We start from the raw sequence: 273,239 nt of genomic DNA, 5'->3' as shown, positions 1-273,239 counted from the left end.
GTTTTAAATAGTTAAGGAGTCTGGATTCAGTCAGGTCACATAATGTGACATGAAACCTGACCCTATATTAAGGTCCTGTCTTTAAGGGTAAAATAACCCTTAAAGAGATACTGACATCAGAAAATAACCTTTTTTTATTATCTATCATAACATTGTCTTTGAATGCTTTTTATAGTTTTGACATAAAAGTTTTTGTCTGATGCTTTTACATTACCTATCTGACTCCCTGTGATCCTCTATGAGGAGGTTGGCATACTGTATTTGTGCAGCAGGAGTCCGTTAGCATTAGAAACTTAAACTGACAGGCTAAGAAGGGACAGTCAGGTTGGCAACACAGTCAGGTTTAGGAACTTCAAGTGACAATTACTTACAAAAGCAGAATTATCAGTGAAAAACGATCAACATGAGCTATAGGTAACTTTTAATGTAGATTAATATTTTGAAAAGAAAATGTTTGGTGTCAGTGTCACTTTAATAAAGAAAAAACCCTTCCCCCCTACCCTACATAGACCCCCCTCTCCCCCCCAGCCTAGCTGCTACCTTGGGCAAATGCCCCCAAGTCTTTACTTACCCTTCAGTGCAGATTCTGTCCAGCGGAGTCCATGGCAGCCATCTTCAGCCGCTTCGGTAATCTTCAGAATGAGACTGGCGCTTTGGCAAATTGCTCCAGCTGTGCATGCGCCGTTTCGCTGGTCTCATTCTGAAGATTACCAAAGAGAAGAAGAAGTACTCCGCTGGACAGAATCTGCACGGAGGGGTAAGTAAAGAGTTAGGGGAGGCAGCTAGGCGGGGGGGGGAGGAGAGAGGGGGGTCTATGTTGGGTAGGTTTTTTTTAAGAGTTTGTTTCTCCTTTAATGTGTTGCATAACTCCATACATTTGAATTCATAGATCTTCCTTTCCCGTTGAGTTTTTAAGTTCCCATTTAGAATCAAGATGAAGATGTGAAGACATGAAGACATTGCAGAAGTGTTGCCCCTCAGGTGTATCACATATGGAGTTACAGTAATATACAGTATAGATATATATAGATATATATATATATATGTAATGCATTATTATATTGGGATGATCACATATAAAATGAATTTCTCCTTGAACAATTAACACACATTTATCAGTTATTTTTTTTATTTTGTACAATGTTCAGACGTACAGAACAACTCCAGCCAACAAAAGCCTCTGCAGCTGTTGATAAATCACAATTCCCAGTGTCTCGTGGATAGCCAAAAGCTCTCAATATCCCAAAATCAGCAAGAAAAGCTTTCCCTTAGGAGATGAGCACACGAGTTTAACCACTGCTGGATGTAAATGTACAGGTTTCAGCTGGATTGTTCTTCTTCCTCACAATGTAAGTACAGGACTGCTTATCAAACACCTTTTCACACAACTGTGTGTCATAACCACGTGGTTCTAAATAGCTGAGGAAGAAATATATAAAATGACTTTTACCTCTAGCATGTTCTATTAAATACTTAAAAAAATCTCCATCAAAAAACTCTGTTGAGATTAGGAACATAAAGTTTATAATCCATGGAACAGCAGTGAAGTGCATTGCTGCAGTGGGTTTTTTTTTTGTAAACCTTGGCTTAAAGGACAAGGAAAGTTAAACTAAAGCAGTAGCTAGAAATGTTGAACATTATGTTTTGTGCTTCTGTACCAGCCCCAGACAACCAAAGCCCTTTAGCAGTAAAGATCTGTCTCCAAAGATGCCCCAGTAGCTCCCCATCTTCTTTTCTGCTGATTCACTGCACATGTTCTGTGCTGCTGTCACTGAGCTTAGGGACCCACTCACAATATACAATACACATAGAATAGAAATGTCACAATATAAGGCTGATAAGTAATTAAAGGAACAGGAACATCAAAAAATTAAATTGTTTTAAAGTAACAATATAATGCAGTGTTGCCCTGCACTAGTAAAACTGCTGTGTTTGCTTCAGAAACACTACTATTGTTTATATAAATAAGCTGCTGTGTAGCCATAGGCCAGTCATTCAAAGCCTTTTTTCAATTTCCGCCATTGTTACTCAGCAGCTTGTTTATATGAACTATAGTAGTGTTTCTGAAGAAAAAAAAAATCAGTTTTACCAGTACAGGGCAACACTACATGATATTTTCATTACTTTAAAAAAAAAAAATAATCATTTTTTGGTGTTACTGTTGCTTTAATATAGATAATTAATACATGGCAGCACAGAAACCAGTGCAATTAGCATCAGAATTTAATAATCAACCCTGTAGCATCAGCTTACTGTATATTACAGACCAACCTCATTTTCTGCTTGATAATTTGTGACGACCCCTAAGCTTAGCTGCTCAGAGCCCACTGAGCATGTGAGTGTCGCAGACACTTTCCAAGATGGTGACCCCCTGTGACAAGTTTGAAGTCCTGGAACATTGCTGCTGTTGAGAAGCTGAAACTTTAGGCTGGTGCAAAAAGTTCAGTATATAAAATATGGCATGTTTAGCCCAATTAATTTTTAGGGTTTAGTTCTCCTTTAAAGGGCATGGTAAATGTCACTTTATCATTAGGGTGATACAGCAATCTGCAGGTACAGCAGTTATACGATTATAAGGTTAAGGATTTTTTCCCTGTGCCCCTGTATATAATCTCAGTGGCTCCAACATGCTTGGCAAAGAGTGAGAGTATCTGAATTAGCCTTATTATACAAAAGGATAGAGTTTTATAAAATAAAGGCAGCACGGGCTTCCTAACATAATAAAAAAATCTAATCTATTAACAACTTTGACTTATGACTTTTCTATGAATAAATGTAATATTTCCTGGGTTATACACATGCTCTGGTTCTAAAGAACCGGCTAGAATTTGAAGGCAGTAAACCGCATTTGATTGCTGAACATGTCCTAGGTACAGATTGCTTTGTGGTGTTTATGGAGATTAAGGGACAATATACCATCATGAAGATGCCCTCTGTATAAACAAACCCCTTTCTTTCCTGAGAAGGAACCTTTGTTTGATTGTAAGAACCTGAAGTATATGAATTTACTTTTAATTTCAGATTGTTTTTCTTGTTCGGTGCAAGAAAGAACAAAAACCATACATTTTCCTAAATAAAACAATAGAGACACAAACAGTATAAGCCCTGTTCATTGACTTCCAAACCTACCTTGTGCAGCATGTGATTCCTCCAGGCTTTTCGCATTCACATTTGAAGCAGTCTTTGGTCCATTTGTCACCAAAATTATGAACTGTTCCATCCTCTTCTTTGCAAACTGTAACAATTTTGTGTTGTTGAAGATTGTTAGCTATTTGTGCTACTGAGCTGAATGTTCAACTAAGAAGGTAAGTGAAGGGATCAGTGGCCGAGAGGGGGAGCAAAGAGAACTCAACTATTGGCTACTGGGGTGGGGGTCTTATTTTGGGGGAGTCAATAAAAACTCAACAACTTTATTTTTATTTAACCAAACGTTTTTTTTTTGTTTTTTTTTTTTAAACCAAAGCAACTCAACAACTTCTATTGGCATGTAATACATTTCCCTATTAATCACAATAACAATACCCGAATAGGTTGTTGTATTTACATTACTATGTGTGGCTTGCTGCTGGTTTTGTTGCTGCATTTCTCTTGTGCTATGTACATATTTATTGCATGACTTCAAATGTTTCCGTTGTTGAGAATCAGAATTTGAAATCAAATTGATGAATATGTTTTTTAATTCCTAAAAAACTCAAATCCCAAATATGGACATCTGTTTTCAAGAGGCAGAGGGTGAGTATGGCAAGCATGAGTAGCTCTAAATCTTTGGGTGTAAAAATATGCAGAATAACAAATGATGGACAGCACCCCTAAATAAAAATTTCCCATAGACTGCTTTGCATGATACATTTTGGGGCATATTTATCAAAAACCAAACTAGAGTCCATGATTGGACCTTATTATTAAAAAAAGCACAATTTAATCGGTTTGGGGGCAAACATGAAAAAAAACGAAATATGATTTTTTTTCTTGAATCGCTCGTGCTTTTTCTCCAAAAGCCCAAATTTTTCGGATTTTTGCCCGTAAAGTCCAAAATAGTCCGATTTTTGGGCTAATTCCAGGGCAGACTACAGAAACTTCCAAATAGTATAGGGACCTTTTCCATTGACTTATATACAGCCTCGACAGGTCTGAGATGCCGGATTTTCAGATTCTGACTTTTTCCATCCTCGGGGTATAATACATCTCAAAAAATTCAAGTTTTTTTTTTCCACTAAAAATTTGGATTTTACAGTAAAAAAAAAAAAATTGAATTTTTAAAGTTTTTGGCATTCCGACTTATAAATAACCCCCATAAATGTGATACATCACTCATTTTGGAGAGCTGAGGTATTATATACATGGAAGGCTTGCACAATGTTAAAGGGGATCTCTGATTTTACAATAAATAAACATTTTCAATGTTTTTTTAAGTTAATTATCAATCTTATTTTATATTCAAATCATTATCTGTCTGGTACAAATAAAGTAACCAGCTGATTAACAGAGCTAGAGGAGACCTGACTTGTAACTGTTTCAGAACCAGGAACAATTGTCAGAAATGAGAAGAAAAAGGGATAACCCTATGTACTACTTTATATTGTAATCAGAAATAAATTTACAAAAATTTAGTTCAGTTTTAGATGGTTCAGCAGAAATAAAGGCTTTTTCAACTACTTTCTATTTGTGACCATTTTATTAAAATTCATGTGTAAATTAAATTTTTCCCCTTTTTATGTTTTCTCATGTATAAAAGTTTTGCGAATGAAGGTGAATTGCCCTTTAAGCTGCAAGTCAGTTTCCCCAAGAGACATGCTTATCTTAAATTGTTACAATTGATTCTTTGCTTATCTTAAAATGTTATAAAAATATCTAAGTGCACCTGCCATTATTCTGGGCTCTCTGCCAAAAGCCAATTACGTTTTAGAACCTTTGTATCTTCTGGCTGTTCAGTGCACGAGATAAAGAAAAAGTCCGGAGTTTTCATTAACAATCCGAGACTGCAGGTTGAGCTGTCAAAATTGGGACTGTCCCGCGATAAATGGGACAGTTGGGAGGTATGATGTGCACATATGGGACCTGTTAACCAGAATGTTCAAGACCTTTCTGTAATTTGGATCTCCATTCTTCAAGTCTGCTAAAAAAAAATCATCTAAACATCAAATCTATAATATATATAAATATATAATTGTTTAGCCTCCAATAAACATTATTATGAGTCCTAGCTCAAATCAAATACAAGATACTGTTCTATTATTTCAGAAAAATAGGAAATGATTTTTAAAAATTGTAATTATTTGTTTAAAATGGATTCTATGGAAGATGAGCTTCCCGTAATTCGGAGCTTTCTGGATAACAGATCCTATACCTGTAATTCCATTTCCTTTAATTATGTCAATTATTTATTGAAAAGCAAAGCATATTTACCTTTAGGTAATCTTAGGTTCAAGTCCAGTTTTGGTTGTGTTATACTACATGAGGCATTGCTATAGGCCACAAGGAAAGCACACAGTAGAGCACAGCTGAAGAACATTTTCTTAGTGGAAAAAAACAGGAAAATCAGGAAACAGAAATAGTCAAATGTTTACATTGTAACTGAAGAAGAATTAGTGCACCCTCAGAGCTGCCATGAGATGCTGCCAGTTGTTTTTTCACAAGAGCATGATTAGCTAGAAAGTTATACATAAGGTAGTATAATACAGGTATGGGACCTATTATCCAAAATGCTCAGGACCTGGAGGTTTCCAGATTAATAAGGATAGCTGTACTTTAATGGTAAGGGCACACTGGGCGATTCGGGGAGATTTAGTCGCCTGGCGACTAATAGCCACAACTTTGTGGCAACCAATCTCCCCAAACGCCTTCCCTCACTCTGCGCTGGCTAAAGTGAAAAATCGCCGGCGCTAATCACACGCGCCGATTAATTTTCCAAAGTCGCCCAAAGTTGCGTCGGAAACTTCGGAAAACTAATCGGCGCGTGCGTTTTTTTACATTTTAGCCAGCGCAGAGTGAGGGAAGGCGTTCGGGGAGATTGGTCGGCGCAAAGTCACGGCGATTAGTCGCCAGGCGACTAAATCTCCACGAATCGCCCAGTGTGCCCTTACCCTAAAGGGGCAGATTAATCGTGGGTCGAATTAAAAATTTGACTAGGGAATAGTCAAAATTTGATTTGTTTAAAATCTATCATGTACTGTCCCTTTAAGAATTCGAATTTGACTATTTACCATCTAAAACCTGCTGAACTGGTGTTTTAGCCTATGGGGGACTTCCTACAATCAAGTTGGAATAGTTTCCAGGTCGATCCTATGCACCTGAATTTAAAAAATTCGAATTTTTAAATAAATTTTGATTGGTCTTTTCCCCCCCCCCGAATTTCGCATTTATGGGCGTTTTTATAAACTCCTCCTATTCCTATATACACATACAGTATAATGAGCCTTCCAACTTGTGGGCTATTTATAGGAGGTTGTGTGCCTGTTACCATAGCCCTCACCCATACCGCTCAACATTTGAAAAATGGAAAGAGGGAGAAAAAGATCTGCTTCTATTTATCATACCGGAATTTTTTTGTACATGCCCATATTATGGCCACACCCCCTAATTACCATGTCCATTTGGCAGGTTATGAAAGTTTGAACACATTTCTGGGAGTTTTAGGGCCATGTTTTATGTGAAGTTTTGCTGAAATCACTCTTTCAGCCGAGTCTCTGTTCTCCCAAGAGACTTACTTATCTTATTAATTACAATTGTATCTTTGCTTATCTTAAAATGTTACAAATTAATCTAGTGCAGGTGCTGAGTGTTCTGCCAAAATGCAGAAGTTTCAGAAACGTTTTTCTGCTGCCAGTGCAGAAGATCAAATTGAAACTTATTTCAGTAAGAAACCCGGGACTGCGGGCTGAGCTGTCAAAATTGCTACATTGTAAGAATAACCCATGGCAAAAGTAATTGAGCCCCTTCACCCCATTTTCTCACCCTTCCTTGTAAATGAATGTAAAAACATACTCAATACTATAATTTTTTATTTTTACCCGTTTGAGATATTGAAATTTTTTAGACTGCTAATGCCAGTTATTTATTTTAACTGGGAGTCAGCAACCCTAAAGTTAGTTGAACCAAGGAAGTGCATAGACAGTTTGGGTTGCTGACACTATTGGACTTTAAAGGTAGGTGTTGTGCTGAAGCTTACCTAGCAGTAAAAAAAACAAAAAAACAAACATTAAAAAAATAAAATAATAAAAAAAATGCTTCCTGAGTAAGTTTACATCAAATCTTTCTTTTTTTTTTACATCTAGATCCCCTTTAATGCATAGTATCCCATTCTTTACCCTAATGCTTTCCTATAATTTAACAGCTATGTAAAGAGTCAAAGTGTAAATTGCACCAATCAATTCGACTTATTGGCTCTATTATCCCATCCTTCCCCATAATTTATATATAATTTATATTTTCTTAGAATATAGAATTTCTTACCATTGTCCTCCTTTTAATGTTATCAGGCTGAAGACGTTTTGCAACTAGTTTGTGTATCTGTAAATATATATCTACAGCAATGAGAAAGAGATGGCAATCAATTACATTTTGTAAATATCTCAAGAATGAAAATTAAACAGTTTGTGGTTCAATAATATTGTTCTTAAATATTTAGTCCAGGCCACATGTCTGATACATAACTTATGACTTGAAATTCAGCTTTCTGCACTGTGATTTATGTGCATTTCCCTTGATATACTGTATCACAAGAGTTAGGAAAAGGGCCCCAAGAAATTAGAAAATCACATAAATCATCTTACCCGTAGCTTTTTATTATTTAACACGCAAGCATCTCTCTTTGTATGTGTATATATATATATATATACATATATATATATACATACATATATATATATACACACACACATATATATATACACATATATATATATATATATATATACACACACACACATATATATATATATATATATATATATATATATGTGTGTGTGTATGTGGAGATTATCGGCACTCACCATTCATAGAGCCACTTGCTGGGTGCTATCCAAAATTGATTATAGCAGTCCATGAAAGCACTCACAGCGATCACCATCCAGTGTGTATCAACAAATCATTTATTAGTACATGGTGTATCAACGCGTTTCGGCTCACTCCAGCAGGCTTCTGCACTGAAATCCATTTCTCAAAAGAGCAAACAGATTTTTTTTATATTCAATTTTGAAATCTGACATGGGGCTAGACATATTGTCAATTTCCCAGCTGCCCCAAGTCATGGATTTCAGTGCAGAAATCTGCTGGAGTAGCACTATTAACTGATGTGTTTTGAAAAAAACATGTTTTCCGATGACAGGATCCCTTTAAACAATACCTTGTACTTAATGGTAGCTAAGCTGCATGGATCCATATTAGTGGCAAAATAATCCTTTTGGGTTTATTTAATTTTTTTTTACCAGGCTTACGTTTTGGTGATCCAAATTACAAAGACATCCCTTATACGGAGACCCCCAGGTCCTTAGCATTCCAGATAATAGATACTATATCTGTATAAACACAGCACAAAATTGTTGCACATCTTATGATTGAAATAAAGCAAGATAGGGTGCACAAATGTATTAAAATGTTTTTACAGTTCACAAGAGTGTTTGATTTAGACTGAATGTTAAGAATAGAAAAGAGGTCAAAGGGGTGACTTAGTGGGCTGCAACTAGGGGTCGGAAGCAAAGGCACCTCCTTTGGGCTCAGAAATTTGTTTCAGAAAGGGAGGACAATGAAAGAAAATATCTATTTGGTAAATTAGGATAAGATATGGAGTTAAAATTTATTTGATTTCCTGGATATTACTGGAATATAGAAGGATCATTATCACAGCAATATTTTCATTTCTCTCTAACCTTGTACAGATATGGGACCCGTTATCCAGAATGCTTGAGATCTGGTGTTTTCCATATAAGGGATCTTTCCATAATTTGAATCTCTATACCTAGAGTCTACTAAAAACAAATAATTTAAACATTAATTAAACCCAATAGGATTGTTTTGCATCCAATATGGATTAAGTATATCTTAGTTTGGGTCAAGTACGTGGTATTGTTTAATTATTATTGAGAAAAAGGAAATCATGTTTATAAAAAAAAAATTAGTGATTAAAAAACGTCAGTCTCAGGAGGGGGCGGGCAGGGAGGAGTTGGAGAGAGGAGGGGGCGGGGCAGAGAGTGCATTTCGGAGAGAGATTGTAAAGAAGGAAATTCCATGACAAATAAAAGGGGGAGTGCAGGTTGCAGAAAATGATCCGGCTGAGGCTTCTCTGCTCTTCTACTCCTTCCCTTCCCTTTATGATGGGGTTTTATTGTCCAAATCAAATAACTTATCAATATATATACCAATAATAATAAGTGCCACGCACCATCATAAAATGTCTACTATTGCATTCATGGTTTTAAAAAACAACACTTCTGGTGTCCTACATGTGCTGCATCCTGAGGATTAACCTACACTAACCTCAAGTTATGGAGGCATATTCCCTTTCATACCTTCTTAGCGGGCTCTGTATAGTGAAATATAGGTGAATTTGCAACATTTAGCTTCGCTGAAAAATTAGCGAATTTCCCGCAAATTTGCGGGCGTTTCGCGAACGTATTCACTGGCGGCGAATCGCACGAATTTGCGCCTGGCGAATAAATTCGCCCATCACTATATATCAGGTTCATAAAAGCACCATTTTTATCATAACCATAACAAAGCTGTTTTTTGGCAAATAGGTGATTCACCAACTGATGTGATTGTTTATTACTGTCAGACATACAGAATTGTTCTAAGAACCACAACTGAGCATCTTTGTCAGCAAAATTCCGACTGCTGCCTTAGAACCAATTCTCACAGTGCAGCGGAGAGGGAGAAAGTTGGTGTATTTAATTATATAGTAGGTACAGCTGATACACAGGTATGCATATTTAGCTTTCTAAGTCAACATAAATAAAACATGAACTGCAGAGAAGGCAAACAAAATAAAGAAAGCATGTGATTTCAGCTTGCATACACAGTGGGGGAAATGTAAGATCTGTATTTAAACTTCTACATCATTTAGGCTAGGGCCACACAGGACTGAAATCAGCTTGTGAAATATGCAGGCCGATTTCAGCCCCTACGCTGGCAGTAGCCTTCTCTCATTTTCATAACCCGGAACCGTTGCGTCAGCTCTGGTGCACACTCTGCAAATTTTGGTGCACAATGCAGTCTCACATTTCTTTGCCAAAATCCAGAATATATTTGCTTCTGAGCCGACACAATGCTTTCATATATAAAAAGGAGAGGAGACTACTTCCCGTGTAGGGGACATATTTCAGCAGGCTGATTTCAGTCCCCAGGTGGCACTAGCCTTAACCTAGAAACTAATGAGGTGTGGGCGGGGCTGTCTCACAATATATTTGGGCCATGTTTATTTATGGAGAGAGCCACTGTGGTTTAAACTCCATGTGTGGAAGTCGGGAAGACATTTTTGCTCCACAAGTGGGGTGTTTAGTCTTCCTCCCAACCAGTAGCTCGTGAGCAACATGTTGTTCTCCAACCCCTTGGATGTTGCTCCCAGGTGGCAAGTGCTTATTTTTGTATTCCAGGCTTGGAGGCAAGTTTTGGTTGCATAAAAACCAGGTGCACTGCCAAACAGAGGCTCAATGTAGGTTAACAATCCACATAGGGCTACCAAACGGCCAATCAAAGCACTTATTTAGCACCCAAAGAACATTTTTCATGCTAGTGTTGCTCCCCAACTCCTTTTACTTCTGTATTTTGCTCATGGATTCAAAAGGTTTGGGATCCCTGCTCTAGATCAAAGATACCAAACCATTGGCTCCTGAGCAAAATGTTGCTCACCAATCCCTTGGATGTTTGCCTGAGGCCTCAAAGCAGGTGCCTATTTTAAATTCCTAACAAGGAGAGTCTCCCATAAGTTGCCAGTCCAACTTTTTGCATGTTTTTGTTGCTCCCCAAAAACTCTTTACATTTGAATGTGGCTCACAGGTTAAAAAAAAAAAAAAAAGTTAGGAACCCCTGTTCTTGCTCAACAGATTTTTTTAGGAAATACATTTTAACCTTTTAAATATTACAACTTGTGAGTTTTTGTGTGTGTGTCAGGTTAGGTCCAGCAAACAAAAAAAAGAGAGGGAGAGGGGGGGCAGAATGCCTTCTCTAACGGCTGATATGTGTTAAGTTTGTTTTGGTATAAACAGTAAACTGAAAGTTTAAAGTGTTTGCTTTCTAGCACAAGCTTATATTTAAATACTCAGATGCTCCTTGTAGAAGGCCAATGGAGGCTTTAAGAACTAAAGGCCCCCATAGACGCAAAGATTTTTCTATGATGAACGACCGGTTTCAGTGCAATCCAACCAATCAGTCAAATTATCCTGAGGTTAGTGGGAATCGAACGATCATGCATCTAACGATTTTTCGTCCGACATCGGTCAGGAAATTGATTGGCCAGGTTAGAAAATTTTCATCGGTCACAGTGAAATCAATCTATTGTCCAACTGTTTGCAGGGCCAAGCGGGCAGCTACCCTCAGTTTTCCTGGTTTCAACTAGACAATATCACTTTCAATGTTTTTTTTTAGTTGATGGACAATCGTACATTTAAACGATCGTTTCAAGTTAAGCTTGGTCTTATGATAACGAAAAGATCTTTTAAAAATCCTAACATCTATGGCCAGCTTTAGGCAGTGGCTGATATTTGAACCACAGTCCAAGAACACATTTAACTCTCTCTTAATAAGAAAACACTGTGGCAATTGAATATCAAGTATTCTCACAGATCCTTGTGCTCTTTTTATCCTAAGTCATTAGGCTCAACTTACTGCTAGTTTACCTTTGCAAATGCAACATTATAATTTTTCCATAGTCAGTTATATTCACTGTTCAACTTAAAAGCACAGAAACATGAATAGCAAATGTTATTTTATTCACTTTAATTTTACAAAATATTATATAAATAGTACAAAATCATGAAATGACTTATTTTGAGATGAAGGAATTATTCACTCCAAGCTTATCTCTCTGATTCAGTTAGAACTGCCGCCTGTCAATGTGAACTCACGGTCACACAATGAGGTATATGTCACATTTAAGAAATTACAGCTTATGAAATACAGAAGAGGATGTTTTTCAATTGGTAAATTCAGTCTGAGAGTGAAAAATGGACTCTATGCTGAATGCGTATGCCTCTCATCTTACATTGTGAGTAGTCATCACTAGTTTCTCATATATTAACATTAGAGGAAAATGTTAACTTTTTTACAGTTTTGGCTCATCTGTTGCACACTAAATAAGTAATACACTCAATTTAATGGATATAAGGGGCAGATTTCTCAAAGAGTGAAATTAGAGATCACTGCATAAATACTCACCAATTGTCTATTTGGGATTTTTAGAAACGTATATATATATCAAATTTGCACCTGTTGATAAATATACTTCTAGAAATCAAATAGGAATAACCAGAAAGTGAATGAGTTTTTCTGTGGTGAGCTCTAATTTAACACTCCTAAATTGCTTTGGGCGACTATGGAAAAAGCATCGCCGCATGTGCATTAGTGCAGGCAACTTTTTATTATAGCCTATGGGAAAACACACTGAGGCAGTAGTCGCTCAGAAGATGAGGCGATTAGTCGCCAGGCGACAAAATCCCCCCCGAATCTCCTTGTGTGAACTAACCCTGTTTTTCTCTACAAGCTTATAACATGAGATAAAGGCACTATCAATCAGCTAGCAATGGTACTAATGTAAACTAGAAGTGTAAGGATAAAGTAATTAAGGAATAAATTGGTGTGTTGTAGGTGTTCTGTTATTGTTCACTTCAATCCTGAACTAAGGAAGACATGTTAATGATCAGGGACTATCCAGAGAATATAAAACTGTTTTTTGTGCATTTTCTGAACGAAAATAGAGAGAGACAAGTGTGCCACATATTACATACGAGTAAGGCCCCATATAGGCACAAAACATGTCAGGCTTGTCTCTTTTTTTATGTTCTGAACATGTGAAATATTTTTCCAGATGTATCTTGTATCACAATGGGGAATTCTTAAAATTTCCACCAGTTTTGTATTTTCACAGTTTGGCAACACTTTCCTGCCCGCATTAAGGCATGTAATTAATTGGATTATACATTTTATGTAGCACCTGACATACTGTGATATGGTCAATCTGGTAATCAATAGTGAATGCAAAGCAATTGCAGATAAAACTGAATTTGGTAATATTAGATACACTGTACTTCTTTACAGATCAGCTGCCTAAAGTAATGCATATTTTCACTGACAAATTATATTTGAATTTACTCACCAGACAATGAATACTTGTAGGAATGTGTTCCGTGCTAAAGATTCCCTGGGCAGCATTAAATGTCTTTGAATAACATCAATTCTACAACATTCTGCACCAAAATTCTACTTTGACACCAATAAAGGGGCAATATAACTCATTCAACATTGAAATAATGAAACCGTGTTCTGCCTACTTGTAAAATTCATACTTTATGTTTTCCTAAAGTGCTACTTAAGATGTATGTCGTAATTACTCTTACTCTTCCCAATTGGATTCTGTAGCATTAAAGGAAAGATACGGAGCTCAGTATAAAGAGCCATCTTAACCCCAACTGCTTTGTTTGTGAAACAAATTAGATAAACCAGCAGCTAAATAGAAAGCACCCTAAAAAAAAGATGGAACATCGGTGTATATTGTCCCTTTAAAGCAACAGTATAACCCCTTGTCCAATAGGAGTTCAATGAAAAGAATTTTGCATGTGTTTTCGAAACATCTTCATATCCATGAAAACTCCAAATGACTTATTGCCATCAAAGAGGCCTCTTCATACAGGGAAATGCTCATGGGCACCTTCTGGAAGATCATAAATGTGCTAGTGTCAAGGAAAAAAACAAATCAAGTTAACACTTAATAGATATTATTTGTTTTTGTGATTTTGTCACAACCTTTTGTCAAAAGCTTTGCAAAATTTGGATCCCTCGAAAGTTGACCAAGGCTGTTCGTGCCAAGAAAAACACATTTTATAACAATTTTTATAATAACTAAACTAAAGCAGCTCACATGAGCAGACAGCTCACACGGAGGGTTCTACACAGTTAGACTCAGGGTTTACACCCAAAACGGCATCACATGATGAGAATGTATGGGAGTGCATCTGCAGGCACACACAGAAGGTATATCACACCTGTGGCATGTAAATCTAAAGTCCCATATTTATTTTTTTGAATGTCAATCTTTAGAATAAATGGACTCAAAAAAAAAAAGGCTCAACTAATTAAAGCAGAACTAAATACCCTCCCAGTAATAATAGCCCCCCTTAACAGCCGCCATTGCAGACTGCCCCCTCCCTGCACATTAGTCAAAAAGAAGCCCCTGAAAAAATACCCTGACCCTAAAATGCAGAGAAGCAGAGTTTCCAAGCACCACCTTCTTTCCATTCGTATTGTTTCGGTCTCTTCACCGACACAAAGCCTGGTTTGACCCCCACTAGGGATGGGTGTTAAACCACATGTTGCACAGTTAAACTAAAAAGGATATTTGATTTTCAGTCTTTAGATAACATATCAGCTGCTCCAGGCAGTCAAAGCGGTTAAGGGTTGGAACACAGCCCAACATGATCAGCTTGTGTTTGGCCCGTGTCAGTGCCACGTTTAGCCTTCTCCAGTCCTTTAAAAGGTCTCCAAGCTGTTCCAAAAACAGAGAATATTGTTAGATACCAGGAAAAAAGAAAAAAAATAATTACATTGTCTCATGAGGCATATTTTCCAATACATGCATATTATTATACATATATATATGTGTATATATATTGTAGCATTGTTGGGAAGATCATAGACAGAAAGTATATCGCTCCCAGAATCCTCTATGAGGCAGCATAGAGGGCTGTGAAAATGAGGGTCAGAAGTGAGGAATTATTAGCCTTGTCTGGAGGTGTGGTGCACTTCAAGAGTGGCTGCTCTCTGCCCGAGAGAGATGGAGAGAGGGAGACAGAGAGCACTGGGAAACTCCAAATGACTGAGTGAAATTTTCATTTGCTTATTGGATTTAACTTGCCCAAGTAGGGCTGTGTGTCCTTTGGAAAGGAAGCTTATCTTCATCAGCAAGACTGTTACTATTTTGCTTTGTTGCAACCTCAGATGTAATGTACTTTAATTTTGTGTTTAAGTTGCTGTGTTATATTCACACACAAATTTCAGTTGGAAACCCTGTGTACTGTCTCTTATCTGTGTACTGTGTAAAAGGAGCTGCTGCTGCTGCTACTACTACCTAAACCGCAGTTCCCTATATATATATATATATATATATATATATATATATATATATATATATATATATATATATATATATATATATATATATATATATATATATATATATATATATATATATATATATATATATAATACACAAAAGCCATGAATATCTTGTAAATTATATCCTTATAAACGGTGAGTTCTGATGTTATCAGTTATAAACGGTGAGTTGTGATGTCATTTCTGTCACATGACTCACTAAAATTTGTGTATTATAATAAATAAAGTACCCCCAATTGCAAAATATTAGGATATTAGAAGTTACCTCGGAGTTCCATGACCTGTATAAAAACACTCGGCCTTCGGCCTCGTGTTTTTATATGGTCATGAAACTCCTCGGTAACTTATAATATCCTTATATTTTACAAGAGGGGGTACTTTATTCACTATATATATATATATATATATATATATATATATATATATATATATATATATATATATATATATATATATATATATATATATATAATATATATATATATATAATATATATATAATATATTTATTTATTTGTGTGTCAATGTGTTTGAAATTAACATCAAAAGTAAATCCTGTTTTTTTAATTCAATCTGCAGCCCCTTTTAAAATCTAAAAAAGCAAAGCCCTAAACAATTTTTTTTTTGACTTTCCTTTTAAAGTAGAACATATTTGATATTATTAAAAAAAGTTGGTTAACTACAGGCAGATAGCTATTGATAACAGCATAAAAGTGCCAGAGATTCGCCAAATCCAGGATTCAGCTCTGGATTTGCCCAAATGCTTGTATTTCTTTTGCAGGATTCAGACAAGGGATTCTAAGGGTTTAGCTGAAAGAAATCTTACGACTCTGGACAATTGATTGCAGCAGCAACGGATCAACAACGGATACCATTTTATTATTTTTTGAACCAAAACATTATGTATTCGGTGCATTCCTAGTAAGTTATCGCACAGGATTGGCTTTATTTAAGCTACTGCTCATCTGAAGAGCTGCATATTATGATGAACACAGGGAAAGAGATGCACCAATATTAGCCACCTTAGAGTAGCAGTTAGAATACTTCAGCTTTCAAATTTAGTTTAACACCATATAAGTGCCCTAAAATTACATATTTCATAAGTGCAATTTCCGTACTTTAACCACATTCTTCAAATTCCAAAAAAACTGTCAAAGAAAAAATAAGTTTACCAAAAAAAAAACAACTTATTTTACTTTTATGCTAGAGGTTTTTAGACTTTCATTTACTACAAAACTATAAGGCCCCTGGGTCATAATTGGGTTATAAATATTTAAAAACATCACTCCATTTAAGTTATATCTAAGATAGTTACAATAAAATACCAGCGTGCACTTCCACTGTATCATGTCCAAAACAATGCATCGTAATTGGTGGACCATAAAACCAATGTGATCATAGAAAGGAATCAGACTCTAGTCTTTCTCAATCTGACTATATAAATCCTCTCCCAGTCTAGCTTTGCCCTCTTGAGAAAAAGACCTATTTAGTCTGAAACATTGCTGTGATCAATCTATAATAAAAGTAAACACACTTTTATTGTACACCCTGTGACTGCTGCATCATTCTGCTTTTAATATCCAAGTAGGCAAATATATTTTGAGCCCAGGAATAGGATCCAGCCTTATGATCAAAGAACCACTGATGTGTACCAAGTAACACCATTTTTTCCTTCTAAATTTGTATATCAAGCTTGCTGAAACTGGTATAAAAAAGTGATACAATACTTTAACAGCATAAATGTGGGTTTGCATGTACATGCTCATAATTTAACTGAAAATTACAAAAATTAGATGTTCCTCCACTTACTTTTCCATCAATATTGCTTCTAACGAAGGACACAATGATAACACTTTTGTCTCTCCCTTGATATTTATCCACTGTATTCACCTCCACGGCACTGGCTGACAATGAGTTGAAATAATTAGAGATCATTTTAAGTTGCTGACGATATGGCGCTATGATCCCAATGTCGGAGGGTTTGCAGCCGGCCTTTGTAGAGAGACAGCATAAAAACAAATTTATAATCGTCCACTGAGATGACACACAAAATTATGCCCTATGGATGTATAGCATGCCAAAAAATACTTTCCTTAAAAAAAATGTAGCTTGATACATGTCTTGGGATTTTTTGCCACACAACACCATGGTGCTCTGGATTTCTAATGCTTATCTGCGGTAAGGTTTGAAAGCTACACTTTCAAGGGACAGTTGAGAACCATGAAGAGACTTCATGTAAAGCAGGAGTGTCCAACCTGCAGCCCGAGGGCCGCATGTGAGCCAGGATGGATATGAATGCGGCCCAGCTTGAACTTCCGCCAATCCAAGAAAAGTCATGTTGCAATGTCACGCACAGAGAGCGTATGTACGCGTCGCTATTTGTGTGCATGTGTGCTTTAAATTTTATATGGGGTGTGCGGTGTGTGGCTTCCTAGAGCAGAAAAAGCAGTTAACAAGTGAGCGTTCGGTTACTTAAAAAGGCAGGTAAGCATTCTTCAGCGGTACCGCCCCCTATGCTAGGGATATATGTAGCGCCTACATTTGTGAGCAACTTCTTTTAAGAATGAACACACTAAGAGTAAAATTAGAACCAAATTATCTGATGAGCACACCTTGAGAATTCACTGAGAATTGCAACTTCTTCCATTCAACCAGATATTGATACATTAGTTTCTCAAACACAATGTCAAAAATCTCACTAGGTTTATGAAACCCTCTTTTCTTTTACAATAAAATAAATCAAAAGTTAGCGTTAGTGTGTGTGTGTTTCGAGTGTGGCCCTAGAACATTTTTTCTTCTTCCAATGTGAAGCCAAAAGGTTGGACATCCCTGATGTAAAGGTATGCACTAAATTGTCAAAACTGTATATAAATTAATAATAAATAGTTGTAGCACAATCACAAAAACTTTCTGGAACTATAACATAGATGACAAAATTACACAAAATGCGTGATGTTGATTTAGATCAAATGCACATTCTTTTAGGCCCAGCAGCACTAGAAAAATTCAGTTTCACACAGGAGGATAGTTATGTTCACAGAGATTATAGGGGTTATACATGAATTTGAGTTATGCCACTGGTTTCGCTCTGCCAAATTTCAACCCCTAAATGTAATTTAGGCATTTTTCTTGTCCTTTAACGGTTAAGTGTGAAACGCAAAGTGCTAAAAAAGGGTTGTATCTACAGAGAAAGCAAACCCTGTGGCTGCAGGGGGGGCAGGAGGTATAGGAGGGCCCCATGAGGCTCAAATTCAAATACAATTTCAATAAATATTGGTAAAACAGGACAACCTCTGGATATGGTAGGGGCGCTAAAATTAATTTGCTGTGAGGCCCAGTAATATCTTGTTACACCTCTAGAAAGCAGACCTTTAGATACAGCTTTGTCAAATGGAACACCAGTTTAGCTTCTATCCAATTACTGATCCCGCCCTTCTCCTCCGTTTCCAGGGCTGGAATCTAGAAGTGAAAAAAAACATTGTGAATCAGTGTCAAAATTACAGATGTTAGTTTGACTCAATTCAAATCTAAATTCAGTTCATTTTCATTAATTAAATACTTTCTCTGTGAAATAACCCACTGGGTAATTACAGCAGTCCGGTGAAATTAAGAACTCTTGATTCACTAGCTCAGTGCTGGGGTTTTCCTCATAACTGGGATCCTCCCTTAGCTGGGGCACCCCACATGTGCAAAGAAAAACACAAAAAAGCAATTTTGGGTATCTGGAGTCGGAGTCGCCAAAATTGTACCAATTGTTCCTTTTTCTCTGCTAAAGTTTCATTAAAGGCAGCTGTTAGAATTGATACAATACTTGCCAATATTCCACAGATGCTGCTGAGAAATGTATCAACTAATTGTATCAATTAAATGTAGCAAATTGTAACAGTTCAGGTGCTCCTGGATCACTGAGCTGCCAGACTGAAACACTAGAGACACGCAGACTTAAATTTTGGGAAAACTGTAAAAAATTAAAGATGGAAAAATAATTGAAAAAAATGTTGTTTTCAGATTGTTCACCAGAAATAAACTCAATTAAAAAAAGTGTTTGGAAGATGAACATACCCTTTAAATGAGTTGTTCACCATTATATTAACTTTTAGTTTGATGTCGAGATTGAAAGAGATAATTTGCAATTGGTGTTATTTTTTTTTTTAATATTTGTGATTTTTAAGTTATTTAGCAGCTTGCAGTTTCAGCAATCTGGAAGATAGGGTCCAAATTACCCTAGCAACCATGCATTGATCTGAATAAGAGACTGGAATATGAAAGGGCCTGAATAGAAAGAGCAATAACAAAAAGTAGCAATAACAATAAATCTGTAGCCTTACAGAGCATTGGGTTTTTATATGGGGGGCAGTGAACCCCCATTTGAAAGATGGAAAGAGGCAGAGGAAGGCAGCAAATAATTTAGAGGTCGACTGAAAAGTTGAATTAGCCATTCTAAAACTAGAATTTAACTTAAAGGAAAACTATACCCCCAAAATGAATACTTAAGCAACAGCTAGTTTATATCAAATTGAATGATATATTAAAGAATCTTACCAAACTGGAATATATATTTACATAAATATTGCTCTTTTACATCTCTTGCCTTGAACCACCATTTCGTAACTCTATCTGTGCTGCCTCAGAGATCACCTGACCAGAAATACTACAACACTAACTCTAACAGGAAGAAGTGAGGAAGCAAAAGGCAGAACTCTGTCTGTTAATTGGCTCATGTGACCTTACATGTGGTTTGTATGTGTGCACAGTGAATCTTACGATCTCAGGGGGCGGCCCTTATTTTTTAAAATGGCAATTTTCTATTTTTGATTACCCAATGGCACATACTACTAAAAAAGTATATTATTATGATAATGGTTCATTTACATGAAGCAAGGTTTTACACATGAGTTGTTTTACTCAGTATCTTTTAATAGAGACCTACATTGTTTGGGGGGGTATAGTTTTCCTTTAAAGCCCCTTTAATACTGCCCCAGGAACACATTTGCAGATATAGGAAAAGCCATCATTAAATCACCAGTACATACTTTTTCTGTATTCAGAAAGCACACAGGATTACTTGGCTCCAATACATCTTTAATCCACATTGATTCCTGGCTCTCTCTGAACTCCAGCTCCAGTAGTAAAGTCTTAATATGCGGTAGCTGAACTACAGCATTAGATACACGGTCAGAGGCACACTCCAGTCTGCCTTCATACACCAGCTTGTTGCTCAGTGCCATAATCTTACTAAAGAGCACATAAACATTGATTGTCAGTGATTCAATCATAAGTGTAATCTAATTAAAACAGAACAATTATAAAATCAAATAACTTGTTTTAAGAAGATGATGTGTTTGTAGGTGAAAACAAGAAAGAGAGAAGAAGAGTCAAGCGGAGTCCCTGCTGACAGAATTTAACTGGTCAGCCTGGCATTTAGCAGAATAAGAATAGGGAGGACACTGAAGTAATTTAATACAAGTTAATGTTTCTTATAAACCACACATCTGGGCAGGCTAGAGCAATCTTTGCCTGCAAATTTATTTACAGCAATTAAGGAAGTCATCTTTGTGCAATGCTGGGGCAGTGGGGTTAGAACCCTAATAAGAAGTTGGCAACATTGGAACAATGATTGATGCTTTGAAAATATTGCTAGTTTTTTGTTGTTGTTTATAAGCCTTGACTGTTTACATTGCAACACATTAAAGAAGTCTCTGGATTCAACTACAGTGTAAGAGCACATTATTTAAATCACTGTGCCTTCTCAGATTCTGACTATATGACAAGAGAGACATGACTGGTAAAATGGAAGAGCTGAAGGTGCCGGTGCAGGAGGGAAAATATGATGTGATTGGTGTTGCCGAAACATGGCTGAATGAGTCACAGGACTGGGCAGTTAATATCAGCGGCTATACTTTGTTTCTGAGGGACAGAGGCAATTGGAAAGGAGGAGGGGTATGTCTGTTTGTTAGGCAGGATTTAAAAGCGAATATAAAGGAGGAGGTTATGTTAGAAAATGAGGGAGCTGTATCCTTATGGGTGCGCAATGATTGTAAAGAGTCCAGCGAATTAATTGTAGGGGTATGTTATTGACCCCTTAATGTAAGTGAGGAGGAGGCTAAGCTCACGATGCAAATAGAAAAGGCTGCTAGTTTGGGGAAAGTATTGATAATGGGGGATTTTAATTACCCAGATATTGACTGGAGCAACAGTACTGCCAGGACAGTTTATGGGATCAAGTTTATTAACGTTGTTGCATGACAACCAGAAACCATGCTATACTGGATCTAGTGATCTCTATGGCATTATGAGAAGTAAATCAGCATGGCTTTATGAAGGATAGGTCATGTCAGACAAATATGCTTGTTTTTTTTATGATGAGGTAAGTAAGATACTGGACAGAGGGGGAACAGTAGATTTAGAGTAGATTTTGCCAAAGTATTTGATAGCATGCCCCACAAACGACTGCATTTTAAACTAGGGCTCAATGAAGTCGTTTAAACATGGATAGGAAACTGGCTACAGTATTGGGTACAGGGGGGGGGGTTGTTAATGGTACATTCTCTACTTTGAGTAAGGTTTTTAGTGAGGTTCCTCAAGGCTCGGTATTGGGTCCACTTTTATTTAACTTGCAGATGACAAAAAAACTATGAGGCCAATAATTCCATCCAGGATGCAGCATTCTTTCAACAGGGCAGCTAAGTGGCAGATGAAATTCAATGTTGATAAATGTAAAGTCACGCACCTGGGATGTAAAAATATTCAAGCCACTTATACCCTTAACAGGACTGCATTACTGCCATAATAGTAAAGGGCATTGACGTCCTTGTAGATAATTAACTTGGCTGTAGCAAGCAATGTCAGTCAGCAGCAGAAAGGGCAAACAAGGTCTTGAGCTGTATTAAAAGGGGTATAGATTTGCAGGAGGGAATTATTTTTCCACTGTATAGAGAGTTGGTAAGGCCCCATCTAGAATATGCAGTAAGGTTTTGGTCTCCAGCACTCCAGCTTAGAAGGGCAACTAAGCTTGTAAAAGGTATGGAAAATCGAAGCTATGAGGAAATACTGGCCAAGTTGGGGATGTTCACACTGGTGAAGAGGTGCGTAAGGGGTGATATGATAACTACAGTATGTATAAATATACAAGGGGATCATATAATTATCTTTGTGATGCTTTATTTACCAGTAGGTCCTTTCAGCTGACACAAGGTCACCAATTCCAATTAGCAGAAAGGAGGTTCTGGCTAAATATTCAGAAGGGATTTTTTTTTTTTTTACAGCTGAAGCTGTGAAGTTTTCACCCTGAAGTAGTAGTGCTGGCTGATACATTAGATAACTTTAAGAAGGGGTTGGACAGCTTTTTAGCAAGTGAAGGAATACAGGGTTATGGAAGATACCTTCATTTGGATCAACTAGCAGTTATGTATAGACTTAAAGAGGTTGAACTTGGAGGACATGTGTCTTTTTTTCAACCTAACGTGCTATGTCACTATGTAATAATGCCATTATTATTGTTTTGGAGGCTCTTAAAAAAAAAAAAAAAAGGATTTTGACAAAAGCACCAACTTCTAAGATGGCTTCTACAAAGATATACATTTAAAGGACAACCACCAACATGGCAAAGGGAAAGTCAAAGAGAACGTGAGGGTGAGAAGGGAGAGAAAAGCAATAACATTAAATAAATTAATAAGAGAAAAGCTTACCTATTCATTCGATATTGTACAGTCAGCTGCACCACAGCCTCTTGATTCCTTTCCAGCCGTTTAAAAAGACTCTCACTCATACCCAGCTCTCTTATAAAGAAAAGTAGCCAAAATATAAGTTATATGCAGTTTAGTGGACCTACAGCCAACAGTGTAGAAACACATACCAGTACCAGGAATACACAGATAGAGGCATTTCTTAATAAACAGGGAAGATGACCATATAGAAAATAGGACGTGTCATTTATAGAGAGTTTTTGTTTTTTTCCACAGTACTAGTGATGATCGATTTGACATCACACTGATCTTGTAGTCAGGGAACATATTTCTTAGTTTAGTTTGGTACCAAGACGTTTTTTCTTCTTTTTCTCTGAACTTTAAGGTAGTAGCGTATGTACAACTGAAACAATAGCTCTACTAACTCTACTCCAGTCAAGATTCAAATTCCCACAATGCCTTGAGTGGTTCTTCACATCTTCAGGGATAACTAAATTTTTTCAATAGTTAGAACCAGCAGTGCATGGAATAACAAATGAAAAAGAAATGCATTTTAATATAAATTACACTATACTGGAAAGTTGCTGAGAATTCATTTACTTAGTTATTTTTTTAGGAGGGTTTAGAACCCTTTAAGCCCAAGTTTTGGAGCATTTGCCCTCCAAATTCAAGAATATAATGCAATTATAAATGCCTCTGGGCTCTCTTTTACCTTGCTTCTGCACTTTTCACTAATGGAGGAAGCTGTTGATGGTCGCCCACTAGAACAAATCTGTCGGCAAAGAACAAAGGGCCAAGGCAAATTGGCTGACTAATTTGGGATGCTTCATCAACAATGCAGAAGTCAAACCGCCTTCGTGTAAAAATTGGATGATTCACACCCATACATGTTGTTGCAACAACTGGCTGTTGGGGGATAAAATATTTGAAAACTATAATTAGAGAACAGTACAAAAATGAAATACCAAAGTTTTATTATTACTGTGTATATTCCTCCCCCCATGTAGAGTAAGTTTATCAATTATTCTTTTTTAGATACTAATATAAACCAGGTACTGTAGTCCAATGAATAATATGTATAAACAGTTATTCTTTTGGCTCTTTTCTATTTTTTTTTTTTGTTTTTGATCACATACTAACAAGTAAGCATACACTTCTCTTTTAGTCTATTTTTAGTCAACTGAGTATACATGTGCCGATATATTTTATCCAAAACAGCGAATGGAAGTCTGCCGATTATGATGATCTAGGACTGGGCAGGTTTAAAAATCTAATCTGCCAATTCAACATATCTACCAGTTGATCATCTGATGAAGATGTGACAAGGAGTCACAGCTCAATGATGGAAATAAAATGAGGGCCATAACAGACCATGGCTCCATGTACACTATCCAGCTGTTCAGCCATTGGTTGGATAGTTTACAGGAAAAGATAGAGTATGGATGCCTTATAACTGTAGGACTTTTCTCAAATGGACCCTTACCTGACTATTGTAGAGTTCTTCTAAAGCACTTAAAGATTTTATTGACTTGGCTTTGCAGATTTCTTCTTCACTGAATTCCTGAACATCTGGGTGGAGCTTCTGTGTCCGCCCTAAACGCAGAAAGCCCACTTGGAATTTTTTCAATTTCAATAAGATGTTATCTACAGCAGAGTGTGTGTAACTGGTTAGCAGCACACTGAACCCACAAGCATACAAAATTCTCACCTAAAAAAAAAACAAACAAACAAATAAACCCCACAATACGATATAGAATAATACAATATTTTAATTCAACAAAAATGTAATAAATGTATAGTATAGTTAAGAGAGATGGTGCCTATAGAAGCAGTAGTGATAATAGTCCCTGGCTCTGGGTAGGGACTGTGACATAGCAACTATAGTAAGGAGAGACAGCGTCTGCAGTAGCATTGGAATAATAGCCTCTGGGATGGGATTGTGGCTGAAAGGATTGTGGGACAGCATGTACTGTATAGCAGGAGAAGACGGTTCCTATAGAAGCAACGGGGATAATGGTCTCTGGGAAGGGACTGTGGGATAGCAGGTATAATAGGGAGAGATGGTGCCTATATAGAAGTGGACAATAGTCTCTGGGAAGGGACTTTGGCTGTGGGAGTGGAGGTATAGTAGGAACAGAGAGTGCCTATAGTGGGGATAATAGTCTTTATGAAGGGACTTTGGCTGTGGGATAGCTGATATAGTAGGGAGAGATGGTGCCTATAGTAGCAGCAAAGATAATAGCCTCTGGGAAGGGAATGTGGCTGTGGGATAGCAGGTAATGTAGGGAAAGATGGTACCTATAGTAGCAGCAAAGATAATAGCCTCTGGGAAGGGAATGTGGCGGTGGGATAGCAGGTATAGTAAGTATATATACATGCTTTTTCTAGGGATTGGTTTATTTCCAGTAAATGTCAACATTTGCTTTTGGAATCCTATATGCAGGGTCTTACACCATACTAGTCACAAATTGCATATTACAGTTGTACTTGTCATTTAATTTATCGAAATTGTTTGGCCCATTTACAATTTCAGGGCTCAAAATGTAGGTGAACCTTAATTGCATACAGCTATCGCTTGTACCCAGTGGAGCAAGGATAGCAAGTACTGGTATTAAAATGCTAATTCTTACCAGGGTACATATAGTAGTGGTTTTCCCAGTTCCAGGCATGCCGACAATAAGAGTGTAATCTTTAGAAAGGAGAACACGTTTCATTGCCTGCTTCTGAGGTTTGTTAAGGCCTGCAATATAAATTAAATTTGCAATGAAACAAACAGGACCATAAGCTTTGCTATCCATAAGCCATGTGATGAACCACAAAGAATAACTAGAATATCTAGACCAAGGCTGAAAGATCACCTACAGTCATGTAAAACATGAATCCCGCCAACAGTGGCTATATCAATATCAAACAGTATATAAAGATTAAAAAATGTAGCGGGAGCAAAAAAAAAAAAAAACAGGTACAACCTTTGGCTGTAAATACCTAGTACTGCTTTGTTTTTCAGGAACAACCTCATTTAGATGTTTCTTATAATAGTGTAGACTGACTGGTAGAAGTCGGGTTGAAAAGTTGATAAGCTTGAGTTTTCAGGGCAACAATTCAAAAAATTGCATGATTAGAATTTTTGCAACTTTTTGTTTTCGAAAACTTTTATTGGTAAATTAAGGGGATTCAGGTATGGGAGTTTTAGTAAATAACCCCCTTAGAGTGTGGGAGGAAACATGAGTACCCACAGGAAACCCAGTTAAGCATTGGGACAGCTTTATATCCTCGGCCACAATTAAACCTAGTATCCCAGCACTACAAAACAGCAGAAAAAAAAGTGTTTTTAACATACACACACATTTCAGTCATCTTGTATAAAATGAATTACAGAATGATCATACCTCTTAAAATGGAAGCAACAATATCCTTTGCATCAGGAGGAAGAATGGAGCTTAAATGCTGAACAAAATTTGGTTTGCTAAAGTCAATGATCAATTTCCGCAGTTTTTCACTAAAAAAAAGAAAAAAAAAATCACACATTGTTCCTTTTTAGAGGATAAACAATGGTTACAGACTGAAATAATCAAAACTGCAATAGCAGATGTTTATCACCCTCTGTAAATCTGCTCTATGGTGGGCAACAATGCTTTTCTAGTTTCCTTCCCACTGCCAGTTGGAACACATATACTCATGGAAATGACAGACTACAATGAGACATGTATGTTTTCCAATGATCGATGGGAAGGAAACCAAGGAGGATTTACCACAAGTGATAAAATTCCCATTTACCATTGCCGTTAGGAATGACAATAAGTTACACATAAGGATAGTGGATAGAACTGGAGATTTCTTTGTCCAATGTGATTACATCTAATAATCCATGATCAGGTAGGCTTTAACCCTTTAAGTGCCAGCAGAGTTTCACATTTTGGTTACGCGAAATGCCAGCCGTTTTTGAAACATTTTGTGCTCTCTCACTTTAGGGGCATTTTCTGAGGGGAAACCTATAGTTTACCTAGGAAAACTATACATTGTTTTTTTCGTTAGAAACTGAGCTTTCTAAATCTGCCTGAGTTTTCATGTATTTCCACCTGTGCAAAAAAATTTATAGTGCTAAATACCAAAAAAAAATGAAAAATTATGATTTTTCATCGTATATCAATTTATACCAGAAAAATATTTCATTTTACGGATGAAAATCCAACTGATTTGGAAAGCCTTATGTCTCTCGAACGTGCCAATACCAGATATGTATAGTTTTAGGGAGATTTAGGACTTCTGTACCTCAAAAACTCCCGGCAGTATATTACTGAATTTTGAAAGCACTAAGGCTGAAAACGGCATGCTTTAGATTCCAAGGCAAAAAATCCTGAAACCGTAGGTTTACCCCAGAAAACCATACATTTTTGAAAAGTACACATTCTGCCGATTACAAAATGGGTAACTATGTCTCTCTACTCCCAACTACTAAACATAAAAGCTTGTCTGAACATTTCAACAAACATGGTTTTTCAAAAAAAAATTCAAAATTCTGAAAAATCATTTCAAAGGTTTTATTTTGCTGCTCCGCATATCCAAAACTATATTAGGTACCAAGAAAAAGCACCTGAAATATGATTGCCAGGGGTCCACTGAACAGTTTGATACCCATTATGCATAGGTTTACCAAAGTATCTGGCATTTAGAGACACCAATATGAAGTTAGCACATCCAAATTGTTCAGGACTTTACTTCAGCTACTGAGAAATCAACACATTGACTGCATTTTTTGTGGGGTAAAAACACAGAAATATATGTTTACCCCCCAAACCCATATATTTTTGGAAAGTACACATTCTACAGAATCTAAAATGGGTATGCCTTTCTGCTCCAAACTACTGAGTCCCAAGGCTTTCCCAAAATTGTCGGTTTTGGTGAAATATCTGAAAATTGCCTCAAACCTTCAACTTCCCAGCACCATATCACCCATGTATCGTTACGCAACAAGAAAAAGCACCCTAAATATGATTGCCATGGTTCCACCGAACAGTTTGGTGGCCATTGTTCATAGGTTTACAAAAGTATCTGGCATTTAGAGGCCACAAAATGAAGTTAGCGCATACAAATAGTCCTGTGGGTAACTTCATCTAATGAGAAATCAACACATTGACTGCATTTTTGTGGGGTAAAAACACAGAAATATATGTTTACCCCCCAAAACCCATATATTTTTGGAAAGTACACATTCTACAGAATCTAAAATGGGTACCCATGCCTTTCTGCTCCAAACTACTGAGTCGCAAGGCTTTCCCACAATTGTCGGTTTTGGTGAAATATCTGAAAATTGCCTCAAAGCTTCAACTTCTCAGCACCATATCACCCATGTATCGTTACGCACCAAGAAAAAGCACCCTAAATATGATTGCCAGGGTTCCTCCAAACAGTTTGGTGGCCATTGTTCATAGGTTTACCAAAGTATCTGGCATTTAGAGGCCTCAAAATGAAGTTAGCGCATACAAATAGTCCTGTGGCTAACATCATCTAATGAAAAATCAACACATTGACTGCATTTTTCTGGGGTAAAAACACAGAAATATATGTTTACCCCCCAAACCTATATATTTTTGGAAAGTACACATTCTACTGAATCTAAAATGGGTACCCATGCCTTTCTGCTCCAAACTACTGAGTCGCAAGGCTTTCACAAAGTTGTCGGTTTTGGTGAAATATCTGAAAATTGCCTCAAAGCTTCAACTTCCCAGCACCATATCACCCATGTGTCATTACGTACTAATAAAAAGCACCCTAAATATGATTGCCAGGGTTCCTCTGAACATTTTGGTGGCCATTGTTCATAAGTTTACCAAAGTCTCTGGCATTTAGAGGCCCCAAAATGAAGTTAGCGCATACAAACAGTCCTGTGGGTAACTTCAGCTAATGAAAAATCAACACATTGACTGCATTTTTGTGGGGTAAAAACACAGAAATATATGTTTACCCCCCAAAACCCATATATTTTTGGAAAGTACACATTCTACAGAATCTAAAATGGGTACCCATGCCTTTCTGCTCCAAACTACTGAGTCGCAAGGCTTTCCCACAATTGTCGGTTTTGGTGAAATATCTGAAAATTGGCTCAAAGCTTCAACTTCTCAGCACCATATCACCCATGTATCGTTATGCACCAAGAAAAAGCACCCTAAATATGATTGCCAGGGTTCCTCCAAACAGTTTGGTGGCCATTGTTCATAGGTTTACCAAAGTATCTGGCATTTAGAGGCCCCAAAATGAAGTTAGCGCATACAAATAGTCCTGTGGGTAACTTCAGCTAATGAAAGATCAACACATTGACTGCATTTTTGTGGGGTAAAAACACAGAAATATATGTTTACCCCCCAAAACCCATATATTTTTGGAAAGTACACATTCTACAGAATCTAAAATGGGTACCCATGCCTTATTGCTCCAAACTACTGAGTCGCAACGCTTTCCCAAAATTGACGGTTTTTGTGAAATATCTGTAAATTGCCTCAATGCTTCAACTTTCCAGCACCATATCGCCCATGTATCATTACGTATCACAAAAAAGCACCCAAATTGTGATTGCCAGGGGTCCTCCAAACAGTTTGGTGCCCACTGTGCATAGGTTTACCAAAGTATATGGCATTTAGAGGCCCCAAAATGAAGTTAGCACATACAAATTGTCCTGTGGGTAACTTCAGCTAATGAAAAATCAACACATTGACTGCATTTTTGTGGGGTAAAAACACAGAAATATATGTTTACCCCCCAAACCCATACATATTTGGAAAGTACACATTCTACAGAATCTAAAATGGGTACCCATGCCTTTCTGCTCCAAACTACTGAGTCGCAAGGCTTTGCCAAATTTGGCGGTTTTGGTGAAATATCTGAAAATTGCCTCAAAGCTTCAACTTTCCAGCATCTTATTGTCCATGTATCATTACCAGCATAAAGCATCCTAAATATAAACATAGGGGTCTACGAAACAGTTTGATGCCCAATATGCATAGATATACCAAACTATGTGGCGCACAGAGACCCCCAAATGACAATATGTATAGACATTTTCACGGCTGACGCGCTGGCTGCTGCGACATAACCACCCGGTGTGTGTATTATGCGACATTAGACCACCTAACAGTACAGATACCCCAGAAAACCATATATTTTCAGAAAGTACACATTCTGACGAATCCAATATGGGTAAATAAGTGTTTCTACTGCAAACTGCCAAACTGCAAAGCAATGCTGAACATAACGTTTTTTATCAAATTTCTGAAAATCGTCAGAAAGCTTGAATTTTACCCCATTATATGCCCCACATTTCGTAACTTATCAGCATAAAACATCCTAAATATGAACGCCCGGGGTCTACTAAACACGTTGATGCCCAATATGCATAGATATACCAAACTATGTGGCGCACAGAGACCCCCAAATGACAATAGTGTATATACATTTTCACGGCTGACGCGCTGGCTGCTGCAATATAAGCACCTGGTGTGTGTATTATGCGACATTAGACCCCCCTAACAGTACAGAGACCCCAGAAAACCATATATTTTCATAAAGTACACATTCTGACGAATCCAATATGGGTAAATAAGTGTTTCTACTGCAAACTGCCAAACTGCAAAGCAATGCTGAACATAACGTTTTTTATCAAATTTCTGAAAATCGTCACAAAGCTTGAATTTTACCCCATTATATGCCCCACATTTCGTAACTTATCAGCATAAAACATCCTAAATATGAACGCCAGGGGTCTACTGAACACTTTGATGCCCAATATGCATAGATATACCAAACTATGTGGCGCACAGAGACCCCCAAATGACAATACTGTATATACATTTTCACAGCTGACGCGCTGGCTGCTGCAATATAAGCACCTGGTGTGTGTATTATGCGACATTAGACCCCCCTAACAGTACAGAGACCCCAGAAAACCATATATTTTTAGAAAGTACACATTCTGACAAATCCAATATGGGTAAATATGCGTTTCTACTGCATACTGCCAAACTGCAAAGCAATGCTGAACATAACGGTTTTTATCAAATTTCTGAAAATCGTCAGAAAGCTTGAATTTTACCCCATTATATGCCCCACATTTCGTAACGTATCAGCATAAAACATCCTAAATATGAACGCCAGGGGTCTACTGAATACTTTGATGCCCAATATGTATAGATATACCAAACTATGTGGCGCACAGAGACCCCCAAATGAATCTATAGCAGACAAAATTTCCATGGGCAAAACGAAGTAACATAGAACTGAGCCAAATGGTATAAAATCAGTAAAATCCAACAAAACCACAAAAATCAATGGCTTTTTTTTTTTAGCCTAATGTAATTAACGGTCAGAATCAAAGTTTGATTATTTTAGCATAGCTAAATAGGTTTTACAGATAGAAATAAGCGAACAACACCTACGCAAAGCTGAAAATGAAATAAAATGGCTAAACATGCAATAAAATGGCTAAAAATGTACAAATATCACTGAAATTGCAATATAATCACCGAAATAACATACAAAAGGTATTGCGCGGTGCAATTAGCAAATACGCTATTCGCAATGGCAATAAAACAGTTTTTACAGGCAAAAATACAGACGATGCGATAAAAGAAAATAAAAACACACAAAATAGCGTATGTGTGTGTACAACAGGCAAATTGTGTGTTGTATGCGTGTTGTTTGCATGTGCAAGTGTGTGCAAGCATGTGTAAGGGCTGTGAATATATGTGACCCCCCCTGATCCCCCAAAATTGAATGTATGTGTGTGTAAGTGTGAATATAAGTGGGAATGTAAGTGTATTAGTACAATAGGTGTGTGTGGGTGTGTGTTTGTGTGTATGTGTGTGTGGGGGGGGGCACTAACCTGGGGTGGCAGGCTGTAGGTTGTCCAGGAGGGCTGCATGATGAGCTGGAATCGTCTTCATTGCTGGATCTGGTGAGTGGGCGGTGCTGTAGGTCTAGGAAGCACAGGCAGCAGCAGGGCACCTAGATTTCATTGTGCCTGCTGCTGCCTTGGGGCCCCTGGGCGATCGCGCCTCAGGGGCCACTCGTTCCCCGCTTCTGCTCGTTGCCTAGGGGCTGGGGGACGAGTATGAACGGAGCGAGCGGCTTTTTTAGCCGCTCCTCCGTTCAAAAAAAGCAGGCAGCAGGCAAACAGCAGCAGAGCACGTTTATTTTGCGTGCCTGCTGCTGCATTGGGGCCCCTGGGCGATCGCGACCCAGGGGCCCATTTTCCCTACGTAGGCTCGTTGCCTAGGGGAAGGGTAAGCTGGCAGGGACACTAAGAACGGAGCGAGCGGCTTGTAAAGCCGCTCCTCCGTTCTGAAAGTGCAGGCAGCAGCAGGGCACATATGCTGCACGTGCCTGCTGCTGCCTTGGGGCCCCTGGGCGATCGCGACCCAGGGGCCACTTGTTCCCCGCCTAGGCTCGTTGCCTAGGGGCTGGGGAACAAGCAGGAACGGAGCGAGCGGCTTTACAAACCGCTCCTCCGTTCCCAAATCTGCAAATGCTGCAGAACGTAGAATCTACGTTCTGTGGCATTTCAAGTTACTTTGCTACAGAACGTAGATTCTACGTTCTGTGGCATTTAAAGGGTTAATATACAGGAGGATTTTGTAACTCAAATGCAGCTTTAAAAAATGAGAATCTGGTAGGACATGGCAGAAAATTCAGGCAGAATCTTGCAGACAAATTAAAAAACACTAACAGTAAAGGAAATCTTGTTTATGATCTACTTCCACTCACTTGCCACTTTAAAGAGGAAAATTTGAAATTTTGTGACTGAAGAAAAATAATGTTATGTTCCCTCATCTCAGAAACTTATATTGTGGAGAAAAGCAAGTCAATAAACTGAAATAAAGCTATACAAACATACCTTACAGATGAGTTCTCCATCAGCCTTGATAAGTTTCCAAGATGGAACTCTAAACCTCCTCCTCCTTCTTCATGATCAAGCCTAAATAACAAATCCTCAGGGAGCTTGACAAGACTCCTGGCAAAGGTAAACAAAATGCTGCCATAAATGTTTTTTTTTTTGTTAAAGCAATATTTTAAAAGTAGAATGTCCATAGCACAGGTGTATTTGTGGTTGTCCAAGTTAGGGTGAACCACAACAAATAACGTCAGTCGTGCTTCTTATTAAAGTCCTGGTGCTGCCAGGTGGGTATTGTTTTATGAATACCGATTTCTGTAATCCAAAGGGGATAACCACCTGACAGCAATACCATCTGTCATAAGCAGTATATTTAGTATTTAATGGGAATGGTAAGTGGCGGTTTGTAATGACAGTTCCTTCAAAGGTGTATGTCATGTGTACACACAGACACATTTTAAGGCTAGAATTTTGTATGAAAACTCACAACTCTGCCTTATGCTTTTATATGGTTATGGAACGCCTCAGCAACTTTAAAGAAGAGGGTGCAATATTCATTATAAGTATTATTTTTTATTTTAGACTTAAGCAATGGGGGGGGCAGTAAGAGGATTTCTCTTATGGCCTTGGGGGACACAGGAACCATAGGGTTAAGCTCCTCCCTCCAGTAGGCAGGACACTGATAACAAAAAAGAGCTAGACTCCTCTCCCCTCTATAGCCCTCCTGCTTAACTCAAACATCTCAGTTTTTCAGTGTCCTGCATCCAAGGAGGTAGGGCTTGGCCTCTAGGAGGCCCACACAAGGATTCTACGGTCAACGCTTAGCGTTGACACCCAGGGTAAGAGACCGGAGTCAGGTACAATCCTGTACTCTAAGGTGAGCCCCCATCGCGGGACGCCTCGTCTGGGGTTTATAAGTCTTGTTACAAGCTGACCACCCAACATCCCAGGACCTGCTAACACGGCAGAAACTATGGTTGGCCAGACTGAGAGGCTCATGGTGGAGAGCTGTATGTCCCCTGTTGATGGCTTTGCAGCTCACAGGACTCCCTCAGGGTAAGTAGGCAGCCCAGGGGGTGGTTCAGTCCCACCTGTGGGATTTTGTACAGCCCGCTAGTCTTTCCCGGGGAAAAGGGGATTCCCCCCTCTCTCTCGCTCTCTTTCTTCCTCCTCCTCATGCAGCCTGGACCAGAGCGTGTTTCACGGCGTCACCTGGGAGGAAGCAGCACAAGGATAAACATAGCGGGTGCCCAGCTTAGTGCGTACTAGTGCCGACGGGAGGGAGCAGGCACATAGGGAGGTGACATCAATCCCTTCTCTTCCGGTCTCGCGCTCTTCTCGTCGAAAGGGGAGTTTCCTCTGATGCTCCCTGGGAGGTTCCAGCCTGGCGCGCTTCTCTCGCGCCATTGTCAGTCGGCACTGGGACAATTAAGATGCTCTCCTCGCTCCCTCCAGGCACACTGACTTCAGTAGTGCAGGGGAAATTTCTTCCTCCTCGTCTGAGGACATTCCTGATCCCGACAGGGAAGTCCCTCATGATATTGAGGGCCTCATCAGGGCCATTAAAGCTACCCTACAGCTGGAAGAACCATCTGGTTCTGTTTCCGGGGCTAAGCGCCCATTTAAGCGCCAGCGCAAGGTGTGATTCCAAGGGAGTTCCCTTTGACCAGTTCAATCTCTCTCGAGTCCTTCTGTTTTTACAGAGGGGTCTTGAAGGGGGATAAAAGGTGGCATCCTTGAAGGTGCAAATTTCAGCCTTATCTGTACTTTTCCAGGAACGGCTGGCATTAAGGGACGATGTATGCACTTTCATCCAGGGAGCTGCTCATGTGGCACCTCTCCGTAGAAGACTAGTTCCTACATGGGACCTAAATTTGGTGCTCAGATCTCTACAAGATCCTCCGCTTGAGCCTTTCGGTTCAGTAGACCTCATGATTTTGACTTGGAAGGTTGTTTTACGGATGGCCATTGCATCGGCCAGGAGAGTTTCAGAGTTGAGTGCACTATCCATATCTCCACCGCTCATGGTCTTCCACCAAGACAAGGTGGTGTTACGGACTGTAACTTCCTTCCTAAGGTGGTGTCTTCCTTCCACGTCAACCAACCTATTGTGGTGCCATCGTTTGTCCCAGAACCAAGGAATGAGAAGGAGAGCCGTCTTCATTTCCTGGCTGTTGTCAGGGCTTTATCAACATACAGTGGTGTGAAAAACTATTTGCCCCCTTCCTGATTTCTTATTCTTTTGCATGTTTGTCACACAAAATGTTTCTGATCATCAAACACATTTAACTATTAGTCAAAGATAACACAAGGGTTTTTATTATTTAGGGAGAAAAGAAATCCAAACCTGTGTGAAAAAGTAATTGCCCCCTGAACCTAATAACTGGTTGGGCCACCCTTAGCAGCAATAACTGCAATCAAGCGTTTGCGATAACTTGCAACAAGTCTTTTACAGCGCTCTGGAGGAATTTTGGCCCACTCATCTTTGCAGAATTGTTGTAATTCAGCTTTATTTGAGGGTTTTCTAGCATGAACCGCCTATTTAAGGTCATGCCACAACATCTCAATAGGATTCAGGTCAGGACTTTGACTAGGCCACTCCAAAGTCTTCATTTTGTTTTTCTTCAGCCATTCAGAGGTGGATTTGCTGGTGTGTTTTGGGTCATTGTCCTGCTGCAGCACCCAAGATCGCTTCAGCTTGAGTTGACGAACAGATGGCCGGACATTCTCCTTCAGGATTTTTTGTTAGACAGTAGAATTCATGGTTCCATCTATCACAGCAAGTCTTCCAGGTCCTGAAGCAGCAAAACAACCCCAGACCATCACACTACCACCACCATATTTTACTGTTGGTATGATGTTCTTTTTCTGAGATGCTGTGTTACATTTACGCCAGATGTAACGGGACGCGCACCTTCCAAAAAGTTCAACTTTTGTCTCGTCGGTCCACAAGGTATTTTCCCAAAAGTCTTGGCAATCATTGAGATGTTTTTTAGCAAAATTGAGATGAGCCTTAATGTTCTTTTTGCTTAAAAGTGGTTTGCGCCTTGGAAATCTGCCATTCAGGCCGTTTTTGCCCAGTCACTTTCTTATGGTGGAGTCATGAACACTGACCTTAATTGAGGCAAGTGAGGCCTGCAGTTCTTTAGATGTTGTCCTGGGGTCTTTTGTGGCCTCTCTCTGCGCTCTTGGGGTAATTTTGGTCGGCCGGCCACTCCTGGGAAGGTTCACCACTGTTCCATGTTTTTGCCATTTGTGGATAATGGCTCTCACTGTGGTTCGCTCGAGTCCCAAAGCTTTAGAAATGGCTTTATAACCTTTGAAATTGAACTCAGGTGTGATAAACCACAGTTAAGTTATTTTTTAAAAAGGGGGGCAATCACTTTTTCACACAGGCCCATGTAGATTTGGAGTTTTTTTTCTCCCTTAATAACGTAAACCTTCATTTAAAAACTGCATTTTGTGTTCAATTATGTTATCTTTGACTAATAGTTAATGGTTTTTGATGAGCAGAAACATTTAAGTGTGACAAACATGCAAAAGTATAAGAAATCAGGAAGGGGGCAAATAGTTTTTCACACCACTTTATGTGAAGAGAACTTCTTCCTTACGAAAGTCCGAATCACTGTTCGTGATTCCCTCAGGTCCTCAGATGGGGACAGCGGCATCAAAGGCTACTCTGTCAAGGTGGATCAGAGAGGCAATTTGTCAGGCATACTTAGTAGCCCACAAGACTCCCCCAGAGGGGATCAGAGCTCACTCGACTAGGGCATTAAGTACCTCTTGGGCATGAAGGAATGATGCTTCCGCTGATCAGCTGTGCAGAGCTGCCACATGGTCTTCCATCCACACATTCACAAGATTCTACAGTTTTGATACCTATTCCTCTGCCGAATTGTGTGTTGGCAGGAAGGTCCGCAATCAGTTGTCTGTTCAGACTGAAGCAGGCAGTTGGTCTTTGTTTCTTCCCTCCCTAAAATATGGGATTGGGACTGCTTTGGTAGGTCCCTATGGTTCCTGTGTCCCCCGAGGCCATAAGAGAAAAGGAGATTTTTAGTATAACTTACCGTTAAATCTCTTTCTCTCTAGGCACTCAGAGGACACAGGAACACCCTCCCTGAAAACAGGTCTCCATTGTGATCATAAAGGGGAATATGTTTCCCGTAGTGTTTGACCTTCTGGTTATGTGTATATAGTTCCTTGTATATATAATTCCCTGCTATCTAAACTGAGATGTGGGAGTTAAGCAGGAGGGCTATAGAGGGGAGAGGAGCCCAGCTCTTTTTTTGTTATCAGTGTCCTGCCTCCTGGAGGGAGTAGCTTAACCCTATGGTTCCTGTGTCCTCCGAGTGCCTAGAGAGAAAGAGATTTAACAGTAAGTTATACTAAAAATCTCCTTTTTTATGGATCTGGAGAGATATGCAGAATACTTACCTGTCCAAGATGCAAGTGATGTTTTTATCTTTGACTTCTTTTATGTAGCCAGTTGACAGAGCAAGAAACCTTTCCTCTCCACTTACTACAACTCTGTCACCTGATGCCAAGTTTGTTGCAGGGACACTACCAGATCTACGCTGAAAGGAATGTAGATACTGTACATCAGAAATGGTTTGTACATGTCCTGTCCTAATAAGGTTCCCAATGCATTGCCCATCTTCTTCTCTGAAAATGACCAAAATTCTGGTTAGAGTAAAATCATCCTGTCATAGTTAAAAGTATTACATGGAGAGCTGGAAAAAGCAGGTATAGCTACAGTTCCATAACCTAAAGGTGGTCCATATGCAGGCTGATAAAAGCTTCTGACCTGGCCCCTCCAGACAGTTATTGCAGCGTTTTTTATTAGCCCATGTATGGCACTTCAAAAAAGCCTGCTAGTTATCTATGGGACACGCAGGACTCAATAAACACATTAATGTAGCCCTAGTTCATGGGTTTGGATAGGTATAATGCAATCATTAGGACCCTAGACCAACAATCTGATAAGTTAGAATAGGGCAAATATCTTAAAATATGTCCAGCTTTGAATGAAAATTGGGTTTGTTGGGGGGAGGGGGTTTGCAGAGAAAGCATAGTAAATGGAAATTGCTGTTAGTAAACTCTCAGGAGTGTAGGAAAACCAATTTGGTAGTCATTGTGGTTTACCACAACATGACAGATTTTAGTAAATAACTATATGTTACTGTGATTAAAATATATCAGTGCTGTCCAAATTCTGTGGTACCGAGGGCCAAAATTTTACTGGCCTATGTGGTGGAGGGCCGATAATGGAAGTCAGTGTTAGCCACTCCCCCTTTTAAACCACACCCACTGAGAATGGCACACACAGACAGCACTGGGCAAGCAGAGAATGGCACACAGAAGCAGCACTGAGTAAGCAGAGAATGGCACACCCAAGCAGTACTGGGCAAGCAGAGAATGGCACACACAAGCAGCACTGAGTAAGCAGAGAATGGCACACACAAGCAGCCAGGTCCGGACTGAGAAATAGGCCCTTGCATTTCAGATACACAGAGGCCCAATTAACTCACACAGAGGTCCAAACAGCCCCCACCAGCAGAGAATGTCACACACAAGCAGCACTGGGCAACAGAGAATGGCACACACTAGATTGGCACACACCAATTGATTGGTCAACCAATTTATTTAGTTCAACTGCATACCTTTCGGAAGACGACATCATCCATATATTTTTCCGTCCCATTTTTGAGTCCTTTGAATTTGCCTCCAATGTGCACATGAGATACCACAGCCTAAAGTACTGCAAATGATCCTCAGTTAAATGTTCGGTCTCTTTCTGAACAACTGGAATCATTTCAGGAGGTATGTAACAATTCTCAGTTTGTTGCTCAACAGATCTTTAAAAAACAACAAAAAAAGAGCATAACTCTGTGGCAAAAAATACATTAACACATATTGTGCAAAAGGCTTCTAAAACATACTAGTAGAACATATTTAAGATGACCAAATATATCAAATTTAACAAGAAATTGGCCTGTCATCCACATACACTTTTTTTAATTTTAGATTCAAACCATTTAGCTATAGATGTGTGTTTGTGTGTGTTTTTTGCAGGTAAAACTTAGTCCCTTTGTAAAATGTATAATGAAGCAATAGAATTCTTAATGAACCAGATGAAAATTGAGCATAGGACTGGCCAGATATGGGATGACTTTGACGTAGTTGGCCAGCTTAAATATATTGCAATATATGGACAAACAATCCCTGTTTTGTTTAAAGGGTAAGGCATTTTTCAGTAGCAGTATGCAGAAATTGTCTTTGTCTTAAATAAATTGATAATGGGTTGAGTGCAGAGGACTCTTGTATTTGTCTATATGTATATTGTGGTCACAGCCTCATTGCACCCCCGCCTAATGGTTTTAAAAATTAGTGGTGAGCACAATTGTTCCTTGTTAGAGAGATTATATATATATATATATATATATATATATAATATCTATATCTATATATATATATATATATATATACACACATATACACACACACACGCATAAAGGACAAGCAGTAATGACAGTAATGGTGGTTATGGAAAAAGTAAACAGAAATTTCTTCTAGATTTTGCAATTTTAAATGTATACATTGCTCAGCTGTGTTTTAGTTTCAAATACTGTGATATTCTGGGCTACGTCTGACTATTCTTGTGTCCTTTATTTTATAATACGGATAGACCCCGCACACCTAATTCCTCTCCCCCCCAAAAATATGCAAATGAGCGGACTCTCTAAAAACCACTGTTCTTGAGGAAAAACATATATGTCTGTAAACAGCATTAACATGTGAAATTGTCAGATGAAAAGAATAATCGTTATGTAAGCTTACCTGTTATAAAGGGCACAGTTCCGCATCTGTGAGCAATATTTGCAAGCTTGTCTATCAGCAATCATGGTTGGCAGAGAAGCTAGTGTGGTTTCTTTACTTCCATTGTCTGATTTATGTAGAACATTTGTCAGGTAATAGGATAACTCATTCCTAATTTTTAATAGCTCTATGGAGAAAAAAATTAAGTACATTTTTGTAAATGGCTTGTCACTTTTACTTCACAAACCCCAAATGCGCTTTAATCAAATGTTTTTAGCAAGAATTGCAACTGTACGTTTAGGGGCAGAATTATCAAGGGTGGATAGTAAATTTGAATTTTCGAGTTTAAAAATTCACACATTTGAATTTTAATCCCCCTATTCGAATGTAAATTCGAATGTGAGAGTTATCACAATAATTTGAATATTCATCACCTAAAACCTGCCGAGTTCATGTTCAAGTCAATGACAGAGGTCGGTTGAGCCATTTGGAGATGTTAATAGCCTTCGAGAGACATTCGAGTTTTTTTCTGAGAAAAACTCGTTTTGTACAAATCGAATACGATTCCAATTTTCGGGTGGAACCATTCTATCGAATATTAGCCATTAAAATGTTTTCTTAAAGAACCTCCCAGTCGAATTGTGAGTATATTCGATTTAAAAAAAAATTCACATGAATTTGAAATATGGTATTGATAAATGGGCCTCTTAATGTTCATATCCTCCTTAAAACTGCCATACATGACCAGCTAAGAGATGGATATTTTGTGGATTGGCCCTCAACATAACTGTTTTTTTGCTTGTCTACATTTTTGTTAAAATCATTCATCCTCCATATATTCACAAAGCTCATTAATTGCAAAGCTAAGCATACATACATTAACAGCAGTATCTTCATTCAGTGATTATTATACAGAACTAAGCAAAACTCTTACCTCTTCTGTCAAGCCGATTTCCAGGTACAGTGTACATATTTCCGGTCTTAAGATATAAAAGTAAACCGGCTTCTGGATCTTCTCTCCTCTCCTGACTTAAAAGGGTATACAAAACAACCTGTACAAAACAAGGTAGTGCATCATGAGCTACTGAGCAGAAAACAGTACTAGGGCAGATACTGTATATTATGGCATATTTACTGAAGTAAAACCTGTTTAATGAGGCGATCAAAGCATTTTATTCCATTCACAGAAAACATTCATCAAACAGGCAAAACGCATTTTACTGCACCCACAGATGTATTTATGAACATCCCAAACTTTAAATGATCAGACAAACAATGAATTTTAATAGCCTCAGTTTTCTCACACAGATGCATCTCGAACTATAGCAAATCCCTTTCCAATATAGAGAACAATAATGGAGGTAGTATGGCACATTGCCTTCTAAAACGAGCAAAGCCACAGCTGCAGATAATAGCTCCTATTAATGCGCCACAAACACTACAGCTCTCTTTCACTATAACAAGAAAAGCACACCCACCTTCCTACAATTAAACCTGATTAGCCCTCTTCCTAATTTTAAGTATCAGCTAAATGAAGTGGTCTAGATTTAAGAAAATACAAGTACACAGCAATTATTCAACCGCTGAGGTATTTAGAAGCTTACCTGACTCCTGTGTTCTATAGAGTTTGATTCTTTGCCGGTTTTAAGCTCCAGAGGCATTATTTTTAAATGAGCTTTAGATTTCTGGTGTATTTTTACCCTAGCTGTTACATCAATTTTGCCTTTTAGACCAAACCTTGGGGACCAAATATTTTCCTCAATGTCTAGAAACTCTGAAACTTTAGTTGTCTCTGTGGGATCTCCAGCTGTTGATCTGTAACAAGATAGTAAATGGCCGATTAGTAAGACGACTAACATAAAAATTGCAATACAAACAAAATTTGCAAGATTAAAAGGGAACGTAAACCCTCCAAATTTTTTCCTTTGCAGATCTTTTTCCCAGTTTCTCCACTGGATCACCAAATCAAGATAAAATTATAGATCAGCGCCACAGGCTATGACAAACAAATAACAGAACCTAGTGCAATATTGTTAACATTCAGTACAGTTACCAGGGTATTACAACACAATTCTTTGTGTGTCTTGAACCGTAGAAAGCCAACGTGCTTATAGCACTTTCTCCAAAAGGTAGAATGGATTAAAGCAAATTGCAATGGTGTTTTCTTCAAACAATAAAATTTAGCATGTGGTAAATTACTAATTTACAAGAATCCTAATTTCAAAACAGCATATCCGTATTAACTCCAGGGTATTTCATTTTATAAGTCACACTTCTCAGCGCATATCAAACAATCACTTTCTCCAGTGTTAAAAGTGCAGACTGAGGAGTCTGGATCTCTTGTGCATTTTACCTGTGCTGCAACTGGAAGTCATGTCACACCTGACGCATTTCACGGAGAACAGCCTCTTCAGTACTATAAGCACCTTGTTTTATTAAATTTAAATTTGGAGATTTTACACCAAAAATCTGTGCATATGCTTTGTATGGTTCAAGAAACACAGAAATCTGTTGCAACACTCTGGTGACTATAATTAATGTTAAAAATATTGCACTAGGTTCTGTTATTTGTTCTTTTTTCCATAGCCTGCGCAGCAATGATCTATAATTTTATCATGATTAGTAAGAAAATGTACAGCAGCTAAATTAAGCAGGTATGATATGATATAGGAGAACAAAAACAGGATTTTTAATACTCACCGTAAAATCTGTTTCTCTGTAGTCGATAGGGGAACACAGGGACGCTAGGGATTAAGCTCCATCCTCCAGGACACTTATGAAATATGTTAAAGGGGCGTGTCTGGGTAGCCAGCTTAACCCCACACACTTACTGTTCCAATCAGTTTGTACCAAAGATACTGCTATATTTACTTAATAAAAAAAGAATAACCAAATGGCAGAAAGGTAAACAGGATGAATATTCCCAAATAGACCAACGTGGTCAACAATTCCTCATGAGTGCAGGAAGCCCTTTGTCCCCTTATCGACTACAGAGAAACAGATTAGATGGCGAGTATTAAAAATCCTGTTTTCTCTGTCGTCTCTGGGAGACACAGGGACGCTAGGGGACTTAACAAAGCAGCCCCAGAACAACGGGTGGGAATTGAGGAATTGAATTGTAATGTATTGAATTGACACTATCACTGCACCACCGAGTGCAGTACTTTGCGCCAAACACCACCTCAGCTGAGGAGTACGTGTCAATGTTGTTGAATTTTGAGAATGTGTGAACGGAGGACCAGGTGGCCGCTCTGCAGATCTGCTCCACTGAGGCAGAATTGCGCCATGCCCATGAAGCTCTGACTGCCCTTGTCGAGTGGGCTCGAAAATTCAGTGATGGGACCTTCCCTTTAGACAGATAGGCTTGTCGTATTGTTTCTTTGATCCATCTTGCTAGCGTTGCCTTAGAAGCTGCCTGGCCTTTTTTATGTCCCACTGGTAGTAGAAACAGTGAATTAGATCTTCTGTTTTGATCGTTCCACATACCAACGAAGTGCTCTAACGACATGCAACTTGTGTAACCGGCGCTCTTTGTCATTTATGGGATCATGACATAATGTTGGTTCTACAATTTCCTGATTGACGTGAAACTGAGATACTACCTGTCATAGGACAGCTTTGTCTTTGTGGAAAATTAGGAATGGTTCATCACATGACACAGTGCACTCACTTCGGACACTAGTCTTGCCGAGGATATTGGCACTAAAAACACTACCTTTTGGTCAGTAGTGATTCCAAAATGGATCCCATGGGTTCAAATGGTGGATCAAGTACTAAGTTTAAATCCCACCCTGGTACTGGAGAACGGAACAGAGGTCTTATATGTTGCTCACCCTGTATGAATGTGCATATGGAATCATCTAATGCCAGTCTTGTCTGAAATAGCACAGATAGGACTGATATCTGTACTTTAATAGAGCTTAGCTTTAGATTTAATTGGAGTCCTCTCTGAAGAAAAGATAGTATCCTAGGAATGTTAAGTTCCAGAAACGGAAGACCCCCTTCACTACACCAGTTGTGGTAGGAGTGCCAGATTCTGTGGTATGATCTGGACGATGTCGCTTTTCGGGCTTTCAGCATGGTAGAAATTAGTTCTTCCGATAGCCCCCGTCTCCTCCAGATGTCGGACTCAATAGCCACCCCGTCAAAAGGAACAGTTCTGGGTTGTGGTGAGCTATTGGCCCTTGAAGGAGGAGATCTGATCTTGGGGTCAATCGCATTGGTTGATCCACCGACATGTCCTATAGGTCTGAGAACCATGTCCGTCGTGGCCAATATGGTGCCACTACAATTACAGTGATTTGTGACTGTTTGATCTTCTTTAGCACCCGAGTTAGCATGGGGAGAGGTGGGAATACGTAAACTAGCTTGAATCGCCAGGTTTGGGTCATTGCATCTGTTCCTTGCGCTGCCGGATCCCGACTGCGGGCAAAATACTTGGGCACTTTGCTATTGCTTTTGGAAGCCAAGAGGTCTATCTAGGGTTGACCTCAGCAATGTACACCTCTGGGTGTAACTCCCATTCTCCGGGCTCTAACCGATTTCGGCTGAGGTAATCCGCCTTTGTGTTTGATATACCGGGTATGTGGATTGCGGACAGCATCACCTTGTTGATTTCTGCCCAATGTAATATTTGTTGTGCCTCTGCCTTGCTGCGGGTTCCTCCCTGGCGGTTTATGTATTGTGGCATTGTAGCTTTGCATTCATACTGGTTTCTCTTGAAGCTATTGTGTCCATACTTTGAGTGCCAGTCTTACTGCTCTTAATGGTAGGGCTACAAACTGGTAATGTCTGTTGGCAAATGCGAATCACAGGAAACGGTGGTGAGGAGGCCAGATTGGTACGTGGAGATATGCGCCCTATATGTACAAGGACATCAATAGTTGGCCCTCTTCCATTCCCCTGATCACTGAGAGTAGGGTTTCCATTTTGAATCGGGTCGAACAAACAAATTTGTTCACAATTTTTAGGTCTAGCACAGGTCTGAATGATCCGTCCTTCTTTGGGACAATGAATAGATTTGAGTAGAATCCCGAGAATTTTTCTTGAGAGGGTACAGGCACTATGACTCCCGATAGTTCCATACTTGTGATGCATTCTAGGAAGGCTTGAGCCTTGGTGTTGTTGGACGGCACTCTGGACATGAAAAATTTGTTGGGGGGGGGGGGGAGAGCGCGAAGAAGTCTATGCGGTACGCCTCTGATACTATCTCTTTGACCCAGGCTGTGCAAAATAAAAAATGTTTCTAATATAGTTGGTCAGAACCCCCCTGACATTCCTGCTGATGGACTTCGCGCTGATGGAGAATAAAACATTTTCTTTCATCAGAAATTCTACAACAGACAACAGGCAACCCCAGGAGCAGGTGTAACCCTTGCATCCTAGAGGGGTAACCTACTGCGAGGGACTCCACCGTGGGGCAGAATTCCCAGTTTAAAAAAGGCTGGTCAGAACCCCCCTGACATTCCTGCTCCTTAAAGGAACAGTTCCGTGTGAAAATAAAAACTAGGTAAATAGATAGGCTGTGCAAAATAAAAAATGTTTCTAATATAGTTATTTAGCCAAAAATGTAATGTATAAAGGCTGGAGTGATTGGATGTCTAACATAATAGCCAGAACTCTACTTCCTGCTTTTCAGCGCTCTTGGTTTACACTGACTGGTTACCCTGGTTACCAGGCAGTAACCAATCAGTGACTTGAGGGGGGGCCACATGGGTCATACCTGTTGCTTTTGAATCTGAGCTGAATGCAGAGGATCAATTGCAAACTCACTGAACAGATATGTACCATGTGGCCCCCCTTCAAGTCGCTGACTAACTCCGAGTTAGAGAGCTGAAAAGCAGGAAGTAGTGTTCTGGATATTATATTAGGCATCCAGTCACTCCAGCCTTTATACATTTTTGGCTAAATAATTATATTAGAAACATTTTTTATTTTGCACAGCCTATCTATTTACCCAGTTTTTATTTTCACACGGAACTGTTCCTTTAAGGAGCAGGAATGTCAGGGGGGTTCTGACCAGCCTTTTTTGAGCTGGGAATTCTGCCCCACGGTGGAGTCCCTCGCAGTAGGTTACCCCTCTAGGATGCAAGGGTTACACCTGCTCCTGGGGTTGCCTGTTGTCTGTTGTAGAATTTCTGATGAAAGAAAATGTTTTATTCTCCATCAGCGCGAAGTCCATCCTTCCGTTAGCAGGACACTTAAAAAAACTGATTGGAACAGTAAGTGTGTGGGGTTAAGCTGGCTACCCAGACACGTCCCTTTAAAATATTTCATAAGTGTCCTGCCTCCTGGAGGATGGAGCTTAACCCCTAGCGTCCCTGTGTCCCCCAGAGACGACAGAGAAAAGACAAACTGTAACACATAGCCTACATTTACCCAGACTGCATTCTAATCATACAATAATCCTGCACTACTGTAAACAGATCTAACCTGTACCAGAACTTGCCACATCCAATTTCACAGGAGTCGATTGCCAAAAATAAAAACCTTAAAAGGACAAGGAAAAGCTAAATATAATATGGAGTGCGGGGAAAGGCATACATGTTTACAGGCTATAAGTGTTAAAATTACGCTGAAGAGAGTCTCTGTGTCTGTCTAGTATTTGGTTTGGGAGCATTTTCACATCGTAATTATCGTGAGCGAACTTTCGGCCCGCTCTTTCTCCAGAACAAGCACAGTTATGCCTGCCCTCCTTACAAGTGTGACCAATCAAAATGCTAACGGCTGTTGTTGAGGTTACATGTGTCCTATTCCTCATACGTAAGACAGCAATTCAGCTGTAGTTTACTTTTTATTCACAAACAGCGCTGATCTGTGTCTGTGTATGGATTAGCTAGCAGCCTTTCCAAAGTTTATACCTTGCAGCAGGTATCTTACATATCTTAGGTATTAACTTTAAATGTAACACTACAAAATCTTATTAAATTAAACAATCCCAACTGTATTCAATCATAGACACAGAAAGACTACAGCTCTTTAAATGGATATTTTACAAGCATAAAATAAAAACAGCTCTTTTAGGTAAGGTTTTAGAGGCACCTTGTGGCAGACTCGTTATTAAGATGGACGGGCACAAACAGATGGGAAGGACGTGCATGGTGAGGCAAGCCAGTCAAACATGGCAAATGTTATCTCCTAATGGAGAGAAACACTACACAGAGAGATTATCGCCTTTACAGAGAGTGTTTAATAAAAAAAATATTAAAAAAAGTAGCAATTTGGGAGAGGGCAATGTGACAATTTAAATGAACTTAGTAAAAATGAGAGCCTTGTCCTTTAATACAGCAACTGCAATGGAACTGGCTTCCATAGAAAAAACTAGCATTCAATTGCATGGTGGGTTTATCTGGATAGACAAAATAATAAAAAAGTAATCCTAAATAGAGAACTTCCATTTTAAAGAACCAAGGGCCACCCCCTAGAACCATACGATTAATGGTGAACGTATACTTGTTAGTTAACTAGCCAATTAATGGACAAAGTTCTGTCTTTTACTTCCACGCTTATTCCTGGTACAGCTAGAGCTGAATTATTTCTAATCAGTTGACTCTGAGGCAGCACAGAGAATATCATAAAATGGTGGCTCGATGTAAAAAAACAATATAAACTGATATCTATATTCCAGTTTTGGAAGATTATTTTATAGGCCACTTTAATAATAAAAAAAATGTGGACAGTAATGTCCATACTCTGCCAACCCAGCAGAGTTAAGTGAGGCTGGAATATCCCGTCTGTGATGCACAAGAGAGACATATACTGCTAATAAATAATGAAGATGCAATAAAATGGAAAAGAGCCTTATTATGTAATAAACTTTAAAACATATTGCAGAAATGCAATTGCATGCACAAAATAAAACTCTTACTTTGTTCTATTTATTTGTTGTTGATTGAGAGGATGCGTCATAAAATCAGTTGCCCATTTAGAGAGTGATGGAAGATATTCTTGTATTTCTCCCATAACATCAGCTTGATTTAATTTCAACTGATACCTGAAAGACAAACGCATCTTTTTCTTTCAAAAATTATGATTATTACTATGAAACAGGCAGCCACTGAAACTTGCAAAAGTTGGTAGTATAGAAAGTTTACACAAAAAGCAAGTCCTGAATGCAACCAGAAATAGCAATTTCAGCTGACTCGCTGGGGAAGATGTGATTTCAGAGAATGATGTGCCCTGTTGTGAATGTACCACAATTGTAACTAGTGACCTTCAACAACACTGGCACCACAAGACAAAGAAAGTGTTATTCAAAATTTTATAATGAATTAAAATATTGATTCAAGGGAGCATAAATAAAAAGGCAGAGAAAAAACTAAGTGATTAAAACCATTTAAACCTAACGAACAGGGAAGGAAAAAAAATAATTATAGTATCCATGTATTAGTTAGTCTTGGACAAAAGTCCAGCACTATATTAAATAAACCACAAAATCTGTCAACAGCTAGCCTATTAGTTTTACTAACTACTTTGTGGTTTATTGGCCTGTTGGTCTTTTCAGGTCAACAGCTTTCGAAATGTGTGTTTAAATCAAAAATGCTTTCAGCTGACGTGGTCAGCTGAAAATCAGACTTACATTTCTTTTAGATACTTCGGTCCATGAACTGTGTGATGGGCAAGCTCTTGCAGCACACTGTCAGTAAACCCACACGTTGTTGCTCTTTGAAAGATATCATGGAGCATTGTGCCATTCAGCATTTGACGGGATCCTTTATCACACACCTAAATATAACAAAAACCAGTCGGGCATGCCCATGTTTGTCAACAATGTATGAGGAAATAAAAATCAAAGTGCCAGCATTACAGAAAACAAAGACATACAGTAGAAAACAGCACAAACCATAAACATTAAGGAGCAGATTTATCAAGGTTCGAATGGAAAATTCAAATTTACATTTTTTTTTTCACAAAACGGTTAAATTTGACTAGGGAGTTATTCAAATTCAATTTCAGTTTTTTTTTTTCTTAAAAAAATTCTAATTCTCTTTTTGAGATTGATCATACTCTGGCCCTTTAAGAATTCGAATTCGACTATTCGCTACCTAAAACCTGCTGAATTAGTGTTTGAGTCAATGGGAGACGTTCAGGGATCACTTTGGAGCTATTTGCAGCCATCCTGACATTCAAGTTTTTTTCGGAGAAGAAACTCAAATTGAGTTTTTAACTTCAAATCGAATTTGATTCGAGCTTCCGGGTCGATTTAATCCATCTTAATTTTAGATATTAGATAATTCACTCTACAATATCAAATTTCATTCCTGAACCAGCTTGTGTTTTTTTCTTTTTAAGTTGTAATATTGGTGTGTAGGCAGCTATGTCAGGTCATTTTGCCCAGTTATGTGATTTCAGAAAGAGCCAGCCCTTTAGGATGGAACTGCTTTCTGGCAGGCTGTTGTTTCTCCTAGTCAATGTAACTGAATGTGTCTCAGTGGGACCTGGATTTTACTATTGAGTGCTGTTCTTAGATCTACCAGGGAGCAGTGTTAGGGAGTTGCTATCTGGTTACCTTCCCATTGTTCTGTTGTTAGGCTGCTGGGGGGAAAGTGAGGGGGGCGATATCACTCCAACTTGCAGTGACTGAATTTTATCAGAGCACAATTCACATGACTGGGGGCAGCTGGGAAACTGAAAATATGTCTAGCCCCATGTCAGAATTCAAAATTAAATATAAAAAAAAATCTGTTTGCTCTTTTGAGAAATGGATTTCAGTAGAGAATTGTGCTGGAGCAGCACTATTAAGTGATATGTTTTGTATATATGTATGTATATTTTTATTTGTATAGCGCTCCTTGAGGGCAAAGCACTGTACAGCAAAACAATAAATTAGTAGTAAACAAGGAGTCACTGAAATAAAAAGTAACAATAAGTGCATTAGAAATACAATTCACATAAATATAAAATATAATTACAATACAGATTAAGTGCTCAGTGTCAAGGAAACAAAAGTCTAGAGGACCCTACCCCGTAGGGCTTACAGTCTAAATGGGAGGGTAACAGAGGGGTATTAAGGTGCTGCAGGTTACAGTTTGTTACACTGTTATATAAGTGCCAGTTCCCAGTGCAGATGTTATCCAGGTGCTCCCAGAGGTAGTCTTTGAGTTTTGTTTTAAAAACATTGAAGGAGGATTCTCTCCTGAGAGATTCAGGAATGGCATTCCAAATATAAGTAATCGCAAGAGAGAAGGGTTTGATACGGGAAACAGCAGTAGTAGTGGGGGGTACAACCAAGCGGTTGCTCTGAGAGGAGCGGAGGTTTCGGCCAGAAACATATAGAGAAACAAGCGTTAGGTGCAGAAGAATGAAGGGCTTTGAAGGTTATGAGGAGGAGTTTATAAGTTTTTCTTTGTTTTATAGAAAGCCATGATAAGGACTTCAGCAGCGGAGGGGCCTGTACCTTTTTGGATGAGAGTAGGATAATTCTGGCAGAAGTGTTTAATACAGACTGTAGAGGGGAGAGATGGGAGTTAGGGAGGCCAGTTAGTAGAAGGGTACAGTAATAAAGTCTGGGTAGGATGAGAGCATACATGAGCATCTTGGCCATAGCCGGTGAAAGGAAGGAACAGATTTTGGCAATATTGCGTAAGAAAAAGTGAAAGGTATTGACAGTGGTGTTAATATGATCAGAGAAGGAGAGAGAGTCAAAGATTGTCCCCAGACAGTGTGCCGAGTTGACACGATTAATGAGCATGCCATCAATATAGTTAGTGAGTAAAGATAGTTTTGAAAAAAAAAAAAAATTCCCATGACAGTTTTATTTGTAAAAACATTTGCTATTGAAAGCAGCATTTGCTTAACTTCTGGTTGTTACTTTGTAAACAATGTTGCAAAAGTCTTGGTTAAATAATAAAAGGCACTAAGTTTGCCCAAGTTTTTCAACCCAAAACCGCCTGCACCCGCCTTCTGCCCAGCTTGCCCGCCCCTCTATAGTATCACAAAAGGGGCAGGGCATGGAGAGAGCATGGAGGGTGTATGTGCACCTATGAAGTGTAAGTTTGTGAGCAGGGAGAGTAGGCAGAAGAGCTACCCACAAGTTGCTGAAGTCGGCCTGAACCCATCTGACCTGCGGGTAAATCAGTGGTTCCCTCTGAGTTTGGGCCGGCCCGCACATTAGCAAAAGACAGGTCTGTTAATCAGCTGCCTGGTCTTATACTGTTTCAACAGTTTGAGCCATCAGGGCAGAGAATAGAAAGGGACAAACAAACAAACATTGCTTTCAGTAGCAATATTTATACAAATAACTTAAAAACACATAGAAAATTTGTAATGAACGTATATTTCAAAGATGCTTAGAATGATTTTTTCTTTTATCAGGAAAAATTTTTTTTTTTAGGTTGACATTCCCTTTAACACAGTCAAACCAGAAGACCAGTTCAACAATACAATCGGATTACTTTGCCTAGCAGACAAATGCAACAACCACACAACAACCAATTGCCTTATGTACACATAGGGTCAGATATGTTTTCTAAATAAGGTAACTTTTCTATTGTCAAGGTCTGTATATTTTTACACAGATAATGGTTCAAGCTAACAGGGAATATCTGTTGTTGGGATCCTACTGTAAAATGCATATGAAACCTACTGTGTTTTCAGTTTTTTGCGGACTACTTTACTTAGGACTGATCTAATTTGCAATTACTTTGCTCAGAGACAAAAATGGCTAGTGCATAGTGACATTGGCATGTGAGATCAGATACTAGTACAGTAACCACTATATAGACCATTTTGGCAGCAATTGCTTATAACAAAACAAATGGTACCTGAAATGGCATTGAATAAGTACGTTATTCTGTGTCCAATTTTTTTTTTACATTTTTTACATATTTTTGGCTTAGGTCACAAATCCTGGCTTATATGAAATATAGTGCAAATACTAGTGAAAGACGCAATGTATTTTTCTTTCATTCATGCCCCTATGTAAAAAAATATATTTATCCCTTCACACAAAATCTCATCCATATTAAATATTGCGATCCAAAAGACAACATAAAATTATTAATAAAAAGCTAACTCAGTTAATTTTCCTAATTCATCCTTATTACCATACATGAGACACTTTACAGTTCTTATCCTGTCACATTACAAGTACTATTTATATCATCATTATTTATTATTATTTATATCATCATTATTTATTATTATTATTTATATAGCGCCAACAAGATACGCAGTGCTTTAACTTAGTTATAATTAAACAGGAAATCAATGGTAGATAACAAACAAGGGTTTACAGAGTACAATAGGATTGATATATATTTTGTCCCATGACTTTCAGTTCTTGCTTGGAGTTATGCCCAGCTTTTTTTATTTGTGGCCCACTGACATGGGGAGGCATATTTATCAAGTCAGATTTCAAATTCATGTGAGTTTTTTTTTTTTTTAAACTCCCTTCTCGTTCTAATGAATTCAAAATTCGACTTGGTGAAATGTATTAATAAAATCGAATTATTACAACATTTAAATGACCCAGAAACTTTAATCGAATTTGATCAAACTCGATTCGAGTTTTTTCTCCGAAAAAAACTTGAATGTCAGGAAGGCTGCAAATATCTCCAAATAGACCTCTCCCATTGACAAACAATAATTCAGCAGGTTTTAGGTGGAGAATAGTCATATTCAAATTCTTAAAGGGCCAGAGTAAGATAAATCTCGAAAATCTAATTAAAAATTTTTATTTAAAGAAAAAAACCCAAAACGAGTTTGGATAATTCCCTCGTCGAATTTGACAATTTTGACCATATAAAAAAAAATAGAATTTTCAATTTGACCCTTAATAAATCTGCCCCACAGTATGCTCTTGTCCCTTCTTTTGCAGATCCATTGCTGATATAATATTGTTTATTTGAATCATCCAAAGATGAATTAACAGGCTTCTCTCTGAAGTTAAGGTGTTGTTACATTATGAGCAATGACGCACTTGCCATTGTCTATTTTATCTGGAATAAACAAGTAAATCTCAAGTATATTTAACAAATCAGTTCCTACTACATTTAATTGAAATTGCTGTGGTTATGGCAAGGATGCAATATCTCTATGAAATTATATTGTTTTTGGGATACTGCTGAAGGTAAGTGCAATATGAACCAGCATTCTCCAAGAAACAAATGTGTGGAGACAAAAGTGCCATTGCCCTTAAAAGCTTTTGAGTGACATGGAATAAAATACAGGTATGGGACCGGATATCCAGAATGCTCAGTACATGGGGTTTTCCAGATAACAGATCTTACCTTAAAGGAGAACTAAAGCTTAACTAAAGAAGTAGGTTTAAATGTTGTACATTATGTTTTCTGCTTCTGTACCACAGCCCTTTGCAGGGAAGATCTGTATCTCCAAAGATGCCCCTGTAGCTCCCCATCTTGTTTTCTGCTGATTCACTGCACATGCTCTGTGCTGCTGTCACTTACTGAGCTTAGGGACCCACTCAAAATATACAATACATATAGAATAGAAATATCACAATATAAGGCTGATTAGTAATTAATACAGATAATTACTACATGGCAGCAGAGAAAGCAGTGGAATTAGCATTAGCATTTAATAATCAGACCTGTAGCATCAGTTTATATTACAGACCAACCTCAATTTCTGCTGGATAATTTGTGACGACCCCTAAGCTTAGCTTCTCAACAGCTGCTCAGAGCCCACTGAGCATGTGAGTGTCACAGACACTTTCCAAGATGGTGACCCCGTGACAAGTTTGAAGTTCTGGATCATTGCTGCTATTGAAACTTTAGGCTGATGCAATAAGTTCACTATATAAAATATGTCAGTTTTAGCCACATTAATTTTTAGGGTTTAGTTTTCCTATAAGTCTACTAATTATATCTTAATTTGGATCAAATACAAGGTACTGTTTTATAACTACAGAGAAAAGGGAAATCATTTTGAAAAATGGAGTCTATGGGAGACGGACTTTCCGTAATTTAGAGCTTTCTGGATAACGTGTTTCTGGATAATGGATCCCATACCTGTACTATAAATGACAATCTTGAGCAGGAATACAACACCTATGAAATGAAACACAAAAATAGCACTTTAGTGCAATATGTTGATAGAGAAAAGGAAAAAATACCATACCAACCTTGAATTTTTCGCTCAGCACTGATCTCCTCAAACATCTAATTCCATTTGCTATGCTAGTACCAGATATGAGCAAATCGGGGTATAAGATAAGATATCCTGTGTCTCTGCTTATGGTCCATGTATTGTCAACAGAACAGTTACCTTCCAAGTGGATTATATCACCAGGTTTGATCTGAAGAGCTACCCTGCAAGCAAAAGGTTTCTGTATATTAGAAAACATCATCTCACTATGATTTGTTGTATACTATAAAAAAATCACACATCAAGAGGTCAGCAAATATTTATACCCTTTGTATCCCCTGTATAAAATATATATGAAAAGGGAGCTATGATCAACAATGCAAGAAGTTGGCTTGCAGCTAAAGCTTTCATGGAAATAATCAGATGCATGGGACGGTAAATCCATAAGGTTACAGCCTACAATAATTTTTTTTTCTGCACTTCTATAAATACCAGTGGAGGAGGCCAAAAGAAGGTCTTAAAAGAGACGTTTTTTGTGAAAAATAGGAATCTGCCAGTGCATTTTACTGTCTTACATATAGAAGGAATGTGTTTTAAAAATTAAAATTTGTTTCAGGCTGATTTATTGAAAACGTCCCCCAAAACCCAACTAGCCCTGTCCATTTTTCTAATTCGTCAGCTGAATTCTCTGACTGTACAGGGTAATCAGAGGCACTCAGCACACTGCATTGTGGGATAAGAATCAACTGGGCCGACTTGATATGGAACTGAAGTCCAAGCAAAGTGTTTTTGCTTGTGTGACTGCAGGGCTGTGATTAGCTATCCCCCTCCTACTGTGCTTCTGGCAGGGACCGTTAATACACACCCACGGCTCATTTGAAACACAGACTGGGAGAGACCACAGCAGATCTATAGGGAGCTTCAATAACTGCCTGTTTTTAAAGAAAACATTAATTTCTATTCCAGTGTGAGACTGGAATCAGATATAATTCATAATTGCCTACAAGATTGGGCATTCTTTAGTTATCTTATATGTCCCCTTTAAAAAAAGCATTCAGCAAGATGGCATAAACATACAGAGACAAAAAACATTTTTAAACTGTGGGGGTTATGTAATATGAATTCAATAGAACTTAGGGCAAGAATTTTGTAATTTTTTTTTACCAATCATCCTTTAAAATGCAGAGCTCCAGATCATCACCCTCCTGAGATGCTGTAATAGTCAGATGTTTCTCTTCTCTTTGTGCATATACCTCCTTTATATGCAGAACACAGTACCTGTTGTTGACACCTTTGCATAGTTTAGTTTTAGGAATTATTTTCCTGGTTGGTCTAAAGAATAAAAGTAAGAATCATGTTTCAAGTTTGTAGAGGATAGAGATTGTAATATTTTATCAAGACAGATATAATGTATATGGGATGAATTAATTCTGGCCCACCAATATACAAATCACATTATAATGGATAGCTTCATTACTAAAAATGCATGTAGGGACTACAATGGGTAGAGAGAAGAGGGCAGAAGCTGGGGATATGGGGGAAAAATGAATGGAACTTTTTATGGGCAGAGTACAGGGAAGTGATGGAAGGCACAACACCCTACAACTGACAGGGTACGGTACTTGGGTTAGAGATACAATGGCAAAGAAGGTGACAATGTATGTAGCTGGCAATACATGCTCCGATTTAGGTGGACAGATTGGCCACAGACAAATTATTGTAATGCACTCCCAATATTGGAGAAAATAGCTCAGGTGCATCTAATAGAAATGAATATCCACTTATGAGTGAGTGAAAAAAAATAGAAATAAACAAAAAACATTTTTTTTCACTCATTCATAATTCCCATGAGTGCTCCATTTTTTTCATGTGCATATATATATATACACATACACACACACATACTGGGGGGGCAGTGGATATATAAAAAGAGCAGAATGGAGGCCAGTGGACATGGTGGGAGCCCATATTCAAGTGGATACAATGGGGAAAGAAAGGGAGGGGGGGAGACCAGGGCCAGTGTATATGAAGGGGGCAGGCCCAGACTGGTAATCTGTGGGTTCTGGCAAATGCCAGAGGGGCTGCTGTAAGATGTCACAGACAGGCACTATTTAGTGGGCTGGTGGGGGGCTGTATGGGCCTCTGGGCACCTGAAATGCCAGGGCCTATTTTAATTCTCAGTCCAGACCTGGGGGACGACGACTGTGAGCCAGTGGTTAAAGGGGGAGGGGGGAGACAGGAGGCCAGTGGATAAAGGGGGGGGACTGTAAGCCAATGGTTAAAGGGGGAGGGGGGAGACAGGAGGCCAGTGGATAGGGGGGGCTGTAAGCCAGTGGATAAAGGGGGAGACCGGAGGCCAATGGATAAAGGAGGGGAGACCAGGGGCCAGTGGATAAAGGGGGGGAGACAGGAGGCCAGTGGATAAAGGGGGGGAGACCAGGGGCCAGTGGATAAAGGGGGAGGACTGTAAGCCAGTGGATAAAGGGGGAGGGGGGAGACAGGAGGCCAGTGGATAAGGGGGGTGCTGTAAACCAGTGGATAAAGGGGGAGACCGGAGGCCAATGGATAAAGGGGGGGGAGACCAGGTGCCAGTGGATAATGGGGGGAGACAGGAGGCCAGTGGATAAGGGGGGGGGGACTGTAAGCCAGTGGATAAAGGGGGAGACAGGAGACCAGTGGATAAAGGGGGGGACTGTAAGCCAGTGGATAAAGGGGGAGACAGGAGGCCAGTGGATAAGGGGGGAGACCGGAGGCCAATGGATAAAGGGGGGGAGACCAGGGGCCAGTGGAGACAGGAGGCCAGTGGATAAGGGGGGGGGGGAGACAGGAGGCCAGTGGATAAAGGGGGGGCTGTAAGCCAGTGGATAAAGGGGGAGGCCAGTGGATAAAGGTGGGGGGGAGACCAGGGGCCAGTGGATAAAGGGGGGGGACTGTAAGCCAATGGTTAAAGGGGGAGGGGGGGAGACAGGAGGCCAGTGGATAGGGGGGGCTGTAAGCCAGTGGATAAAGGGGGAGACCGGAGGCCAATGGATAAAGGAGGGGAGACCAGGGGCCAGTGGATAAAGGGGGGGAGACAGGAGGCCAGTGGATAAAGGGGGGGAGACCAGGGGCCAGTGGATAATGGGGGGGGGACTGTAAGCCAGTGGATAAAGGGGGAGACAGGAGACCAGTGGATAAAGGGGGGGGACTGTAAGCCAGTGGATAAAGGGGGAGACAGGAGGCCAGTGGATACGGGGGGAGACCGGAGGCCAATGGATAAAGGGGGGGAGACCAGGGGCCAGTGGAGACAGGAGGCCAGTGGATAAGGGGGGGGGAGACAGGAGGCCAGTGGATAAAGGGGGGGGCTGTAAGCCAGTGGATAAAGGGGGAGGCCAGTGGATAAAGGTGGGGGAGAGACCAGGGGCCAGTGGTTAAGAGGGGGGGGGAGACCAGGGGCCAGTGGATAAAGGAGGCAGAAGAGAGAAGAGGATAAAAGAATAGTAATAATAATACAAGTGACGAGCATACAACAGAAAAGGGAGCAGAAGACAATGGCAGGGAAAAGGCAAGGTGACAGCATTACAGGGCTAAATGAGATACAGTCAGCGCAGTTCTTTATCAGCTGCCTCCAGTCGTATCTCACTTGTCTTGTGACTTTTCCTCCGGCTCAGTGAAGCTTTGCTCCATCATAATTTCCAATAAATCATCTTCCGGGGGCAGCTGGCACTCAGCACTCACTGGTTCCATACTAAAGCCGGGAAAGAACTCAATTAGGACATATACAGGAGGGAAAATAAATACCCAGCGTGGAACCACTACATAATACAGTGCTGAGTCTGACACTCAGTCGCCGCCCATTTCATGCAGCCCGCGCTGGTAGTACGGAAGCTGGAAGCTGACAAAAGCCTGCTTTGCCGCTTAGGGGAAGGGCTAAAGGCTGGGAGAAAGGGTATGTTAGGCAATAGGATTACAACTCCTTCTTTCACCCCTAGCAGATCTACAATTTTCTCCTATTGGAAGCAAAACGTTTAAACTGTTCACCAAATGCTAAAAGATCGACAGAGGAATCTCAGTGGCCTCACTGCCCCCAAGTTACGAACTCGCATTCTCATTGGTCACATGCATTGACATAATGGCTCACGTGACAGTAGTCACCTGATTTTTTGTTCAACATGGCGTCTTCCACAGCCTAAAGCCCAGGATTGGGTTCCGTGGTGCACTGACTGACTGTTGTGGCCTAATACTGAAGTCACTGTATGCTGGCACGGGGGGGGCACTGCCCTTCTGCTACTCCTCTGTGCTTCTGCATAGCCAGAAAACTCGTGTTTTGAACAATACAGGGGGACCCTATTTTTTTCCACTTTCCCTTTAGTACTTAGATGTTGAAGGTGATCAGAAAATGAGAAATGTCTGACATGATTGCACCACCTCTTATTACAATACATATGATTTTTTGAAACCGTTTTAAAGGTAAACTTTACCCCCAAAATGAATATTTAAGTAACGGTTTATATCTAATTAAGTGGCATATTCAATAATCTTTTTAAACTGGTGTACACACATATATATATATAAACAACCTATGGCCTGGTGCACAGCAGATCACCTGTTAATGCCTAGGTGCTGGAACAAACAAATCCCATAATATTAGAACAACAAAAATAGTCCGCACTCAGTAGGTCTTGTGAAGTGAAAAAAAATGTTATTTATTCAACGTTTTGGCTCACGTACACGAGCCGTCCTCAGGAGGTGCAAACAGCATTCAAACATATTTATACCCAATGTGAAAGGAAAAAAAGAGCGCCAAATCCAGCTGTGATGACGTCAGTGTGGGGAACATGTATCATTAGTGTATAGTGTTGACTCAACAGTGACGTGCCTCTATAGTCTATCTCTTATAGGCATATATATGTGAAAATAAATAAAATGTTTTGCCGGGTGATTTCTATATATAATCATCAAAGTGTATAGCCAGATATATTGTGTGACAATCCCCAATCCGTGTCATTAAAAACCGCAAGGTATTATTAAACTTACGGTATGGTGTTGTCCTCACAACCCCGTTGGGTAGGTCCTGCGGCTAGTTGATATATCGCCTCCAACTCAGGTACGGAAAAACATGTATTATATAGTCACTGTGCTTACCCTTCAATCCTTATCCGAGGTAGAGTCTGCCAGAGAGATTTGCCCCACCAAGTTTTCTTCGACACGCGCAGCCTGTCTGGATGTTTTCAAAGCGCATAGGAGGCTGCGAGTATTCATGGCTTTTGTGTATTATAATAAAATATACGTCTAATTGTTCCTAAATATTGAACATTTTATTACATTATGCATTTGTTTTAGTATAGGTTACTTAACTAGTTGTGTAAAATCATGTAATTTATGATACCCTGTTATGAAGTCCACCTGAATATAGAGTACTTCCATTTGTCTAAATGACAAATAGTATAATCTAACGCTTGATACTCATTAGCAATGGATGCTCTGTGATATCCTGAAGGGGAAAAAAATGTCACCTGTGTTAAGGGCTCTTACTCACTGGCGTTCTGACCTGCGCTCCCCTGCGTTCCGTTTTTTGGCGTTCAGCCGCAAGGGAGCGCAGGAATAGATGCATGTCATTATTTCAAATGGGGCTGTACTCACTCAGGCGCGTGTAGGCGCCGAACGCAGGTTCAGACGCAACATGCTGCATTTTTCCTGCGTTCGGCGCCTACACGCGCCTGAGTGAGTACAGCCCCATTTAAAATAATGACATGCGTCTATTCCTGCGCTCCCCTGCGGCTGAACGCCAAAAAACGGAACGCAGGGGAGCGCAGGTCAGAACGCCAGTGAGTAAGAGCCCTTATACTGCCCAACCTGTTAATTTATGGTTTAATAACTGATTGCAAACTCAATCCTTGCCATTTTGTTCAATAGATCTTCTTCTTCTTTTTCTCTTCCTAGTCACCTTCCTTTAGGAATGTTAAGAAACCTTCTTCAACACCACATCAGTGATAGAAGAAAAGGGGCTTTTGCATACTTTTTTTAGTGCATGTGGCATATTGCAGTTGGTCATTTGCATTCTTATGTTTTCTGTGTTTCTAGAGAATATGTAAAAGTATCTCTTGTAATTAATAATTTTCCTTACCCAAGGATACCATCAGAACCTCAAATAAAAAAAAATACAGTTGAAAAGAATACAGCCTGCATCAGTTATATAAAAAGGAAAGAGGGACGAGCCAAAGAAAACAGTTGTGTTTGATAACACAGACGATGATCTTTTTTAATACATTCATATACTGTATATGAAACATATTTGAAAATATGTGAAACATTTTAGTGGATTTGTATAATAGAGACTATTCCTTTTTTATCCATTTTTTAAAAAAAATTCAACTGTGAGGTGTGTGTATATAGAAAAATATATATACACACAGTTGTGTTCCAAATAATAGAAGTGTGTTTAAAAAAGTGACTAAAGCTCAAAATCCTTATAATAGCTTTTATTTCCATAGTTCAAAATTGTGTTATTCCTTAAAGTGAAGAAAAGGGAATATTAGGCTGTTCCAAAAAATAGCAGTGTCTGCATTCTTCTTTACAAACTAACATGCACTGTATATACTGAAAAATGTTTCAAGATTTTGCTTTCCTTTGAATCACTTAACTTATATTTAGTTGTATAAGCAGTGTTTCTGAGAGACTGCTGCACATCTGTCTTGCATGGAGTCCAGCAACTTCGGGCACCTGTTACATTCCACAATTCTTGGTTTTGCCTCAGAAACAGCATTTATGATGTCCTTCCCACACGTTTACTATTGGATCAAGGTCCGGGGATTGGGCTGGCCACTCCATAAAGTCAATCTTGTTGGTCTGGAACCAAGATGTTGCTCGTTTACTGGTATGTTTCAGGTTGTTGTCTTGTTGAAACACCCATTTCAAGGGCATTTGCTCTTCAGAATAAGGCAAGATGACCTCTTCAAGTATTTTGATGTATTGAAATTAATCCATGATCCCTGGTATGTGATAACCCAACACCATAGAATGAGAAACATCCCCATATAATGATGCTTGCTTCAACACATGTCTTTTTTTCAACAATGGGACTTTGCGGGGGCTTATTGGCTTTTTCTAATTGTACAGTGCTCACAGGTAACGTTAGACCTTTTTTGATCTTTCTGGAGCTGATCATTGGCTGAGCCTTTGCCATTTTGACTATTCTTATCCATTCGAATGGTAGTTTCTATTACTCTACTATAACTCCTAATAAATTATTTTGCATGTAGAAATATAATTTGCTGGGGCAATTAGTACATCTCATGAGGAGTTTGTTTCAAACTGGCTATACAGGCACCGCTATTCATAAAATCTTATCTGCTGATTCGGGCTTCAGATTGTCCAGATTAGGCACACCCCATTGGTGATCACATCCGGTTACGATCCACACATCTTTTCATGTATGCCCAGCCTGTAGTCATCCTTTGTGTAAACCAATTTGGTGCCCTTCAAGGTATTTTTTCAACCATGTTTTAAGGGGATGGTTCACCATTAAATTAACTTTTAGCATGTTGTAGAATGACCAATTCAAAGCAACTTTTCAATTGGTATTATTTTTTTAATAGTTTTTTTTATATTAATTAATTCTGACTCTTTTATGTACTGTTAAATGTACTGTTACTTCTACTTTGTATTGCTCGTCCTTCTATTCAGGCCCTCTCCTATTTATATTCCAGTCTTTTATTCAAATCAATGCACGGTTACTAGGGTACATTTAATATGGTACTGGCTAGTTCCTATCCTCGGAAAGGACCTGACATCACGGTGATCCTACCATGTGACCGGTCCACTGTGAATTAACCATTAGTGAGCGGCAAATTAAAACATGGGAAAGTGGTAATGGGTTGTAGTGGCGGCTGCGGACGCTTGACTGGACCTGCAACTTAAACCCTGGGGTTGCCAACTTGTATTGTAGGTTTGGTACAAGTTGTAACCTCTTCCTTAGGTTTTGGGCAGTTCATTGTGTAGCTGGATGTTTGCCGGGGGTGAAGTGATCACTGTGAATTTCTGTAGGGTACGGGGGGAGTCAGTGTGCCTCTGAATTTCTGTGGGGCGAGTCACTGTGCCTCTGAATTTCTGTGAGGTACAAGGGGAGTCAGTGTGCCTCTGAATTTCTGTGGGGTGGGGGGGGAGTCACTGTGCCTCTGAATTTCTGTGGGGTACGGGGGGAGGATAAATATATAATTCCCTGATGTACCACCCCTGTCCTGTCCCTCCCCAATCCCTGCCTCCAGCTCCGCTTCTTTCCCTTCTTACTATAATCCCCCGCTCCCATATCGACTATATTTTCTCCTGAACCACCCTCTCATTGTCCCTCCCCTTTCTGTACAGACAGATTTTTTTTTTCCAAAATTGTGACAACCCCAGATATTGGTCAGGCAGGACCTTCTGAGGGCCCATGTATGATAATGTCCCTGGCACAGCACAAGCCCATTATAATGCTTCTTCCAACTGACTGGACTGTGCTGGCACCCAGCCTAAATCAGTGCAATGGACTGTGAAAACCTGTTGGTGGCGCCAACTCCCACAAGCAGCGTCTCCTATTTCCCCATCTCATGTATGTCAGTGGGCATGGGTATTCTACTATTTCATTCTAAAGCATGGGGGCAACACCATGCAGCAGGGAGGCAGCAAGATCAACATGTGATTCCTTAAAGGCCTGGGCCCAACAGAACTGAGAAGCTTGATACAGCTGTACCCTGCAATTACATAAACTTAACCCTTGCTCTGTCTACCTCCCCTGTCTCTTAAAGGGCAAGAAAATCCAGGACTAAACATAAACTGCATGGAATAATATCAGGGCAGAGGGGCTGCTGTACTGCCTCTCAGCCATTGTCATTGGTAAAGTTACATCCCCCACTTCAGCAGAACAAACCTTCCTGGTGACTCTGGATGGACCCTCCTCTTCCCATTTTTCAAAAGGGAGTGATATGTGTAGTGAACCTCTGGGGAGCAGGGTACTACGGTAAAATATTCACTACGAATCAAAATGTAGAGTAAATTATGTACGTCTTACATTGGCCCAGGTCTCCTTGAATTTCCAGTGGCCATTAATATCCCCAATCAAGGGATGGACTCATGCCCAATGAAACATCACACAGACCTGCCCTTCCTCTGACCAAAGGCAACTTTATCATGGGACAAACGTCTTCTAATGACAGTGGCATGTTTATGGGTCAGCTCTTTCTAGACCCAATGAGTCAGTTTCTCCTTGGCCCAAAGGATACTAATGGCAGTGACATGTATATCCAAGTCCCTGCTAGGCCAAAAATAACATATTAATAAGTCAGCACCTTCTGAACCCAGTCTCATAATGTACTAATCCCAGTGATATGTTTATATACACTACATATCATTTGTATGTGATTGATTGAACAAACCTCTGACATCAGTGCAGATCAGTAGGACTGGGTCCAGACATGGCCTAACCTCTTCTTATATTTCTTCATCCTTAGCATCTCCTTTCACCAATTTCTCCCACCCTTGCCTCTTGATTCCACCTTCACTTTTCAGTGACCCTTTTCCCTTGCACTAGAGGTCTCCCTCCTCTGTAATGTTCCCTGGCAATGTGATTTGTCTCCCCCATGGATACTTTTATATATAATTCTACTTTTATTCACTGTACAGCACTGCTGCTCCTTAACAGCGCTTTACAAATAAAGTTATACATACATACATACATACATACATACATACATACATACATACAAGTGTTCCCCAACCCAAGATTCCCCACCACTATCCCAAATTGGTCAACAAGGGTATAACAAAGGATATCAGTGGCAAATCTAGATGTCTATAAGGCTATGAGGGACAAGGTAAAGTCCTGTGATTTTCCCACACCCTCTCCTGACTGCACCATAGTGCACATGGCCTGTAATCTCACAGTAGTGGGGCCCATAGTTATACTGTTATGCCCCTGAGACATAGACACTGATTATATACATAAAATATATCATATCTGCTCTGCATTCACCTATATTTCCCTGAAAAAACACATATCCCTGCCTCCATCTCATGGGCCACATTTAAATACTGCAGTAGAAAAACCTCTATTTATATTTAGGAGGTATTTAAACAAAATACACATCCCCTGAGCTGAGACTGAAATCTCCCCATTATCCTAAATTTGTACGGACAAGCGGCATCGTGAGGGCAGACTGTGGAAGCGGCTAAGTGGATATAGGAGTTGCCAAATGTCCCAAGTGTTAATAAGAAAATGTGGGGAGTTCCATGTCTGCAAGCACAGGTACAAAGTACAGTGACACGAGCTGGGACCGACTCACCATCTGTTTGATTGAAGCTTCGGTGGTTGGGCTTCTCTTATCAGGTGCTCCAACGGGTATTGATCTGCATATGCTAAAAGTGGAAAACATATATATCAGGACCATTAAACATGTCTAGAAGTTATTTATTTAATCTATAGAAAATGTTCTTTTTTGCTGGAAATAGCAAATCACCCCAAATTCCTCCCATTCTGATATAGAACCTCTGCTGCTCAATGTATAAAATAAAGTAGCCGTATTTGTTGTGATTCACTTACGTGGTTTTCCCTCGGCCATTTCGATGGCGATTATCCCCAGCGACCAGATGTCACACTGCAAAAGACACACCACAGAGCATTAGAAGGAGAGAATTGGGTTAGTGGGTGTTTAATAAAATCTAAGTAAAAAGGCTACACTTATACAATTCTCTTTTAGAAACATATACATATATTATCATGGGTGCAAAAGTACACGCCATTCTCCTTAGCTCAATTATGGCCAAAACAGAACAGAATACAACTTCTAAAATAGCCCAATGTACACCCTAGTAAATGAACACATCATGGTATATGTAAAAGTGAAAAAATGCTTTATTATATATAAACGTGTATACAGCAATACATCTCCATTACAAACAATAGCAGTTACAGTACATAACACCAGCGTCACAATGCAAATGAGCAAATATATTAAAGCACACACATTATGCAAAAAGTTAAGAAACCCAACGTTTCAGAAAAACTCCTTTCTCTCCATGAGAAAATGACAGCTTCTATGTCCCATTAACACTGATAAGTAAATGCTCTGTGTTGTTACAAGTACAACATACTTTGGTGTCGTACGCCAGGCGCTGGCCCTTCTGCCTTATGGCCTCGGGTGCCATCCAATGTGGAATCCCTTCTGCTTCGTTGCACAATCCAGTTTGCGGGTCCAGGTCCCAGCTGTTTCCAAAGTCGACTGAAATGACAGATAGAATCTATTAATGGAAAATAACTTGTTTAACCACAATAAGATAGAAACCTGAATTATGAACTCCCCTGACTCCATATTCACAGAAGTTCCCCACCATCCATTACTCTACTTACTTATAACTGTAAGTTTTACTCACTGATCTTCACTTTGGCTGTCTCTGTGAGCATGATGTTCAGGCTCATATCCCAGGCACTAGCCAGTGTCACACTCAAATAATGATTTCCTTCATTTCTGCCATTATTTCCCTTAATGCCCCTGTGTATCAATGCTCAGCTCACCTCTGATCCCAGAAATAAAAAAGGGAGTTTACAGCCAATCACGTTTTATGTTTATATCCTGATAGTGATTGGCTGCAAGTTCAGCACATGTTTACATGCTTCTTAGATAAGTGGGACCTCAGTAAGGAGATGTGGGCTTCAGCTCATGAATCTTTGATAAGGAATATTAATTCTAATAGCCAATGTAAGAAGTCTCAATGAGTGAGCCCTATTGAAACCTCCCATGAGCCTCTATGGATATGAAGCTAACACAGAAGATAATTACGTGCCCTTGAATGTTGCATCAGCTGCTGAGGGAGCCCCTTCTGCCATCTTTAAAACTGGCATCAATATTCTCTCCCAGTGTGCGTTTGCCAGTGACAGCCCCACAGTAGCCATTATGCTGCTCTGTCATAGAATTCCCTTTCTGATTGAAGGTCTCCAGTGATGTCCCACCTCTACCAAAGGTTCCCATCCTTCTTGTACGTCTGTCCTACCGAGAGGTAAAGTCCTCAAACCATTGGAGAGCATGTCTGACTGAGTCACTGGGAAATTGGGGTTACAACAAAGGTAAAATGTATAATGTTCATCTTTAATTCTTATCACACAGACCAACTGCAGGAAGTTTATACTTTGCTTTGCTGGAAGTTGCGCAGATTCAGTTATGAGCAAGACCTTTATAGAACTGAATAAATAAAATAGTTAACATTTACGCCTCCGTGTCCTTTCCATTGGAGTCAATAATCTCTCCCAGTGGGCTCCTAATATATTGGATTAGTGGATTTCAATTTTATAAGAGGGGATAATTCCCTATCGTGGGATATTGGTGTCACTGAAAATTCCCAACACATTCAAGTAGACACTCAAGGACTGTGGCAGCAAGATCTAATGGGCAGTTAATGCAGACTGACGCAGCTAAGACCCCATTGCAAAATCTCCCCAGTGCTCCATTCAATGTGTGGGTTATGTTGCCTTAACCAGGGCAGGCCTAACAGCACAGGAGTGGATGCAGGATGGATAAGGTGGAAATCAATGTATTCAGAACATGTGCCTCCCACACACACCTCAAGTTTAGGGGTTACTGATGTAACTAAGCCATTGCCAAGGGGGTTTTCATCTATTGACAAGAGAGGAATGGAAGGGACAGACATTTTACCAGCAAAAGTTGCGTCAACAAAATTCCCAGCAGCCCCTGAATCAATGAAAGCCTTAACAGAAACAGGTGTGTTATTCCAGGACAGAGTAACAGGAACACAAATCCTAGAACTAATGTTACAGGGAGCAGAAATACAGCCCAAATGAATCTCTTCAACCTCATACAGGCTCAGAAGTTTTCCCAATTTTACTGGGCAGGTATAGACAAAATGGCCTTTAGTACCACAGTACATGTAGATGCCCTGGGAACATCTGCAAAATCGTTAGGCAAGTGACAGCTTAGCGGTCCTAAACTGTATGGGATCCTCAGGGGATTGAAGAGTAAAAGATTCAGAGGGAATAAAGACCTTGCTGCTAGGAACATAACCAGGCTGTGAAATCTTCTCCTGATGCCTTTTCATTAATCTGGGATCCACCTGTATAGCTAGGTGCATTAAAGGGGAACTAAAATCTAAAATAGAATAATGCTAAAAAATTCTGTATTTTGTATACTAAACATAAACATGAACTTACTGCACCAGAACAAATTAATTAAACAAATGATTTATGTTTGTTATACATCTTTGCAAGACATGTCGATTGGGCAGGTTTAAAAATCCCATTGGCTCGCGGCCCCATCGGTTCGTAGGTGCGGTCCTGTGATCCGACTGCCTGTTTTGGCAGCACTATGATCCGATCGTTGGGCCCTAGGGCCCATGATCAGATCAGAGCGATATCGCCCACGTCAAAGTGGGCATTTCGGGGAGAGATCCTCTCATTTGGCGATGTTAGGGAAATATCCAAAGACCAGAGATCACTTGAGGTACAACATGGAACCAACTTGAAAGATGTTACACATAACCTTGGAACAGTTTCTACAAGAGCCTCATTGGCACTTTGAAACCGTTCCCTCCATTGAGGGGGGGGGCCAAGATAACGTTTCCTCCACAGCGACATCGCCAAACGAGCAGATCTCTCTGTGTATGGCCAGCTTAGACAGGATAGGAATTAGCTGGTTCTTATATAAATTGACTAGTTTCTATCCTTGTACTGGACCTGTCAGGTATTTTCCCAATACAGATGGTACCTGTACTGTTAGAGAAGGTCCTTAGATAGGATAGGAATTAGCTTGTTCATATATGAACTGACTAGTTTCTATCCCTGTACTGGACCATCATGTAATTGCCCAATAGAGATGGTCCCTGTACTGTTAGAGAAGGTCCTTAGGATAGTAATAAGCTTGTTCATATATGAACTCACTAGTTTATATCCCTGTACTGGACCTTTCAGGTATTTGCCTAATACAGATGGTCCCTGTACTGTTAGAGAGGGTCCTTAGATAGGATAAGAATTAGCTTGTTCATATATGAACTGACTAGTTTCTTTCCCTGTACTGGACCTCATATGAAGTAGAGGTAAAACAGCTGAACACAGGATGATGGATTTCTAAGTATATGAATAACTAAGTACTATCTCTAATAATGGCAGAAATATGTCCTTTAATGAGTTTCAAATTAGTTTCTATCTATTTAACATACCAAAAGGTTAATATATTGTGAGGGCATTTACAAGGATGGGAAATAGTCAGCTCTATTAGAACAGACTAGATTCTATCCTTATTTGGGGCCTTACTTTGAAGGTCATTGTACTGGATGGCATTTAGCTTTGTCAGTATAGACTGGACTAATTCTTTTCCTTCCTGGTACCTCACCACTAGAGGTATTAGGTATGGAGCGCATTTTAGGACATCCTCCGGAAAATTTCTGTCCTCCATGCGATGTCCTACGGCTTAGGAATGCCGCATCGGGTGCTTTTACCTTCACTCATCCACCAAATCTGCAGTCATACTTCTGTCCTCTACCCTCCCTTCTCAGCCGTCAGCCATACAAACTCCACCCTCAGCCCTCCGCCCTCTACCCTCTTTCCTCAGCCTTCCGCTTTACCTGTTCAGCCCCCCGCACTTCGCCCTCCCCGCTCAGAACTCATCCATCAGTCTTCTCTCTAAGCTCCTAAAGTGATGAGCGAGCATTTTCAGTCCGGGAAAGCGGAAATGTGTTTAAAACATCTCTATAATAATACTGGCGAAGTGCGGAGGGATGAAGAGGTAAAGTGGAAGGCTGAGTGTAGAGGCTGAGCAGGGAAGGCGGAGGACTGACGGCTAAGAAGGGGGGGTAGAGGATGGAGGTATGACTGCAGATTTGGAGGATGAGTGATGGTAAAAGCAACCGATGCGGCAGTCCTAAGCTGTAGGACATCGCATGGAGGACAGGTGTTTCCCCGGAGGATGTCCTAAAATGCTTTCCGTAATTAGGTCCTTTCTGAGGCTAGAAACTAGCTCACTGCCATGTGAATCATCTATTTCCTACCCACTAGAGGGACGGTCCTTTCCACGTATAGGAACTAGTTGCTACCCATTTAATATGTGGTCTACCAGATTATCATTTCAGCTAATGGGTCCACTACATTGAGTAAACCAGCTGCTTCTTTGTCAATGCTCGTTTTTGTGGCCATGCTTCTGTTCCTGCAGCCTAAAAGTTCCCTTCCGCTTAGAACATTACCCCCCAATCCACACAGGCACAGTAGCCGCCCCGCCATATCCCCCATTCCCTTTTCTCTCACTTCCTATCACTTCTAGCGCATTTACCTGCTATGGGCAGTCACGTGGTGCGATGACGTTACATGGGACGTCACCGGGGATGTGTTCGGGATAGGAAGTGAACGCTACCTAGGAACTAGACGCTACATACTTTTAGTGCGCTGATTGCCCACACCGCCTCGTCTCTATTTGGCCACGCTGTTTGGTACATTTGTGCTGCCTGCCCCGTAATATGTGATTCGCATAAAGGCATGAAAAGGTAGGTCGTGACCTGAGATTGGCTGAAGGAGATCGGATGAAAGCTCGTGCTTCTAAACCCCAGCAGGGAGTCTGTATATGCTTGTGGGGAGAGTTGCGTGTCATCTCCTCGTATCTAACACAGCACGCTTATATTTAGCCTCCTATTAAATACACACAGTCTTCTTTCCCACGTGATTACGCACACATTAAGCTTTTAATTCTATCGTCCATAATTACAATATTGTGTTTGAGTGGAATGGGCTTTGCAGATGTTGCACAATTCAACCAAACTTTACTGAATTTGTACACATTTCACAGGACTCCCTGCATCAATTACCCTCGAACTCTACTATCAGTAATGCTGGAAAGGCCGAATGTAATGTTGGATAGATGCTCCAGGCATGATTACAAGCCCTGTTTAATTTCTTGCTTTTGCTTCCTCACACCATTGACAACATGTAATGAAGCTGCTGTGAGCACACGTGACACTAGGAACTAGCAGGACCCAATGAAGTCAAGTAATTACAATCTTCCAACACACACCCCCACACTTTCTCTCTCTCCTGTGGTAAGGGGGTGATTTAGATTCCTGGTTCAGGTGGAAAGTAGTACAAATAGGGTTGCCACCTGGCCGGTATTTTACCACAATGTCGGACTGGCCCACCGGGATACCAGGAAAAGTCCCGGTGGGCCCAGGTATCAGTGGCCCTCTTGCTGCTAAAGATTTAGCCTATTTCATGGCCATTCCCTATTTCTACGAGAACAAAGAGGTCAAATAGATGGAATAATAGATTTATAGTATGTAAAGAGACTTGGAGAACAGAGGTTGAGTGAGGAGAGGAAGAACAATAGTACTGAGAGTGGGCCCCTGGTGTCCCAGTCCGACACTGTTTTACCGGCCTGGCCGGTAAAAATAATGCTCGATGCCAATGTTATTAATAGGAACAAATGGCAAGAATGAAGGAAGGCCGGTATTTTTTTCCAGAGAAGGTGGCAACCCTAGTTACATCCATGCACATTAATTTCTATAAAAACTTAATAATTCCATGTTTTCAGCTGAAGGGGCACATTTATTAAAGATTAAACTGCAGCAGTTGTAAAACCCATTAAAATCCTTAAAGGAGAAATCAACCTGTGGGGGAAACCCACCCCCCCATGCCAGGTAGCCCTCCCTCCTCCCCCCAGGCTAACTACCTCCCAGGGGGATGCCCCATACTCCATACTTACCCCTCAACGCAGATTCTTCCAGCGCAGTTCCACGCGTCCATCTTCCGTCTCCTCTGTAAGCTGACTGAGAGATCGGTATTTCTGCGCATGCACAGATGGAGTAGTTTGCCGGTTTGCGACAACTGCACACGTGTGGAATTACACGGAAATAGCAGATCTCTATGCTTACCGAGGAGCTGGAAGATGAACACGTGGAACTTCGCTGGAAGAATCTGCGCCGAGGGGTAAGTATGGAGTATGGGGCATCTATAAGGGGGGTAGTTAGCCTGGGGGGAGGAGGGCTGGAGGGATACCTGGGGTGGGGGGGGTAGGGTTTTTCCCCCACAGATTTCTCCTTTAAGGGTAGAACTACCTGGGCAATTTAGGTGCGATCTGACGCCACGTGACGAAACGCTGGCGTCAAGTTGGGTGCGCCGGAAATAAGGTAATAAATAGAAATGTCGGATGAAGTCGCAGCATGCATCCAATATGACACGAATGTCTGATGCAGACGATGTCGTATATCCAACAGTCATGTCGGATACACGCTGCGTCTACATCCGACATTCCTACAACTTACCTTATCTCCGTCACATCCGACTTGACACCAGCGTTTCCTCACGTGTTGTCGGATCGCACCTAAATCGCCCATGTAGTTCTACCTTTAGGTATTGTCAAAAGGCCATGTGTGCAGGTGTTTCCTATTATAGTCAATGGCTGTCTGCACAGGTGGGTCAAAGCAGTTTTGGCATTTTCCCTGCCTGTCATTACAGCAAGTTTTTTCGAATAATGAAACCAGCGCCCTAGACTTATCATTGTGGTCTAGACACGCAACAATAACTGAGTTTGTTATCAATCACTTCTAAAGCCTATGGCACATATATCTTTTTTGACCACTACTGTACAATAAGTGTGGTGGCAGATGGGGAGATTAGTCGCCCAGCGACAAAGCTTCTCTACTGTGGGCGACTAATTTCCCTGAAATGACTTCCCACGAGCAAGAATATAAATCGCCGGCTGGATGGCATACAAATTTCCAAAGTTGTCTCATGAGGAAACTTCGGACGACTTCGGAAATCCGAAGTGATTCGTATGCCGTCCCGCTGGTGATTCGTATTCTTCCTGGTGGGAAAGCATTAGTCACCCAAAGAAAAGATTTGTCGCTAGGTGACTAATCTCCCTGTATTCCACCACACATAGCAAAGAATGAGAAATATTGCGATATATTGTGTAGACATTACTCAGAAAGGCTTGCTTTGGCATTTTTTGGCATGTTTATCTAATTTGGATCTCCATACTAAACATGATTTAAACATTAAATAAACCCAATAGGCTTGTTTTGCTCTGAAAAATGATTAATTATCTTAATTGGATATAATTATATTGGTATTGTTTTATTATTACAGAGTAAAAGGAAATCTATTTTAAAATTTCGAGTTATTTGAATAAAAAGTCTATGGGAGATGGCCTTTCTGTAATTCAGAGATTTTTGGAATCCGGATTTCCGGATAACGAATCCCATAAATTTGTGTGTGTGTACACACAAACATTACACCTTTCATGCAAAAGTTGGTTGCATGTTATCCTGAATCCAGTGTTTCTCAATACTACCGGTAAGCTGTTTAAATTGTAATTGTGCTTTATTGAGGTTTGCCTTTTCATTTTCTCAGGTTTGCACTTTAAATGATGAACATCAATATTTTGCCATTTGTAATGGTTTCCTACTTTTAGTACTCCCCACTGTGTTCCACAATAGCTTGTCTACCCTATGCAATGGCAAGCAAGAAGGAACCTCCATTTTTCAATGAAGATAACATTGGATCTTTTCCCTGCAAGCTACCTTTTTATGAGACCATGGAGCTATTCATTGAAACTCTTACTGGGACATGTTTTGAGCTTCGTGTGTCACCTCACGAGACCGTGGCTTCTGTAAAATCCAAAATTCAAAGACTGGAAGGTAATTAATTGAATGTGTGACATGTTAATAATGACTTTTTTTTTTTTTCTAGAATAGTAGTTTTTAAAACCTAAACAGTGTCAATATCTTGTGTTACATACAAAATCAAACCCGCTTTAGCTCATGCTGTTCCAAGCCAGAAAAATATGCTGCTCACAGCTGAGTGTGTGACATTTAATTGGACCGAAACCTAATCCAACTCCAATAAGCACTTGTGTTAAAAACCAAAATATTCCCAAATATGTAATAGAGAAAGTTTGCCCAGGTACAGTAAGCCATAGTAACCTATTACTTTATTTTGGTTGCTGTATCTGGGCCTGATTTGGCTAGCCACACACTTGGCCAAATCCAGGTGATGTGATGGTTGGCATGGGGTAAATGATTGGATCACACAGAGGGCTTAGGGGCCTGGAAGTTGAGGACCACATCAGCATGCCAATAGTGTCCTTTTCAGAAGGGCAAATCAAACCTGCCTGATTCAGGTGGTAAGGCCTGTTGGTGGGCCTTTTACATGGTGCCAATAAGCTGCTGACGGTCTGGAAAGATCAAGTTGGCAGTTTTTATTGACCATGTATAGCCACCTTAATTTATTTCTGATATTTTTAGGTGACCGTTGTACCTAACCTAATGTAGCGTGTAGTTGGAGCATTTTCTTTTCAATTATTACTTTGTGTACAGTAAATAATGAAAAAAGACCTGCTATTGCATAGAGGATATTAAAATATCATGGTGGGCTCCATTCGAACAGCAGACTCCTGACTGATACCATTGCTATTAACAGGGGATCCCAGTGGAGCTGACAAGTAGTTGAAATATATATTTTTATTGGAAAATACCTTTGTCCCCTTAAGTTTATTTCTTGATGTAGTCAGGGGAGTTTGCCCTAAGTTAAAATCTACCTACCTATGTGCCCTTGTCACAATGCTCTGCCTTGTCATTGCTTGATACATATACATATATATATATATATATATATATATATATATATATATATATATATATATATATATATATATAACAGTAAAAGTATTTGCATAAGTTACATAAATTGCGTAAGTCTAGGGAGCCCAATGATTTTGCTGTGGACCCAATAACTAGTTATTCTTATGCTGAAAAGTACATGCAGGAAACATTGAAATAATTTAGTAAATCCCAGTATAAACAGCTGATGTTACTCTAGAAAAAGGATTTTGTAAAAATAGTATTTAACTTGTTACTTAATTCATTGGTAGAATTTGTTCCTGCTGCTACTATTAAAGGATTGGCTCACCTTTAAGTTAACTTTTAGTATGTTTTATTATTTGCCTTTTTCTTCTGACTCTTTCCAGCTTTCAACAAGGGGGTTACATCCCATCTAAAAACAAATTCTCTGCAAGGCTGCAAATGTATTGTTGTTGCTACTTTTTATTATACATCTTTCTATTCAGGTCCTCTCTTAATTATATCCCAGTTTCTTATTCAAATCAGTTTATGGTTGCTAGGGTAATTTGGACCATAACAACCAGATTGCTGAAATTTCTGCTGAATAAAAAGCTAACTCAAAAATCTAAATAATAAAAAATGAAAACCAATTGCAAATGATGTCAAAATATCACATCATACTAAAAGTTCATTTAAAAGTGAACAACCCCTTTAAGCTTCTCTGCATTGCTTTTGCTCGGTATGTAGATTATGCAAGCTCCTATGTAAGTTACATTAAGTTTTTAGGCAAGTTAAGGCAGGTTTTGTGTAAGTTACTTAAATTGTGTAAGTTTTAACATAACTCATGCAATTTATGTAACTTTTGCAACATGCCAAGGCCCCTTTTCAGATGTAGGTTTTACAATTTAGCTTCGGAACTGATCAATGGTTTGAATGAAAAACTGGAAGATGAACAGGAGAGGGCCTGAATAGAAAGATAAGAAATAACAAGTAATAAAATTAAAATTGTACGCTAGCAGAGCGGGGGGGGCGGGGGGGGTAGGGGTTGGCTGCTAGATCCAGTGACTTAACTCTACCAACTGGATATTCTATGGCCACACATCAGAATATGAAGCATTTGATACAAGTGGTTGGGTAAAAATTGGTGCAAGAACAGCAGGGGAGGTGATTCCATGATAAGTAAACATGGGTGACTACAGTGTATTGAAAATACCCTCAAGTGTTTATTGCATAAAACATGGCGTTCAGTATTAGCAGGCCTGGTAAAAAAGGTAGTGTTTCAGGAGAACTGCTTGGTATCTGTTAAATTTATTGATTGTTTATTAGATTGCTTTTTGTCTCCTTTTTTAAAAAAAACTTAAAATGAAGACTAGATGTTAGGTTGCTAAGAAAATGATATTCTATTATAAGTATGTGATCTGTTATCCAGAACGTTCGGGACCTTGAGGATTTCCGGATAATGGATCCCATAGTGGTCGTACGACCACTAAACTACATCTTTAAGCAGGCAGTTTTTATGTACTGTGGCAGGAAGTATACCTTCACTGGTGCTTTAATAAATATGAAGTGCTAAAAAGGTGGATTTCTGTATGAACTAACAATATCTTGCTATATGTAAGCATAGACTGTTTTTGTGTGTTTACAGCATGTCACATTGAGTTAGCTGACTTTTGGAACGTTGGCCAATATAATTATAGCTTGTTCTTCTGCAGCTATTTGTCATTGTTTAGCACATTGTACTGTCACTATGGGGAATTCTGTATACAGCCAATTCCTGCAGAATGTCTGCACTACTTATCACCTGCAAAGCTGCAGCCAGCCTAGCAAATAACTCTGGCTAAAGTTTACCGATTATGATCCCCAATCCTAACACCACCAAAACTTTCAAAGAACTCTGTAAATAGCCTAAGTGCATTTATTATTCTTTGCTCGAAAAGATGCCCACACAATCATTTTTGCATTCCTCGGTGGTTGCACTGAGCTGTTTTGCATTGTTTACTAAATAAATGTCTGACACAGGTTGTACAGATACCCAGAGAAAAGCAGAAGTTACAGGCAAATAGTTAAATTTTTGTGATTCTGGCACAGATGCCCTGATAGTGTTGCACTTACTGTAGATGCATTTTGGCTATGTCTACAGGGATGTCTAAAATTCCTGCAGTTATTTAGGCACTGGCTCGCAATGTACATGGGCATTGCAGAGAAACGTTGTCTGTTGGCCTGTATGACTGGGTAGAACTGTACCTGGTGTTTCTCAATTCATGGATGTAGAGTAATGCAGCTTTACTGTGATCAGTGCACTTATCTGGTATGGTGAATATAGTAAGGCAGGGGTGCCCAGACTTTGTTACACTGGGATCTACTCTTGATGCCTGGTCCCCATCAGGAGTTCTACTTTGATAACACGTAGCAAATTTTTTTTGACCACACCCATTTTTGTGGCCACACCCCCTAATTACCATGTTCATTTGACAAAATTTGGCAGGTTATGAAAGTTTGAAACAGTAGTAAATTCATGGATCCGCACACACACTCTGTTCTCTGCAGTCAGGGACGTGGCCCCTATTTTTATTATTAGACCTCCAACAAGATCAACATTTCGGGGGGTGGGGTTTAACCTCCCTTCATCATAACACATTACTATGAAAGTTTGAACACACTCCCTTCCCGTCCATGCTTGCTGCTCTCAGCCCTCCCTCCCTTCCCTGTCCATGCTTGCAGCCTGTCTTCCCTTCCCCTCCATGCCTGCAGCCCCTTCCTCCTGTGTCCTTCCCATCCGTACCTGCAGCCCATCCTCTCTCCCTTCCTTCATGCTGCTCATCTCCCTGCCTTCCCTCCGTGCTGTGCCTCCCCTCCGTGCTGTGCCTTCCCTCCGTGCCTTCCCTCCGTGCTTCTTGTCTCCCCCCCCCTTGTCTCCCTGTCCTTCAAGCTGTTCTTGTCTCCCCGCCCCTCCCTCCATGCTGTTCCGCTCTTGTCTCCCTGTCCCTTCCTCCCTCCCCTTCGTGCCGATCTGCTCTTCAGCCAAGCCAGAACGTCCTCCCTCCCTCGCTCACTGCCGGGGCCCAGATCGCAGTCTACCAGGAACATTACCGTGATCTACTGGTACAGCGATCGTCTTCGGCATCCCTGTAGTATGGGGTTGTAAATAAAAATGAATATATTGTTAATTTGCTGCTTTCGGAGGCCTTTGTTTAAAGGTGACCAGAGATGTTAAGCTTGGTCTTACGATAACATCTTTTAAAAATCTTATCTTGAAACGATCTTTTAAATGTATGATTTGTCCATCAACTAAAAAGACCATTTCAAGTAATATAGTCTAGTTGAAGCCAGGAAAACTGTGGGTAGCTGCCTGTTTGGCCCAGTAAACAATTGGACAATGGATACATTTCACTGTAATGAAAATTTTCTAACCTGCCTGATTGATTTTCTGACCAATGTCAGATGAAAACCTGTTGAGAGAGCAATACAAAGGTACGTTACATACATAATTATGAATGGGGCCACTGATGCTTATCTGCTAAGCTAAATAAAGTCTTTGTCACAGTAGAACTACTTGGTCACAGGTTACAGCTGAAATGCCAAGTGCCTTCATGGTTACAAAACATGACAAACATGCAAAACAAGTACAACAGTTGTACAGTGATATCTCAATGTTTGCAGGTTTGATATTAAAGGTTTGTACTTAATTGCGATGGTACACGGGGTATATTTTCATACCAGGGGATCGTTCCTCTACTGGGGGTGCCTGTAAACACCTTTGTTAAAGTTTTTGTCAACACAAAATTCAGTTTATTATCTGTTTTCTTGTAGGCATTCCTGTAGCCCAGCAGCACTTAATTTGGAACAACATGGAATTAGAGGACGAATGTAGTTTAAGTGATTACAAGTGAGTTTATAGAACTGCTTTTTTTGTGTTTACAGCAACCACAGTTGACCGTAAAATCCACTCTATTTACAATATTATAAGAACCTACAACAATTTAAGCAGAATTTGAAAGGATGGGAAACGTGCAGTGGAGGACGACTCCCCTACAGTGAATACAATTGCTTAAAATTTACCCTTGGCTTTTCTTTAAAGGAAAAATAAACCATAGCCCTCCTCCACTGCCTCCCACCCCACAAACTTCCTCCCCACAGCATATATTCTTTTCAGTCAGGGTTGTGCAATGGAGTTCAAAGGTGCCATCTTTTGTCTGCTTCTCTTAAACCGGCAACACTGATCTTGGAAGAGCATGCAAAGTTGAATCTATGTCCTGAATCAGCTTGTACTGTGCATGACTGACCGAAGGGGCTCGGGTTTAGTTCTTCTTTAAAAAATGAGCCGTCATTATGTCACCATCTTTACTACTTTCCCAATGATCTCCTTTCAGCTCTGTGCTGTACCACATACACCAATCATGGAGAACGACAAGGGATTCCTGTGAAGGCAGTACACTTGGCAGTAAAGTACCTCAGGCCAGAAGAGTAGCTTCATCCTGGGCAAACATAATTTCACTATCCTTGTTCTTTAAAGAATGTGGTTTCTCTTATGTTCTCAAATGTTCAGCAGTATTCTGGCATCAAAGTATGCACACCTTTCAAAGAAAGCAGACAGAAATTACTAGTGTTGTGCGGGTTTGGGCTGACATCTACACATTCTTTTGCAAACCTTTCTTTCTGCCCACCCTGTCTGGGAACTTGCTATGCCACACTTTGGCCTCCAGCAGCCTGTATTTATCCGCTACTATGTAAAACTCCCTTTTTGCCATCAAAGATGGGCAGAGCGGATGCAGGTCTATAAATACCATTCAGTCACCATTGAGAAGGGGGTTAGTTAGGGTTGACTTTTTGTCAATTTGTTCATCCCTAGAAGCTACCTTAAATCACTGCACACTTGTGGCCTTGCCAGTAGTATTAATTAGTATTAATTTACTAATCATTCAGTTCTTACATATAATCTGAGGAATTTAACTCTGCACTGTGACACTTGACTTTGCAGAATATTTTTAGTGAGACAGTCTTTTTGTCTTGGTGGGATCTCTGTGTAGAAACCAAATCTAAACCTAAACAAAGAGTTTACAGGCTACTGCCATAACTATGAGAAAATACTTTTGATTCTATAAAAATAGCATGTTTCCATAAACAATTTGTCTGCTTTACATGCAGTGTTCTAAACATTGATATCATGAGGAACAGTTGTTTGCCTAATTATAGATACTCCTTTTTTATGATATATTTGTGTGCATTGGTACAAAGATTTTACTAATACTAAACAAAGCTGTTTTCCTCATTTAAAGCATATCTGAAGGATGCACTTTGAAAATGGTGTTGGCTATGAGAGGCGGTCCAATTAATACACGCAGAGGTATGTGCTTAAGTTTCAACTAATGACATAATTTAATAGGACCTTGTCTTGGCAGTCACGCAGTGGTAGGAAAACCATTGTTTACCATGCTCAGTATAGAGTAAGTAGTTGCAATAGAAGACAGTGTACAGAAGAACTTTCATGTCGGACATGCATATTGCTTTGCCTGTCAGCAGAAAGGATCTTTTTAAGACTTGTTTTTAAGCATATGTTGAGGAGGTTTAAATAGGCTTTTGCTTTACCTGACCCCAAGGAGTGTACAGAGCACCACTGGCAAGTTATTTTTCAGAACTTTTACAGAAAAATGCTGTTTCTCTGCATATTCACTGCAAGTATGTACTGCAACCTGCTGTTTTATGCAATATATTTTTATAGAGACCTACATTGCTTGGGGGGAATAGTTTTCCTTTAACAATAATACCTTAGTAGTAACAAAGTCTGTATGTTTTACTTTCTCCAGTGCCGCTTGAAGACCCAATCAGGGAAATCGCAGAATACATGGATCCTATAAGGGAAGATTCATGGGAAAAAGGCCCTTCAAATAAACAAGTCACCTTTTTGGTGTACCAGGAAGGAGAGCAGTTAAATTTTTTTCGTGTTGTAGACAGAGGAGATGGCACGTTGACTCCTCTGTCTGAATCCCTCAGGTAGGAATTAATCTGTAAAATTTTAGGTTTTCACCTCTAGTCCATCAACCTGCAGAAGTAGCCATCCCTACAAGAAATGTTTTTATGGAGAAACACCACAAAGAAGCTGGCTGGATTTTTAAATGAAGAAGAAAGATTGCCAGAGCACTGTATGCCTTTAAAAATAATTATAACAAAAAATTAGGTGTTAGTACCACACTTTGGCCAAAATATGTAAGTTCACGTGTCACGTCGAAGACCCTTAAAGTCCTACACTATTTGTGAGCGTTCTATTTGTAGTGCATTTAAAATCAAGTCCCCCAGCAACCAGTGTACCAGAGTAGTAAGACTAACAGTGCACTTACCCTTAACTCTAGAAGCTCTAGTGAGAGAGCAGGGAGCTTTTAAGCCCCAGACAATTAACACACACCTGTAAATAATTCCCTTCCTACACTATCTATTAGCATTCTAAGTATGTAGTGCATTTAAAATCAAGACCCCCAGCAAACAATGTGACTGAGTAGTGAAACTAACAGTGCACTTACCCTTAACTCAGGAGCTATAGTGAAAAAGCAGGAAGCTTTTAAGCCCCTGTCCATTAACATACATCTATAAATGATTCCCTGTTTTAAAGGCTGGATGGGAGCTATAGGCAATATTTGGCTACTATTTGTATTCGAAACACAGAAATTCTTTTTGGATTTTTAAATGTATGCATAGGCTGATTTACTGGCAATATATTTTGTTTAGAACTGTTCGAGGTATCTTAAGAGTTAGCAGACACATCCTCTTGTAAATTCCAGTTTGACATCCAAAAAAATACTTTATTTATGATACGGGTCCACATTTATAAATAAAAAAAAAACTGACTGCCGTCAGTCAGAGATTGTTGGTAGTTTTTTTTAAAAAAAACTTATGTTGATCTGCATATTGCAGTTAAGAAAATTTTGGGAATATTATTAATTAAAATCCCATTCAGGCATAAGCTTTAGTGCATAAATGGCTCATTTAACATGGGCATGAAAACAGGAGTGATAAGGAGTGCAAAGTTGCACTGCTTAGAGCCCATCCAATTACTAGTTGGTAGCTCTCTACAGATCTTAAACATGACAAGAACCCTGTACTTGTAACCCTGAGCAAGCATTGGACTACAGAGCCCCCTTGCTCTTTGGATCCCCTGAGGTGCAAGGCTGCCAGGTTACTGTTACCCTATCAAATTGGGGGAAATCTGGCTATATTATTTTTCATTTGTATACTAATATGAAAAGTTTGGTCACACCATGTAGGCTTGTATCCAAACACTTGTTATAATCAGATACTGTATTTAATCCTACAAATCATGTACAGGTATTGGACCTGTTAACCAGAATGTTCCGGACCTGGTGCTTTCCGGATAATGGATATTTCCATAATTTGGATCTTCATGCCTTAAGTCTACTAGAAAATCATGTATTGAAATAAAGCCAATAGGCTGGTTTAGCTTAGTTTGGATCAAATACAATGTTCTGTTTTATTATTGCAGCGAATAAGGAAATCGTTTTTTAAAATTTGGATTATTTGGATAAAATGGAGTCTATGGGAGCCATTCTGGAATTCGGAACTTTCTGGATAATGGGTTTCCAGATAACGGATGCCATACCTGTAATACACTAAAACGGAATGCAGTTTATTCAGATCCAGTTATTAAATTAAGTAAAACTGATGTTTTTGGCTTAAATATACTGTAAGTTGGGTCCAGGAAGCTGTGCAAAAATTAGATGTTTAGGCATGAATAAGGATATGTCTGCCTAACCTGCTAGTTGGTTTGGACAAAGGTTGCACCATTATATAGCTTTATATGATTTTAAAAACCAGATCAAGTAGTGCAAATTGTTCCTAAAAAGGTCTTAGATAAAAACAGGACACACTTCAGTCCCAATTAGGACACACACTGTAGGGTGGTAACTGTGACTCATTCTGGTCATTTAAAACAGAGCTTAACCTTTTACTATACTAATTAGAAATTAGCTTGGTACCTAGACAAACCTTCTGGAATATTCAATTTCAAGTGTAATGGAGCAAAAAAAAACTTAGATGCTACTGGCCAAGCACCACAAAGGAACAAATGTGTAAAAAAAAAATTTGGAACTTCACTAGCAAAACTCCTTTCTTTCTTTTTACTTGGCTAAAAACCATGGAAAATTTCAGGTTTGACATTGTGTACTTGTATAAAAAGATCTTTTTTGTCTTCACTGTAGTGGAGGTTCGGTATATAATTTGTATGCTGAAGATGACGATGAAGCTGAGGGTTCTTCGTCTGGCCAACAAATTATAGAAAATACAATCACTATGAACAAAATGAAGTTACTGAAATCCAAGATGGAGAATATGAACCTCAATAAAAAGGTTTTTCTGACATAAGTCTTACTACATTTTTAACCTGGCCCACTAGTTTTATGATCTCATAATAACTGATGTAAACCTTTAATGTTGTTTACTTATACTAGTTTTGAGTTTTTTTAATAATACATATAACATTAAAAAACAAAACAAAATGTGCATACAGGCTTTGCAATCATTGTTTAGATTTCTCCACTTTTTTTTTGTATGTTAGAAAGGAGTGGTTACTAATAGTTATTAAAAACTTCTAGAGTTAATGCTGTGAAATTGTTATGCAAATAAGCACTGTGTACAATAAACTGTATCACTTTTACTTTTTGTGAAATGTAGTCATTAATTTAAGCTTAATGTTAAATACTGACAATTTAAAAATGTCATTTTGTAACAATAAAATAAAATTTGAAAGTTGCCATTTTTTTTTTAGATATTCTCTATACGTGTTTGTTCCCATCATGCATCATGTGTTAGTCATTGATCATGCATTTTATATGTCGTATTTAGATGAGAAATACATTATAAATTACAGAGGTTTGATCTCCATTATAACACAAAGCGTTACTGATATCTGTTCTCTTTTCACAGCCGAAGAAAATGACAAAATTAAAACCAAGGCCCCCCATGGTCCCACGTCCATCAAGTGGTTTTATGCCATCATCTCGTCACCGGCTTTTAAGGGTTCTCCCCCACATTGGACAGTCTTACCTACCTCCTGGAAATCACCTTTGCTCTGAATCTTCACATACTGCACTTTCTGCCATTGCTGCTGCTAGGACATTACAATCGGTTACTGGTGATAATCTCCATAAAGAGGCCAGTTGGGAAACTCCTGAAGTGGTTCCTTCCCACAGTGTTCACTTACCACCCATGGTTTCCCACGTTGAACTGGAAAATCCCAGATACAATAAAAATAAAGTTCTTCCTCCTGTTGCACATTTAAAGAAAAAGGATATCCTCATAATGGATGATGACTCTATGTTTCATCAGAATATGGATTTGGTGTCTAATGAAGAAAGTTCCAGGCTAGTTACAGATTCCTTTGATTTTCTAACTGATGTAAGACCTGTAGAACCTTATAGGAATGTTTGTACCATAGGACATGTAAAGCCTGAATTTAAATTGACAGAGGGAAGTAAAGGACCTTCAGCTATTGAGACTTCACATAAATCTGTGTCAAAAGCTTTGAAATCTGAAGCAATGGATACTGGAATTAACACTAGTGATTTCAGTCCTGCACAAAGCAATTTCCCTTCACAAATATCTCATTCGCCCTTACCCATTCTACAGTGTCAGTCCAAATGCTTTGAGATTGGAAACTTGAGAACACCTACTTCTCAAAATCTGTTTCGCTCAGTCGAAGTCCGTAATATAGCAGATTGTTCGTTTTCAAGAACTGCTAGGTTTAGAGGAGTAAAAGTTGATTCTCCAGGAAAACAGTCAGAGGTAATATCTAAAATGGCAGCTAGGGACATCACCAAGTTGGCTAATAAGGCTTCTAAAGAGCCTGTAGGCTCTCTTAACCATTTGGGATTTTTTGGATCATTGACACGATGCACAAGTGGAGCTAATATGCGGAGCTCCACTGCAATAGAAAGGCCTTCTAAAATGACTGTTGCCCTATCAAATGGCCTTCAGGAAGAAAGCTTTAAGGGAATGCCATCCTCATGTGACACTGCAGAATCATTTGTTGTGAGTATCCTCCTCATTTAGGTGTTTGTCTGATAAGTGAAAGAGTCATAGTACAGGTATGAGATCCGTTATCCGGAAACCCAATATCCAAAAAGCTTTGAATTGCAGAAAGGCAGTCTCCCATAGACTCCATTATAATCAAACAATCCAACTTTTAAAAACTATTTCCTTTTTTTCAGTTTGGATCAAGTACAAGGTACTGTTTTATTACAAAGATATAAATAATCCTTATTGGAAGCAAAACTATTTTTGACAATATGTCTAGCCCCATGTCAGATTTCAAAATTGAATATAAAAAAATCTGTTTGCTCTTTTGAGAAATGGATTTCAGTGCAGAATTCTTCTGGAGCAGCACTATTAACTGATTCATTTTGACAGTATCCCTATAAGGTGGCCATACACAGGTAGACCGATTGGGCATCTTATCTGCCCGTGTGTGGGGGCTCCCGGCGGGTCCTCCCAATCGATATGAGGCCAAAAATTGGGCAGATATAGATTGCGCAAGTCTGATTTTTTTTGTTTCTGCGATCCAGGACCGCATCGGCTAGTTGATTCGGTCCTGTGACCCGTTGGCGTCCATTCGCAGCATTTTAATACGATCGTTCAGCCCAGGGCCCAACGTTCGGATTTACCCAATATCGACCATCCGTTAATGGGCATAATGGGTTAAGATCCACACGTTTGACGACCTCGCGAAAAAAAACTGATCTAAGTGTATGGCCACCTTTAGTCTTGTCCATCTCTTGACTATAATTTCACACAGAGCAGTTTATAGCCAACAGATTGTGTAGTAGGATCTTTGCTCAAAGTTTTTTTTTTTTTATAAGAGAACTGAAGGGTGCAAAATTTAAGATTTAAATTTCTCCCTCTTGTCCTGCCCAACATGGACCCATACATAGGCAAGTAAACTGGGTCTGGATGACTGGGTTGTCACATTGTATGGCTTTAAAGGAAAACTATACCCCAAAAATGAATACTTAAGCAACAGATAGTTTATATCAAATTGAATGACATATTAAAGAATCTTACCAAACTGGAATATATATTTACATAAATATTGCCCTTTTACATCTCTTGCCTTGAACCACCATTTCGTGACTCTATCTGTGCTGCCTCAGAGATCACCTGACCAGAAATACGACAACTCTAACTGTAACAGGAAGAAGTGAGGAAGCAAAAGGCAGAACTCTGTCTGTTAATTGGCTCATGTGACCTTACATGTGGTTTGTATGTGTGCACAGTGAATCTTACGATCTCAGGGGGCGGTCCTTATTTTTTAAAATGGCAATTTTCTATTTATGATTACCCAATGGCACATACTACTAAAAAAGTATATTATTATGATAATGGTTCATTTACATGAAGCAGGGTTTTACACATGAGCTGTTTTACTCAGTATCTTTTAATAGAGACCTACATTGTTTGGGGGGTATAGTTTTCCTTTAAGATGTAGAAGCCACTCACTCACTATAGGCTTCCACTGTATTTTTCTAGTCGCTGACTTTGTCGGTTACAGTAGCTTTCCATGAGTGTTTCCATGAGCATCATCAGAATGAGCCAGATTATGGTCATGCTCTGTGTCATGTCTGGACAGGAACAGATTATGCCAACTCATGGGGGAGGAGATGGAAATACTTTATAGTTGAGCATTATTTCTGAAAATATTATTGGATTTGTCATCAACCATTATGTGCACTTAATACGTATTTTGATATACACACTGCGTTGTTTTTATTTTGTTTTAGTCTCCTCTTGGTCATGGAGATGCAGAGAGTCATCGAGCCACTGGAAAAGGCCTTGGTAAGGAAGTTAATAGTTTCTATCAATGTGCCTACATTTTCCACTAAATACAATTCAAGCACTAGAATTTGTATTTGATGTGGCTATGGATTTTAAGGGTTATGTTCAGTAATCGCATGCTTACTACACACTGAGGTGTAGACTACTATGTGTTAAAAAATAATGATCTCTAACTGGCAATTATAGTTATGACTGTTAATTTTTTACCATCCTGATATCAATAGTGTCTACCATTAGACACTGGTGCATTTTTGGAAGGAAAGATGTACCAGCCTTGGTTCTGAAGTAAGCGACTAGCATCACTGCGGAGCTGCCTAATAACTTGGCACCCCCATCAGACATTCTCCTGTTCCTTGACCATTAATGATTCTGCAAGCTAGGATCTTTTGGTTTCTGGAGAGCTATTGTGGCAGATCCCACTGCCACTTATATAAACTCCCAGTTATATTTTGGATAGCTGTTGACTGCTAAAAGGTGCAAAAAGAAGGAACTAGAAGAAATAAAATTCCAAGTATGCTCCTGAGTCACTTAACTCCCACCTCCTGAGTGGGGTGGTTTTACAGAAAAGGTAGATATATTATTTTGGCTAGTAAGGTTAAATGGGTCAGAGTCAGAGTAGGGACCTGCGATCCAATTTCTGTAACATTAATGGAATGCATTATTACATCTTTCAGCTTCTCCTCATTTCCCATCACACCTATATCCATGTTAACTCACAATATACATCAGTCTTTCCTTTGTACTCTGTCCCAGTTGTTTTTGTGTATTAAAGGGGTTTGTTCGCCTTTGGGGTTGTAACTTTTAGTATGATGTAGAGAGGGATATTCTGAGACAATTTGCAATTAGTATTCTTTTTTTATTTGTGGTTTTTGAATTATTTATCTTTTTATTCAGCAGCTCTCCAGTTTGTAATTTGCAGTCTGGTTGCTAGGGTCCAAATTACCCTGTACTGATTTGAATGAAAGACTGGAATATGAATATGACAGAGCCTAAATAGAAAGATGAGTAATAAAAAGTAGCATTAAAAATAAATTTATAGCCTTACAGATCATTTGTTGTTTAGATGGGGTCATTGGCCCACATTTGAAAGCTGGAAAGCGTCAGAAGGGAGCTAATAATTCAGAAACTATATTTTGAAAAAAAATAAAGCTCAATTGAAAAGTTGCTTACCATTAGCAATTCTATAACATACTAAAAGTTAACTTAAAGGTGAACCACCCCTTTAAATAGTCTTGTTGTAAGCTGCATATACACACCCATACCATTAGAACTGTGCTTTTACTGTAAGATCTGTGTGTAGCAGTGGATCACTTTTTTTTTTTTTTTTTTTTTTTTTTTTTTTTGTAGAAGCAACACATCTTTTTGCTCCTGTTAAATCAACCTTTCGAAACAAGAAGAAAACTGCTAAGCACTGTTTTGTCTGTGGAAAGAAAACTGGATTGGCAACAAGCTTTGAGTGCAGGTGAAACACTATATCCATCTAAACATACTGTCCAATATATTCATTCAATACCATAAACACGCTCTGTGTAAAACTACAGGCCATCAACTGATGCCCAGTTGTACTCCATTATAGACTTATGGCAATTACTGCAAAAGGTGCAACGGTTGTCACAGATGAGGAATCTAATAACGGATGTTGATCGAAGTCGAAAGGACAACAATACTTAAACTAGCTGTATAGAACTATCAAAGGATAATTATTATTTTCCTTAATTTCCCCCATCTTATATGTTGGTTCTGTTCAAGTCTTCTGTAACTCTTTAGGTAGTATTTTAGCCTGCACCTGATAAGTTATCATGAAAATGCACATGCATTTTTGAGTCAAATACCGCCTGACTGATGTGAATGATTTGTCTTGGCACATGGATGACCTCGCCAAACAAGTGGAACTATTTGGGGCCTATTTATTAAAGCTTACATTTAACTGGAACGAGGAGGAAAAAAAAGTACATTTTTCAAGAATTTATGCTCTGAAGCTGCTAAAAACTCCAATCCAAAAATACTCCGGCTAAAACCTGTTGAAATCACGAAGAAGTCAGTGACAGATGGACCCTTTTAACCATTGGAACATGTTTTTTACCTTTAGGATTCTCAATAGTTTCCAGTTGTTTGAGCTGTATAAAGTCAAGTTTTTGGGCATCAACTTAAAAAGTTGCACGATTCGAATTGTCGCATAATTTTGTCAAGACTTTTTGTCACAGATTTTTTCCAAAAATGGTTATTGGTAAATTAAGGAGAATCGGATTTGGGAGTTTGATCAATTTTTTTTTTTTTTTTTTTAAATAAATAGTCGAGTTTTAGTAAATAGGTCTCTTAAGTGCATGGTTACCTTTACTCATCTCCCACAAACTAAATGTTGTGGAGGAATTATATGAACGTGCTGGAATATAAAAGGCATTGAACTGGCCTTTGTGCCAATGCACATTTAATTTAATGCAGGGCTCACAAAAACTACCCGCACTGCGTAGATAGAAGGGTTCACAATTCTTTGAACTTTGTTGAAGGGGTGTCTCTGTAAGGTGCATTTATGTTTTAAATCTTGTTTGCTTCTTATTTGCACCCTGATAATCCAGTCCTTTGGCCCCCAGCCCTATGATCCAATCATAATGTTGGATTTGGTATATACATTGTGAAAGGAATGTATCAGTTCACCTTGGAAAGGCATACACACTTCCAGACCAAGTAGATGGGTTTTTATTGGCCGGTGTATGGTCAGTTTAAGATGGGGTTGTTCTCCTTCCAACACTTTTTTTTTCAATTCAGTTGTTTTCATATAGTTCACCAGAAAAAGAGACTTTTTTTCTATTACTTTCCATTTTCTGTTTGTGAAGTTTAGAGTTTCTTTTGACCCTTTGTCTTTCTAAAGGAGCTCAGAGAAAACTCTGAATCCCCGAGTTTCATTAAAGGCAGCTGTTAGAATTGATACAACAGTTGCTAATATTCCACAGTTGCTGCTGAGAGTATAGCAAATAGTAAGTAGAGTGCTGAATCCGCACCTGGATTACCGAGCTGCCAGACTGAAACACCAGAGACAGGAACATTAGACTTTAAACTTCAATTGGGGGACAAAAAGTTTTTTTCTAGTGAGCAATCTGAAAACTAGGGTTGCCGCCTCACCGCTGTAAAACCAAACACATAAGTAGTCCACAGCCTGCATGTCTAATTAGCAATTCATTACATGCATGCTGCAGACTGAACTGATTTAAGTGCAGCCATGCATCTAAATGAATTGCTAATTAGCCATGCAGGCTGTGTATTCCATATGTGTTTGGTTTTATAGGGGTGAGGTGGCAACCCTACTGAAAACTGAGCATTTGAAAGGTGAACAATCCCTTTAACAGATTGCATATGTCTCTTCTCTCGTTGCAGATGTGGGAACAACTTTTGTGCCGCTCATCGCTATGCAGAAACCCATGACTGCACTTATGACTACAAGACCATGGGAAGGAGGTTACTAACGGAAGCAAATCCTGTCATCATTGCTCCCAAACTTCCAAAAATCTAGCTCTGGACACTGCTCCGTCTGCACTAATAACATACGAATTGCTAATCATGCATCACTTTTTCTGTTCCCAAATTAATGATTGCCAAGCAACCTGTTGCTTTTTTATGAAAGAATGTGAATGTTCCTTGTCTGGTTGCAGTTAATCAGTTTATTTATTTAAATTGAAAAATAGTGGTTTTAAAATATTTTCCCTCTCTGATTTACCTATGTTATTCCAGGTCTTGTGTTACATGTTTTATATTGGAGAGAATGCTGTTTCACTAGACAAGTCTTACAAAAAGATGCACTTTACTAAATAATTATTACTGTATAATCAGAGGCACCAGAGGGGTAATGGGTCACGTATTCCTGTTGTGTTTTTGTATTGTCTTTTATTTTCATTTAAATTATTTCTTTAATTCTTCTGGCACAGCGCTGTAGGCTAAACAGCATGCAAAAAAATATTACAATACCAACGGTGTCTTTTAGTATTGCCCTTCTTTTTTTAAACAAAGACAAATGTCTTTCTTAAAATATTGATTGCTGTAAAAATATCTAATAAATATTGTCTTTTACTATTAACGAGATTTGAAATTATTCTATTCAATGTTAATTCATTATTAAAAAGTAAACGAAAAAAGGTTTGAATCAAAAATTGGTATTTCTAATTATTTCCAAATATTTGCAGAAAAGCAGCAACATAACAAATGCTTAACAAAAGTAAGAGCTAGAATTAGCTTTTTATTGCATATTATTAATAACCCAACAGATACTGAAATGAGATACAGGAGAGAAAATGGAAAGAAAAGATGAAAACAGTGAAGATGTAGCAAATGATAGAAGCCAAGGCTTAACAATATTATCCAACCTCTTGTCAGGTTTGTCTGAGGTTCCAACTGCAAAATTCATATTTATATCAACTTTATGTATGATGTAGACCGTGATCTGCAAAGACAATTGCTGTGGATCGTTATTTTGTATTTCTTGTGGTTCGTATAATTTAGCATTTTTTTCATCTTGAGTTTACAGGTGTCAAGACAAGTTACTACATTGGAGCGGCTAATTCTAGTGTTCAAAGTAGGGACTAAGGAGGAGGCTGAGCTGGAGCACAAGTAAGGCATTTGTTTGGAAAACAGGAACCATGTTATAAAAAGCTCAGAAAGGGTTAAAAAAAAGCATACTGATTGAGCAGATTGGCTAGTGGCAGGTGAAGGTTCAGCTTTAAAGGGATACTGTCATGGAAAAACATGTTTTTTCCAAAACACATCAGTTAATAGTCCATTTCTCAAAAGAGCAAACAGATTTTTTTATATTCAATTTTGAAATATGACATGGGACTAGACATTTTGTCAGTTTCCCAGCTGCCCCAGTCATGTGACTTGTGCCTGTACTTTAGGATGGAATTACTTTCTGGCAGGCTGTTATTTCTCCTACTTAATGTAACTGACTCAGTCTCAGTGGGACTGGCTTTTACTATTTAGTGCTTTTCTTAGATCTTCCAGGGAGCTGTTATCTTGTGTTAGGGAGCTGCTATCTAGTTACCTTCCCATTGTTCTGTTGTTAGGCCCCTGGGGGGGGCTTTTAGGGAGGGGGTGATATCACCCCAACTTGTAGTACTGCCGTAAAGCGTGACTAAAGTTTATCAGAGCACAAGTCACATGACTGGAGGCAGTTGGGAAATTGACAATATGTCTAGCCCCATGTCAGATTTCAAAATTGAATATAACAACATCTGTTTGCTCTTTTGAAAAATGGATTTCAGTGTAGAATTCTGCTGGAGCAGCACTATTAACTGATGCGTTTTGAAAAAAACATGTTTTCCCATGACAGTATACCTTTAAGTTAACTTTTAGTATGTTAAAGAATGCCCAATTCTATGCAACTTTTCAATTGGTCGTCCAATTCCAGCTTTCAAGTGGGGACTCCATCTAAAAATGAATGCTCTGTAGGGCTACAAATTATTTGGTTTTGCTACTTTTTATTACTCATCTTTCTGTTCAGAGCTTCACTTATACATATTCTAGTCTCTCATTCAAATTAGTGCATGGTTTCTATAGAAATGTGGACCATAGCAACCAGATGGCTGAACTTGCAAACTGTAGACCTGCTGAATAAATAGCTAAAAAAAGTGAAAAATAAAATTTAAACCAATTGCAATTTGTCTCAGAATATCACGCTATACATCATACTGAAAGTTAATTTAACCCCTTTAAGGCATACCACAGGTTAACTGATTCAAAGTCTAAAGGCGCAGGCAGTGTCAGAAAGGTCAATACGTTGCACCCCTGTGAATTTCACTCCAGAGCATAGCACCCCAACCCCCCCAAATGTACCCCTTGTCTTTTAAGGATGCTACCTTACAACAGGGTATGAACAGATTTGGACTGAAACAGCACGAGGGAAACCTAACTAAAAAAAGCAGCCCCCAGGCTTTGCTTAAAAGTTTGTGAACCTTTTAAAACTTTCTATATTTTTATATAAATGTCACATAAACATCTGATTTTCAAACAAATCCTAAAAGTAGGTGAAGAAACCCTATTTAAACAAATGAAACACAAATTATTATATATGGTCATGTATTTATTGAGAAAACCTGATCCAATAACATTTCTGCGTGTGGCAAAAGTAACAATCACTATTCACTTACTTTCGCTGTGTATTTGGTGTGACCATCTTGTGCAGCAATAACAGCAACTAAATGTCTGCGGTAACTGTTGATCAGTCCTGCACATCGACTCTGAGGCCCATTCCTCCATACAGAACAGCTTCAGCTCTTGGATGTTGGTGGGTTTCCTCACATTAATTGCTCACTTTAGGTTTTTCCACAACATTTCAATTAGATTAAGGTCAGGACATTGACTTGGCCATTCCAGAACATTCACTTTATTCTTCTTTAACCATTCTTTGGTAAAATGACGTGTGTTTCGGATCATTGTCTTGCTGCATGACCCGCTGTCTCTTGAGATCCAGTTCACGGACAGATGTCTTGACATTTTCCTTTAGAATCTTCTGTTATAGTTCGTTGTTCCATCAATAATGGCAAGCCATCCAGGCCCAGATGCAGCAAAACAGACCAAAACCAGAACACTCCCACCTCCATGTTTCACAGATAGGATAAGGTTCTTATGCTGGAATGCAGTGTTTTTCTTCTCCAAATGTAACGCTCCTCATTGAAGCCAAAAAGATCTATTTTGGCGTCATCCGTCCACAAAACATTCTTCCAGTATCCTTCTGGTTTGTCCACATGATCTTTAACAAACTGTAGCTGGTCAGCAATATTTTCGGTGGGAGAGCAGTGGCTTTCTCCTTGCTACCCTGCCATACACACCATTGCTGTTCAGTGTTCTCCTGATGGTGGAATCATGAACATAAACATTCACCAATGTGAGACTGGCCTTCATTTACTTAGAAGTTACCCTGGATTGCTTTGTTCGAGCCATGATAAACATCCAGAAATGTATTGTATGTGTGATCCATGTTCTTAAAATAAAACAGGGTCTCTCACTCCCAAATGACACCACCCTCCCCTGTACTGTATGTTATGCTTGCATATACAGTTATTGGACCAGTTATCCTGAATGCTCGGGACCTGGGGCTTTCCAGATAATGGCTCTACTGTATTTGTAATTTGCATCTTAATACCTTAAGATATACCTCGAGCAGTAACCCATAGCAACCAATAAGATGGTTGCCTTCAAACAGATGACCAGTAAATTCTACATGCTGATTGGTTGCTATGGGCTACTGCTCCTGGGCAAACTTAAGTGCCTTTTATTACATAACCCTAAGGGGGACATTTACTAAGCTCGAGTGAAGGATTCGAAGTAAAAAAACCTTCGAATTTCGAAGTTTTTTTTTGGGTACTTCGACCATCGAATAGGCTACTTCGACCTTCGAATCGAACGATTCGAACTAAAAATCTTTAGACTATTCGACCATTCGATAGTCGAAGTACTGTCTCTTTAAAAAAAACTTTGACTACCTACTTCGCCACTTAAAACCTACCGAGCACCAATGTTAGCCTATGGGGACCTTCCCCATAAGCTTTCTAAGCAATTTCTGATCGAAGGAAAATCGTTAGATCGATGTATTAAAATCCTTCAATTCGTTCGATTTTTCGTTTGATCAAAGTATTTTGCTTCGATGGTCGAATATCGAGGGTTAATTAACCCTCGATATTCGACCCTTAGTAAATGGGACTCAGTCTACTAAACATTAATTAAACCCAATAGGCTGGTTCTGCTTCCTATAAGGATTAAAAAAAGAAAATCATTTTTTAGAAATTTGGTTAAAATGGAGTCTATAGGAGAGGGCCTTTCCGTAATTTGGAGCTTTCTGGTTAACTTTCCTGATCTCGGATATCATGCTTGTATAGAAATTTTGCACGTCTGGTTCCCTCCTGCAAGCGTAGCACTGTTCTGACTACAGAATTGTTAAAACAAAGTTATAAAGGTAAAAAAAACATACCAATTCTGTCTATGTTTTCTATTATTCTTTTTGAATAGTATTTATCATATGTCAACATATTAAGTACTTTTACCTGAAATGGCTCTTATTTTCCATTTATAATAACAACAATGCACAATTGTCAGTTTCTATCTGTGCATGGAGAAAGAGAGCTATTTGGAAGATATAATGGCTGATAATTACTTTGCTAGCAGTATAATACTGTTTATTTTATGGGTCATGTCCCTGTCTGTGCAGAAGGATCATTCTGTGAATCTAAAGAGATTAAGCATGTTCTGCTATTACAGTAAGTAGACTTAAACCAAATAAAAGCATATTTATTCAATTATTTGTAGCCTGATCATGCAGCCTTTATATGCATTGTAGATAAAATGTTTTTTAAATATGTATTCAGCTTTTATGGTGATGTCAGGGGTCAGGAAAAGCAAACAAAATGTATTATAAATAAACCCCAGTTATAAAGTTAAGGTGACTGAGGGGCTCCATCAGCATACATAGCATACAAAGATAAAGACGAATTTCTTTAATAGGGGTGATGGAAACATCAAAGGGTATGAGATCTATTATCTACAATGCTAGGGACCTGGGGTTGGAGAACTATGTTGTTAAATAAGGCTACTATAAAACATTTAAATATAATCTTAATGTTTTACCATCACAATGGGTTAAATGCTAGTTAATATGAAGTATAAGATGTTATTACAGAGAAAAATCTCATCTGTTAAACATATGGGACCTGATATCCAGAATGCTCGGGGTTTTCCAGATAAGGGATTTTTCTGTAAATTGGATCACCATACTTTGCTTTACTAACATAAACCCAATAGCATTGTTTTGGGTTCGTTATATCTCAGTTGGGATCAAGTACTTGTGCTGTTTTATTATTACAGAGAAAAAGTAAACTTATTTTTATACATTTGAATTATATTATAAAATGGAGTCAATGGGAGATGGCCTGTCTGTAATTTGGAGCTTTCTGAGTAATGAATCCCTTACCTATAGTAGGACACTAAGGGGGTTTATTTTAAAATGCGAATTTATCTCATTATTTTCTAAAATATACCAAATCCGCACAGGTTATTTCCCCTTATTTATTAATCAATTTTCCCTGAAAAAATGTAATTTGGAAAAAAATTCCAAGAATAATACGAAAATTTGCATTGTACGAATTTGTCTGATTTTCCGCCTGAAAAATAATTTTTTTTTTTTTTTTGCCCCGAAAACCACAAAATCTTCGAATTTTTGCTCAAAACCCAGCACAGATCATGATATCGTCGGGACTCCTTCCATTGACTTATATACAACCTTGGCAGGTCTGAGATGCCGGATTTTCGGATTCTGACTTTTCCCATCCTCTTGTATCACAAATCACGAAAAGTAAATCATTTTTATAGATTTGATTTATGTTATAAAAATTGAATCAATGGGAGATGGCCTGCCTGTAATTTGGAGCTTTCTGAATAATGGATCCCTTACCAATAGTAGGACACTAAGGGTGTTATTTATCAAAATCCGAATATGAGATGCCGGATTTTCGGATTCAGACTTTTGCCATCCTCTGGATATAATAAATCATGAAAAATGTTAGGGTTTTTTTTCACTAAAAAAGAATCGGATTTTATAGTTGGAATTTGGACTTTAATAAATAAATCTATAGGTATTGCTGTATTTTTAAGTATATACAGGTATGGGACCTGTTATCCAGATTGCTTGGGACCTTGGGTTTTCCAGATAATGGATCTTCCTGTAATTTGGATATTCATACCTTAAATCCACTATGAAATAATTTAAAGGGATGTTCATCTTTAAGTTAACTTTTAGTATATCATAGAATGGCCCATTCTAAGCAACCTTTCAAATGGTCTTCATTATTTATTTTGTATATGTTTTTAAATATTTACCTTCTTCTGACTCTTCTCGGCTTTCAAATGGGGGTCACTTACTCCATCTAAATTGCAAATGCTCTGTAATTGCTACTTTTTATTACTCCTCTTTCTATTCAGGCCTCTCCTATTCATATTCCATTCTCATATGCAAATCAATGCATGGTTGCTAGGGTCATTTGGGCCCTAGCAACCAGAAAACCAGCTGAAACTGCAAATTGGAGAGCTGCTGAATAAAAAGCTAAATAACTCAAAAACTACACATAATAAAAAATGAAAAGCAATTGTAAATTGTAAAGTCTCAGAATTTAACTCTACATCATACTAAAAGTTAATTTAAAGGTGAACCACCCCATTAAGCATTTAAAAACCCAGTAGTCTATTTTTCCTCCCATAAGGATTAATTATATCCACCTAGTTAGATCAAGTACAAGTTACTCTTTTATTAATACAAAGAAAAAGGAAATAATTTTGATAAAATATAGATTTGGATAAAATAGTCTATGGGAGAGGTCTTTTCTTTACTCTTTTTAGAGCTTTCTGGATAATGGACTTCCAGATAACTGATCCCATACCTGTAGGTACTGGGACTGTGCTACTGCTGTGTTTGACCCAGCCTGTGATCTCAACTACCCTCTTGCCACCTGATTTGTTACATGTTCTGCTCAATTGGTATTGACCCGGCCCCTTCCAAGACCATGCTCCTAGTTCCCCGTTCTCCCTATTAACGTTTGGTTTCCTTGCCTGCCCTGAACTCTCCCCCGGTCCTCTCACATTAAGACCTGGCGGCATCTGAGTAGCAGAGGGCTCCTCCCAAAAAAAAGGTGTACATTTCTGGCTCTTTCCAGCTTTCAAATGGGGGTCACTGACCCCCAAACAATGCTCTGTAAGGCTATACATATATTGTTATTGCTACTTTTTATTACGTATATTTCTCAGCCAAATTAATGCATGGTTGCTAAGGTAGTTTGGACCTTAGCAACTAGACTACTGGAATTGCAAACTGGAGACCTGCTGGATAAAAAGCTAAATAATTCAAAACCCACAAATATTTTTTTTAAAAAAAATGTGCAAATTGTCTCAGAATATCACTCTATACATCATCTTAAAAGTTCATATAAAGGCAAACAACCCCTGTAAATTAAATCCATTTAGTTCTCCTTTTTAATTTTCATATTTTGCATTGGTGTTTTTTTTTCTTTGACTACTTTTTTATTTCAGCATTTAATCTGTATTTTGCTAGAGGCTGGGTCCTAACCAGGCAGTGTTTAAACTAGCATAGAATAGAAAGATAATAGACAATATAAACAAAAAGCTAATAATAAAATGAACTTTATTTGCAATATTTCTTTAGGGTGCTTTGGTTTCAAGTATGAAAAAGGTTTTTCCTCAACCCAGTTATTGACAGAAAATATTAGACATTAGGAATGATGGGAGTAGGGTCCAACTACATACCTCCCAACTGTGCATACCTCCCAACATTTTGGAAGTAAAAAGAGGGACAAAAAATTTTTTCCACACATAGCGCAGCAATTTTTTTACCACACCCCTTTCTGTGGCCACACCCCCTAATTACCATGTTCGTTTTACAAAATTTGGCAGGTTATGAAAGTTTGAAAATATTTCTCCTTATCTAAACTGTGTTTTTGTGTCTCAAAATTGTTACAAAGTATCTTATTTGCACCTGTTAGCTGTTCTGGGCTCTCTGCTAAAAGCCAATTAAGTGAGAAACTTTGTTTCTTTTTCTGGCTGTTCAGTGCAGAGAAAAGAGGGACTTTCCACTACAAATGAGGGACTGCGGGTTGAGCTGTCAAAAGAGGGACTGTCCCTCCGAAAAAGGGACAGTTGGGAGGTATGCAACTGTGGGACAGTCGCGATTTTGACAGATCAGCCCACAGTCCGGGATTTTTGTTAAAAAGTTCTGACTTTCTCTTTGATCTCCTGTACTGACACTGAAATACAACATTTCAGAACCTTAATTATAATAACAAGCTGTTGTTTGTGTTAGAATTAGAGGACATGACCACGCCCCCGTCATTTTAACTCCGCCCCTTTAGAAGATAGCCCAACCCATTTCATCCACCACAACACTGACCGGCCCCTAGTGCAGTTCTTTCTGCCCGCCTGGCCTGCTCATTATATCAACTAAAACTCTAGGGATCTCATTTCATACAATATATAATAATCAAAGTGATACAGGTGACTGACACTTACAGGTGTTATAAATAAACAGCGACACCCGCCGGTCGCTGAAAAGCTCTTCCTCACATTTGACGTTTCCTTCTGATTGGATTAGGCGTGCGGTGGGTGTGGCCTAATGCGGAAGTTTTTTTTTCCTCCTCTATTCGTCAACACACCGTGGAATGCACGTCCCTGTTCCACGGAGGAATCTGCTGTGGCTTCTTCTGCCGGTCTCTGTGTGACCTGGGATCGCTCTTCATTTATCTTTGGCAGCGACACTTTTAACCATTGGATTGATCGATGCTGCTGGCAGGTCGGTGCTTACGAGTTACTTTTAATGGCTCTGATGTTCCTGCTTGGTGTCTGCATTACTACATTGCACAGCCTCATTGGTTCTTATGCAATCTAGAAATGCACTTAGTACAGATTTAATAATCCATTAATTGGTGTATTTATTCCATTCCTCTCCAGTTTCTCTGCTCACATCCCTACTTGTACTCTACATGCAACATATGTGTTTGCTTAAAATCTACTCCTATTATTTCTTGTGGATGTGCTTAATAGGTTTAGATGGGATTATGTTCCTACAGTATCCACTCTGTGCACATTTCTGCCTTTGCTGAGCAATCTTTATGTGTATATCGCTCCATATAGATATATCATTTTATTTGTATTCTTTTCAGGGTGAGAACCTTGTTTTCATTGTCCACAGATTTGCCACATTCTGCTGTTGTGGCACTAAATATAGATCTGCAGCCTAAATGCATGTGTAAAGGGTAAAGTAACAAAGAAAACGACTATCCACTCGGGTTCCTCTGTGACCCACAAGTTGCATGCCAGTGACAGATCACACACTGACAGATCTTTCACTTTGATTAACAGTTGCTTGCAGCTGCCCTTGAGTCACTAATATGGAAGTAACAATGCACTCACATAACATAACCACAACTAAAGAAGTAGCTAGAAAGGTTATACATTATGTTTTATGCTTCTGTACCAGCCCAAGGCAACCACAACCATTTAGCAGTAAAGATCTGTGTCTCCAAAGATGCCCCAGTAGCTCCCCATCTTCTTTTCTGCTGATTCACTGCACATTCTCTGTGCTGCTGTCACTTACTGGGCTTAGGGACCCACTCACAATATACAGTACACATAGAATAGAAATGTCACAATATAAGTCTGATTAGTAATTAATACAGATAATTACTACATGGCAGCACAGAAACCAGTGCAACTAGTATCAGAATTCAATAATTAGCCTTGTAGCATCCGCTTATATTACAGACAAACCTCATTTTCTGCTTGATCATTTGCAACGACCCCTAAGCTTAGCTTCTCAACAACTGCTCAGAGCCCACTGAGCATGTGAGTATCGCAGACACTTTCCAAGATGGTGACCCCCTGTGACAAGTCTGAAGTCCTGGATCATTGCTACTACTGAGAAGCTGAAATTTTAGGCTGGTGCAATAAGTTCAGTATATAAAATATTGCATTTTTAGCCATATTCCTTTTTAGGGTTTAGTTCTCCTTTAAAGATGCACTGAATCCAGGATTTGTTTCAAGATTTGTCCACATTTGACATGTTCAACCAAACCAAATCCAAACCTCAAAGTCATGCCATTTTTAAGTTCTAAACAACTAGATGTGATTTTTTTTTTTTTACAGTTTTTATTTCTCTCATTTAAATATGGAACTTTCAATTCATATTCAGTTAATCATTTGGCCAATAAAAATGATGCGTTTGTTGCATCTCTAGTTATAATGTTCCATGTGGCTTGTCCCCTGTAAAGAATGTTAGATGAGTGGATTGGTCATCAGCCTTCCTACACATCTCTGGTTTCAAATTATAATTATAAATAACTATAACCATTCTATTTATTTCATTGTCTTCAGCATTTTATTCACCGTGGATTATGATTATGTTATTTTGGCATAAAATGTTAATAGACGTTTTCACATTTGTACAGATTTGAAACATAAAACTGATTTGAAAAGGGAATTAGTTTACCATATGCCCCATCATCAAATGAGGGACACTTTAAACCAGGGGTCCCCAACCTTTGTTACCCGTGAGCCACATTCAAAAATAAAAAAGAGTTGGAGAGCAACACAGGCATGCAAACTTCGTGGTGAGCCAAATAAGGGCTGTGATTGGCTATTTGGTAGTCCTTATGTGGACTGGAAGCCTACAGGAGACTCTGTTTGGCAGTACTCTTGGTTTTTATGCAATTCCAAGCCAGGAATTTAAAAACAAGCAGCTGCTTTGAGGCCACTGGGAGCAACATCCAAGGGGTTGGTGAGCAACATGTTGCTTGCAAGCTACTGGTTGGGGATCTCTGCTTTAGACCATGCCCCAGTTCCACTCCAACTCCCAGTAATATCCTTACATTCCCTATCTGCTCACACTCCAGCCACTTCCCAATGAAGCCCTGTTTCTTTTCCGGGCTGAGATATGGGACTGCCCCACACAAAGAGGAGCATTGGAAAGTATGAACTACTTTCTTTTTCTGGTGTTTGGGTTCTGTACAGGCACCATGATCTGCAAGAACTATGCAAGATTCTATATAAGGTAACACTTTTGTTGGCATTGTTGGTAGTGCAAATAAACTGCATTATATTATGGGATATGCCAAATCCAGAATTAATGTGGTCCAAATGAAGACGTGTGGTTCTTAAGCAAGATTAGGATTTAGGAAAAAACTCTGCATACTCCCCTTGTTAACCAGCAAACATAATTAGGGCATATTTATCAAAGATGTGTAAATGTGGGTTCAGAATTTGCCATATTTCCCGTTATTTAATATCTAATGGCACACTATGCTTTGCAATACTAGGCGTATTTCTTAAACTGTGTAATGAATGTGTAGTTGGGTGTAAAATGCTGGTACCAAAATTGATGTGGAATTTTTTAAAATGCAGCATATAATTGGCACATCTGGAATTAGTCTAAGCCCAGTCATACAGTCTCATACAGTCCTGTAAACATCCCGTCTGTTATATACCCTTGTTGTTTTCTCTTCTGTTTTTGTTCCTTTCTGAAACCAAAAGTTAGTTGCTCTTTCTCTTGTGGGCTGGGAGTAGTGCTAAAATGAGCATAAAAGGTTCAAAACCTATGTTATAACATTTTAATATACTAAAGAAAAAAAATAATTATACATTAACCTCTTATAATCAATGCAGGGAACCAGCACTTAGCTCTCCTCTGTACTGATAGCCGGGTGCTAACCAAAAACATGATATATCCAATAGAGAATGCAATCACTCACGGCAACTGTTGGGTTAAAGAAACTTTTTACTGCAAATCAGCTAATTCGGACACTAGGGACCTGACAACAACGTTTTTGTTCATGGACTAGAACCTTTGTCAAGATGTATGGCAATACATCTTGACAAAGGTTCTAGTCTATGAACTGAAACATTGATGTTTATTAATATGATGCCTTAAATCCAATAAATGGCAAATGAACAGTGCGTGCTAAAGAAAATGAAGGTAAAAATACCATGACTCAGATCATACAGAGTGACGTGCGAGGATAGTGGATCTGCTGTTGTTTTACATAATGTCGAATCAGCTGCTCACCAGTAATTCAGTGGCAAGGTCCAAAGGGTAACCTAGCATTCAAGTTTCATTTCCTAAGAATGAATAAATGTAAGCATATGTTAAGAGACACAGAATAAACTAGTTCGCTGCCCCATAGAGCTTACAATGTATGATATCAACCATGCCTACTCTAAAATGAAAATGATAAAATAAAAGTTTTTTATAATACAGTGTACAACACAAATGTGCCTAATTGTTTTCATATTCATATTTTTTCTGTCTTTGAATTTGCCCTGCAGCCTGGGAAACATTGGGCTCATCTGCTTGTCTTGCCTTCTACTAATCTATATTGATTCTGTCAGAAATAATTATGCCAAAGCTCAGTTCTGTCAAATCTAGATGTGGAGACAGGATTGGATATGTTGTCAGTACTTGTTAATAGAGGGTTGGTTTGTGCTGGGACTCAATAAATATGCCCCTAACACCAGTTATTGACTGCATCAATGTCATACAGTGTATATATGTTACAGCTTTGATACACATTATACTGGGTTGCATCCTTACAAAAAATCATATTTCTTATCAGCCCTCCTATTAGCTCATATCAAGGTTATACAGATACATGTAGACTCTTTTTAGTCAGAAGTGTGTTTACAGGACCGCAATGGATACACAGACCCAAGTACAAACAGTGGGCTCTGTATAGGTTTGAACCTGATGGAGTTGCCTTTTTTCAGTTTTGTCTACTTACTGTAATGTTCATGTGGTAGCTACAAAAAGACAATGTAGTGATGTTACAATTTCTGTTTAAGGGGAAGTAAATGCGGTCCAAGTTGGCAATGTTCCCCATTCTGTAGAAAAGTATATAAAATATACATTATTTAAGTATATAGAAAAAAACCAATGAGTTGAAACAGTTCCAACACAAATTTTCAGAAGATTAATTTGGATCACCATATCTTACAGGAGATGAAAGCTACCGAGGCAGTTTATTGGCAATAGAATAACCACAATAGTGCAGCTATAACACTTTATTTATTCTGCAGAATGCTTTACCATACCTGAGTAAACAGCTGTAACACTCACGTTATCAGGAACCTTGCGCAGTGACGGGTACACTCGAATGCACAGGTGAACCCTGTGGATTCCGGTGTTCACCGATGATCTTTTGGGGCCCCGGGCTTTCTGCTGCGGCAACCAAGGTGCGTAGCTAGAAACAGGTCCATAAGCAAAGTACCGGCAAGGATTTAGAGAAGACGTGGTCAAGAATCAGGCGAAGGGTTCAAGGCAGGCAGCAGGAATCGTAGTCAAGGGTCAGGCAGGAGTCAAAAACCAAAATTAAAAATAAGCTTTAGCAGGAACAGTAAACTGAAGTCTAGCTTGGGCACTGACAAAAGGGTGAATCCAGCTTTTAAAAAGTATTTGGTGCCAAAAGATTCAAAACTGGCGCCGAATAGTGACGTCATGACACCAGCGTCAAAATATATAGTAAAATAGTAGCATAGTAAGTAAGGTTGAAAAAAGACACACGTCCATCAAGTTCAACCTTTTTTTTTTTAAAATCTGCCTAACTGCCAGTTGAACCAGAGGAAGGCAAAAAACCCATCTGAAGCCTCTCCAATTTGCCTCAGAGGGGGAAAAAATTCCTTCCTGACTCCAAAATGGCAATGGGACTAGTCCCTGGATCAACTTGTACTATGAGCTATTTCCCATAACCCTGTATTCCCTCACTTGCTAAAAAGCTATCCAACCCCTTCTTAAAGCTATCTAATGTATCAGCCTGTACAACTGATTCAGGGAGAGAATTCCACATCTTCACAGCTCTCACTGTAAAAAACCCCTTCCGGACATTTAGGCGGAACCTCTTTAAAAGTGCTACGCCAGACGTGCGCGCCTGCGCACTCAAGCAGGTAGAGAGGCGCACCGGGAGGTAAGCAATGGATTAGATCTTCCGGTGCGTTTTACAACAGCTCTAGAAGCTCTCTCTGTTTGTTTAGGATAGCAGCTGCCATATTAGTTTGGTGTGACATCACTTCCTGCCTGAGTCTCTCCCTGCTCACTCGTAGCTCTGGGCTCATATTACAGCAGGGAGGGTAGGAAGGGGGGGGGAAGGGAGTGGGACAGAGGAGCAAACTGAGCATGCTCAAGCCTGTGCCCTGGAGGTTATGCTGAAAACATCAAGTCTGATACAGAAGTCCATGTGTATATGATAGAAGGAAAGAAATGTTGTGTTTCTTTTGACAGAGAACTCAGAGCAGCATTACTTTGAGGGTTTACTGATGTATTTATATAGACCTTTCTGATAAAGCTTACTTAATTTTAGCCTTTCCTTCTCCTTTAAATAAACCCAAACATGGATTCATGCAGCTTAGTTACCATCAAGCACCAGGTGCTGTTTTATTATTACACAGAAAAAGGAAACATTACAAAAAGATTTAATGATTTCCTTTAAATGAACACTGTGGCAGATGCCCTTCGCATATTCCTGAGCTCTTTGGATATCTGTTTCCAGGTAACAGATCCCATACTTGTGTTAATGTTTACAATAAGTAATTGCCTTAATATGTTATATGCAATTGTTATTTTTTCATTAGTAATAAGGGAGCGAGGGAAAAGCTTGCAGGGTGTTACTCTTTTAAAGACAGGGCTGCCCAACTTGGAGCCCTTCAGTTGTTCCTGCTATATATGTACAGTATTGGGGAGTGTTAGACTGTGGCTTGCTTGTATGGGCCCAATTATTTATATAAGGCAGGGTTAACCAGTCTGCAGGCCTGATATTACCTGCTATGCCTGCCATTACTGTTGTAGCTTGTATATGGCAGTTCACACACTCTTTAAAAGGAATGCATGGAAAATTATCATTAGATGCACCAAAGTATTTCTGTTAGTAGAAATATAAATAAATAGTTGCTGTAATGCAGGTTCTGTTAAAGGAAGAACAGCTTACTGCATGAAAAACAAAACCTGTTTTAACATTGTAGTGAACCGGAATTTTTCTTTATGTAAATATAGAGGCACTCCTTCCTTATTACTGTTCGTGGAGTAAAATAAAGGCAGATCACTGATACCTGTACTGTAGACTGTGGATTTCCCCTTTTTATTAGTACGAACAAAGAGATTTACACTCTATCTGCAATTTGCAATTTAGCTTGTAATACTGTATTTTATAAACTGAACTTCCTTAACAAGCAAGAGTGTTTCAACAGCCCTATAACAGAAATGGCCCAGGCCTTCAAAGTTGTCTGAAGTAGGGCTCCATATGTTTTTTTTTCTATTTCTTTGTTCAGCTGTAGTTTTCCTTTAAAAGTTGTGTCCCTTGGAGCTACGTTACATTTCCATATGGAGTAAGGATATATTTATCTGTATAATGCATTTAAAATGTTGTTTCCATAAACTGGAAGGTAAAATTATTCATGTTGCATATTCAAATGCATATTGAGCAGCTCTAAATAATATGCATATGTATCACTTATGCATCACATGTAAATGTGATCTTTGCACATGTAAATGTGTGACTACTTTTCTGTAAGTGTCACATGTTCCTTCAAATGTTTGTCAGTCAGAGACAAAATTGTGTTGTGCTTGGGCTAGTGCAGGGTTAGAACCCATTTAGGACAGGTATGCATACCTCCCAACTGTCCCGTGTTCTGCGAGACAGTCCCGAATTTGACAACTCAGCTCGCAGTCCCGGTTTTCTAGCTAAAAAAGGTTTATCTTTGATCTCCTGCACTGATGCCAGAAAAAGAATGTTTCAAAAACGTAATTAAAATAAGAGCCTTGTTGGTAGAGAACCCAGAACACTGAGCAGCTGAACTTTGATACATTTGTAACAATTTAAGATAAGCAAAGATACAATTGTAAATTAGTAAGTCTTAACATAAAACATGGTCCTAAAACTCTCGGAAATGTGTTGAAACTTTCATAAGCAGCCACATTTTGTGAAATGGACATGGTAATTAGGGAATGTGGCAAAAATATCAGATGTTTTTCAAATGTTAGAAAGTATGGGTATGGGATCTGTTATTCGGAAACCTGTTATTCAGAAAGTTCTTAATTAATGAAAGGCTGTCTCCCATAGACAAAATTTTATACAAATAATACAAATTTTAAAAAATTATTTCCTTTTTCTCTGTAAAAATAAAACCATACCCTGTACTTGCAAACTTAGATATAATTTCTTTATAATCCTTACTGGAAGCAAAACCAGCCTGTTGGGTTTATTTAATGTTTACATGATTACATGATTTTCTAGTAGACTTAAGGTATGAAGATCCAAATTACAGAAAGATCCCTTGTCTGGAAAATACCAGGGCCCAAGCATTTTGGATAACAGGTCCCATTCTAATTACTAATTAGTCCAATACAAGACTGAATTCGCTTCTGAATATTCTTTTGTTTCTACCCCATTTCACTAGTTTGCCAAAAGGACAAAAATAAGCAGGACATACTGTAGCACGGTTTGACTTGATATGGGGTAATACAAGAAATGTCCTGATTTTAGATCTGAAGATGTTGGCAGGTAGGATAATTGAATAATGGAATGGAATAATGTATTTGGCTTATTAAGTATAGCACTCTTCAATTGGTTCTGTAGTTCTTCCACCGTTGTCTTTGTCGGAGGCTGGGATTGCAATTTGGAGTTCCAAATGCTATTGCTTGGGATTATGAGGAGGTCAACAGTATAACTACAGTTTTATAGGCTCTTATCCAAGGTTTTATGCCGATCCCGTTGCTTATCACCCCAAACACCCTTGTCCTCACTAATTTTTAACACTTTCTATCTACTTACAGTATACCTCTTTATCAACCCAAGAGGTTTTACCCCGATCCCAACACCCTTGCAAAAGGTGTTTTTTCCCCAATATTCTTTGGATTTTGGCCTCGGACTCCCCAAGGCCGTATGGTCCTAGTGGCCACCCGATTGCATGCACCAGAGCACCGAGGATTATGTGTACAGAAGTATGCAACCACAGTGCTCCTTAGAATATGACTGGTTGGCATGCCACCCCTAAAATCCGGGCCTTGTTGGGAAGCAGAACTGGGCTGCTAACATGGTTATAGAGTATATAGACCAATTAAATTATAGACCAATTTAGTCTTTTGGCCTTAAGGCCCCGGTACTACCTAATTTAGGTCTACAAAGAGTGGAAGCATAATAAATAGGGTTATGTGCACAAAGCTGCCCAATCAGTTTACTTATAACTCATAATAAAAGATTGGATCTTACCATAAGATGCTTCAGAATACTTATCTGTAGACGAAAAAGCAGAAGTTATATACAACATGCTCCAAGAGTAATTTAACCTATTATGTGTCAAACTGTTAAATGTATTTATTGCAATATGCTTCCTTTAAGTATAGTCATTTACTCAGATCACCCCTTCTCCTTCTTTTTCTTTTTTTAGATAACCTCCAAAGCCACCATAATTGAAACTTTATAGTGTCTTGTCACTGAAGTACATATAAAACCCTGGCTACATCAGTAAAAAAGACTGGACAAGAATATATTAATATATGTACACAAAATTACATTTTAAGATAATAAGCTAAGAGGAAATTATATAAATTGGGAACATGGGACATGGTTATTGCAATTACAAAATATTTTAAATAATTGTCATACATAAATATTATATAAATATGTTTCTATGTATGTCTGAATACAATTTTTAAAGTCTTTATATTGCAGAGCTTTTCTCTAAAATATGAAAACAAAATAAACGGGAAAGACCGTTATTGCACTGCGAGAAGTTAGAATGACTATGTCACATCTAATTATGAAATAAATGCTGTTTTCCTGATAACTAATTAAGTTAGCAGAGCAAAAGAAAATTATTCCCACTAAACCTGTTAAAACACCATATGAATCTCTTGCGGCAAGAATTTAACTTCCCTGCTGCAGGCTGTCTAGGTATTTACATACTGTAGGTTGATGAGTATCTTGTACAGTGCAAAACAAAAACCAGAATTCCGCCCCCACACGTTACCGTCTTTTGGCATACCTTTCAACAAATCCATTATTTCTCAGTTCAACCAAATCCAAATTCTAATTTACAAAAAATAAAAATGGCATCAGTTGTGAATAAAAATTGAATTCCAATTGTCTGAATTCGGATCTCACATCTTGACCATGTCCTTAATCCACCCTACTCACTCTCTGGTTTAACTGCTTTCTTTTAGGTCCAGCTGGCCTATAAAAACAAAATAGGGTATGATGAGGTTTATTGCAGCTTTTAATTTATACTTATGTTTAATGCTGAAAAAAGCTCTTGTTCTACTTTATTCTCTAAAACTTCTCATTGGCTAATGGTAGAGATTCAATGGCGCACTTGTTGGCCTAAAACTGATCTGTATGAAAAAAAATCAAAACTTTACTGTACAAAAATTACATAATAAGCCCAATGTTTTTAGACCATTCAGTAGTTGCCATCAGGGGCAAACAGTATGTAAAAAGGCAGGCCTTTGAAAATACTTTTTGCCCCTGATGACGACTGCTGAACGGTCGAAACACGTTTAGGCTTATTATGTAATTTTTGCACAATAAATTTTAAATTTTTTACGTGTACAATCAATTTTTTATTCTTTAGAATTGTCGATATTGGAGACCTTAATGGGCAGCCTCCGTAGGATTGGCACCTCACATTTATTTTTGAGAGTGTTGCCTTCTATGTGATGATCTTGATCATTATATTTTATACCTCCTCGTTACGCCACTGATTGACAGGTAAATAAGAGAAAGGAGATAGCAGCTTCACTCTGTTATTGCACTCATTTGGGACAAATAAATAATGTAAAAAAAACTAGCCACTTGTATGCTAAGTGCCCACGGGCTGATCAGTCAGATACTGAAGATTATCAGCCAGTGCGTGATAATCTTATAGGGGCCTATGTTTTGTATGCCTACACTTTATACACATTTCTGAAAAAATAGTAAGCCTTTGACTACTTAGACTTGAAATTGGTGCTCTCATTTCAAGTATTCTTTTCGCTGCAAAGAAAATGGCAGCAATGTTAATACAAAGCCACAAATGTGATAATGACATAATAGACTTCCTGATGAGGTTCTGAATACCCACAGAATTGCTCTAATGCTAACGTGGAGTTTACAATGCTTGGAGCATTAAATTATCCCCAATGAATATTTGTGGTTTCAACAGCAAGACAAGACATCCGGTGCCCAGGAAGTAAACACACTGGTATTGCTGTAGACTGTCCACAGTGCCTATTAATAGCAGGGCTAACAGCATTATTGTTTTCACTATAGACTGTTTATCAGAGGGGAATTCCACATTTATAGGAAATGCTTACAGTTTGGAGTTGTTTAGATATCCGTTCTATCGTATGTCTACAGGGCAGAGGACTGTATATTCATAATTCCACATGTTCAAGGGTTGGAAAACATTAATTGATGACATCATAAAAGATGTGAGTTGGGGCTTACTGCAGTGGCATCTGGCCTCCAGTTGGACATTCCTGATCTAATAGGGGGAAACGGCCTCAGTATGTAAGCAGCAAACTCATCAGTTGTTATTTAGCAGACCATCAGCCCTGTCACCAATAAATAGGAACTTAACCCCTCACTATGGGTTAGCTCCCATGGGTCTTTCAGACCTGATGTTCAAATGCAGAGCGTCCTGCTTGCCGATGAGTGCCAGAGAACCACCAGCAAGTCTACAGGATGAGAGTCATGGAACAAGTTTCAGCACACAAATTACATCAGCAAGCACAATTTATAGGCATATATTTGAAAGGTGATTGACAGTTTTGTCCTTAAATGTTCTAAGAAAGGACAAAGGGCTGCAGTAACAGAACTATGATTGCCTGGGCCCAGGTCCAGACAGAGCAGCTGAGCCCCCCACCCCAGAAGTGTGTGATCACACCCCTGTTAGTTCTGCCCCTGAAGGGGGCTTAGTAATAATAGCACCCACTAGCAATAACTATTCTTGTGAGTTGAATGCGCACAGTTAAGCCTGTATTTCTGTACTTTATAAGGATTACATTTCCCAATGGCCACAGTTCTTGAAATTTCGACTCATGTTACCCTAAGGCTGATGTTTCATACAGAGGATTTAAAAATAAACTCCTGCAAAAGTTTCTCTAGGTTATTTAAAATCTACAAATTTAGTTATTTTACTTAATTGCCTCAAAGGTTTTCACTATAATCTGTTGTTTCCACTGAGCCACTGCAATTTTAACAGTTTCTGTTATTCATTTTTCACAGAATTATTTGTTTTGTCCACGCTAGGCTGGAGAACCTAAGGGATAATGTACCAAAGTTTGCACCAGGTAATCTAACTTAGAAACCAATCAATGTTTCCCTTAAAGTAGGTGAGCAGAAAATACTGCTAGCATATTGAATACTATGGGTTAAGAGGTGCAAATTTGATTACAGTTCCCTTTTTTTGATTATATAGACCAGTTATGTTTTTTAAAACGTTAGATAGGAAAATCTGTGTCATAGAAATATGTCTGGTGGAATAATATTGATGATAAAATGAAGACCCTGACAAAACTGCTCCTTGCTTTGGAAATTATTTAGAGTGTTTTTTGACCATGAAAACCTTGGCTATTGTTTGCCTTTTGTATCCTAGCATATAGAATTATGATTAAGGTAGGAGATTTAAAGGAGAACCAAACCCTTTTTATTAAAATCCCCTACCCTACATAGACCCCCCTCTGTGTTACCTAGGTGTTACCCTGGGTAAATGCCCCTAACTCTTTACTTACCTCTAGTTTCAGATTCAGGGCATCAGAGTTCACGGGCGCCATCTTCTTCTCTTCGGTAATCTTTGGGAAGAGATAGGCACATGCGCAGTTGGCTCAATCTTCGGGTCCCAAACAACTGTGCATGCACCGAAAGCCACTGAAATTGCAGAAGTGCCGGAAGAAGACCCGAAGATTTCCGAAAAGAAGAAGATGGCGCCCGTGAACTCTGATGCCCTGAATCTGTAACGAGGGGTAAGTAAAGAGTTAGGGGCATTTACTCAGGGTAAAACCTAGGCTGGGGGGGCAGGGAGGGGGTCTGTAGGGTACGGGGGTAGGAGATTTTAATAAAAAGGGTTTGGTTCTCCTTTAAGACAGGAGAGGCTATTGTGCTGGTCAAAGAAATAATGAAGGTAACTCTGTAAAATGGGGGGTCCAGGTGCACAAGCCCCATACCTTGAGCAAGAGGTGAGGACCAAGAACAACCAAATGGAGCAGGCAAGTAAGTATCTTATTTATTAAGTAAGATAACCTGCATTTTACCTGATGTTTGATGCCAATATATGGAAGGGAGATAAAGATATTGAAAGGCTGGTATCTTTTTCTAGAAGTTGGAAACCCTATTAGTAATGTGGGGCAAGTATATAGGTTGCAATACTTTAAATGTTAGCAATTCACTGCATGTTCTTCCCTTCTAGCTAAACTTACATAGATGTGCTGTGCAAACTTGAGCTAAGGATGGAAGGCTAGTGCAGTTCACAAAACCATATCGGTATATTTTTGGTGGCACCCGTTACACCCTGTGGCTGAATTAAAATTTTACTCATGGAGTGTTGCTGCAATCCATTTCGCCATGCCAGGCATATCTTTACTTGGACCTTATGTTGAAGGATGCGTTTTTTCTATGCTCATGAGTTTGAGCTGAAATATGGCATTTCTTGAATGTAGACATCCTCTATACAAACAGACAACACCAAAGTTGAAAAGATTATGCTTGTGTTGTATTTTAGGTAAGTAGTATGGCAACTCTCACACACACATAAATAAAAATACAAGTTCAGTTTGCACAATAAGCTACGTTCCCATGCATCTTAGAAGTAGTACAACTCTTCCTGGTTAGTATTCAATTAGATCCACAGACATGGCACTTATACATAATAATAGATGTATGGCTTTTTGATTGCTTTGTAATTTGCATTATGAATCTAAGTTTGTCCTGCTGATTAATTAAGTGATTATAATATTAATTACAGCACTACAATCCAGCCACAGTGTGGCAATTAGCAAAAAAGACCAGTTACGTTGGAGCGACCAAGTATGTGTAAATCTCTGCTGTGAAATATCTTGTACTGCTCACTTAACCCCAAACTTACATCAGGGCTCCCAGACACGCACAAATATACTATTCTTATCAGTTCTTGTAAAACTGCAACAGTGTTGAACAAGGAGTACAGCTGTGGGTTTTGGGGGTTTTTTTTGGAAACAAACACTAGGTTCTGTTTTTCCCTATTAATTATTTTGCAACAAGCTTTACTTGTACAGGATGAGTCAGTAAAATACCAGCCAATTGACATCTCTGGACAAGAGAAAAGATAAATATAAATTTTTGTTTTGGGCTGAAATGATAGTTGGGTCTCAATTTGCTGTAACCAGGGTTAGACAAACTGTCCTCAGCATCCTTGTGCAAATATTCACCTGGGCTGTAACCAATGGCATCCAGTCATATTTCTGATTTCAGTATTGTTCCTGCAGATGAATAAACACAGCTAATAACTGTTTGGTGGCAATGACTTACTGCCCAGCTGGTCAATGAGGTAAGTGAGACCATAGTATATGTATTATTAATAGGTGACACACAGGAGCCACAACTTATTACTGAAGGTCCAATGTAAAGCAAAGGAAGCTGGAAGGACAATTCCAAGATGGGAGCAAATAGGAATATATTGTAGCTCACCCTTATCGATTGTAGGCAGTAGCGGATTAAGGACATGTGAGGCCCCATGGCTACTTTTTGCACAGGGCCCCCTTCAAGGGTAGGGCTCTATTTAGGCAAGGTACGCGCCATGTTTTTTGTGGTTAGTGGTTTAAAGCTTAGGCAATGGCACATGATGCTAACGTATTTACGCTGCAGAAATTATTTTACTGTCTGCAGGCTACAAAAATTATTTCACTGTCTGCAGAAATTATTTCACTGTCTGCAGGCTACAAAAATTATTTCACCATCTGCAGAAATTATTTCACTGTCTGCAGAAATAATTTAACTGTCTGCAGACTACAAAAATTTGTATGTCTGCAAAAATGATTTCACTGTCTACAGGCTACAAAAATGATTTCATCGTCTGCAGAAATTATTTAACTGTCTGCAGAAATTATTTCACTTTCTGCAGGCTAAAAAAATTATTGTCTGCAGGCTGCAAATTTTCTCTGGCTGCAGTGCAGGCAGGCTGACAGCATAAATGATCAGACTGTTTCACTTTCAGACGCAGGCTAACTCTGCCTCTACAGATGTTGCTGGGCCCGGGCCAGGTGCCCCCTGCACCCTCCCTGCTGCTGGCGGAAGTTTTCGACCCGGACCCAAACCCGGTGAATTTTTTAAATGAAAAAAATAAATAAATAAATTTCAGCAGAAAACCCATGGGCCCCTACCACTAATGGGCCCCTAGGCTATAGCCTAGGCTAGCATAGGCATTAATCCGCCCCTGCCTGCACTAGGAGCTCCCGTTTAACTTGCACAGGGGCTGGCCTGCATCTGCATTAGCTGTGCACTAGACATAGCAATCAAGATTTTCTCCAGCATAAAGCATAGGGTACAGTTGAACTAGTGATGTGTGGGTCGTGAATTTCTCGATCTGCCCCTCCCAAACCGCACTCGGCCCGGGCCCGCTCCTTCCCTCTTTTTATAGACCCGCTCCTGGGCGGGGGCAGGCGGAAGGCTATAAATTCTGGCAATACTAGGTTGATGATTTTGTGCACGAGTCGGCCCAAACCCGCCCGACCCGCTTGTAAACCTCCGGGTCACGCGGTTTGCGGGTCAGCCTGCACATCATTAAGTTGAACCTCAGGTGCATGACCACTAGGGGTCAAGCACTTCTACCTGGGGTAATAGTAAATGTCAACCACACCTAATAAAGACTATTTTCACGCAGGTCCTGAGTATCTCAGCATAATGATTAACTACATACAACAATTATAATAAAATCTTATAACTTTTATTTACACTTCATTTAGGTTAAATAAAGTTTTTATTGGTATTAGTTACAGAAGAAATGAAGCCAATGTGTTACATTATCATGCGGTTTGGCCCACCACCCACCCTAAACCGCATAGATAACATGTTTGGCTACTATACTGCTGCTTTCTTTCTTGAATCTCTGGCATTTTTGAATCATAGTAGTTTCACTCAGTCTTTCATGAGAGAATCAGAGGCATGATATAACTCAAGAAGAAGAGAGTGAAAATTACAAATAATACAATGACTGCAGCAATCACGCACTCTCTTTGCTTGCATAATTTGCTGATGTTGCGCCATCCAGCAAATTTCAGCATTTTAAATATGTTCTGGAACCAGAGAAATGAAGTTTCTGGACGCATTGGTTCACTCAGAGTTGGATTTGTATTTGGGGGATCTCTCCCCTTGCCAGCTGGTCTTTTTTCTGCTTCTTGTTCAGTAAGGACCTCTAATGTCAGTTCAACTTTGCCTGTTAAATTGTATTGTTCATCAGTTTCTAAATAGCATGGCCACCATCCTTTTATGGATTTCTTTTTAAACAAAGATACCATCTGTGGCTTGTCCATTAACTTGAGTGAACACTCCTTTGGTTCTGTTGCTGGCATAATAACATTATTTAAGTCCAGCTCAATACATCCCAAGTAGTCATCTCTGGAGAACTTATCATTATCCCATATCTGAACAAAAAGTTTGGGTGGCAGCTTTATCTCTGTTGCATCAAGACTCCATACGTGTTCCTTTTTAGAAATAGTGCACTGTTGTTCTGCTGGGAAGTAATTAAATGGGAAGACAAATCGCCAGTTAAAGTTGCCTTCTCCATCCAGAGATCTGTAATGTACATCTGTTCTCTGTTTATCGTCTTCGTGGCCAAGAAGCCACCCTTTGACATAAATATCGCTCATTTTCTCTCCAAAGAGGTTTATATCATCAAGGATGACATCTTTGGTGTTCCAGACAATCACGCGTAGAACATATTGCTTAGGTTTGCGAGGTACTATATTAACAGCAGGTCCCGGAGGTCCTAAGCTTTTTGGGAAAATATCCACCCACATTTCCACTCTTCCTTGTGGAATGTCAGGTCGGCAAGTGCTGTACAATGTCCTCGTCTCAACATGTTCTGGAACCAATCCCTGATTATGAAGGGCTTTAAGAGCAAGGCATTCACTTGCTGGTCCAAGGAATTCATGAGCTTTTTCAATACTTGCTGAAGTATACCGTGAGCCTGAAAATATCAGTGTTCTCCTGTCATCTTCATAGACAGGAAGCGGTAGTGCTCGACATTTGGCGAAATGCTGTAGGATTTCAGATGGCTTCAGCTGATCCCGCCATCGATTTACTCCAGATATGCAATAAGTTTCTGGCAGTCCACAATGGCTTCTAAATCCAGAAAGAAGCCTGTTTTCAAGGTCGATAGTTGTTTCACCGACTTTGTCATCTCCTGAAAGCACATCATAGTCATATACAGAGATTTTCAGGTCTTTCTCTTGAGGTATAATGCAGCTTAATTCGTACATTTTTCCAAACATTGGATTTAATGTGTTGGGTACATAGTTCTCCCGGTCTGTAACCACTTTCTTGTTCAATTTCAGTTTGATATAAGGATCACACAATCCATTGTTATCCTTTGGCTGCAGGTCTATGCCTCTCACTATGTATACTCGCACTATGCACTCCTGAGGCCCACTATCTGGCAACTCACGAAAGTGCTGTGGAGGTAGTGGGGCATCTGGATCCTCTGGGATCTGATACATGCAGAAAGATCCCTTAAACTCTCCTGCAACAGTTGGCTCATCATCATAGGTAGCCTTTCCTGTGTATAGCTTGAACGTCTGACAGAAATCTGTAAGTCCGAGGAACTCTGGAACTCTCTCTAACTCACAGTCGTACACTTTTAAGGTATCATATTTCCTCTGGGTGCACAGGTCAGACTTGTCGTGTTCTCCTTTAGAGGCAAAGTACTTTGTCCACCAATCAAAATCATCTTCCTCCTCTTTAGCTAGCAGACTTTCTTCTGCACCTTCCATGTCTATCACAACATTGGGACATGTAGTGATAGGTGCAGCTTTAAGGTCTTGATTCATGGTGTAGGGATCACAGTGGAATTCCTCTAGCTGCTCAATAGTACATTGCCCTACAACTTCTTTCCTTCCAAAATGCTTATTGGCTATAACTTTTACAACAATGGGTGGAGTATATATTTCTTCTTGTGGTAAATACACTTTCATGACGAGAACTGCACTCTGGAAGTTTGGATTCCTTCCCAATATTCCAGTTATTGCAGCTTGAACCATTTCTCCACCACATTCTACAATAAGAGTTGCAGATCTTGCAGATTCCAAATGACTTATATTTCGTAGGCCCCAAGTAAGTATCTCAATGCTAGTTAGCTTTAGCACTGGCCGAATTCCATCTGGCACCATATAAATATTTGGTGCCCTCTCCGATGGAAGAACAGGTAGATTGCATCCATTGTTTTCTGGAAGGAAAAGTTCTGCGGCCACAAGGATGTCTCCACAGTGTCTTTTTCCCATTGTAACCGGACACCAGAAAAGTTTTGGTGTGTCACTTATATTTGGGTCCAACTTCACCATTGGGAAAAACAAGCTTCGACCAAGGAAATCATCTTCTCCCCTTTGGTCACTGTCATATAGTTCAATAACAATGCTAGGAGGATTCTGTTCAATTTCACAGGGCTCTCCAAAAATGTCAATGTCACTAAAGACGAGTGTTTGGTCCCACGTTGGATTGAGGGTACAGTTAATTATTTCTGTCCTCTTGCTTTGGTAAAGAAAAGAGACATGAGCATATGGATCTGAAAAGCTGTCTCTATCCATTGGCGTGAGACCACGAGCCTGATACAGGTAACATCTAAGATGGTATGTGGAAGCTCTGTCAAATGTACAAGAAACAAAAGGAACATGCTCCCTGTAAAAGTCTCTTGGCTTTTCTATTTGGTCTTCTCTTTGTTTATCTCCATTAACAAGATAGCCTTCCAGGTTAAATATGGAAGATGTTTGAGCACAAGAGACCATATTCCTTATCCAGCACCTTCGACGGAAAGTGTCAGTGCTGCATTTCTTCGTATGAAATCTCCAGCCTGACACTGCAGCATACTCCCATCCTTTGTCCTTCTTTGGAGGCATAACCTCCTCCTTGGGTGTAGAGACTTTGGATCTCCTGCGAACCAATCTTCGACGACGATTGGTATGATAAGTCTTCTCTGATGAAACCCAGTGCTGTGGCAGGTTATCAGGAGAGGAAGCCTTTCCATATTCCCAACCATTTTCATCCACAGCCCGGTTCACATCACATTTCCATATATCATCATCCCAGATCCATCCATGAGGGCAGTCGATCTTATCTGGTGAAGATAATTTTTCACCGGTAGCATTAGTGTATGCTTCCTTTGGCTTTTGCCATTTTTCGTTTGAAAGTCGCCTCTCGTGTTCAAACACTTCATCTGTAATTTCTAGGTTCCCGTTATAATCTTCATGTGTTAAGCTCCTTTCATTGTTAACCTGCCAATCGCTTTCCCATTTCCAGCCTTCGGGAACCACAAAGTTTTTCTTCTTCAGCTTCACTGTGCCGGTGGCATCAGAGAATTTGTGGTGATTTAGCAGGAACCTGGAGCTCCATTTACCTGATAACCGTGACTGATTTTCATACATTTCTGCATGAACACCAAAAGTCCCTTGCACGGATTTGTTAAATTCACTCTCTGCTTCAGACAGTCCCAGCCACAGGATCACACGCAACTGAACTGGAACATGCCTGCCTTTGCTTTTGTCCAGAGGGAACTTAAGAAATATGGTTTGTATCTTTCCACAGAATTTGCCACATGCCTCTCCATCAGTCTTGGAGAAGAGGATCTGATGCGCAGGTATACGGGCATAGGCCACTCTCTTTTCTGCCTTTATCATCCAGATGATGATGTCTGGCATACTGTTTTGTGGCTCGTCGGACAGCTGTTGTAGTCTGTCTATCCATTCCTCAATCATAGGTAGAGTTGATTTTACATCGGTTACTTCCCTTCTTATTCTGGTAGCTGCCTCCGTGATGTGGGTTAAGGCAGACAACCGAAGTTTTTGCAGATGCACGTCTAACTCATTAACATTATTCTTTCCTACCATAGAAGGCAGGGGTTTCCTAGCATCTTCAATAAGCTGGTCTAATAAACTCTGCCATATTGAAACCGCTTCTGTCTTGGTAACATTTGCTTGTAGTGCCAATTTCAAGGAAGATAAGCCACTTTGTAGTCGATCTGTTAGGGCAGTAAAAATATTCACTGCATCCAGACGGTGGCTTATATCTTCCCAATATGATGTTAATGCTACTACTGGCTTTGAGGCATACCATGGTATGTAATAGTAGAAGTTGCCATCAAAAAGAGGTTGTCTATATTGTGTTGTTGATGGCAATGCCTTACATGTGCTGTCAAATTTGTTGCCATAATTGCCAATGCTCACTTCAAACTGTACAGCTTCACTGGCATCTTGCAACATAGTAGCAGAATGGAATACTGCACACAAGCTGTATTTCCGCTTGAACTGGTATTTCTCAACAGCAAGAACGTCCTGTTTAGAGATGTCTTCAATCCCCTTTTTGGATTCATCCAACGAAGAAGTAATCTCCACTAAAATTCTTCCTCGATAAGCAATACCTTCTCCTTTTCCATAATTCAGTTCATCATAGTGGTCGGGATAGCGTTTGAACTCCCTTGGACTTCCATACAGGTTTATATAGCTTGGTCCAAAGGTCGGTAAAAAGCCTTTATTTAGGCCAGACCCTTCAAAACCAGTAGCTGGTGAAAAAATCTTGGACAGGGCCAAGTTGGCTGTTCCCACTATGTCATTCTTATTTGCTCTGTCCCAGTCATACACTCTAAGCCTAACATTATCGCACATTGATGGGATCTTCATAGGCAGAGTGATGGCTTGATTCCATATGGGACAGCAACTCTCCTTAATTATTTTCGTTTGTACTTTCTCCCCAGCAAATGCAGCCTCTATAAAGGGATCCGCTAAATTCTTCTTGTCAACAGTTGACCTGAAGAGTCCCTTTATGCTTCTCATAAAAGTATCATCCATCTGGGGAATATCATTAGCTCTGTAGATTTTGACAACAGACGTTACAGTCTGCCGAACTACCCCACTTGTTAACAGTAGATTATTTTCCACATCATCATCCTCATGGTGTCCTGCAGTTTCAGTCGGTGGCTGATCTCCTCTTCCAAGAATAAAGATGCTTAACTTTAGATAGCCTCTTGTTGATAAGGCTGTATCTTTAGGTTTACTCAGGGCAACCCATTTTCTTATAACTGCATGACCTGGTTCATCATATATGAATCCAGCATCAATCATAAATTCACCAATCAGGCTGTCTGCTCTAAATGCACGAGACCTAAGTGCCTGAATGGTTATAGGCTCCATACGCAGATCGGAAAGTGATCGGTGCATGTCGTAAGTCAGCATCTGATTAAAGGGAGGATTATTGCCAGACAGTATTCTAGTATGTTGAGTCTGGTGTCCAATTTTAACCTTTACAACTGGCTTGATATTGTTTCCAGTCAGCTGACGTCCTTCTATTATCCGAACCTGAATCTTAAATTCTTGAGCATTTTCATTCTTCTCTATTTGTGAGGGAATGTTAAATGGCTGGTTGGCTTGCTGTTGTTTTTGCTGCTTAGGAGTGCTAGCAATTTCTCTCACCACAGCTCTTCCTTCCTCAGCAACAATCTCAGCAACTTCATGAGTTTTTTCTATCACTGGTTCGTATTGTTCTTCTAAATCCTTTGGTTTCTTTGATTCTTTTCTAAATAATTTTCCCATCATTCGAAATGGTTTTGTAATAGTTCTTGAAAATTTTCTAGTTTTGGAGACCTCCATCTTCTCAACTGATGGTGATGATCAGATGGAGATCAAATATTGGTAATAGGTGTATATAAATAGACTATAGTACAAAGTAGTTATGAGCTAACTATCTCTGCCAATAGTCTCAAATGAAATGATCTCTAAGTAGGCTACACTTGTGTTTTGTGTCTCAGAAGTAAGTGATGTCACAATCATTACTATGACAACCCAGGTGTTTTTGTTTGAGCAGCATTGTGATGTCATAAATGTTGCTATGACAACCCAGGTGTTTTGTTTCAGCAGTATTGTGATGTCACAAGTGTTGCTATGACAACCCTGGTGTTTTGTTTCAGCAGTATTGTGATGTCACAATCGTTACTATGACAACCCAGGTGTTTTGTATCAGCAGTATTGTGATGTCACAATTGTTACCATGGCAACCAAGGTGCCTTTGAATCTAGTCTAATCTAGTCAAATCTAATCTAGTCAAGTCTAATCTAGCTAGTATAATGTTGAAATAACAAATTGTTCCATATATTATTTACAAATATGACTGCTCAATAAACTCAAAAAGTAAATTAGTGTGGGGTAAAAAATACATCCCCATTGACTTCTGTAGATTTTAACTAACATGTGGGTTCCTTTGAATTTTAAACATTTTTATAGTTTATATGTATTGAAGATTCAAATTTAGAGAGTTTTTTAAAAATAAAAAAAGATAAACCTGAAATGCAGAGTTTGTGCCATAAACACATATCATAACAAATATATAAACAGCACATTGTCTAGCACTCCTTATTAATACAGGAAATTGGAAAGTGAACCTAGGGGTACCTACACTAGTACTTAAATTATTTTATCACTTTAAAGTGATACTGACACTAAAAATGTTCTTTTCAACAATTGTTACTATGGCAACCAAGGTACCTTGGAATCTAGTCTAATCTAGCTAGCATAATGCTGAAATAACAAATTGTTCCATATAGTTTTACAAATATGACTGTTCAATAAACACTCAAAAAGTAAATTAGTGTGGGGTAAAAAATACATCCCCATCGACTTCTGTAGATTTTAACTAACATGTGGGTTCCTTTGAAAATTAAACATTTTGTTTTATGTATTGAAGATTCAAATTTAGAGAGTTCTTTAAAAATAAAAATAGATAATAAACCTGCAATGCACAGTTTGTACCATAAACACATATCATAACAAATATATAAACAGCACATTGTCTAACATTCCTTATTAATACAGGATTTTTTTGTAGTTTTAGAAAGACGCATGATTATTTTAGTTGCAAACTGCACAAAGTGAACCTAGCGGTACCTATACTAGTATCTAAATAATTTTGTCACTTTAAAGTGATACTGACACTAAAAATGTTCTGTTCAAAATATTAATCTACATTAAAGGTCACCTATAGGTCACGTCCATCGTTTTTCACTGATAGTTCTGCTTTTGTAAGTACTTGTTACTTGAGAAGTTCTTAAATCTGAATGTTTTGACAACCTGACTTCACTTCTGTCACTTCTTAACATGTCAGTTACAGTTTCTAATGCTAACGGACTCCTGTTGCACAAATATGGCAGCACCTTAGAAAAGGGGAGAAATATGGGGGCAAAAAAGGTAATGTTAAAGGTAATGTAAAAGCATCAGGCAAATAACTTTATGGCAAAATTATAAAAGACAATGTTATGATTAGGGATGTCGCGGACTGTTCGCCCGCGAACTAATTCGCGCGAACATCGACTATTCGCGTTCGGCGAATGTTCGCGAACGTCGCGCGACGTTCGCCAATTTGGGTTCGCCTTAGCTGGCGCTTATTTTTGCCCTCTCACCCCAGACCAGCAGATACATGGCAGCCAATCAGGAAGCTCTCCCTCCTGGACCACCCCCACACCCCCTGGACCACTCCCCTTCCATATATAAACTGAAGCCCTGCAGCGTTTTTTCATTCTGCCTGTGTGCTGCTTGGAAGAGCTAGTGTAGGGAGAGAGCTGTTAGTGATTTGAGGGACAGTTGATAGTAACTTTGCTGGCTAGTAATCTACTTGATACTGCTCTGTATTGTAGGGACAGAACTCTGCAGGGATTTGAGGGACATTTTAGGTTAGGTAGCTTTGCTGGCTAGTAATCTACCTTCTACTGCAGTGCTCTGTATGTAGCTGCTGTGGGCAGCTGTCCTGCTGCTGATCTCTCATCTGCATCTGTTCTTCAAACAACTGCCACCTAGCTGTCTAAATATCAATAATAATACCGTCTCCAGAAACACCACCCGAGTGACGTTTTTCAAGCAGCAATAATATATTCCGTATCCAACGGCTGTAGTGTATACGTTGACCTTGCAGGCATTATTTGCCCAGTCTTTAACCAAGTGCCACCTAGCTGTGTGAGCTTTTTCACATTCCGTGTCCAGAAACATCACCTGAGTGACGTAGTGTGATTTCTGCCCTTTACAGCACAAAACGCAGCGCTGTGTCAACAATGGATTTTTCAGATACATTTTTGCCCTTGATCCCCCTCTGGCATGCCACTGTCCAGGTCGTTGCACCCTTTAAACAACTTTAAAATCATTTTTCTGGCCAGAAATGTCTTTTCTAGCTTTTAAAATTCGCCTTCCCATTGAAGTCTATGGGGTTCGCGACGTTCGCGAACTATTCGCATGTTTTGTCGCAAGTTCGCGAATATGTTCGCGAACATTTTTTCCGCCGTTCGCTACATCCCTAGTTATGATAGATGTAAAAAAAGTAGGGATGCACCGAAACCACTATTTTTGAATGGTCCGAACCCCTGAATCCTTCGTGAAAGATTTACGTTTATTGTATTGACCAATGTATACTGCCTGCACATTCATAATCATTCCAATACCTCTTAGATCATTTATTAAGAGATACATATCAAAAGAGAATATGTTATTAAAGAGATCCTGACAACAGAAAATAACCTTTTTTTAGGGATGCACCGAATCCAGGATTCAGTTCAGGATTCGGCCAGGATTTGGCCTTTTACAGCAGGATTTGGATTCGGATACACTCTCAGTGAATATATAAATATAACTGAACATAGTATAATATATAATATCTGCAGTACTCATAGTCAATTCCATGTATAATATCCCCAAGACTCATATCAGAATGGTACAGAGGGCATTCCATGTATAATACCTCCAGGAACTCCTAGCAGAGAGACAAGTGGCAATTTCAATTACAAATACTGTGCTTTGCTCTGTGCTGCTGCTTTTACTACACTGATAAGTAATCATTAAGAGATAACAGCTCTGCAGTCAGCGCACTGTTGTTCTGTTCTATACTTTCGCGCCTAGAAGTTTAAAACTGAAGGAGCCAGCCAGAAGTAAGAGCCATCCATCAAAGATTTGTCTGCCTGAGAAGAACACCAGTGCACTGAATGAGACCAATGCCAGAGCTGTAGTAGTGTAGTGTGTATTGCTTTTAACAGTTATTTACCTAAGTAGTAGAACTAGGAGAAAGAAAAGGGGGATATAAAAGATGGATGAGAAGAGAAGGAAGTAGGGGAAGACTTACTTGGTATTATTTATATCTAAACCTTGTTTTTCATATTATTAAGTAGCATATAGTTCTAAAATCATACAATTTATTGTGTTTTACCATGACTTCTATGCTTTTTTTGTTTTGAAGCTTGACACACTGTTCTATCTTTTAGATTGTAAGCTCTTTTGTGCATGGCCTTCATTACTCTTTGTATTAGTTATTGGCTGTTCTGTATGTGCAGTGTAAACACCCATTTATTGTGCAGCACTGTGGGATATATTGGCGCTTTATAAATACACAATAGTGATGATAATTGTAACACCAACTGCACCCTTTTCTCAGTAACACCTCAAGTGACATTAAAACTGAACAAAAGCCAGTGTTTAAGTGAAAGCACATGTTGTAAAAGGCAAAGAAATGTATGTCTCCATTAGAACAGCTGAGTGGGATAGAGAATTACCTTTGTTTTGCATTGGACACTCTTATGCAGCATTTCAGTTTTAGAGACAGCTGTCATTAATATTATGCAGATTTTACGTAAATTGCAGATGTCTGTATGACATATGATCGAGTACATTATTTAGCTTTCCTGTCTTGCTTGCCTAGTAAGGCAAATGTTAGAATGTGCTACTTCCCAATAGAGAGTAAATGTGAAGAAAGGATGTAACAAGTGTGACTGACTTGTTGCAGCTATTATAAGGACAACTACAATATTTATCAAAGGTCAAATTTCGAATTCTTTTTTTTTTTAAAATTTGAATATACTCACAATTCGACTGGGAGGTTATTTAAGAAAAATTTGAATGGCTAATATTCGATCAAATGGTTCTGACCCTAAAATTCTAATTGTATTTGTTTAGTATTCGATTCATATTCGATTCATATGAATCGAGTTTTTCTCCCGAAAAAAACTCAAATGTCAGGAAGGCTAATATCTACAAATGGCTAAACAGATCTCTACCACTGAAAATTAACTGAGAATTAAATTAGGCCCTGGCATTTCAGGTACACAGAGGCCCACTCAGCCCACACAGAGGCCCAAACAGCCCCACCAGCCCACTAAATACTGACTTTCAATGGGAGCTTATAGCAGCCCCTCTGGCATTTGCCAGAACCCACAGATTGCCAGTCTGGGCCTGACTCGGCAGGTTTTAAGTGGTGAGTATTCGAATTAGAACTGTTTCCATGGTCGAGGTGTGATAAATCTCACATTCAAATTTACATTCGAATAGGGGGATTAAAGTTTGAATGTGTGAATTTTGACACTTGAAAATTCAAATTCGAATTTACTATTCTATCCTTGATAAATCTGACCTTTAGAGTGTAGTAATGTAGATTGTGCCTACACTCTTATCTGCAGCATATAAGCAAACCTACTAGGTTGTTCCTGTTACATAGTTTTATTACTTTACTTTTACTTTATTACTTTACTAGGTATTTCCAACCTCACCCTATGGACACTGAGGTTATGTCCCTATCCATTGGAGTCAATAAGAGAGGTTATGGTCAGTCAGCTTACTGCTACAAAAATTCATGCACATCTTGCTATTTTCCCATTTTGGGAGGAGAAATCATGTACTTTACAGCACTTTAATCCTTCTGTGTCCATTTCTGGCTATATTTCATACATTTTCATCATTAAAAAAAATTTAATTGTTGCCCTGTTAAAACGGGTGTGTTTGCTTTAGAAATACAGCTGTAGTTCATATAAACAAGCTGCTGTGTAGCCTTCATGGTGCCAATGTGTTGACCCATGGCCCCAAACCTGTTTCCAATAGGTATAATAAACATAATCCTCCTAACACAGTTGACAACATTCAGCAATGACAATTTTAATTAGCTTATACAGTTTGCTTTAATGGTTTGCTTATATTAGTTTTATTTCTTTTGAACCTTTCTTCAAATCCAGGCATGACTGTATGGCAGATTTGTGGAAGAGGATTCATAAAGATATGCTATACTGCTGCAATAGTAGCTTTTTGTGCGATTCAGATCAGATTCTTACAGTACAGGTATAGGACCTGTTATCCAGAATGGACCTGAAGCTTTCCAGATAACAGATCTTTCCATAATGTGGATCTTCACACCTTAAGTCTAATAGAAAATCATGTAAACATTAAATAAACCCAATAGGCTGGTTTTGCTTCCAATAAGGATTAATTATAAATATATATATATATATATATATATATATATATATATATATATATATATATATATATATATTTGGATCAAGTACAAGGTGCTTTTTTATTGTTACAGAACAAAAGTTTTTTTTTCTGCATAAGGGGTTTCCAGAAAACGGTTCCCATACCTTTTAATCAGCTCAAAACAGAGCTTTAGGTGCTTACTGTAATTAGCTTAGAATTTATTGCATATTAAACTTGACAAAAAATTTCTTAAATTACATTCTCTTGTGTAATCTACACAAGAGATTACAATGTAGGTTCTTGATGAATAGAGTGAGGTCCGGATCTGTCACGGCAGCTGCTGTGCGATGCTAATTTCTGTTTCCCAATCACCCAATTGAAGATAGTTACCCATTTAACTGAAAGTGGTACTGCTTCTTAAAGAAGAAGGAAAGCTACCGGGGCAGATTATTGCCAATAGATTAACCATAATAATATAAGATAGAAAGCTATTTTTATTCTGTAGAATGCTATACCATGCTAGTGTAAACAGCTCTAAAAGCTGTATCAGGTCTTTTAAGATAGCAGCTGCCATATTAGCTTGGTGAGAAATCACTTCCTGTCTGAGTCCCTGTTCACTCATATCTCTAAGCTCAGATGACATTAAGGAGGGGAGGCGATAGGAGGGAGAGGAGCAAACTGAGCATGCTCAAGCCCTAGCCCTCGATGTTTAATCTGAAAACAGGAAATCTGATACAGAAGTCCATGTGTACACAATAGAAGGAAAGAAATGTGGTGTTTCTTTTGACAGAGGGCTCAGAGCAGCATTACTTTGAGTGTTTATTGGTGTATTTATATAGACCTTTTTGATAAAGCTTACTTAGTTTTAAACTTTCCTTCTCCTTTAAGCTTTCTGTAAATCGTGTATCAATATTAATGTTATAAAATTGGGCCTATGATAGGGTTTCGACCTTTTGTCTTTTTGGAATAAGGACAGCTTTGTCACTAGAGCAGGCTGGGTGAAGGTTTAGGGATAGGACAGTGACATCGGCAGAGTAAAGGGGACTGGTCTCATTTTGGGACTATTGTGCAAGTGCTTTGCCCAGATTTCAGCACGCTCCAACCCAAACAAACCGTGTTGAAGGAAACAGCCTATGTGAAAAACTGACAGGTGGCAACCCTTGTCTAGTAACCATATCAGTTAGATGTTTGGTATGTAAACAAGTGACCAGTAAATTATGCTATTTTTTTGCTTTTGGTTGTTAGATCCAGTATGAAATGTGCATCATATTTTGCTAGAAAGCAATGTTATATATGTCTATATTAGTTGCCCTTGAATACTTCTTGTACCTTCCCCTAATATTATTTTCTGCGTACCACGGGCTGATGTCGCAGGCCAAGTCTATGAATATTTTTAATTCATTTTATAGGGCAACATTCCCCTTGCTTCATGAAAGGATTGCCTGTGTAAATGGAAGGTACTCAAGTTTACTGCCGAGGTGGAAATCAGTATGGTGGGAAGTTTAATTGGTTAGCTAGCTAGCAGCAGATGAACGGGATATTAGAAAGTCTGCCTTTTCACTTTATCTCTGCATTCTCTGCTTGACCTACTTCCAAAAATAAAAATCTGAAATAACCCTTTCGCACTGCTTGAAAGTTTATCCTTCTTTTGACAAGTTCCAGTGAAGACTTTCCTCTGAGAGAGTTAGAAGGGGTTAATACATTGCCACCCACACAGAAAGTGACTGGATATCTATAATTTGGTGACTAATGTATGTGTATTATCACGTCTGCTTTCAGTGACTGTATATGTGGCACCAGGACTAATCTAGAGATAGCAAAATCCTTACCTGCAATCAATCACCCCCCATCATTTATAATATTACAGGTATGGGATCTAATATCTGGAAGACTATTATCCAGAAAGCTTTCAAATTCAGGAATGACATTTCCCACAGTGACTTATTTAATTAAATCATTCTTCATTCTTGGCTCATTTCCCTTTTTCTCTATAATAATAAAACAGTAACTAAACTGGATAAATCTTTTTTGATGGCAAAACTATCATACTGGATTTCTAATATGCTATTGATTGTAGTAGCTTAAAGGAATGGTGCTCCAAATGAATAAATGAGTCAGTTTTGTGCGAACCACAGTAACCAATGTTAAAAAAAAAAAATCTATATATTTATTTTTAGAAAGAGAGAGAGAGTGAAGTAGCTGCACTCACGTTGAAGAGTTTTGCCATGGTGAGCTGACCGTAATGGTCAGTTCTTCAGCTTTGCAACATTGAGTTTCCCATGCTCCCCAGCTGCTGCTCAGCTTGTTTCTTTGGCTCTATTTTCTGCATTGCAACACAAACTGAGATTGCTGTTGCTCTGCTTTTTGCTAGGCTTTTATTATATTTCACTTCCTCACTTAATACTGCTGGCAACAAGTGACAGTGCTAATGGAAGCCGGTTACCCCGTGTGACATAGGAAACACTTAGGGCTTATCAAAGAGATTTATGGTAGGGACCATTATTTATTTCCACCTAAATGTACCCATTTTTCTGATTTTTGGTGGTTTACAGCTTTAATGAAGACACTTGCTAGACTTTATTTGTTCCTTTCGCATACATATTTTTATGATTGCCAGAATTAAAGAGAAATTATGAAAGTCTTTCACAAACATCTCTTTCTTAGCAGTTCTCATAATAGAACAACAATGAAATTAGGGGCCATATGCACCCTGTACCTTTGTGACTGTTGATTTTCTTTGGCCTTCTCTTTTGGAGATTTGTTTGTAGGCACTGGCTACTCAGGTATCTTTGAAAGACTTCATGTCAGACAAGAGTTTTAGTTGCTCCTCACAGAGGTGGTTCACCTTTAAGTTAACGTTTATAGAATATCCTGTGCCTAGCAACTTTGCAATTGGTCTTCATTATTTATTTTTTATAAGTTTTCTATATCTTTCCAGCTTTCAAATGTCGGTCGTTGACCCCAACAGCCAAAAAAAACGATTGCTCTATGACCTTACAATATTATTTCTATTCATTATCTTTCTATCCACTCCCTCTCCTATTCATATTTTTGTCTCTTATTCAAACGTCTGACTGGTTGCTAAGGCAAATAAGGGCCTATCAACCATGTAGCCTCTGAAATGCCAAACCAGAGAGCTGCTGAACAAAAGCTAATTAACTGAAAAAACACAAAAATAATGAAAAACAATTGCCAGTTGTTTCGGAATATCAATGTCTATGTCATGCTAAAAAGTTAATCTAAGTATAAAATTCTGGGGGGATAAAGCCACATTTCATAGTCACTTTATGACTTACAATATGTAAAGTATGATCTTGTAAGATGTATGCATTTGAAAAATGCATACAACAATCTTAATTGAATTTTTAATCCTATTAAATTTTGTTTAATATAAAAAGCAAAAATATTAAATAAAATGATAGAGAGCCAATTGTGAAATCCAGCCATAGTATGGTAGTATTATACAGTAGGCCCTGTATTTGGTACATTCTCAAGGTGCTATTAATTCACATAAAAAATATCACACCTTAGATGCCAATGGAAACATATTTTTATCCTTTATTTATAGTCAGAGAGATTATACATCAGTCACACATCTGCAACTAGCCCAGTTGTATTTACAGTTGTGTACAGAATAATAGCTACTATCACTAACCTGATCAATCACTGGTTTTGGTAGAAATTATATTTCTACATGACAAATTATTTACTAGTAGGTGTAGTAGAGTAATAGAAACCCAACAGTCGTGACATCAATGCTGATGATTCTGTATCATTGCATTTCTCTTTGAAAATCAGTAAAAGGCCCGTACCAGACATTGTTCAGAACAGTGTACTTTGATTAAAAAGTTGATTGGAGAGTGAAAAACATATAAAGATGTACAGTAAATGATAGGGTGCTCTGCTAAAATTATCTAAAATGGTTTAAAATGGCAACCAAAACCTGAAAGTCGTGGAAGGAAATAGGAAAACTACCATTCAAATGAATAGAAGAATAGCCAAAATGGCACAGACTCAGCCATTGATCAGCTGCAGGAAGATCAAAGAAGGTGTAAAGTTACCTGTGAGTACTGTTACAATTAGAAGACGCCTATGTGAAGCCAAGCTATTGGCAAGAAGCTCCCACAAAGTCCCATTGTTTAAAAAAAAAAAAAAAGGCCTGCTGAAGAGGTTACAATTTGCCAAAGAACACATTGACTGGCCTAAATTGATGTTATGGAGTGGCCAGCCCAATCCCCGGACCTTAATCCAATAGAAAACTTGTGGAGTGACATCAACAATTCTGATTCTAAAGCAAAACCAAGAAATTCAGAAGAATTGTGGAATGCTGAACACTGATTATACAACTGAATATTAGTTCAGTGATTCATAGGAAAGCAAAATATTGAAACATTTTTCAGTTTCTACAGTGAATGTTTGAGTTTGTAAAGAAGAATGCAGCCACTGCTATTTTTGGAACATCCTAATATTCCCTTTTATTCTCGTTCTGTAAAGTAATAACACAAATTTGATACATTTTTCTTCATGTTTTGATTTGGAATAGAATGTGCAGTGTTCCCAATGCATTTGCATGTATGGAAATACCTGTAAAATATATTATAAGGATTTTGAGTTTATTCATTTTTGTAAATACACTGCTATTATTCTGATCACTACTGTATAGTATGTGTCTTCTTGGCTGCTTTAATTGTTTCAGTAAACCTTTAAGTGAACCAAGACGTCCCTTTATACAGTCAGATTTATTAAATTGATTCATTTGCTCATACCAGTCAACTGATTTAATAATATTAAGCCTGTGTGGCCATACTCTCTAGAGGCAGTAAGGACTGAATGGAGTTATATGATTTAATTCTGTTGTGAACCAGCCAGTCACTGACTCACATTTCCTGCTACTGTTACAAGGAAACAGATTAAATATCACGGAAACGAAATTTAGATGGGTCAGATGGATCCAAATAATCTGTTGCACATATTTCCTGGTGTGAATGGGGCTTTATAGGGAAAGATTCCCTTCAAAACATTTTCGCAAGCTTTGCCCACCAGATACATGGGAACAGTTTGTTCCCAGGCCCCATCCAGTGCAGGTATATACAGGCTTTTAATCTATTACAGGTATGGGATCCGTTATCTAGAAAAAATTTTTGTAGAAAAGGCCATCTCATCTCCCAAAGACTTCAATAAAAAAAATTCTAATTTTTAGAAATTATTTCCTTTTTATCTGTAGTAATAAAACAATCAATTGTACTTGATGGTACTATGCTGCATGAATACATACTGGTGGCAAGCAATGCTTTTTAGGAAACATAAAGTATGGCAATGCGGTGGGATTTGGCCTTCCTGTAATTCAGAACTTTCTGTATAACAGGTTTCTTGATAAGGGATACCTGATACATGTAGTATGTGTTCACCAGATGGATATTATAATCAGTTGCAAAAATTTCAGGTTATATAGGGGCTACTCACATGTTGTGCTAGCTCGATTAAGTGTGACCAGACTAGCCATGTTTAGTCTCTCTGTGGCATTTTAATGTATACATATTTAATATTCCATGTTCCGTTCCTTTTTAGGGTCAAGATTAAGTTGCATCAGCTGTGAGAAACTTTTTAAAGTTCCCCAACCCCATTCTCTATTTTTTAATGGCAGTTATTCCATCTACTGCTTCTGTGTAACATATTTACATGGTATAGAGATTATTGTAGAATTGATTGTGCCTGGATATCCAAAAAATATAATAATAAAAATATGCCTTGCACAGAGATTCTTAGACACATCAAGGCGAAAAAGATTTGATCTGTGCAGATTGTCTAGAAGGAGTTCACTAATCCCAAAACTGATTACTCTAAATCCTTCAGTGTATTTTTGACTAATTTTGGAAGCAGAAATAACTTCCTTGGGATAAACAAAGTACCCATCATTTTTGCAAATCAAGATAATTATTGCCAATTATAACTGCACATAGATTCATCATGTTTATTATTCATAAACCAGCCCACTTTAGTGAAATGTTTGACTGCATAACAGTATTAGAAGACAGGCATAATGGGAGTTCTGTGATATAATAATGAAGACGGCCAAAATGTAATTACTGTTGATGGCTGAATTTCAATTCCGATAAAGCACAGTATCTAATGCCTTCTGTAAATCCAAAATTAGTTCACAGCAGTCCAAATTTTTATGCTTTTTACATTTTTAATATGTGCTTTTTTTCAATATTGTAGCTAAATAATAACCTACAGAACTTTACTGTGTAGCGACACATTTATTATCTCTCACGTAGTAGTAAATATATTACACAGTTTATGCACATCACATTTTTGCCCAAGTTTCGGTTTTCTGTATACCACACAAATACAATGGATTGGGCATGTGCTGAACATACCTGTTTTTGTTTTTTTTTGTTTTCTTGAGCTAAACAGTGCAAACAGGGAACCTGAAGCTGCTACTTGTTTGGTCAATTCGAGGTAGATAACTATATTCCCATTGCACAGATAACCTGCATAATGGTCTCCTACTTACAAAACTGTCACAACAAAGAGTGAAGGGGACAGGGTTGAATACTGTTAATCGAATTATCTGCTTCAAAAGACTCAGTATGGATAAGCATCCCTGATAGGATTCATTCAATGGGGGCAGCCATTCAAGCACATGATACACAGTAGATGATAGATAAGTTCATAGGAACCCCACTGTGTACTATAGAGCTTATCTGTTATGTGCTGTGTGTCCTTTTCTCCCTTTTTTTTAGCTTTGAACTGCTGCCTCCATGGCTGCACAGCAGCTTGTTATATAAACCATTGTAGAATTTTTGAATCAAACATCACTTGCACCAGTGCAGCACAACAGTAAATGATATTTTCATTACTCTAAAAGACTTTCATTTGTTGGTGTTACTGTTCCTACGGTCTGAGTTGTCTTTTTATAGAGAGGTGATGCAAATGCCAACATGGTCTTTTAAGTTCTCAGATGGTCTGACCTATTCAACCTTAGAGGTGGATCACCTTTTGGCATCCTTGTTGGGTACCTCATACACACTGCATGCATCGTGGTCTGCTTCTTGCATTCTTGGGTGATATGGTCTACTCAGGGCTGGAACTAGGGGTAAGCAGAAGAGGCACGTCCCTAGGGCGCTACGGTAGAGGGGCGCCAAGCATGTACCTCTTCTGACGCCTTCCCTTAGTTCAGACCATGGTGTCCAGGACATTTGGCAGCAGTTTCTTCTGCAACCGAGTGTGCGCTCTTCCGCACATGTGCACTCTTGATATCTCAGTGATTCTGCACATGCGCACTTGCGATATCTCACCGATTGCACTCTTTTGCGCATGCACAACTGGTGGGGGCAACGTAGTCGACTTGGCCCGGCCCTTGTTGGCTTTTTCATGAACTCTTTTGGCATGGTGTTTATTAAATCCACCCTGGATTCACTCTGGGAGTGGTTTGGGCTGTCTCAAGCCATCTGGGGCTATATAGCATTACAGTATACCCTCTGAGGGCATTGTGGTCTACCTTGTACACTCTGGAGATGTTGAAGCCTCAAGCTGATATACTTGGAGGCATTTGTCTTATACTCATATAGCAAATTTTAAAGGCAAATTCCCCTCTATTTTTAGAGGTATATAATACAAAGCAAATACTTACAATATGCCCCCTTAAAGCAATATCTTGACTACCCCTATTCTGGGCAGGATCTTAAAAAACATAATAACAGTGCTAACTGAACAAAGTCCTAAACAAACCTCTGATAGCATAGGGATAGGGATGATGAAAAAATAAACAGCAGTGTTCAGAAACAACTAACCATAATTGTTGACCATCTTTCTTCTGTAAATACACTTCCACTAGGGAATTGTTAGATATTGATTTAAAAATGAATATATTATGCAATTAGAAATTCAAATACAATACATACAGGTTGACTCTTACATAAACTCCCTCTGAAGTGGAAGGACTTCGAAGGATTTACTTGTAGCAAGGTGAGGGTGTTAATAAAAAGGAGTTATATGTACTGCCTTATTTGAAAGCCTTTGCTAGTGTATTGATCTTGTATGCTGGATTTTAAATATTGTAGTAGTCTATTTAAAGGAACAGTAACACCGAAAAATGAAAGCGTTTTAAAGTAATGAATATATCATGTATTGTTGCCCTGCACTGGTAAAACTGTTGTTCATACTATAGTTCATATAAACAAGCTGCTGTGTATAGCAATGGCGGAAATTGAATAAAGGCTGTGGCACAGGTTAAATAGTGGATAACAGATAACACCATTATGTTCTACAGAGCTTATCTGCTATGTAACCTGAGCCTTGTCTACTTGGAGTAGCTGCCCCCATTGCTACCAAGCAGTTTATTTATATAAACAATAGTAGTGTTTCTGAAGCAAACACATCAGTTTTACCAGTGCTGGGCAACACTTTTATTTTTGTTTCTTTAAAACTATTTTGATGTTACTGTTCCTTTAATCAACACAGCATTTCTAATTTTGCATAGGATTTTCAGGGTGGTATTTTAGCCATATATAATCATGTACCAAGTTTGAGAACATCCCCATTATACAGGGATATTGTTGGATTTGAGAATAAAGTGTTTATTGGTTGTGTTGAGGATCTTTATCTTGTGCAGCCGCATTTTGGGGGGGTTGTTGAATTGTCTTACAGGGCTTTTGATCACAGCCACTTGTTATTTTTATATAAAATATATAATTTGTGCATTGATTCACTCAGAGTTGCTAGCTCTTCCTTAATGCCAGGGGTGTGTTAAATTGTGGAATGAAAATGTCTCATAGTTTTACAATTAACCAGCAGCACAGTAAGTCAGAGTTCCTGAAAGGGTGCTTATCCCATTATAGAATTATGTCCATTGATATAATTTACGATGTGGGCAGCACACTTTGACCCATTTAAAGCAAGTCTAATGTAATGTCACATGAATATTTTCCAGGTGCTTTTTTACAGACTGCAAGGCCACACAGAAATCGTTTGTGAAATCAGAGGAGCAGATATACCTTGCCAGCCTACCAAGTTTGTTGTCAAAATCCCATACCTTGGAGGCCACCCAAAACAGCAAGATATAGTGAACTAAGTCTATATTTGCTACTGCTTGCTGGAATTTGCTTGAGTATTTAGAAAGGTTAAACAAAGTATTCTGTGTGCTAAAATGTTCCTTTATCACTTTTTCCAGAGTTTTGCAGACTTTGTGTCATTTAAACCCTCATTTAAAAGAGAAGCAAAGCCTGCATAATAACTTGTAAGTCAAACAGTATGAACAGATATTCTTTTGGTGTGGACATTATTCTTACTTAATACATTACTTATTGTAAAGAGCAACAACAAATTTCAGAGTTATTCTGCCAATATACGTAACTAATCAGAGAATAAGGCAATTGTGAAATAGAAAATTCTGCATTAAAGTATATTATTCAACTTTCTCCTCAAGGATGTGCAGAATTACTAGGCTGTCTTAAATGATGCAGAGAAGATCTGTCCAACTCTTCCCCCATTCAAGGGTTTTATTGGGCATCTGCCCACACAAGGGCTGCTTGGTTAGTAAGGTTGTATATTACTGGCATGATTTTCTCATGGAATAGGGCCACAGGAAAGAACATTAAGAGGACAATCTAAAAATTAACAGTCTTATCCACATATAATGCTGGGAACACAGATAAAATGTTACATTTTCTTAATTTTCAACTAACATTGCACATTTTTACCAAATATTATACATTTGCCTGTGTGCATGCGACTGTTAAAAATGGTGCTCACTGAACGTTGCCATTTTAACGCAACAGTAGGCTTATACAATCATGCATATTTATAAACCTGTGTAATGATCTTGTTTGAATGTGTAGTCAAGCTTAAAATTCTGGTGTAGAGTGCTAGCTTTAGATAGATATGAAAACTGGTGACACCATCTTTATCAGAGCATTGTGACACTAATGTTTTTACTCACCTGACTTTATCTAATTGACTTCAGTGGGGTAAAACAAGTCAGATTTGGAGTAAAATAATGTATGTTAATTGGATATTTTTTGTGTTTTTGATAAGAAATAACAAGGATGTTAATTAAGTTACTTAAATTATTTAATGATGACATCAATAATCTACATTATCCATAAGAGACAATCGGGGTCGGACTGGCCCACCGGGATACTGTAAAGCAGTGATCCCCAACCAGTAGCTCGTGAGCAACATGTTGCTCTCCAACCCCTTGGATGTTGCTCTCAGTGACCTTAAAGCAGGTGCTTATTTTTGAATTCCTGGCTTGGAGGCAAGTTTTGGTTGTATAAAATCCAGATGTACTGCCAAACAGACCCTCCTGTAGGCTGTCAGTCCACATAGGGGCTACCAATAGCCAATCACAGCCCTTATTTGGCACCACCCAGGAACATTTTTGTGCTTGTGTTGCTCCCCAACTCTTTTTAAATCTGAATGTTGCTCACGGGTGAAAAAGGTTGGGGACCCCTGCTGTAAAGAATCCCAGTGGGCCTCAACCTTGGTAGGCCCTGGCATCTGCTATCCTCAAGCCAGCTCTTCTGCCATGTGTTCCAATGTTGAACACAAAACCATTTTGTATTTTTCCCCCTGGTGGTGCAGCTTAATTGACAGCAAAGTTAGTTGTGCTGAGTGGGGAGTGTTGATAGCTTGGTGGTGGGCCTTTTGGTGGCTGGGTGGTGGACCTGGGTTCCCCATTCTGACTGAGGCAATATACACAATAAAGACAACAAGCATAAACAACTGGGGGTGGTAAGAGTACTTAGTACAGGGAAAAATATAATTCTAAAAAAAGAAGATTCTTGTGCTGGATAAGTGAATACAAATTAATTGTGATTATTTTGAGGAACTGTAGTAAAGAGGCTGTAATGATTGTACAGGTATGGAACCTATTCTTCAGAATGGTTGGGACCTGGGGTTTTCTGGATAATGGATCTTTCGTTAATTTGGATCTCCATACCCTAAGCGGTCTATTTATCATGCTGTGCGAAAAGTGGAGTGAAACATTTCCAGTGATGTTGCTCATATCAACCAATCAGATCCAATGATTTAAATCATTTTTTAAATTTAGGATTAGTTAGGATTATTTGGATAAAATTGAGTCTATGGAGAGGCTTTCTTTAATTTCAGGCTTTCTTTAATTTAGAGCTCTCTTGATTTTCAGATAACAACACATACCTGATTTCTTTTGAATCCTTCCAACACAGCAGGAAGATATAACCAATTCTACATGTTGATGATGCTTCATTGACATGGAGGGGGGGGTCAGTCACACCTCCTACCCTCCCCCAGTGGTTATGCCACTGCTGTTATTTGAGACAAAACTTTATTTTGGGATGTAATTAAAGTACCTGTTGGGTGTGCTTGACAACCTCAGAAGTCGGTGTGGGGGGGGCAGAGGGGGAAGAATGATCAAAATAATGAGATTGCATCCCATATCATGTTCTGTTTGCTCTGTGATATTTGTTCTCCAATATACTCTGTGATACTCATACCTCCCAAATGTCCCATTTTCAGCGGGACAGTCCTGATTTTGACAGCTCAACCCGCAGTCCCACGTTTGTACTGAAAAGTCCTGACTTTCTCTGCACTGAACAGCTAGAAAAAAAGATACAAAGTTTCTAACTTACTTGGCTTTTGGCAGAGAGCCCAGAACAGCCACCAGGTGCAGCTAAGATACTTTTGTAACAATTTTGAGATAAGCAAACATGTAACTGTAACAATTTAGATAAGGAGGTCCCTTGGGAAAAGTTTGCTTAAAGGACAATTCATATTCATTATCAAAACTGTAATAACTGAAAAAAAACACAGAAAACTTTTATAACCTGCCAAATTTTGTAAAATTAACATGGTACTTAGGGGGTGTGGCCACAAAAATGGGCATGGTCAAAAATGTTCAACTCGTTTTGTCCCTCTTTTTATTTGGGAGGTATGCAATATCTTTTAGAGCTGCAGGTACTTATGGGGGGGGGGTTTATGATGTAAATATTTTACAAACCTTTAATATGCCACAAATGTGCAGATTCTTAAAGTTGATATTGCAATTCCTGTGTATCGCTGTTCAGCGCTTGCCCATCCTCCACATCAAGATTCGCTACACTTATTCTTTGAAAAAACGGCTTTATTCAAATTCCAGAAGTGATAACAGGCAGTGGGTAAGTGGTACGAACTAAAGCGTTTCGTGCCCTTTCTATTGGCACTTCATCAGAGTTCCTTAAAGTTGTCTTAAAGTTGATAAATCCAACAGATGATGATTAGCAGGCCTTATACAGATATATATGTGATCTGAATGAATTACATTGTGCAAATACATTTGCATTCTATTGCTATTATTTGATCTTTAGCTTGTGTTATAACATTTGTATTAGTTTTAACTGTGTAATTTTCAAGGTTGTATCTTATATCAAGAGAGGTGTCATTGTTAATTATCTGCTTCAGTAATGTCTCATATACTCTATCTGTAATACTAATAATAGTTTTTGTTGAACTATACTAATCAATCATAGAAAAGTGATACTAACGGTAATAATTAAATCTGAAAATCAATTGTATTGCTAGATACATATTTTAACTGGCTAGGAGAATTCTGCACATATACTTTCATTATTACTCATTACTGCGGATTGCTTCGTTCATTAACATCCCCTGAGGCTGAGAGCCAGTTCCACATATCAGCAAGACACCATTATCCAGAGTGTTCACGTTGTTTTTAATTAGATCATTTTCTGACGCTCGTACTTTGTTACCCTTTACTCAGCAGGATACATCTCCATTCAGTGTGTGGGACCTATAACTGGGCTTGTAATGTATTTCTCAAAATGGTACATCATTTCATGTGTCAGTCTTCTTGTGATACATATAAACGGTAAAATAATTATTTGTACTATAAAGTGACTGAATAAAATCATTTGTCTTTATTGGCAAATAAGCATTATAGAACAGAGTGTGCAGCATGCAGCCTCCAAATGATGGTTGTTCTACCTTTTTGTTAGGCAGTGAAACACAGAAGGCAGCCATAGATGAGCCAGTCTATATGGGGACCAATAACACAAATGATGAAAATTATTAAGTTATCCTGGCATATTATTAAGTCTTAGCTTGGACATGAAAAATATTTTCTTTAAAGGACTTTTTTATTTAAAGGGCTATTTTTACTTGGGGGGGGGGAGACCAGAATATGTACAGTCATATGAAAAAGTTTGGGAACCCCTCTTAATTCTTTTTTGTTTTGTTTATCATTGGCTGAGCTTTCAAAGTAGCAACTTCCTTTTAATATATAACATGCCTTATGGAAACAGTAGTATTTCAGCCGTGACATAAAATGTATTGGATTAACAGAAAATATGCAATATACATCATAACAAAATTAGACAGGTGCATAAATTTGGGCACCCTAACAGAGATATTACATCAATACTTAGTTAAGCCTCCTTTTGCAAATATAACAGCCCCTAGATGCCTCCTATAGCCTTTGATGATTATCTGGATGGCAGTGTTTTTGACCATTGGTCCATACAAAATCTCTCCAGTTCAGTTAAATTTGATGGCTGCCGAGCATGGACAGCCTGCTTCAAATCATCCCATAGATTTTAGATGATATTAAGTCAGGGGACTTGAATTCCAGAATATTGTATTTCTCCCTCTGCATAAATGCCTTTGTAAATTTCTAAGTCTGTTATAGGGTCATTGTCTTGTTGGAATATCCAACCCCTGCATAACTTTGTGACTGATGCTTGAACATTATCCTGAAGAATTTGTTGATATTAGGTTCTATTCATCTGGCCCTCAACTTTAACAAGGGCCCCTGAACTAACCACACAGCCCCAAAGCATGATGGAACCTCCACCAAATTTGACAGTAGGTAGCAGGTGTTTTTCTTGGAATGCGGTGTTCTTCCGCATGCACAGCTCTTTTTGTTATGACCAAATAACTAAATTTTTGTCTCATCAGTCCAAACCACTTTGTTCCAAAATGATTGTGGCTTGTCTAAATGAGTTTTTGCAAGTGACTCTGTTTGTGGTGTGAATGCAGAAAGAGCTTCTTTCTCCTCACCCTGCCATACAGATGTTCTTTGTGCAAATTGCACTGAATTGTACAATGATGTACAGATAAACCATCTGCAGTAAGATGTTCTTGCAGGTCTTTGAAGATGATATTTGGGTTGTCTGTAACCATTCTCACAATTCTCCGCATATGCCGCTCCTGTATTTTTCTTGGCCTGCCAGACCTGGGTTTTACAGCAACTGTTCCTCTGGCCTTTTGTTTCCTGATTACATTCCTTACAGTTGAAACGGAGAGTTTAAACCTCTGAGATAGCTTTTTTTCCCCTAAACCATGATACTGAACAATCTTTGTTTTCAGATCTTTTGAGAAATGCTTTGAGGATCCCATGCTGTCACTCTTCAGAGGAGAGTCAAACAGAAGCACAACTTGCACCTTAAATACCCTTTTCTCATGATTGGACACACTTTGCTATGAAGTTCAAGGCTTTACGAGCTAATCCAAACAATTAAGTGTAATAACCCTTGAGCAGATACGTGTGCTGGATTAATTCTATTCCTGGGAAATAAAAGACATACCACTGTTATCTTTTTTGTTGAAAGTGGAGTAAATTATTATGCAGTCTGAGAGGGGTTCCCAAACTTTTTCATATGACTGTATCTGTAATGAACTATATATTGTGAGTAAAACTCTATGATTTATTCTAGTGCATATGAGTCGGTCAACGTTAAGTAACCCATGTGATGCTCAGTTTTTCTTCGGTAGGAACAAACTATTTATTTTGTTGTAACAATTATGCTCCTCCCTATGGAATCCTTGTTTTCATTGTCATTTATTTGTTGGCAGCTTTGCTGCATTAAGCAATATAGGAGTCCTGTTTTTTGAGTTGCCCTTTGCCCCTTCATACTCTGCCATTGTAACTAGATATACATTTATGCATGGTGCCTTTAAAGTATTTGTATACACTGACACATAATACGTGCCACTCTTTTTTTTTTTTTAAAGAAGCTGGCTGTCAATACATGCCAACAAACTTTTTATTGCACTCAAGTGTTTTTGAAAGGAATGAGGGAAAGTGCTCTGAGATTAACAATTGATGTTTTTAGAGACATTTTGCGGCACACCCTGTCTTATTTGGCAAATTTAAACTGGAAACTTGGAAATATGGACTTTGGGTTAAGTAGGGAAACTGGAGAACATTTTCTTCCCCTGATGAAGTCTACAATGACTAAATGCATTGGGCATGGCTGCATTGACTTTTGATGAACGAATTTGTCACTTGAATCTTGTAAGTGCAATTTTATTACTTAGCACACTATGTCTATTCATTCTTGGGTGTTGTGGTCTACTCCGTGTGTGGGGGATCCTGTTGGCTATTTCATGGTGTCTATTAAATCCACTCTGGGGTAGTTTGGGCTGTCTTAAGCCATCTGGGGCTATATAGCATTACAGCATACCCTCTGATGGCATTGTGGGCTACCTCGTACACTCTGGAGATGTTGTAGCTAAAGTAGGAAAGCCACCTGTAAAGTAAATACCAACCAAGACCAGGGACAGTTTTAAAACATATATTCTTCACCTTTTCTCCCCAGTTATGCCACTCCTACTTATCAGTGGTGGAAAGACAACGGTATCAATAAGATACAAGACATGTTTCTTTCCACAGGCATCAAATCTTTGCAGTAAATGCAATTTACAAAAAATTTACCTGAGACAGAAATGTATAGATATTTCCAACTTAATCATTTAGATATTTCCTTTAAAAACCAACCACCTACATTGTTAGAAACATGCTCCCAATGAGTATGAAAACTTAAGGGAACCCTCTCTCTATTATTTAAACAACTGATATTGTTGGGTACGGAAGATCCTCTGAAATACATGATTGACTGGGAGGCAGATATAGGACAAGCAACAATAATGGAACATAATATGGAAAACTGTTCCAATAATCTCTCCAAATACCGCCATAAAAGAATCAGCATATAAGGTCATGATGCGATGGCACTAGTGATGTGCGGGCCGACCCGATACCCGCGGGTCTGGACCTCGCACTGCTCCTGGCGGGTGCGGGTTGAGCTCTTCTCTTGCTCTCCCCGCCCGCCACCTTCAAATGCCGGCATCTGACTTCCGGGTACCAGTTTTATAGTCTCGCGTCTGCTCGCCCCGCCCCTTTTGTGATGTTATTGTGACGTCATCAGCAGGCAGGTTGGCGCGGGTCTATAAAAGGACTCCGGAAGCGCGGGTGTGAGGGTGCACAGAAATCAGTGACTATATACACATATGGTCGACATGCCCCAAAGCAGTGACATATTGGAAAGAAATTTTCCAAATAATTGGGAGAGTTTCTAATAAATGCATCACCCTGATTGTTCAGACTGCATAATTAGCTCTTCCTTCCAAAGAGCTCACAAAAACTCAAAATATACTAATGGGACAAATCTTAGATGTGGTGAGGATAAACTTGGCAAACATCGAGAAACTTACGGAATAGAAGAAAAAATCAATACCTCTTATATTTGACAGCTTTATTGGAGGACAAAATAGGCAAACAGACAGAAATTTGGACACCCTGGAATACATACAAAGAATCATAAGAGACTGGTAATAATAAATAATAAAAATAAAAGAAAATTCTGGTTGATAAGCAAATATACTGGCAAGATATTTACAAATATGCTATTTCTTCTCATCCTGTGTATTTCACCATACTAACATCCCCTTCCCCTTAAAAAAAACAAAAAAACATTGAATGTTTGTATTGACATTATCCTATGAAAAGCATAAATAAAAGATATAATAAAAAAAATTCTTACCAGTATGTTTGTGATTCCTTATTGTTTATTTTTTTCTTACCTGCCCCAATTCCCACTCCCATTTAGGCATCTTACCCTTATCCTTACGCCATGTCAACATTAGCCATGTCTCACAGTAAATGGCAGCCAATACTATGTTTTTTAAGGGGGCAACCATAGTTGCATGATATTATTGCTCAGTATATGGAATGTTGGAGGGCATGGTACATGATATGTACATGACATTTAAGAGCCTGTGAAGGTTCAAAATATCTCCCATGAGCAGCCAATCTATTTCATGTGAATACATGCAAATTGTGGCCTCGGGTTTCTTGTGATAAGATTGTGAAAGTTTTGTTTCTGTGTCTGGTCCCTGTGCTGTCAGAACAGTGACTTTTCAAATAGGGAATAAAATATTGTTATAGTATTATTGTTTCTGTCTTGTTTTTACACAGTGTCCCAAAGAACAGGAAGTTCTGCTGCTTTAGAGAAAACATTTGTACCACATTGGTAGCTGTTGGTTTCAGTGGAATGCTGTTTATATTTTTATAATGTAATTTGTGTTCTGCATTTTGCATGGGTTCTGTTAAAATGTCATGAAAGGGGAAATCAAATGTTCTTTTTTTTTACCCATACATGGCTATCATTAACAGCCAGCAAGAAATAGGGGTACCGGTGTTTGTCAGCATGAAAAAGGACCAGTAAGGTCAGAAACATTGCTGTGCCATATGTTTTATACTACTACAGGAAGTGCTGCAAATTCCTTGGATCCAGAATGCGAAATATGTGAAGGTCAACACATGACAGTGCATGCACCCCTTTAAAAGAAAAGGGTAATCACTAAGGTGCTGGGCTAACAAAAACTTATTGCTAATGTGACATTTATTACCTAGGCCTATTAATGGTAAAAACATTTAGCACTATACACTGTATATTCCAGTAGAATAAGGATTGTTTTTACAATGATTTAACATGATAGGAGTGAGGAGAAAGTAGCCAAACAAGATAGAGCATGCATCTGCCAAAGTTCATTAGAACAAAAATTCCTTTTCCATTTTGTTAATAGAAACAGTCAGCATTAAGAACTAGAAGCAGTTGTGTAACAATGCATTTAGCTAAGCGAGACCTTTATATTTGTCATGCTTCTTTTCACTGAAAATATTTATGATTCTATATCAGGTGACAATACTTCCATTGTGATATGATTGTATTTGAAACCCTTAGAAAGTTGCCTGTTTTCACATGGTAGAGGCATGGGATCTATTTTCTGGAATGGGTTTTTCTGGATAAAGGATCTTTCTTTAAAGGACATGTCAACCCACAAAATGTGTTTTTTTTGCCTAATAAAAGAAAACATAATTCTAAGCAACTTTACAATATACATTCATTACACATTTTTTATTTGTATTGCTATTGAAAGCAGTGTTTCTCTCTCCCTTTCTGTTCTGACCAATGGATTAACTGACCTGTTCCTGGGTCTGGTGCGCTTATTCGATATAGAATCCCCAATGTCTAAATAAAGATAAAATTCTGTATAGTGTAATACAGTTTTTTTCCGGACAAATAGATGGATAATCAGTAGGGATGTACCGAATCCAATATTTTGGATTCGACCGAACCCTCGAATCCTAAACGAAAGATTCGACTGAATACCGAACCGAATCCTAATTTGCATATGCAAATTAGGGGTGGGAAAGCGAAAACATTTGTTACTTTGCTTTTTTGGACGTAAGCACTGTGACTGAACTTGTGGAATCCATTCTTCTCTACTCAAATCATTTTGTGACAAAAAGTCACACGATTTCCCTTCCTGCCCCTAATTTGCATATGCAAATTAGGACTCTGGTTCGGCTGGGCAGAAGGATTCGTCCGAATCCTGCTGAAAAAGGCCAAATCCCGAACTGAATCCTGGATTCGGTGCATCCCTAATAATCAGATCTACTCACGAAGTGGCTGCTTGATTTTAGGCTTATCACAGAGATCGTTGCAGTAAGTGATACAAGTTTTGTCCGGTGCACCTATAGAGGAAACTGCAATTGTGTAATATTGCCGGAGCTCGTGTTTACCAAGCCTTGTATGTGTAATGCGCCTGGTTCAGATAGATCGCTGTGCGGAAGGAGGACTGTCAGTCCGCGGTGATTGCAGGTGGAGCCCAGAAGCGTTCCTGTCTCAGCATGTCTGGCGTCCTGTACTGATGTCGGCACAGGTCTATTGCCGGGCTCCCGAACCGACACATGTAAAGGGAGCCCGGCAATAGACCTGTGCCGATATCAGTACAGGAGGACACCAGATCAATATCTATTCATGCAGCTAAGTTGCCATCAAGTACAAGCATCTGTTTTATTATTACAGAGAAAAAGGAAATCATTTTTAAAAAAATTTGATGTAATTGCTTTAAAATAGACTCTATGGGAGATGACGTTCCATGTGATTCTGACCTTTCTGAATAACAGGTTTCCGGATAAGGGAACTCATACCTGTGTTAAATAGGTACGGCAAATTCCATTTTTATATTAGGTTGATTATTTATGCAAGGATAGGCTATAACTAGGACGCTGCCATTAATTTTAATTGAAGCAAGGCACTCACAGGGTTAAAACAGTGAAGAAGTGCTTTACCCCCATGTAATGTAAAACAAGGGAAAATGTTTCATGCATGATATATAGGTGGGACCAAAAAAAATTATTGTAAAATTAGGAAAAGCTTGAAAACAGGGGATTTAAAATTGATATATATAGTCCAGAGAGTGGTGCATTCGAAAATTGTATGCAATCTACTGATTCATGCAACAGCATTATAGTATCTAGACGCACACTGTGACTTGAAATAAAGGGGACAAAAAATCTGAATTTATTTGTCAATGGTTTGGTGTCTTTGTGAGACCTTTCTCAAGACACAGGAGAAAGGTGTCTTGAGAAAGTTATCACAAAGATCACACACACGTTTGCGATTAATGACAGACAGACACAACTGCAGTGGGTATTTATAGTAAGGGGAATTATTTTATTCATTGTTTGCTGGTAATCACACTACTCTGCACTCATAAAATATGGTTCAAAAAAGCGTGGAAATAATTGTGAGAAGAAGAATGCCCGCAGATGTTGGGTGTAAATTAGCACGACAGTGACTGGTGTTATTTATTGTAGAAATGCACAGCACAGTAGGGTGGTGTGTGGCATTTGTGTTGATCTCAGCAGAAATAGGCTAACAGCTGCTGAAGATCAGGAAAATGGAAAAGTATGTCTCTTTACTATCCTTATATCTTAGTTACATAAACCGGACCTGTTCCATAAACCAGACCTGTTCCATAAACTGACTTTTATAACCCAAAGTCAGGCAGCAACAGGCTGGCGAGTCATATTTCCAAAGAACAGAAAGCAGACCTCTCCTCCCTGGCTTGTTAAGACTAATGATTATTGCCAACCTTTAGTGTGTGTCTGCAAGTCCTGCACGTCCAGCCAGAACAGCACCTCATCCTCACTGGGCAGGAGAGGCTGATTCCTCACTTGGCCCTCCAGGAATCCTACCAGGAATTTCTCTGCACTTTGGAAGCAACATTAATGCAGGTGCTCTCTTATCATGGTCCCTGTGACAATTATTCAAGGCCATATCTTTCACACCAAGCCAGAAATCAAAACGGAGAACTTGCGGTTTGATAATACTTCCTCATATAATTTACACATAATTGCAATGTTTACTAAAGACGTGTACTTATTTTAAAGGGGAACACATTTTGATTCATAAAAACTGGCACATTCATGAGTTGCTATATATGTCTAGCAGCTGTAGAATCACCGTATTCCTCTTTATTCTCTTTATTTCTTTAGTGCTTAGTCCGACCTGCACCCTCCTGTTGCTGATGAGACTTGCTTACATGTACATCATACTGAAGCCATCCCTCCACCCACACAAATGCAATTCCATCACTATGGCAACTCTTGAATAATTCCATTACAGTTTTGACTGCTTGGATTTAGGAGCAAAGGTTAGACTTTAAATTAATGTCACTATTGATGATAGGCATAGTTTGCAAATACATTAAATCAAAGCAACCAATCCACCATTAGTTTTCTACTACCAAAGCCAAAGTTTGATTGGTTACTAGTGCAATGTAGGGCCTGTGTTAACAAATCAGCCTTATCACATCTAGCCATCATTGCCCTGAACAGTTGAACAGTACCTTCCTGCTTCATTATTTTAATAGTACATGTAGCCAGAACCAGCAGTGCATGAAATATTAAAGACAGTAAAATACATTTAGAAATCAATTTTAAGTAATTGCCACTGTCATTGCTTTTACTGCGTTTCCTGCAACACTTGGGTAATAATAGAGTAGATAACTGCCTTAGGGTTAAGTATGATGTAGACATTGATATTCCATGATAATTTGCAGTTAGTCTTCATTTTTTGTGGTTTTTGGGTTACTTAGATTTTTATTCAGCAGCTATCTGCTATTTATCCTAGCAGCCAGACAATTATTTTAACAAGAGATGAGAATATGGGCAGGGTCTGAATAGAAAGAAAAATAATAAAAGTAACATTGTAGCCTTAAGCTGGCCATAGACGCAAAGATCCGTGTGTGGAGAGTCACGACATTTTTCGTCATACGGAGATCGGTCGTTTGGTCGATCGGACAGGTTAAAAGATTTCTGTCGACTGCCGATAATTTCTCTGCATATATTGCCGATCGTGCGATATTCATTGTGAGACTGTCACTAGTTTTGTTGGACATAACTTCCATACAATTGCTGTCAGGGGCAGAACATTGGCTGATCTGTTCTTTTACTACTTTATTTGATCGGAATGGTTAACCTCGGATATGATGCCCATGGATCAACACTGCTTTATCTCACTGAGTTAGTAGTGTGCCTGCAGGGGGATTGCATGGATCAAAGTATTTATTGGGGTTAAATAGAAATGTTGCATTAGCAGGACCAGAAGGCGCTCAGGCCAGTGGGTCATGTACAATCTATGTAAAAAAAGAAACAGGAAGGGGTGAGATTTACTGGTATTCAGACATTTTCTTGATAGAAAGTAGAACTGCAAGTGGAGAAAAGGGTCTGGTTTCCCGTCAATGCAAATAATGCAAAGTGACACAGAATATATAGCTTTACTTATGGAGCAGTCCTTAGTGAGAAAACGTGCTGTGTTTATCATACATAGCTTTAGCCAATTTGACTATTTTTGTGCTTTTGTATATTGTACACATAACAAATATGTAGCTCCTGTGTTAGCAGGAATAAAAAGGGATGCATGCTCAATCAGAATGGCAGCTTCAAAAATTGCAAACTTTACATTTTGTGCACATTTATTCTCACATACAGTACCTATGATTCTTATGATGCTTATGATCCTGTATGCCGTTTAATGTAGATGTTCATGGCCCACTTTAATAAATTATGTCTTGCTACATTATGTCTATTATGTCTTGCTACAATAGGCAAAGTGATTAAAATAAAGCATGCTAATCCAATGCTCTGGGTCTCAAAGCAGGCTTCCAACCTTAATTTGGGACCACCGAGAAAAAAGAAACCCTGTTCTATGTTATAGCTGTAGAGTATCTAATTTGTGTGCTCTAAAGGCAAATGTAACCTTGCTTTTGAAACAGCTATGTGCTGTATGGCAGCACAGATGGGTAATGCCACGTGAGAAATTTCCGCACGCCCAAACATTTGGTCATATGGTGGAGATGGCAACAAAGTGTTTAGAGTAGCCTTCAATCATTACTAAGTGAATTGCTTAGGAATTAATGGGGGCTAATTTATTGGTCTCACAACCTCCAAGCAAAAGTGTAGTATCACCCTGTGTGCCATACCCCTTTTTTATTGCCTTGCTCACTCTTCTTTTCCTTTTATATTGTAAGCTTTGGAAAGGATCTTCTTTATTTTTAAAGCTGTAATTACAGTGTCCTAGACTGCACTAATTGTATTTTTTAGTCTTCTGTAGATCTACTCAGCCATAGGATCATTCTTATTTATAGGCACATTCATAAGAAGCTAGCCCCCTTATGTAATAAAAGGCACTAAGTTTGCCCAGGAGCAGTAGCTCATAGCAACCAATAAAATGTTTGCTTTTAAACAGGTGACCAGTAAATACTACCTGCTGGTTGGTTGCTATGAGTTACTGCTCCTTGGCAAACGTAATGCCTTTTATTATATAATCCCCTAGGTGTTAAAAAGTAAAATCTGAATCATTGCATAGTATTAATATCATTTGGAGAGATTCAGTGTTAATAGATAGCCTTACCATCTTTAGAGCGCTGATGGTAACTTTATTCTGTGAGCACAAAATAGTGCCTGGATATGGAATTGTAACAAAATGAACACAATTTTACTAACAGACGGGCAAATTTTTGTAGCCTGTAAAAATTTAACGCTAGTAAAAATTGGTCACGCGCTTGAAAATTTTGTCACATGTAATAATTGTTGCACGTAAAATTTGTTGTGCATAGAAAATTGTTGCGCTCAAAAATGGTTGCACAAAAAATATGTTGCGTATTAAAAAGTGTTGCGCTTTAAAATTTTGTAGCACGTACAAGTTTGTGACGTGTAAAATTTCACAAGTAAAATTTTGTTGCGAAAAAAAAAAATTTGTTGTGCGGAAAAAATTGTCGCACTTAAAAATTGGTGCCCGTAAAAGTCACACATAGACTTTAATGTATTTTGCCGAATTCGGGTCTTGGGGGTATTTATGCATGGAATTGCCTCTGTGCCATTCTGCTATGAGTTCTTAAAGTAGATCTCATAATGGTGTCAGGTGACAAGAGTGGATTGAGAGTTGACAAAGTCTGGGCACCCCTGCCTTAATTCATTATTATTTGCTATTGTGGCAAAACACTTCATTTTAGTGAGTGGAGTTATGCCAACCCTTAGGTGAAGTATCTCTGGCAATATTTTGTTTTTTTACAAAACTTGAGCAGGCAGGATTGGTGTTCTACATGTTATTTCTGAGCAGGGAAAACAGAATAATGCACTTTATGCTAAATAATCTTTTGGTACCGTAGTTGGTTCCGCTTCTCTTCTGGTTTCACTTTCTAAACAGCTGGGGGATGTTCACTGGTACTTATTGTTCTGATTTTGAGTTTCTTTTTTTTTTTTAAAAATGGCATATGGAATGGTTGAAAAAATCTCGGTCCTTTGCCAAATAAAATATATTCATTCACTTTTCCATCCCTTTTAGTGTGTCCAGAAATGCATCATTAGGCTCATGAAACACATATATTTGTGTAATCGCACTTTGTGTATGTGTCCGCACACTATCTATCTGTATGAAAAGAGCTACTCTATTTTTTATGTATGCGCATATTTATCTTTTTATTTGCCCACTGGATATAATATTTGGTCTAGACTGCTGGATATGGAGAGATTTGCAGCAGTGCTGGAAGGAGCCTGCAGCTATTCATAAACATATTATTTATCTGTATGGATTGCTCCATATTTTATATAGCACTCTGTGTAGCATTTCTAGCATGGGAAGCTTCTGCCTTGTCAAGCTTACTAATACAGTATTGGCGTCTGAGGCACTAGGAGAATAAATGCCTTGCTCAAGGTCACCACTAGAATTAAACTCAGGCCAAGGGATGTAGTCAAGGGATATAACCTTTATTATAACAAATGCATGGCTATCTGTATGACTAGACTTTTATATTTACTCTTTTTACATCCTGTATGTTCAGCAAAACAAGGTATTGACTCATGTATTAACATATCTGTGTGTGTGTATGTGTATGTGTGTATATATATATATATATATATATATATATATATATATATATATATATATATATATATATATATATATATATATATATATATATATATATATATATATATATTTATATAAACAGTTCCTTTAAGTCAGGGGTCTCCAACTTGTATTACCCATGAGCCACATGTAACACAGATAGGGAGCAACACAAGCATGAAAATAAGTTCCTTGGCCGCTAAATAAGGGTTGTGATTGGATATTTGATATTATGGACTGTCTAAAAGAGGGTCTTTTTGGCAGTACACCTGATGTGTAATCAAAACTTGCTTCCAAGCCAGGAATCCAAAAATAAGCACCTCCTTTAAGGAGCAATAGTCAAAGGGATTGGTGAGCTACATGTGACTTGGTTGGGGTTCTTCGAGTGCTGATTGTCCATCCGCTCTACTTTGCTGTTCTACTGTTTAAGTAGATGTTTGGAAGTCCTTTCTTGGACCCAACTGAAAAAATATGAGACTTATTGACACTGGTAGCTCTTATGAGTACAGTGTAGTCATTGTTGGCACTATTTGGGAAACAAATAAGAAAAAAGGTGCATTTAACAACACTGTAACAGACTAGAAATGTCTGTACTTATTGCTCTTGGTAAACAAGCTGATAATCTGGATACACTCTGTTTTTGCTGAAATGTATTTTTGGCAAGAATGTGACTTATTGCGCTAATAATCTCTTCATGATAATGTGAGCTGTAAGTTTCCTTATGATTTGAAAACAGTACTGGTTTTGCTTATAAAGGAATGATTGCATCCCAAGGCAAGGCCCTTATGGAGCATAAATATCTGTTTCCACTAAATACAAACTCTTAAATGAAAGTCACTATTTCACAGGAGAGGATTATACACCGCTGAAGTTTTTTTAATAGCTATATTAGCTCATATATTAGCTCATATCTTTATGTAGTACTTGTTTCCTTCTGGGTTATATAAATAGAACATTTCATGACAAATTAAACTGTAGATTATGTTATTCTACTTGATGGAAAATGTATATAAATAATATATGTTATGTAGTAACTGAATGCAGTGTCGGACTGGGACACCAATATATTCTTGGGTATATCAATATATTCTTATAAAACTTACTTAGTGATGTCACTTTTGTCACAGCTTATTAAAACCTTTCTAGTATGATTATAAAACAAGTATCCCTTGTTGTACATGGCCAGTGGAACAGCTGGAAAAAATCTGGGGGGCCCCAGCTCTCATGGACCTGCTGGCCATGGGCGCTTCACCACCCCGGTTAAGGAGAAGGAAGGAGATCAGTAGTATGAAATGCATGAATCGTACAATATCTTCGGGGGTTTTTCCAGAATCGCTTGATTTTTTCTGGCAAATTTCTCTGAAAAGTCCAAGTTTTTGTGATTTTTGCCTGAAAAGTCAGACATAGTCAGATTTCTAGGCTAATTACAGCGCAGACCACAGAAACTTCTAAATAGGATAGGGACATCTCCCATCAACTTATATACAACCTCAGTAGGTCTGAAATGCTGGATTTTCTGATTCCCTAAAATTCAAGGTTTTTTCTCACTAAATACTTGATTTTTATAGTAAAAAAAGGTCAAATTTTTAGTTTTTGTTATTCAGACTTTAATAAATAACCCCCTAAATGTTAGCCTGAGTTATAGTACCTTTTGTATGCTTATGGAAACTTCTGTGCCTTCTAATTTTACATTATTTGTCACTCATATATAAGCATATGTGTTGTTTTAATTCCAGTTAGTTATCACGTCCTCTTCATGTCCTCTCGATATAAACCTCTTGCCTCATGATCTATACATGTTACCTTTTCGCTAGATCAAAAATACCAATACTTGAAAAATATAAAGCCTAATACAAATGGTCCTTGAATACCTTGGTGATGCCTAATATCCTTATAATAAACAAGAGCCATGAATACCCTGTAAGTTTTATCCTTATAAATGGCTCTTAGTGATGTAATCCGTTATAAACTGAGTTTAGTGGTGTTATTTTTGTTACATGTGGGTACATATTGGTACAATTTGTCTTTCATAACAGTGGCAGAGTTGATGGCCTCTCCAACCAGCACCAGGCATTCGTTAATGAGAGGCTCGGAGAAAGAGGATAATTTGTGTTTTGAGTCTATTATATGAGCAGGTTAACCATACTTCGCAACTGTCCCATTTTTCAATGGATACTCCCAATTTTGTCAGCTCAGTCTGCAGTCCCAGATTTCTATTAAAGAGTTTCTCTTAGATCTCCTGCACTGACGAAAGAAAAATATACAAAGTTTCTGAAACTTAATAAGAGGCTTTTGGTAGAGAACCCAGAATACTCAGAGCCTGCATTAAGATACAATTGTAACTAATAAGCTAAACAAGTCTCTTGGGGGAACTTGGAGTCTAGCAGCTTAAAGCGAATTTCATCTTCATTACCAAAACTGTAATAATACATAAAATATGACCCTAGAACTCCCAGAAATATGTTCAAACGTTCCATTACCTGCCAACTTTTGTAAAATTGATGCAATATTTAGAGGGTGTGATAATAGATACTTTGACTAATAGATATATAGATAATTGTACTGTTGCATGGAAAATGATTGTTTAGTGTTTTAAATCATGTTTGTAGCCAAAGTTTCCAGCTGGACTCCATGCTGCCCTCAACGACCCACTCTCCTAAAGACTACCAGTTTCTTAATCACACCTTCTCTCTATCCACCTTTATACTTTTGCCGTTAGAAAGATTGTGAAAAGGCCCTTTTCAGGTAGGGGTGGGGTGGCCGCAACCTCTACCTTCCTTTCTGTAGCTTCATCTCTGAGATGCACTTACCTTGTCTGAAAGAGTTAGACACTAAGCAAGAGTTGCTTCCCTGGCATTCCAAAGGACAGTCCAAAGAAATATTCAAAAAGAGAATGATGGCTAATGCATGCTAGATTGGGCAGAGTATATAGCAGCAAAATTGAAGACACTGGAGTGGAATGATCAGAGGTTCAGCATGTTTAGTATGTGCTAATGTGCTTTAGTCTTTTAAGTCTCTCATTATTCCATCTCTGCTTTTGCGAACAAGAAGGAAAATACCATTTTGGTGCCTTAACACGTGCAAAAAAAAAGCATCTCCACAGTTTTTGGTTTAGAGAGACAATCTTTAGTTATATACATGCCATTCCAGTGTTTTAATTGTCTGCCTTTATTACTTTCATTTTGTATGTCTTACTTTCTAAAAGCAAGTAGACTGAGACATTGGCCACTGAAAGGCTGCAAACTGAGTGATCACATAAACACTCGTGTGCCTAAAGATAAACCAGCTAAGAAGGAGAACAAGCATGCTCAAAATAACAAAGCGCCGAAATGTCTGGCAGTCAGAGAAATGCAAGTCTTTGCTTAGGACAAATACACAAAGCCTTATTTGTTGTATGTTCTACAAAGTTGTGAATATCAGTAAAGCTGCTTGGGTGCCCATGGGGGTACAACTTCAAATGGGAGTTTCTCTTAAAGGGATTCTGTCATGATTTTTATGGTGCAGTTTTTATTTCTAAATTACACTGTTTACACTGCAAATAATTCACTCTACCATATTCAATTTAATTCCAAACCCAACAAGTGTACTTTTTTAGTTGTAATATTGGTGTGTAGGCAGCCATCTCAGGTCATTTTTCCTGGTCATGTGCTTTTAGAAAGAGCCAGCAGTTTAGTAAGGAACTGCTTTCTGGTAGACCAGGTCTGTCCAACTGGTGGCATGCGCCTCCCCCTTTTGTGGCCCCCCACATTCTGTGTCTGCTTACCATATGTAAGATTTAAAAGGTATTACTACAGAGATTAACTGGTCCCTGCATTGTTTACACCTAAAATTCAGACTAATTCCCTGTATTGTTCACACCTGTGATCCCCCTGTATTGTTCACACTTGTGACATCTCTGTTGCACAGTGCTGCTTGGGTGTGCCATTCTCTGCTTGCTTATTGCTGCTTGTGTGTGCCATTATCTGCTTACCCAGTGCTGCCTGTGTTTGCCATTCTCTGCTTGCTCAGTGCTGCTTGTGTGTGCCATTCTCTGCTTGCCCAGTGCTGCTTGTGTGTGCCATTCTCTGCTTCCTCAGTGCTGCTTATGTGTGCCATTATCTGCTTGCCCAGTGCTGCTTGGGTGTGCCATTCTCTGCTTGCCCAGTGTTGCTTGTGTGTGCCATTCTCTGCTTGCCCAGTGCTGCTTGGGTGTGCCATTCTCTGCTTGCCCAGTGCTGCTTGTGTGTGCCATTCTCTGCTTGCCCAGTGCTGCTTGTGTGTGCCATTCTCTGCTTGCTCAGTGCTGCTTATGTGTGCCATTATCTGCTTGCCCAGTGCTGCCTGTGTGTGCCATTCTCTGCTTGCCTAGTCCTGCTTGTGTGTGCCATTATCTGCTTGCCCAGTGCTGTTTGTGTGTGCCATTCTCTGCTTGCCCAGTGCTGCCTGTGTGTGCCATTCTTTGCTTGCCCAGTGCTGCTTGTGTGTGCCATTCTCTGCTTGCCCAGTGCTGCTTGTGTGTGCCATTCTCTGCTTGCCCAGTGCTGCTTGTGTGTGCCATTCTCCGCTTGCCCTAAGCTACCTGTGGAATGTAAGCCTCTTGGGGTTTGTTAGCATTTGGAAATTGTTGTTAAGTGCCCCTAAGGTGTTTAATCATGTATTGGGGGGGTTGTTGTATTATCCACAGGGGAGGATGAGGCATATGGATTTAAGGGTATGTTTTAACATGACTTCAATTTTTCACATATGAGTGATGAGTGATTTCCCTGCAGTGAGCACCAACCATTTGGTTTTTTGGTGTGCTACCGCCGTTAATGTGGATCTGATCTTAAAAGTTCTAGTGGTAACATGGGTGTGGTTTCAGTGGGTGTGGTTTAAAAGGAGGAGTGGCCAACACTGACTTCCATTATCAGCCCTCCACAACATAGGCCAGTAAAATTTTGGCCCTCGGTACCACAGAAGTTGGACAGCGGTGTGGTAGACTATATCTCCTACTCAATGCAACTGAAGAAGTCGCAGTGGGACATCAATTTTTACTATTGAGTGCTGTTCTTATATCTACCAAGGAGCTGTTATCTGGTTACCTTCCAATTGATCTGCAGATGATCTGCTGGGGGGGGGGAGAGAAGGGAGGGGTGATATCACTCCAATTTGCAGTAAAGAGTGACTAAAGTTTATCAGAGCACAAGTCACATGACTGGGTCACCTAGCCATATGTCAGATTTCAAAATTAAATATAAAATTGAAAAGATTTCAGTGCAGAAGTCTGCTGGAGCAGCTCTGTTAACTGATGCATTTTGAAGAAAACATATTTTCCCATAACAGTATCCCTTAATAGTTAAAGGACCAGTATACCGCCTTCTTCAACATTAGTTCAATGAATGTGGCTTGTGCTGACATTTGTTTCGATCTCAAAAAAATCTGTGTTTTTTTTTTTTTTTTTTTAGCTAAACAGGGACATTGAAGCTATTCTACATTTGGTCATGAGAAGAAAAAAAACATATCTTTCAATGACCAAAGATCGAGTCATTAAGTCTCCCTTTTTATCAAACCAATGTAGCTTGTTTCTGTTCCTTTGCAATTTTTACCCTAAACCACAATTGATAAATAGGGTTACCATCTTTTGAGTGCAAGAATCCCGGGCACTGATGATAGAGGCGAGCCAATGATATAGCAGCGGCGGGTTAATGATGTAGGTGGGAGGAGGCTGTGTCATAAAGGAGCAGATCTTGGTGCGGATTTGTGTAGATCCAGACAAGAAAGGTAAAATTGTGAAGAGATTGGGGTAGATCAGGGGCACATCAAGAGGTTCTTTTACAGGCCTTGGCCGATTTTTTCTGACATGGCTGGTAAAACCCCTGGCTGGGTGGCAACTGTATCGGTAAATCGTGAATTTAGGCTGGAAAAAAAACAACATAAATTTTGTTGCTCTGGGCTGTTAATAAAATGCAAAAGTTATACTGGACTTTGTTCAGAGCTATCAACCTGGCAGAGCTCGCAGTTGGGGGAGCTGCTGCTCGTAAATGGAAATGACATCATGCTCGTGACCCCAAGTATTCCTGAAGCCAAAGAAGTTGGTCTGCACATGTGCACATTGCTCTAGCTGTCACTGAAATGTTCTGTACATGTGCACACCAGGTTTTTGCTGAAAATCACGGAAAATTGTCTAAAGTAGTCACAAATCTGAGGAAAGTGTCAGAGTGACAGAGACTGGGGAACAGACCTTAAATTCTTGTAACTCAGCGGGGTTGACAGCTCTGGTTTATTTATTCTTTCAATCACTTTGTGCTTAAGGCACTAAATATATATCTTACAGGAGAATCAGGTACGAATAATTGGGGGGAGGGGTACCAAATACTAGCTACAAACACTAGGCACCCCCCCCCTCACGTTACTCTATTTACTAATGTGATACCCTGGGCTAGTACTCCCATCAGCAGAATACTGTCCCAGACTCCGGGTTCTTCTAGCAAGCACCACGGAGCGACGCTCTACTGCTCCTTCTTTTATAACTCAGGTACGCATGTGCAGTAGAGTGAAAAGCTGGACTTTAACAAAGAAACCGTCTGTTTCACTCAACTACACGTAGATCGGCCCCAGTATTTTGAAGAAAGAGGCAGCGGACAAAGAGGATCGCTCTGCTTGCAGAGAAGAACCCTGGGCTGGGGCAGGGCATGTAGAGGTGATTACATTCACTTGGGGTTGTAGAGGGGCATGTAGAGGTGATTACATTCACTTGGGGTTGACTATCTTTTGGCACCCTCAAGTGATTCTGACTTTCCTTCTCTCACTGTGGAGCACTGGGGGACAAGGATAGTATTATATATTTTAGTAGCGCTGAAAAGGATAATAAGCCTTGAGCTCTTTATTTATGTGCTTATAAAAGCTTTCGTTTCATCCTTACAGTGTCAGTTTTCTGGCTCCTTCCCCTTGACTTTATTGAGCACAGTTCTCCTTCTGTTCACATAAATGTATTATATGAAATCTGTGAGCAACAGGAATAAAATGTTTGCAAGCAAATGCTTTGCTGGAAATGTTGTTGCACCCTGTTACTTTCATTCTCTGCTAACACCTGTGAGCAGTAGTACTTAGGTGGGAGCTACAGGTATTAATACATGTGAAAGGGGGGCTATTAAGTACATGATATTTGAGTGTGTATAATGTGGGAGGCTTAAAATTGGTTTAAAACTATAACCATATATACTGATAAAAGAAGATGATGTAGTTCATTTGAACCAATTCCATCCTGTACCCCCTACTGTAACTTTTAGACTGTAAGAAGTTACAGAGGTGACTTCTAGGTATATGTGGGTTGAGAAACATATAAGCCGTACCATACCCTAACCCGATCCCTCCAAACCTGAACCCTACCCGACATGGGGGCAAATTTACTAACCTCCGAATATTCACCAGCGACGGCTTCGTTCACAGCGCAACACTTCGCCAGGTGTAGATTCGCCAGGACAACAGTAATTCACTAAAATCCGAAATTGCGTCCAGGGCGTCCACCGCTGGCGAAGTTGCACTAGCGTTACTGTGCTAAGCAAAGCGAAGTTGCGCTAGCATTGCCTAATTTGCATACGGTTTGAAGTTTAAAGTTCAATGGACGTATATGTTGTAGCAAATACATTACATTACACAAGCCCGGGAAACCTTAATAAAAGAAAATAGAGTTGTTATATTGCCCAACACATGATCCCAGTGTATAGTTTATGTACCATATGTTAGGAAATGTAGGGGGGAAGCCAGTTAAAATGTACGCTCTTTTGCAGCCTATCACCCTGAAAAAAGGAAAAGACGCTAGCGTTTTTTGGGAATTTGCGTCCATTTGCCAGAGCGCAAATTCGCCTTGTGTTGGAGAGCGAAGTACTGCTAGAGTATATCTCCTTCGCTAGCGAAGTTACGCCATCCAAGATGATGTCATGCTGGCGAAATAGTCACTTCGCCCTTTAGTAAATTTGCCCCATGGTGTGGCTGCTCTATGTATAGATCTGCACCCATAAATAGAGGCTGCCAGCGTCAGAAGCCAGCCGTGTAAGGTCGCTGGTGGGGAGAGTGAAAGGAAGAACTTAACCTGAGCCCCCCCGCGACCCAGCGATCTTCTCTGGAAGTCGCCCTGAACCTGCCCGATGGGTATCAGGCTGGCCCATACATCACTAGTGACTTCTTATAGCCCTTTTAATTCTAGTGGATTACATTATATTTATATACAGTACAACTGCGGGGCTGTAAAATCTTCAGTGTAGATTTTTTTATCTATGCTTGATGCCAATTTACTCGAGAAAGTGACATCAGAAATGCTATCAGATTTGCTACAGCAGTGCCTACAGCAATGCTGTGTGTCTATCTTTAAGTTATAAAATTTGCATTCTGATGTCATAGCCCACCATTTATAAGTATATCATTCATAGTATCATGCATTGGAAAAAGCCCATAGTGTACTTTATATAGTTGATAGATGTATCCAGTATATGTATGTATATGTAAAGCAAAATGTCATTTTTTACAATGACTATTATACTACTGGTAACAGTTATTAAAAATCCCTTTGCAAGCAATTTTCCTATTCTGTTATCAAATCACTGCAGTTATCCAATTTTCACATTTCTTACAGGATGAATCCTCTCTAGATGCACTCACACTTTGCACAAATAGATTTTCCTGGAACATGGATTTATTTCAGTTCCATCTGGTCTTCTCATTTCGTTTGCAGGTTCAGCGCTCTGTTTCTCGCTATCCACAGGACTACATGACCTCAAACCAGATGGGAACTTTGAATGACTCTCTCAGGCTTAAAGCAACAGTATACACCTAAACCTACACCTTTGGTACAAACAAGCACAATAAATAGGACTTGAATGTTGAAAATGCATTCTGTGTATTAAAATGTAAAGAATTCATATTTTCTTTTTTTTTTTTTTAAATTCTAAAGCCCTAATCTAAAAGTTGGGTTTTGTTCACTGAACATCCTCCCCCACCCTTCCCTTTATAAAGTTTGAAATTTGTTACATGGTGGTTGTTAACTATCAATATGGTGTAGAGAATACGTTGCTGATGCAATTTGCATTTGGTCTTTATTTTATGTTATTTGCAGTTTTTTAATTATTTAGCTTCTTCTTCAGCTCTCCAGTTTTGAATTTCCAGAATTGGTTGCTAGGATTCAATTTAGCCTAACGACCAGCCAGTGGTTCGAAACAGAGACAGGTATATGAATAGGAGAGGGCCTAAATAGAAAGATAAGTAATAAAAAAATAATTGTAGACTCTCAGAACATCATTTTTTGGCTGCTGGGTTCAGTGACCCCCATTTGGAAACTGGAAAGAGTCTGAAGAGAAAGGGAAATAAATAAAAACTATACAAGATCAAAAATTAAGACAAGGTGTAAAGTTAACCTGAAGGTGAATTGCCCCTTTAATTGAATTGCCCCTTCTCTGCAGTACAAATCCTTGGGATTACAGAAGCATATTTGCTGAGCATATTTACTTTAAGCAGAGAAACCCCTCCCTTTTTTAAGCAGCATCTATTTGAGTGGCTCATTATCAGAGGGCTGTTCAGTGGACTGGCAATTACTTTTATCAGCCCTCGTTGTGCTCTACAGGACCAGGAAATGACAGGAAAGGCTAAAGTGAAGCTCGTTTTATTTTGTAGCTTAGTGTGAAAAGTTACAAAAACCCATAGATATTTCTTTAATAAAAACAATAAGCAAATGTTTTTCAGCACATGTCCTATTTATTCAGCTCATGCTGAAAAGGGGTGTATACTGTTTGTTTAAGATTCAATTGTAATAGGTTAAAATGTGCTCATACCTGTACTTCCACAATCGGTATAAGCCATTCAGTATATAGATGAGCTGTAGCTATCCTTTTGCCTCTACTGCTTAACCTTTCCCTTACTTCTGATTTAAAGACTTGCATGAAATTTCCTCCTTGAACTATGAGCTCTAGCTGTGTTAAAAAAAAAGCTTAGCTATTTTCTTATACCTGAAGCTGAAATTCTCATTGTCTTCTTTGTGTGCAGATTTCAGCATCCCGCGTACAATCCATTGAGCTAAACCCACTCAGTAAATATCCTTCTGTAATCCCAAGGATTTGTACTGCAGAGAAGCCTCAATGTTTACCCACAGCTCTCGCTGTAGCCTTTGGCTTCTGTTGAGGCAGAAGCTTTGCTATTTATATATTGGGTCCTGGACAGAAAAGGTGACCATGCATCACATAGGATTTCATTCTCCACTGTTGCACATGATGCTCTCATTCTGTATGAGCTGCAGAGTCACAGCAGTCAGTCTTATTAATCTTAATGCTGGTATATTTCTGCATTAAAGGAGAACTAAAGCTTAACTAAAGAAGTAGCTAGAAATGTTGTACATTATGTTTTGGGCTTCTGTACCAGCCCAAGGCAACCACAGGCCTTTAACGGGGAAGATCTGTGCCCCCAAAGATTCCCCATTAGCTCCCCATCTCCTTTTCTAATGATTCACTGCACATGCTCTATGCTGCTGTCACTTACTGAGCTTAGGGACCCACTCACAATATACAGTACACATAGAAAAAAATGTCACAGTATAAGGCTGATTAGTGATTAATACAGATAACTACTACATGGCAGCACAGAAACCAGTGCAACTAGCATCAGAATTTAATAATCAGCCCTGTAACATCAGTTTATATTACAGTCCAACCTCATTTTCTGCTTGATAATTAGTAGCAACCCCTAAGCTTAGAGCCCACTGAGCATGTGAGTGTCGCAGACACTTTCCAAGATGGTGACCCCCTGTGATAAGTTTGAAGTCCTGAATCATTGCTGCTATTGACAAGCTGAAACTTTAGGCTGGTGCAATAAGGTCATTATATAAAATATGGCATGTTTAGCCATATTGATTTTTAGGGTTTATTTCTCCTTTAAAGGGGCCCTAATTTTAAAGCCAATGAACATGTTGCAACATTGAAAAGTCACAGGGTTTTCATCTTTAATGTAGCATTTATAAATGTGGTGACTAGTAGCATATCATAAATAATCTGTTTTATTATAAGGCCATTTTTGAAGGGATGTAAGCTACCCGTATATTGTCCTCATATGGAACGTGAAGCTTTAATGAATTTGGGATTTGAATAGAAGGATAGAAGGATATTTTCTACAAAACTTATTCAGCATGATTGAGTCTTGATATGTACCATGTGGGGTTTTAAAAGTTAGCTGCTCTTAAAGGTATGGTTCACCTTTGAATTAATGTTTAGTATGTTATAGTATTGCCAGTTCTACACAATCTTTCAATTGGTCTTCATTATTTATTTTTTATAGTTTTTGAATTATTTGTCTTCTACTTCTGACTCTTTCCAGCTTTCAAATGACCCCATCTAAAAAGCAATTGCTGTCTGAGGTGACAAATTTATTGTAATTGTGACTATTTATTACTCATATTGCAATTCAACATTGCTATTCAAGCCACTCCTAATTATATTCCTGTCTCTTATTCAAATCAGTGCATGGTTACTAAGGTCATTTAGACCCTAGCAACCAGACTGCTGAAACTGCAACCTGGACTATAAAGCTAAATAACCACAAATAATAAAAAATGAAAACCAATTGCAAATTGTCTCAGAATACCACTCTCTACTAAAGTTAACTTAAAGGTGAACAATCCCTTTAAAATATATTTTGGCCCTATAAAATGCATTTGACTACCTTCAATATAGTGTGTATTATAACTCTCATTAAACATCTTGTAAATATAATTTGTCTAATTACATAGGAATGCCTGTAGCTAAAAAAAAAGCCATCTCCTATCCTTTTCTTTGTTGGCTTTGTTTGAATTCTTTGGTAGCATCCCTATTTGTTCTATCAATCCCATATTACACTGATAAATACAGTATGTGTGAGTTAAAAGGACACACCTGGTTCTCAACATACTGGGAAAACCTTAGCATCTGCTAATGAAGCCCACCCCTATCTTGCCTCATCCATCACCATTTTTTACCACCAGGAACAATGACAGGTTAATGACATGGGGGGCCCCTAGGCTACATCCACATAGTCCCCCTTCTAGGCTACTGCTGGGTCTTGATGCGTGCAGAGCCAGATTTCCATCTGTGCAGTCCTAACGGCCGCCAATCGCACGCAGTTCCTCGTGCGCACACTTGCACATGCGCCATAGCGCTGGGGAATGATGCGTTCCCAATGCGGCTGGGCAGTATGCCACCCCTAGAATTTCACCACCCTAGGCCCTGGCCTTTGTGTCCTCGCCACAAATCCAGACATGGATGCATGCAGATCCAGCCACGCATCCAGATGCACACATGCGTCTTGCCTACTGCCTTTTCCCAGCAGGTGCACATGACCGGCCCCAGCAGCGGAATTAAAAATAAATATTAAAAGAAAACTGAACTAATTGAAATAAAATAAAAGCTAGATGGACCCCTGATTATTCTGAGCCCCTACGCTATGTAGGTTATAGCCTAGGGGCCAGAATAATTTTCTTTTAATATTTATTTTTATTCCCCGGTCAGGGGATTAATGCACAGGCTACTTTAGGCAGGTATAGGCCATAGTCTAGGGGCTCAGAATAATCAGGGGCCCATCTAGCTTTTATTTCAATTAATGCAATTTTCTTTTAATATTTATTTTTATATTTAGGCAGGTAGCTTGTGCATTAATCCCCTGACCGGGAACTACGTGCCTCGTGAATTTTTCTCATTGACTTGAATGGGTTTAACCTATAAAAATAGTGGTGTAAATGGTGTAAAAAGATTATGTTAAATACTGTGTTCAGACAGCATAAAAGAAAATACACACATAAATTTGACATTTTATTTTACTTTTTACATCATTTTCCAGTGTAATTTTAAGCAGAAGCTCATTGGTGTATAGTTTGTTTTGTTTCGCAAATATGTAAAACTTCAAGGCACTAAAGAAAATGTCAAATAATAAACTAGGATCTTTGTACCAAAAGTGTAGATCTCTAGGGATGAGCAGTAGAAGCAAGAATATACACATGTAAATGAAAACTATAGATGGCATAGAATCAGCATATTTATCTTTTTTTCTGCAGTTTTATATTATTATTACCTTTAGAAAAATATCTCCCAAAACTGGTGACAGTTTAGGTGGATTTAGGAGCCTGAGGTTTCTTGTAGTTTAGGGGCATTAGTTTACATGTATCTAGAATTAGAAATAACACATCCTAGTGTTCTGAAAGGAAAGGTTATACATTCATCTTCTAAGTGCTGGAACAAATGAAGATAGCTTGGCATGACTGATGTGGAAGGTTAAAGGCTAAGTGACACAGGTTGTGTTTAGGGTTATAGAGTCACACAGCAGGCAATTAAAATAATGCCTAATAAGATGCATTGGATCAAGGCCATTATATTAAAATATATAAATAAATAAATTTAAAAAAAAAATGTTTGAGTGGTAGTAATATATGCATTTACAATTTGATATTGGACTTTGGTGCTTTTTCAGATTGTTTTGTACAACTTTGGGAATGTAGGCTCACAATGTCAAATAATCCCTCTGATAAAAGGTTAAAACTGGTGTCACATTTACCTACATAATTTGTATTCTCTTTTTATGACCATGAAGCAACACTATGCATTGTACTGTACAGTATAACATGTAACATATAAATCTTCATTCCTTTTATTTACAGTAGGTATGGGATCTGTTATCAAGAATGCTCGGGACCTGAGGTTTTCCGGATAACAGATCTTTCTGTAATTTGGATCTTCATACCTTAAGTCTACTAGAAAATCATTTCAAAATGTAATAAACGCAATAGGCTGGTTTTGCTTCAAATAGGGATTCATTATATTTTAGTTTGGATCAAGTACAATGTGCTGTTTTATTATTACAGAGAAAAACCGAATACATTTTAAAAATTTGGACTATTTGGATAAAATGGAGTCTATGGGAGATGGCCTTTCCATAATTCTGAACTTTCTTGATAAGGTTTTTGCATAACGTATCCCATACCTGTATTATATGTTTTTCTGTTAATAGTCCGTATCCAGGACCCTGAATTTACCTGCCCAGTCAGACATTGGAAGAATACTTATCTAGATAGGCATCGCGAGTCAATAAGTAAGGAAAAATAGTTGTTTTGGATCACTTCACCCTGTTTTTGTGCTCCTCTCTCACTACAATCTCTTCTTTTGCAACACAATTTAGTGTGAAGCCTGTCAGCTGCATTGAGACCACTGAGTCCAGTGATCCAGTCTTGTATATCAGACAGACTTTTCAAACCTAGATGGTTTAATGGTTTATTATGTTTTATGTTAAAGCTTCCACTGTCACCATGGAATTCATCTGCTATAAAAGGGGCTTTGCACAATTCAGAAGGACAGCTTTTGTGTTTTCAGCTGTACTCCGATAGTCTTGCTTTCTGTGGGTGACTGCATCCATCAGATTAACTTTTCAATAACCAATGTGATTTAACTGTAGCTAGATCAAAATCCTTTACCTCAAGTAGAATCAGCATGACAGTTTGGGATGTATTTGAACGCTCTGCTTGATCACGAGTTTGAGGGTTTTGGTGTCTAACCTGATCATTCTGTTACTTTTGTTAACCGAATAATTTTCCATAACACAGCTGGGCTCTGGTTTACTGGAAGGCATCGGACGTCAGTGGAGCACGTAAACTAATATTTATTGGAGCCTTCAATCACCGCACTTAGCATAAGTCTTCTTGTTGTATTACTGTATTTTTAAGGATCCAAACACACAGGTGCTTATTTCATGCTATTAGGAAGCATTTTTAATGCATCTTAAATGTACTGTAAATTGAGCAGTCATAAGTACATTAAGCAGTACTCAAACATTTATTCAGATACTTATAGTGCATTTGCATTTTTAAAGGACAGCTAAATCCTAAAAAATAATATGGATATAATTACCATATTAAATATACTGAGCTGAGTGATCCAGGCTTTCAAATTTATGATGGGGTTCACCATCTTGGATATTTGCGCACATACTCAGCGGCAGATTTATCAAGGGTCGAAGTGAATTCGAGGGTATTTTCTAAGTAAAAAAATTCGAAATTCAAAGTAATTTTTTGGATACGTCGACCATCGAATAGGATACTATGACTTCAAATTTACTTCAAATTCGAAGTAAAAATAGTTTGAATATTCGACCATTCGATAATCGAAGTACTGTCTCTTTTAAAAAACTTCGACTTCAATACTTCGCCAAATTAAACCTGCCGAAGTGCTATGTTAGCCTATGAGGACCTTCTACAACCATTTTCTAAGTCTTTACACATCAAAGTAAAATAGTTCGATCATATGCTAAAATCGTTTGAATCGTTCATTTTGTTCGTTTTATATCATGGCCTTTATATTTTATATTTACAGTATATTGTGAGTAGGTCTCTACGCTCAGGTAACCAACAGCTGCACAGAGCATGTGCTGGGAATCAGCAGGAAAAGAAGATGAGAAGCAAGTGGGGGCATTTTAATTACTGTGATTGCCTTCGTACAGAACCCCAAAACATTATGTGCAGCATTTCTACCCTACCTCCTTGTTAAGCTTTAGTTCTACTTCGAGTATTTTTCCTGAAGTCAGCTTTCACATTTTTTGTTATCATAGTATGTGATATGCCTGTGTTTTTTTCCACAGAGAGTAAAGCAGCTGTAAACACAATTATGATTGCTTTTTTTGAATGCAGGACAAAATCTTCATTTACTGACAGATTGTAACCAGAATAAATAGTATATTATAGTTATATGAGCTCCTGTGTGTGTTTTTCAGGTGAAACATTCATGATTAAAAACACATTTAGTCTTAACGGGTGATGTAATAAAAGAAAAGAGAGAAAAGCTTGCTATTGTTCTGGTAACCCATAGAAATCAGTGAGCTGGTAGCTTTAAAGGAGAAGGAAATGTCTGATTCATGGGAGCTGCCAAATGTTAGGGCACCCTCCAAGGATTGTAATGACTTACCTGATACCGCAGGCAAGGGGTAAGATATTTGGTTTTTAATTTTTATTACAGTTGGATTCTATCGTCGAAGGCCACCAAAACAGCCTCTGCTGTCCCCCATTCAATTAAATGTGAAATACTTTACAGCCCTAATGTCTGTTCTTTTCAGAAGGCTGAAAAAAGGCAATATAAGTGATACCACATATTTCCCATATACACTAGAGATTATGACCTATGTTCTATAGCCCTAACAGTTATAAAACCAGAATACAGCATCAGTGCTACACTGGCTTGTCCAGGAACCACCAGAGCAGTGACCTCAGGGGCCCTCCTCCTGAAGCTCCTCTCATGTAACCATGTCCCATGTAACCCCATCCTTCTCCTTAACTTGCAACTGTGATCTGAGGGCATGGGTGAGTGTCTACATGGTTGCTGCGCCAATGAAGTGAGTTGAGAAACTCTTCTCAGGCAGGCCCACTAGTCAAAATTTTTCAAACCTGGAAAAACCAGCGCAGAGATTGCAATTGCCTTCACTGACTTTGTGGACCCCCCTCGACACCCTCCAGCACATAAAGTTGAGTGAGTGGGGGAGGGGATGGCAGCAGCAAACGGCTTCAGAGTGCCCACATCGTCCATGGGGGTGGTGCCTGGGTCCCAGTCTGACCCTGTACCTTGATGTATATAATATTTTCATTTTTCATTTTATACTTATAGGAAGATACTTAATAGTATCTGGTTTATTGTTTTGTGTATCTCACACAGTTAAAGAGAGAGAAGATAATCAGTCTTCCCGTCTTTCCATACTTTAAGCACCACTATGACTTGCCCTGTACTTACCCTCCATTTACAGTAAACACTTTTATTTGTAATTCCCTACATTGATAATAAAAGCCAACTGATGATGATCACACAGAACAATATACGATAATAAAGTGCAATAAAGGCACAAGATGATTTCTCGTAGCTGTATAAATGGCAGTTTAAAGGGCAACCTACTGAGCAGAAAAGTCAGTATTTCAGATGTCGGCAATAAAAAACTGGAAAGTTACCTCAGTGAACGAATGAGGAACACTCAAGCCATATTATCAGAATGGCACCTCACGTACAAATGCTTAAGTTGTTGGGAATGTGATCTATAGAACTATCAGAAGCTAGAACTGCAGATCCATCATCTGAAAAAAACAGATAATATTCATTTTATATATTTATATTTTTCCTCATATCACCTAACCCTCTGGGTAATAAGGTAAGATCTCACAAAGAGTGAGATTAACACACATATTTCTTCTTAAAACATCGGGCTTAATTTACTAAAATGGGCCAAATACAAAGTACAGGTATGAGACCTGTTATCCAGAATGCTTGCGACCTGGGGTTCTCCAGGGTCTTTACATGATCTACCAGTAGATCTTTAGCTGGTGATCAGTAGATCTCAAGACACTGTCAACAATCAGCTTGTCTAAATCACCCTCCCATTTCATGCTTTTTAATCAGATATTTATTATGTTAAGGTTACATACGAAATAGTTGTTTGTTAAATATAGCAATGTACATTTTCCCATAAATCAATATTTAAGTAATATTTTCCATGGAACAGAATGCTAACAATGCTTTTATGGATGTAGATCATATTGGGACAACATCACTAGAAATAGACCTCACATTAGTAAAGTATGGGCACTCCTGCTTAAGTCTACTAAAAATCATTTCAACCGCTAATCTCCCTCATTTCAACAGTTTGCCTGATTTCCAATATTGGCCGAAACTGGGCGTTAGACATGTCAGTGACCTAATTATTGGAGAGTTGTTCATGTCATTAGAACAGCTACGTGAGAAGTTACTTCATCCTACTATTCAGCTTTATCGCTATCTGCAATTGCGACATGCCTTTAAGGCTCAATTTGGTTCCTTAACTGTCACTTGGGTAAGTTCGAAACTTGAATCTAGACTATGGGATCCGCAAACCAAGAAACTGCTCTCTAATATATATAGGCTACTCCTAGACCCAAATGTAGACCCATTTGCTAAGTCCTATCCTAAATGGTCTCAATATATCCCAGAACTTGATCATGAGAAATGGGAGGAGGCTACTGAGGGTATATATGGGTCTTTGATATCCACTCGGGACAAGATGATACAATTTAAGGCTATACACCAGCTATATGTTACTCCTCTTAGATTGAAACAAATGGGTAGGTCAGTGGATGGTAAATGTCATAGATGTCAAACCCTCGATGCAGGTTTCTTTCACATGGTGTGGGAGTGTGAGGTAGTTTCTCGCTTTTGGTCAGCGGTTGTCCAGTATTTAAGCCAAAATCTTGATCTCCCGGGAGTAAAATCCCCGGTGGTGTGTCTTTTAGGGGTGGTGGAGGAATTGGTGCCTCTGAACAAGACCAGGAATCTATTACGGGCTACACTCTTTTATGCCACAAAGCTGGTGGTGATGAGGTGGATGAGTCCACATCCTCCCACTATCAAACAATGGCGGGATTTGATAAATAAAACGCTACCGCTTATTAAATTGACCTACATTGCTAGAGGTTCACCCACAAAGTTTGATAGAATTTGGACCTCCTGGGTCGATGCCAATCCCGGAATCTCACTCCCAGACTCACCACAATAGAGGAGAGGATTCATTATGTTTGATCTGCATATGCTGTGATACTGACTTGTATATGTACTAATGTCTCGGTGCACAACCTTGTATGTGTCTGTTTTTGTTGTGTGTTTTAAAAACCAGAAATAAACATCTTTAAAAAAAAAAAAATCATTTCAACATGAATTAAACTCAGTAGGACTGTTCTGCCTCCAATAAGAATGAATGATATCTTGTTAGGATCAAGTTAAAGGTACTATTTTATTATTGCAGAGAAAAAGAAAATAATTAAAAAAAAGTAAATAATTTGATTAAAGTGGAGTCTATGGGAGATGGCCTTCCTGTAATTTGGAACTTTCTAGATAATGGATTTCCAGATAACAGATCCCATACCTTTAATAATCACTGTTTATAAATGTTACATTAAAGATGTTCATCAATGTTCATTGATATAAAGCAGTTTAGACTTTAAAATTAGTTTAAAAGAACAGTAACACCAAAAACAGAAAGTGTATCATAGTAATTAAAATATAATGTATTGTTGCCCTGCACTGGTAAAACTGATGTGTTTGCTTCAGAAAAACTATTATAGTTTATATAAACAAGTTACTGTGTAGCCATGGGGGCAGCCATTCAAGCTGGAAAGAAGGAGATGCACAGGTTACATAACAGATTAAACACCATTGTATTGCACAGAGCGTATCTGTTATCTGCAATATAACCTGTGCCTTTTCTAATTTTTTTCCAGCTTGAATGGCTGCCCCCATGGCTACACAGTAGCTTGTTCATATAAACTATAGTTGTATTCCTGAAGCAAAAACACACACCTTTTACCAGTGCATGGTAACCGTAAATGATATGTTAATTACTTTCATTCTTTGGTGTTACTATTCATTTAATGCAGAAATATACTAGCAATAAGATTAATAACACCGGGGACTCTGCAGCTCAGATAGAATGAGAGCATCATGTGGAGTCTATGGAAGATGGCCTGTAATTGGGAACGTTCTGGATAATGGGTTTCCGGATAACAGCTCCCAAAACTGGACAAAAAACAGTTATAAAATGCTTTGCTTTTTGTCCACACATTTATTTTACTCTGGTTATATGTGTCCACTATTTTCAGATGAAAATCTTTGTGTGGTGTGGAGTGCCAAGATTTGGGCTTGGACATTGGAGGGAATCAAGTATTATCCTTCACACTTGGGTTATACACAAGTAGACCGCAAATGATGTGTCTTATATGTGTCCCACAGGTGCTCCGTCCTAAGCACCAAATAATCCAACAGATATCGCAAGTGAGGGGAACAGAAGGACAGGCTAAGAATCACTGCTTAAGTGCAACTTTATTGCAACCCACTCGGAAATCAAGTGGTGACATAATATGACTGGGACAATGATGTAATGGGGGCAAGAATAGGCTTACTGGGGCAGGAAATTGGCAGATCTGGTGGGTTAATAGCTTCCCATGATAAAGAGTGGCCACATTGGGTAATTATATCTCCCCATGCCTCAGCTGTTTCACAATCCTGGAATGTCCGTTCTGCTGCAAATTATCTGGTTATCTCTGATACAACAAAATGAGTCATTTGTGAGTAACTTTATATTAAACAAAAGTCCATCCCAGTTCTGTATGGTGCACCTCTTGTTGCTAAACTGATTCCATGAAACAGACAGCAGTATCAATTTTTCAACTTGGACTTCAGTCAACAATCAAATTATTGTGTTATGCTAGAATCTAGATAAGGCTTGTCAAGTTCTAACCCTTTGCTGTTTTGTCATCATCTATATTACGTCTTTCCTGTTTTTACAACATATTTTCATCCTTCTTTCCTGATCAGGAAGTAAAAATAGTATATTCAAATTCTTGTTTCAGCTAGAATGTGTTTGTTAGAGACACAGCTTTTGCTTGAACATAGACATTGTACATTGATTTCAGCTGGCACACTATCTGTTAAAAGAACTGCCCTAGTTTATACGTTTTTTGTTTGTTTCAGAAACAAGGACAAATGTTCAAAATGGGAAGTGGGAAAAGAATTTCATCTGAAAAGGACTGAGTGGGGGGCTGGGATGTTGAACATGCATCAAATCTCGATCATACCACCTCGAGACTTCACCTCCTCAAGAATCTCAAAGAACAAATCAAAGGAAAGAGAAGATCAGGTAGGATTACCTGTGGCCCTTGTTTTCTCAATGCACCCATAACATATATTCAATTCATAGTTAGAAATATATCTTCCAAGCAAGAAACAATTGTGCAGTATGTCCAGTTATTGGAAATAAATGTTATAATATATTTTCAATGATTTTTAACAAATTATCAGAATATTATTAAAAATGTATTTGTTTAACCGTAAACATTTATTACAGTTGTGTCATAATGTTGCTAATTATGAGCAGTGACTTCGAAAATCTTGGCAAACGCTACCTTTCTTGGTATGTATGTGCAAGTGTGATGGGTCTGTCTCCTGTTAACATGCCTAAGGGTCAGGGCACACAGGCAGATTCGGGGAGATTAGTTGCCCGACAAAAAAAATCTCCTCTTCTTCAGGGCGACTAATCTCCCCGAACTGCCTCCCTTGCCTTCCCACCAGCTAAAATGTAAATCGCCGGTGGGATGACACTCGGATCGATTTGTTTTCCGAAGTCGCCCGAACGAATTGCTCCGAGTGCCATCCTGCCGGCGATTTACATTCTAGCCGGCGTAAAACAGGCTGAGGTCGGGGGCAGGCTGAAGACAATAACAAGTCCGTATGGCAGGCCGAGGTCGGAGGCAGGCTGATGGCAGAGGGTAGTCCAGTAAACAAGCCGAGGTCAATTACCAGGAGATCCAACAAAGAGCAGGTAATGGGAACTGGAGCGGAGATCAGAGGCACTAAGAAGGAACAGGGAACCGGACAAGGACTCTTGAACAAGGCAGGAATCAGGAACAAGGCAGGAATCAGGAACAAGGCAAGGTAATATCAGGTCTGTAGAAACAGGCTGTGATGCTTAATGATCAAGTACTTGGGTATGGTTTGCAACAGGCTTATAAAGCCCCTTAATTGGTAAGCTACACACACCTGCGTTTGATGAAGGAAGGGGAGTTGAGCAAACACCTAAGGAAACCAGAGTGTCTATTTGCGTAGAATACAATCCCAAGAATCTCCAGTGGCTCAGTGAGGTAATGCAGGAATTTGAAAGTATATAGTTCAGAGTTTGATTCCAGATAGTTCTTGACAATGTGCCTGTCATCAAAATGTTCTGTTTTGCGCAAATAAATAAATGCAAAGAGCAATTCAACTGGCTGTGATAGAGAATAACATATGTGTGCCCCTTGCCAGACCATTTCAGAAACCTCTGTCTGATAACAATCTGGACATGCCTGAGCTATATCAATGGTGGCGATATATGCCCCCATGGTACTAGTTTACAAATAGTGCCAGACACAGATTATCTTAAACAGGAAGAACCAAGGACAGAAGGACCAGTAACATCAAATAAATTTAAAAAAAAATTGTTAGTATACAACGAAAAATAAACACCAGCACAAATTAACTTTTAAATTGCAAAGCCTTTATTAAGAAATAACTTGCCGAAACTCCACTTCTGCTCCTCTTCAAAAAAGGTGACAGGGCGACCATCCATCCTGCGGTGCTCGATTTCTCCTCCCTGGCGTGAGGGGATCAGCAGTGAATCAGGCAAGCACCCTGACGCACTGAATGGTTCAACTTAGCATTTGCTTTATTCCCTTTACAGTGTAACTGTTTGCTAGGAGGAGGGTGGAGGGGTTAGTGAGAGTATCGCTGGGAGTAGCAGGACTGCTTTGGCTTGTGGCTGTCTGTGGAGACGTTGGACTCAGGGACTGAGAGGAGTTCGATAAGATAGCTGGGATATGTGTCGGGAGTGCTGGAAGGGCTTCACGCCTTTGCCTGGCAGAGTGCATGTGGTAGGGATCAGTAAAGCTGCAGAAATATCTGTGGGAGACCCCATGTTCCCCCCAAACTCGTGATCTTTCCCATAAAAAATAAGGAAACACTCGCACTCTGCCAGGCAAAGGCGACCACAGGCAGAGGTGCGAGAGGCAAGTGAGCAGCAGCATTTGAGTGCCAGGGAGGGAACAGACTCAGTCCGTTTGATCACTTCCCCTGTGGCAGTTGCAGTGTGAGAGGGAAGTGGGGAGGGAGCTCCTTGTGCGCTGTTTGCCAGTGAGGACTCGCAGTCTCGTGTCTCGGCGGTATGAGCTTAGCGCTGATCTCTGCGCCTCTGTACAATGAGTGAGCTTTGTGCATGTGCTGGCCTGTTCCCCTTGGTCTCTAATCCTTTCCTGCAGCCCCTGAGCTCGGATTCAGGCAAAGGCGACCACAGGCAGCAGAGATCCCACGCTAGGAGGCTGAAGAAGAGCTGGAGAAGGAGATGGGGGCAGAGGACATGCTCTCCGTAGAATAGCCAGGCAGGAGAAATCGAGCACCGCAGGATGGATGGTCGCCCTGTTGACTTTTTTGAAGAGGAGGGGAAGCAGAATTTCTGTAAATTATTTCTTAATAAAGGCTTTTCTATTTTAAAGTTTTATTTGTCTTAGTGTTTTTTTTTCGTTGTATACTAACAAATTTTTTTGAAATTTTTTTGATGTTACTGGTCCTTTAACAAAGAGACATGGAGCTGTTATTGATAGTCCATTAGATTTGGACAGTAAAACATGATAAATATTTTCCGCACTTGTGCCCCTATTCCAAGATGCTTCCTGCTTTCTCTATTGCCTATCCTAGATCCAGTCCTGAACTAAGAACAAAAAAAAAGAAGCAAAGAGATTTCTTACTATGTCAGGTGGAAGCATGAACAGTGCCGGAAATTAGATTTTGAGCTTTGCCTAGTGCCATTCTAACTGAATGAGTCCATTAACAGCACTGTCCTAATGGAATAGGCTTGTTTAATTCCCTAACAAGAAAATAAAAAAAATCAAAGTGCAAAAGGGTGAATCATGAGGGAAATGAGACTGGGATCGAGATACAGGACAGACTGTTAGATTTCCAAATGCAGCTTTAAAAAAGGATTCAATATATATGAAGCGTGTTGTGAATAAAGCATGCCTTTATGTTGGAATAATTGGAAACCCTGTGGCAGATCACAAAGGAAAACACAGATGACCAGTAAGCGAGTAGGTACCATTGAAAGATTTATTTCATATCCATAATTGTCATGGTAACTGCATTTTGTACAAGTAGCATTTTTTATGGCTGCTGGAACAAGTTTGCATGCTCTCGAAACATTACATAGATGGGAAGCTTAAAACCTCCTTTATGGATGGAATTGTGTTAGCACAAGCAACTGAACCATTCCTCTGAATGAAATCTGAGATCAATGCTGTGAAAATGACCAAACATTTAACTTTTCAGCATTCTGACATTTTAAGGCCTTTACTTGATAGGCATGATATTCTTTTCTTTTCACCTTTCTATGTCAATTTAACAGAAAACCCACTAATGTGAATAAATGTTATTCTGTTGGACTGATCGATAAAACACTAGTACAGATATGGGACCCGTTATCCGGAATTCTTGGGACCTGAGGTTTTCCGAATAACAGATATTTCAGTAATTTGGATCTTTATACCTTAAGTCTACTAGAAGATCATGTAAACATTAAATAAACCCTAAAGGCTGGATTTGCTTTCAATAAGGATTACTTATATTTTAGGATCAAGTACAAGGTACTGTTTTATTAATAAAATCATTTAAAAAAATTGGATGAAATGGAGTCTATGGGAGACAGCCTTTCTGTAATTTGAAGCTTTCCGGATAATGGGTTTCCAGATAACTGATCCCATATAAATTACACTGCAGTTACCTAAAGCAACCAATCAGATCTTTTCTTTCCTTGTATAACTTTTAGTAGAAAGTTTCAGTTTAATTGCGGATTTGTTTCTATTGGCAACATCTCATCTGTTACTATATGAGCTCTTGTATAAGGAAATAAATTATGAGTTTTCTCAAGTGGCTACCACTGAGAATGATTACAAACCCATTTATTAAGGTGTATTATTCACTTTCATGAAAATGCACTTAACCAGGTGCTGTTTCCTCTGTGTTACATCAGAGTAAGGCTGCCTAATGTAAAATTGTTGCTATTATCATGGCTTATAAAAGAAAGAAATCATTATTCTTTATATATTAGAAATAATTATTTGAATCATAGAGTTAAAGATGATAGTACTATGGCAATAACATGCATTTTGAGGAAGGCAGACATGGTGGCTATTTTGTGGATATAATTGAGCTTGGTATACCACCAAGGAGTGGAATAAATAAATTAGTGGCTGTCATTTTTCAGAAAGACCCAGTGTAAAAATTACTACAGTCCTGCTCAAATGGCTGCCATTTAAACTGACATTTTATGGAACAGAAATATAGGGTTAAATTTATCAAAGAGTGAAGTTCCGCCACTAGAGTGAAATTCCACAGCTCTCAATTAATTTCTATGGGATTTTGAAAGGCATATTTATCAATGGGTGAAAGTGAAAATTCACCCTTTGATAAATACACCTATAAAAATCCCATAGAAATGAATGGAGAGTGGCGGAATTTCACTCTAGTGGCGGAACTTCACTATTAACTTCACTCTTTGATAAATATACCCCATAGAGTGTAATAGGGCTACTATGTGGGTAAAGAATCAAGCAATGGTACAGGTATGGGATCCGTTATCCGGAAACCCATTATCCAGAAAACTAAGAATTACGGAAAGGCCATCTCCCATAGATTACATTTTATCCAAAAAAAATCCAAATTTTAAAAAGTGATTTCCTTTTCCTCTGTAATAATAAAACAGTAGCTTGTACTTGATCCAAACTAAGATATAATTAATCCTTATTGGAAGCAAAACCAGACTATTGGATTACATGATTTCTAGTAGACCTAAGGTACAAATTACGGAAAGATCCATTACCTGGAAACCCCCAGGTCCCGAGCATTCTGTATAAAAGGTCCAATACCTGTATATGGAAATAAAAAAAAAAATATATAAAATAATATAATTTAAATATATAAATAAAAAAAGATATATAAAAAGATCCCCCTGGGGATCGAAACGTCGATGAAATAAAATTAACCACTTGAAGAAAAATCCTGGTGTGCGTCAGCATTTGTGAGTGGATATACTAATTTTTTCCTGTTCAGCACCCAGGTATTCGTACTTACAGTGTGTGCCCAAGCCTTTGCACATATATATATATATATAGTTAATAGGCTTAAAACATGATTCTTTTTGTCCTACTGTGGAAATCAGTCAATGTGTGTCCTTTTAGATCAATAGATGCTGCTGATTAATTGCTGCAAGTTACTAGACTTGCAGCAAACTTTGCACCTTTTTTATATTATGCCCTTTGTTCCTTCCAACTCAGCAGTGGGGAAATTACTTCTTGATTTCTCTGTTGAGCCGCCAAGACCAGGTACCAATTTATAGATTCCAGACAGAGGTCCATTATTTATTTTTGTAAACAAGAGAGACATGTTACCCATTGTTGAGAGTAGAAAGCCCTGACTTATGACTCATGAGAACCACTGTGACTTGAAAATATGGAATATGCATCAACTTCAGGGGGAAGACAGTGTGGGGAGATTAGTCGCCCGCAGTAGAGGAGATTTGTCACTGGGCGAATAATCTCCCCGTTTGCCACCACCCTAAGGCACCAGTGTTCCTCTTGTGTTTGAAATAATGGAAAGACATTGCCCTGTTTGATCACTGCTGATTGTTAAGCATGTTTTTAAGATACATGTTGCAGTTTTATATATACAACATGTGCCATTGGCTTATGACTTGTAGGAGCTTAACATGACTAAATATATCTCAGAAGACACAATAGCCATTCATGGGTTCCAAGGTCCTTCCGTAAGCCTACGGAAAGACTTTCTGTGCCTTATACAACCGATATTGGCAAATAATAGCTTGCACATGAACTGATAACAGTTAGAAACAACGTAAGTTTTGGAGACATTGACAAAGATATTTTAAAATGTGTTCAAGTGGCTTTTTCTCTTTTGGATCAACCTGTACATTTAGTATAGTATAATTTTAATTTGACAAAAAGAACGAGTGGGGTGCTATGACTCAAAGTCATACCAATAAACAAAAGAAGCCAAGGGATCGCACACAGAAAAATAGTGTGACTTTTTCTACATTTTACCCCTGATGAAGACCACCTTTTGCATTTGAAATGTGTTGGGCTATTTTATGATGTAATTGTTTATAAAGTTATAAAGATGTTTGTATTTTTATTTTCGGAGTGTGCAATCCTCTTTGTTTAATTGATTTGGGATCATTTGTGGGCTAATTCCAGTGGATTGACACCTCATTTATTTTTTTAGGGTGTGCATTTCTCATGCATGTTACTATTAAAATCATACCAGGACCAAGGTTAATAATATTAAAAAGGGTAACAAGCATTTAAGTTACAGTTTCCAGGACTTTGGTTCCATTTGTTTTAGGGGAACACCATGAAGTACTAGGGAAGCCCAGTATAACAAACCAGTTTGGTTAAGGTTTTTGGACATTTCTAAAATGTTAGCTTAGTGGCCATATTATTTGTACCACTGTTGTCAACATAAGGTGGAAAATAGATTCCATTTGCATTAGCTGCATCTTAACACAGTTCTGAAGAAGGAGAGTGAGTCAAAAAATATCTGTATTTGGTTGTGCCCTCTCATTAAAAACGTCATTATTTTACTTGGCTGACTGTCCAAGATGATTGCATGCCTGTCCGCTAATTTACTGGATGTAACATTCTATTCCTTACCCCCCCTCCCCTCTTTCTTTTTCTTTCTCTTAGCTTTCTCCCTGTTCTCTCTCTTTATTGTTCTTAACTCTGTCTGTTATGTTTAAAATTCTAAATAAAAAACTTTTAAAAAAAAAAAAAAAAACGTCATTATTTTATTTCAGAAATGTTGTTGTAATTTACTCTATTTTATTCATATGCCCTCACAAGCATAACTTTTACTCTTGCCTATACAGAAGAGGCGTGTGGGGTGCAGGGGTTTATAATCCATGAGTACAAATAAAAAATATATATGGAATAATTTTACAATCCTACCTGTAAGAAGTAATTAGACATAATGTAGGCAGATTGAATGAAGTCATTAAAATTGGCCTTTATAGGTCCATGTAGGCAATAAGGGGGGTGGTTACCAGACCCTGCATCAGATGTGGAGCCAAATTGGAGTTTCCAGGTTTTGCAGTTAAACTACTATGCCCAGGCTATGTCACATTGTGGCTTACAGTATAGGTAGATAAGTTTGCCTTCCAAGGGTAGAAATTTCAAACCAGAATTAATAAGAAACTGCAAGTAGTGGTGTACAGGGTATAATAATAGCTGTGTATTAGTGTGATTAGGAACGTGCACAACGATTTTCTTTTTTTGTAATGTTTTACGAACCTACGTTTTTTGAGTTTATGTTGCATGCAATTAAGACATGATTAATCTGTGCTATTTTTCTTTCCAGTAGGCCACATACTGTTCTGCAAGACTAGGTCTTTTGGGAATATAATATTGGCATAGAATAGGCACATATAACAATGTACATTAGATAGCTGACAGTTCACTTCATTACTGATAATAACATGTTATTGTTTTCTGAAAGTTCCCTCTCTTATGAAGAGGGAATGTAATCTTGTGAACTTCAGCTAGCGCGATACGTCTTTTAAGACAGTACAGTGTATCACATCACAGCTTGAAAGTACTGTAAGACTTGTGCGGAGTTTGAAGCTGGTTTACAAAAGGAATTTTCTTTCATTTCATTTCACTGTTTCCAGAGGCCAAAATCAATGCTGTTATAAATTGAGAGCAAGCTAAACAATGCTCAAGAGAACTCATTTTCATGAGTTCATATAAACCTTCCACAAACAACTTCCAGTTTTCTGATGAAAACCCCAATAAACCTTTTAAAACAGGTTGTACTGCTGTTTGAAAAGGATTCTCCTGCAACCAAATGTTTATAAATGGGCATTTTAGAAATATTACCATATTCTACATGTTTGACAATTGATGCATTGTAGTGCAGGAACATATGAGCAGAAGTGGCTGTAAAGATTGATGATACCAGGAGACGGTTCCTAGGGTGTTCTTGTATCCTATATAATAAAGTTGAAGTGTCTCTGCGTCCAGTCCCTGTGTCCGTGGGATTGCGCTACTGCGCATGTGCCCCACGGACCTTCTCTGGCGGCCTATGTTCTAGCGCCCGTTAATTTAACGGGCTTAATGTCTAGTCTGTATATAATTTAATAGGTTCTTAAAGGCGAAAGAAAGTCACAATCATTTGCCTTATACCCAGAGAGCGTGCTCCTGTTAGCAGAAAACCGCCCAGGCCCGGGGTTCTTATCAGCAAGCACCACAGAACCATTCTCTACTTTCCTTTCTTCTTTCTTCAATATCCAAGGGCTGACGCATGCTTAGCATAGAGAAAAAGTTGACTTTTATTTTTTAAATTATGCTAAAGTTACGCATGTGAACCCATGTGAAGAAACAAAAAGCATGAAGAGGATCTGTCTATGGTGCTCATTGGCAGAACAATTTTCTAGTGCAGGTGCCCTGGCCTGGAATAACTTTTGCCACCCCCAAGGATTTTTGCCTTTCCTTCTGCTTTAATATAGTTTTCCTGCTTACATTTTAAAAGCCAGATCTTGCTTCCAGGTGAAAACCAGGGTGTAGTGCATGTATTTAAAAAATATAGATCATGTTAAACATTATTAAGAATCAATGACACATTTTATAAAGCACAAAATCATAGACAATTAAAATCCAATTCCAGTTAAAGGATAAGGTAACATGACCAATAAACAATTGTCTCCTCTCTTAAACCCTTGTTTGCTGTAATGCACATATATGCAATTTTTTATTTTAGATAAGTACCATATATATCATAAGGGTAATATATATCACCAAATGTACCGTCATTTCCACAAAAGATTAAGCGACATACCAACCAAAATCTGAGCAATGTTTTGTATATTCAAATTTAAGAAAAAAATGTTGCATTCAGGTTTCAAGAGGTTTAAAAATACATGACTTTAACGGTTTAGATTTGATTTAGCTGCAAATGTAGGATTCGTCCGATCCTGGATTCATTGCATAAATATATATATTATATATACAGTATATTCATCATATACAAAACATATTCAAATAATTTAGCTAAATAAATTCAATTCATGCACAAAAAACAAAAAAAGAAATTCAATACAGACAGTTGCCAGGTGTTCCTGTTCACATTATGATCAATATCTCCATCTTCCAACAAAACCCTTGATTCGTGTAAAATGCTATTTCAAATGCATTATTTATACAAGACTGTCTGTATCCTCAAGCTATTAACTGATTTCCAAAAATTTTCACAAACTGATATTTGGCTCCCCAAATGGAGAGGGGCAGTGAAAATGCACTTAAAATAAGAAAGAGTATACTGGGGAAAGAAGAGAGTGTTTAAAGGGTTAAGTTAATGATGAAACGGTGTAATTGCGATTGGTCTTTTTGTAGTTTGCAATTATTTCGCTTTTTGTTCAGCAGCTCTCCAGTTTGGCATTTTAGAAGCTATTTGGCTGAAACCTGGAAAGAGTCAAAACAGGAAGACAAATAATTCAAAAACTATAAATAATAAAACATGAAGACCAACTAAAGATTTGCTAAGATTGGGCCATTCTATAACTTATTAAAAACATATTAAAAGTTAACTGAAAGCTGAACCATGTCTTTAACAAAGTAAGGATATAAAATGGAGACAAAATGGAAATTAAAGAAGCAGAGGAAATTGAGTAGATAATGCTTAGAGATGGGGTAAAAAGAGAGACTGTGTTAAGTGGGCATGTGTCTGTTCAAAAGAACATGCAAGACCAAAAAATACATCTCTTCATCCTGAAAGGACAGTTATGTACTTGTTAAGGATGGAGTAGGCTTTGTTTGTTAAATTTATAACTTATAATTATACATTTCCATAACAGAATTGGATGCCAATTGAAGTGCATGGGCTGAAATCCATCCTGCCACATTGTAGGCGTACTTGGCTTTGTTTGACTATGGGAATTTGGCTGCAACCGCTTCAGCAACTTACTCTGAAAAATAGAACATTACAGCATAAGCAGACTCTTCTGGAACTTGTTTGATCCCACTGGGAGTATTTGCACATTGGTGAATAATTATTAAACTGGATCCCTTTTTGTATAATTCGTTACATATGCTTGATATGCATATTCATGGAGATGTGATTTGGGTGAAGATCTCAGCAATCTTTGAAGATGCTTATTTCATATGTTATTATTTGGGAGGAACAATTTGTAAGGCACCTCCAGTAATTGTAATTGCTTATCTCAGACCCCGGTTTACACCCCCTTAACTGGAAAATGCATCTTCTTGTCATCTGTCCTAGGGATCCCTTGCAGCTGGAGTTGGGGGCTATATTCCAGCACCTTGGCCCTTTTTTGACAGGCCTGTATAGACTGCAGCAGTTGAGTAGTAAATTTTTGGATCCCTTGCAGCTGGTCTGGGTCTGCTGTGCACAGCAGCATAAAATTTTAGCTTAAACACTATGGGTATATTTATTATGCTGTGTAGAATGAAATTCGCCAAACAAATGGTTTAAAAAGCTGTGTAAAATAAATTGTGAAGGTATTGTGAAGGAATTGTATTGCGTTTATTATGTAACCAATATTGTAGACTGCCTACCTTTTTTTTTCCTTGTTGGCAGCTAGGACCAATTGCACAAATGTTCCCCTGATTGTGCAAAAATATTTGCATTTGCTCTAAATTCTTAAACAATGAATCGTAATCTTGAACATTTTCTGTTGCCAGGTTGGTCAGAATGCAGCAGTGAGCTCAGAGCTAACATGCCAAAGATCAGTTTTATGGAAAGCATGAGGAAATTTGAAAATGTGGGGGAAATTCTCTACTACAAACCTGGTTTGAATGCTTGTGAAATATTTAAAAGGCTAGAAGTACATAGAAATTAACAATCTATATAATATCAATTATTACCTAAATCTATCCAGGATTTATATGGTAGTTCTATTTTATTATATTTTTTTTATAGGTAAAGCTGTATTTATTTCATGAACAATAAACATTAACAAAACAATAAACAATTCCATTCCAAATGTGTGCCACTGGAGTTGATTTAACATTATGTCACCATACTTACAGGTTGACCACTCCATAACAAGTATTTACATACAGAAGGTCTACCTTATGCACTCGCCATGTCATACCTTGGTTGAGTTCCGGTGCCAGATTCCCACCAGGGACTCCATATCGTCTCACAGTTGCGGGCAGTGCCTCTGGCTTCATATGTGAGCTTAATCAAGGGTATTACAGAATTGACTAGGTTAATCCAGGAGTCTCTTGTGGGAGAGGTGAGTCCCATCCAGTGCAGAATTATACATTTCTTGGCATAAAACCATAGTGCCCTAAACCTCAGCCTTGCGTGGGCCATAGGTACTGAGTGCTCCACTACCCCCAGTAGACACACTGTAGGAGATAGCACCAGTGGAAAGGCAAGGGTAGATGTTAGGGTGGCCATTACCTAAGGCCAATAGGTGTTTTATACTGGGCAGGCCCAGATCATGTGTAAAAAGTTGGCTGCTAGGGTTCTACACCTGACAAGTGTCATTATCTCTCTTGCCCATTGCCTTAAGGTTTAATGGGGTTGTATACAGTTGATGGAAAACTTCATACTGAATTAGTTTGTCTCTTACTGGTATTATGCTAGTACATGGTCTCTGTGTCCTCATCCCAGTCATCCTGGGTGAGCTCTGGGATCTGCAACTGCCATTTATTTTGTGCTCTATGGAATGGAGGGGAGACACTGGCTAATAGATTGTGATAAAGTCTGGACACCAGCTTTGTAGGATGTTCTACAGAGAGGGTCTCCTCCATTGCCAGTGTGGTCAGGGCTGGGGAGAGTGTTCCAGATTGGGCTTTTAATACATGTTGGATTTGAAAGTATCTGAACAGGCGTAGACTCCGGGGAGCACATTTGGCTTTGAGCTCAGGATATGAGATGAATGTGTTGTTCTGCAGGAGGTCACTCAGGTGTTGGATGCCCTTTTTTGGCCAATAGAGAAAATCTTCTAAATTTCGAAAGTGTGAGAGATAAGGATTTCCCCACAGAAGCATGGGGGAGTAAGGCAAATGGGTCCTTTTTTAAATTGATTCAAACCTTGATACCAGGCTCTATGGGGTCTGGTAATGGTGGATGGTATTTTGCCCACATCTGCGATAGGGTATGTTCTTTTAGCATTCTAATGACACTACTATGTTGGCATGTAGCCCCACATTGGGATTGTATTGTAAGCCAGATTGATCTAGGTGAATTAGATCAGTAATGTATCATTGGATATCATTGTATCATTAGTATTTTTGTAAGTATTTTGGCGTCTGTGTATGAGGGAGATGGCTGATATGAGCTACACTGATCTGGATCTTTGCCAGGTTTTGGATTTTATTATATTAATTCAGCATTCTGCCTCAGCTGTGTATAGAGCAGTATAATTGACCTTTAATGCTGGGATAGCGTCATTTAAATTATTTATTTAAACAACTAAATTTTAGTGGCTTATCAATACTTACAATGTAGAATGCTAAAACCCAAGTCTGCAATAAAATGTATGGAAGCTTCCATTGTTACAAATAAGCCTTTCTATAAGGCAGTGGTCACATTTGGGGTGGCCTGGAGCAGAGGCAGTAGAGGACCAGTATGAAGACTGAATAGGGAGAATACAGTGGTGTGAAAAACTATTTGCCCCCTTCCTGATTTCTTATTCTTTTGCATGTTTGTCACACAAAATGTTTCTGATCATCAAACACATTTAACTATTAGTCAAAGACAACACAAGTAAACACAAAATGCAGTTTTTAAATGAGGGTTTTAATTATTTAGGGAGAAAAGAAATCCAAACCTGTGTGAAAAAGTAATTGCCCCCTGAACCTAATAACTGGTTGGGCCACCCTTAGCAGAAATAACTGCAATCAAGCGTTTGCGATAACTTGCAACGAGTCTTTTACAGCGCTCTGGAGGAATTTTGGCCCACTCATCCTTGCAGAATTGTTGTAATTCAGCTTTATTTGAGGGTTTTCTAGCATGAACCGCCTTTTTAAGGTCATGCCACAACATCTCAATAGGATTCAGGTCAGGACTTTGACTAGGCCACTCCAAAGTCTTCATTTTGTTTTTCTTCAGCCATTCAGAGGTGGATTTGCTGGTGTGTTTTGGGTCATTGTCCTGCTGCAGCACCCAAGATCGCTTCAGCTTGAGTTGACGAACAGATGGCCGGACATTCTCCTTCAGGATTTTTTGGTAGACAGTAGAATTCATGGTTCCATCTATCACAGCAAATCACAGCAAGTCTTCCAGGTCCTGAAGTCCTTTTGTCTCGTCGGTCCACAAGGTATTTTCCCAAAAGTCTTGGCAATCATTGAGATGTTTTTTTAGCAAAATTGAGACGAGCCTTAATGTTCTTTTTGCTTAAAAGTGGTTTGCGCCTTGGAAATCTGCCATGCAGAGGCCGTTTTTGCCCAGTCTCTTTCTTATGGTGGAGTCGTGAACACTGACCTTAATTGAGGCAAGTGAAGCCTGCAGTTCTTTAGATGTTGTCCTGGGGTCTTTTGTGACCTCTCGGATGAGTTGTCTCTGCGCTCGGGGTAATTTTGGTCGGCCGGCTACTCCTGGGAAGGTTCACCACTGTTCCATGTTTTTGCCATTTGTGGATAATGGCTCTCACTGTGGTTCGCTGGAGTCCCAAAGCTTTAGAAATGGCTTTATAACCTTTGAAATTGAACTCAGGTGTGATAAACCACAGTTAAGTTATTTTTTAACAAGGGGGGCAATCACTTTTTCACACAGGCCCATGTAGATTTGGAGTTTTTTTTCTCCCTAATAACGTAAACCTTCATTTAAAAACTGCATTTTGTGTTCAATTATGTTATCTTTGACTAATAGTTAACGGTTTTTGATGAGCAGAAACATTTAAGTGTGACAAACATGCAAAAGAATAAGAAATCAGGAAGGGGGCAAATAGTTTTTCACACCACTGTAGCTATTTTTGCATGAAAGCCCAGCTTAAAGGTTATGGTGAGATTTGAGATCAATATTTATTTGCTGTCCTGGATAAAATAATATTTACCTATAGAAATAGTGGCATAAAACACTTTTTATATCACTTACTCAGAGTTCCCCTTATAAATCCTTTACTTTGCAGTTTAAAGTAGCACTAAGAAACCCCCCTGTAAATGCCATTATGTTCTTTGTGCAGGAAATTCACATTGTAAAAGCTGGGATTGTGCAATTGTTTTTAATCTTTCCTGATAATTTTACAAGAAAAGCTGTCACTTAATCTGTTTGTATAGTGGAATTCATAGTAATGTCTGATTTGTATTGTAAACTGTTCACCCTGAAAATATCTTGTGAATATTTAAATAAACCTGGGATTTGACATTTATTATAAATGTGTGGCGATATAAAAGGAGTGCTAATCTGGTAAATGGAACATCCGTTTCCATGTATGTTACATCCACTGTTTGGAACACAACAAATAAACCCCCAGACAGCTACTGTAAATTAGAGGGCTAGGAACAAATCTGTATAGCCATATCACACAGCTCGGTCAATCCAAATCACTTAACACAAACCAACCTTTTTTTCACACCCAGTCTCCACCAAGAGCAGTTTTAAGGGGTTATTCACTAAAATCCGAAATTTCTTTATATTCTCTTTAGGGATGCACCGTATGCAGGATTCGGTTCGGGATTCAGCCTTTTTCAGCAGGATTTGGCCAAATCCTTCTGCCCAGCCAAATCAAATCCGAATCCTAATTTGCATAAGCAAATTAGGGGCGGGGAGAGAAATCGTGTGACTTTTTGTCACAAAACAAGGAAGTAAAAAATGTTTTCCCCCTCCCACCCCTAATTTGCATATGCAAATTAGGATTCGGTTCGGTATTCTGCAGAATCTTTCGCAAAGGATTTGGGGGTTCGGCTGAATCCAAAATAGTGGATTTGGTGCATCCCTAATTCTCTTAAAACTACTTTGACCAAACTCTCATCCACATTTTTACCATATTTAGCAATAAATTAACTTGTAAAAATCTTATGCGTGAAAAGGCTTGATAAAATTGTGAAAAAATCTGCACTGTAAGATTTTTTCAGATCCGACGCCCAGATTTTTTGGGATTATCACCCGAAAACAACAAATGAATCTGATTATTGTACAAAACCCAGCGCAGATTATGATATCTTCCAATTGTAAATGGGACATCTGCCATTGACTTCTATATGACCATGGCAGGTTTCACATGGAATGCTTTTTTATTCTGACTTTTAGCAGTCTATGGGTTTAATAAATCTCAAAATATTCAAGTTTTTTTCCCCTTTAAAGCTCCGACCAGAAAAAAAAAATGGACTTTAATAAACAACCCCCTTAGAGTGTCAGAACTAATACCGTGTGCAAATTTTCAACTAATTTAACCCATTTCTCGTGACTCTGCCATCTTTATGCACAACATCTGTGGCAAGGTTCAGACCACTAGCTTCTTCCAGATTCTAGGCCTTCAGAAGTAGACTTGTGATTCGAAAGTGATGGAGCATAACAAATCACATTTATCTCAAGCAGAACTTGCATAGTATTGTTTCTCTGGCTGCTCATCATTTTTACTTATTCTGAGTTACCGGTTATCTAAGCTTAGCTATTTTATTTTCCAATGATTTTCTGTTTGTTGCGTTGAAATAAAGTCCTTAGCTGGCTTATGACAGATAATTTTAGGGCAATTTGTCTAGATGTGTCTAGTCTCTGCAAATCTAGGACACATCTATTAGCATACATTTGTATTTTTTGTTATCAAGGATAAATAATCCCTTTAAATTTACCCTTGAATTTATTAGTATGTATTAAGGGGAGTGGCAAATGGGGAGCTTTGTTGCCTGTGATTATCTCCCGAAACTGTCCATAGGAAATAATCGAAATCGCTGGCGATATGACCAATATATCTCTTAGTCGCAAAAAGTTGCCTGGAGTAGTCTGGAGGAGAAACTTTGGTCATACCGTCAGCAATTTCAATTGGATTCAAATGGAGAGACAGTTTTGGGAGATTTGTCGCCCGCACTCGCTCATAAATAATGGTGGGTGAAAAATCTCCCCGTGTGCCACTGACCTAAGTCACTGAAGATCTACACATAGATCAATGACTTATATTGTAATGACATTATTATTTAACTTTAATTTCAAAAAATTTAATTATGTCAATCAAACTTGAAGTTAAACTTTGCTACTGAAGTCTTTTATTTTTAAGGCTGTTGGCACATGGGTGTTCTTTAATGCACTTCCATCTAGAGGAAAATGTTGAAGGACAAAATGCCCATGTCCCGCTATCACTTCATGGAAAGTGCCCTGACTGATACACCAAGCAAATGTGTCACTTCTCCATATTGATTAAGCATGTGATTAACCCAGAAGTTCTCTTGCTTTGTGGTTGGACATTAAAAACCTTTGGGGCTTGAATGGGCCCTCAAGACTTCAACTGGACAGCCCTGATCTCGGATGTCCAACAAGTTATCAACATAACTGATAAATTGAATGTGGACTTAAGATAAACTGGGAAAGGAGTTTGATGGTGTCTGACTGGCGTGCTGCTGTTGCACTGGTTAAACACTATAAGCCAGCCCTGATCAGATTGCACCAGTGTTACTTTGCCTTCTCTAGTCGCTCTATTTAGCACGTTTACATGTGTGAAATTTATGAGCACTGATGGCATGCTAGTCAAAGTGGGCTGTGAATATTTCTATTAGCTCTTCTGCCCCATCTTTTCTGTAAGCACGGCTCAAAGCTTCCTGTAGCGTATTTTTTATGTTCACTAATAAACTCCTTAATGTTTCTGAATGCTTTCCACCCTGAGCTACAGACAAAGGCTGTGTGCGAAGTCTTAAAATATTTAGCAGTTTCCCTGCAGCTTTTCTTCATAGTGTAAGCTAACCAGACTTTGATTGGCTAGTCTTACATTTCAGAAGTAGTTGGAAAAAGACACTCACCGTTGAAGATGATCTCTAATTGACCCCCAACAGAGAGAGCATTTAAAGAGCACCAGTATTATCAGCAACTTCTATGCAGGGAACAAGATGAGATACTAGATGTAATTTACAAGATTTACTCTAGATTTAAATCACCTTACAATTCCATAAAGCAGCTGGCACCAGATCAGAAATTGTTTGGGGTAATTTACAAGAACTAGGTCAGTAGCAGTTGTGCAGTTTTCCCTGCAGTCATATACGCAACAAATCTCACTCATTACATTTATTTATATCTGTATTAGAAGGTGCTCCTTGCACGTCAATAAAGTTGCACTCAGCAGAATCAGTCCCATCCTGATTCAAATCAAGCGCAGTTGCACCTTTTGGCGCAGAAAGGCCCTGTTTCTACCGCCATCTCTGAACCAGACAGTAGCACCAGTGTTCCCACAGCACCCTGTGTCATTTGCCGCAGCAGAGTTGCTCCAAAAATGTTGGGAGCAAACATCACTCACCAAGTGGTGGATACAGTTAGGTCCATAAATATTTGGACAGACAAATTTTTTTTTCTAATTTTGGTTCTGTACATTATCACAATAAATTTTAAATGAAACAACTCAGATGTAGTTGAACTGCAGACTTTCAGCTTTAATTCAGTGGGTTGAACAAAAAAATTGCATAAAAATGTCAGGAACTAAAGCCTTTTTTTAAAACAATCACTTAATTTCAGGGGTTCAATAGTAATTGGACCAGGGGTTCAAAAGTAATTGGACAATTAACTCAAAGGCTATTTAGTGGGCAGGTGTAGGCAATTCCTTAGTTATGTCATTATCAATGAAGCAGATAAAAGCCCTGGAGTTGATTTGAGGGGGGGGGGTACTCAGGGGCGCTCGGCTAATGAGGTGGGCTGAGGCGCTTGCCTCAGGCGGCGGTGTTAGATACATTTCCAGGGGCGGCAAAAAGCCGCTGCTGTACTTTTAAGAGCTGAAAGTCTGTAGTTCGACTGCATCTGAGTTGTTTCATTTAAAATTCATTGTGGTAATGTACAGAACCAAAATTAAAAAAAAAAAAGTTGTCTGTCCAAATATTTATGGACCTAACTGTAAGTTGTTAACCAAATTTTTTAGCACAATTTCCTTGGATTGGTCCAAAGTGTCTTGCCTAAAATAACATCAGGTGCATCTGAATAACCATGTACAGTAAAGGCCAAATAATGGTTCAGTGATTTCCAAAAACAATGTCCCCACTGCCTAAATACATTATACAGTGAGAGGCAGTGAATCGGAAATAGATTATATAGCGTGAGAGGTAATGGGTCCTGACACCCCATATATCCCCCTCACTCTTACAAGAAGCAGGTTACCTGGAGGCTGGAGCAGGTTTCAGCATGCATTTATCTTAGATCATCTCCATTGCTAGAAATGTCTGGCCACGCATTCTTATAAAAACTAAAAACATGAAGGCAGAAATAGTAATACAGGCAGGCCCGGACTGGCAATCTGTGGGTTCTGGCAAATGCCAGAGGGGCTGCTATAAGGTCCCATAGAAAGTCAGTATTTAGTGGGCTGGTGGGGCCTATTTGGGCTTCTATATGGGCTGATTGGGCCTATGTGTACCTGAAATGCCTGAAATGCCAGGGCCTATTTTAATTCTCAGTCCAGACCTGAATACAGGTATGGGACATGTTATCCAGAATGCTTGGGACCTGGGTTTTTCCTGATAACAGATCTTTCCATAATTTGCATCTCCATACCTTAAGTCTACTAGAAAATCATATAAACAATAAATAGCCCAATAAGCTGGTTTTGCTTCCAATAAAGATTGTATGGATCGAGTACAAGGTACTATTTTATTATTACAGAGAAAAATTAAATCATTTTTAAAAATTTGGATTATTTGGATAAAATGGAGTCTATGGGAGATGGCCTTTTCATAATTTGGAGCTCACAAGTTTCCAGATAACGGATACCCTACCTGTATGGTATAAATACCTGCATCATCAATATCGTGGCCTATCTTAAAAATTATTCAGGAATGTGAGAAATAGGGAAAATATGCAGCTGCTGAGAATCCTTCAGAATTCCTCAGTTCCATGTTTTATAACTCTGACCCTGAGAGTTTTGTAGTGATTCTGACATGATTCCTATTATTACAAGAATAAATACTCATTCTCCTCATTCTCATTGTGGAGGTTATAGTGACAGACTTCCTTTGAGTCAAATGAAGTTACACTAATGTATCTTTTTATTTGATGGAATAAGGAGAAAGTATGAAGTACTATTGTGGGAAGAGCTTGTGGGGAAAAGGTTTTTATTAAAATTAGTTATGCACAACATGCAAAATGGGCAACCAAGGGTAAAAGGGTCTGTAATGCTACAAAACATTCATGATATTTGTAACCTGTAACCACTTTAACTAAGCAGTGCAGTGTTTTAGGAATGGTGTAAGGGAGCATTTTGGGCCTTGGCAAATTGAGAGAGAAAAAAGGGTTCTTCTTCCCTGAAAAAGCTGGGGGAGTATTTTGTAATATTTATTATTAATATTAGTGCTATATAGAAAATAATAGTAACTACAAGTGGTTGAATGTCGTTCAATGACCAAATCTTGTGCTTAGTATGGCCCCATCTGCTTTTTAGTTGACAAAGTGTTTTTCTGCCTAATGGTGGCCATTCACTTTTCTCCGTAGAACATGTTTGGGCTAGCAAACTGTCATCTCAGTGTCTTGTATTATATAATGTAATTAAAGCTCAGTCATTTAATTGTAATTAAGTAATTAGCTTCTGCAACACATTTTACACCTCTTTGCCTTTTGTATTTCTAATATAATAAACAAACCACTGCATCAGAATGTTCATGCTTGGTTGACTAATTTGTTTTCACCAAGAAGATCAAATCATTTGAATGTTATCCCTGCATTAGTTTACATTCCGTCTATAATCAGATTTAGCTTTTCTTGATAAGTGGGGCATTTTGTTGCGGTGACAAAATGGCCAAAAATACCAGTTTCCTAATTCCATTCTTTAAATAGGCAATGGGGTGTTTTTTGTCCCCTGTGTAATGGGGAGTTTTTTACCTGCAGTGAACTGCACTGCCCACAATGAAATTAATATTTTGGCATTGATATTTTTTGACACAACACATGCCCCATCTGTCATTGCCGTAGTGGATTCTGTTGTCACATAATGATCTCCTATGGGTTATAAGGCATGATACATTTAGGGGCAGATTTATCAAGGGTCAAAGTAAAAAAAAGTTTTTTTTTAGTGAAATTCAACTTGAGAATAGTTAAAATTTGATTTGAGTTTTTTAAACAAATTAGATTTTCGAAATTTATCATGTACTGGCCTTTCAAGAATTTTAATTCGACTATTCGCCACCTTAAACCTGCCGAATTGATGTTTATGGGGACGTCCTGTGATCAATTTGGAGTTGTTTGTAGCCTCACTGAAAACCAAGTTTTTTTTCGAATTCGAATCAATGCCAGTTTGCGGGTCGATCCCATTCACCCGAGTTTGGGGGGGGGGGGAAATAAAAAAAACAAATTTTATGAAAAATTTTGATTGGTCTTTTTTACTCTAAATTCGCCTCTTGATAAATCTGTCATTTAATGATCGCTATTTGCAACGGAGATCCGATTGATACTACCTGCTTCAATGGGAAGCACCGTAGGTCTCTCAGGCCCTCTGAACCCACTGCTTGTGGAAACTTATTGCAGCATGAACTATACATAGCCAAATTTATCTAGATGCCTGGTTATCTAATGTGTCATACTAAAACCAGGGCATTTATATGAGGTTGGGCCACCATTGCTTACTATGCAGAACCTACTTTCCAGGAAAGGTATTAATTAAAAATTGTAGTATTGTTGGTGGAATATTATCTATTCAGCCATAAAACATTACTGAGGGTTGGCACTTATGTTTGCTATAAATAGTGTCAGACTGGTGCAGAAGTGGCCCACTGGGATTAGTCTTAAAGGCCCACCACCCTGAGGTATGCACCTCCCCCCCCTTTGAGTGCATGCGTTTGTCATTGCATAATTTTTGCAAAATTTGTGTGACGTAAGCCTTAATATATAATATATATAGGTAGTGGTTGAGGTCATGATTCCATGAGCAAAGCTTCTGAGGTCTTGTTATGTTTCCTATTACTGACCTAGATCACATTTCAGGGTAGCAAGAACTTTTTATTGCCTATATCATTCACTCCTTTATTATTTACATTTGAACTAATACCATGCATATTACCCCCTTCAAAATAAAAAGAAGCTTTGGAAATGTAAATTCACACTCCTTGCCATTATTAAAGACACATGGCAGAAAAAGTCTAGATCTATTGTCCTGCACACCAAGACAGACAGTATGATTAACATACACAAGGATTTATTTGCAAGTATGAAACTGGCAACTCAAATAAACGAATAGGCTTTATGGTACACAATGGGTCGTGATGTTGCCACCAAATCCCTAGTTCCATTGTATGCTTGTTTCTTGCATTGTCCTATTATGCAGAGTGCTGTACTTCTGGGATCTTTCTAACAAGCTTTCCTTAAGAATATGTATGCTCTATATATGCTTATTGTAACTAGTTCACCGTGCTCCCCCTGGAAAAAGCATTATTTAACTGTATCACAATATTGCAGGAAAACTGGTTAAATCAAGATACTATCATAAACAATGTTACTAGATAGATATTGTCATAAAAGAATGGGTCAGATTTATAGTGTGTACATGTCTGTACATGTTTCTTAGCCAGAACAAAGCTCAAGTATAGCAACTTGCCTGCAAGTGGGTTACAGAGGTAGAGCAAGCTTGCTCAGGTAATTACCCCCCCCCTTTTTTTGAATAATTATTGTATTTTAATTGAGGAAGATACAGGCTGTGTAAATGACACAATTTCATGGGTCTAGTGTACCAGCCTTAATGTGGACTGTAGGAAATACTGTAAATTTAAAACAGTCTAAGGCGACCACAGCCCTTTAGCAGTAAAGATCTATGTTTTCAAAAATACCCCTGTATTTACCCATGAATACTTTTCAAAAATACCCTTGTAGCTCATTTTCTGTTAATGGGTCAGCTTCTGTTCATGCAGCTTCTAGTTTACTTGAATACAGTTTTGTTTTGGGAACAGATTAGGGCTCCCATATTGCTAGTACTTGAATGAAAAACAGACAGTCCAGCCATTAGTACAGTTTCACTTGATCCCATGAGTTGTAAAGAATATTTCAGCTTTACTTTAGCTTTACTTGCTCCTTAAACCTGTATTTGGCAGTACTAATGTACCTATGTATTAGGCAGTGCTAGTGCACTCCCCCTATATCCAGTAGTGTTGTACAGGTAAATGGAAATAACACAGGTGGGCAGCAAGTGGTGCTTCAAAAAACTCAATGGACAACAAGATCAACCTTTGAACATTTGTTTAGGTTCCCCTTATCATTGTACAGTACAGCCTCAGACAAACTAATATATATATATATATATATATATATATATATATATATATATATATATATATATATATATATATATATATATATATATATATATATATAGTTAATGTATTGCAAGTATAATGTCCCTGTGAGTATGAATGTAGCTGTGTGCTGCTCTTTTCTGTCCCAGGGCTCTATGTACCCTGGTTAAGAGTTTTTGGAAAATAAAACAAATAATCTGCCCCTTATGATTAGCTTCCAGGAATTCTAGCAGAGCATGAAGTTCATTTCATTTTGTAATAAATATTAATTGGCCTGTCAAATCAACTTCCAGTACAGCAATTCCCTTGCAAGCTGACACTGCATTTGCTAGTTGGAAATCAAACTGTGTGTACCTGTTCCTTTTCCCTATTGGATTGGAAATATTCCTTGTTTGCCAAACCAACAATATCTTATGTAAGTTGGACAGGTATTCATTTTATTTAACTTAAGAGACGGACGGAATAAGCACATCTTGACTGAATTCATTATTCCTTCCTTAATAATTTTCTTTTCAGGACACCCTCCCCCAAAGGCCACCTTGACCTGTGGATAACTTTGGTTCTCTCATCTCCCACCCTCAATAAATAGACCCATTGAAAGAAGAGTGTTGGACAGATCAGGTGTCTGTGAATGCATCATATTACTAGAACTACACATTAATAGGGTTATCTAGTAAAACAAACTAAGTTTGCCCCGGTGCAGTAACCTATAGCACCCAGTCAGCAGGTAGCTTTAACTGGCCACTTGTTTAAAAGCAAACATCTCATTGGTTGCTATGGGTTACGGAATGTGGGAAAACTTCATTTTTTCTACTCTTGCATTTAGTACATCATCATTTATTTATATAGCGCCGACAAGATACGCATTGCTTTACCTTATTTAGAACAAACAGGGAATAAATGGTGGATAACAAACAAGAGTTTACAGAGTACAATAGGATTAGAGGGCCCTACAAACTAGAGTTTACAAACTAAAGGTTAGGGTACAATTGAGACATTAGGATTTAAGAAACAATTTTGTGATTTATGATACAGCAATGATTAATTAATTAAGATACATCAAATAACATCTTTAAACAGGTGGGTAGTCAGTGCATGTGCATAGGCATCAGGTTCCCCATTTTTTGCATAAACAAAATTTTGTCATTATGCAAAGCTTGCCTTAAACTGGCCATAGACGTGCAGATTATAGACTATGTTGAACGAGAGGCCATCCGTGCCAATCTTCCAACCTGCAATTAACCATTCAGATTAATATAAAGTAGTAAAGAGAACAAATCACACGATGCTCAGGCCATTAATTGACAGACAGCAATCATACTAAAGTTATGTCTGACAAATAGTAGTAACAATCTCCCACTGATCTTGTCAGATACATGCAGAGATATTATGGATAGGTGATAGAAATACTTTAACCTGTCTGATCGACTGAACGACCAATTGCCATGGAACGACAAATGTCAGGGCACCCAACACAAAGTCCGAAAATCATACGATGGTATCTTTGCGCCTATGGCCAGTTTTAAGGTGTGATTGTCACTTGCAAGACTTGAAAAACACAAGATTTAAATACTTTTTATAGTATAGCTGGCCATAGATGCATAAACGAACCTTAGTTTTGTACGATTTTGGGACCGTGTGTGGATCGGTCCCATGGTGATCTGTCTTTCAGCCGATTGGACGGGTTTGAAGATTTCTGTTGGCTAATGATAATATCTCTGCTTGTATTGCTTATCTGACGATCAATCTGAGATTGATACTACTATTGTTAGATATTCTTACTATTGCTGTCTTTCAATGAATGGCTCGATCATCCTGTGATTTGTTCTCTTTACTCATTTACATTAATCTGAATGGTTAGTTGCAGGTCAGAAGATTGGCACATACGATTGTTCGTCTGACTTAAGGTGGCCATACGAGCCAAATGAGCGGATCTCTCGCTGATATGCCCACCTTGAGGTGGGCAGTATCGGGCTGATCCGATCGTGGGCCCTAGGGCCCAACGATCGGATCCTAACAATGGGTAACGTTCGATCAGATCGCGGCACCGCATCAAGGAACAGATGTGGCCGTGATCCGACGGGATTCTTAGTCCCATCCGATCAACATCTGCCCGACTTTCGGCTAGATATCGATCGGGAAAGCCCGTCGGAGGGCCCCATACACGGGCCAATAAGCTGCCGACTCGGTCTGTCAGCAGCTTTTATCGGCCCGTGTATCGCCACCATTAGACTATAATATGCACGTGAAGTTTATTTTGACTAACTTCATAAAATAGGTCTTGGAATTACTTCTTAAGGTGACCGGTCCCCACAAACCATAGGAAAGAGACACTGTGCTAGTCCATTTCTGCTTACATTTAAGAGAACAAAGCATACACTCCATATACAGTAACAAGACCTGTAAATACAAATAAAATATACAAGGCCAAGTACAGCACTCACAGGACTTAAAGGGCTGTCAAACAAACAATAAATGCAAAAATTATATATATATATTTATGTGTGTGTGTGTAGAAGAATAGCCTTCTTGCCAGAAGTCTGATTCAGAGAAGATGAATTCCATTAATTAATGTCCATCTGTTGTAAATCCCAGCTGTTATTTTCCATTACAAAAATGTATATGACATAGCTGACCTTAATCCCACTTAGCATGACTAGCAATCTTTCAGAGATATTATGCTTGCTGCCCTTATAAAGTCTTAGGTACCCTCACATCAAAAATGTTCCTTTAGTTGGCAAAGGAAACTGCATAGATGTTGTGTTGCTAAAACTGATGACTTTGTACAGACCATGAACAAACACGGTTATTTATTTTTTTAGTACCATATCCAGTACCATACCAAAATGCCATCTAGGGGTCACCCCTTGTAATACTGGTAAGGGTAGTTTGGCTGACTTGCCTGATCATTGATGCATCTCTGTGTCACATCACAATGCATCGAGTCTGGGCAGAAAATGTATTTTGCTTAGATCTTTTTTGAACATCAATGAGGCAGTCCTAGATCCTGGAATGAGAGAGACGTCCTGTGCGCCCAACTTTATTCATTTATTTAGGCTATTAACAAACAAGCAGATGGTTTTTGTCTGTAAGAGAGCAGACCATTTCTACCTGCTGGTTTGGCAATCGGATAACCCAATCATCAGCTGTATATGTCTGCTGAAAGCCTGGCATAGACATGCTGATTCAATATTTAAACAAAAATCTTTTAAGTGAGTAAATGAGTAATCAAAATGAAAGATTATTGAATGTCCATGAAACTGGCAGACCTGTTTTTCCCAGTTTGGTCTTGCAGTGAATTGTCAGTAGCCGGTGCATATACCAATATATACATGTACATGTAGTACATAAACTGTCCATTGAAAACCAAAACAGATGGAAGGTATCGTCTGTTTCAGGCTTGCTGCTATGTGGCTTCCAGTTCCCAGTCTTTTTATTTTATTCAGATGGAAATTTGGCATCAGGAAGACTCTGTTATATGGGTGATAAATGTATTACATTTCTTGTAGCAACTTAAAACCATACTTTCAATTTACAGTACAGAAGCAGTATAAACTATGGAAATAGTTTTGTGGGAAGTACTTCCAAACTAGTACTAGCCTTCAAGATATGTATTATGGGACAAGTATATTTTCTAATTGCAAAGAATAGAATAGAATGCTAACTAACTTCATGTCATTATGGATAAAGTGATCCATTCCTGGAGTTATTTAAACCACATTTCTTTCCACTCACCAAGGTCCCCATAGATGCAAAGACTTTTCTTTGGTGAACGACCAATTTTTGTGCAATCCAACCAATCCGTCAAATTATCGTGTGGTTAGTGGGACTAGAACGATTGTGCATCTAACGATTTTTCGTCCGTCATGTGTCAGAAAATTGATCGGCCAGGTTAAAAAATTTTCATAGGTCACAGTGAAATCTATCTATGTTTGCAGGGCCAAGCAGACAGCTATCCTCAGTTTTCCTGGCTTCAACTAGACAACATCGCTTGAAATGGTCTTTTTAGTTGATGGACAAATTGTACTTTTAAACCTGGCATGTCCAAAGTGTGGCCCGTGGGCCAATTGCAGCCCTTTTTCAAATTTACACCGGCCCTCAGCCTCCATCATGAAATTAATAATAATGAGGCCCCCCAGCACAGAGCGATCAGGAATCCCATAGCAGTAATATTAAGGCACATTAGTGAAATGATCTGCCACTTGGTCTATACTGCTGCCTGTGTGCTGAAGGTGTTAGCAATATACACATACTGGCATGTAGAGACACGCTGTTTTCGCATACTTCTTTAGGGCTGAAGGTGCCAATAGACATACTGACGTGCCAGTACAGTAAACTAAAGAAGTATGGCATCACTATGCACACAATTGGTAGGGTATATATATATATATATATATATATATATATATATATATATATATATATATATATATATATATATATATATTGGCAGGGTGCATGTTTCCACACTTACCATCCTGTCCTATGGTGAGCGCCCAAAGGTACAGATATGGCTTAATACAGTGCTGCTTGCGTTTAATAAGGTATGGAGGGGTAATCATTTATGCATCCCCTCTCCCAGTCCATAATTTGCTTGTCATGCAAGTTAGAGCCAGTGCCAGGTGCAAAGCTCCAATAACTCAATGGGGCTCATTTATCAACAGTGGGCAAATTTGCCCATGGGCAGTTACCTATAACAACCAATCAGTGATTAGCTTTTTGAAGCCAGCTGCATACCTCCCAACTGTCCCTTTTTCGGAGGGACAGTCCCTCTTTTGACAGCTCAACCCGCAGTCCCTCATTTTTACTGGAAAGTCCCTCTTTTCTATGCACTGAACAGCCATAAAAAGAAACAAAGTTTCTCACTTAATTGGCTTTTAGCAGAGAGCCCAGATAATCTAACAAGTGCAAATAAGATACTTTGTAACAATTTTGAGACACAAAAACACAGTTTAGATAAGGAGAAATATTTTCAAACTTTCATAACCTGCCAAATTTTGTAAAACAAACATGGTAATTAGGGGGTGTGGCCACAGAAAGGGGTGTGGTCAAAAAATTGCTGCGCTACGTGCGGAAAAAATTTTTTTGTCCCTCTTTTTACTTCCAAAATGATGCAGCTGCAAGTAGAATATTGAATGCAGCACTTTGATTGGTTGCCATGGGTTACTGCCCATGGGCAAATTTGCCCACTGTTGATAAATGACCCCCAATATGTTTTTTGAATGACAAGTAAGGAGGTGTGATTATGCCCTTGCACCCAGGGCAAAATAAATGACCACTACCATCTCTGATAAAACATGCATGTCTTGGAAGAGAAAGAGGGTCCCCCTGCATCATAACAGACTGCGGAGGCGCAGAGGGCCTTGGCACAATTATGCACAAGTACAGGGATCATGTTTAGGCACAAGTAACTTTCAGAAAGGGCATCATTGTGTGCAAAGACTGTGCCCATTTTTTGTGTGACCAGCTGTCTTTGTCTGAAAGTCAGTGTTCATTACTTCTATATAGGGCTCTGGAGTTTAATGGTGTTGGAAAAAGTTATTCCTATAAAGTGGTACAGCATCTTAATCATTTTGAGACACACAACAAATAACATTTACTTGTATGGCTTTAACCAATCCTGAATTCTAGTTTGTATGGCTGCATGACCTCTGGTGATGCGCTACAGCAGAACTTTCCCCGATGCCCTTTACTGAAAATGTTTCTATATGGGGAAGTCAGAGAAATCATATGGGGAAGTCAGAGAAATCATATGGGGAACAGAGTTTCAGAACTGTTAATAACAGATGAAAATAGCGCAAGCAAGAAATAACGTGGAAATGCAAAAAAAGAGAATGATGTGGCAACTGGTGCAATTGTGTTTGCTGAAACATTTCAATTGTTTTCTAAATATATATATATATATATATATATATATATATATATATATATATATATATATTAAGTATATAAAAAATATATATAAAAATATCTCAAGATAATGTTCCCAGACCCGGACCAAAACGTCGATCCGTCGTAGTATGCTTTTAAATTTTTGATAATAAATTAGTACATTTTTAAAATTCTGGTGTGCGCTGCCCACTACCAAAGATATATATATATATATATATATTGATATCAGGTTGGAAGTGAAATGCCTTTTACCATTTTTTTCCCCCTTTTTTTTTGTGTGGAGAAGTAACATTTTATGTTTAAGATGATCATTTAAGCACAACAACAGGGGAATCCATGTAGGGCACAGTGAGCACAATGCATGTGAGTGTGGATGGAGCTGAATTCACAGTCCTGCTGGCATCATGCTCATAGGGCTGCTTGTATTCTCTCAGCTCCCTCCAGCCCTGTGTAGTATTTAAGCTCTCTAGTTGGAGGCGGGGGCAGCAGGGCTTGAAGGAGGATAAAGAGAGCACATCAATTATTAATGCATTGCCTCTTCTCCCTGGAATCAGCTGGAGGAAGTGCTCTGGTCACTCTCCTCTCTGTTAACACTAGTGGGGCTATAACAAGCCCAGGCAAGTCAATTTTTCTCCGATCCCTCTCGAGGCAAATGTAGGGCAAGCAGCAGATGTGCTCAGCCCTCATCCCGTTAGGCTGGATTACTGGAGTCATGCGAGAGGAGGAATCTCTAAAAAGGATACACTGATGCATTCATGCTGGAAAATGAAGCTTCAGGTAAGGAATGCTTTGTCAGCAGAGCAAGCTCTTTGATTTATTATTTAACGGGGAAGGATATTGCTAAGCATAAGGCAACAATAACAATGTGTGTCTGCCACTGACTAAATAGGACGGCCTAAAATTCAGCAGCTGTGTAACTAGATTGATGCTGATGATCAGTTCTTCCTTGTATTCTTTATTACAGTCTACAGCTATACAATAAACAATGTTATTATTGTAAAATCAGCTGCAACAGATGACGTCTAGACATACAGGGGGCATGTACTGTGCACATATAGACATACATACTCTTACTCACATGCATCCGCTTGTTCATGTTTGCATAATGGGAATTCCGTACACATAACTTGCAGCGTTATCACATAATAACCTGCATGTTTTTTTACATTAGCAAGTGTCTGAAAGGGATCTACATTATGGATAGGGGTGCACTTGTCTCAGTGTGCATGGAATATCAGTAGGGTTGTGCATCACTCTGGGGATTCCTACGGCATCTTATAAACAAAGACTCTTTGTTCTGTGTTATTTGCCGGCAGGCAATATAATTCCAATTTTGCTTAAAACATAACGCCTCCTGCATTGTGTGTAGCTGAGTGTATGTGTGTGTCCTGGCTCCTATGTGTCAACATTGAAATGCCAGGCTGGGATTTGTCTCTCTTGTGAAGATCTACATAGCCTTCACCCAGTGGGATACGGGCTAGTTTCTGCTTTAGATGCTATCAACATAAAGAAAAATAATGACATCACTGCAGCATGGAGAAATAGCTTTGTGTGAATTCCCCCCTGGGAGATGCTTGATGATCACATGGTTGCAGGGGATTATTGCATATGAACAAGGCTATCTTGCCGGGTCAGTAGCTGCCCTAAAAACAGGCATAGGGACCTGTGATACTAGGGCTTATGTCGCCACCTCTTATTACTCAATGTATACGTGGAAGCTGATTACTAGTCTGAGCCTGTTCTCTCTCTCTATATATCTATATGTATGTATGGCATGTTATTCCGTGACCAGAATCTGCCAGAGAGCAGGAGAATTGCACAAGGTACCACTTCCAGAGAACCATTTGGGCGCTTATTCTGTGTAATCGAATTCTCAGGAAAGGGATCATATGATATGACTAACAAAGCTACTCTTGCATATATATGAATTAGTTTACTCTATAAATCTAAATCAGTGCTCCCCCTCCAAAAAATAAAAAATGGAAAATGGAAAACCTCAGTACAAGTGTCAGTGAATGATGGGAGATGTAGTTCAATAATAGCTGGAAACCTGCAGGTTAGTTAGCCTTGCTTATTATAGTTGGGTTACATTATTTATGTAATGCCAATCAACTGTACACTATTATTACTTCTAATCATGTATCTTTAATAGCCTTCCAGTGTTATGTGCATTTTACTATACAGATGCTATTGAACTACAACGCTTAAAATCTCATAGACAGTGGGTTGCTCATCTCTGTTATATGTAAGGAACAGAGCGGTATAATGTGTATAATGGAAAAGATTGAAAGTGCATTTTATTTATTAAGAAGTTGTGTTATCTCACGTGATGTGTTTTAAGGTTGTTACAAACAATATATTCTCTTTTGTACAGTGTGGCTTTTGTCAACTAATACTTCTGTATATCCTTGGGTGTCTAGTAGTGCTATTCTCTTGGAGACAGCAACCTTGGGGCTTATCCAATCAATGCATTGGTTCTTGTGGGTGGCTGTGTGAAGCTCTGCTATCTGGATCTATGTGTTACATCAGGATAAAGTGTCAGTGTCTTCACAAACAAAACCAAATAGAGACAATGGCTGCAAGTCTAGTATAGTCTTTGTTCTTAGCAACCATACACAGTGCTGTCATTAGTTTGCCAGTCCCATATACAGCAGAAGCAGCTAGAAATCAGTATGTGGCTAATTAGATCAATGAAAAATGCAGATTATGGTCTGATTTGGCAGACTGGATAAAGGAATTGTGTGTGTCATGCCCATTCTTTTTCATGCCATTGTTTTTATATTCACCATTGTTCCCTTCACTTGAACCTCTGAAGATGTTTCATTGTTGGCGGCAAAATCACAGAATGCTCTAAAATATTCTGTCAGAACACAAACTGAGATAAAAAGCAACAACCACAGTTTAAAGGGATCCCTTCATCCTTTGTCACATAGACCCCCCTTTTTTTTTATTTTTATAAATAATCCTATCATAATGTACTGCACAAGCTTTAGGGCTATGGAAGATATTGCATTTCCATCAGTGCAACAAGATGTGCTACAAGTAGGGGCAATTAAAAATAAATGTATGTCATTACCCCAGTGTGGGGTTATTTCTTGTCACATTAAAGGTTTTTATTTTGCATAGTTACCTATTTTAGAAATTCAGTGCTTTCTTCTGGCTTAACCGGAGCTTCTAGCCTTCCCAGTCTCAGTTTAATTAGACAAATACCTCCCAGGCAGCAGTGTAGAAACTGTAAATGAACTTTTCAGATAAAAATTAGTTGCACCTTCTTTCTGTATTTTGAGACAATAGAGCTCATTTATCTAAGGTAGGCTCAAACCCTAGGCTTGCCGATGGCTCTTCAGCTCCCACTGTGCCTTGCAATCAGCTTTAAGTGAACAGCACCACAGACCTGGGCATGAATGCGGTTTCCCAGAGGCCACCCACGTGCTGCTTCTGATACAGCCTATTTACAACAACGTTCCCTATAATTTCTATTTGGGTTGTATGAGTACAAATTATCATTTGCGTGCACTTAAAACTGTGTGTTACGTGTAACTAGATGTTACTAGGCCCCACAGCAAATTCATTTTAGGGCTCCCAACATAAACCAGAGGTTGTCCTGTTCTACCAATGTATGTTGCTCATTATTTGGGCCTCATGGGGCCCCTATACCACCTGGGCCCACCTGCAGCCGCAGGGTCTGCTTCCTCTGTAGTTCGGCCCTGTGCTTGTGCAGAGAAGTGAGTTGGTCAGAATAAGTAAAAAATTTGGTGTTTTCGCATGGAATTCTGGCTTTGGCTTTGTTGGGCACATAAATTATTTTTGTAGTTTGAACAATTTTATTAATGAATAAGCTGGTAAAGTTGGGGTGGTACTGTATATAACACACACATATATATACTGTAGAACCTCAGTTTTACATCCCCTGATTTTACCTTTTCCCTCATTTTACATTGTTGTTTTGTGGTCCAACATATATATCATGCATAATACATTTGCCTGATTTAAAATTTTTCTGCATTTTACACCATTTTTTTCTGATCCCCTGAAAAATGTAAAATGGGGGTTCTACTCAGGGTTGGACTGGGGGCCCGGGGCCCACCGGGATTACTGTCCATGACCCCCCTCCAGCCCCCTGGCCCCACTACTGTGACGCGGCGTGGCCAAGAAATTGGGGATGGGGATTTGGCCTCTCACTCATGGAATTCAAAGTCATAAATGTTTTTTGTGCAGGGTTTGCTATTTTTTTATTTATTCTAGGAATGGCCATTACAAAATTGGTGTAGACAGCGTCGGACTGGGATGCCAGCGGCCCACCAGAAAACCCTAGACCAGGGCCCACCAGAAAACTTTAGACCATGGGCCCACTTTCCAAACTATTATTCCTCTCGTTATTTAACCTATTTATTTTCCTAGTTTTTTATATCTCCTTACTATACTCTAGTCTTTCAACATTAAGCCTATTTTTTCCCATGAAGAAATAGGGAATGACCATGAAATAGACTAAATGGTTAGAAGCAAGAGGGCCACTGACACCTGGGCCCACTGGGAGTTTTCCTGGTATCCCGGTGGGCCAGTCCGACACTGGGTGTAGAGGGTTACATTGTAAATTAGAAAGCTTCCACATAAGGGAGGCATTAAGTATACCCTTTAGGCTGTGACTGCACCAGCTAGCGCTTAAAAGTATCACACTAGTAAAGAGAGTGCCTGTTAATGCTTTTAAAATTAACACACACCATCATGTCCACAGTTTGACCTACTAAATGCTAAAGTTTCCCAGCATGCTATATAATTCAGCTGATGTGCCAGAGATTTCTGCCTGCCTTGGCACAATGGTAAAAGAGCCTCATGCTACACTTTGGAGCTTTTTTTTATTAACATTGAAGACAAACTTCAAACATAGTTGATGTTGCCCTTAGCAAAAACAGTCAGGTCTTTGCTTTTGTTTTCTGACTTGTAGGTGACTGTTCAAATCTAAAAGAGGGGGGGGGAGAATTAGCTTGAATTAGTTGGTAGTGATGTGGTTCTTTGGGGACTTTGTGCTGCCTGCAAGTACATTGCTGATATTGCTCATAGGATCAACTTTTGGTAATTTGCCTGTGTCTTTTAAAGACAGTTACCAGGGGAAGAAAAAATGCTGCCTCCTTTAACTTTAAGAGCTGAATTACCATTTTTTAAATCTAGAATTAGTCTCCTATAGTGCAGAGAGCGATATAGCGCTTATTGCAATAGCAATGAGGCCCCCCCATGACACGCTCTTTTATCCACTTAAAACGACCCTTCCACAGTTTAAAAAAAGAGCTACAAAACATTTTTATCTCCTAAATTTCCCAAGAGCCAGGTCTATGGAATCACTGCCGTTGTTTACCCATTATAGTAAATGAAGATTGACAGAGTCCCTCTGGTTAGTGCATTGTTGTCCTTGACATTTCCTATTGACTGTAATGGGAAGTGATCAGTAGTGATTTCCTTCATTTTACTGCCATGACTTTACCTTTCCCTAGGTTCCTGGTCACCTACCTACTGTAAGGTTTCCCCAGGCAAAACAGGTGCATAAAGACTTAGGGGCAAATTCACTAAAAGGCAAATTTTCGTCAGTGACTGCTTCACCATACTCCGTGCCAATTCATTACCACTATGCTAATTCACTAAAATACAAAGTTGTGTCTCAGCAGTCGAACGCTGGCGAATTTTCGCTAGCGTTACTTCGGCTGGGTGAGCATTTCATATCTAATTTTCGCTAGCGTACATTTCTGCCTAGCGAAGCTTCAGTAGCACTCTTGTGCTTAGTATAATTTTAATAGGACGAGTACCTAAAAGTCAAATGTATTAGTAATTTTGGTGCAAATGCTTGAAGTTTACACTTTCAAACCCAACATGTCCTATGAGCCATAATGAAGACAGAAGTGATCCTCTAATGCCCTAGACATGAGCCCACCCTTAAACAAATGTGGCATGCCCCTCAAATTAGTTTTAAAAAATTCCTCACACATAAATCTTTAATAGTTTTGACTTTTGAAGTCATCCCCACTTTAAAAAAAGAAAAGTCACCAGCATTTTTAACAACTTTATTGCATTTCCGGCATACATGAAATGATGTCACTGACATAAGATTGAGGAAAATGCAGCTTACTTTTATTAGTTAGCCTGGTCTGAGGTGGTGAAGTAAACTCTGGTGAAAGAGTAAAATTTCAGTAAATTACATTAAAATTTGAAAAAAACTATTGTTCGTCAGAGCGAAAAGTTGCCTGGCGATAGGGTTGTGAACGAATGCTAGTAACAGTCCCATTCGCTAGTGAATTGTTATCTATGTCTGTTAGTGAATTGGCGATGTACCTGCGGATGACATTTTGGGCGAATTAACCCTAGTAACGGCCACTTTGCCCTTTAGTGAATCTGCCCCCTTGGGTATCAATATGGGTAACTGTCATATTGAATGTGGTGAATAGGGAGATAAAGCAGCATGTGAGGCAAGTTAGATCTGCTTGTAATGATTTAACCTTTATATGCTTAACCTGAAGTGTAAATGAGTAATTTACAGTAAAATAGACTGATTGACCCTCTGTAACCTATGTCCTGATGTGAACAGTGAAAAAGATGATAACGTCTGATGTTTTTCAGGTGATCTGCTCCTCCGACAGCTAAAGATTAATCAGACATAGGTCACGATTGACTTGTTATTTACAGTTTTCAACAGTGTGCAGTAAATAAAGCCTTTGCTTGAAATTTACTTTTTTTTTTTACTTCAGTGTCACATTCAAGTATAGGAAAAACTATAAGCAATCATTGTAGTTCTGAAGCATCTGCTGGGCTTCAGGGTAAAAATACTTGGTACAGGTATAGGATTTTATATATGAAATGCTTGGGAGATGCTTGGTGTTTCCTGGAATACAGGGTTTATGTTACCGTGTTGTTCCTTAAGGTTTCTTAAAACACTTCCTATCTTTTTAGAGCATGGAGGAGGTATTGCAGATGTAAAAATGAGTCGGGCCAGGCTAGTTTGGGCTCTCTCACTTACCCGGGATAAACAGATCAGTGCAATATCGGTGTCTGTGGCCTTTTCAGACATTATTCAGTCGTATTCAACTTTAAGGGGCAGATTTACAAAGCTCGAGTGAAGGATTCGAATTAAAAAAACTTCGAATTTCGAAGTGTTTTTTTGGCTACTTCGACCATCGAATGGGCTAGTTCGACCTTCGACTACGACTTCAACTACGAATCGAACGATTCGAACTAAAAATCGTTCGACTATTCGACCATTCGATAATCGAAGTACTGTCTCTTTAAGAAAAACTTCGACCCCCTAGTTCGGCAGCTAAAAGCTACCGAACTCAATGTTCGCCTATGGGGAAGGTCCCCATAGGCTTGCCTGTGTTTTTTTGATCGAAGGATATTCCTTCGATCGTTGGATTAAAATCCTTCGAATCGTTCTATTAACGAATCGTTAATCGTTAATCCTTCGATCGTACGATCGTACGATTAGCGCTAAATCGTTCGACTTCGATATTCGAAGTCGAACGATTTTAGTTCCTAGTTGAATATCGAGGGTTAATTAATCCTCGATATTCGACCCTTAGTAAATCTGCCCCTAAGGCTAATGCCATACGGTGCAGAAAATGGGCCTGATGAAATACGCAGACCGAGAATAAGCCCCCACTCTAGCATTAGCCTCCTGTTCTGCCAAGGAGGCTAATTCCAACATATGAGCTGATTCTTGGCCTGCGTATTTCAGCAGACTGATTTTTAGCACCCTGTGGCATTAGTCTAAATGGTGCCCATGTAGCGTCCAATAAAAGGAGAAGACTAAAATGTATGTACTTAATGCATTAAAGGACATGTAAAGCCTACATTTTCATACCATGTATATACATTAGGCATATCTTCCCCACCCAAGCCACATTTATATTGCATATATACCCTCCATTCATCAGCGCCATCACATTTTCCTAAAACAAATAGCAGCTATCACCTGGTGGCCACCTGGCGGACATGTGCAAACAGGACATGTATGCTGTTCATGCAAAGCAGAATGCAGGTTTACACAGGCACAACAAAAATTTCTGCTGGGGTTGAGCACTGTAATGGTTAAGCTGAGCTCAGGAAAGGTGGTTAGGATAAAAAAAAAATAGGATCAGACAGCTAGAGTTTCTATGAGAATCAGAAATGCTATCTCTCCATTGGTTGTTAGACAGGAGGGTGTGTTTAGTAATCTGAGCTGAGAAGAACTAAGCATGCTCATGAGTCAACAGCCAAAGTTTATTCTTGAGGGAGGGGGTTGAGGGCATTAGAGGAGGAGAAGAATTAATGGGATGCTGCAGCCTTACTATTAACCTTTTAACAACCAGATTGGCAGTTATCTAAAGATTTCAAAGAGGTTGTTCACTGATTAAATTTTTATGGAGGGGGTTTAAGGTGGCAATACACGGCCTGACCTCCTACAGCATCATATGGATATTTTATGAGGGGACATACATGCACGGCTGCCTTTCTGTTGTTCTGTTTCTTCAGGAAAAAGCAAGAAGTAAAGAGGAGCTGCGATCTATGGTTCCACTTCACTTTCCACTGTTCCAATAACTTCCTTGTGTGCTGATGCGCCATGCACTGGTGCATGTGGTGCATGAGCAGAAATAGTTTTCAAACCTGTCTGAGCCACAAGCTATAACTATAGTATCTGTATATCAATTGGTATTGTTGGGCAACCATAAATGCACGAAAAAACTTTGCATCCTACAATTTTATCATTCTGTGTATGGCCAGCTTTAACTTTGACTTGGGAAAGGACTACAGATTTAGTTGTGTATACAGTATGTAGTGTTATTATGGGGTGCCGTTTGTCCCAAATACATTCTGTATACAAAACTATCCCTAATACACACAATGAATGTCTCTCATGTTATATAAGAATGTGTGACCATACACAGAGAAAAAAAATATACAAAAGACTTATTTCTATTAAAGAATGAAAACAAAATCTGGTTAGTGCACAAAAGGATGTCATTATATCACAATCACCATTCTGTACAGTTTAACAAGCAATCTGTCTCACAAATGTATAACCTCCATGTAACGGACACACTTATGTGCAAAGTTACTTACAGAATGAATTATGTAAAAACAAAGTTGGACATAATATATAATAGTGTAACTAACTAGTGCTTGTCAAGCTAGATTTGAATGACAAAATAGATATCTGTGACAGAAAGCAAGATTTTATAGCACAGGATTCATTCTTTCCACAAAATGACAGTTTTGTTCACAAAACAGATAAAATAACCATTCTGTGAAGCAACACTGTCAGTCACATTCCTGAACCAATAAGAACAAAGCTTATTGCCATATACAAACAAGATGAGAAGTGGCCAGCTCTGCTCCACATGGCTAAGGCAAAGTATCTGGCCTGCTATAGAGGGCGCCCTCTAATGTCCCCTGTGCTGCATAGTAATAAACATGAACAAACCTTTCCTAAAAGAGCTGCTGTTAAACACTACAGGTTCATAAATGGAAGTTTTTACAAACGGCTGAGAAATATAATGCTGCACTTATAATGATTGTAGAAAATAAAAGTATGCAAAACATAAATATGATCATTTTAGGTGATATGGCTATTCTTATTGTAGTAACCTGCTTGTGTGGCCATTTTGTTTAAGGGCATTCCTGCTGTTTTGCCATTATCTTATGACTCACTCCTGTTCCTCTTCCTGTCTAAACTGAGAGCAATAATGGGACAGGCCACACCCACCTGCCATCTTCTATTAAATGTACCAGAAGTTACTGTGCTTGTCTGGCTGCTTTGCCTGACTCTCAGAGTCAGTTATAAGTTTTGTATATGATAGTTAGACTCCAATGTCTCCTCCTAGCTGTAATCTTGCACCAATTAGCTTGTAGTAGTCTCTTAATAATGTGCTTACCTATAGTTTAACTACTACATAATAGCTTTAGCCAGAGACTTGGGACTGATCATGTGCACACATACCTCCCAACTGTCCCTTTTTCAGAGGGACAGTCCCTCTTTTGACAGCTCAACCTGAGGTCCCTCATTTGTACTGGAAAATCCCTCTTTTCTCTGCACTGAACAGCCAGAAAAAGAAACAAAATTTCTAACTTACAAGAAGTCATCTGTAGTGTGGGTATTTCAATGTGGTAAACAAATTACTCACGACGTAAGGGAAGTGGCCCAGGTGCACTGCCCTGAGCCCTCAGCATAGGGGGCGGACAAACCGAAATGTAAAAAGGAGCAGGCACTCAATGTATGCAGACTTCCAGCAGGCACCAATTCAAATTGTAAAGATCTTTATTGTGTCCAAAATTTCTAACTTAATTGGCTTTTGGCAGAGAGGCCAGTACATCTAACAGGTGCAACTAAGATACTTTGTAACAATTTTGAGATAAAAAAATAAGTAATTTTAACAGTTTAGATAAGGAGAAATATTTTCAAACTTTTATAACCTGCCAAACTTTGTAAAATGAACATGGTAATTATGGGGTGTGGCCACAAAAATGGGTGTGGTCAAAAAAAAATTGCCGCGCTACATGACAAAAATTTTTTTGTTCCTCTTTTTACTTATTACCAAAATGTTGGGAGGTATGACCACGCATTCTGTATAGTATGATGTGTAGGTTATATGAGCAGCCACTCCTGAGTACTGTGTGTAAACAAAAGGGGGTCATTTAGGCAGGGGCAATTTTAGGGGATCATAATCTATTTATATAGAAGCAAAAGACTCTAATGATGCCGTCCCCTTACCTGCCCAGTGCTTAACCCTTTCACATCAGAGTGGGTCAAGGGGGGCACAACACTAGAGCAGAGAGCACAACTGCGCCCATGTCACATGCATGTCCAGGGCCGCCAGCAGGGGGGGACAAGTGTTCCAGGCCTGAAGGGGGGCCCATAAGTGCTGCATTTTTCAAAGAGCCGGGTCCCCTTTCAGAGCGCCCAAGCCGTGCGGCCATTGCACATATTACCGAATCCGGAAGTGCCGAAAAGACGAAGCTGAAGTCCCGAAGCGGTGAAAAGACCCGAATTCACGAAAGGAGGTGAAGTTGAAGTCCTGAAGCCTTTTGTTTACACACAATACTCAGGAGTGGATGTTCATATAACCTACACATCATACTATACACAATGTGCGATGCACATGATCAGTCCCAAGTCTCTGGCTAAATCTATTATGTAGTAGTTGAACTATAGCTAAGCACATTATTAAGAGACTACTACAAGCTAATTGGTGCAAGATTACAGCTAGGAGGAGACATTGGAGTCTAACTATCATATACAAAACTTATAACTGACTCTGAGAAGCAGGCAAAGCAGCCAGACAAGCACAGTAACTTCTGGTACATTTAATAGAAGATGGCAGGTGGGTGTGGCCTGTCCCATTATTGCTCTCAGCTTAGACAGGAAGAGGAACAGGAGTGAGTCATAAGATAATGGCAAAACAGCAGGAATGCCCTTAACCAAAATGGCCACACAAACAGGTTACTACAATAAGAATAGCCATATCACTTAAAATGATCATATTTATGTTTTGCATACTTTTCTTTCTCTACAATCATTATAAGTGCAGCATTATATTTCTCAGCCATTTGTAAAAACTTCCATTTATGAACCTGTAGTGTTTAACAGCAGCTCTTTTAGGAAAGGTTTGTTCATGTTTATTACTATGCAGCACAAGGGACATTAGAGGGCACCCTCTATAGCAGGTCAGATACTTTGCCTTAGCCATGTGGAGCAGAGCTGGCCACTTCTCATCTTGTTTGTATATGGCAATAAGCTTTGTTCTTATTGGTTCAGGAATGTGACTGACAGTGTTGCTTCACAGAATGGTTATTTTATCTGTTTTGTGAAACAAAACTGTCATTTTGTGGAAAGAATGAATCCTGTACTATAAAATCTTGCTTTCTGTCACAGATATCTATTTTGTCAGTCAAATCTAGCTTGACAAGCACTAGTTAGTTACACTATTATATATTATGTCCAACTTTGTTTTTACATAATTCATTCTGTAAGTAACTTTGCACATAAGTGTGTCCGTTACATGGAGGTTATACATTTGTGAGACAGATTGCTTGTTAAACTGTACAGAATGGAGTTTGTGATATAATGACATCCTTTTGTGCACTAACCAGATTTTGTTTTCATACTTTAATAGAAATAAGTCTTTTGTATATTATATTTATCTGTGTATGGTCACAAATACTTATATACCACGAGAGACATTCATTCTGTGTATTAGGGATAGTTTTGTATACAGAATGTATTTGGGACAAACGGCACCCCATATGTTATAGCCAATAATTCCTTTTTGTGTAGACTTGGGTCAGAAGAGCAATGACACTTGGGTGTAAAAAGGCTTGTATTGGTTTTCACCTATTAGTTAATTAGTTCTTGTAATGGGACCTGTGATACCCATCTCTGTTGTGTTCATATAAAGTGACCGCTGCTGCGAGGCCAGTCAAAAAAACAAAATCTTTTGTTTGATGGGACAGAAGGTCAAATAATTACTGGAATGCCTGACACATCTTAATTTATGAGTCACAAACAGTGCACAGCCACCTGCTATCAGCTTCGGAGTTAATTTCTTCAACCCCAAAATAATAGTGTAAACTCCTGTCCCAATATCAGAGTAGCATTTTACTGCCACCTGCAACTCTCCGGCAATATTATACCACCAGTTGTGGAGGCAATTGTGTTGGGGATTATTGTAATAAACATGGCTGCCTTTGCTACTGTTCTGGTTACCCTGCTCAGCGAACATCTGATAGGTTGCTGTGGGTTACTAGACCAGTGCACAGTGAACTATTTTATTGATTTACCTGAAAAAAGACTCTCTGGAACTGCACAGTGCTTGACTAGCTGAGACAGCCATACATGGCCAATTAAAGCTGCAAACTTAGTCAGGAAGGGTCCCCAGAGGTGGCCTCCCCCCACTGCCAATATCTGGTAAGAAGCAGCTAGGGATCAGGCAGGTTTAAAAGTCCTAATGTATCTGTGCATTGATGTGGTCCTCACTGACCGGTCTTAGTAAGCCTGCAGTATGATCCCATCTTTGGCCCCAGAGCTAATGACTGGATCAGCTCAATTTGGCCCAATGCGTCGGTGGCCAAATGTTTGGTGACCTTGCTTATCTTTAAATGTATGACCAATTTAAGATTACTTAGAATAATGAATTGGCTGAAGAGATATACTAGTGTGCATCTGTAAGTTATTTCAGCACAAAAATTCAAGAGTGATATTACTGATACCAGTGTAATAAAGTAATTATGTTAGTTCTGCAGTTCACTGCTCAGGCGGAGAACACCTTGCTCTTCAGCCTCACGCTATTATTATAGAGTGTTCATTTACCTTGCTGTTATCAAAGAGTACGTCTGTACCTTGTATGGAATGGTTATTCTGCTTTATTTGTAAGGCAGGAAAACATTTTAAAGACAGAAAATACTAATATTGCATGTTGCAGCCAAGCCTCATATAGTTACTAGATTCCATTAGTCAAGCACTCAGCACGTTTGTGCAAGGTGCCTAGCAACGCTTTTATCATCCTGGGTGTTAAGCTTGTTAGAAGAGGTGATGTAAGGCTGTGCGACTGCCTCACTGGGTGCTCCTGTGAGACATTACTCATTCTAATGCTGGCTGATTTTGTCCTGACAACCACTGCACTTGGGGAATTGTGATGTCAACTACTTCTTTCACAAATAATGGGGACAAAATTTCTTGTGAATGCATCCTGTATTTATATCTTCCTGAAATGTATGTGTGTGTGTGCAAGGAATAGTTAATGTCTGTATATTTAATAGTGTGGTGCAGCTGCCATATCACTTTACTTGGTAGACACATTTTCTATATTTAACCACTAGAAGTGCAGCAAGAAGTGCTGTGCATCCAATAAACTGTTGTCGCACATGGCATACTGTTATATTACCCATTTTCTACTAATCCAAGATTTCAGGTTTTTGCTCTAATGTAACCATTATTTTTTGCCTAGATACATATATTACAGATAATTGTGGGCCTCACAGACAGCCTATCTGATGTAGCTGGGTCCATTGTAGAGCCACCTGCAAAATAAAGATGAAGTACTGCCTTACCTTTGTAGAGGCTGGTTCATGGGTGAGATCACAAGTGATGCCCTGGTTATGTTTTTTGCTGAGGGTACACTCTTATCTTACAATGTTGAAGTTGTAAAAAGTTGTACCAGGTCTGGTTACCTATGCCAATAAGTCAACTGCTAGCATTTACTTTTCAAATGTCTGAAAGCAATTGTCTGATTGGTTGTTAGGCCTCACTATAGAGTCCTGTGCGGAACCAATTTCTATGGCCCGGACCCAACCCAAACCCGCAGCCCGCGACCCGAAACACAACCCGCATATTTACCCATTTTGATCCGCTACCCGACCTGGACCCGCAACTGCCTTATCCGCAACTCGACCTGCAACCCGCCAACCACCATCAAACAGGAAGTGGTGTTGCTGGAAACTGGAAGTGGCATCATCAAAAGTGGACAGGGACAGAAACACATTTTGTAAAGCTTTAAAAGGAGTAAAATATAGACAATAGTACATAACATAACAAATTTAGATGAGACCCACAACCCGACCCGCAGACCCGTATCGATACCCGCACCTGAAAATCCTCCCCTCATTCTGCAGGGTGCCCGCTTTTTTTTGCTGGTACCCGTGGGTACCCAACCCGCTGCAGGACTCTACCTTGACATTTAACATATTACCACTTACATATATCACATATTTGCATACAGTATATGTCCACAAATGCCATATTTCACTTGTCTGATGTTCTTTCATTTCTAGAAGCCTCACCAGTCAGTTGTAGGATGCTACATTTGAGAACATACCCATTTCATCAGACTGAGTATTATACCCTCCAACTTTCCCAAATAGAAAAATTAGCCCCACTCTGTTGTTGCTATGGCATAGCTAAAAAAAAGTCACAGTTCTCCAATATTGGAATATTGCTATGTATGTTACTCAGTCTACTGACAAAGGTATGTTCTCTAATTTAAAGCAGTTGTTCACTTTCCAACCCAATTCAGTTGATAGTTTGCCAATTTTCAATTGCTTCCTATTATCTATTTGTGAATGTTTTTCTAACATTGAAGTTTATAGTTGAATTTATTGCCTCCTTCTGTCTTTCTGAAGCAGCTCGGGGGGGGGTCGCCGTTGCTGTAAACTGTTTTAAACTAATACATTTATCTGATGAGCAGAATCCCTGAGAAGGCAGCTGTTAGAATTTATTCAATAGTTGCTAATATTACACAGATGCTGAGAAATGTATCCACTAATGTAGATAATTGTAACAGTTGGCACCTGGATTACTAAACTGTCAGACTAAAACACATAGGACAGAAACATCACACTTAAAAGGGCAGATTTATCAAGGGTCGAATTGAAAATTCGAATTTTCAAGTTTATTTTAATGTAATTCAGGGAATAGTCCAAATTCGATTCTAGGAAATTTATCATGTACTGTCCCTTTAAGAATTCAAATTCCACTTTTTGCCGTCTAAAACTTGCCCAATTGGTGTTTTTATGGGAGACGTCCTTTTGGAGTAGTTTGGTGGACTTTTGAAAATCAAATTTTTTTTTGGAGAAAAAAACTCGAATCGGATTCGAATTCGATTAGAGTTTGTGGGTTGATCTTATTCACCCAACTTTTTAAAATAAATTTAGATTGGTTGTTTTTAGCTCGAAATTTGAGTTTTTAGGAGTTTTTATAAACTCCCATAAATTCGACATTCGACCCTTAAAAAATCTGCCCCTAAATGTATATATTGGAGAAAACGGGCAAAAATAAAAAATGGAAAAGATTTGAAAACAAGTCTTTATTTCTGAAAACAGCTGAACTTGCTAAAAAGTGTTTGGAAGATGAAACCCCCATTTAACACCTTATAACCTGATGATTTGGGATTTAAACACTGATAATGCACCAGACAAGTGAAATATGGAGTCTTGTGGACATGGGGTTCCGTGTGCATCATAAACCTGGACTCTGCCAGCCAATCATCCATGCATTTTTTTATTTTATTTCATGCTATGAGCCATCAGTATGTCACATTGGGAAGTGCAAATACCTGTAGAGAGAAGCTTGCACATTTCTATTCTTCCCTGCTTGAGACTTCACATGCAAGGTCATGCCCTTGACACGACAGTCATTAGACTGATTGGACACAGCCCTTGAGTGTTTATTTTTACAAGTTATTGTGTAAAAGCATTGTTTTAATAATCTCCAATGTCTCAAGTTACCATGGCAACACTGCACTTAGTGCTCTATGCTCTTGGGAAACATCCATTCTAAGCACCGCATTGGGAATTTCCAGCTAAAGCCATTAGCCTGGCAGCTTCATACTGTGTTATATGATCCTGCTCTTACTGCCTTCCAGCCCAATCAAAATAATATGCTGGAAAGATGAATACAGGGCCAAGAACATGTCCCAATCACACAGGTAACTTGCTTACAATATTTTGTCCCCCGTAACTGAGATGATGAATTAGCTCTCTCAGTATTATGTATTCTCAGTCTGTGTTTTCTTACTTTTCTTTGTTTAAGGGTTTAATAAGTGACCAGATGTACAGCAAATAATTCAATTAGCTAAATTACTCAATTACTAGTTTCTGGGCGACAGTTGTGCGACGCAATTGACATCCCACTGGCCATTCACATTCTTGCCGGTGGGAAGGCATTTGGGGGGAAATTAGTCGCCTGCAGCAGGGAAGATTTATCGCTTGGCGACTAATCTCCCCGTGTGCCACCAGCCTAAGGACAGTGTCTTTGTCATTAGGTTTTAAAAATGTTTTGTGGGGATAAACCCATATACCTGTATAATAAAAATCATGTCTGAATCAGCCCTGGTTCATAGTAGCAGGAGGTTGTGGGTTACTGTGTACTAACAAGCACATTTTGTCATGTTGGCAACCAAGTCTGGATATGGACATTATCTTTTGACTACAGGTTCTCAGAGTCTGTAAAGTCTAACCACACTAGTTTGGTTAGTTTCAAATATGGCACAAAACAACCAAATAGACTTCCTAACATGTACTGTTGAAATCTATTAAACCAAATGGATTTTGATAAGATATTTTGAAAGGTCTACATGGCTAGTAACTGTATCCTGCTAGTACTGAATATGCTGCCACATGCAGAAGAACCACTTGAGTTCCCCCAATGGTTTTCCAACTGCCTGTAAGCCAACATTTTTGTAATAATTGTGCTCTGATACGGTTCAACAAGTCTGGTCGCAGGAAACAAGATAACAGCTCTCTCCAGGGCCGGAACTTCTTCTGATTTCAAGCTGTTTTCTTTCCTCTTCAGTTCAGTTTTTTTCTTACTTTCCATGTGTGTTTTCTTACCTGAGCACACTGCCTTCTGTTTATTCACCACCACTTTCTTTTATTCTTCCCTTTTTCCATTACCACACATCCCCTTCCTTATCCCCCATGTGCCATATCTTCTTTTATGCCCCATGTTCCATTTTATCCCCTATGTCCCATGTTCCATTCTATTCCCTATGCCCCAAGTTCCATTCTATTCCCTATGCCCCATGTTCCATTCTATTCCCTATGCCCCATGTTCCATTCTATCCCCTATGCCCCATGTTCCATTCTATTCCCTATGCCCCATGTTCCATTCTATTCCCTATGCCCCATGTTCCATTCTATTCCCTATGCCCCATGTTCCATTCTATTCCCTATGCCCCATGTTCCATTCTATTCCCTATGCCCCAAGTTCCATTCTATTCTCTATGCGCCATGTTCCATTCTATTCCCTATGCCCCAAGTTCCATTCTATTCCCTATGCCCCAAGTTCCATTCTATTCCCTATGCCCCATGTTCCATTCTATTCCCTATGCCCCATTTTCCATTCTATTCCCTATGCCCCATGTTCCATTCTATTCCCTATGCCCCATGTTCCATTCTATTCCGTATGCCCCATGGTCCATTCTATTCCCTATGCCCCATGTTCCATTCTATCCCCTATGCCCCATGTTCCATTCTATTCCCTATGCCCCATGTTCCATTCTATTCCCTATGCCCCATGTTCCATTCTATTCCCTATGCCCCATGTTCCATTCTATTCCCTATGCCCCATGTTCCATTCTATTCCCTATGCCCCAAGTTCCATTCTATTCTCTATGCGCCATGTTCCATTCTATTCCCTATGCCCCAAGTTCCATTCTATTCCCTATGCCCCATGTTCCATTCTATTCCCTATGCCCCATGTTCCATTCTATTCCCTATGCCCCATGTTCCATTCTATTCCGTATGCCCCAAGTTCCATTCTATTCCCTATGCCCCATGTTCCATTCTATTCCCTATGCCCCATGTTCCATTCTATTCCGTATGCCCCATGGTCCATTCTATTCCCTATGCCCCATGTTCCATTCTATCCCCTATGCCCCATGTTCCATTCTATTCCCTATGCCCCATGTTCCATTCTATTCCGTATGCCCCATGGTCCATTCTATTCCCTATGCCCCATGTTCCATTCTATCCCCTATGCCCCATGTTCCATTCTATCCCCTATGCCCCATGTTCCATTCTATTCCCTATGCCCCATGTTCCATTCTATTCCCTATGCCCCATGTTCCATTCTATTCCGTATGCCCCAATGGTCCATTCTATTCCCTATGCCCCATGTTCCATTCTATCCCCTATGCCCCATGTTCCATTCTATCCCCTATGCCCCATGTTCCATTCTATTCCCTATGCCCCATGTTCCATTCTATTCCCTATGCCCCATGTTCCATTCTATTCCGTATGCCCCATGGTCCATTCTATTCCCTATGCCCCATGTTCCATTCTATCCCCTATGCCCCATGTTCCATTCTATTCCCTATGACCCATGTTCCATTCTATTCCCTATGCCCCAAGTTCCATTCTATTCTCTATGCGCCATGTTCCATTCTATTCCCTATGCCCCAAGTTCCATTCTATTCCTTTTGCCCCTTGTTTAATTCTATTCCCTATGCCCCACGGTCCATTTGTTTCCCCATGTTTTATTCAATTCTCTACGTTCTATGTGCCATTCTCTCCCCAATGTGCCCCATTTTACATATTATTCCAGAATCCCGTGGACCATTCTCCAACCCTCATTTGCCATTATCTCTGCTTTCTCCTTTCAGTTTTACTTCCCCTTTCAAAGGCTACTCTTCTGAAAGACAAGGCATTCTGTTTACCTTCATTAGCACATGGCACTATTTGTCGCTCAGTGTTTTGTTGCGGCTACTATGTGGCAGTAAATGCCCTGCCATAGACAATGCTGAGAACGTTCTCTGCTAAAACACTCAAAACACGTAATTGCTCCAATATGCATGCAAATTCATTTTTCGTGCAATTATGTGCGTGATTTGAGTGTAAAGAGGACTTTTTCAATGCTGTACTTTCATGTTGTGCTTCTACCCCATGTGCTTCATAGTGTGCTATGTGATACTACCTTATTTGGCTATAATAATAGGTGCTTCCTCTTGCATCATTGCAAAAAAGTTGTGAATTTTGCCTGTTGTCAGCTGTAAAAAGAAAATATACCAAGCTAACTCTTCAGGAAAAAAAGATTAAGTTTTAGAATATAGCTCTGTTCTACATTATACTAAAACTTATATTTATCAAAATTAAACACACACACACCCTAGGCTGCAGATATACCGACTTTATATAAATTTCTCTTTATACCTCTGTCGCTTTTGCTTCCAAAGATTATAATATGTTGTCTCTGCTTTGTGCAAAGCATTTGTACAGGTAAAGACAGCTTGCCTTAGGCTTTCTTATTTTATTACTTATGTATCCACCTTATCTAGGATCTGCACAGTAAGATGTTGTTGCCACTAAAAGTCCCTGCAAATCAAACTCATTAGGAGTATTCAAAGTGCAAATTTCACTTGGGATGTTGATCATTTTGTACACCAATAAATAATACAAACCCAACTGTAATGCTGTTTGCAGTGAATGCAATAAAGGATTTGTGCTCGAGTCCAAACCAAAGAGGATGTTCAGAAGATTTCAAGGGACTCTGTAAATGTGAAGATCAATACTTAGTGATTATCTTTATGAGGTTTAAGTGCAACCAAATCTATTTTGTTACAGTAATGGAGAAAAGAAATGTAAGCCCCAGGATCCACAGCTTGCTTTAATGAAAGTTTGGTGTTGTATGTACCGGTGTTGATTGCTCATTTGGACACCAAAGGAAAAAAGTTCAGGCTTCATTTATTTTAGATGAGCATGGCATCATCAATCAACGTCTGGAGAATCTTTGCATTTTAAACTGTAAACATATCCTGAAACATTAAGCTGTGGAGTCAAGCCAGCAAACCCTGCCAGCAATATACATCTGCAGCTTGTGGTTCAAAGGGCCTTTCCATTGCTTTAAAGCAACAGCACCCTATGCAATATACTGTATTCCTTACTAACATTTCCGCATCTTTGTGTACAGAGCTTGTAGAGTTGCACATAAAAGATCATTTTCTTGTGCACTTGGAAAAGAGAAATATATAGAGAGGATATTATTGTGTATAATCAAGAAAAATGCCCGAGTGGCATGATACCTGTTTTTAACTTGTCTTCTCTTGCAGAAAAAGTATTCAGGGATCTGGAAACACTGTGAAATTCATTTATATTATATATTATTTATCATCTTGTGTCATTTGATGTAGACAGTTTCCTCGTACCTCTCAGTTGCCCCCATCTAAGTGAGGCATTACCAAATTGCATATTTATAAAGACACAGGTCTCGTGAAAGGCTACCAGCAGAATATGGGCTGATACATGCAAAGATAAGTATAGTGAAGCCACCAGGTTGAAAGAATCTTTCACCAATATGCCCACATTAAGCCAGAGCGATATTGGGGATGATGTGATTGTCTGACCCTCAGGCCAGCCGATTGGATTACAACTCTGGGAATGCAGGCCATCAAAACAAGGACTGGCAATGTTGTCTTCATTTTGACAGTATTTTTAAACCTGTCTGATCATTATCTGGCCGATTTCTGGCAAGATATTTGTTGGAAAGGCCTGTTTGCGGACCCCATAAATGGATCAATATGCTGCCAACTCTATCTGGAAGGACTGAGTTAGCAGCTTTTATCTGCCCGTATACAGCCACCTTTACTTATGCCACTGTTCTTGTTAAGAGATTTGGCCTTTGACCAGATGATTAGATCAAACCACCAAATAATGTTAACTCACCCTTTAAATGTTCTGCTGCTGTGATATAGCACACCATTTATTCTTTTGTATTTTCTGCTAAAAAAATAAATAATTTTTTTATCTGTCCTCCTAATGTAGCGATGCCATGCACAAATTGATATTATCCCAGCAGACATTTCCGTTTGCTTTCATTTGTAAATCAAAGGAAATTTTGTATGTATCCACAGGAGTTAGCAAGGGAAACACCTTCCCTATGAACATACCAATTTTGTAAAATCCTTGAGTATTCATATACTAAATGTGGTTGTAAAATGAAACATGCTTGCCATTATTTGATTTTCTTTGAGAACCTTTCTCTTTAGATGGTACAATAATACAGTATGGCATTCAGCATACAAAAAAGGAAATAAAAAAAAAAAATAGTTTATGACATTTTACAGTGACCCATTTTAGTACAGGTATGGGATCCATTATCCAGAAAGCTCAGCATTACAGGAAGGTCATCTCCCATAGACTCCATTTTACTCATTTTTTCTCTGTAATAAAAAAACAATACCTTGTACTTGAGCCTAACTAAGATATAATTAATCCTTATTGGAAGCAAAACCATATAATTCAGTTTATTTATTTTTTTATGACTTTTTAGTAGACTGTTGAAGAAAAAAAAAAAACTCTTATCTGGAAACCCCCAGGTCCCAAGCATTCTGGATATCAGGTTCCGTACCTGTATTATGTTTTTGGACTGAAAAGAAAGTGTTTTTACTGTCCATATTCTTGGTACTAGTTCTAGTGAATAAGGAGTTGTATTTGATAACACTGACTAATAACATCTTAGATTGATATTTGAAGTCTGATATTTGTCCTGAATGCCATACAGGTGTATGGACATTATGCTAAATAAATATATGCCTGTCCCTAAGTAATGGGTTATTTCCATCTACCTTCCATACCAGCATAATCTTATTTACCAGGGAATGGCTAGGGTCACGTTGGCCCTGATATTTTGAGAGGGGTGAGCTGTAGCAACATTCAATAAAATCTACAATAATTAATTCTGCTCAGCTTTCTGAGGTTTTATAAAGATGAGTAATGAAAGTGAAATAAAGATCACTTTTGTTTCCTCTGCTTGTGAGTCAGGTGCATATTGTTGCCATCTTTTTTAGGAAAAAAAATACTGACCTTCCTATATATATATATATATATTTTTTTTTTACTTATTTATAATATTGTCATCAAGCATAATATTTTACAAGATGGCAACCTTGGTTGATCTACTGTAACTCATATACATATCTGCAGCCCTATCTCAGGGTATCTAACCATTTTACCACATCCAGCAGTGAAACAAAAAAAATTTGGAGGGGCCCGCTGTGCAGTAGCTCTTGCCACACTGCTAGTTGTGCCACCCAGTATAGAGGAAGCTGCTTCCTCTATAGTTACATCCTTGGACCTTTGGCAACAGCTTGAGACATAGGGATTTTACAGAGATTTTCACAAACTGCTGTACCTAAAAAATGTCAACATTTAGGGCAGGACTTCACGGACGATTTCCGCGAGATCCGACGCGCTGCGCATAGCGCATAATAAGGTAAGTAATGGAAATGTCAGATGAAGTTGCAGCGTTGATCCGACGCGACACGACTGTCCGATGCAGACGCAGCGTCTGCATCCGTACTCGTGCCGCGTCGGATCAATGCTGCGACACCATCCGACAGTGCATTCACTTACCTTATTTCCGTTGCATCCGATTTGACGCCTGCGTTTTTGCGGAGCGTGTTGGATCGCAGCATGCAGCGTATGCATCCGACAGTTGTGTCGCGTTGGATCAATGCTGCGACACCATCCGACAATGCATTCACTTACCTTATTCCCGTCGCATCTGATTTGACGCCTGCGTTTTTGCGCAGCACCTCGCATCGCTCCAAAATCGTCCGTGGAGTTCCTCCCTTAGATGTAGTTTTATGTAACATTTCCAAAGCAGGAAGCAAAGGAAGAGAGGCGAGGATCTGATTGGCAGATAAAAACTTGCAGCCCTAGAGGGCCCAGCACCATGTGTTAAGTGTATTAATTGGAAGAGGTACAGGCGCATTGCTCATGCTATATGTAGTTTTTATGCACCATGTAACTTAAATGCATACTTTTGTTTGAAACTCAGTGGGGCTCATTTATCAACACTGGGCAAATTTGCCCATGGGCAGTTACCTATAGCAACCAATCAGTGATTAGCTTTTTAAAGGCAGCTGCAAGTAGAACAATGAATGCAGCAATCTGATTGGTTGCCATGGGTTACTGCCCATGGGCAAATTTGCCCAGTGTTGATAAATTACCCCCAGTATGTTTTTTTAGATTTGCCCATTTTAACCTTGTTTAGACCCAGGTGCCCTTTTTACTAAGTTGCATGTTATTCTTTAATAAGCATGTTTGCTTCAATCTTGTTTTAGATTCAAGCAAACATATATACAATTTTGGAATTTGTGTAATATTATGGGCATGTATTTTGTGAATAAATACATATACTTGTATGTAGCAAACACCAGAGCCATATGGGGGAGTGTAATAAAAGTCGGTAATGGAAAAAATATACACAATGAGAAAAGTTATGCCTTTGTGCAAAACAATTTGCCTTTGCGCGAATTTAATATAGCTTTTGCGAACCCGGAAACTGTTTAGCGACCATTTCCGACAGGGGAAGAAGGTTTGTGGATTTTATAGTCTGCGCCAGTGCGCAATGAAGGTAATAAAACTTCTTACTGAAAAAGTTGTTATGTTTGCGCCAAAAGATTACGACACCTTCAAGTACTTCTTAAAAGTAGGCAATGCGCAATTAAAATTCTGAATGTGGAAGATTGCGAAATGCAAATTTTTATCTTATTTGTGCAATTTATATTGCTCTTTGCGACTTTTATCACCCCGACAAGAGTTTAGCCTTTTAAACAAAAGACATGGAATGTTCTGTTGAAAATACACTTGATCTTCGTCCAGCATTTAACTGGAAATCAGATTGGCAAATTTCCCACCATTTGCAGTTTTCTATTGTTATAAATATGCTTGACAACTCTGTAATTGAATTTCCTGAAGTTAAAAGATGAAAAATATTTTGCTTGGAATAATATAGAAGAGATTCACACAATGAAAAACAATAATATTTCTTAGGCATACGTTTATGAGACGTGGAGGCCAATTTATCAACACTCTCATTTAAGTGGTTTTAGACTTTTTGAAAACAAAAATATACTCAATTTCTCTAAAATCACGAATGCCATGGAATTTATTAAATGATCCAAATGAATAAAAGCACTGGACGATCCAAAAAAAAACCCCAAAAAAACCCATCTTTAAATTCAGACATTTTTTTCAGACAATTCCTGGTGAAAAAATGGTCCAATAGAATCAGCACAGCTCCCATTGACTTCTATAGCACCTCAACAAATTTTACCTGGCAAAATTTTTGTAATAAGAGTTTTTTTGTGATTTTTACACTTTTAAATTTTTTTTGTGATTTTACACATTTTTAAATTTTAAATCTCTAATTTTCTTTTAGTAAATATAGTAAAAACACAAATTTTTAGAGGTTCTTCAAAAAAAAGAATTACATTTTTAGTAAATAAACCCCATAGTCTTTGATTCTGCATGTTCACAGAACTCCCAAACCTGTAGCAAATTTACCATATTAACAGCAAATAAGTTAAACTAAAATGTAAGTCAGAATAACAGTAACATTTTTATTGCTTGTGTGTTGACATGAAGGTTTGCACTATGCTTTATATACACCTGGGTTGTTTCAAGTGAATGAAACAATATATATATATATAATATACACACAATATCCGCAATACTTAAATCTTCGCACACTGTGCACATGAAACAACCCAAGTGCATACTTTAATTTGCCACATTAAAAATAGGCCAACGTTTTGGTCCCCTTCTAAGACCTACAATATTGATGCAAGAAGACATTCTAACAGAGTTGTTGCCTGTAAGATCTCAGTAGATCATTACAGTTTGTATTTCCTATGAGTATTTCATGGACTGATCTTGGCCCGATTTCCCCACACACATACTGGCCATATCGGGCTGATTCTGTAGTCCCATTGGATGAGGGACACATCAACATGCCAATGTGTTCTTTATTGGACAGGGAAATCGAATCTGCAGGCTGTTTGTGGGTCCATTTTCTTAGGCCAATACCCGGGACCCAGCAACCTGCAACTTGCCATTTACTCCTACTGAGCCGCTACCCAACCCAGCCTGCAATAGGCCAACTTACCTTCTGACCCAGGGACACACAAAACTTGAAGTGATGTCACTGTGGGATGGAAGTGGCATCACTCCCGGACAAAATCTGCATGCTAATAGAAGAAACCTGCCGAAACCACAGGGGAGGGTGGTATGGATCAAGGATGCTGCCCCTGATCACTAGGCAGATATTCCACTGGTACCCAACCTGGTGCAGGACTCCAAACATCCAATAAGCTGCTGATTTGGCATAAAGTACCAAGTCCACTGCATTTATCAGATGTTCATGGCCACCTTTAAACATTGTTGGTACATGGACAGGACTGCTTGTGGTACAAAATATTCTTTCACAAAACAGAATTGTATTTTGATTCTGTTTTCACATTTAAGGGAAAATAAATTCATAATACAAAGGGGCCCATTCACTAAGTTTGAGTGAAGGAATAGAGGAAAAATAGTTCGAATTTCGAAAGGTTTTTTTGGCTACTTCGACCATTGAATTGGCTACTTCGACCTTCGACTACGACCTTTGACTTCGAATCGAACGATTCAAACTAAAAATCGTTCGACTATTCGATAGTCGAAGTACTGTCTCTTTAAAAATTTCTTTGACTACCTAGTTCGCCACCTAAAACCTACCGAGGCCAATGTTAGCCTATGGGGAAGGTCCCTATAGGCTTGCTAACAATTTTCTGATCGAAGGATAATCCTTCGATCGATGGATTAAAATCCTTTGAATCGTTCGATTCAAAGGATTAATTCGTTCTATTGAACGAATTGCGCAAAATCCTTTGACTTCGATATTCGAAGTCAAAGGATTTTAATTCGCCAGTCGAATATCGAGGGTTAATTAACCCTCGATATTCGACCCTTGATACATCTGCCCCAAACTGTGTGTATATTCACATATTGATATTACCTGCCACAATCTTAGTCAGGCAATTGGACCAATGGGGGATATTTTTAGTGATCACTGCAGCATCTTCAGGGAAGGATATGTTTGTAGTCATAGGGCTGTTGGGCTTATTAAGCACATATATTAGCACTATAAAATGCAAAAGGTACTTTTCTTTTTCAGTTTCCTATTGTTATTTTCCGTATTCTGTTGTTCCCCCTCTCATGCTAAGGCCTACTTTTATTGCTCACTTTATTTGTTCCACTCTATTGTTCCCCTTTCTGACAGGAAACCTTTTATTGTTGCAGGAACATTAGACACATTGGATAAATCAAATTCTTATTTGTTATTATTTGTGTTTTGGGGAGGCAGAGGGACTATAAGATGTAAGGGGAGAAAAGTCTGGAACAGTTAGCTTTGATGTTTATACCAATTCAATTTAATTTTGCCCATTCACTCTGCCAACAAAATTAACAGGATAACAATTGACCTCTGGTGATTAAATGCAACTACCTGTTGTTATTTTATCTGCAGAATGTAAAATTAATCAGAGACTTTGAATATATATAAATTGCAGAAAGACATGGTGGGCTTTTGAAACGGTAAATTCCCATGAGATGGTTTTTAAATGCAAACCTTTTGCAATTAAAATGATGTACTTTCACTGAGGTTAATTGCCTGTGCTGCACAAATGAAGCTCTGCACTCGACTCAACATCTGCATCTAAACCAACATGAAAATGTAAATGTCTAATTACTCTTTGCCTAAGAGAAAAGCAAATGCTAAATGTGGAAATGTTGAGTCACTCAGCACACAGGGTTAGATCCACACTGGCGGCATTACATAAAAAAGTGAATTATTAGAGAGAGAGCCGGATGATCGGTGTGGGTCTCTCAAGCTACATGGGTTCCTGCGATAATAGTTCTGCAACAGGTGTAGAAGCACATGGTGTCTCTGATAATGTCTTAAGTTACAATATTTTCTTGAGTTATATACAAAGAGAGCTTCATACATTCTAAAATAAACAGTAATTGTTCAGAAATAAACTAGACAACAAAGTGTCTAACATATGGAGACATGACATCTCAAAGTACAGTATCTTGTGCCAAAGACCTAAACCTCATCTACTTTGGATCAAGAGAGCCATGGGCTTCCTGCACTAAAATATATGTATATATTATATGTTTCTGGAGTATCAGAGAGCTAGTAACATAAGACACTTATGTTTTTGCGTGCAAGCCGATTTGCACAGATTGAAACATTGGAGCAGCTCATATCTAATCCACCATCTAAATGGCACAGGATTTCTGAGATATCGAAAGGATTGACGTGAGATCCAATCCTTCTGAATCAGCCATCTGGCAAAGGTCTTATTGTCGTGCCATCTGTTACAACTACAGTCTAATAGTTGGCAGGAAATTCATTGTGGCGGTGCTTTGGTTAAGATAGCTAAATGATAATCTTTATTATATAGGATGACAAAGGGTGACACTACTGTGCGAAAGGCAGAGACTTGTCCTAGTAACTCTGTAGTTACTGTGATAGGATTATCCAATGTGTCATGCAACTCCTAGAAACAGGTGTTACTTGTGAGAGTTGTATGAATGGATGTGTGAAGTGTTCTGAAACCGCTAGGGTACAGATGTTAGAACAGCATTGTATGTAGCAGACAGGTGGTGTCGTAGGCCCCGCCTCTATTCAGGGATGGTTTCTCCATCTTGACATGAATCGCCTCTTTCACTCCTCGTTCAAACCAGCGGTCTTCTTTATCAAAGATTTGGACCTTCTTTATCCAAGACTAGGTCTTTATCCAATATTAGGCCTTCGACACCACCTCAAAAACTGAAATACATCCTTCATTAGGGGGCAGATTTATCAAAATCCGAGTGCATGAAAAACAACATTGACAAAAAAAACAGACAAAACTCTTGCGACTTTTTTTCTCGAATGCTAGTTTATTTAAGAAAAAAATGCAACAAAACATTCCCGCACACGTTTTTTCACGAAAAAAAAAAAAAGTTGCATGCCAGCGAGAATCTTATTGTCCCATTCATTTTCAATGAGGTGGAAACTCTTGAATGTTTTAATAAACTGGAAAATAAATAAAGTTGTTAGAGAACATTGCCATTGATTTCTAAATGACCTCGACAGCTTTCATTTTTTTCTGGCAACTTTTTGTATTTTTTTCTTAATAAATTCAGACTATACAAGGTTTCGGCAAACAAATGTGCATCTGAGTTTTCTCGAATCAAGGAAAAACGCCAACTTGATTTTTGATTAATCAGCCCCTATATGACTTTGTCCTGTTTTCTAGCATGATAAAGGCAAACCACTTTGTATCAAATATAGCATCCCTTCTAAAACTCCCACATGCCACAAAAGGTTCTGTTCAGCACAGCACCCTACAATAACTGCTAAGGGAAATAACTAAGCAAATATAGGCAAAATACACTTGAGAGTGCTTGTGTTCGTGTGTCTTCCTTGCCAGAAACACTTTGACAGACATGAGAATATCTCAGCTTCTCAGTGCAGGCAGGGATCTTGATAGCTGTGCAGTAGAAGCCTGTTGCCTTGTGAACCATCCAATTACATTCACCTGATGCAGGGAATAACAAACGTCTTGAGAATTTTCAGAGATCAGAGGTTGAACCATTGGATGTTTAGCAATATTCGCTGCTAATTTATGGTGAAACACAACATGTCCTTCGATAAGAGTGATGACAGCAAGTTTTAAGCTCAAAGAAGTAAACATACTGGCACATAATGTAACAGATTCCTTTCTGTTGAATTAATTGTTCATATGATGTCTCTATTCTGTACATGAGCAACTCAGGCATTTTCTGTATATTCTATATGAATACATATTTTAAGAGATGTTCAGTGTTGGATTCCTTGTAATATTACTCCTGGACTGTACAATCTAGATTTATCTTTTTTCATTGTTTGAGGGGTTGGAACATAAAACGATTTTGATGTGGGCACCAAAAACATTCTAGCTGTCCCAATGGTTTTTATCTATTTGCGCATCCAAAGTAACCTCTCGACTGAATATGTGCATGTGCATGCTTGTAACACTGTAGAGAAAAATCACTATATCTGTAATTTGAACATTTTCAATCAGCACATTTAAATTATATTGTGCATAGACTATACTGTGTATTAAGACTAATATATAATACAGCAGGCAGAGTCCCCTTGCAGGCATATTTCGTAGAGACCCTGGCATATTCTTGTTGGTATGGATGCTAAGGGTTGCAGGTCAAGGACAGATGGAGACTTACTGGATATACTATATATGATAGCGCTCATGCATTTAATATCTTTCACATGAGAAGAGATCAAGAGTACAATTAAATCTTACATTTTTTTTGGAAGAAGAAGATCCAACATAACATAATTAAAAGGCATGGTACTTATGTGATTAAATTATAATATTTTATTTTCTAAAGAAGCTTAGATTGGGATATTTAGGCTAAGCTTTATTCATTTGGCTACATTGTACAGCCTCAGCACTGCCCATCCCCCCTTATAGCCTATTTCTAGCATTAGCCTAAATGTAGGATTGTATATATTTCTAATTCTGCTTTATACTACATCTTTAATGTAACAGGCTTCCTAAGGTTTCTGGTTTAGCCTCTATAAATACTCTTCTCCTCATGCCTAACAACGTTATAAGTTACAGATGAGAGATATTGAACCAGCTTCCTGGCTGACATCCTAGAATCCCTTAAAGGAACAGTAACACCAAAAAGTAATGAAAATATTATGTAGTGTTGCCCTGCGCTGTTAAAATTGATCAGTTTGCTTCAGAAACCCTACTATAGTTCATATAAACAAGCTGCTTAAATAGCAATGGCGGAAATTGAAAAAAAAAAAAAAAAGACAATATGGCACAGGATAAATAGTGGATAACAGATAATACCATTATGTTCTACAGAGCTTATCTGCTGTGTAACCTGAGCCTTTTCTCCTTTTAATGGCTGCCCCCATTGCTACACAGCAGCTTATTTATATAAACAATAGTAGTGTTTCTGAAGCAAACACAGCAGTTTTACACTGCATTCTATTTGTATTATTTTAAAACACTTTAATTTTACTGTTCCTTTAACACATTTCTAGCAAGTTTTCACTTTGTGTGATATTGCGATGATTAGGTGGCACAAATATGTTCTGAGCCTTGCAAGACCCTGTTAGTCAAAAGTCCATCAATAAGAGATATCAATAAGTTCATCATTAATGGCTGACTAGAACCCTCACCTTATGCTTTCTTCCATTGTTTAATAGTATACAATCTTAATGTTTATTATCTACTTTTTCTTGCAGAATGAAAAAACTCTGGGGCATTCGATCAGCCGTTCCAGCAATATTTCCAAGGTAATACCTTAAAAATGTGAACTTTGTAAAATGTAAATGTTGCATTGCTGTGTTTATTAACACTAGTCTCCTGTGAACAGCAGAAATTGGTGGGATCTGCTGAATGATCGCTTAAAACAATGAAAATGGCTCAACCAGAGACCATAAGCTGAGCATTGAGCACTTCAGCATAGCACATATACACGAATGTTCTTTTACCTTTGTGACCATCGTAATTGCACCAGAAGCTGTATCTCATAGTCTGAACACACATTCAGGATTCTGGTACTAGTTGCTTCTGTTCCCTGTGACATGATTACATGTTTTTGGGGCCTATCTCTATTTCAACACCTGCACCCCTTTGCCTTCACTTTCCTCTTCTAGACTACAAAGTTCAGTGACTTATTTTCCCATAGTTTGTTAGTGAAGCCTTGTCTAAGAGCCAGTACCTTAGGCACGATAATTGGGGTACTGCTCTCATGTCATATTTTTACATCCTGACATAGCATTTTTTTTGGTGTGAATCATTACATTAATGTGAATAGAGCTATTCCCATGCATCTTTTTTTTTTTTGTACTTGTCACATGAGACTTCTTTATTTCTATAGTGCTGGCTGACACATCAAGAATATGTTTGCTGAAAATAGCATTTCTGTACAGATTATCTCACCTTCTCCCTGATGGGTTCAAGGAGAGAGAACCAAATTTGTCTCCAGCAGTTGGGTAGGGGATATAAGGTGATGCCAGAGTATGGAAGACCAAGTAGGGGTCTTGGTTGTTAAACAGTTCAACTATGGCACCAAATAACTTCTTACAACACTGATTTGGAGATAGTGGAAGAGAGTCTATACATGGAGAGAATTAGTCTTACTATAGTGTAAAAGAAATATAATTAAGGTACAAGGGGATGTTATTGGTGAAATCGGCCGAAGAACATCAGCTGTAATGCAGAACTTGATGTTATAATGTTATAATATAGGTATGGGACCTGTTAACCAGAAAACCCCAGGTCCATAGCATTCTGGATAAGTGATCTTTTGATAATTTGGATCTCCATACCTTAAGCCTACTAAAAATCATTTAAACATCAAATAAATCCACTAGAATTGTTTTGTATTCAATAAGGATTAATCATGTCCTATTTGGGGTTAATGACAAGGTATTGTTTGATTATTACAGAGAAAGGAGGAATCATTTTTAAAAATTTGAAATATTTGATTAAAATGCAGCCCATGTAAAATATTATTTTGCTAAATATATATATATATACTTTATATCACTTTGAGAAATGCCTGAGCGGAGGCCGAAACGTCAGTCTGTAGCTCTGAAATAAAATATACTATTTAATTTTTAAAAAGATCTGTGAGTGCGGATCTCTTTGGACTTGGAATTGATAATTATATGGTTTCTGCACCCCGACACATGGACTATTTATCGTGAGTGCCGGCATCATGGGGTTTTATATATATATATATATATATATATATATATATATATATATATATATATATATATATATATATATATATATATATATATATATATATATATATATATATATATATATATATCTATCTACGAGACTGGAGCACTCATGTATTCAAAGAGCAGCTGCCTGGGTGCAGTATTCCAAACTTATGTAAACCAAATACTGTACAAAAACCGCACTCACAGGGCTTCTTAAAGGTGCAAAAAAGAAATTCTGTTTATTTCGAAGTTTCGGCTTCTGTACAGTACAGAAGCCAAAACGTCAAAATAAACAGAATTTCTTTTTTGCACCTTTAAGAAGCCCTGTGAGTGCGGTTTTTGTACAGTATTTGGTATATATATATATATATATATATATATATATATATATATATATATATATATATATATATATATATATATATATATATATATATATATATATATATATGAAATGATGTGCAGAACATCTATTTAAAACATAATTGTCCTTAAAATTGCCATTTGAATCTATTTTAAAATTATTTTGGCCAACAGATGCAAATAACTGTCAGGAAGGGAACACTGCAGGGCTTTGAGACCTTTTGCCAGGTTTGGAATTTTACTTTTGAATATTCTGGAAAATTGGGACAGTTTGAAAACCTATAATGATACATATGCCCCTGGTGTCTGTAGCAGAAGCTCTAGGACTTTAAAGGATGTTGGTAAAAGTCATTCCATTTTTTGTAATTTGATGCAGTGTCCCTTACATTGAAAACCAAAAGAAAATAATATAGTGTTTTTATTCTCTACAGGCGATTGGCAAGCTCCAGCTTTTTTCTTATATGTTTATGGACACCTTATCCTTTATTATACTTTGTGGGGAAGCAGTAAGCTTTTGTTTTCATTATATGTTTCCTCGTGCTCAGGCTGCTGGCCCTGAGACTGAGCCCAAAGGCATAAAATACACTCATATTATGCCTCTAAATAATGCTGTAAAAACCAGCTAAGGTAGCGGCAAAATGTGGTTTATGTATAAAAGCTGTGCCTTGGAGGTGCAGGAGTTTATTTATGTTTTTATTTAATGCTACCTGTACAATCGGTATTAAATAATTTAATTGACACAAATGTTCCTTGATCCTAAACATGGCAGCATTAGTTTTTATTTATAGCATGGGAAAAAAAAAGCACATTACAAAATAATTTGTTGGATATGGTCAGATTGGACAGAACACACAAGTGGAATGTAGTTGTACTTGACTACAAATAATAGAACTGATATAAAAATGTGATGCGTAACGTTAATGAAATATTTGCCATCTTTCATGACATGACTGTCGGAAGGGAAGGCTGCATTCTGCGTTTTCATTTGACAAGATAACATCTGACAGACAAGATAACTTTTTATATTCCCATTGAGATACATCGCCTGTTGGATGTAGTCGCATGACAGCAAGAAAGCTTCTGACATTATCGGATCAGATTTTACATTGCAGCACAGAGAATCGGATTTTGTAGCATCCCACAAAGCTCATGCTGTTACATTACAAAGTTTTGTGTCTGGCCCACAAAATCTGAACAGCGTCGCTGTTGTAGTCCAGCCTTTATGGGATAGATGATTTTATTCTCCCCTGGCTGTACTGAATACAGTTGTGATTAAGGGAGTTGCTCCCGAAACATGTCAGGTGATGTTGGTTTGTGACCTGTTTCAATATACCACCCTCTTCTTTTAACCGAAGTGCTGCCTTTCCATCCTTTTGCACAAATGTGTTTAACAATGATCTCTGTTTTTGTCATCTGTTCAACTTTTCCCCTTGTTTTAAATCTATCCTCTTCCTTGTCTTTTCCTTTTATTTTATTCTTTCGCCCCCTCTACTTTTCGAAATCACTTTTCTAGATTTCCTTTACTATCAACTTGTCTCTTCCCATTTGCTACTGCTCTTCCTTCTTCCATTCTCTTCTGTTTTGCACATCTCTACCCTTCCTTAGAATTGTTTATTCTCTTTTAGTTCTACCTCTCGTTCGCCAGAAGCCGCAGTCTCAATCCCACCTAGCACTCATTATCTCTGGCTATGCAACTTGCCTCTTTTTTTTTTTGTCCTCCCCATTCTGCAGAAATGAATGTTAGGCCAAGAACCTTTCCTAATAATAGATTTAACTTTGAAAGTACAATGATCAAAAAGAAAGCAAAGATGACCAGGGAGACGTTTAGTAGAGCAGAGGAAAAGGGGTTGGAGAGGGCAAGTTAGGCTGTAGTGCTATATCATGTTAATATAAATCATATTGTACTCTGCTCTACTAGTACTATATATGTAGTACTTTTGTATTTCAGTATTCCATATACTTGTGCCATGTGTTCCAGGCTTTCTGGATTTTAATCAATTTATTATTATTATTATTGTTGTTGTTGTTGTTGTTGTTATTATTATTATCTGCAATTAGTTCATATTTAGCAACCACTGATATTTGTTGGCTAGAGGGAATATAAGGCATGTTCCAACAGTTACAGTAGATGGTTGTGTTGTTATTATTATACATGGCAGCAGATTTGCTTGTGGTATAATACCTAGAAACATCGGAGCTAGTGTTGTATCTATTGTGAATCTGGGGGTTAATAGGCCAGGTGTTGGCAAGAACACCAGCTCTTGGCAATTGTAAAGTCTTAATTCAAAAGCAGTATTAGAAATTGACCAGTATTTACATTGTACAAGCTACACGGCATAGACACACAGAGCTCAATATATTATTGTTGCATGAGAATAAAGATATAAGCGCACCTCCATATGCATGATTGCACAAATGCTAAACACAAGTGAATTGGCAGATTATATTATTGTTCTCTGTGCAATTTAGTGTGGTTTTTGCCTCAGTGGAGCAATTAAAATGCAGCATCTCATTAGGAAATATAGCTGAGTGCCCTGGGAATTCCAGAGAATTATACAAATACTGATGATATTGGCTTTGCTTTGTACTATGGTATTGCTTCATATGACAAGCAGCGTTATGATGAATGTACCATACAGAATAAACTACTTAAGTGGGTACATAGTAAAAAGTTTCAGTTGCTGACATCACAAAATTGCTTTCATCATTGATCTCTTTTTACAGTATATGGGACCTGTTATCCAGAATGCTCAGGACCTGGGGTTTTCTGTAATCTGGATTCCCATACCTTAAGGTCCCCATAGACACAATGATTTTTGTTGCCGAACGAGTGATTTTAGCGAAGTCCGACCAATCCTTCGAAATTATCGTGCGGTTAGTGGGATTCGAACGATCGTACATTTTACGATTTTTCGGCCTACATCTGTCAGAAAATTGATCATCCAGGTTAAAAAATCTTTATCGGTCCCAGTGCAATCCATCTATGTTTGCTGGGACAAGCAGAAAGCTACCCTTTGTTTTCCTGGCAAATGGTCTTTTTAGTTGATGGACAATTCCTATCATCGTACGATCGTTTCGAGATAATCGTGGTCTCGCGATGACGATCGGATCTTTTAAAAATCTTTACATCTATAGCCAGCTTGCTTAATAGTCATTTAATAAACCCAATAGGATTGTTTTGGCTCCAATACAGATTAATTATAGATGAGCTGGGATCATGTACAAGCTACTGTTTTATTATCACAGAGAAAGAGGAAATACTTTTTAAAAAATGTGAATTATTTTATTAAAATTGAGTCTCTGGGATATGGCCTTCCCATTGTTTTGAGCTTTCTGGGGAATGGGTTTCCAGGTATTGTATCCCATAACTGTGCTGACCCTTTAAAGGTTCAATCTCAACCCTTTCTTCTTGTTTCATGCTTTTGTCTCCCATCTTTCTCTTCTGTGTCCAGATTTTCTTTCTTTCCTTTATTATCCACTTTTCAAATTTCCTAATGCTCTTTTTTATCTTCTGTTTTGCCCATCTCTCCTCTTTACTTTTTCTTCTACATCCTTCCCTCTCTCATCTCATTATACTACATTGATTTATTATTATTGTTATTATTATTCAGTGACTTGTGCTAACAAAAGTACTGAACGTTCTCCACTGTATTTTTTGCACCTCTTTTTGTCAGTCTGAATTAATTTCCCAGGTTAAATAGGTCTGCGTGGATCATTCTTTTACATTTTCGTTTCAGATTACGATCTTGCTATCTTATTTCATGTTATTGCTAGAGTTGCACTACATAAAGCATGGATTTTGCAGATCTTATTCTCCAGAGGAAGATATGCATTTTATTAGGAGAACTTGAAAGACTGTAATATGCCAAGAATAAGCAACATAATTACGTTGATAGATGGGTAGAAAATGCTTTGGGATTCAGCAAAAATGTATTGTGTTGCAAATGATGGCAATGTAAAGAGGCAACAATACAAAAACTTGAGAAAAGGCATACACTAAAAAGTGCTTTTGTGCTGGAAAGCTAGTATCACAGCTTTCTGCCAGTGGAAGTAGACATCTTGCCCTGTTTCTACTTCTTAAAGAAGAACTAAAGCCTAACAAAATAAGTAGGATAGAAATGTTGTACATAATGGTTTGTGCTTCTGTACCAGCCCAAAGCAACCACAGCCCTTTAGCAGTAAAGATCTGTTTTTCCAAAGATGCCACAGTAGCTCCCCATCTTCTTTTCTGCTGATTCACTGCACATGCTCTGTGCTGCTGTCATTTACTGAGCTTAGGGACCCACTCACAATATACAGTACACATAGAATAGAAATGCCACAATATAAGGCTGATTAGTAATTAATACAGATAATTACTACATGGCAGCACAGAAACCAGTGCAATTAGCATCAGAATTTAATAATCAGCCTTGTAGCATCAGCTTATATTACAGACAACCCTCATTTTCTGCTTGATAATTTGTGACGACCCCTAGGGGTAAATTTATCAAAGAGTGAAGTTCCGCCACTAGAGTGAAATTCCGCAGCTCTCAATTCATTTCTATGGGATTTTGAAAGGCGTATTTATCAATGGGTGAAAGTGAAAGTTCACCCTTTGATAAATATGCCTATAAAAATCCCATAGAAATGAATGGAGAGTGGCGGAATTTCACTGTGACAAGTTTGAACTCCTGGATCATTGCTGCTATTAAGAAGCTGAAATTTTAGGCTGGTGCAATAAATTCAGTATATAAAATGTGGCATTTTTTTTATCCATGTTCATTTTTAGGGTTTAGTTCTCCTTTAAAGGGCTTCTTTGCCTTCGGAAAATGAGTTCTTTCAACACAAGCAACCCCTTTTCACTGCTTTCAGACTTTGTTCTTTTTATAAAATGGACATTTTAAATATTGAGGTATGTGTTCCCTTTATTGTTTTGAAGTGGTTCCAGCATTGCAACTAATATATCAACACCTACATTTACTCTGTAACAGATTTAAATTAGAGTAATTTACGTATGAAATGGCAACGGTTTAGAGAGTTGGTGATTAGGCATGCTAAGCTGATTCTAATAAAACAGAGGGGGAAAAAAGATCATATTTTTAAGAAAAACAGCATTGTTGGAATGCAATAAGACGAGTTACCCCTTTGATCGTGGTGTTTTACTAACGGTCTGCTTTGCAGTGGCGGAACTACCGGGGGAGCAGGGGGTGCGAGCGGGCCAGTGCCCGCACCCCCTCAGGGCCCCCCGGCAGTCTGTGCGCCACTAACAAATGCGGCCGTACGGAGGGGGCGGGGCCCGGCTGCGCGTCACGCACCAGGGCCCGCCCCCCTCTAGGATTGCTACTGCTGTTTTTTGTCTCATTTTATTAAACAGTAAGGAAAACCCTGACATAAACTATACTAAGAATCAAGTGATCATTGCCTAGCTTTCAGTCTTAGATCAGCTCCATATAAACTAAATGCCAAGGCTCAGAATGTAATAATACTAGTGACTTGCCCTGCCAGCTTCTTGTGCCCCCTCATTCCCTGATGAGGTCACTAGCATGTACAGGAAAGTTATTGTGTTGCTTGCCAATGTTCCCTTGATGCAGCGTGTTAGATGAGGCTTGTGGGAAGAACAGACCAGTCCTATGCAATGATTGCTTGCTTTGTATAAGACTTTACTAGTCATTTAAATATAATGGTCCTGTTGTGAAAGTTTCACAATGCAATCTCTTACAGTACACAGCAGTTTACTAAAGGGCACTGTTACTGCACCAGTGCCTGTAAAACAGTGTAAATCCAGTCAGCAGTTCTACATAGATCATATGCTGTGTACTCATCCTTTATTGCGGCAATCCCTAAGCAGTGGCTTATGAGCAACATGTTGCTTACCGACCCCTTGGATGTTGTTCCCAGTGGCCTCAAAGAAGTTTCCTCATTTAGCTACCCACTGCGAAGGTTTCATACAACTCAATACTGCTTCACTAAAAATGTTTGTTCAGAAAACACCCCAGTACCCAGTCTTTTCATTACTGGGAAATGAAAGACATACCACTGTTACCGTTTTTGTTGAAATTGGAGTCAATTATTATGCAGGCTGAGAGGGGTTCCCAAACTTTTTCATGTAACTGTATTCTCTTAGCCTTCTGATACAGACTCAGGGGTAGAACTTAAAGGGATACTGTCATGGGAAAACATGTTTTTTTTCAAAACACATCAGTTAATAGTGCTGCTCCAGCAGAATTCTGCACTGAAATCAACTGATTTTGTTATATTCAATTTTGAAATCTGACATGGGGCTAGACATATTGTCATTTTCCAGCTGCCCCCAGTTATGTGACTTGTGCTCTGATAAACTTCAATCACTCTTTACTGCTGTACTGCAAGTTAAGGTGGCCATAGACGCAAAGATCCGCTTGTTTGGCGACGTTGCCAAACGAGCGGATCTTTCCCCGATATGCCATTAACGAGCATGGCTATATCGGGGGTAATCTGATTGTTCGGCCGTATGGCCGAACAATCCGATTACGATGTGCAATGGGCTCCGGCGGAATCGGTCAAAATCAAACCCGACCGATTGACCAAACGACCGATCTCCGCCGGACGAAAGCTGTCGGCACTCTCCACACACTATCCGAAAATCGTACGAATCCTCGATTGGTACGATAGGATCTGTGTGTCTATGGCCAGCTTTAGAGTGATAAACCCCACCCCCCCAGCAGCCTAACAGCAGAACAATGTGAAGGTAACCAGATAGCAGCTCCCTAGCACAAGATAACAGCTCCCTGTCGATCTAAGAACAGCACTCAATAGTAAAAGCCAAGTCCCACTGTGACTGATTCAGTTACATTAAGTAGGAGAAATAACAGTATGCCAGAAAGTAGTTTGATTATAAAGTGCTGGCACAAGTCACATGACTGGGGCAGCTTGGAAACTGACAATATGTCTAGCTCCATGTCAGATTTCAAATTTGAATGTAAAAAAATCTGTTTGCTCTTTTGAGAAATGGATTTCAGTGCAGAATTCAGCTGGAGCAGCACTATAAACTGATGCCTTTTGAAAAAAACATGTTTTCCCATGACAGTATCCCTTTAAGAATGTAAGTTTGACTTGGGTCATGTAAATATACGCAGAATGTTACCCACAGAATACGACTGGGTCGGCAATTACTGTGTCTATATGGTGTAGCTATATGCAAGCAATTATGAACTTCAGCTCCTTCTGTTTGATTGTGATGGGTGTTTATTTCCCGTCATTCACTGAAATAACAAAGATCCCACACCTGCAGTCTATTAGCTGATCAGATCAGAGATTCAATATCTATACTTTTTTCTTTTGTACTACTCTATCATTGACAACTTTACAATGTTTCCTAGAAAGAATACATCAATGCCTTTCTTCGCTGCTTTCAAATTTCTAAAAAGCCCTTTTTGTATTGCTCGGTTATTGATCAGGAGGACCCCCTTGAAATTTGAACATAAAGCCAATTGTCCACTTGTTGATGGAAGTATTATGGTTTGAATAACAGTCACAGGTATCTAGAATTGATTTCTTTTTCAATAAATTATGGACACAATGTTCTTGCAGACAACAAAAGAGCAGCACGATGTGCTGTAATGTAATCCAAAAACTGTGTCTTGACATTTAAGAAAATGAGAACATTCGATATTGGTCAATGCGGCAGAAAATTGGCAGTGAGTAAATCCTGAAGGCTACCTAAGCCATCAAAAAGAAAATACAGTCTGCTCGCGCCTTCAATAAAATCAGATGCTGCCATGACAACCCATTAATATACAGGCCTGACTCACTTCTCGTTCTCGATTTGCTTGTCTTCTAACTTTAGAAGCAACTGTGAATTTCTGTCTCTGTTTGAGGGTTGAGACAGAGTCAAGTAAACATGCTCATTTACTGAGATGTTTAAATTGCTTGCCAAACACTAAGAGCTAAGTAACGCTGGCCATAGACGCGCAGATTTTAGCCTTGTATCCGACAAACGATCGTATGTCACCATCTTCCGACCTGACACTAACCGTTCAGATTAAATAAAGTAGTAAAAGAACAAATCAAACCGTGTTCTGGCCGTGACAGCAATCGTACGAAAGTTATGTCCGACAAATACTAATGACAGTCACTCATTGATATCATCAGATAGGCAATACATGCAGAGAAATTATCATTAGCCCACAGAAATCTTCGAACCTGTCCAATTGGTCATTTTACGAAAAATGATGATCCACACACGGTCTGAAAATCCTATGAAACATTGATTTGTATGACTTTATCTTTGTGTCTATGGCTAGCTTAAAGGGATACAGTCATGGGGAAAAAAATTTTTTTCAAAATGAATCAGTTAATAGTGCTGTTCCAGCAGAATTCTGCACTGAAATCCATTTATCAAAAGCGCAAACAGATTGTTTTTATATTCAATTTTGAAATCTGACATGGGGCTAGACATTTTGTCAATTTCCCAGCTGCCCCAAGTCATGTGACTTGTGCTCTGATAAACTTCAATCACTCTTTACTGCTGTACTGCAAGTTGGAGTGATATCACCCCCTCCCTTTTCCCCCCCAGCAGCCAAATAAAAAAACAATGGGAAAGTAACCAGATAACAGCTCCCTAACACAAGATAACAGCTGCCTTGTAGATCTAAGAACAACACTCAATAGTAAAAACCCATGTCCCACTGAGACACATTCAGTTACATTGAGAAGGAAAAGCATTTCTCTCCTAAAGTGCAGGCACAAGTCACATGACCAGGGGCAGCTGGGAAACTGACAAAATGTCTAGCCCCATGTCAAATTTCAAGATTTAATATAAAAAAATCTGTTTGCTCTTTTGAGAAATGGATTTCAGTGCAGAATTCTGCTGGAGTAGCACTATTAACTGTTTTGAAAAAAACATGTTTTCCGATGACAGGATCCCTTTAAGAAATGATCTATAGGACTGAGAGCTGAAGCACTGGTTGCGCAGCTTGGAAAAAAAGAACCCAGATGGGATCCGTTATTCTGAAACCTGTTATCCAGAAAGCTCCAAATTACTGAACGGCCATCTACTATAGACTCAATTATTTCCAAATAATCCACATTTTTCAAAAGGATTTCCTTTTTCTCTGTAATAATAAAACAGAACCTTGTACTTGATCCCAACTAAGATATAATTAATCCTTATTAGAAGCAAAACCAGCCTATTTGGTTTATATAATGTTTAAATAATTTTTTAGTAGACTTAAGGAATGAAAATACAAATTATGCAAAGATCTGTTATCCGGAAAACCCCAGGTCCTGAACATTATTGGTAACAGGTCCTATACCTGTATATAAAAAATAGAATAAAGGATTTATATTAAAATAAGGTATATTTTCCCTTTAACAAAGAATTGTAGAGAGTTTACAATTACATTGGATTGTAGGTATGATATCATATAATTTATGAAACTTGTAAATTATGTATGAAAATTTGTATTAACACTAACCCATGTGGTAAATAAATGATAATGACAGATCTTGTGATAGTATGAATATAAAGTAAAATCTGCTAAATATGCAAGTGTGAATAGGGTCTTATATACCAAGTTCAATCTTGAATTCTGTCATAATTTTTATGGTCTAGTTTTTATTTATAAATTAGACTGTTTACACTGCAAATACTTCACTCTACCATGTAAAATGTCATTCCTGAACCAACAAATATGTATTTTGTTAGTTGTAATATTGGTGTGTAGGCGCCATCTCAGGTCATTTTGCCTGGTCATGTGCTTACAGAAAGAGCCAGTGCTGCACTATGGAACTGCTTTCTGATAGGTTGTTGTTGCTCCTACTCATTGTAACTGAATGTGTCAGAGTAGGACATGGATTTTTACTATTGAGTGCTGTTCTTAGATCTGCCAGGGAACTGTAATCTGGTAACCTTCCCATTGTTCTTCTGATGGGCTGCTGGGTGGGAAGGTAGGGGATGATATCAATCCAACTTGCAGTACAGCAGTAAAGGGTGACTGAAGTTTATCAGAGCACAAGTCACATGACTGGTGCACCTGGAAACGGACGATATGTCTAGCCCCATGTCAGATTTCAAAATTAAATAATAAAAAATGTGTTTGTTCTTTTGAGAAACGGATTTCAGTCAGGCCCGGATTTAGGGAAAGGCCCCCTAGGCCCGGGCCTAGGGAGGCAAGATGTTAGGGGCGGCAAGATGTTAGGGGCGGCAGTAACCCACAGTAATTGTAAAACGGTTACGGACCGCTGGTCAATCCCATTTCCAAAACCGAACCACCCACCCCAGGCCCCCACATTGCTGTGCCTGTGCGCCTGTCCTGTAGCTGGGCCTAGGGGGGCAAGGAGGGTAAATACGGCCCTGATTTCAGTGCAGAATTTTGCTGGAGCAGCAGTATCCGCGATCCGACCGCCCGTAAAGCCACCATTAGGATACGATCGTAGGGGCCACGATCAGATCAGCCTGATATTGCCCACCTCAAGGTGGGCATATCGTGGAGAGATCCGCTCGTTTGGCGACATCACGAGCGGATCTCTCCGTGTATGGCCACCTTATGTCTGTTTGTCAGAAGCCTTTTCAGGGTTTCAGTGTTGTCAACCAGTGACTTCCCATCCACTTTTGAGCATGACCTCCCCACAGAACTGAATGTGCCATGCTCCTTTCCAGAAGATAGGATCATATCAAGGAGTTAACGTTGCCTACATAGTCTAAGCTAATACTCAGAATGAATATAGGTCTTACTTGATATTGGTATTGGTTATTAAAGTATTAACATTACATATTGTCTAGTTATTCAAACAGGAAGATTGAACATCAATAGCTAATCTTTTTATTGGGTATAGATGTCCATATTAGTCTATATTATGGACATTTTTTGACCATTTTTAAGCTCCGTGGGTAGAGGTCAAAAGTCTCAAACTCATTTCCCGATGGCTTAAACGGCATTGCTTTTCACTTATAAAATACAACTATCTGCATTTCTGTTTCCAAGCAACGGAATATATAGTACCTTAAATTGCTTGACGTGTGTGGGTATGATGCCTGGCTATGTAGTTGTGCTAAACTACTAATTCCTAGCATGCCTTGGGTCAGGTGAACTGACAATCATATCTGTTCTCACAATGTGCAGAAAACCCTGTAATAAAATGATTATTATACATTCTTATCCTTTGGCCTTTAATTGTTGCGTTTGGCTGGTGTGTGGCATTGCACTGTAGCATATAGGAATTGCTTCATTAAAACTAGAGTTGATATGACAGTGTGTAATATACTCAGCATAAGGCAATGTCCAGTGCTAATGGTATTCTAGTGGGACAGACATTGTCAGGTGTGAACAGATTCTTTTTATTATAATTATTGCTATTGTGCAGCCACTAGTTCCATGTTTACATTTTATTGCTTAGTTAACCCTTTCAATCTCCTTTTGCATGAAGCTCTGGACTAATATTTTCCATTTGGTGCAGTGTCAGGTGTTGTTGACTGATGAATCTGAGCTTTCATGTGCATAGCCGTCGAGGCAGCATCTGCTAGGAGCTTGGTTAGCACATTTGTGACTTATCTGCTCTGCTGCGCTGTTTCTTTTCTTTCTTCTTGTTCAGGCCACAGCAGTTTATTGTGCATTCAGGCAGCACAAAATTAGACTCTCCTCCTATTTGTGACATTCCACTTAATCATCATCATTTTTTTATATAGCGCCTACAAATAGGGCAGCTAGGGAGTGCCCTGCATAGTCGTGCTACGCCTCCAAGCCAGTAGCAGAAGTGAATGTCAGTGTGAAGTGTAACCTTCTCCTTATCGATCTGCTTCTCCTGCTGCTGCTAACTCTGCACTTCCATGTACTATTTCTATTTCTAGGTGCAACTGTCACCTAATATTAATCATTTACTGGGAGCTTGGCGTTTTCACTTGAGAATCTCTTGAGAACCTGTAGGACCTGTGGTTTGGGAAATCAGGTGTCCAAGTTAAAAATGGAATCTCCACCCACAACTGTTTTTGCATAATGAAAGAAAATTACATTCTAAGCTACGTCCAATATTCATTTAATTATTTTGAAGTTATTTGTAAGTATAATTTTAGTTGAAATTATGTATCCATTTCTGTTCAATGTAGGGATAGAATTTAGCAAAACAAACATACTCCACACCCACTAACATGAAGTATCAGCAGATGGTTACTTGAGGGTCCGTAAAAATCCACCTCCAAACTATAATACATGCCCCGACTGTCAGGCACAATGGTCAAAATTAGCCAAACTGCTGATAATATGGGATTGTATGTTCAATTTATGATATTTAGTGGAAATAAAGCTATAATATAAAACAATTTACAAAAAGGGGGGTTGTGGGAGCACTCAAAAGGCTAAGTTAAAATATATTTAAGTACAATGGAAGTGCTACTGATTTGGCCAATTAATCTATGCACATTTCCTGGTCTCCTGTCTCATAAGTAATTCAGTATATATGCAAGTGCATGTGTTTATAAAAACAGGGGTTTTTAGTTACAAATTTATGATCATAAAGTTGATAAGCCACCATACCACGTCAAGGTAAACCCCATGCGGTGGTCCCTAACTTGTTTACCTCTGGCCATAGTATAAAAAGGCTTGTACCTCTCTGCATAGTACCATTACTTGTAATCAGTGTCTCCTGAACGTTGGTTTCAGTCTGAGGGCTAGATCCTCCCCTGTCACTGGCTTTTGCGGCTTTTAATAAAGAGAGAGAGATTGCCCAAACCAACGACTATTTTTTAAAAACATAGGACCACCATTTGTTTAAAGGGGTGGGTATGGGGTGCTACAAACTGCATGAAGCTTAGCCTGCAGCTTCTGGCTACAATACAATTTACAAAAAGGGGGGTTGTAGGAGCACTCAAAAGGGGTTTTTAGTTACAAAGTTATGATCATAAAGTTGAAAAGCCACCATACCACTTCAAGGTAAGCCCCATACGGTGGTCCCTAACTTGTTTACGGTCATAGTATAAAAAGGCTTGTACCTCTGTACCAAGGTTCAGGAGACACAGATTACAGGTAATGCTACAATGCAGAGAGCTACAAGACTTTTTATACTATAACCGGAGGTCATAAGGGCTTTTTAATATGAGAAGAGTGTAACCACTGACATGTTAGGGTTTTACTATGTATACAAACTACAGAGTTGCCAGATGCATTTTGCTGCAGCAATTTAACTAAGGGGCCCATTTAGCTCGAGTGAAGGAATAGAATAAAAAAAACATCGAATTTCGAATGTTTTTTTTGGCTACTTCGACCATCGAATTGGCTACTTTGACCTTCGGCTACAACTTCGAACTAAAAATCGTTTGAATATTCGACCATTCGATAGTCGAAGTACTGTCTCTTTAAAAAAAACTTCGACCCCCTACTTCGAGACCTAAAACCTACCGAGGTGCAATGTTAGCCTATGGGGAAGGTCCCCATAGGCTTTCTAAGGTTTTTTTGGTCGTAGAAAAATCGATTGATCGATTGATTAAAATCGTTCGAATCGTTCGATTTTTCGTTCGATCAAACTAATTGCAGTAAATCCTACGACTTCGATATTCGAAGTCGAAGGTTTTACATTCGGCAGTCGAATATCGAGGGTTAATTAACCCTCGATATTCAACCCTATGTAAATCTGCCCCTAAGTGTACCTTTTATTGGTCAAAAAGAAGCTTCAAAAAATTCTGATGCATTCGTTTATTTTGCAGGCTGGAAGCCCGACTTCAGTTTCTGCTCCCAGCAGTTTTCCTCGGACATCGGTGACTCCATCCAGCCAAGATATTTGCAGGTATCTATATATATATATATATTAATGTTCTTTAATTTATTCGTAAAACACAACCAAACACATATATTGAAATTAGGTCTGTGCTGCTCACCTTGCTCCAAGGAGAAGGCCAAAATCTGAAAAAAAACAAGAATTCTTTGAATTCCATTCTCTTGTGTTCTTCTTCACCATATTGTCTTTGTATTGTTTGGTTTCATGTATATACTTCAACCACTGTTCTCTTTTCATCCTTTTTTATTTTCTATGCTTTTTTCACTGTTCTGCATGCAGTTCCAGTCCTCTATTTTCTGAATGTTGTCATCAAAGTCCAGTTCAGTCTGCTGTTGTCTTGAAAATCCCACACTGCCAGAATTCTAGGACACCAGAGGTCACTGTGACCATAGTTTGTCAAGATGGTTTCTCAAAGGACAGTTCTTCCTCCCAGGGTTGCAGCAGCATCCCCAAGTCTTCAAAGGCCACGAGGGCCATTCCTTTTTCAAAATCATTGAACGATGTGGACAAAAAGGCACAGAAAATATGGGGGAAAGGTGACTATGTTGAACGGACTAGTTCAGATGGAATATTACTTCCAGAGGAAGAACGTTACTTTGGGAAGAACATGTTTCTGTTTCAAGAAAATAGAACTAAACCTTTAAATCCAATTGTTCGGAACAACTTTGATATTCACAGGCAGTCTGTTTCTTCTAATGCATTAAGTGCTTCTGCAATTACCAGGAGTCCTGGATCCATATGTGTACCTGTTATGGATGAGAAAGCAGATAGTGATTCCTCAAAAAGCAAAACTTTGCTCCACTATATATTTTCTTTCTCTCCAACCTCAAGTGTCCATACAATATACAAGTCTCAGGAAATCAATGGCTATTCTAAAAGTCTTCATGCAGGCACATATTCTAGTTTGCTTTTGGGAAGCACTGATTTTTGTTCGGATGATATGGGGGATGATGAAGTATTTGAGGACAATGGTTCATTAAAAGAAGACTCTCAAGAACAAAGAGCTCCATTGTGTTCAGTTGAGGACAGTGATCTTGACTGCCCATCTCCCATTTCAAAAAAAATGCCCCCACCCTCCCCTATTTCATCATCTGGGGACATATGCAGGTTGGTTTCATATAAAAACCACCCTCTTATCAGAGATTTAGTCCCATGTACTATTAATCCAGAAAACGCATACAAATACATTTGTTGGATAGACTTTTATGAGCAATCACCAGATGATCACAACACAGGAGGGTATGCCATGTTGTTGGCCAGTGATTGCTTACACAGTCATCTGCCGTCATATAGTATACAAAATTTGATTGACCAGGCACTATGATTGCTTTGTGATATGAAAATGTACTAAATAATAAATTAAATAAATATACATAGAAATAAATATGTCAGTGATAGCCATTTGCATGTTAATAAGCATCAAATGTTTAGTTCTTCTCAGCTATGAGTCTGACTGTTGCTATCTGATTTTGGTGGTACCTGGGACTTTATCTCTAAGGTTTTTTTTTTTTTTTTTACGAAGGTTTGCTGTTTTCATTATCTCTCTCTTGCTGTTTCCCAGATATCTGAAATGCATGATCTGAATATCGTTAAGTACCAAGGAGATTCACAAAAATTTAACAAAAATGGCTGATATAAAAGCAAATTATCCTTGGCTTTTCAGGAAAAAGTTAATATAGAGAGTCCAACAGAATAAAAGGAAATGCTCTACTAAACCAGTTGCTCTTTGTAGTGATGGGTGCAGACTGCTTACTCCACTGCAAGGGTGACCATGTGATCCGAAAAATTCATGCTGCAGCACTCCAATGTTTATTTGTGCCAAAAAACAGGCAATATTAATAAACCTAATAAACCAGGCAAGGTAATATATAGAGACAAATTTATACATTTTTGAGTTTTTCTTACTAGTTCTTTATTTTTGAGCACTAGTTTATTTAAGGAAAAACTCATACAAATTGTATATGTTCATTTAAACACACCAGTTTAATTCAGGATTTATTTTCCACAAGTTCATTTGTGGAATTATTATTTTCCCTGAAAGTCACATTTCAGCCAGGCATATATTAGACAATTTATTCATTTAAACATTTATTCACTTAAGCATGTTTTTTTCAGACCAAGGGAAAAATCGCAGTTAAACTCGTTTTTTTTTATGTTAGTGATTATTTTACGAAATTGCTAACATAATTGGTAATATAATAACAAAATACCCAAATCGGATAAATTCAAAATTCAGAAATGTAAATCAATGTAATCTTGTGGAGTGATACAGGCAGGGAGGTAGGGTACACTAAGGGGCCTCTTGAAAATCTCCTCTAAATTTTTTTCATTCAAGTTTTCTGAATTCATATTTTTTTAGATTCATGCGTCAATAGTGATGGGCGAATTTATTTGCCAGGCGCGAATTCGCTGTGAATTTGCTTGTTTTGTCGCTGGTGAATAAATTCGAGAAAATCAGCCTGCGCCGGCGTCAAAATCGCCGTTTTGCTAATCTTTCTGCAAATCCAAAGGACGTTTATAAATTGGTACAAAGACAGATATTCAGATTAACTCTCTGCGGAGCCTCATGGTAGCTACATTTAGTTTATGCATTCTGCATATGTATGTATTATTTTTATTAATGTCTGTCTGTGTTAGAAGGATTTATGTCTCTAGTACCCAGGGAATGCTTAATTGCTTTATATCATTTGTGTTAGATTAGTCGCATATTAGCGTGTGCTCTGCCCATTTTTATATGTCTAGCTGTAGACTATGTGGGTATAATAACATATGTGAACTGCGTTTTATCTCTCTTTATTTCTTTTATCTGTATGGAAGAAAGGAATACACTATGCACTGGTACCAGCACAAGGCACAATCAGTTCTGCCTTGTTGTGTTCCCTACCTAAAACTGACATGCCCTATTGTTTCAGCAGAATTTACAATAGAATAATTATATCCATAGAACAATGCTGTGATTATTCATTTTTATCAACACCATTCAGCTCAGTGCATAGAATTAGACATACCAATACTTTATCGGTAGAAACACTACAGTGTATGTGGACCGCAAGGAATATAAAAGCAGCGTTATACTCCCCACTAACCCCCAAAAAAACAATTAGTAACTTCATGTTATTAAGATAAACCTGGCCTTACATGTCCCAATATAATTGAACAAAATATGATGTCTATGTACCATGAATATTGATCCATCTGCCCATGCAGTGAGTCAGGGGATGAGGAACTGAAGAGGAGCCAGAGCAGCTCCTCTTTACTTTACTTCCTGCTGAACAGAACAATAGTAGGATGGCCCTACAGTGTATGGATCCTCATAAGGTGTCTGTTCCTTCAGCCCACCTGCTGATTGGTTGGATTCTGTAAAAGATACAAGACCTGAGATGAGAGCTTAAGTAGGTTTCTTAAGATCTGCTTTTAGAATTAGTATACTTGTATGACAAATCTTTTATTTTTAATTTAGGATATGTCACTGTGAAGGCGATGACGAGAGTCCGCTTATTACACCGTGCCACTGTTCTGGAAGCCTTCACTTTGTACACCAGGCTTGCCTCCAGCAGTGGATCAAGAGCTCCGATACACGATGTTGTGAACTCTGCAAGTTTGAGTTCATAATGGAAACCAAATTAAAGCCTTTACGAAAAGTGAGTTGGAAGCCAATTCAGACTACAGCTATATCTATAATACACAAAAGACATGAAGATCTTGTTAATGATATCCTTATAATACACAAAAGCTATGAATATCTTGTAAATGATATCCTTATAAACGGTGAGTTCTGATGTCATCAGTTATAAACGGTGAGTTCTGATGTCATTTATGTCACATGACTCACTGAAACGTGTGTATTATAATAAATAAAGTACCCCCAGTTACAAAATATGAGGATATTAGAAGTTACCTCGGAGTTCCATGACCTGTATAAAAACACTCGGCCTTCGGCCTCATGCTTTTATATGGTCATGGAACTCCTAGGTAACTTATAATATCCTTATATTTTACAAGAGGGGGTACTCTGTAAACGGTGACTAGTGATGTCATCAGTTATAAACGGTGAGTAGTGTTGTTATTTTTGTCACATGACTCACTAAAACTTAAATAAATAAAGTACCCCTTGTTGGAAAATATGAGGATATTAGAGTTCCATGACCTGTATAAAAGCACTCGGCCTTCGACCTCTGCCATTGACTTATATACAACCTCGGCAGGGCTGAGATGGCGGATTTTCGGATTCTGGCTTTAATAAATCTCGACAAATTTGGGTTTTCGAGTTTTGCCCCAAAATTTTTGAATTTTTATTCTAAACCACTACTAAACTTATCACTTAAGGGTGTACTTGTAAACTAATATACATTTATTTAAAAACTCTTTATAGTGGGAGAAACTGCAAATGACAGCCAGCGAAAGAAGGAAGATAATGTGTTCTGTAACATTCCATGTCATCGCTATCACATGCGTCGTTTGGTCCCTGTATGTCCTTATAGATCGGACGGCAGAGGAAATCAAGATGGGCCAAAATAATGGTAAGCGCCTGCTGCTGCACAGAACTGATTTAAATGTAATGAACAGATGCAGAGCCAGACACTGTGTAATATATATTTGCATATGTTTGGTGGGGTGTAAAATATTGGAATGTAGAGGAGGTGTAAGCCAAAAAAAGCTGTGTTGATTGTCACCATTTTTACACTCTGCTATACACTATATTTCTTTGGCAGATTAATTTGTTCTTTAGACGTGAATAGATTACACTAGGTCTGGAGTGGTGTAAAATAATGGATTCATTTATAGCGTTCATAAAATATATTACCTTTATAAATTTACCAATAGCTCTTTGTAATGGTCCCTTTTTGTGACTGCCAAAGATGTTAAGTCACATTGCACTTTAGTCAGTCTGATTTTATAAAAAGGAAGGATATGAAGTCTGTGGAATGGAAGAGCAATTGTGAATGCTGTCATGAACGTGTCAGGTAATGTAGCTGTAGGACCCAGCATTTTAAATCCAGAATGAGATGCAGACAGAGGATGCAAGCCAGGCCTGTACTTTCTGCCTACAATAGGGGGTTTTCTCAGTGCCAGAACTAGGAGTAGGCAGAAGAGGCACCTTCCTAGGGTGCAACAATATATATTGTGCAGGTACCTGTTAAAGGGTCTTCTGCCTACCCCTAGTCTGTGCTTCCTTCCCTCTCTTCTCCTCTGGGCGGGGAGCATGGTGGCCAGCCAGGTTGCCTAGGGTGCCCTAATCGGATTGGTCCAGTAATGCGTTTTCTCTCTAATGAAAACATGGCTGCCTGATGCAGGGAGTCTTATATTCATGGGGACAGTTGCAGGTCTCAATTTAGAAGCACGGAGACCTGCAGCAGTGGTGTAACTAGACCTTACTTGACCCACAGCTAATTCACTTTAGGGCTCCAAAACATTCATGAGTTGACTTATACTACAATATATATTGAAATTGCTCATTAATTGGAGCCTTACTGCTCCTCTACGTTCTTTGGTCCCCCCCCTACAGCCACAGTGTTGGCTTCCTCTGAAGCTATGCCCCTAACCTTCGGCAATTCAATCGAAGTGGAAAGGCAGTGTGCAAAAAAATGTCAGGTGTCCCTTTATTTGCCCACTGCCTTCCACTTTGTAAATGACCCCTACTGTTGGTTATCTTGGGTGTTGTCTAGAGATATATACATTTCCTAAAACAATTTAGCTGGTTCTCCAGGCCACCATATTCCCGTGTGTAAACTAATTTCATAATATATGTAAATATGATAAAAAGATACTACTTTTTAACTAAAAAGTATGTATGGATGTATACAGTTTACATCTAATTCATACATTATAAAATGCATGTCATTCTTACAAATGCTCTTATTTATGTTTTTACAGGTATTCTGGAATGGCCATTTTGGACTAAGTTGGTGGTTGTTGCCATTGGCTTCACAGGAGGACTTTTATTCATGTACGTGCAATGCAAAGTGTATGTCCAGTTATGGAAAAGACTTAAGGCCTACAACAGAGTAATTTATGTACAAAACTGCCCAGAGACTTGTAAAAAGAAAATTTTCGAAAAAAGCATAATCATTGAGCCAAATCTGGAGAGCAAAGAAGCTCTTGGAATTCACCACTCTGATACAAACTCTTCTTACTACACGGAACCTGAGGATTGTGGGGCAGCGATCCTTCAGGTTTGAAGATTCCATCTACATTCTTTTCTGGAAACATTGGTTTACCGACTGCAGGCAGCAGTAGATTTAATGACGTCCTCACATTTTTGAAAAAAAAATGTTGGCTCCTCAGTCCATGGTTATGTATTCCATCCAGCCGTTTAGACCAGTGGTCGTCACAGTTTTATACCTCTTTCCAATGAACAAAAAAGACACCGAATTTTCAGGACCACAACGAGAAGCAAGCAGGATGTGGATATCAGTCGGAAAACTCTGTATGGCCTGTCACCTTACAGTTTAGTGAATGAGGCTCACATATTAGTGTCGAATAGTGCGGAATACTGGCATGTCCACTGCTCTTACTTCCAGCACCACCAATTCTGGCTTTGGGTTTAGGAGCCTGTTTCTATACCAGTCACCAGAGCATTAAGCACTTTTTAAATATGTTTTGTATCCGTGAATTGGAAGATTGTTTCGTTACAACACAGAGATGCGTTCTGTGTCCTTTCTAGTTTAATTGACGTGGAACCTCTTGCCTTACATGCTGTATATAAAATGTTTTTCTTCACAACTCTTTTCATTTTAAACTTAAACAAAAAAAACAATTTCTGCCTTGTTGTTTCAGGAAAAAATGGCACTGTAAGTAGTCGGCAATTTTTCTACCACCTGTGTTGAACACTTTTTTTTTTTTTTACTGAAAAGAAAAAAAAATGCACAAATTGGTAGACCTTGAATTTATGGTGTAATATTGAATAAAACATAGAACTTTTCCAATGTTATTGTTGTAGAACATAAATGAAAATAAATGGGAGGATCCCCCAGAAGGGACAAAAACAGGAAACAGGAAGTGCTTGTGAAAGCACCGGCAGAACTGGATAGAATGGCACTGATTTCTTATCGGCTAAAGGATTCTACAAAATAATGTGCAAAATATGGAAATTAGTTTTATATTTTCAAATGAGCTGTTCTTGAGAAAAGAGTCTTTGCCACCTGCATAGGATGCCCTCTATCCCAGCTTCTGTTGGCACCTTTTCCAAAAAAAAAAAAAAAATTACCGGCCAATTACCGATGTAAAGGGAAGGGCCGTAATGCAAAAAGGGGTGGGGCCACATGGCGGGATGGCCAGAAGGTGAAGAAAAGGTAAGTTTGAAGCTGAGGGCTAAGGGTTTTTGTTAAGGATTTTACAAATTTACTGGCAACTACATTGTAATACTGGCCCCCTTAGCAGGTGTTTTACAAGATAGGCCGGGTGGCAACCCTAATCCCAGAGAAATCCCAGGGAAATGTGCAGTTTTGGCACAGGGTTCTGGGCTCTGAGAGGCTGCTTCTTCACTTCCTTTGGAGAGATATCTTCCATATGTAATTAATCCTGGATCCTGGCTATAAGAAGACTATTTTCTCAATAACATCTCACTTTTAAAAAATTAAAGTAAGTGCACAGGACAGCACTTTTTAAATATTTATTACTTTTTTTAAGTCTTTAGTTCATGAGCTAATTTAAATAGAAAAGCTGTGTACATACTGTGATGCTTGTTTATTAAATGTCGGAATATTGTGGTTTTAGAGGTTTTGAAACCACGACTACACTCACAAACTCTAAAACCATCATTGTCATTGAATTTATTAAGAGATTCGGATATAATAAGTACGAACGAAAAAACGATTCCTAACGGGAAAAAAAACTAAACCTGAAAAAAAAGTACAAATTGATTTCAAAGCAGTCCAATCAGATCGGCAACACTCCCATTGACTTCTATAAGACCTTGACAACTTTTACTTGCCGTATTGCAGTCGAAGTTTCTGTGGTTTTTACACTTTCACAATTTGATTGTTAGTACTTGGGCCCCTATACAGTATATATATTTTTTAAACGCATATGTACATGATTCTACATTTGTAGCAGGGTTAAATAGTGCACACCCAGATTAAGTAGGAGAGTGACAGGTAAACCGGAAGCAACCATTTTGGTGGCTCCAATATAATAGCAATAATTAATAAGTTAATGGGGACTGCACACACACACACACAAAAAAAGAAAAAGGTACAAAAGTACATAATAAGTACATGTATTATGTAGTTTGTTTTTGTAGTATGTGCAGTCCCTTTTAACTTATTAATACCTTATTATACATGAAATGAAAGCATATTAGCGCAAATTCCCAACCCCCTCTTTCGGTTCAGCGTGTCAAGAAACCCCTCTTTTACCTTGTACCATTGTGAAGTGATGGTTTCTGGGACTTGAAATGCCTCTGCTTTCTAGAGAATCTGCAAGCCACCCACTATGGAAAGAATTTCAAGGGAGGGGTTAAAGGACCTGTGAGCCTAAAGGGGTGGGGAAATGGTCCCTGCAGTCACAAATCATGGCTTCCTTTCAGTCTGTGGAATTAGGTATGTCTGTGTAAAACAAAATATTAGGGATTAATATTAGGGATGCACCGAATCCACTATTTTGGATTTGGCCGAACCCCAGAATCCTTCGCAAAAGATTCGTCCAAATACTGAAAACATTTTTTAATTCCTTGGTTTGTGACAAAAAGTCACGCGATTTCCCTCCTCACCCCTAATTTGCATATGCAAATTAGGATTCGGTTCAGCCAGGCAGAAGGATTTGCCCGCGTCCGAAATCTGCTGAAAAAGGCTGAATCCCGAACCGAATCCTGGATTCGGTGCATCCCAACAAAATATATTTATATTTGGCAGCTCAAATAGTATGTATGTATGTATATTTTTATTTGTAAAGCGCTCCTTGAGGGCAAAGCACTGTACAACAAAACAATAAATTAGTAGTAACAAACAAGGGGTCATTGGAATAAAAAGTAACAATAAGTGCATTATTAGAATACAATTCACAAAAATATAAAATATAATTACAATGCAGATTAAGTGCTCAGTGTCAAGGAAACAAAAGGCTAGAGAACCCTACCCCGTAGGGCTTACAGTCTAAATGGGAGGGTAACATACAGACACAATTCAGAGGGGTATTAAGGTGCTGTGGGTTACAGTTTGTTACACTGTTCTATAAGTGCCAGTTCAGATGTTATCCAGGTGCTTCCAGAGGTAGTCTTTGAGTTTTGTTTTGAAAACATTGAGGGAGGATTCTCTCCTGAGAGATTCAGGAATGGCATTCCAAATATAAGGAGTAGCAAGAGAGAAGGGTTTGATACGGGAAACAGCAGTAGTAGTGGGGGGTACAACCAAGCGGTTGCTCTGAGAGGAGCGGAGGTTTCGGGCAGGAACATATAGAGAGACAAGAGATGAGATGTAGTTAGGTGCAGAGGAATGAAGGGCTTTGAAGGTTATGAGGAGGTGTTTATAAGTTATTCTTTGTTTTATGGGAAGCCATGATAAGGACTTCAGCAGCGGAGGGGCCTGTACCCTTTTGGATGAGAGGGGGATAATTCTTGCAGCAGTGTTTAATACAGTAAACAGCAGTGTTTAATACAGTAAAAATAGTTTACTAGTTAATCATTTATGCACCTGCATAAGCCCAACTAAATGAGCTCATGTCAAAAATCAATTGTATAGAATACATTTATGGCAAGGAACAGAGCTGGCACTGCATTTATCCTGCTGTGTGTTCAGGGGGAATTATCCATGGAATTGCACCTGCCACTCATTCTATGGGAAATATGCATGGAACCAAAATCGCATTTAATTCAATGTCATGAGTTCTGGGGTTATCATGAAAGTAGCACTGCATTCATATTACCATGTGTTTAGGGGTATTATTTATGGAAGTGGCAGGACATTTTTCCTGCAAGGTGTTCTGGGCAGTATTTTACATAAAATTGCCAGCTCATTTATCCTGCCTTGTGTTATGCTTGGGATATTATTAAAGTATTTTTGTAGAAATGCCTTCCCAAACACAAAAATCATCCACAGCCTATGTGCACGGATCACAATGTATTATCAGACATTTAGAGGCCTCTTAATTAAGGGTTGAATTTGTGTGGTTGTAGAAGTTTTTGAAACCATGATTAAACTGTTTCTCTAAAACTATGAATGCTAGGAAAGTTATGAGAAGATCTGAAAAAATGCAAACGAAAAAAAACACTGAAGGATGTCCTGCAAAATACGAATACCTGTAAAAAGTACTAGAGAAAAATATCTGAAAAAGAGCTATGGTTTTATTTGGAGAAGTTTTGTATTAGGGTTTTTGGTTGTTTTTACACTTAATAAATCTCAAAGTTTTAGAGTTTTAGAGAAATGTTTAAAATAAAACATTGGTTTCATCAAAATATAAAGGGGAATTTACTTGCAAAGTGCAATTTTGGAAACAAATCTCAATTTATTACCCATATTGCAACATTTCCCCTGAATTCCATTGTTATAACTGCCATGCAGTGATGTATGCCTGATGTGTCAAAACTACATTGTGTGTAGTGTGGTAGCAAATTAGATGCAAGTTGCTGACACTTATAGGGGGTTATTTACTAAACTTCGAATGTAAAAATCGCGAAAAATTTGTGATTTTTTTTTTAAAATAAAATTGGACTTTTAAAAAATCACGAATTTTTCGGAATTTATTAAACCCTGAGGAAGGAAAAGTCAGAATCAGAAAATCTGGCATTTCAGACCTGTCGAGGTTGCATATAATGTCCCTGGTTGAGCTGTGTTCACAATCCTTAGCCGGCTTTTACTTGTATCCCTTCAAGTCCAAATCCAAATTTCTAAAATGAAAGCCAGCTAGGCTAAGGCTATGAGCTATAAGGTTGCATATAAGTCAATAGGAGAAGTCCTAATGATTTTTTGATGTGCGTTGGTTTCGTGCGGGGCAAAAATCTTAGTTTTCTGGTGAAAAATCCCAAAAAAATCGTGAAAATCGGAAGAAAAATAAAAAAAAATTGTGAAAATCAGTTTTTTCCCCCGCAAAATATTTTTTGGGAAAATGTAAAAATAAATCATCGTAAAAAAAATTCAAGCGGTTTGATCGGAGGTTGTAGCAGACAATATTGAGATAAATTTTGACTTTGATAAATAACCCCCTTAGAGTCTGCGCTGGATCGCTCAGTTAAAATGACATTTGCGTGTGATTCTTATTGAACCTGCACACATAGCACTGTAATTGCTGGCACATTCATGAAAGTCATAGCTCAAGGGCTGCACAGCGCCAGTAGACGCACTTACACATGACTTAGCAGATGACAGGATGGATACAATGGGATTTTGCAGTTTTTCAATTAAAAAGAAACTATATGGAAGCGCAAGGAATATGCTCGGATGCCGTATAAGCAGTGTTGGACTAGGATGCCAGGGGCCCACCAGAAAGCCTTAGACATTGGGCCCACCAGAAAACCTAAGATGGTGAGACCACCAGACAGTGGACCTTTCCAAACTAGTATTCCTCCTCTATGCACTCAACCTCTCTGCTCTCCTAGTCTTTTCTACTTGCATACAATATTCTCCCATTATTAAGCATTTTCCCCATAAAGAAATATAGAATGACCATGAAATAGGCCAAATGTTTTTAAACAAGAGGGCCCACTAACACCTGGGCCCACGGGAGTTTTCCTTGTATCCCGATGTGCCAGTCCGACACTCAGTATAAGCACCACATCTCCATTTTAGGATGGCTGCACTTGTGTCTTCATTCGCAATTGGCCTCTAAAAAGTTTTGTTTTTTTGAGGTTCCCATTTATTAATATTTGGCCATTTTGACTACAAAGTATTTATCTGTTGTGGCATTTTGTGTCATAAAGTAATAGTCATGAACTTCACTTTCTGCTTAATTTCCAACAACCCCTAAGCTTAGCTGCCCAGAGCACACTGAGCATGTGCAGTGCCACTGACACTCAAAACATGGCCTAACAAGATCCACAATGGGGAGAATTAATCTCCTGGATCATTTTAATTACAGGACTGCTCAACCTTTGTTTTTGAAAGGGTGACCACACCACAACCTTCTGTCGTCTACCATGGTCCCCCAATGATGTTCTAATCCCCTTGCATAAAGAAATCCCTAGCTGCCTTTTGTCTACTGGAATTAGACAGATGAAAGTAACTACTAATGGTAGGGTAGTAACAGGAATAATTCTTGATAGAGAGATACCAGGATTAAGGGCTCATTTATGACAACAAATAGAGTACGTAAAGGGTAATTTCAGCCATATCTTTTACCCATAATGTAGCATTTCCCCCCTAATTCCACTGTAGCTGTGCCAATTGCCTGTGCTGTTGTCAGGGCCCAGTGACACTGGTAGGTTGGAGTTGGGACCAAGAAGGAAGCTGTGTATAGAAAAGTCCGATTTGCAGTACCCGAGGGGTTAAGAGAGTTCATTATCATATCCAGGCAAAAGATCAGGAAAATGCAGTAAGGTCAACAGCTAGAAATCCGTCTGTAACAAAATATAGCGCATGCAGGAACACACAGGAGTTGAACCTATATTTGGGCATTGAACCCAGGCCTTTGATTCTTTTAGTTTAAATTTGGCACTTAATCGAGGTGTTATGACATCACTGCACCACAACCCAGGAGCGACATTGGTGCCACCATCTTTGATATATGGCTGAAGAGGAGAGGAGCTCCATCGGGCGCTTCTTACAGTTGTGCCTATTGACATAGCCAGATTTACAAAGTGGGCATCCCTAGGCCCGCTGCCATTTGTCACCCAACCCCCTCCCTTTTATTCATGCAAATTTTCATTGGGACCGAAGAAATGGGATTGGCTCAAAGGAAATTGATAAAACTATTGTATTTCCTGCGCATCATCAGTGTTTCTGAACCAATGTGGGTGTGGTTGGGCAGCATGCTGCCCCCCTAAAATCCTGCCACTCTAGGCCCAGGCCTTGGTGGCCTTTTAACAAATCTGGGCCTGCCTATTGATGCCGTCTGCTGCCGGAACCCTGGAATTACTGCCATATTAAGGGTGACAGTAGCTCCAGGCTCCCACTTTCACATCATTCAGTAGGATGGATCCAGCTCAACTCTGCAGAAGTGCAAGGAGCATGTTTGACTGCAAATACCTTGAATGACAATGAGCCCAGCATTTGTGTTCATTCTGGGGCAACCCCACTTGTGCCCGTGTTCTCTGTCTTCTCTGCTGTGGTTTTCAGGCAGAAAGTCAGTTGTCACCCCTGGTGATGATTTGCATTAAAACAAGTTACAAGCTCATTGCCAAGATTTAGATACTTGCCATGTGCCAGGAGCCTAAGCTGAACTGAGCACAACTGTCCAGGGAATTGTGGGGTGCAGCGGCGCTGTAAGTTCTTTATATTTACTGGAAATGCCATCATGGATGAGAAAGGTATGGGATCAGCTGTTATAATTATACAGCATTAATCTCAACCTGAATACAGTGTTACTGCCAGGAAGTAAATGCGTCTGAAAATGAATTTGCAGGAGAAAGATTACAGTAATTATACAGACAACAGCACAATACCAGCTAACACTATCCAGACACATGATATGGCATTTCTTATGGGGAAGAATGAAGTGGGGGAGCTATTCTGCTAGACAGTAGCATTATGTAGTATGTGACTGAACCCCCCAAGCTTTGTATAGACTGTCATTTCTTAATAAACGACAATTTTCCCATTCTGAACTCTTTGTGTGGCTGTGGTATATGTAGATTTTTCTCCCAAGCAAAATATTTCCTTCTGATGTAGTGAGACTTGCTTGGCTCTTTAAAGGGGTTGTTCACCTTCCAAACACTTTTTTCAGTTCAGTTGTTTTCAGATTGTTCCCCAGAGATAAAGACTTTTTTCAATTTCTTTCCATTATTTATTTTTTACTGTTTTTCCAAAATCTAAGTTTAAAGTTGAATGTTCGTGTCTCTGGTGTTTGAGTCTGGCAGCTCAGTAATTCGGGTGCAGATTCTAAACGGTTACAATTTTCGAGTTGATACATTTCTCAGCAGCATTTCTGGAGTATTAGTAACTATTGTATCAATTCTAACAGCTGCCTGTAATGAAACCCAGAGATTCTGCTCAGCAGGGACAAAGATAAGAAATGTTTCAACTAAATGTATCCATTGAGAACAGTTTAGAGGGTCGGCTACCCCCCCCCCCTTCCCAGAGCTGCTTTAAAAGGTGAAAAAATACACTTTACACTTCAATATTAGAAAAACGGTGACACATAGAAAATAGAAAGTAATTGGAAAAAGTCATTATTTTTGGTGAACTATCTGAAAACAACTAGTTGTTTGACGGTGAACAATGCCTTTAAGGGAAATTATACACTGCAGGTCTCTACAAAAGTAAATCACTCAAGACAGTCAATAGAAATAAAGGTGTATCATGAAAAAACATTTTATTTTGCATGAGTTGTAATTGATGTTGTATCTATTTTAGGGAGTGGGCACATGAACATTCTGTGTAAAAAAGTGAGCTTCCCCTCCTGCTGGTGTCACTTACAAGCAAAGACACGGGATTATATCTATAATTATAGGGCAATGGATTACCAGTTACAGTACCAGCAATCTTGCTCAGTCACCTTTGCAAATGTCCATGTTTCATTAAACCCTTAAATAGATACTGCCATGTTATAATTACTCCTTTCGCTATACATTTGTATCATTGTTCACCGTTACATTAGCTCAGACCTTTTCTTGCCTAAGCTAAGTGGACGTATTCCCTTTCACTTCTATTTTTAATGCAGAACAAGCATTTCCAGAGAGCAGTGTAGTAAGTTCTCAGCAGCATTTCAAATAAAGTGTTATATACAGTATATACAGTATAGTCATTTGTAAATGTCATTAGCGTGTGATTATTTTGGCGCTGTTCTGCTGCTCCTCACACAACCCAATGTGGGAAACCCTGGAATTTATGAGCGGTGGTAGTTCCATTGCTCCCCGGTGTCAGTAGTTGCAGGGCTTGGAACCAACGTACCTAAAATCCTGCTGCCCTAGGCCCGGGCCTTTGTGGCCTTCCCACTAATTCGGGCCACAATGCATATATTAAATCCACATACAGTACATTGCAGCTTCTCATCAACTACTCTAGATGCATGCTGCAGACTGTACTGATTCCTGTGCAGCAATGCAGTGGGCATTTCTGTTATTAGCTATTCAGTATATGGATGGTTTATGTGTCTATCTTAAAAGAGACAAGGAAGCTACATGAAGTACTGGATGGAAAAAGATCAGTCTGAACATTAAAATTTATGTTAAGTAAAGGAGAAATTCTGCCACTTGTAGACCATAGGGCCCTGCACAGTCCCCCAGGTCTGGACTGAGATTCAAAGGGAAAAATTCACTAAAGGGCGAATTTTTGCCTGGAAAGGCTTCGCCAGCCATAAATTTGCTACCAATATGATAATTCTCTAAAATGCTAAAGTTGCATCTCGGCAGCCAAGCACTGGCGAAGTTTCGCTCGTGCAAATTCGTCAGCACAAGCATTTCATAGGCAACTTTAGCTACCGTTAATTTCTGCCTAGCGAAACTTCATTAGTACACTTACGCTTAGGTCAATTTCAATGGGGCAGTTACATATCGGTCGTATATATGACTTGATTATAGATGTTGGTGCAAATGCTTGAAGTAGCCACTTATTATTAAAAATGTTTAAGGAAGCAATATAAGGACAAAATAGACCCTCATGTTCTAGACATGAGCCCACCCTACAACAAATGTGGCATGGCCCTCAGATAGTTAAAATTGTAAATACAATCCCACTTAAAAATATGAAAAAAACACCAGCATTTTTTATCATTTTTTTAACTTTTTGGCATACAGGATATGATGTCACTGACATAAGACTGAGGAGGATGTAGCTTCATCTTATCAGTTCGCCAGGTCTAAGCTGGAAAAGGAAACTCTGGGGAAAGAGGTAATGTAATGGAAAATTTGCACGTGTGAATTTGCCGATTAACGATCGTTCAAATGGTTTTGCGAAAGAGTGTGTGAAACTTGATTAGTGATGTACTCTTTTGCTAGTACTGCTTTCTGGTGCATTTTTGCTAGTGCCCTTTAGTAAATCTGCCCAAAAATAGTCCCTGGCATTTCAGGTACACAGATGTCCAAACAGCCACCACCAGCCCAATAAACAGTGACAGTGATTTACAGAAGCCCCTCTGGCATTTGCCAGAAACCACAGATTGCCAGTCGGGCCTGTTGTCTCATCTCTGTATCCACAGCAACCACAGAACCTCCCTGCACCAGACCTTCTAAGCAGCAGGGATCGCAGCTGCCATATTGAGCCGCATAGGTGGATTTAATGAAGGCTTACCAATACCAATTTATTAACTTTTGACTGGGGAAATATTGGCCGACCCTAGGTATGATGGGACATATTTTAGAACTGAGTTACAAAACGCTGTACTAGATCATTTTTCACAGAATTAAAATTTGTAAATGTAACAGATAATATTAATTCCCGATAATGCCTAGGTGCGCTTTCTAGAGATACCCAGTGTAACATGTCGTTTATCTAGATTTTCATACATTCATTTAAACAACTGCATTAATAATGATTTCCCCATACCAACATGAGCCCTTTCAGCACAATCTGTAGCACAATTTCTATTTGACATAGAAGGCCACAAACTTGGCCTGTGTGTTGTACTCTACGGGGAATTTTGGAGGCAACTCGTTAGACACATTTTTTTCCTCGTCAAAGTGAATTTCACCCATTATGACAAATCATTTCACTTGTATTCTGTTTAATGTTCTGTATCGTGTCATGAGAATTAATTACTGTATAACATCAGTTTCAGTATTTCTGCTCTGAGATATGATCTGCGTTCATTTTCAGAACACATTTCAAACAGAATAACAGTTTTTCATGTAAATGTCCATGACAGTGAGATTTGCTGATATCATAGAGTGGGGGTGGAATATACTGTCTGGAATGAAAGGTTATTTTATTATTCAGGGGCGATCCTGACCCCTCTTTCCTTTTCAATGCTCGTGGGGGTCGGGGGGGTGTCCAATGAAAAGTAGAATTTTTGCCACCCCTGGTAACCATTGGGGTGGTACAGCCTGGGGTGAGTTATTCAATTTGCCTCATTGGTGCAGCTCCCCTGGTATAATTCTTATAATCCTTTATATAGTGGCAACATATCATCCTGGAGTTAAAATGGATTTCATTGGGACTTTTTTTGGGTCATTTACAATATGGACGGCAGGGTGCAAAGTGCAAAAAAAGGGCGCAATCCAATCCATTCTGCCCTGGGTTATGGTAAATAACCTGCTATCACTCGTCTACAAATTATAGCTCTGGTACAACCAGGTGGCTATCTGTCACATTATACATGATTTACATGTTTCTAGAAGGGCCAGATCCAAATTTGTGGTAGGCAGGCCACAATGGCCCGCGCCTAGGCTGTGGCAAAAATCTGGGGACGGCACACACATTCCCCGTTGGCCACCTGTGGGTACCTAGTACTGGTGATTGGCACAGCGGCAGCCCCCAGCAGTAGTGGTGGTGATCGGCACCAGCAGAGAACCAGTGAGGCAGCAGGGTTGTTGGGGCAATGTGTGCAGAGCAGGGGGTGGTGCATGTGGTGGGGGATTGGAGGGGTATAAGAGGTGGTGAGGCGGGAGTGAGAGTTGCCTAGGGGTACTTTGGATTGAAATCTGGCCCTGAGAAGGTCTCAGAGTTCCTTGGTGAAGATATCTAAAGAAACAACGGCATGGAGACCAAGATTTCAATCAACTGTTCTGGAGAAGCACCAATTAGGGTTGAGTTACATAAAATCCATTTTGTGGGCAAGATGGACAAAGCCATGTTTTTGTTATGAGAACTTGCTGCCTGCCTCTATAGCACAGCAGCAATGCCAGAGAACTTCAAGCACAGCAGCAGACTATTTTACAACATACATCAATGCTTTCAAAAAACTTTTATTGCTATAATAATAGTTCACCATAAACCTAACTTTTAGTATGTTTTAGACATCTTTGCAATTGGTCTTCATTTTTATACTTTCTGAATTATTAACCTTCCTCTTTTGCCTCCTTCCTGCTCCCAAACGGGGGTCACTGACCCCGGCAGCCAAAAGACTATTGCTGTTGGGAATACATACCTTGTGGTTTACTTGAGCAATTGAAGAGTTAATACTTCCAAGAGTGGTAACCAATCAGCTTTGAGAAGAAGCTATAACTATCCCTTGGTCAGCTGCCTGAGCTACAGGGTGTGGAAAGAGTAAGGAGTGGATTAATTTTCTAGATACTTTGCTAAAGGATATTGAGGGATTTCTAGTTACTGAGTCTGACAAGTTGTGTGATAAATGATATTTATTCGTGCATCGGCAACGTTTCGAGCTATACCAGCTCTTTATCAAGGCTTGATAAAGAGCTGGTATAGCTTGAAACGTTGCCGATGCACGAATAAATATCATTTATCACAGAACAGAGTGCTGCTGCAGTTACTTCAATCCATGTGTGAGAACCTTTTGCAGAGAGGAGACAGCGTGCACCTGTGACTTCAAACAGTGATTGGTGTGAGTGTGGCTCTTTATCTTTGAATTGTATTGAGTCTGACAAGTTGCTATTTCTGAGTTTTGTCTGTCCCAGCCCCTTGGTGCTGCTGCATTCACAAATGTATCAACTAATGTATCAATTTAGAACAATTGCAGAGTCTGCAACCCCTCCCCCCAAGCTGCTTCAGAAAGAAGGTGAAAAATTAAACTTTACACTATAATAGAAAAACAGAAAAATAAAAAGTGATTAAAAAAAGTATTTATTTCTGGTGAACAATCTGAAACCAACTGAACTGTAGTAGCCCAGTAGTGCTGGGAGGTAAACAAGCCATTTAAGGCAGCTAGTCTACACTCAGCACCTTGCAGACAATGCTAGTTAGAGCTCAACCCCTTCAGCTCAATGCCTGCTAAATATCTCCTAGCTATTTGTATACAGTATTACCGCAACCACTTGCTCCTTCATAATTAATATTCTGGGGCTAAAGTAATTCGGCTTCCATTGCAGAATTGCTTTATCTGACCTTGATGAATCCTGCATAAACCCTAATTGTTTCCTATCCCTAATTACTCTTTTCTACAAGGATCTCATCATGTTCATAACAACTGCTCTTTCTTCTGTCAATTGCCCCCTTTGACCATCCACCGGTGGAGGAGCGGTGGATTGTTATTGTATATTCACATATCTGAACATGAAAAAAAAGCAGCAGCACTGTGATAAGGAGGCTATAAACCCTGACCCTGTAGTATAAACCAACACCATTTAACTGTGCTGCCAGATTCTTCCTGTCAGTCAAGCATTTAACTTCCAGGCCATGCAAGCTGTGATTGACAAGCCCCAAGGGACCATAAGAATGTGTCGGTGTCTGGCACTCTCTTAAAGGAGAAGTGGCCTATGTCCAATTTACCTAGAAAGAGTTCACATTGAAGAAAATTGTCTAAAGGACATAAAGGCATATTTTGATGAAGAATACAATTATGCTAAAACCTGAGAAGTGTCACTATCCCTTTAATGTGGGCAAATCAATAGAAGGCAATTTCCTAAATGAGTTGCTTCAACGTTGCATTACTTCTGCCAAAATGTTAAATAAAGGGAAGGCATTTTTAGGAGATTTGTCACCTTTAGTAGCACAGATTTCTCATGAGTGACACATTTCCGCATCTCCCAGGATCCTATCATCAAAATCCAGTAGTATTCTCAGGACCCATTCAGTTATATGTGGCAACTCCACTGGAACAACATATCTAGTTACACCACTGCATCTATGTCATCTATATTACCAAGTGGAGCCTGTGAATGGATAATACATAATTGTTCCATGGTGATGTGCGGGTCGACACGTGGGACCCACGAGTTGGGTGGGTTTTGGTTGAATTCTGTGCATTGTTTGCTGTTTCTTTCTGCTCTCCCCACCTGAAACCTTACTGTGCCAGTTTCTGCTTCCAGCAGCCATTATTTATAGACATGTGCCTGTCCTGCCTGCACCTTTGTGACATCATGCAGGTCGGGTCAGATGCGGGTCTATGAAGAGAAGTGCCAGGAGGGTTTGTGTCGGTTCCAGGTTGGGAGAAGCCAGGTGCAGGTCAACTTTTAGTTTACCCGTACATCACTATTGTACCTGTACTTAATACAGGTAAACATGGGTGTCTGCTAGACGGAGCAAGTAGCTCTATGGCCTCCTTGTCCCAAACACATATATGAATCTTGACAAATACTTGAAATATAGCTAGTTGAGAGGTCATATACAATTTACAGTGTGGCTTCTAGTGGCTGATCATGATCACTGTATCACATGATAACGATAACCACAAGTTCAGCACCTGTTCTCATGGAATTGGTTGTGCAAATATTGTATGTTTCACAATAACAGACTTGTCAGGTGTTTCACTTTGAGTAATTAAATTGAAAGCATCTAGAACAGGGCAATTGCTGCTAGTGTTTTCTCTTGGCAAACATGTTATTATCGTTCTCTGTACAGTATAGACAAATAAAAAATGCGTAATTAAACCCACACACATAAATGTAAGCAGCTATCACACTACACCATCATGGGACTATTTAGCAACTTGGTGACCTGTCTTGGGCCATACGGATATGTACATTTGCTATTGGGAATTTGATGGACAATTGTAGGGATTCGTGGAGTTAGACAAACATTTGGTTGACTTTCAAACATCGCCATGCTGTAGGATACAAAAGCGCAGTTATAAAATAATCTCCCAGGATGTTGGTAGAGTCCCCAGAAAACTACTGAATATTCTATTCAGGTTTCAATGATATCTGCAAGGAGTGTGCATTAGGATAGAGGGACCCTTACTCTATATGGAACTACCCCCAAAATTCAACCTTACTGCAAAAATAGAAGACAACTTATTTTCTTGAAAACAACCCCATGACTGCGATCCAATACAAAATGTTGATTTTTGCAACTTTGCTGAATGCTGCCAAGATACTTCTATCCCAATAATGGAATGTGAATCCCTCAATAAAATACTGCCTACTTTAAATTCAGCAAATACATCAAATTGAAAAGTGTAACGTAAGCAGTCAAAATGGAAGTCAATATGACAAATCTTCTGAGAGCCGGTTTTATGGGATGTCTTTCTCAGTATCACAAGACTACTATGATTTATGTGTCCAATGGAACCACCCAGGAACACTAACCAATGTCAATAATTTAAATATATACAGAGGCTTTAAAATAACAGCACAGCAAGGTCTGGCCCATTGGGCAAGCTTGACAAATATGTGAATTAGAAACGCGTAAAGCTTTTGACATTGTTCTTCTCTTGGACCTTATATCTTCTCTTTTCCTTAGGCAATGGAATCAGGTTATAATGGATGGAAATTTAGAGACAATTTGTAACTTCCATATCCCTGTTAAAAGAAAGCAATAAACAAAGAATTATTTAAAAAAAAAAATATATATATATACTAAACTTGACTCGGCTGATCTATTCCCATGCTGTGGGCATCGGCATAGAGTAGCTGTGTTTCAGGTCCAACAGGGATGTCTAACATGTGGCCAATTTGTGAAGGATTGTAGATTTGACACCCTCAAATTATATAAATATTTCCCCTTAAGTCGAGACCCAAGACTTTCAGCTGTAACTGGGACCCCCATATCTCTAACTCTAGCCCTACAGCTGCAATGGCTGAATAATTGTACTTTTCATTCTAAAGATTGTATTAATTAGTGTACATCACAAGTAGCTATTCAACTGTGTCATAAAATATTCTCCAGCTGTAAACAGCAATTTATAGCCATAAACCAATTGTATTGCCTTTACTAGCTTCAATTCACAGCTGTAAACACAAAAGTCCTGTGCTGGCAGTTAGGCTGGTAATTATAAGTATAGAGCACATGTTGCAAAACAGAATTTTGTATAATTGACAAAACCTTTGATGAACTAATAATTGTGGAATAGTGAAGCAGTAATGAGAATGTTACTGGGTAAATTGACCTTTATATTGACTTAATACATCAATATAGAAACCTTTAAGGACCTGTAAACCTTTGCTATTACCGATCAAACTGTATTAAGTAATATACCCCGTTTATAAATAGATTTTATGTTTGGTTGTACTGTGTGCACAGAGCATCTAATTTGCATTTATACATACGAGATGGAACAGTCATGATGCTTGTCTGTGCTGAGGCATTCATTTACTTGCCCTGTAACAGAACTGTTATCCAGGAATCTCTCCAGTTTACATGAATAATGCAAAAAGTGCATGAATCCATATTGGAGGCAGAATCCTATTGGGTTTATTTAACATTTAAAAACGATCCCGTTGGGTTTATTTAACGTTTAAAGACAATCCCATTTATTTAACATTCAAAAACTATTCCTTTGAGTTTATTTAACATTTAAAAACTATCCCATTGGGTTTATTTAAAATTTAAAAATTATCCCATTGGGTTTATTTAACGTTTAAAAACTATCCCATTGGATTTATTTAAAGTTTAAAAACTATTCCATTGAGTTTATTTAACATTTAAAAACTATCCCATTGAGTTTATTTAACGTTTAAAAACTATCCCATTGGATTTATTTAAAATTTAAAAATGATTCCATTGAGTTTATTTAACGTTTAAAAACTATCCCATTGGATTTGTTTAACGTTTAAAATCTATCCCATTGAGTTTATTTAACATTTAAAAACTATCCCATTGGTTTTATTTAACATTTAAAACTATCCCATTGAGTTTATTTAACATTTATAAACTATTCCATTGGGTTTATTTAACGTTTAAAAACGATCCCATTGAGTTTATTTAACTCTTAAAAACTATCCCGTTGGATTTATTTAACGTTTAAAAACTATCCCATTGGGGATCCAAATTACAGAAAGATCCATTACCTAGAAAACCCCAGGTACTAAGCATTCTGGATAATAGATGCTATACCTGTACTCTCTGAACAGTTTTCTCATCAGTCCATAAAGATTGGCACCTGTTTATATATAAACATGCAGAGATGTTCTGTATGTTCTATTGACATAATCGAAAGGAATTGAGAGGTTTTCATGCGGCAATTGATTTCACAGGGCCTGTTCATCACAGGATTTGCACCTATAATACATCACAGATAAATACTATACAATAAGGGGCAGATTGACTAAAGTTTGAATTTTTGAGTTGTGATTTTTTGTTAAAAACTCATGATTTTGAGTTATAAATTCCACAGCTCGAATTCAAACCTGAATTTGAATTTGTATTCAAATGTGAGATTTGTTACAATCAGACCCTTCAAAAATTTGAATTAGACTATTCTCCACTTAAACCTACAGAGTTCATGTAGAAGTCATTGGCAGAGGTCCCTTGAACTATTTGTATATTATAAGATGTCAATAGTAATGATGAGCCAATTCTTGCCAAGCTTTGCTTCAAAAATGATGCCCCATAGATTTTAATGGGAGAAAAAAAAATTTTGCACATCAAAAAAAAACAATTTTGATTCACAAAAGTCGAGGAAAACTCGATACGAATTTGATTAAAGTTTATTAAAGTGAGTTTTAGACATCAACATTTTCTCCTAAATAACATACCATCTAAATTGTGAATAAAATACAATTTATTAGAGTTTAAAAAAAATTGCATTACTCTAAAATTCTACCTTTGATAAATAACAGCTCAAAAGATGAAAGACGGCACTCTGGTTAGTTAAAAAGGTGGTTTATTCCAACAGGTCACTGACCCATAACACCTGACGCATTTCGGGAGTAACTCCCTTAATGAAGCCTATGATTAAGGGAGTTACTCCTGAAACACGTCAGGTGTTATAGGTCAGTGACCTGTTGGAATAAACCACCTTTTTAACTAACCGGAGTGCCGTCTTTCATCTTTTGAGCTATTATGATTCCAGTGGGGACGCTGATGGCAGAGCACCCGGACTATTTCAACTAAACAATGGAGCCTACACTAATTGGAACACACAGGGGGTGAGTTTGGAGTGGCCTGTTTTTCTTTTTTGTACTGCATTTGATAAATAACCCCTTATGTAATTCTGACATCTAACATTTATTCTTCTCTGTGGGCAATGTCCACAGCCTCTGAGGCTACATTAATAAGCAGAAACGGCTACTTACATCCAAGTCTTCAGTCAATCAAATTATAAGAAACAGTTACACACATGAACAGATTTTAATAAAGGACTCCCCTAACATGCATCAATAAATTCACTGCACCCAATAGAATAGCAATAGCATTGGCCCTACAATGGAGTTATTAAACATGAAACAGTCACTGTATTTATCTTGTCGTCTGTTCTCAGGTATTATATTGGACAATTGCACTACAATTCTCCTGCAAGGTGTTCTGGGGTATTACATGTCTTTATCTCTCAAACACAAAAATAACCCTCCATCTACGGTTACATATATAATGCAATAACATTGATTAAACAAGTTACTTAATAGGGTGAATCACTCTTGCTTTTACTTAAATTTGCGCATGATTAATGGTTTTAGTACAATTCAACTTAATCACTGTATCCCCCCAGGGAAGTTCTATGCTGACCCTGCATTCTCACGCCATGTCCTTCTTATTCAATAAATTGTAAATTGTTATTGATTTTGTGTTGCAAGTTGAACCAAAGCAAGAACCATGAGGGAATACAGGTTATGGAAGACAGCTCACAGTACAAGTTAATCCAGGAACTGGTCCGATTGCCATCTTGGAGTCAGGAAGGAATTTTTTCCCCTTCAGGCAAATTGGAGAGGCTTCAAATGGGGTTGTTTGCCTTTCTCTGGATCAACTAGCAGTAAGACAGGTTATATAAAGACTTAAAAGGTAGAACTTGATGGACATGTGTCTTTTCAACCTAATTACTACGTTGCTATGTTCTGTTCTCCATCCCTCAATGACGCCTGGGGGGGGCTTTGTAGCCACTGTAGAAAAAAAGTTGGCGATCTTTGGCTTGCCCAGAATTTTTATTCAGGAATGTATGCCTTATTGGATTTGAATGACTTAATGCTGGCTTGGAAGCACTTTCTTTCAATATACTTAATATGCCTCATTCATTCAAGTGCTTCCATTATTGTTGGAGCTACTTGAGGGAGATGAGTAATAAATGTATTGTCTAATTAAAGCTCAGTACACAAAAGTGTTACTGGCCTTTTATGTACTCTGGTGCTTTTTGTTTCATGAAATGCCACTTACTCGAGACATGTCAGAGCAGATTTTCAGTTTGCTTAAAACACTGACCTTTAAATAAGTTAAACAAATCAGTTTCCTTCATCCTCTTCTTGTAATTATGGCAAATCATCTTATCCATGTCTGAATTACAGTAATTATTAGTCTGGGTGTTTTGGCTGAAATGTGTACTTTAGTTAACTAGCAAGACGGGATCTATCCAAACACATAATGGCTAATTTAACTTGATTTCTGAGCTATTTTTAAATATGTGCCAGCCTTACTCGTGTTCATGTCAGCTCCCAGGTATTCTACACCATATATGTCTTATTCTTGTATGGAAATATCTAAAGAGGATTTCTTTGTGAACAAGATGGTTCTCATATCATTGGTTTGTTGAGTCAAAACAATGGCTCAGAGTGTTGGAGCTACTGAGTCCTATTTGTCATCTAATACAGGGTCTTGCATCACAGTGAGATGATTATTTTGTCTGTCTCCTAATAAAGATGTCACACTTTTCAAGCATGAAATACCTGATGCTATTTTGTTAGCATAATCATTAGCCATGTATGGATGTTCATCATTAAAGGGTGACAGCAGAGACACTGACTTATCTTTAATGTACAATACTGCATCTTCTCTGCCATCTGAGATGTTTCACTAGTGGGTACATTTCCCCAGTTTCTTTTTATATCAGTCCATGGCGGCTTTTCTTTCTAAGCATTCCATGGGCTGTTATCAATGTATTTGAAATAACTTTTGATAAGAATACAATTTTCTGGAAGTTAATGTTTTTTTTACAGTGTTGGACTAGCCCAGGTGTCAGTGGGCCCTCTTGCTTCTAACCATTTAGCCTATTTCATGGTCATTCTCTATTTCTTTATGAGGGAAATGCTTAAAGGAACAGTAACACCAAAAAATGTTAGTGTTTTAAAGTAAAGAAAATATCATGTAGTGTTGCCCTGCACTGGTAAAACTGATCTGTTTGCTTCAGAAACACTACTATAGTTCATATAAACAAGCTGCTGTGGAGCACTGGCGGAAATTGAAAAATGGCTATATGGCACAGGTTAACGAATGGATAACAGATAACACCATTAGACAGACAGAGCTTATCTTCTATCTGCTGTGTAACTTGAGCCTTTTCTCCTTTGAATGGCTGCCCCCATTGTTACACAGCAGCTTATTTATATAAACAATAGTAGTGTTTCTGAAGCAAACACAGCAGTTTTACCAGTGCAGGGTAACACTGCATTATATTTTCATTACTTTAAAACACTTTTATTTTTTGAAGTTACTGTTCCTTTAAAAATGGAAGAATATAGTAAGTAGACATAAAAGACTAGAAGAATAAAGAGGTAGAATGAGGAGAGGAGGAATAAAAGTTTGGAAAGTGGGCCCATGGTCTAAAGGTTTTCTGGTGGGCCCCTGGCATCCCAGTCTGACACTGACTGTATAGTTTTAGGTAATAATATAAATGGAGGACTAATTTATGATTGGTTTGAGGAGGCAGTTGCAATTGACCATATGGGATCTGTGTTAGTGGAATGTGATACTGGGGTTAGTAAGGGTTGGTAGTAAGGACCAAAATGGCAGGTTTAGAAAGAAATTGGATTTTTATCAAATCTGCTGTATAATAGGGGCAGTGAGTGGAATGGCTTCAAGCTCTGGTGGAAAGGCGTTTGAATGATCTTGGCAGGACAATGGTTAGTGGCTGGAGGAGGGCATGTCTATAGTAATTAAACAGGCCTAAAACACATATGACTAGGTTCAAGAAATACTCTTGGCTCAGCCAATCTGTCCTGTGGTTGTAGTAGTTTATTTAAGCATTTATAGCGTGTTAGCAATCAAATACCATCTTAATATGTACAGTAATTATACCAAAGGAACTATGAATTTCATCTTACAGGCAGATGTGATTTAGTAACATACAGTTTTTCTTAATGTTGATTCTACTTTATAAAGCCAGTGATGGCTATGAAAATGTGATTTGCCCCTACCTAAGGCATCTTATATATGTTTATACAGTATGGGGTAGTGGGAGGAGGCCTACATGCTTGGTATTACAAAAGGGTGTTTTGCAGTGACCCTTTTGGATCTATTGCTGATTTACAAAGCACTTCAGTTAGGGTATCTGTCATAATATTTGGTCCTCATTACTTAGACCATGGTACACTCTACCCAGCTTGTGTGTACATTTATGCTTAAATGCTGGTTTGAACCTACATTCCCCAGGCACACATTGACGCTAGTTTGTACACTAGTTTGCCTGAGCTGCACCACATACAAGGTGTCCATGCCAAGAGCTTTTAAACCCCCTGAGCATTTTCTTTTATCTTCTGAACACTTTGTTATTTGATTTTTTATATTCTCAAGCTCGCTTGCTGCTGCCTTTCCCTGACCTATAGTATTTCTAACCCCAACCTTTACCTTTTATTTAGCACTTGTTTTTGAAATTCCTTCCATCGCTCCATGTAAGGCTCTGTTGGGATTCGAGGCTTAGACCTTTGGTTTCTGGCTCTACAATTAACCATTGGACCAGGTGAGCAGCCAGCAGGCTTGCTCATTACCTATTGCCTGGCATTTTCAGTCTATTCCCAGTGTAGCGCTATAGTAAACTGACTTTACTGAAGTAGTTCTTTAACTCTTAAACAATGAACTGTCTTTATTTAATATTCCCATAGCACATATCCACAATGGAGTTTAGAACAATCAGACAGCAGAAAGGTAGCATATACTCACAGTACCAATATAGGCTGAATACCTGCAGGCCAGGGAATAGAGAGTTGCAGCTTGTGAGGGGTATTGCCCAGTTTTCAGGATCTCTTTCAGTGGCAGTCTAAGGGAATTCCTACCATCCCTAGTCTCAACACTTTAGTCCCTACTCCGGGTCAGTAATACCCTGGGATCTTAATCCCTCTAATATCCTCGGTGGAGCCTTGAGCTGCTCAACTATATAACCTCTCTATCACTCCTAGAGTGATCTATAAAAGAGTATGTTATCTAATTACTAGGGCCAATGGGCCTAGGGTCAACATGTACCCATTCCCTTCCAGCCTGCTTGGTTGGGCTAAACTAAGTAATGGACCCAGACCTCATGGTTCCCAAGACCTTTATACTCTGACACAGTGCCATCTGGTGTACACTGTAAGAACTGCAGGGGTTACATAAGCACAAGGTCCCCATAAGGACCCACTTAGGCGTCCGAATTACTAGGGATGTACCTGTCAGTAATTTGTAAGGGTGCCTATATTTTCACATCCCTACACCAGCAACAGTATAATTGTTGGCTTGGGGTCAGCCAATCAGGGCCCTATATAATGCCAGCCCTCCTCACCACCAGTGCCTGAGCATTGGCAGTACTGAGCACTGAGGCTTGGTCCCTAGCTTTGTCCCCTGCTGTCCCCTGACTGTACCTTGCCTTGGCTTGACTTGCATTGTCTTACCTTATCTTTCCTCGTCTGGTTTTTATACTGTTCCTGCTCCAGCCCTGCTCTAGTCCAGTCTGTCCTGCTCCAGTCTGTCCTGCTCCAGTCTGTCCTGCTCCAGTATGCCCTGCTTCAGTCTGCCCTGCTTCTATGCCCACACTGTTCTGTCCTGTCCTGCTCTTCCTAGTCTTGATCTGATTCTACACCCACACCATCCACTCCCAGAGTCTTTGTTCGATCCTTCCCTTGCTGTTCTGACATTTTTCTCCACCCACTCCTGTCCTGTTCCTGTTTCTACCACCATCCCACTCTGATCTTCCATCTGCTTCATTCCATCAAGTTGTCTAAAGTAACTCCAGTCCTGTTCCTGACTCTTACTCTTCGCCCTTATCACCCTGATCCTGTCCTTTTCTCTCTTTGTTCAGTGTGCATAAATAGCTCTTACCTGAAGGACTCATCTTCCCACCTCTACCTCCTCAGTGCCCCCTACCTTTTTCTGACACTCCACTTGTTTTAGCTTTAGAATTATTTGCCTATTGGGAGGTTCAAGTTCATTACAAGATTCTAACATTGTCTTTGTAATGGCTTCACAGGAATTGTAGTGATTTAAATTAATTTATCAAGCAATCCTTAAGAAATGCTGATTCAATATTGTGGTGTACAATTTTACAAGGCACAGACATGTTAATCACTTAATCACATTAGTACCAAAAATGAAGAGGGTGGTATCTAAGTATTTTAAAATATGCTGGTAGGGTTGTATCTTACAGGTAATAGAGAAAGTTACATTGAATGTGAGACATACATGCAAACATTAAAGTAAGAGTATTTTTAATTCTGCAGACATTGCACCTCAATACCTCAAATAATGTTTTTTGGGGTGAATTTTATCACCTGGTCAGTTAATATATAAGCCCTTAAGGTCAGTAAATAGCAAGGTATTGGGACAAATTATAACATCTTTTAAAG

At 38.8% G+C, this 273,239-nt stretch overlaps 5 protein-coding genes and 1 long non-coding RNA gene across 14 annotated transcripts; 2 read left to right on the top strand and 4 right to left on the bottom strand.

Annotated features, from left to right (window-relative positions):
* Positions 1 to 1,107: 1,107 nt before the first annotated feature.
* On the bottom strand, positions 1,108 to 7,559 carry LOC108697937 (beta-microseminoprotein). The gene is made up of 4 exons (XM_018228413.2): positions 7,453 to 7,559; positions 5,407 to 5,515; positions 3,130 to 3,235; positions 1,108 to 1,419 (listed from the first exon to the last, which is right to left on the bottom strand). Exons 1-4 carry the CDS (start codon positions 7,453 to 7,455, stop codon positions 1,290 to 1,292), a joined length of 348 nt encoding a protein of 115 aa, XP_018083902.2. The 5' UTR covers positions 7,456 to 7,559; the 3' UTR covers positions 1,108 to 1,289.
* Positions 7,560 to 13,832: 6,273 nt separating this feature from the next.
* On the bottom strand, positions 13,833 to 57,476 carry dna2.S (DNA replication helicase/nuclease 2 S homeolog). Its single transcript, NM_001085762.1, is given in 21 exon segments — positions 13,833 to 13,877; positions 14,546 to 14,692; positions 17,130 to 17,312; positions 18,690 to 18,779; positions 20,354 to 20,555; positions 23,009 to 23,098; positions 23,718 to 23,911; positions 24,489 to 24,713; positions 25,636 to 25,745; positions 26,395 to 26,504; positions 32,892 to 33,008; positions 37,323 to 37,550; positions 38,549 to 38,743; positions 39,726 to 39,891; positions 40,639 to 40,756; positions 41,309 to 41,519; positions 47,572 to 47,697; positions 48,283 to 48,428; positions 53,788 to 53,974; positions 54,915 to 55,082; positions 57,373 to 57,476. Coding segments are annotated over 21 exon segments (3,162 nt in total).
* Positions 57,477 to 63,480: 6,004 nt separating this feature from the next.
* LOC108697936 lies at positions 63,481 to 65,950 on the bottom strand. The gene is made up of 3 exons (XR_001932511.2): positions 64,857 to 65,950; positions 64,306 to 64,360; positions 63,481 to 64,121 (listed from the first exon to the last, which is right to left on the bottom strand). It is a non-coding gene; the product is annotated as an uncharacterized LOC108697936 (long non-coding RNA).
* A 3,151-nt stretch (positions 65,951 to 69,101) lies between these two features.
* Positions 69,102 to 89,287, top strand: zfand4.S (zinc finger, AN1-type domain 4 S homeolog). The gene is given in 10 exon segments (NM_001086167.1): positions 69,102 to 69,245; positions 72,103 to 72,389; positions 77,121 to 77,196; positions 78,587 to 78,654; positions 79,115 to 79,301; positions 81,518 to 81,665; positions 82,242 to 83,345; positions 85,091 to 85,145; positions 86,493 to 86,607; positions 88,518 to 89,287. Coding segments are annotated over 9 exon segments (2,073 nt in total). The 5' UTR covers positions 69,102 to 69,245; positions 72,103 to 72,205; the 3' UTR covers positions 88,654 to 89,287.
* An 8,001-nt stretch (positions 89,288 to 97,288) lies between these two features.
* marchf8.S (membrane associated ring-CH-type finger 8 S homeolog) lies at positions 97,289 to 250,631 on the top strand. 9 transcript variants are annotated; one of them, XM_018227543.2, is made up of 9 exons: positions 97,289 to 97,476; positions 169,154 to 169,319; positions 228,113 to 228,163; positions 230,147 to 230,200; positions 243,630 to 243,709; positions 243,980 to 244,807; positions 247,161 to 247,341; positions 248,073 to 248,220; positions 249,575 to 250,631. In XM_018227543.2, the coding sequence occupies exons 2-9, from the start codon at positions 169,227 to 169,229 to the stop codon at positions 249,877 to 249,879; spliced, it is 1,740 nt and encodes a 579-aa protein (XP_018083032.1). In that variant the 5' UTR covers positions 97,289 to 97,476; positions 169,154 to 169,226; the 3' UTR covers positions 249,880 to 250,631. The 9 variants fall into 9 exon arrangements, with proteins under 9 accessions (XP_018083032.1, XP_018083034.1, XP_041427021.1 ...); XM_018227545.2 differs by lacking the exon at positions 230,147 to 230,200 and having other exon boundaries at positions 97,292 to 97,476; XM_041571087.1 differs by lacking the exon at positions 243,980 to 244,807 and having other exon boundaries at positions 97,309 to 97,476.
* LOC108706245 (myoferlin-like) lies at positions 112,816 to 118,521 on the bottom strand. The gene has a single exon (XM_041571295.1). The coding sequence runs from the start codon at positions 118,519 to 118,521 to the stop codon at positions 112,816 to 112,818; it is 5,706 nt and encodes a 1,901-aa protein (XP_041427229.1).
* Positions 250,632 to 273,239: the final 22,608 nt, after the last annotated feature.

This window comes from Xenopus laevis, chromosome 7S (genome assembly GCF_017654675.1).
Source record: "Xenopus laevis strain J_2021 chromosome 7S, Xenopus_laevis_v10.1, whole genome shotgun sequence".
In the NCBI taxonomy this organism is placed as follows: domain Eukaryota; kingdom Metazoa; phylum Chordata; class Amphibia; order Anura; family Pipidae; genus Xenopus; species Xenopus laevis.
This window is presented reverse-complemented; position numbering and strand designations above follow the sequence as displayed.

Excerpts from the sequence above, each read along its gene's own strand:
- LOC108697937 (XM_018228413.2), bottom strand. Across the intron at positions 3,236-5,406 it reads GAACCTAAGATTACCTAAAG|TTTGCAAAGAAGAGGATGGA; the intron begins GTAAATATGCTT and ends AAATTGTTACAG. Across the intron at positions 1,420-3,129 it reads GGAATCACATGCTGCACAAG|CTATTTAGAACCACGTGGTT; the intron begins GTAGGTTTGGAA and ends TTTCTTCCTCAG.
- marchf8.S (XM_018227543.2), top strand. The coding sequence starts at position 169,227 with ATGTTGAACATGCATCAAATCTCGATCATACCACCTCGAGACTTCACC. Across the intron at positions 247,342-248,072 it reads AATTAAAGCCTTTACGAAAA|TGGGAGAAACTGCAAATGAC; the intron begins GTGAGTTGGAAG and ends AACTCTTTATAG. Across the intron at positions 248,221-249,574 it reads CAAGATGGGCCAAAATAATG|GTATTCTGGAATGGCCATTT; the intron begins GTAAGCGCCTGC and ends ATGTTTTTACAG.
- LOC108706245 (XM_041571295.1), bottom strand. The coding sequence starts at position 118,521 with ATGGAGGTCTCCAAAACTAGAAAATTTTCAAGAACTATTACAAAACCA.